The sequence below is a fragment of the Clinocottus analis genome, unplaced genomic scaffold (assembly GCF_023055335.1).
Source record: "Clinocottus analis isolate CAN_PGR_092001 unplaced genomic scaffold, fCliAna1.0.p SCAF_20, whole genome shotgun sequence".
Classification (NCBI taxonomy): domain Eukaryota; kingdom Metazoa; phylum Chordata; class Actinopteri; order Perciformes; family Cottidae; genus Clinocottus; species Clinocottus analis.
In genome coordinates, this window is record NW_027175932.1 from 8,752,751 (window position 1) to 9,041,108 (window position 288,358).

At 44.0% G+C, this 288,358-nt stretch overlaps 6 protein-coding genes across 13 annotated transcripts; 4 read left to right on the forward strand and 2 right to left on the reverse strand.

The window, feature by feature from the left end:
- Nucleotides 1-37,679: 37,679 nt before the first annotated feature.
- Nucleotides 37,680-59,833, reverse strand: mdfic (MyoD family inhibitor domain containing). The gene is made up of 5 exons (XM_068586600.1): nucleotides 59,651-59,833; nucleotides 59,186-59,393; nucleotides 57,191-57,301; nucleotides 45,241-45,612; nucleotides 37,680-40,240 (listed from the first exon to the last, which is right to left on the reverse strand). Exons 2-5 carry the CDS (start codon nucleotides 59,277-59,279, stop codon nucleotides 39,990-39,992), a joined length of 828 nt encoding a protein of 275 aa, XP_068442701.1. The 5' UTR covers nucleotides 59,280-59,393; nucleotides 59,651-59,833; the 3' UTR covers nucleotides 37,680-39,989.
- Nucleotides 59,834-80,580: 20,747 nt separating this feature from the next.
- Nucleotides 80,581-183,646, reverse strand: foxp2 (forkhead box P2). Of its 4 annotated transcripts, XM_068586350.1 has the most exons (19): nucleotides 183,361-183,646; nucleotides 174,262-174,328; nucleotides 173,531-173,596; nucleotides 141,439-141,625; nucleotides 123,553-123,642; nucleotides 114,050-114,187; nucleotides 112,207-112,296; nucleotides 109,879-110,059; nucleotides 108,313-108,658; nucleotides 106,274-106,378; nucleotides 100,026-100,113; nucleotides 98,190-98,273; nucleotides 94,395-94,605; nucleotides 93,253-93,356; nucleotides 92,976-93,077; nucleotides 90,325-90,446; nucleotides 89,977-90,046; nucleotides 88,795-89,102; nucleotides 80,581-84,391 (listed from the first exon to the last, which is right to left on the reverse strand). In XM_068586350.1, exons 4-19 carry the CDS (start codon nucleotides 141,613-141,615, stop codon nucleotides 84,247-84,249), a joined length of 2,361 nt encoding a protein of 786 aa, XP_068442451.1. In that variant the 5' UTR covers nucleotides 141,616-141,625; nucleotides 173,531-173,596; nucleotides 174,262-174,328; nucleotides 183,361-183,646; the 3' UTR covers nucleotides 80,581-84,246. The 4 variants fall into 4 exon arrangements, with proteins under 4 accessions (XP_068442451.1, XP_068442454.1, XP_068442453.1 ...); XM_068586353.1 differs by lacking the exon at nucleotides 141,439-141,625; XM_068586352.1 differs by lacking the exons at nucleotides 173,531-173,596; nucleotides 174,262-174,328; nucleotides 183,361-183,646 and adding an exon at nucleotides 150,768-150,891.
- Nucleotides 183,647-187,763: 4,117 nt separating this feature from the next.
- Nucleotides 187,764-194,642, forward strand: LOC137791859 (protein phosphatase 1 regulatory subunit 3A-like). 2 transcript variants are annotated; one of them, XM_068587051.1, is made up of 4 exons: nucleotides 187,764-188,618; nucleotides 189,473-189,531; nucleotides 189,984-190,063; nucleotides 190,675-194,642. In XM_068587051.1, the coding sequence occupies exons 1-4, from the start codon at nucleotides 187,834-187,836 to the stop codon at nucleotides 193,924-193,926; spliced, it is 4,176 nt and encodes a 1,391-aa protein (XP_068443152.1). In that variant the 5' UTR covers nucleotides 187,764-187,833; the 3' UTR covers nucleotides 193,927-194,642. The 2 variants fall into 2 exon arrangements, with proteins under 2 accessions (XP_068443152.1, XP_068443153.1); XM_068587052.1 differs by having other exon boundaries at nucleotides 189,984-190,218; nucleotides 190,675-190,720.
- Nucleotides 194,643-221,975: 27,333 nt separating this feature from the next.
- Nucleotides 221,976-223,204, forward strand: LOC137791719 (small integral membrane protein 30). Its single transcript, XM_068586853.1, has one exon. It carries the CDS (start codon nucleotides 222,029-222,031, stop codon nucleotides 222,215-222,217), a length of 189 nt encoding a protein of 62 aa, XP_068442954.1. The 5' UTR covers nucleotides 221,976-222,028; the 3' UTR covers nucleotides 222,218-223,204.
- Nucleotides 223,205-224,540: 1,336 nt separating this feature from the next.
- On the forward strand, nucleotides 224,541-229,909 carry gpr85 (G protein-coupled receptor 85). 4 transcript variants are annotated; one of them, XM_068587073.1, is made up of 2 exons: nucleotides 224,541-224,695; nucleotides 226,005-229,909. In XM_068587073.1, exon 2 carries the CDS (start codon nucleotides 226,187-226,189, stop codon nucleotides 227,318-227,320), a length of 1,134 nt encoding a protein of 377 aa, XP_068443174.1. In that variant the 5' UTR covers nucleotides 224,541-224,695; nucleotides 226,005-226,186; the 3' UTR covers nucleotides 227,321-229,909. The 4 variants fall into 4 exon arrangements, with proteins under 4 accessions (XP_068443174.1, XP_068443172.1, XP_068443175.1 ...); XM_068587071.1 differs by having other exon boundaries at nucleotides 226,036-229,909; XM_068587074.1 differs by lacking the exon at nucleotides 224,541-224,695 and adding an exon at nucleotides 224,709-225,003.
- Nucleotides 229,910-269,187: 39,278 nt separating this feature from the next.
- On the forward strand, nucleotides 269,188-280,369 carry tmem168a (transmembrane protein 168a). The gene is made up of 6 exons (XM_068585984.1): nucleotides 269,188-269,243; nucleotides 269,795-270,738; nucleotides 270,939-271,214; nucleotides 272,947-273,089; nucleotides 276,203-276,480; nucleotides 278,565-280,369. The coding sequence occupies exons 2-6, from the start codon at nucleotides 269,905-269,907 to the stop codon at nucleotides 279,113-279,115; spliced, it is 2,082 nt and encodes a 693-aa protein (XP_068442085.1). The 5' UTR covers nucleotides 269,188-269,243; nucleotides 269,795-269,904; the 3' UTR covers nucleotides 279,116-280,369.
- Nucleotides 280,370-288,358: the final 7,989 nt, after the last annotated feature.

The window sequence follows — 288,358 nt, forward strand, 5'->3', positions numbered from 1 at the left end:
TATGTCACCGTCGGTTAGAGTACGCGAGACGGGTGCACGCTTACTGCTGATGTTTACAGATGCTTCAGGGCATTCAGGGTTGCGAGAAAACAACCTTGGGAGCACAGACATTACCAGCAAAAAGCGCTTCTAACGTGAATCACATGTTTGCGGATCCTGCTCTCAGAAGTTAAACAATCAGTTTGGTAGCATTGGAAAAAGTTTTTCCAGTTGGACAGCGCGTGTAGAACATTGCTTTCCTCTTCCGTCTTTCTCTCTTTCCAACTTCTAGATGTCATCTCTGCTGTCTTACAAACTATATACAACTTTCAACCCTCACTATCTTTCACCCCTTTTCTGGCATTTTTACGCAGCGCTAAAACAAAAATAAACAAAAGGTTCCTTTTTTTTTTTTTGGACCGACCCATGTGACAAACTGTTAAACCCGGTAATGTAGACGGGCCGGGACATTCTCTCCACCTGCCTTGCTGCTGTTTGTGAATAAAAACCTCAAACTATTGTGAGAGGGCTGGAGCTGGAGAGGCAGCGCTGCAGCCCCGGAGCCAGAATCCTGTCTCCATGCATTGAGTCTGAACGAGTAGGTGGTCTCTGCAGTACCTGTATCTGCCAGGCCTGCCTTGCTGAGAGCCGGGGCATTAATCTGCCCTGACTGATGATGAGCATTAGCATACAGCACGTAGCCGGTGAAAAGTGTGTGCAAGTGGCGCGCGCGTGTGTGTGTGTGTGTGTGCGTGAGGGAAAGGTAAAAGCCAGTGTGTTTAAGTGCAATTTTTTAAACACGGGTGTGAACGTCGGCGCGGGCAAGCTGTGTCTGCGTGTGCATGCGTGTGCATGAGTACAACTTCTACCCCCCTTCATGACTCACTCCGACCACTTCCCCTCCACTTCCTGTCATTAAGACACACTCAGCCTTTCCTTCCTCCCTTCAAAAATATTCTCAGCAGTTTTTTGTCAATCCAGTAATAATTCAATTTAGCAGGACTGGCCGGGTTGGGACTGCCATTAGTTTGGAGGAGGTGATTTAAGATTGATGACTTGTGTCCCCCGGGAGTCGATTCCCCATCTTTGGATGAGGGGGGTGTGGGGTGGGGGGTTGAGGGATTGCGGGGAGAGGGGGAAGAGCCCGCCGGTGGCCGGGGCTCTTCGGCTGCACCGGGCGTGGGAGTCGTCGAGCGAATTAAGGTTCCGATTTGATTTCCTCCAAATTTGAGTTGACTAATGTGACAAGTGGCAGCTGTGAGCGCCTCACCGCCGCGGCCGCGGCTGTCTCCTCCGGGCTCCTCACTGTGACACTGTGTCGATGCAGGCAGCGGAGGGGAAGAGCTGCACCGCTGTTCATGCAGGTACACACACGCACACACACACGCGCACGCGCACACACACACACACACACACACACAAGCGAAGCCGGTTCACATGGCCACATCTCAGGATGGAGACAGACAAAGACATGCAAAGGTGCCACGAAAATACACGCACAAAGACACACACACACACACACACACACACACACACACACACACAAAGCAAGTGCGTACACATTTACACCCGCCGCCACTCCGCCCCTGTGACACAGTGTTGTGCGGAGCTGCTCACCCATCAAACTCAAGTCAGTGACACAAATTACAGCCGAGGACTGGATGAGGGGAGCGTTGCTTGGCCCTGACACAGACACACACACACACACACAAATGCACCCACACAGCTGCAGCGCTGACGTACACATACACACAGACACACACACACACACACACACACACACACACACACACAGCTACAGCAGTGACAAGGAACAGGTCAACATGATGACACTGGTGAATAATTCAAGAGAAAACAGAGTGAAAGAGAGAGCGTGGTGAACAGAAAGAATTGAGAGAGATGGTTGATATATACAGTAAATAAAAAAAGAGTGGAGGAAAGGCATCAGTCTGAATGCATACTGTACATACTGTATTCCTTTATAAATCATACACCTTGTCAGGTACCTGTATACCATCACGACAATGTTTTATTCAGAGGGTTACGACAGAAGGTAAAGACCTATTAATCCATGACTGTAGTTATTTCCCCCCCTGCATTAGGGCAGCCTTTGTATTACAAATGTGCCTTCTTCAACAGGCAAACCGCATTTTCTTCCCCTGCAACAAACTAACGGGCAGCTGACGGGTTTGTTTTGAACAGCTCCTCGTTTCGCCACTCTGAAAGTCACCAGAGGTCTGCCTCCGACAGTGTGACAGGTTATCGACGGCTCAGTGGAACAGTAAGCAAACAGTGTCTTTTTTTCTTCTTCTTCTTCTTCTTCTTTTTTAAAAGAAACAAAAAAAAAAAAAGAAAAGTGCAGCCCTTGACGAGTCAACGTTGGAATTGGTTTCACGCATGAATGCAGCCTTTAAGACAAAAGCACCTCAGGAGATAATTACAGTGTCAAGCATACCCTGCCAAGTGCCAGACGATTGCCCAATATTTAGCTTTAATTAAATCAAAGCAGAAAGTAATTTCTCCCGAGTGAACTCCGCACAGAGTGGAATCCCAGAAACACACAACATGGCTGACTAATGCATTTCCTTTGTCCCTGTCACATTGCCCATCACTTGTTATGGCCCCAAAGCCTCTTTGTCCTGGAGGTAAAGTAACTCACTGCTTCCTCACACACACACACACACACACACACACACACACAAAAAGGGGAACAAAAAGAGGGGGGAAAAGACTTCCTGCCGCGGCAAACCGCAGCCTTCTCGCCTGGTGTGTTTACATGTGTAACAGCCGCAAATTAGCCGTAAACAATTGGAAAATTGTGTCCGCGAGCGCTTCAGCGTGAGTCTGAGGGGAGCGCTGTCGAGAGGCCTCGCGCTGGGATGTGTCTGTCGCTGGTTTCTCAACCAAAGTAATTTGCTTTGTTCAAAGTCTCAAAGCTCTGAACACCTGCTTTGTAAAGTGTGCTTTAACATATCGGACTAATTTTCCTCTTAACTTTCATAACATTCGCTGCTTTGTCATATCTGGAGCCAGCACAATGTGCCTGCATGCTGAGGTCGGAACAATTAAGGCTTAATAGCTGCAACGCTTTACATTAGACACTTTTTTCATCAACATTTGAATAGGAATATAAACACGGAGGTATCACGTGTTAGGTGAAGGAATTAATACTGCACTGAGATTTATGTCTATCTGAATGATCAACGTTCGTGATACAGTTAAGTTTAGACTATTAAGTACCTCTGACTTTGGTTTTAAGCGTATGTTGCACAAGCAGGCGGCTCAGAGCGTGGGATCTTTTTTCATTAATGCTCGCGGGTGTCTGCGTTCCTCTCCCCTCGACCCGCCGCTGTCTGTTTGGGCTACAGTACGCAGCCCGCGGAAGGCAAAAGGTCAACGCAAAATTAATATGGGCATCAATATTCTGGATGCACGCTCTCAGCGCTCTGTGTGTGTGTGTGTCAAAGTTTTGAGTGAGGTCTGCACAAAGTTTAATAAGGCCTCTCTGTGTGTGATCCGTGCTCAGCACCTTGGCAAAGTTCAGCGCACGAGCACGAGTTAACGCAGACGCGCGCCCAGCAGCGGGTGTCTGCGTTAGCATACAAACAGTGGCGCGCATCTGCACGTACACACACACACACACACACACACATTGTGAAATATGCTGAATATTATTAATGTCTTTGAAGCTACTGATCAGCACAGAGAGTCGCGGTACAGAGGGGGCTGTGGGGTCTAATTGATTGTAAAACAGTTTAAAAAGTGCCTGAAGTGCAAAAAGACTGAAAGGTTGTGTCGAGTACTAAGGGATGTAATTACTGTTATGATGTGAGGAGGGATTTGGCTCTACAAATGTCTTTAAACTGTCGAACACTGTATGTAAACACTGCGGCACCGCTGCTGAAAATATACCGAAAGCAAAGAGAGTGAAATGGAGTAAAAGTGCGGCTGCAGAAGACAATCATTTCTGTGGTTGCATGAACAGGATATCAGATGTTACACAACAACGAGGTAGATAACCGCGGGATTTAATTCACAACCCACTAAATACAGAGTGAATTCTAAAGAAACATTTTAAGAAGGAAATAAAGAGAGTAAATGTGCTTTTCCCATGGCTGAAAGGAAAAGCACTCGTAACACAGGAGGCTCGACTCTTCCCCATCTGTTGGTCTCCACTTGGTGTTATTTATGCGGCTCCTTAGGAATGCACAACCGCACGTGCGCCTAATTAATCCAGCCGACAATTAGATATTGTTTCAATTGCAGCTGAGCACAATTAGCACGTGGCGGTCTGCATATGCCAGCGACGGCGTAGATTAAGGCAGAGATGCAGGCTCTTGTTGAAATCTCTTACCTAAGGCCACTTGTGCAGAACTCCTCCTAATGATGCTCGAAATGTTGTTGATGGGGAAATAATCCATTTCCCTTTTGTTGAACGGTGCCTTTGGAGTTTGGAAACCCGGTGAACGCAATAATGAACCACTTCATTAGCATTCTGTGATTACCTGCTGCACTTGTCTGTGACATACAAAATACAACTGTGTCGGGAGGAGATTGCAAGCAAATGGCGTCCAGATTGAAGATCAGAGGTGTCGGCATGGCGAAACTTCACTTTTTCACCTCAAAGTTACACATGCAGCTTTTGTTCCAAGTGTGATCTCAAACAAAAGCGATACAGTGAGGAAGTCTGATCCAGTATCCTTCTCACTGACTCATGATGTTCTATGGGCGAAAAAAAAAAAAAAAAATCCCATTATTTTCTCCTCACTAAGAGGTTTCTACTGCTGTCCTGTGACATATGTTGGAGGCCCCATTTGTGAGGCCTCAAGAAGAAATACAGAAAAAAGTGAAACACGAGAAGAGAGAAGCTAAGCAGCGAAGCCTCACACCCTGATCAGGCTTGGCTGGACTGTGTTTTTTTTTTTTTTTTTTTGCCACAGCAGTTGCCTGGGTGACGCTTCACAGACCGCACTGACCTTCCACAATTTCCAACCGTCAATCTAAATAGGAGCCCCTTATCTCATCTTCTCTCCCACTCACACCCCCTTCTTTGTAGATGTGCACATCTTTTTATTCTAAATCCAGTCATTATTGTTCCTCTCCACTGGCCAGCAGGAAAAGCCCTGCTGAAGTTGGAGAGTTAATTGAGCGTGTCTCTCTCACTGCTGGCTCGGAGGGCTGGAGCGACTGGCTCCACTGTCTGGCTGCTTGGCTTGCTGGCGAGCCTCTTTCTGCTCGATGTATTTGCCTAGATTGCCAATGCAGGGCCTGGCTGAGGATGTCTTGTCTACCGGACTTCACTTGAGCATTCATGTCTCGGCCGCGGCAGCATCCGCTCATTACGGAGAGAGAAGTGTCAGGACCGGAGAAACCAGACGGCTAAGACTCCTCTAATGTAATCTGGACATAGAACTTTTTCCTCCTTAATGATATGATAGCCTGACTTTATTTGAACTGGTGCCTTGTCAGGCCTAACAGCTTGGAGTTACAGGACTACGGAGCTCCCCGCGTTGCAGGATGGAGGAAGGAGTTTAGCCCAAACCGCTTCGCTATGCAAGTCTTTTGTGCTTTTAGGATATAAGATTAATCTGAGCACACGCCATTTTAGAACTGGTACAACGTTTCCTCGGCCACGATTAAACACGCACTGATATATATCAGAAAAAATATGAAGCCCAATCTGAAATGTTTTTTCCCGCTCCTTTGGGGAACTAAAGGTGAAGTCAGTTATCTGCCATTATTTGGTTTAAAACATTCCCAGCAGTATCCAACATCTCTGCCTATTTGATTCACTTTGAGCATGTCTCGCTCCTGGATGCATTCATCCTCCCTAAACTCCTGAGTTGGAGTGGTTCGCCTCAGGCAGAGGAAGCAATAATGTGAACCCTGGAGAGCTATTCAGAGTGAAGAGGAGAGTGGAGAGGAGCCTCCTCCACTGTTCTCCTCCAGCGGGCCGTTTGGGAGGCTAAACGGCGCCGATATCCCTTATTAAACCATCTGGCTGATGCTAATTAGATTATCAGAGATAAAGAGAAGGAGTTTTCTTTGTACATTTTAATGAGATAATGTGTCAGGCAATTGCGAGGAGAAGCGTTATTTTCCGAGTGCAAAGACTTTTTAGGTGAAAGTGTAGAAGAATGAACAGATGCGGGGGAATGATTAATAGTACTTATCTGGAAACATCTTGCCTACATAAGAGGGAAAAAAAAAACTCTTTTAGTAGCTTCCTAGCGACATAAGCATTCAAAAAAGTGCCTCCCTGGGTTTCAAAGACAATTTGGGCAATGACAAACTTTATCCTCAAATACCCTCCTCGCTGGCCGTGACCGAATACAATGCGACCATGTAAAAAGGTGGCACATCCCAGATTTCAAGACAGAATACTAACATTGCACTTGTTTATAGCGTGCGCATCACAATATAAATGTGCTTATGCGTTTTGGCACGGAGGATTACGGATTATCTTTTGAATTAGAGCCGTCCAGGCACACAGAGGGATGCGCTCCCAGGCTAAATATAGCCTTGGAAGCTCTTGGCCCTAATGAGAGTGAGGAGGGGCGACTATTGATTAGGCTTGTCACCAGAGAAGAACATAAAAGTACACATTCAATAAAGGACTTCATATCCCGTTCGGCTAGTGTAAAGGTTAAGTGCGGGAGAATATCGCCAGGATCAATAATTGTCTGCAACTTCACGTATGGTCCACTATTACTGAACCCTCCCCCTCCACCCCGCCGCCGCCGTTCAGCCTTCACAACGCTAACTGAAGTCACATATGAAATGCCAGAGGAGGATTATGGGACTTTGCAGCTGCTGTTTGACGGACTTATTTAAAACGAACACAGTTAGTGCGCGCTGCAGTCGGAGGAACCGCAATGAAGATAATGTCGTCGCGAGCCATCAACACATTGTAACAGCCGCAATTGAAGCTTATTAAGATTTAATAGCCTGCGTACATAACTGCTGCGTATCCTCTTACAATAAATAACAAACTCAATTTCCCTATGGTAATGGGAAGAGAGAGGCTCCTTAAGGAAGACAAATGAAGGGTTTGCAGCACCGGGTAACAACATTAGCTGGCTAATTAAACAACAATGGAGGATGCCGCTGACTCTCGCCATAATTATGGAATGTGGTTTAATGAAAAAGGTTAACTGCGCAGAAGGAATAGAACCTCGGAGTCTCGCCATGGCAGCAGAGGAGGGCTCCCAACAAACACAATTCCTCCTATTTGTCTCCCCCTTATCAAGTGATATGCATTTCTGCAACTGCATTGTCTCGACCTAATGGCAGATCTATCCACTTCACAGATGAATGCACAGTGAAATGGAGAGAGCAGCAGTATTATGTGGCCCGCAGTATTGCTGGGTGACTGCAGCACTCACAGAGACAGCTAACTGACAGCCCGAAAGAAGAGAGAAATGCACATATAGAACATATTTGATGTGTTGCTCGGCAATCAAGATCAGTGTTCAGAGAGTATGTGATGTGTTTTGCAGAAGATGCTGTGTGTTCTTTGTTTTTAATGCTTTTCTCGGATTGAAAAAAAGAAAAGAAAGAAAAGGCTGGCTGGGAAAGCGGAAAAGCAAAAAGCTTGAATTACAGCTTATTAGTCGTCTCAACCGATCTCACCTGAACAGAATGTTTTTCAGTATGATTTCAAATGTCATTTCACGCAGATGTGATCCGACTCTGTTTGCGATAATAGGATGTGAAGGGCATGGTTTGTTCTAAGCAGAGGCCTCTCCTGCTTCCTCTCAAAATGCAATTAATTGCGGCTCCATGCTGTGAGGTGTTCATGGCTATTCCATGTGGACCCATTTTTATGCAGACACTTAAATATTCTATTAATTGATAATGTAAATACCCTTTGGGTTGAGAAGATCTCTGATGGAGCCGTGCTGGAGACTTCTGCATGTGGTGGTTTATACAGAAACCCTGTTAGACCCCTGAAAAAAAAAAAAAAAAAAAAAAACCCACCTGCTTTGCTCCTCTTTCCTGGACCCCATGACCTCCTGAAATGTGGCCGTGAGCTTATTTTAGATCATACAAAGACTGTTTTCAACATCGCGCGCCATGTGCCCATTAGACACGCTTGTGAATGTGTTTTCATTGCGATGGAGGTTGCACCTCCAACTGTTGGGTTATGCGCTCACCATGAACCCTTTCCCCAATAAAAAAAGCTGGGAATGCTGGGAACGAGACACAGGTGGGTGAGGAGAGAGAGAGAGAGAGAGAGAGAGAGGGAGTAAGAGAAGTGATGAAGAGAGGTCAGCTTCGTTTAGCGTGGCGGACCATATGCCGACACTGTCTGCTAGCTTGTCGCGCGTGTTTGTCCTCTGATGAAAAATTCCAAAAAAAGAAACTAATGATTGTATTGTTCTAAACGAAAGGGCTGTCACAATACCGTATGTCTACATAAAGCTGAGGAAACCATGTTTGGATTTTCTGATGTGTTTATCACCACGCTAATGAATGCATTAATTACACATTAATTGATCATTTTCACCCGCTGAAAGCATTTATGAGGTTGGCTGCCACTGTTTGCGCTCCATTAAAAGATAATTAATCAGAGCAAAGATTGCATTCATTTTAAGTAACTACGTCGATGAAGAAACCGTGTAAAAAAAAAAAAAAACAGTAAAAATCAAAAACAGACAGACTGAAATGTTTTGAAGGCACATGTGGAAACAATTAGGATTTGGTTGAAGATGATCTCTTTATACAATTTAATGGTTTCTGAGCAACGTCTGACCTTCAAGATCAAACGAGGGGCATTGATTCCATCAACAACGGTCTTCCATGCACTCCCATGCTGCCAATCTGACTTCCTATTGTGTAGCACCGCTGAACCTGTTGATTCTAAGTCAAAAATGTTCCAAACGTGACTTTAAAATCCGACGAAACACAGCCATTTGAACACATTTCGTCGAAATATATACTCATATATAATAAATAATAATAAGCGTTTGCTTTTCAGCGTGTGACACAACAAAAAGCCACAGATTCAATTGAAGTCTCAGATGGAAACAGGTAAGTAAGTTGCTTCTTGTGCGTTTTCCACAGCCTCTAAAAGCACTCGCTAAACACCGCCCGCTGCATGCGTCTCCTGCTGAGGCAGCCGGTTATTTATTCACAGCAAGCTGCTGCCGAGGAAGACTTGAAAAACAACTGTAATGATCAATTATACAATTCTGTGATTGTACATATTGTATAAGTGTTAATTATTCACTAAACAAAGTGACATAAAAGTCCATTAGTGTTGCTCTCCGCAAAAACAAGAAATTACTCCGAGCACAAGCCCGATCTTAGGAATTATGTTTTATTGGTGTGGGGTTTAAAAAATGCATGATACAAAATATTTATCTTTATTTTTTCAAAGGCCTGGGATGCAAATCTCTGATGATGAGCTCTAAATGGATGGTGTCTTTTCAAAAATGTATGCGCCGCACAAAGCCCGCTCCCAGCATGCAGCGTGAGAGGCTTTTTTCATGAATTTGTTATGAAATGCGGGTTGACAAATACGAAAAACATGAATATTGAAAGCATTTACAACATTTTACTTTATGAGTTGACACATTTAATATGCTGATTAAAAGCCTACAGTTCTAAATGACTGTGCGTGACCGCGTGTTTGTGTGCGTATGTGTGTGTGTGTGTGTGTATTAGGCACTTAAAACGCATTCTGCCGAGAGAAGCACACTTAGAAAACATCCTCGTACCTCAAGGCTTCATAAACACACTTGCATTACACAGATAAGATGCTGCCGTGCATATTGTACAAGTTCAAAATATGCACTCATTGCATTCATCAAAACCTGCATGTCTTATTAGAATGGAAGTGCATTAAGCTTTAATGCGGATGCCTGAGAAGCCCAAACACGGCCGTGCAAACACGCACACATCGGCAGCGTGGACACAAAAGGCGGTCGGAGATTACCATTTAAATGCTTCAGTATAAGCACACACTTGTGATTCTTGAAAATTACAACAAAGCATCAAGACAGATGTTTGAAAGAACACATTGATAAGCACATTTGCAACGATGTTCTTTTTGTGTTTGTGGTGGGAGGAGACACAGTGCAAGCGGCAGTTTGACTTTTTTGACAGAAAAATCCAGAACAAAAGATGCAAACGGATCCAGTGAGCTGCAGATGACATTTCAGGGGAGGAAAAAAAAAAGAAGAAAAAATGTATAACAGAATTATGTTCTAATAGAGCACTTCTACAGTAATTTTGAATTCTCACTCCCCCTCATTCTTTCTTGCGGGTAACACACACCTCACTGCAGGGAATTCCACTTCTTACTCTTTTTAATATTCAGTGTTTGACAAAAAAAAGAAAAGAAAAAAAAAAAAAGCCCACCGCTTTGCTCAGAAAGAAAACTGGTAGATTGTCAGAGAAGAAAAACGATAAATAGCACTACAACTAGTGTGATTGAACCTTGTTGTGTGAAGATCAGAGTCCCAAAATCACACCTGACAATTCAAACACCAAAACTTATACACACACGCACACACTTCATGTGTCCCCTGTCTCGCTCTCCCGGGTGCTGCTTTATTAATGAGTTCGACACATAAAAAGCATCCGGAGGACGGGAAGTGTCACTCATCAAAAAAGGCAGTTTTTGAACCGTCTTGGCGCATGTTAAAGAATTATTCTCTTTCATAAGGACAAGAGACAATCAGTGATTGCCAGGGTGTTTTCAGATGACCAGACTGAGAATCCTCATCCTCAGACATGGCATGAATATTGTATGTAAAGTGTGCAAAGTTGGCTTTGCCTGGTGGGAGAGAGGGAGGACTGAAGGCTGTAGACATTTGGTGCTGTTCATTATGACTGTTTGCGATGGGAAAGAGTGTGTGGTTTGTTCGTGTGTGTGTGTATGTGTGTGTGTGTGTGTGTGAGGGGGAGACAACGAGAGGGTGATTAATTTCATTGATTTAATGCAATGTTTTGGGTAAATACAGATAGGCGTAAACCACAAATGAGTTGAACAAATCAATCAAAATGGATTTTCTTTTCTTTTTTTTGTGAATAAACTTTCAGTCTGGCTCAATAAAAGCTGCTCAAGACTGACCTGCCAAGGCCAGTAATAACAAACCACGATATGACAGGTGAGTGAAAGCCTCGGCACACACAATATACACCACAAAATCAACCTGCAATCATTTGGCTCTTCACACACCTAAAGATACACACACACACACACACACACACACAGAGACACACTATAAATAACACTCAACAAATGCGGACCAGCTCATGCGAAGAAGCACATATGTGCATCACAATCCCACACAGAAGTACCACGGTACGAATGCCAAGCAATGACACACACTCCAGCGCGCGCGCACACACACACACACGCACACACACACACACACACACACACACACACACACACTCAGAGCTCTATCTCTGTGTGATCTTGCCTGTGCCTTCCTGGACTGGAACAAATAATGGGGGGGAAGTCGACTGTGGGATTTTGAAGCTCACCCTGTCAGTGACACAGTGTCAGCCCTGCATCTCCCTCTACCAAACACACACCTTTGCTCCCCCCCCCTCTCCCCTTACTAAAACAGCATAGGGAACAAGGCCTTTGAATAATAAATACTCCCAAGTTTCCACACAACTCCGGCCAGAGATGCCCGGCCGCAAACAATGTTGATGTGTAGAGGAGGAGAGCCATGGAAGGAGCCCGGATGAATACGAGATACATGTTCAGACGCAACACAGGACTGAACCGGGGCTTCTAGGAAAAGCCAGGTGGGCCTGCAGAGTAAGAGAGCTAGTGGCCTGAAACTTCAATATCCCTGTGTACACACAGACAACTGACATCCCTGCAGAAGGTGCAACACAAGCAAAAAAAAGTTGAGAATATGAGAGATTTGAAGAGGAAATTGTAGGAAGTGGGTACCCCTAATGAGAGAGAAACAAATGCAAGAAGAGTGAACAAGCTGTGTGTTGGTGGAGTGTGTATGGAGGAGAACTTTGCCAGCTGATGCAAATGTTTTTCCCATACTTTTTCTCTGCAAAAAAAAACGGAGCTCTTGACAGAAAGTGTCCTGCCAAATGTCCCAAAGGCCATGAGGCGTACAGTATTAACAGCTCACCGGCGGACCGACAGGGGGCCGATAAGGAAACCGTGAGCGGCGCGAGGTGGCCCCATACTTCACTTTCCTTCAGGGGTGGAACAGCGGAGGGTGAGGCTCGGCCTGATGAACAGGGGCCATTGTAGTAGTTGATGTGTCCATCGTCAGCCGATATTTAATCCTCCGGTTCCGCAGCGTGGCCCCGAACATGACAGAAAATCATTAGCCAGTGTGGGCCCGTTAACTGTCACATGAGTGATTGAATAGGCAGTGAGCCATGGAGTTTTGTATGGCAGTTAAACGTCTGTCCTGAAGACTCTTGGTGGCGGTCCATTGAGGTCAATGATGAGGCAGATTTGGCGGAGAGCCACTCCTACTCTCTGAGGGATGGAGTTCCTTAATGTCTGGCGTCTGACGAGGGAGCAACCGGGGGTCAAGCTGCGTAGCCTACATCTGAAAGTACCTCCAGAAATGAAGTACCTTCACTAAAAAAAAAAAAAACTTTCCTCAAGCGTTTACATTACCTTTCTGCCACTACAATTTAGTGGCAGGTATTGTATTTTTACAGGCGGTATATTTATTTGATAACTTTAGCTGCTAGGTACTTTGCAGATTTATTTTTTATGATTCAAAAATATAAATCAACAAATATATAATGTATTATTAGAGGTTTCGACTTTATTGATTCCCGCAGGGACATTTACAATCTCGCAGCAGTATATATCGTCAAATAAAAATCAGCTCACTTTCTACCAGCGACATTAAAGTGATGTACACAATAATACACCAATAATGCCAATCCAATAATGTATTAACTATCAGGATTACTTTTGGTACTTTAGGTATATTCTGATGTTACAGCAGGACTTTTAACAGAGTATTTCAACACTGTGTTATTAGTTTTACTTCCTTTACTTAAGTTTTCATGTTGAAATGATATTCTTTGACATGAAACACATCCAAATGGGCAACAATCATGTCTCAATGGACAGTCATTTTGTCATCTAGCATCTAACCTCTCGCCACACGCATCCTCCGCACCTCCTTGCATCTCTTTTCTTCAGCTGAGCCTTGACATCCAGATCTTGCGTAGCTGCTCTCTGTAACCTATACATCAGCTCGGCTGTGTTATCCACCAGGGCCAAATCTCCATACCATTCCCATGTGTCCTCTGTCTGTGTCTCAGAGACTGGGAGAGGAGAGGGAGGGAGGGGGGAAGGGAGGAGGAGAAGGGTCCTTCTGGGGCAACACTGTCCGGTTTAAGAGGACGGATCACAGACGCCATTAATGCGAGATAATTCTGCCTCTCCTTTTCGACACGCTACACGTTCATTAAAGCCACTGCGGTTAAATGTTTCTCTCCATTTCCTCTCTTTTTTTTTATATTAAAGGCACACATGAAAGAGGGAGAAAAAAAAGAGGTAGCAAATTGTCAAATTATAAATTAAGCTGCTGCTTCAATTATTTGCTTGGTTTGATAATAACGTGGTTAATTTTTGAACGAGGTTAATTACAAGAGGGTTAATGATATTCTAATAAAAAAACCCAGAACTCATCACATTTCTCCCGACTAAATTACACTGACATATATGAACCAAATATTTTCTTCAATTAATTCATAATTGTTAATAAATATTTTACAATTCAAGGGGCCACGCGGGCTGAGGCCATGTTTTGGAATGACATATTTGAACAGATTCTCGACACATTCTGTAACAATAATTGCCATAGCTGACTTCTCACCGGAGGTAATCTGAGTCTTGCTGTCTTTGGTAGGTGGCCAATTTATTTCATGAAGTGGGGCAGATATTGCACTTGCTGCACATGGTGTTATTGAGTGTGTGTGTGTGTGTGTGTGTGTGTGTGTATGTGTGTGAGAGAGAGAGAGAGGAAGAAAGAGAGAGCGAGGGAGGGACAAACAGGGGGCAGGTAGGTGTGATCGCTCATTCACACTAGAGCTGCTTGACGTTGAGCCCTACGGGGCATGATTACTAGGCCCTGGGTGATCCTTCAGCTCTCCGCCTGACACTTGCTGCCTGTCCCCTTTCCCTCGCTCTCCTCGCATCCCTCTCTCCTCATCCATCTCTCTGTATCTGCTTTCTTCAACTCTTATCTGCCGCTCTCTTAAGTTTCCTTTCTTTTTTTTTTTTTTATGTTCTCACGGTGTTTTATTTACTCCCGTAGCCTCGCGTCTGTCTCGATAATGCGTTTCTGCCAGTCTGATAAATAAAGCTGTTTGTCTTTTTACAGTGCCCAGGACACTTACAGTTAATGTCTCTTCATCCACCTCTGCTATTTATCAGACTTCAGACACGCGTTTACTGTGTACGCAAGTCCCCGGCGGCACATTTCAACAAGGCTATTACATTTCATGCGCTGAGGAATAAGTGGTATCTACGCGGCAGACTTTAGGGGTAAACCCTTTTTTTTTAACAGTAGCATTTTTATATTCACATTTAAGTTATTCAGTAGAGGCTTTCAGTGGGAATAAACAGCTTTTTTGGCTATCCAGCTTGATTGTTGACGGTGTCATTTTTTTCATGAGACAGTTTTTACAGATTCCTCTATGATTTTGCACCTACGTTTGGGTGCTTTCCCCAACTATCTGAAGCTTTTATCATCATTTTCTTCTTCTCCACCACAAGCTGCCATCAGTTCAGTAACAAGGAGTGATCCGGTCACAACACTCTTATGAATAGGAGGTATAGGGATTCACCGATACAACTAAATCACAGATGTTTGATGTGGAGAAAATGCCAATATTACGGTGACAAACATTTTGCAGAAAGGAGTGCTGGAAATTACACCTTTTGTCCTCCTGCCACTGTCTAGTGGACTATAAATCTAGCAACCACTAAATAGATTGGAATAGTTTTTGTTTTTTTGTGGGGGAAGACAATCTTTAAGCCACTTGCAGACATCACCACCATTTGGCTGGAGGCTGGTGCTAATTTCCAACCCTGATGGAAAGATGCAAACCATTGCATCTTTTCAGCTTGAACTCACGTACCCATTGTGATAGTGAAAGAATGAGAAAGCAAAGAAGACAAACAACAAATTAAAATGTTTCAGTTTCAAAAAAAGTGCTGCAGACTAAAACATTTAGCTGCTGTGGATCCCAATGCCCAAACCCACTGAAACATGTGTTTTAGGTTTCATTCACAAAAGCCATTTGGGTGAAGTAGTAAAAGGTAGAAACTAAGAATAAAGACTTCTTTTGACGTCGTACACAGGTCTCTTTTTGACAAAAAGTTCGAAGTAGAGTGAGCGGATGAAACTGCTTGCATTTAATCTCCCCTTGTTAGAAGGACACAAGGGACTTGCAGTGACTTCTTGAGGGGGCTAACATATTACCATGATGGGCTAGCAGCATCCTTTCATGCTCTATCCTGCAGAGTTCATATAGACATGCTTGGCTTAAAACCACCTTGTTAACAAAAAAGAGAGTGAACAAAAAAGATTGCACTCTGTAAAAATCCTGACACTTCTGCAACGTGCGTACTTGAATTTTTCAAACACTTGTCTTTTCTTTACCATAATAGATGTCAGTTTCCTGTGATGTAGCTCAAGTAGGGAGAGCGGCACGTAGGGTCTCACTCTTTCTGCATTTGAAGCTATCACTCAATAGCGGATCTGTGTTGTTCGACATCAAACGAGGGAGACATTCGCAGCATCACCTGCAGAGCGCTCCAAAGGGATGAAGCAAAATATCTTCAAATCACTTGTCCAAGACATTTCCCCCTATTAAGGCTGCCTCCACACAGGCTTTAAGGCGGAGACAGGCCCTTTAGATAAGCTAACCAAACCCGAGTGTTACAGCTGAGAGATCAGACACACAGTCTGTGTTCTGTTACAGAGCTCCCTTGCAGTGGCATGCCATTAAAAAAAACACAAAAAGGTTCAATGGTTAACACTGTTAAATGAGTAGAATCACCTATTTTAGATTGAAGGAAACGGCAAAATGCGAGAAATACAATGTCCACAAATTATCACACGGTTTGTCAGTTTGACTGTAGATGTTACGATTGCAGTTTGTGACGTTTATTTCTCATAACTCCAATAAAATGATTAAACAAAACAACAAAGAGACGTGAACGGACAAGCGAGCCAATCGTTTTGTTTTTGTTGTCATACTTGAATGTGCTGAAATTATGAGGTTTCTGGTCACAAAGGCCTGATTTTTGGTAAAGAATCTCCTGTCATTAGAAGGAAAATGTCCAAACATTTCACCTCTTCACTTCATGTGTGTGCACCTCTCTTATGTGTATGAATGTATGACTCCCAACAGTGAATATGTGGTACCAGCCCTACACAGTGTTGGATGCGTTTTGGTGTGTGTGTGTGTGTGTGTGTGTGTGTGTGTGTGTGTGTGTGTGTGTGTGTGTGTGTGTGTGTGTGTTGTAATCTCAGCAGCAGATCATGTTTTCCAGGCCTCAGATGAGGCAAAGCAGCTTTGGCAGCAGGCCGTTTCATCTCAGGCACTGGGGCCCAAAACAAAGAGAAAATGATTGATTGGATGATGAATTATTTAGAGGTGGAGGGCTGAGGAACGAACCAGCCATGCTGGAGAGAGAGAGAGGGAGCGAGGGATAGAGAGAGTAAGGAAACAAGTAAGAGAGTGTGAGTTCAGCTTCCCTTTATCGCTCTCTCTCCTTGTAGAAGATGGGAATCCAAGTAAAAACTTGCCCCTAATTGTACTAATGCGTGTCACCGCAAATTTGCCAAAATAAAATATTGATGTGGACGCAGTGACAGGGCTGCACCGCGCCGAGCGCTGATTGGAGAGGAGAGGTGTTTGCTCAGGGATCTATAGGACGTTTGAACCTACATGTAACACTACACCGAAGACAGAGGGGGAAAAGCCCTCCTCAGCACCAGACATCCATCCTCTCGCTGCACTCGCGCTGCATCTCCACATATTTAGGGGAGAAAACCACGATCGCTGAATGTTTACCTGCAAATGGGACCTGGAGATGAGCAAATATGTTTTGAATGGCGTACATTAAAACAACAAACTTCCCTTAAATGTCAGCGACTGGGCTGTGTGAGTGAACACAGCTATACAGACCCGCATGTGATGCCCAGTTGGACCACAGGGGGCACTGATGTGATATGTGAGAAAGAAACAGACGCGAGTGAAGGGAGAGTGCGAGAGACAGGGTGAGAGACAGAGGAAGGGAGAGAGGGAGGGAGAGGAAGAGAGATGCAATGAGGCAAGGCTACAGGGATGAACGCAAAGCGTCTCTCTCCCTCCATTTTTTCAATATCCCCTCCTCATGAAATTTCATTTGGATTGTAAATGTTCAGTAATTTACCATCATAAATGTGTAATGGGCCCCTGAATCCAATGACATTGTGCTGGCTAATCAACTCATTTGAAAATGAATATAGATCTATTAAAGGGAACTCAGCATTTCCCATTTGTTAAGACTGGCATGCTGTCAAACATGGGAACACTTCCTAAAAGGAGGTTTTGGGGAAACGAGAACTCTTTAGGGAAAAGGAAAAATATTCCACTCATCAGATGTTTTGATCTTGAATAGAGATGATGAATGAGATTAAGTGCTCGTGCTAAATTCAGATTTGTTTTGTCATTAGATATCTGCCATGCAATCGACTTAAAGTGAGAAGGGGCTCATTTAAAATCTCATACAAAAAAAAAATAAAAGCGGGGACAGGAAGTTAATGACACTTCATTTTCAGCTGGGAGAATATAACAAAATTAAATTCTTGAATTTTAAACAGTTTCTTGGTCCCACGGCAGACAGCCACAGAATCCTCCAGAAAACATACAATAACACACACACACACACACACACACACACACACACACACACACACACACAGACACCAGGATTACCGCTTCTTATCTATGAGAGACGGGGCCCGAGGCGCTACCTACAAACACTTAATCAAAAACCAAGTTCAACTCGTGGCAGCCGGTGACTCTTAGAAATAGAGAGAGATGGAAAGAGTGTGGAATGCAAATTGCAAATGTTGGGAGTCTGTCAACGTGTGTGTGCATGTGTGTGTACAGTATGCGCCACACTCAAAGCGAGCAAATCAGCCCTCTGGTTAAAAAATGTAAAAAAAAAATGTAAAAAAAAAAGTTACTGTGTGTGTGTGAATGAATTTCACCGTGCTTTGACCAGTCAGCCGGCCACTTTGAGGATCTGCTTACAGGCCTTCCATCGGGCCACGAGCCGCCTCACGACGGGAACGACGGGCGTACTATTTAAGCCAGGTCAAAACTCTGTCTCTCTTACAACTTTTCAGTTAGTGACAAATACTTCTAGCGCTTCATGATGTCATTTTCAGGCTGACCGAGATGTTCTCAAAAGGTACACGGGTCACAAAGCTACGGAGCACCTCTTTAAGCTGAAGGCCATATTTCAGCGGGGGAATTACTTGATTTTTTATCCCCTGCTGTTAAACTAACCTCCAGCATTTGAACGGAAGCTGCTACAGACATCCTTGACCTTGATAAATGCAAACCTTAGATCATTACTTTCGTTTAAGTGTACAAATGTACATGTTAATAATTAACCGTCATTAAGAATCTTGACTGATTGCTTCTTTCATTTAAACAATTAAAAGACATATACATATATGTATATAAAAAGCTGAGAAAACTCACAGAAGCTGCTTGTCACTTAAAGGAGAGCAGCTGGTCCACCTTGAAGTCCAACCTGAGCCTGCTTGTTGCTAACCTCCGGGCTAACCCTTTTGCTTTTAATCAGCAGGCAGCAACATCACACAGAAGCTTGGCTTGGGTCTTGAGAGGTTGGGGCACTTATTCATCATGTGCAAACGGTTAATGATCGATTAACAAGGGTCGGACATCTGTCTGACAAAAACGCCTCCCATGAACCAACATAAAAACTTCTAAATTCATACTACAATCTGGGCCTTTTGCCCACAAAGTTTTGAAGCCAATCTCTCTCACAACTGCAGTTTATCGGAGTGGCACTGTTCTCCACTTCCTTTTCCTACACCCTAGTTCCCTCTTACCTTCCTCCCTCTCCTCTCTGCCCGTTCCCCGCTCTCGGCCCTGATGCAGCAATCAAGGAAAAGAAGTCATTTATCAGGTCTGATGGCGGTAGGGGGTGCATTGTGTGCTGGTGGGGTGCTTGGTTAGCCTGGATGCGTAGCTTTAGGCTACTGCCCTCTTGTAAGGTCATTGTAATTAAGACTTGGCTCACAGCGGTTTGACTGTGCCTTTGAGGTTCAAATGTCTTTCCCTCTTCATCCTCAAAAGTCCTTTCCAGCACCATTTGCTTATGAGATCATACGAAAAAAAAAAAAAAAAGTCTTATCCCACACCAAATATTAGGCTCGGTCTGTGAATATTGATTTATCTGTGGACTCAGATGGACTGGAATGAGTTAGATTCCCCTAACTTCCCCGGTGATTACTTTGTGGAAATAGAATATTAGAGTTTCAGTGATTGCTGCAGATGGAAAGCGCAGGGCTCGGACGGACACTTAAGATTGCTAATCTCAGATCCTAGACTTGCTCCAACTTCAATTACAGGATTCTGGAGTGAGAAAAAAAAAAAGAGAGATGACCTATAGATACATTTACAGTACATCTGTGCCATCTCTCCGCCGCTCCTCCATTTCTTTTATCGCTGCCTCTTAAATCCTCATCCTTTTACTTCTGAGAAGTAAAGAATAGATGCCGTAAACATGGCCTTGACCACTCTCGTCATAAACTACAGCAAGTCTGATGCATTAAGAGCAGTCAACTCAATCTAGCATCTCCTTAATGGCAAACTGGTCCAGATGTGGCTCAGTTTGCCAGTCCCCACATCCAGCGATCTTTAATGTGCGTCATTGCGCTGAGTGGCCCCAGGTGTTGTGGACAGTTTTACATCCAGACCCCGCCGTCCTCCCTTCTGCACACTCTCTGCTCTTCCCCCCCCCCCGCCCCACCGCCGTTTTCCTCACGTTGTTTGGATGAGCAAACTGTTTCCCCCTTGAAGCTGGGAAAGACCTTGTCCACCGCCAATCTCAGTGCGGAACTTTTTTTACTGAGTGAACCGCTGACTTGCACTGTGGGCTGATAATACTGAAGTAGTACCAACGTGCTTGTTGTGCTGGACACAGGATGCATGAAGCTGGGTGTTCTTGCCGATGCAGTTCTCGTACAATTGTGATGACATGTTTTATTTTTTAAGCGTGCAAGTGACCAACAATAGCCAGAAATCCTCTTTTCAGGGTGGAAAGACAATCCGGTCCAAATAAAAAGATGGATGTGCAATACATATAGGGGGTCAGCTGAATGAATGTGCACTGTTTCTCCTCTTTTAGAGATTTAAAGTTTCGAGAAATAATAGACGAGACGTCACTAACAGCTGTTCAGGGGGTGGCAACGACCTGTGGGAAACACTTCTGAAGCCAAATCTCAGGATGTGAAATAGTTTGACCCAAAAGAATAGAACCATAAGAGACCTACAGAACCAATTAAGAACCACAGTAGAGGATTAATATAGTTTCTTGAAGAAAAATCACATGTTTGGAAAAACCCACATTATTACATAATTCTAGAGACCAAGCAAAGGGGCCAGTGGCTGTTGAGGCTGCACGAGAGGGTATGGGATACTTTTATTCTACTTTCCAGAACACATGCACATCAATGCAGACACACACACACTTATACATAGATGGGAATTCAGACCATGTATATAGTTCTTTGATGACCACAGTCATCACAGCGACCAGGAAGTTACTGTTCCCACAGGGACAAAGACTCCCACAAGATGCTGAGGTCCAGTTTAAATACTCGAGGGAACCGGGCATCCGCTCTTCCTTTGTCACTAATAAAAGAAATTGCGAGGAAAGTCATCAATGCTGCAAAGGGTTGCATATACCATCAAACAGCTTACGTGGCAAACAACCAAAATGAATTATAGCATGTCGAATACAGTTTTTGCAAGCGTGTGTGCCACCCTTGTGACATGGTGAACGCAGGCCCCCGACAATATACAAGGCTCTGATTCCACTTACATAACACAGAGGGATTATAACTTCTTTTTTTTTCTTCGCCTCAAAATGCTCCTCACACATCTGACAGTGGGCTGAGCTGCATTTCAACTAGCGGTGTACTGTGGCGTATCTTTGAACAACCAAACAACTCAAGTGAAGTGCCTGCAGTTCTTTAAGCACTTTATCCTCAGAGCTTCATTGGGCAACAGACAGGCAAAAAAAAATAAAAAATAAAACAAGACAAAAAATGCAAATGAGCTCCTCAACACTTCTACATGCCATTCAAAAGCACCACACACAAAAAAAAGAGGAGAGTACATTTAAAATGTTTTAGAATGCCAGACTCATAACTGCACTTTACAACAATGCGGAGAGAGGAAAAAAACAAAAAGATGGGGCGAGAGAGAGAGAGAGAGAGAGAGAGAGAGAGAGAGAGAGAGAGAGAGAGAGTTAGAGAGACGTGTTCTTTTCTGAGGCTCCCTGGCGTCGCGTTGGGGATTCCATGTGTCTCATCATCTTGTTTAGAGTGCATTAGCAGCCAGTGACACAGCCTCCCTCCCTCCTCATCGCTCCAGTTTTCTTGTTGTCGGGCAGAGTGTCCTGAGGCAATAACAGCAACCATCAGCACGCCTCATCCTCCTCCTCCTCCTCCTCCTCCTCCCACACCACCTCTTCATGGAGATATATACGCCAGGGCCTAATTTTCCATCAGCAAAGCATGAAATCAGGAGAGAATGCCGCACAACAAGCCCTCTTAAAAGGAACACTTTGCCGGTTCGCGCGCCCTCACGGGCGCGCGCACGCCGCCGCGCGTGCCGAGACGTGTCCTAACTTGAATAAATCATGAAATCCAGCGGATGCTAAGCTAAAGCGACAGTCGGAAGGCTTGTTGATGAGAGCGCGGATGTCACTTTGGGGAGACGCTTTTACGACTGTCGTGAAATTAACAGCCGGTTGTTACTTTCTTTTGTTTTCCTTTGACACAAAGACGATGCACAGTACTGGGATGCTTTTAGTCGGTCGCCGTACCCAATTGCAGCAGAGGCAGAAAAATCGAATAAAAATCACGTCTCATAAGGAAATGACCACACTACAGAAAAGTTGCAATGTCGGATTAGGCCTAAATGATTCAAGGATTCTTTTAATCATATGCTTCAAAAAGTGCATTTCCATACAGTCAAATGAAAAACACAGGCTGCTCTCCAGACAACATGCGCACCTAGAATACAAAGTATGAAGTCATGCTATCAAACACTGTGACATACATTGAGCAGAGAGCAGCTCCACCCGGGGTTGCGCTTGCTTTTTCAATGCTACTTGTGTGACTCAACCTGACAACACTCACGTGTCCAAACGTTACCGTCACGTGAACTTCAGCTCCAGAACTTTCCTGCACAATAATAAAACTATGAACAATAGAGTGTGAGGGAACCGCTTCATACTTGTGTGTTCACATCTGCACACATACATAAGAACTTGTATGTGTGTGCTTGTTTTGTCTCCTTGGAACAGTGGACCTGGTCTTCCTCAATCCCGTGAGAAAAGTTCAGAACAACTGACTCTCAAGTCCAGCATCACTGTTTCCTATCTAGTGCGCTTTATGAATTTCTCCCATTGCAGACATAAGTATCCAACATGTAACATTCACGCTGCCTATAGAGTGCCCGACTGTATGGGATGTTTATTACAGGGAATAACGACTGAGTGAGAAAGCAATTTCACACACACACACACACACACACACACAGCTTGAGTCTCAATAAGACTGATGTTTCTTTCCATCATTTCGGTAGATGCCTGCATGTCAACAGCAAGCGTGTGATATATGAAGAGTCCTTTAAACTGAAGTGTGATCAGGAATACCAACCAGGTGACATCAGGATACTGAGATCAGGTCTTGATTCCCTTCTGTCACAGTTAAGTTAACCGACTGCTAAATATAGAACGATACGGTATGTTTTTTTTTCCGAAACATATATGTCGTCTCAATGTTGTCTCTGTATGTTTGCTACAGATGACTTTGACTTTTAACGCAAGCTTTTGTGACCGGATGCATTCGGTCGCAGGTGTGACCGCGGCCGGACGCGCAAATTATCCGTCTGCGCTGCACAAGGAAAGCAGGGTAATGACTGGAGAGCAGAATAAAAGGGAGTCCTTTGAGGGAGTTCTTGTGACTCGAGAGGGCCAGCACTGCGTTTTCAGAGCAGAGACGCCGAGCCTGTGTTATCGGGGCTCAACTGAAAAGTAGTGCGTCTCAGTTTTCCAATGCGCTGAAAACAAGGCGGTTAGTTATTAGGACAGTAACACTGACAAACACTACAGAGACTCTTTCTCGACTCCACACACAAACACAGAGAGAAGAAAAAGATTCTCGCAGTGCTGACTGACAAAGATGCACTGCAATATAGATGACGGGAACAAAGCCTCCCATAACAAACTCCACTCATATCCAGACGATTTCCTATTCAATAATGAATCGCCATCAGCATCAGGCGTCAATACCGCCTCTGTGCGTTGTGTGTGTGCGAGTGAGAGGGGGGGCAGAGCGGGGGAGGGGGGGGGACATCTATCTCAACGAGAACAAAACTTCTATATTTAATCTGCGCTGAGAACAAGCAGGCATGCAAAGTCAAAAACAAAACGGGGATGGCAAGCTGAGGCTTTATGTGGCATGCAAATCACATCCGGACCAACCAGCTGCTGTGAGCTTATCCCCCACATCTTTCTGATTGACAGGATTTTTAAAATGTGTAGATTATAAATATTTATAATTGACTTAATATTGACTGTATTCTCTCTGTTTGGTTGAACTTGTATGGGGGAAAATAGAAGAAAAAAAAAAGAAGAAATAAAATAAGCCACGGAGAAAAAAAAAAGCTTTAATTTCTCAACAAAAAAAAAGGCGCAATAGCACAATCCAGTTCATCTGTAGCTCCGTCTTCACATAAATTACCCTCCCTGTGCGCCCCACAGTGTGTGCGTGTGTGTGTATATGTGTGTGTGTGTGTGTGTGTGTGTGTGTGTGTGCGTGGGTGAATGTTCAGTAGCCTGTTTTCCTCGCTGAGGATAATGAGCGTTACTTTGAATTTGCTGTAGTTGTCAGGTCTCCTTGAGAGCTCCACTGTTCTCAGAGAGGTCAGCGCGGTCACGGTAAAGTCAAGCTCGCCTTATAAAAGGCGACAGTTGAAAACGCGGGCCGGATCTCCAAGAATTACACCAATAAAAGCACCACGAGCGAGCCTAATCATGGCTGGGACAGGAGCCCAGGCTGGAGAAAGGGCAAATATTTAGAGTGGCGTGCAGCGGATGCAGAGCTCGCCTGTTGCCGTGTTGCCTTTACCACTGTTGTACCCGCTGACCTCTCAGCATCCAGTGTGAGCGCCCTCCTGTCCTCTGTGTCGCACCTTATACTCCAGCTAACAGCACTTTTTCACAGGTAACAAAAAAAGGTTTCACAAAAACATCTCCATATTACTTTGGTTCGACATTTCCAGGGCTTCGGCTTGTTTGTTGCTCACGACTCCTTTTGCTACTCTACTTATTTAACGAATCAGAAGGTCCCGTTTCTCTGAAGGCGACTTCGAAACAACTGAATATCAAGACTGCCAAGGTGTCATCGCACAGTCCAGTTCCAGAAGAAAGGCTGCAGTTGGGTGGAGGACAAGTGGAGGTGCAGTGTAGAACGGGGATGGGCCCCAACCTCTAAGAAATTGAAATAGCTTTTGGCCTTTGATTGAATTGCGCTATGTGAACTCACTACACTGTATAGGCCCTCTCTGTGTCTGACTTTCTAACCCTCTTTCAGCTCCACATCAAAAAGGCCATCTGCAGTAAAAAAGGCCAGCCAACACACCATGCGCTCCGAGTTTCCTCGGCCCAGCATCCAGACACGGCACTGCCCACCGTCTCATCAATTTTCCTCTTTGATTTAATCACCGAGTGAAACTGAAGTGGCATTACAAAGTTTTGTCTCGCAACGGAGGAAGTTCCGCAACTGGAAACAACCAGAAAATCAAAAAAAAAAACACACACACACAAAAAACGCCTCAGTTAAGGTCAAATATAATGAAAATAAAATAAAAATGCGCTGGCAAACAAACACACAAGGATTTATTTTACAGTCTCAATAATGCAAACTGCTTTCTATCCCACAGAGCATTAGGATTTAAAGTGAGCATGAAACACAAACCCTTCAAGCAGATTAAATTTCAAATCAAGCAGGCCATGTAAATGATGTGGTGACAGGGGGCCCAGTGCAATTAGCATGCCAGGCTAGTGTTAAAGCAATTAGGCAAAACAGACGGCTAGAGCACCAGGGCTAAGCATGGGAAGGGAGGAAGGACGAACATTTCCATATTGTTCTTCAGGACATGAGTGTGTGTGTGTGAGTGTGTGTGAGTGCAAAGGATGTCTGTATATGTACAGTTTGTTTGAGGTTGTTCAGCACTCAACTTGTTTGTGGATTCCTCCGAGGGATTCAGAGGTTAATTTGAACGAGACTTTGTTTACTGACAGCCATTTTGGAGAGGAACGGGGGAAAGGGGGTGGCGGCGGAGGAAAAAACTAAATAACAAATGCTGCGTTCGTTGTAACGAAAAATAAATAAAATAAAAGGGAGACAGAAAACAGCCAAGTCTCATGTCGCTGAGGGGAATCACAAAAACATTTACTGGTAAACAAGCCCAGAGCGGAAACTCTGGGAACCACTTTAGGGAAAAAGCAGACACATTTGGGCAAATCTCTTAGGTGGAGCTATCAAAAGCGGTGTCGGCGTGGCAGAAAGGATCACCTGGAGACGAGGAATGACATTCGTTTGAGCGTAAATTACTCAAACAAGCATGCCGGGGAATGGCATTTACTGCTTGATGTTTCCCAGAGGGCCCGGCGGTGGATGCCTCTAATTCAAACAAGGAGTTATGATATACAAACACGAGTGAAAACAAACACGGCACACATTGCACGGTAAGTTGTGTGTGTGATGCGACGCGGGCCTTTTGGGATGCAAAGTAGGACAGCGACTCATCTCTGGTTTTCGGCGACGTGGGAAGAGCGGCAGCAATAATGAGGAGTCAGGCGTGAAAAAAAATGGAATTGTGTTTTTTACCCGTATGTTTTGTTTCAGTGCACAGTGTCTTTCTCTGCTGAGTTCTGGAGATACAGTCCAGTGCGCTACGGGGAAGTTGCACAAGTGTGTGTTCCTGCACAAGCCACAGGAACTAAGACGGTTTTATATTTAGGTTATTATTCTTAGGAGGTATATAAGTACAATCAAACGCCATCCCAAACAACAGCTCTGTGTTAAATCCTCATCTTCGGTGTATTCACAGTAAGAGATACAGGATTTAGAGTAAGCGTTATCAACTCATCTGAAACATGAATCAGATGGAAATTTAATTCAATAGTACAATCTTGTACATTACAACACTCGATTCTATCCCATGCTATTTAAGCAAGATCATTCTCCGGGCTTGCAAGAGTGTGAGACATGCAAGCGGCATTAAACATCCCGATGACACTAATCTGGATCGTGTTCACAATCATAAGTTTTCTGGACACACACTGGAACAAGGGAAGGGCAAATGATGTGGCTATAAAGGAAGTGAGTCACGCTGTCGTTATAATATTTGCTGACTCTCAGAGTTTTGCTCTGTGTCTGGTGGCAGTCGCAATGTTTTTGAAGAGTGTGTGTGTGTGTGTGTGTGTGTGTGTGTGTGTGTGTGTGTGTGTGTGTGTGTGTGTGTGTGTGTGTGTGTGTGTTTTCCTGTCACATTTTCCTGCATGCCATTAAAGTGTGACCTGGGAGAACAGCCAATAGAGAATAGCACAAGCCAGGACATGTACTGTAACCTGTGTCTGTACGCCAGAGGTTGCTTAGATACACTTCAATACAGTGAACGGAGGTAAAACCTAATGACAGAGCTAAATGTGTATTAAATGGTAAATGATTAAACGTCAACAGCATATTGCTTCAGAAGCAAACCAACAGACAAACAAATGTGTACAATAAAAAAAAACCACAATAAAGAGTTCCTGTCAATCTGAGCAGGTCTTATACTGCAAAATGTAATCTTTTTTTTTTCCTCCTTTTTTAATGCCACCATGTAACGCATTAAATGGGTGTAATCACAGCAGCGGGATCACACAAAATTGTAATATCCTACTCTTGCTATCACATAGTCGAACACTGCTAACTCAATTAACTGAAATTTTAATGAAATGGAGTTTCCAGAGACTGTACTAATTAGTTCCTGTTCAAGTCACCGTCGTGAATGTATGCTGTGTAGTACAACCAATCAGACTATGTAGCGCCATATGGTCGACACGGCCTTTGGGCTTTTCTGAGATTACTTCATGGAGAGAGTCCAAGCCGAGCAGGTGAGGCAGTGTTTCGGTTGCGGCGTGGCAGCGGGCGTCATAGACAGCAAGGGAGACAGCGAGTACATGTTTCTAGGAGTTGGAGAATGTGTGTGTGTGTGGAAGGGATTCTTAAGAACACACTACATGAGAGAGTATGATCAACAAATAAGGTCAAACCCAAATAGACAGAGAGAGGCGTAAAAACAGACAGCTAAACCGGAGCAACACAATGACGGCTGGCTTGGAGCCAAGTGAAACAAATGACCTGATGGAGCCGACTGCAGTGACGCACAGCCCAAATTGCAACCGCAAAAAAAAAAAAAAACAATGGACAAATTGTTCCCAGGCTGGCTCATTTTCCCTGCACAACAGGAAAGATGACAGTGGTGAAAGATGTGTTTTTTTCACACAACACAAAGCATAATAACCCAACCAGGTTAATAAAATAGGACACCCGGGAGACTGTGCTGTTTCTCAGGTAACTTGCAGAAGACGAACATGTAAATATGTTCAGACAGCCATGAAGACAATATGTGTTTGTGTGTTGAACATTCATGATGGCCCACAATGTGTAAAAGACATTTTGTGGAGAACTGTCGAGCAATGTGTCAGCCCGACTGGATGTACTTGCGCCAATACTCGCCTCTACCGAGACATCCAGCTGGACTGTGAGGCCGAGCACCACATGTGGACACAAGCGTTATACCTTGGGGATGGAAAATGCATAGTTGAGTGTAGAAGTGTAGTAAACCGATGATCAACTGAGAGTTTGACGGGATTATGTCGTGGCTTCCATGACTGTTTTATGACACGAGCGCCCCACTTTACAGAGGAGTGTCTGCAGTTGGAGGCACGGTATGGTCCCACGGTGGAGACCCAGCAGAGGACTTCAATCTCCTTCTCTCCCAGCCTGGAACGCCGTCACAACACGCTTTGATTATACAATTCTAACGAGGAAGGTATCGTGTTATACTCTGCAAACAAGCAAAAACACAGAAACATATACACTCCAAAGGGAGACTGGCAAGGCTGGCACGATTCTGTGGGACAAAGTTTGGTGGAATTACACAAGAATCCATCTCAGGTACAGTGAAAGAGGGGAAGAGAGTGGATGTTTGCTTTCACCTGTCACATTGAGCCATTTCCTAATTTCCAGACTATCATGAACAAGGTTGGAGCTTAGAAACAAAGGGCCTACTAACAAAGCTTCCCATGGAGAATTGACTGCGGCCTTGGCTGCTATTTACATACAGATGCACTGGCAACAATTTGCATAATGTTTTTTTTGTAGCTGGGTGCTCAGGGGAGCAGCATTGTAACATATTGGTGCCTAATGAACTCTGAAAAAAATTGATTTTCCACAGAGTAAATTAAGAAATGCATTATAGCTGTTAAAGCAATCTTGTGGGAAATCGGAGCCTTCCTCTGCTAAACTACGCTTGATAAGTAATAAATTACATGTTACACTTATTGGCTTTAATTCATGCTAATTTTGCCCAATTAATGTATCACTGTAGTTCTGAGGGCAGCCACTGGAGATTTAATTATTTATTGGATGTTGGTGTGTGTATGTGCCTGTGTTGTATGGTTGGCATATGATGCGTGCATGAATATGGTAAAGGACTGTTTGTGGATATCGAGTTGTACTACAGGCAATTGTATTAGCATTTGGAGGTTTAATTGTTAATGTTTGTATGTTTGTGAGTGTCTACCAGGAACACAGTTAAATCCTGTGTCTTCCGGGACTTTCTGACAGAGGCCTGATTGTCTGTGACTGCAGACTCTGGAGGCCCTGCCTGCCTGCCTTCCTCCCCTTCCTTCCTCACCCTCCCCTCTCCCGCTAGCTAGCAGGGTGACTCATTGTTTACTGGCCTTTCACTGCGCTGTCCTATCACCCTGCCCCGACGCAGCTTTTCCATTTGATCACAGGCCCCGAATGTGGTGACATGACACCAGGCCTGGCCTTGCGTTTCCTCCTGGGCCGACTGTTTCGGTCCCCCACGATAATGTGACTGCAGCCATTCACCGCTGATTTTTCACGTTTTACTTTTAGCGTTCGGCCGAGCGACTGCTCATGCGCGTGCATGTTAGCAGGTAGGGAGTTCAGTATGTTGCTCAGACACACTTTGATATTTCTGTTTCCAGGAATGTAACCTGTGACGATTCACATCCACACCAGCCGCTAAGCTAACCTCAGGGAACGCAATCAAGTAGCGCAACGGAAATGAGATTTTTACGGATGAAACTAGAGGAAAAACTTACATTTGGGGAAGTAAGAAGGGAAAACTGTGACATTTTGGCCCTATCTGAATATCAACTGCAAACGATTCAAGTACAAACACACGTGCACATATACACACACACACACACACACACACACACACCTAATTGGAAAAGTGAATGGAATCTGATGTTGCTGCTGAATGTTCCTTCGCGAGCATTTGGCAAAGCTGCTGGAAAAATGTACTGTTGAATTAGCCTTTTGTTTCAGCCGGCTGTAGTAGAGAATAGGCCTCTGTTTCCCTCCTCATAACCAGCCGCGAAAGACATTTCCCCCCCTAATAGTAATGCATATAACTCCTCACATGAACGAAGTTCAACCGGCAAACTTCACACAACTACGTGCAATCAGAAACTATATGCAAATTCCACTTCTACTGAGGCGATCTGAACGCATACCTGTGCAAAACACACACGCAAACAAGACTGACACGATGGCCCAGTTAGCTATCAGCCTGCTGTCAAACCTAATAGGAATTAGAAGGAGTTAACGCTACTTTGTTTCTCTCCCCTTCAAGTACTCTCTCTACCCCTGCACTCACTTCTGAGGCATCCACTAAGTATCCACGCTCATCTCGCCAATATTAAAAAGCTTAGCTGGCAATGGTTTTTCAAGTAAATTAGAGAAAACAAAATCTCTCAGATTAGTCAATTAAGTGGCACATTAGCCAGAGACTTAATTAAAAGATAGCAGGGCATACAGTCTTTAAGGATATTGAGAGGCGACGGGAGTGTTTAAACAGCAGATTGAACAAATGGCACTTATTAAAAACTTGACTGTGAGTCACTTGACACCTCACATATCCCCTGCACCTTGAGCTACATAAACAGAGTGTCAGCTCCCTGGGTTCCTGCTATGCAAATCTTTGGGATGAGGCAAAGAGAGGAAGTGCACTCGTCATACAGCATCCCCGCCTGGAACGTCAAGATGCCCTCCTACAATCAGCGGCTTAGCATCCACCGCAACCGGAGCGGAAACATAGCGTTTACTATCTTGCACTCTTCTTTCCCGACTACACCACTTTGGAAGAGTGGTTCTGAATGTTTTTGGAGGGTAAAATAGAAGGTAAACGTGCCAAAGGAGACACTGAAGTCAGGGTTAAGATGCATCTTGTAACACAGAAAGTGTGTTAGTAGGTTTGGCACCAAAGTTAAATGTAGTCTCATGAACACAACCCTCTTCTGAGATAATGTGTGTGTGCGTGTGTGTGTGTGTGTGTGTGTGATTGTGTGTGTGCATGCTTAGTGTCGCGCTCTCTTTGAAAGGCATCCTTAATTAAACCTTTTGTTCTCCCAAAATGACAAAAAAAAAAAAAAAAAAAGCAAGCCAGGCGAGCAAAAGGCAGTTATTGTGTCAAGAGTGCTGAGAGTGAAGAGCGAGGTACACTAAAACATCACAGTTCACTGCTCGTGTTGCCATCTCAGCGTCACTTTCTATCCGGAACAATGCGACAGCTGACAGCTCGCACCCAAGAATTATCACGCTAAACTGAATTATTTCTGCCACGTGTTAATTTATTAACAACCTGTGCATGCTCTAATGTAGCCCGCATTTGCATATACATTTTTAACCTGCGAGCTCAATCGTCCTGAATATTCTTTCGGGGGATGAGAATATTTCAAACCGCCTTTTGTTGCACCGCATTTGAATTTGGAGGATTGGGGCGGAAGAAAAAGGGAAGAAAGACACATAAATCTCACACATGTCCGTAGGGCACATATTCTTTAAGGGCAGATATCTGCATTTCATCACCTTGCAACATATGAGATGTGACATCTCCAATCTGACGCATCCTCCTCCTCACTTGTTCTGCTCCTTTCTGGTTCTCTCCCCATCTCAAAGAGGCACCTATGACTGCTTTCAGACGGCTTCAAATATACCGCGAGTGGGCTTGTTTAGATGGCTCCCCAGGACTTTTCTGTTTAAGAAGAGCAAACATACAGTATTAATAAGTGCCAATGAACTATTCATATCTGTCTTCAATACACTCAATGAAATATGTAACGGTGCACACTCCATCAGGATACATCAGGATGTGTAAACCAAAGCTGGTTTAAGTGTTTGTGTTTTCAAAGATACATTATGCAAAGATGTTATACAGCGATGTTCTAATTATGTTTTCTAACAACATCAATTATCATCTGGCAGACAGTGAAGTTTGAGAAAACAAGTAATCACACTGACACCTTCCACCTTCAGCATCAGCCTCGCTCGCATCAGATGCACCACTAAACTAAAGAAAATGACGTTTACCGCCCAGCTAACCCAGCTAACCCACTCCCACTCCCACTGCCATCCACCTTCACAGTAACAGATGCCTCCCGTATCTTCAAAGTATACAATCGTTAAAGAAAAAAAAAAATCGTTAATGCATAGTATACCTCGATCAATTGTGGGAATGTTTACAACTGCACAGCAGCTGTATTGTTCTACTTTTTCTCCCGTTTGAATGTATCTGTTAAGATGCACCATGAAACTTAAAGGCTCAGTGAACCCTGACAATTTCTGCAGGTCCCCCTTTTTTAATAGAAATTCTATTTGTAGTGATCTTAACTTTTTCATTTTTAAGCTATTAAACGGTGACTTGTCCATATGTATACATGTTCTGGTGACTGAAGATTATCTGGAACGACTTTACACTCAATAAGTAATCCCTATAAAATCAGTTTGAAGTAAGACATGAGGACACTGGCGCCAGAAAGAGATGTTCTTGCTAATTTTTTAATATATTTTTTTAATTAAAAATGATCAGTTATACGCACACAGCAAACTAAATGCCAGTCACCTTCACTGTGTTGGGATGGAAATTCTACGGATAAGGAGAGATTTCTCAAAACTTGGGCAAATAAAACCACACCTATACGCATGGTAAGAAGGCACTTGAGGGAAGTGAAACAATATTTCTATATTCAACAATAGTAATGTTAATGAACCGACCTTTTAAAACTTCATCAGAAAACACAAACTAACCCGATACATCACGTGCGCGTACACCGACAATGCACCCCTGTACATGTTAATCTACACTTTATGAGGTGCTCTTCCGGATGAGGTTGCGAGCAGGTGTTGCCGATGCACGCCTGTAAACTTTGCCCGCGCGGCGAATTCCCTGCGGCGTGTGTACAAAACACCCTGCCGGTGCAGAGTTTAATCTGCACATCGTCACAAACAAACTGGCACCGCGGCAATTTGTTGCCGGGCGGCGTGTAAACAAAGACGCAACAGGAGACGTGTTTATTTGCAGCAGATGAATCAATTAAAGACGCCTGACAGGCAAATAAACACCTCGCGGCAAAGCATCTGCTTCTCACTGCTCTATTGTTGTCTGGTGAGGAGAGTCGCTGTGTAACGGAGACGATATAGCAGGAAAACAATTTAAGTGATCTGACAAACAATTAAGGCTGTGTTTATTTACTTGTCAAAGGAAAAGGAGAAACAACAGCTTTGACTTTGCCTGCGCAGAATATGGAGAAACACTTGTGTGAACATGTTTGTTTCATCTTGTGGTATTGCCTGTTGTTGCAAAGCATATCAGAGCCAGCATTCGTGTGTGTTTACATGTGTGTGTGTGTGTGTGTGTGAGAGAGGCTTTGCCTGTCAGTCATGTTAACTCAATGTGAAGAGGCTGCTCCAAGCGGAAAGTTGAGTCCTATATATTTGCCACAATGGCTGGTGTTATTAAGACCTTGATCCGTGTTTTCTTTCTGCATGGAGGGAGGTAAGCTACTAGATGCTCTCTCCCTCCCTCAGTGTGTATCTGCGTGTGTGTGTGTGTGTGTGTGTGCGTGTCTCTGGGCTTGGTTGAATCGGGTTAGGAGGACACACACACACACACACACACAAACAGGCATTTGGGCTCTGTAAACATCCCTTCCTCAACCCCTCGTGAAGGAGGTTTTCCGTTTGTGCTCATGTTTATGCTCAATTAAAGCGTTTCTGCTGGAAGCTGTGAAAAAGAAATAGGGTCTCAAAAACAAAAAGGCCACTCAAAAGAACATAAACCGCCAAATAATATGAAAATGGGACAGAGACAACCCTCTCTGTCAGTGAGTTTGCATCATGAACGGTTTCACTGCAACAGAAAACTACTGATTGAAACCCAAATTGCAAAAGACGTCTTTATTTCGAACGCACGCACTTGGTTTGTTTTGTTTTTTTCCTTCTTTTTTTGTTGCCGTAAAGACAAATCAAGCATTTGCTCATGAACATATCCTCCTCTGTGCATGTAAACGCTCAGATAAACTATAAACGAACAAGCAGGCCTCCCAAACAACCTGCCAATCATCCACGGGATCCAGATGACTGCAGGCTAGCGGAGACCGGGTTCATTTAAGTGATGTTAAGAACAAACAATCAAAAGTGCTGCTTGGGAGACCGCAACACGTCCACATCAGCAAATGACATGTAACAATGGTGACATCTAATTTATAGCTCAAGGAGCGTGTACAAGCAAACAAACAGGCATCCCTGGTCCGCACGTCCCTCTCAATTTGCTTCTCCCACGGTCTATTGCCTTTCAGTCGCAGGGGCGGGAGGAAAATAGAAAAGTTGAAAGTGTGCAACTTTGAGTTGATGTCTTAGTTACAGGTCCAAGACCCCGGCTTCTGTTATTTTCTCTGAAAACCCCGTGCAGGCATCCGTGAGGCAAAAAAAAAAATCCCCTTTCACCGAGCACAAACAAAACATATTCCACTTTCACGTACAACATGCCAGGAGATCTGAACAGGAAGGATGTGAGGAAGGAGGGGCTGTTTTCAGCCCTGCCGAGGGAAGAAAGGAAACGATTTGAAGACATCTCAGCGTCTCTTCTCTCCTTTGATTCCTGTCTGATTCCCGCGTTCTCTCAGGCAGATGTTGTCGGCGCCGTCTGCACGGGGCACGTTGCGTTGCGTGGCAGAAACTTTGAACCTCACCGTTTGCCCCATCCGTGTTTTTTTTTTTTTTTTTGTTTCGTTTTTTTCCAAGCTCCAGTCCCGTGATCTCGCTAACTGCCACGTTATCTCTGCACCGCCGTGGCGACGCCTCCAGGTAACAAGGAGATTAGAAGCAGTCAGAGGCCCGTGTACCACAGCAAAGCTTTAGCAAAAGGGGGTCTTTAAATATTTAAGGTGTGAGTGCGATCACACATTGTCACTCTAAGAAGAGAGGGGAACAAAGAATACAAATGTTTCGCTTGGAAATCATTTATTGCCGCGACTCTGTTCTGACACTGATGCAATTTCTGAATGTTGCATTTCGGTTTTCTTTTTAAATGAAAAGAATACAGCAGCACTTCCAATTGGCTGATAATAACCCCCCCCCCCAAAAAATAGTTCTCACTCACTGCTAATGCAATGTTCATGCACTTTTCCTGTCGGCAACCACATCAACAACGTGTGCAGGAGAAATAACAAGTAAACAAATAGCACGTGGTGCAAGAAGGCCGACTTCTTCGGCCTCTTGTCAAAGTCAATTAGAGTCCTCAGGTAATGACCCTATTTGCATTGTTAACCGGGCCCTTGTGCGAGAGGGCTAATGGGGCCACTACCTGAGGAGATTAATTGAAAGTGACATTGCTTGAACTCTCCTCTTTTTTCTTCGTCTTGCACAGCCCTCTGAAAGATCGTCTCATCTTATTTTAATGTGGTGCCACAAGTCTAAACAGCGAGGTCAAGTCTTTTCAAACTTTGACACAAGCTGGAGCTGGAGAGAGGGAGAGAAAAAAAGGCGCGGTGGAGCGTTGGGGTAGCTGCACATGTCCGTGTTGGGAGTGCTCAAACGGAGAAGGAAAAGAGGGATGTGTGTGTTTAGGTTTTACAAATATAAATGCAAAATAATGCTTTGCGAAAGATTTAACGACTTAATTATTTACTTTACTATATGCAACGATCACAAACAGGAGGGTGTGCACAATCCCTGATGACATGTTCCATAATGCAACAATACACCTCATTTTCTCCAAAAATTGCCACTGAAAGTTATTGTGTCTGTCTAATTATATTTAATAACTCGCAACACAATATTGTTCATATATCCAAATCACATTAGGTAATGATGGATATTATAGATCCTATGGATTGATAAAGGACTGGAGAGTGAGGGGGGGGGGGGGGTTACATCATCTGCCGTTTGACAAAAACAAGCATTGATGTTCCATCTGGAAAAAAAAAAAACAACACAGATGGTGAATAAAGAGTGTCACACATTGACGCAACCCCCTCTTGTCCTGTCTAATTAGTCACATTATGTTATTATAATATGGTTATCATATTCCTCCAATATAAAAATGAAGGAAACAAAACGCCATTAGTTCACCCATCTGCTTTTTGTCTTTATATAAAGCAACAGCAAAAGCAGTAATTTGTTCCCATGGCCGAGGGCTGCAGACTTTCATTTTCTGAGTAGAAAGAGTTGCATCCCACCCGATCGAGCAGGGAGGGGATGGATGGATGGATGGATGGATGGATGGATGGATGAATACGCGGCTAGTCAGGAGGAGGAGGTGGCCGCCGTCGCCGCTCGGCTCTGATTTATTTAATATTGCAAGAGAAATGACCTTGAGATCAGAGAAGTGCTGAAATTCTCCCCAGACGGCAAACAGAAACAATGGAGCCGTCCTAATTGTGGCATTACAATCCAGCACACAGTGAGCGATCAGAGGGGGATTGATTAGAGGAGTGGAAAGGTGGACAACTTTGTGAAAAGGTCATTGCACACTCTACCTGGAGTTTGTACCATTTCCAACCCTCCGCCTCCTCTGTGAACACGGAGGAAAAGTGAAAGAAAAAAGTACGACTCCTGCGTGATTACAGACTTTCTGGACAGTGATATTTTCCCCCAACGCATTAGTGAAATAAGATGGTAATTTCCTGGGGCCAGGGTGTATCCAGGCAGAAAATGACAAAAGGAAATAAAGATAGAACGGAAAGGAGGAGAGAGGGGAGGAGGGTGGGGGGGGCTCATCCTCCGTGCTCTCCCAGCAGGGGGGCTGACGTGGAGGTTAATTGAGGGGTTAACAGGGGGTGGTGTCGGCTGAAGGTCAGACTGCTGTTCCAGCCAGCAGGAGGTCCCTGCTCCCTGATGAACTCATTGAGTGTTGTCGGCCATGTTTCCATGTTAGCGGCAAAACGCTGCTGCCAGGCGAGCAGCACCCTTTCTACCAGAGGAAGGAGCAGTGCAGAGGTTACAGATGTGGCCATCATGAAAACGCACTCTTCCTGCTGCAGCGCTTACAAGAGAAATAGGAAAATACAACCCAGTGTTCAGGGTCTGCAACCAGTTGCTGCAATAGTAATAGAGGTTGAGCGACGGTGAACAGGTACGGAGATGTTTTTACAAACAAATCAATAATGTGGAGGGAAATGGTAGCAGCTGCTGTATGGAAGTGGTTAAATATCATTCAGTTTCAGCAAAAAAATAATGTTACTTCAGCCTCTTGAAGATTTGTTTAACTAATCGACTAACAGGTTGGTCTATTATCCGCCAGAAAATGGTGAAAAATGCAGATTATAATTTCCCACAGCCTATGTTGGATGTATTTACATGTCTTCTTTGAAACCCCAGAGATATTCATTACATCCTCATAGATACCAAAGAAAAGAAAGACATGAGAAGGTGGAACCAGAACCTTTTGGCATTTTTGCTTAAAAAAATGACTGAAAGGATTCTTTAACAAAATAGTGGTCTAATTGCTGAATTCGTGTAATTACTAGAATATTTCCAGATGTTACCGTAAACTCCCTGCTGTGGACTGCATGCCCGACACAAGTGTTGAACCGTAGAAATTAAAAGCACAGCACGGATGCATGCCAGCGTCAGTATAGGTGAGAACAAAGACAACAGCGGCTTTTGTCTGCATTCCATCAACTGGAACATAATGAGGAAGAAAATGAATGGACTAAAAGAATGTGTGCAAAACAAACATCATAGATCTTTGGAAACGTTTTATTCTTTAAAACCTTTTCTCTTTGAGATTGAAGATAATGTACAAAACTGAGAAAATGAGCCGTGAGCTCTAAATGGACAAATTCAGAGGAAGGATGAGAAGGACCAAGTGTCCGGCACAGAAACACACAACATAGTATCGTATAGGAAGACAACTACTGTAGCTACAGAGCAATGTATCCATTTTTCTCTTTTTTTTTAGATGAATTCTTCACATTATCTATAATGTTTTTTGACACTCTTGGCGTGAGTTAATCATAAACATGGAAATGAGGTTTTACTTTCTGCTCAGAATCTGCTGCTGAGGTGCCGATCCAACCTCCTTATACACAATACCAGTGCGCCATTAAGACGATCTGTACATGACAGCACATTATCTTTGTTGGCGTTAGGAAGGGACGTTTTTTTTGTAACCAGTTAGCAAGCGGTGCTAATGAAGGCCAGCATTAAGTATCATCACTGAAACAACATCAAAGCGGATCTCCGAAACAAGAAAATGACTCCGCTGGTGATTCACTACAAACTCATCTTGAGATGCACAGAATTAAGGAACAGAGGGGTGGAAAAAAAGGAGAAGAAAACTGCCTTTACCCTGCATTAGTTTACCATTTCAACATGACAGTTCATGATTCCTTTTTTGTATTGTGAGTCACTAGGCTTGATACCCGAAAGCCGCTTATGTGGCATAAGGGTCACCGTTTTTAATTCCATATCAAACCCCTCGTGAACGGAGTGAAGTTCAACATATTTACACAGTATGTATGTAAAATGGCATCACAGGAAAGACTTGCACCATATGCAGCCGACAAAGCCTAATTGTTGTTGGCTAACATTGAAGTAGAAACACGTTGTGTATCTTTATATTGCAGTGAGATGTCATTTCTTTTGAGTATCTGCGCTGTATTTCCAGTAATCCCAAAGCTTCAAATACTGCCAAATCAGGAGTAACGCGAGATTCATTGTTAAAACATGTTTTCTTTCCACCATGATTTAGCAAAATCAGCAATTTTGTGCTTTTTTTTCCTGTAACAAAAGGAAACTTTAATTAAGAGGAATGTTTGAAATAGAAAAGTACAAACAACCTCAATAAGGCACATTCATTCATTTTGGTTTTTCCAAAGTAGCATTTGTGATGTCCTGATTCACCTTTGATATTTCACCAGTTTCAACGGTTCTACAGTGCTACAGTAGATTACTGTATTTGAGAGTCTGTGTTGCAAAACTACAGTATGCAACTAAGAATGTATGAAGTGTCACATAAACCTGGTACAGTGTTGCACAGTACAAAGACTGTAGCCTCAGATTTTAAGCATAAAAAAAAACATGTATTGAAAATAAAATCAGAGTAAACAAATCATTTAGTTTTTCATCAAAATGACTAAAAAGATAAGATACAATTAGACAGCATTCCTGATGTAACACACACATATGTAAGACGGTCTGTGATAATACGTCTTCGGCAAAGGAGAGAATACTTGAAAGTTACTGCATGAAGCAGTCTCAATGTAATACTGATGCCTCTATATGACCTACATAAGTAAACAAGACCATCAGTGAAAAGATTGTCTATTTCTATATAGTTATTCTTAATGCGTGTTATCGGGTTTTCCGCGTGAAGTCGGAATAAGTCACGCAGGTCCACCAGAAAGTCTTCAGCTCAGACTCCAGCGGGGCCTCTGGCAGCGACCGACCTGCCGCTTCAAAAGCACAATGAGCAGGATTTCCTTCAGCGTCTCGAAATAATCCCTCTGAATCGTGACTTAGGCCCAACTAGACGTGTGCGGTAGAGTCTGTATCTGCAGAGACTCTGCCCTCTGCCTTATTTCGCTGGTTTAGGGCCGTCAAACTGATATAATAACGGAGTGACCAGGTGCCAGATCGCAAGCATCCAAGAAGAAGGTAAGGCAAGGTAAGAAAAGGGCGGAATGGCCCTGACTAGCGAGGCAAAATGAGAGTGAATCTGGCACCGTGACCCTCGAAGGACAGGACAACCCACAAATCCTACTCATTGGGCCATTAGAAGAAACAACTTACACACTGAAGATGTAACCGGCATGTTCATATATCTGGAGATACTCCCAGCTCCTGCTGAGCTGGTTTTTGATGGAGAAGCCCAGTGTCAAAATACATCTTTCAAAGCAAGCGTTACTCAGCCACACCTTCTACTGCATACACTCTCAACAGTCATCATCACACATAAAAAAAAGAACATTCACAAACACATATGTCGACCATTACACACACACACACAAACACACACACACATGTTCCCTCTCTTTGTTGCTGAATCCAAAGTGACACCAGCAGCAGTTTCCCTGCATTCTTCCATCCTGGATCCAGTCATCCCCCGCAGAGGCGCAGGCCTCCCTATGTGGGGAAGCAGATGCCGCAGCACTCCATACAGATTTCCAGGCAATCGGAGGACTCGCAGCAGGCGTCCATGAGGCCACAGTCCATGTCACAGGGGCTGTTGCAGTCGTCGCCCAGGTCGTCGGAGCAGCAGCAGCAGCAGCAGGCCTCCGGCGAGCAGGCGCCGCACGAGGCCTGGGTCGCCACCATGTTGCAAAGCGCCAGGAACTCGCAGAACAGGCAGGCCAAGATGCAGTGGACGCAGCAGTCTGGGTCAACGGCAAACCAGCCAGTGACAAGTAAAAAAAAATAAAATAAAATTCATTAATACAAAAAAAGAGACAGGAAACACACAAAGATATCAAATATAAAGATGCATCAGGAGCGAATGAAAATGTAAACACTCAGTACGCAGTGCAGAGCAGAGGAGCTGCACGCTCGGCAGGCCGACAGGTGGAACGGAGCAGGTATGCGGTAAAAGGGTGAGGGCTAACTAGGCGGCAGGGGGGCTGAAGGAAATAAGAGAAATTCAAAAGAAACGAATTGCTTTCCTGCGGTTTTGATTAACGGACTGTTAAATAATTGTGGCATTATCATGCAAACTGCTCGGTTGATCACACAAAGATGATTAGCGAAGTCCAAGAGTCCCTCCCGGTAAATAGGTGTATTAATGCTGGCAATGCTCACACCTCTGATTAACATTTAACCTCCTCGCAGACCGCCTTTAAATAGCTGGTGGCGAGCTCCGGCTTGTTGTTGCACAGCAATAAAGGGTTCCCCTTTAAATTACCAATATACCCATTAAGCATCACAAATCTGTTTCTGAATGGTTGCATTAGTTTCATTAAAAGGCTTCTGTCTTGAATAGCAAATGAAAAAGAACAAATTAAATGTTTTTGCTTCCACTGACAGTGTGTTATTAATGTAATGCAGGAAGTTCAGGATGCAAGGCAGAAGAGTTTACTTCCACAAATCTTAAACTGCTGTCAGAAAAATATTGCGCAATTTAATTAAATTAATTTACCAATTCTCATTTTTAAAAGGAAGGAACTCAATCTATACGTATCAGTCACTATGAAAGCTGATGCTACTTTTTTTCAAGATCAATTTGGTTCAATTTGGAATAAAACTCTTGAAGTGAAATGTAAGACATATTAAAGCATAAGAAAGGTGAGATTATTTAGAGAACAAGGATTGTTAATGCAAAGCCCACAGATTACATCACATTTCATGTTGCCATGCTCCACACCAGAACTTCTGCAGTTGGATGTAAGTCAGTAAATCATCCGGTAAGTGTGCCTGGCATATACTCCTTGCAGCTGTCTCCTTTTTGAACCAAAGCCAGTGCAGCGCCACGGCTTTGGAGTGTTAAAAAGACATGATGTGGATGGATGCAGAAAAATAGCATTACAAACAGGGCACATTTGCATAACTTTCATCAGCCCATCTAGAGCTGTCAGAAGGGGCTGTTACTGATTGGGTTAGAGGGAGAGCGAAAGGAGGAGAGTGTGGAGGATGGCATGGGAAGGCAAGCTGAGGACCGCTGGATGCTCATGTTTGATTAATCAAAGTAGAGGGGAATTATTATTTTATTTTTTTCACTATTTTTGCGGCGCTCAGGGCTGCAGCGCTGACCAGAAGCACTAGCTAGCTGCCTGTGATACAAACAAGATAGAGAAGGGGAACATGAAACGAGCAAGTGCGTGTGCGTACGTGAGAGTGTGTGTGAGTGTGTGTGTGTGAGTGTGTGTGTGTGTGTGTGTGTGTATGTGTGATGGTGCCTGAAGTTTGAATGCATCTTATTATCCTTATCTGAGGCCATAACACTGGCAGTGATGGAAGATGCATGAGAATAAATTCACTTCTGAACATCTGGTGAGGACATGCAAGTGAATCGCTTTCGGGCAGATCGTGGATTTGTTTCACGGCGGCGTAACAAAACTGATCCGTACTGGCATCCGCTGGAGTGTACTGCCATCTGAGTGTTACAGAATGCCACGGAGAACAATAAACGCTGCCCGGGCCAAAGCCCCATGAACAAAACCTCAAAGTTCAGCCTAACAAACTTTGAAGGACCCAGAGGGTATAGCCATGCCAGCCTTGAGACTGTAACAGCCTGTGAATACGGCATAAACACAGTACATAGGCATTAAGCAGTGGCCGGCCATCTCAGCTATTCACTTGGATGTATAATTCAACACCAGCGATTAGTCTAGATCTTAGAGAGGCGAGTAAGGAGGAGGGGAAAGAAGAGGGAGGGAGAGGGGGTCGTATACTGTACACAAGAGAGCTGGACGCAAGGCACATCTCCACGAAAACAGAGAAAGAAAGACAGACAGACAGGCAGACAGAGACACTGGGTGAAACCAACCAACAGACAGACGGAGCAGCACGCGCTGACACCGCTCCTGTTTAATGTCAGCGAGCGGCGATGAAGCCCAGAGTTTGCAGGGGCCAAAAACAGCGTCCGGCGCCTCTGAGGGAAATAGTTCGAGACATCTGGAAAGCTCACATAAAAAAAATAAAAAAAAGGGAGCGGCATGACACAAAACAAGCTGGAAGGGCCTCAGAGCGGCAAGCTGTGCAAAACATTCAAACCTACAAAGAGGGAGAGAGAGAGGAAGAGATGGACAGACGGACAAAGATGAAGAGAGAGCGAGATTGATCAGACAAAGCCTCGGTGGCCATGGAAATGCACAGAGGGCGCACACGGGTAAAGAGGGCAGAGGATGTGGGCTGGATAGAGAAGGTCCACAACATACACTTTAAAGCAAGCCTGTTTATAATGCATGACTGAGGGGAAAAGTCGAAGCTGGAGGACTAGTGCTTACACAACAGACACACTCACATACACTCACGCACACACATCAAGGGCACTACGCTAGCGGCCTTAGCCCTAAATCTCTAAATGAGGCTAAAGCAGCTTGGAGTCCTTAACTGATTACACACAATTAAAAAAAAACACAAACTGGATGACAAGAGTTGAGGCAACCCACCCTGCCGAACAAAAGCAGTGTGTTAAATGACTCCTTAGAAGCCGTGGTGTTATCACACGATTGGCTACGGTGCCAACGGCATGTGCCAAGAAACACAGGGAGCAGCAGAATCCCCAGAGCTAGCTCTTGCTAGCTTACGCCTTTTATTTCCTGTGTTCAGGGGGCTGTTTAGGAGGCTAATTTCACAGGCAAACAGATTATGTTAATCCGTGTAAACATTCAAACACCACAGCTTGGCTGTTTTCCGGAGGGAAATAAATAGTCGAGAGAGAACATATTGATTCCGAGAGCTCTTGTCTGCAAATAAGCGACACAAAAGCCATAATGAGACAGGCTAGTTGAGCTGCTGTTGTTTTTTTTGTTTTGTTTTGTCGGGCCCCTTTCTCTTCTGTTCAATTGATATGTTAAAAACATGAATGGCATGTCTGGAATATCTCTGGTGGATGCATCCACCTTTACTTGGCTGTTGTGGATGCGTGCCTTCTTGTTTGGTTTGCCCGAAAGTCGAACTGTTGCATATTTTAAGCCATGCATCATCAAATAAAGATCTGACTGCCCACTTGTTCGCCTTCATTTAAACCCGTATCTCAACCTGACCATTGTGGATCCTTTAATAACGCATAACATCACATTATTTTCCATCTTCACCTTGGAGTAGAAAAACAGCAAAGGCCTTGAGTTGTATGAATAGCGAGGAATTGCAACCTCTACTTTGAAGAAACATGCTTAGAGCCTGATATTGTTCATGCTACAGAATAGAGAGGGAACACACGCATGCTCACAAACACATGCACAGCAGCAGAGTACAATAGGTGGAGGAGGGATGCAACGTTAATGAGGTCCAGGGTGGTGCTGACGGGGATGTAGGGAGAGCCAGAAAGGGCCCAGAGAGGTGTGAGGGGCCGTGAGGGGCCTGGAGAAGGCTGGTCACGACTTTTAATAGGCACCCCGCGCTCTCAGGCCTCGTTAGACGGTCACACCTATCTCCCCAATGGGAAAGGACCAGCCGGCCGCCTTCATTACCAGACTCACCTCGGCCTTGCACCTGACAAAGTGACGGCTTCCCTGCACAGCAAACGGACCCTCTGACTTGTTGTTAAAGAAAATAAAAGCAACAGGAGCGGGGTAAGATGTCATTTGCTTGACGGGAGTGATAAATATGATAGGTCATGCACTCACATCATTAAAAGGTGAGAGAAGGTACGGATTTATTATCAATATCTTATAGGGGATTATTGCAGCAGAGCCCCTTCAACAGAGAAATCACTTTGATGGTGTTGGTTTGATGGCATATAATTTCACTGTGCGACATTAGATAGCGATGACTTCATCAGGTTTTTGGCCTGACATGATATTCGTATGTTCCTTTATTATACAAAAGACACAGTCCGATAATGTTCATTTTCAAACGACAAGAATAGCTCGTCGCATTTGTGTCTTTTCCTTTTTTTAATAAATTATTGACAACTTAAATCGAACAATTTTTTTTAAGGATGTGTAATAATAGCTCGTGTGTTCCTGTACTTAGAGAATAAGTACACCACATTTCATGATAAATCATCAACAGTTTCAGGTGTTTTAATGAAATGTATCAGGTGCTATTTGTTCAGATAAACTGGATCTACCTTTTTTTACACTAAATAAATTAAGAGGCTGACCGATAGTGATTTTTGAAAGGCTGATATAAAAACAACAGCTTTGAGCAGGAAAAGATGAAATCCAACTGAAGATCAGAACTAAAGGAGTTAAGAAATAAATCTGGAACTGAGCATCAAACTATAAAAAATCTAGACGAGAACATTTAAATTTTTTGAAAGTCTGCGTTTACGACGTATTATACTTCTGTCTGCTTCTTTTGTATTGGCTGTTTTTAATACATCATTTATTTTCACTCAATCAGTAGTTAAGAGAACATCCCCAAGCTTTTTTGATGGATTTCATTGTTGCAATATGTTGTATTTATTAACAATGGCCGATGCGCTGTTCTGTGGTTTATGACGGACCAGGATTACATCTGTTTCGCATCCCATTACAATGTTAAATGCCACTCTTATAAACCATTAATGTTGGTGCATTTATGACTGGAGCCCTCGATTCTTGAGACATGCCTGCGGCCGATGAAATGGATTTTTAACCAACAGAAGATGGGATGCAGAAATTGGAGCAAGCAAGCAAACAAGGGTTTGAAAAGATAGCATTAATGTGTCCGTGTGTGTGTGTGCTTGTGCTCCCTCCTCCTCTGCGTGGCTGTTACCCCGTGTGTGGACACTCACCCTCTGGTAAAGGAGGTTTCTGCGAGCCCGTGGAACTGCCTTTACTGCGCCTGCTGCTGTCACTGTTCACCGACAAGCTGGACCTCAATTTCCTCTGCACCCTCTTCGACACAGGCGTGGACGGCTGCTTTCTGGGCTGCTCCGTCGTCGACCTCGTGCCAGGGCCGGACTCATCCGCGGCGGCGCCCGTACTGCTGCTGTTGGCGCCGCAGGAGCACGTACGCGTGGCCCTGGCCCCGCCGATGCCAGGGTGGATGCCATTGCCGTTGCTCAGCGCGGGCGCGCCAGCGCTGTTGTGGCGAAAGCCATTTTGGTCCTTGCCAGCGTCTCCCTCGGCTGGCTCCGAGGGCACCGTCTGTGACTGGGGTTGAGCTGGAGACGTGGAGAAAACAAAATGTCATTTTTACTCATGTTTAGAGAAGAGCTGGTTGTCTAGTTGCAGCGTTCAAGGCCAGTAAAATGATTCAATTTCTTCGGCGTATTTCAGTTTTATTCCATTTCCCAGCTGACTACTGAACTACTGCACGCTGAGGGTCCTAATGCAAGACAATCTAATGAAATGGAATAAAGAAAGAAAACAGAGGGCTGCTTGTTTATTCATGCTTTTTTATGCAAATGTGGAGGACAAAACACTAAAACACACAAGCATCAAAAGGATCTAGCGGTTTAGTTTAATAACTTGCGAAATGTTTGTAATGTCTATTTTATGGAAAACGAAGAGTTGTGGATTCCTCTCACCCGTATGTATGGCAGGAGGAGCGTGATAACCCCGTTACTTTATTTTACCTGAAGAGAACTTTGTCTGCACTCTCGGCACCTGTGATGTTCAGTTCTTACAAACCGAACCCGGTAACGGAGACGCGCCGAAATAATTCTCAGCAAATCTTGCCGACGTTCCCAAACACGATCATATCGATCACATGGCAAACAATTCAACCCCGAGTGACGGAAACGAGCGGAGAGATATAGGAACCTCATATGTGACAGGTTCACAAAAGCCACCGCTGTAGGCAGTGAGACATTTGTGGGAGCGGTACCCAGGTGAGTTACGACAAGTGTGCGGGGAAGGGAGATTAATGCAGTAAAAAAGAGAACGAGAGCCTGTGATACTGTGCATATACAAAAAAGCTGCTGTCTGCAACAGTAATGATCTCCTTTCCTCTGAAAGCTCAGAGATGGCCTTTCTAAGAGTGTGTGTGACAGCAACAGAAAGTCAGGAGACAGCGACCTGTCTGATAAGAAAGCAGGCGAAGGATGTGAGTGAGCAAAGGAGGTGGCATTTTACTGAGAGGAACACCTGCACATTCAGCTCTACTGGGAGTTACTCCGACATTACCTTCCCTCCACATCAGAGCCGCCGTGCAAGTGCACGCGCCGCCAGTGCATGGTTAACTTGAGATTTAGTGAATTATTCATCTCTTTTAAAGTCTGTCTGTGTGAACCATACGTATTCAGTTTTGTTCCTATTCTATACTTTCTGTATATACGTCGAGTATATGCTGTCTTCACCCCCAGATTCCGCTGAATCTTGTTTAAGTGTTTTGCAGCTGTCCAAAAAGAAACACATTTTCCAAAGGCGGAGGCAAACTGACAGAGAAGTTAATACGTTGCTGGTAATTTTTTCCCATCTCTATTTTCTTTCTGTCAGCTCACCAACAAGTGCAATTACGGTTAACAAGAAGGGGAGAGAGAGAGAGAGAGAGTGTGGGAATCGGGCCTCGCGCTTTTTAACAACACATCACCCTGGGAGAGGCCGGACGCGGATGTGGATGTAAAACAAAGCAATTAAATACACACACTGGGTTTTGCCTTCTCCTCATTCAGGCTTCTCCATGCTGCCTCGGTAAACAAATATAGACTTTAGGGATCAGGATTCCATGCAATTTGAATTAGACAACTGGGTACCGCACGATAGAATTCATTATGCAGTGGTTTAAGACCAGGTTGATGGATTTTCTTCTCCAAAAGACAAAAGCCTTCGTAGTCTGCCCATGACAATGTGGAGAGAGACTAAAGCTTGCTAACAAGGAGACCTGGAGCAGGCTACATCTGTTGTTGTTCTGCAGTTTTACCTCTGACAGCTTGCCCCGTTTTTCACCCCTATCTAATACAGGCACCTTGTTTTTCCACCAGTCGTGTGCTGTAATGCTTGGCAAACCGTTATTATAAAGGAAGCCAGGAGCACACACACACATATCAACACAGAGGGCCTTACTTGGGTTGGACAAAGATGTTTTCTTTCAAATGGATCCTCTGTTGTCACATTATTATAGTAATCAGATTTTATAATAATCTCATTGCGCAACTGCCACTTCAAGGTGCACAGACCAGTGGGACAACATTTGTTTTTCCTGAGTCGGCTCGCTCTCTGTTATAATAAGCAAAGTTAGCTCTTCAGCATGCTGTGAGTCTGTGACACATTTCAAGTTCAGCTAAACTTCTGTTAATTCCACTGAAACAAGGTTGGTACTGTTGGCAATTTATGTTTCAAAAATTGTCAGAATCCAGAAATGGAAATCTTCTAAACATACGGCTGGTGGTTTCTCACAGGATTTAATCCCCAAAATGTAGCCACATATTTGAATGTGCAAACACAGAAATGCACTCGCTGACATTAATGGAACTGAAGGGGGAATCCGTCTCTTGAGCTGACGATTAACAAAGAGCCCACACACAAACATACAGAAGCACACATCACAGCGATAATAATTCACCTGTTTCTTGAGCGTCACGTCAACACAACGCAGCAAAACTCCTGCAGTTCCTTCACAAGCCGTTCAGCCATAGTGTCTTGCATAATAACAGAGTAGTTTTTCCCATCTAGGCTCGACTCAAACACACATAAACAGACGTTCATGCACAAAAAGGCCAAAGTAGACTGGGAGGCATAATTACCTTTCCTTTTGAGGAAGCCAAGCTTTCAATTTACCAAAGTATAAATAGTTATTAAGAAACCACCACCCTAAAAACCAGAATACATAAGCGGCGACTCAGGTTACTGACACACTGCAAAGTCCTAAAAAGTGGTTCAAGTCGGCAGAGAAGTGAGCCTCAGTGGCACGTTCCTGGATAGCCTTCACACAGCCATGTCTTTCTTTTGCTTCTTTTATCCTGATGAGCACTGTGACTGAGATGAATGGACACAGTGAAGTAATATTCATAATCATTGATCATGATAATGACGATACTGTCAAAGATGGCAATGACAGACTTGTACAGTCACCAGGAGACAAATGAAGACTTAATGAGAGAAGGTGGAAGTACAGTAAGTTCTGTCGGGAATGTGCTATGCTGGTAAGTTCAAATACTTTCTAAAAAAAGTGTGTCGCATATGTTTACTGGCACTTATACTGTAAAACTACATACAATATAGATGCAGGAAAAGGTATCAAGTACAGGAAGTGCATTGAACATAATGTCATAATATAATGCAGTAATTAAGGAATTAATTCCGCATCCGAGGATTGCAAATATGAGCACATGCCTGTTAATAAATCTCACAGGAGCAACACAGAAACGGCGCTTCTGCATTGTCCTGAGTGCAGAACACAGAACACAAATGGCATCAAAATTTGATACGAACAACTCCCGGCAACTTTTAAAAAAAAAAATCATACAAAGTTGTGCATTTGCCACCAGCTTGTAGAGATAGGTAGGTGTCCTGAGATAACCGACAGCACACAACCTGACAGGTTGCATTAAAACACCATGTTTTTGGAGGAAGAAGTGGACACACACACGCGCGCACACACACACACACACACACACACACACACACACAGACGCTTCAAATTGGACTTGTAACCGCCCTATTTCGAGCACATCAACAACTGTTGAGAGTGTACATTTGTAGTTGAATAAAACATGGTATTCCCCTACACACACTGTCACACACATCACAAGGGAAACTAGGGGGTGAGTGGTTCTTGACTGTCTAAGCAGCATCCCAATTTGGTCCCAGCTACTAGTAGCTGACAGCCTCAAATATCTGGGGAGCATTTTTAAAAGGCCAGTGTTTGATGGATTCATGAAGAACACACAAATATAATTGCCATTTGTCACTGAGTCTTCAGTGGCTGCGCCACACAGGGACCGAGCATCGGCGTGCCTGGAGATTGCTGGAGCCGCGCCAGAGCTGTGCGCTCTGTATGTAAAACTGAGTATATAAACACCTCCGTTTTTGTCACAGAAAATAGGTCCTACAGGAGAGAGCTGGAAATTGTACCCAATAGACAAGAAAGAAGAAGAAGAGGAGAATATACTGTGAGCTTATATATATATATATATATATATATATATATATATATATATATATATATATATATATATATATATATATATATATATATATATATATATATATATCAGACCTACTAGATCCCCCCTCCACACACACACATGCAAAGGCAGACCTAGGTAGAAATATGCATGCATGCATGCATGTCAACTGAAACAGAGCTGTATAAACAAGAACTCTAAAATAGTCACGAACATGAGGATATAACGCAGAGGTCAAACAGGGCGCTGTGGAGATTCTCATTTACACACTCGCCATGCCGAGAGTCGCAGGTAAGGCAGGGAGCGGATTGAGCAACCGCACAAGCTCTGCGTCTCTGAAGCTTAGTCCTTTTTAATATTGATGCCCCAGAGACAGAGAGAAAACGGGAGAAGGGAGACAAAAGGTGTTTGCCCAGGCTTATTAGAATGCCCATCATAGAGAGCATACAGTTATTCAAATGTCACATCATGTCAACCAAATAAACACCACAATCCAGATCTTGTATTCATCTCCTAATAACCGTTATTACACAATGCTACGAGTTTGTGAGTTAACACTGACTAGAATTGGAGAGTGGAAGAACGGTCTTTATTTTTAGTTATGGATCCCCAAACAGCAACGTGCAGAATACAACAGTGACAGTTAGCTCTGAAATGCTAATTCCACGAACACGGCCAGTGTTTTGTTTATCTTTGTGTGCCTTGTATTAGAAAAACATGTATATTTTCTGCTCGGCTGGCCATGTACCTGCATGATTGAAATGCTAATTTGTAAATGTGCAATGACCTAGCCAGACTCTTCTTACCAGCACCACCAGCAGCACCTCCTCCTCTCTCCGCCAAAACAGCCTGAGGTATCATCTCTCCTCCTAACAAACAGCAGTGTGTGGAACAGCCCCTGCTTTTCAATCCAAAGGGATATATTTTCTCATTAGAAATTATACATCTTCCCTGTCCATATTTATAGACGCAAAACCAGGGGAATTATACTGTAGAGAGAGTGAGAGGGACAGAGAGAGAGAGGAAAATAGTACAATGAATGTTATTACAAAGGGCTCTGATTGAAATTTTCCTTGGGCGTATCAAAGCCCCGTTTACCGTTTGACCTTAAACTCCGGGACAAGGACTTTCTTTATTGTCTGGAAGGACGCTTTGGAAGGAACAGACAAGCAACTGCAGGACCATCATTCAAGTGTCCCAGCACAACAAAACCCACGAGCGCTGATTAGCATCCATATAATGCAGATGTTAGCAGTGGGAAATGAGAGCAAATTGGTGATGTCAACTGGCAACCAGGAACTGCCGTTTGATTAGAAAAAGACGTGGGTGTCGAAACTGTGCGGTCTCGTCTTGAGCTGTTTACACAGGAGGTGGATGGCGACCCGTCACGGGGCTAACACAAATGTCACTCGTTCCAACAGATATGAAGGAGAATGTGACTCTGGACATCACACGGCAATCCTGGCCCTGTCAGTTCATACGCACGCGCGCAATGTTTTGTATTTATCCAAGATAAAATGGCGATGATGGCGGCAGCACGGGTGATGATGACCGCCGAGGATAGCTAAATTACCTGCTCTGATATTGGATCCTCATCAGCAGAAGTGACAGGTTCTGCGTGTGTGTGTGCGTGTGTGTGTGTGTGTGTGAATGTGTGTGTGTGTGTGTGTGTGGGTGGGTTATGGCAACCCGCAACAGAACTCTATTAGCTGTCTTCACCTGTCAGGGCTGTTCACATTGTATAGCGTCTCATTTTTCGCAGGAAACATCACTTTTCTTTTTTGTCTGCGTCTCCATCCCATTCCGGGGCAATCAGTCAATATTGCTCAGCTCGTTTTCAGCGGTGACACACTTATTTTCCCGCCCTGTTTTAATTCTCTGTGACAGTCATTCAAATTTCACTCCTCCAACCTGCTGAAGGGGAAGTGACACGCGGAGACAGAGCTTAATATTATTTTCAGACCCCCCCCCCCATCCATCCGCCCTCCACCACCACCGCCGCCTCCTCCACCCACCATTGAGAGAAGCAGGGCGTCGGGGGATTTACTCATTTCAAATTTTGCTGCTGATTGAGTGGAAAAAAATAACCCCCTCGGACCTTGTTCTTCTTAATTACATTTTACAGTAGCAAATGCAACTTGAAAGACAAGAGCTTGATTTGAGGACATGAACCTCTCAGCGTACCGCTCGCACGCGGCGGGCCAAGGTGTGTGTGAGCGCTGCGAAGGGGAACTGGCGATGGGGGAGAAGGGGGTCATCAATTATCCTTTGATTTCAAAACGGAACATTTTTCCCAGATTAATATGTCTGACTGCTATCTAAATCATTGAAAGTCCCGATGAGATGCCATTTTCTCTTACATGAATCACGTTGAGGGGAAGTCATTCGCACTCGGCCCACCCCGACGCCCCCCCATGCTCCGACCACTGAAGTCTCCCGTCTCTCCACTGTTGTGTGGAATTTGGCATGGCGCTAATTTGAGTGCTACTAATGTAGCGGAAAGCAAGGAGCGTTCAAAGCCTTACAACCTGGCTGCTGTGAGAGACTCTAAATGGTGCCTTATTCTCTTCCTCTCCTCATTTCTGAGATGAATTTATACGAGCCTGTTTCTGCATTAAGCTTTGTCAAACGTCTTTTATTCTCCCTCATCTGTTTCTCACCATCTGAGAGGGGGAAAAAGAATGTAGTATAAAGTCAGCCCAATGCGCGAGTGCCGAATCTTTAAAAAGCTGCACATCTTGCACGGATTTAGGCTTTACACGGCTAGCTCCCACAATTTCTAGAAAGATCAATTATGACGTGACTCAGAGCGGGCCTGAGGGAGCTGCCAGGCTCCGTACTGAAAAAAACATGCTCCACCCTCTCCTCGCTGACGACTCCAAACAAAAAAAAAAAAAGCGGTGCAACAGAGCAGGAGCGAATGGGAGGCGAAGAGGAGGGAGGGAAGAAGGGGAATGGGGGTATTTCGGTTTGAGTTACATCGATGACTCAAATATTCCAACAGCTTCAAAATCTCCCCGCTGAAAGTAGAAGTTCCACAGGAAGCTCACTTGTTTGAAATTCCACGGAAGGCGCGCAGACGTGCACATGCGCATTTGTGCACACGCGCGCACACACACAAACGCGAGCATGCTAAACGGCAGACACGGAGTCAACCACACACACCAAATAAATACAGTGTGCATGTGCGGCAGATCCCCTAACACAGCCACGGCTGCAGTGGCTGGCAGTAGCTCTACCACTCCCTAAAAGCCAAAATACAACTGGGGTCGGCCTCTGGGTCAGAGAGGGGATAGACAGTCTATCAAAATGCCCCCACACCTAGTTCCTTTATTTGCTCAGTATCAATCTCAGCATTAACCCTCTGCTAATGGGACAGCTGTGGGTCAGCGCCTCGCATCTTCGGGATGCCAATCAAGGCCTTAAGCTGAGAGATCAGCCTTCGGGACAGAGGTGCTCGTCTGCCTTTGAGTGGCTTTTTAAACACGGAGACGCCCGTATCGATTTTAGCTCTAGCCTGAAAGAGGGGAGGGGGGGTGTATTGCGCTAGCCAGGGCCTGTGTCGGCTGCCTGTGTGTCTGGACGGGAGCCATCCCCTGGTCCCCGGTCACCCTCCACTGATCAGGGGGCCTGACAGAATGACCTAGCAGAGAGGCACTGAACCTGCAAACACGAAGGGGGCAAGGTGCTGGAAGCTCGAGGGGGCCGGGGCTGGCGGGGGCAACATCAGCAGAGATCTCAGTAATAGAAAAGGGTTTTAACCTTAATGTTGGAGACCAAACCCTGTTAGAGGCCAAGTAATCCCCCCTGCACTGCTCTCATTTGAACCGGCTGATTTTATTCTCTCTCTCTCTCTCTCTCGTTCTGGTTAGAGAGGCGGTAAACATGAGCACATCTGTCTGTCAGCCTCTACCTCTAGTTTGTTTGTATCGTGTACAATTTGATGCAGTATTAGAGATTCAAATGATCAGCAATAGACAAAGTAGTTGAAAGTTGCATCAACCCCACCAACTACAACATTAGTGACAGTACACACCAAAATAAAAACACTTAGTGTCTCTTTAACATGATGAATCCATGCAAATACATATGTATGCACCTTCATAGAGATAAAATATGTTCTTTCATCATATACTGTGGTATTGCTACTGTCATGCAAGTAAAAGACCTGAACATTTCTTCGGCATATGTATGCTGCAAAAGAAGCAGTTGGACACAAAGGTCAATTGGTGTTAAATTGGCTTTGAAAGATTACTATTAATATTCATATTCTCTGTTATAAAGAGGAAAAGAAATACACTCTTCCTCCACAATCAAAATCTATTTATGATACCTTGTATCTAACATGAGTGCATAAAAGACGGCAGTCCATGAATCGAGGTAGTAGGCATATCTATCATCATTTGGCTCAAGTATTTAGAAAATCTTTGGAAAAAAATAAAAAATTAACAGCGAATAGGCTCAGGCACTTCGGGTAAAATATGCTAATTAACACACTTGAAATTTCCCATATGAAATCTATCTGCAGCAAGACAATGAGAAAATAATTACAACAGAGGTAGAATTACAATGGCCATTTTAATCAACCCCTACACTAGCGTTTCACCCTATTTATACAGATTTTGATTCCATGACCCACTGGTAAGTAATCACTTGAAAATTACGGTTCCGTTGTAATAGGTCTACGCTTTAGACACATTATTTCTGCAGAGACAGGGCTCTGAGGATTACAATAAATATATGAATCTTGCATAACAACAATCAGCATGCACTTCCTATGGCTCCAATTCTGGGAAAAGAAAAACTGGCAGGAGGTTAAAAAGTCTTTAAGTACTTAAGGAACTTTGGAATATACATGAGGCAAACGGTGACAGTCTGAGAATGTTGATTCAACACTTCGGCAAAAAAAATATTTCAGCACTGATGATGAAATTAATGATGAAGAGGCACTTGCCCTTTGTTTTATCTGCATCTAACTCTGCCAACTGTCTGGTATCATAACACTTTATAGGTTTGTATATAAATCTTAATTGTAGCACTGTCAAATAATTTTTTCTTGCGAGATAGGTGCAAGTACGAGACTCTCCCGCGTTAAACAATCCCTTTTCACTGCATTTATAAGGGGTCACAAATTCACTTCCAAAAGGTCAATTCTGCGCACAGGTAATAACCTTGAAGGTGTGCCACTAAAGAGTCCAATCAGGGATTCACACAAAGGCCAGACTAATGTCTTTCTTTAAAAAAAGAAAAAACAGAGTCATGTTATTTGACCTTCCTTTCTCACTACATAATTTTCCAGCGATAAAAAAAAACAGACCTGTTCTTTGGAAGCTGGTGAGGTCATCTTTATCAAACACGGAAGTATTAAAAAAAAAAAAAAAAAAAGTAAAAACTATTTGACAATCCGGTGAATAATGTGACGATTAAACTCTTAAAACTGGCGCTGGGTGGTAGCAATTTATTCTGAGGCATGGGCTGGAGAGCCGAAGCCCTGTTTGCAGGAGATATCAGCTGCTTGAAAACCCAGAACCGTCTCTTGAGGAATGTCCGTCTCTCCCACAAGATTCTCCCTCCTCCCCCAGGATGGTGCAGCCACAGAGGAACCGTTTACTGACAGCGGCCCAACAGGAAGGGCAAAATTGTAGTTTTTTTTCGTCGTCTCACAAGCAGCAGTGGTGGGCTCGCGAGCCGGGCAACCCCCACGCTTCTCTGTAACCATGTGAATTTATGATACTCCCTTCATAATGATGATTTCAGCTTTTTAGGTCACACTTGATGATTAATTGGGCGGCGAGGTTCAGTTACTCACTCTTGACTACACTCCCCTGGAAATGCACGCTGTGCTTGACGAAAAACTGTTTTCAAACAATAAGTACCCGCTGCCATGTGTATGTTCCCGCTTTAAGGGCGAAAAGACAACTTGTCAAAACAATGTTATCGTGACTGAAATAGGATACATGCTGTTATCACAACATTACAATAGGCTTCCTCTTGTTGTGAAAAGTCGCCGTCCACATACTGTACACAAGCTTTCAATCGGCATGCCGGAGGGAGGGCAGGATGTAGGAAAGCAGATGATTTCTTATTGATTTCCTGTTTCTGTGGAGAATAGGGCTCTCAATTACCCAGCCGGCAAGCAATGGGATTGGTCCCCTCAACAAACAAAACCACAGGGAGACTGTGACACTAATAGGTTAACTTGAGCCCCCCCCCCTCCCTCCTCCCTCACACGCCCTAAAATAATTTTCCAGCTTTGATTTAACCACAGATAGACACAGGGACATAAAACTCTCCGAAGATTATTATTTATTATCGTAGCGCAGATTTGGGTTTTTGCCTGTATTTGACATTGACTGCAAATGTTCTTGTAACTCTCTCAAAGAGAGAAGTAGCATATCTTCCTCCCTCTAAAATGATCTTACTAAACAAGGTGTGTGTGTATGAGTAAGAGAGCATGTGAGGGTGTGTACGTGTGTGTGAGGAGGGGTTGGAGGGGGGGGGGGGGTCGATGGAGGCGACATCAATTACGACGCAAAACTGTTGTCACAGGGGCTTATCTGCTGAGATGAAAGAAAAGCATGCCTCCCTGCAGAAGTGCAATACTCGACACACACCTGCCAAGCTCGAAAGACCTCTTGACAGAAACTCTTTTTCTTTTCCTTTTGCAACTGAATCTCTTTTCCTTTCTGATTCAGTAAACAAGCCACCGGCAAGTCATTAAGCTTGATACCAAAAAGAAAAAAGGCAGGGAAAGGCGCCCTGGAAAAGTTAACAACCTAGAAACAAAAGAACTGTTGTGGCAGATGCAAACAGAATCATGATTATAGCTTGGCACTTACATGGATGGAAGCAATCAGCTGCTATTAGCCTTTGCTGACACATCTCACTCTTCTTAAGAACAATAAAACACACAATCAAAGCTTTTAGCCGGTTGCATTTTGCGACCTGCGATCCATAGCTCAGTATGAAATCATTTCACTAAATGAGAGTGCATCGAGACTTAATTAGAGCTGCTCGAAACTCAAGCAGTTCAAAGGCAAATAATTGTTTTGCAAACCCCCCTCCCCTCTTCGTCCCCCCAGTGTCAGGATATTTGCATGTTGCATTTGCAACATGATTAGTTCAGAGTTACAATACAGGCTTCCAAAGGGAGAGAGGGGCGCCGATACAGGCTTCCGAAGTTTCCGAAGTTTGTGGCTAAGACGCAATCAGTGCGTAAAAACAGTCAATGCCAGAACCACAAACAGGATTTCCCCACTTCCAAAACACCGAGCTGCGGTTGGAGGGTGCAGCAAAAGTGGAGAAACGAGCCAAGGCCTGGTCATTATGGCAGAATGAGCGAGGGCACATGCTACCGCTCGCTTGCCAAGAGACCTTGGTGCTATCTGGATATTTTAATTGGAAACACCGAAGCTAATATTTTGGTTGGCCAAACTGACCCGGCCTTGTGCGTGTGCACTGTGCAACTGTCAAAACAACCACCTCACATTACAACTATTTAAATGTTACATAAAACAATGCCACTGCATTTCGCTCAACCATTTGAGTATGCAAAAGCAAAGCTAGTCATATTCACTTTCCAAATAAAGGCTCATTGTTGTTTATCATTAAAAAGCGATACTGAGATATCATCTGGTCCGCTCACAGCTTTTCTCACGTCGTTAAAACTTACTTTTCACGGGCTCGCAGTAATTCGGCATCTCCTCCGTCACGTGACTTTGTCTTTCGGCGGCTGGTTTCCTGGGAGACGGTGTCCTTCCTGATGATTCGCTGTCGCAAGCATCTAGGGTCACAAAAGTGCTGAATGTTGAAACATGGCGGCAGGAAGGAAAACCTGTCGCACACAGAGTTAAGCAGCAAAATATATATATGAAACGAACAGAGGGTTAGGGTTATCCTTTTACAGGCCCAACTTTTACCACGAGGTCGGCCACAGTGGACAAAGTATCACAGACAGCTGGCCGAGCCAGAGGTGCAGAGGCCACCCGGCCTCTTTTTGCCAGAAAAAACACAGGCCGCTGGCGAATGGTTGCACAACATGGTGGGGCGGTTCAGGTGGAGGCCCTGCCAGAGCTCTGGATCTCATTTTCTCTCCTTCTGTTCCCGCGTGAGCTCTACCTGCCAAGCTTCGTTTTACTGCCATAAAGGCTGCATTCATCTGAATTGGAACAAGTATGTGGGCAAAGAGTCTCGGCCAGATAGCTGTGCAAAAAAAAAAACAAGACGGTTTCACTCATCTCCCCAAGCCGTGTCCTCTGGCTTCTTGACTCCAAGACTCACTGACGCTTCGCTCATCGCACACTGCTGCTTTGTTCAGTAAATAAACCTTCCACAATGACTTTATTCACTGGTTTAATGCCAGATGCCTGCTCATAGCCCTGTTTTCTTTTCTTCATTGCTTTGCAAGTTTTTCAGTAACATACCGTCTCTTGAGCCACTTTTTGGCCGGGATTCTAAAGAAGAGGAAAAAAATGAAACGGTGAGAAATGATTCAGCGAAAGCTAGCGATCTCGCTTAGCAAAGCGTGATGCGTTTGTTCCGATGCGACAACGCTCTGTGTTTGTAAGCACTGATGGATGGGGGAGTGGAACGGATGGGCTCAGGCCAGCAGCCCCAGATAGATATGGCACATATCTCAGCTTTGGCGCTGATGTATGATCGCGGCAGTTGCGCTAGCAGTACCGTGTGATGCATCGCGGTATTTAGTGATCACAGTTAGAAATAAATTGCTCTATTCTCAGTACATCCACAGTCCCCGGAGAGGGGAAATCCAGTCTTAACTGCAAGCGCCTTTGAAGGTCCAGCGAAAATCCATTCGCAATCCAGCAGCGCCAGTGATTGCTTACTTTGTCCTACTTTGCTATTTTTTGACAGTGCCATAATGATGCTTGGTATAAATAGGATGGTTAACGGTTCATTGCTTGTTTGAAGAAAAATGAAAAGGCGGTGTGGGGGTAAGCTTATTTTACATGTGATAATCTTAGGGGCAACTAGAAAGTTAATTAAAAACTATAATTGGCTGTGGTTGCTGTTAATAGTCACCAGGGCGTTTCTTTAGACTTTATTGAGGGGGAAAAAAGCAAAAACATTATCAAGGCTTAACACTGAGCACAGATACTGATGTATACTAAAAATCACATGATTATAATTTGCCAAGACAAGGCTGATATTGTCCCGAGCAGAGCGGCGGATGCTGATACGCTGCAGTAATCTGGTAATGCGGTCGGTGACTAATTCTCTATTATGTGTGTTTTTTCTCTTGTTTCCTCCCAAGTTCAAACTGCACCAGCAACGTGACTTCTTGGCAGAATATGTCACTGATATTCATAGCTCAGCTGCTCGGAAAGAACAACAACCAGTAAACACTCATCGCTTCTCATACTCAGGAGTATCTGATGCGTGAGGATCTTACGACCGGCCCAATGAGAGCACAACTATATGTTGTGATGTGTGAACCGGTGTAAAGACATATTTATACTTGTTTTCTTCTTTTCACTCACTCTCCTACCACTTAATGAAATATTAGTTCAGTTACATCTTGCTGTAGGACCTCTGGGAACCTCTCGCTGGCCCCCTCTGGGAGCCCCGAACCCCACTTTTGGCCACTTGAGTTTAAAGTGTTTTCCCCATGCTGGTGATTCCTGGCCTGCATGCTGGGTGCTCTTACCTTGTGAGGCTGACAGTAGGGGGCTTGTCTCGCGCAGAGGGCCCTTCCCTGGCCCTGCCGGCCCATCCGGAGGAAGGACGGTCTCCTTGGACATGAGACAGTCGTCTTTTTTGGGACACACACACACACACACGCACTCACACACACACACAGACAGAAGAAGAAGAAGTTCCTCCTTCAGCCCTCAGCGTCCCACCATCAGCGCAGGCTTGAAGACACAAAGTAACCGTGTCATTACTCAACTTGAGACAGTCGTCTGCTTATTCACACGCCGACAAAGTGACGTCGAGCTGCAGTAAAAACTTCGTGGAAATTTCCCTTCTCTCGCTTTTTTTTCTTTTTTTTTAAACACAAACCTAGCGAAGAGCTCCATGTGCAAAAACCCACGCAGTCCCCTTGTCTCTAACGCCGGCTAAGTGCTGTTTATAGCTAAAGCAGGATGTATTGTTTATAAAGCGTACTTACCTTTCAAACATGACAACTCCCTTTGCTTCAAGTCTGACTTATTCCCATCCTTCCTTCCTCCGACTCTTTCCCCGAAGCGTTGGAGGGGGGTTAGAAAAAAAGACGGAACCGGGTGAAAGAGTAACTTTGCGTTGAGAAACTTTTCCGGTAACTTTGGTCTGTGTGTCTCCCTCCTCCTCCTCCCCCCCCTCTCACGGTTCCGACGTCGTCCGGTCGCTGGTGACGTATGACGGAGATATCAACAATAGTCCTCTCGACGCGCGCGACGTTCAGCGGCGGTATTTCGTTTTCTGAGGAGAGTTGCGTCCTCAAAACTTTTTCATCATATCCGGATTCCTGCAGCTCAGCCAGTGAAGTGGAGCCACTCTTCTCTCTCTTCGCTTCCCTTGGCGGCGGCCGAGCGGACAGAGCCCTCCCTGAACATGTCCCGCAAAATGAAGTTCAAAATAAAAAATGAAATAGAGTGGAGCTTTTTTTTTTTAATAAAAGAAAAAACGCTGCCCAGTTTTGCTCAGGAAATCATTCTAGTTTCTATTATTTGCTCGTGGTATTGTTTTCGCGTTGACTTGTCACGTGATTTTCAAATCTAATGGGAAGGTTTGATACTTTTCTGTCTATTCGTCTAATAAATTAGATAACTGACAAAGTTTTCTTTTTCTTAGTCAGTAGTGTAAAAGGCTTTTGAACACTTTTTTATATAGACTGAAATAAGATAAACTAACAGAAGTATAGAAATACATCTAGAGAGTAAAATAAACAGTGAGAGGAACTAAAATAATTGTGCAAAATGAAACAATAGTGCATTAGGAGACAACCAATACAGTGCAAAGTTACAGCAGTGTGGTATTATAAAGCAAGTCAATGACATCAAACAAACCTATTGATAGTAATCAAAGGGCCATTCTGTAAAATGTGCCTTTCATCGTTTTATCAGCATCATGCTTTATGACAGTTCCTAACTTTATTACAGTCTTATAAACAACAACATGTTCTACGAGCTTGATATAGATAATGTCACACTCGTTCAGGTCTAAACTGTAAATCAAGATTAAATACAATGGGTTTTTGTATGCACAATATCTGTGATTGTGTTGACAGAACTTGGATGTATTTATTGGAGTTTTGAAACAGTTTAATCAGGAGGTCATATGCATGTAAGTAATCCTCTCTGGGGTTTAGTTGACCTGCGCTTCATTGAAACTTCCAGTGTCTGAAGTGTTGCTGGTTGGACCCTGGCCAACCCTATCTCTATGAAGAATAAGAACAAACCTGGAAGTCAGCTGGAAAGTTAGCCAACATGACTCAAAAGTTTAAGCAACTATAAATATAGGCCAGGCCGGAATTATAATACAAACAACCTTTTTTGTGCCAACATCATCTTTCACTTCTCTCACTTTCAATTCATATAATTCACTTTAGATAAATTGCGACGGAGCCTCATGCTGTGTCCTCTGTGTAGTCAGTAGGGTATTGTTAGTGCGCTGTCTCGCTGATTGCCATCATAGCCATTGAACCCTATTGGTAACAGTATAAGTGAGATTTAAGCCTTGGTAACATGAGAGTGTGGAGGTGATTGATGTGAAATATGCCCTCCCTCATTGACTGGCTGAACTCCATTTTCTGCTCCTAATGCAGAAATCACTCCGGGTCCCCAGCATAATGATTTACGATGAATCTGTGTCAATGTTGAACTCGGCAAACCCCACGTAATCCATCTTGCAGATATACCTACCTACCCCGCCCCACCTTGCCTGCTCTCAGCTGCCCGTCCCCTGCTTTCGCGATGGGAAGGTAAGGAATGCGGCGTTCTCTCTCTCTCCGTCTGTAAGTGTTGAATCCATTACAGGGCTGATGTGTAATCACAGAAGACCTCTGTGCCCCCTCAGACTGTAATTACCTGGATACAGATACTCCCTCACTCCATCCCCTAGAGCTGCTCCAAGCCAAGAACTCTCTTAACCAGCATGCAGTGCTTTCAGCGTGCCTATCTGGGTGGCCATGTGGAGATATATTTAAGAGATGGGACATATACGGGGCAAAAAATCAGGGATAAGATTGCATTTAAGTAATGGGATTTTGACCTCGCAGTGTGTAATGGCCATAGTTCACCTCGGAGATTGGAACGTGCACAGAGCAAATCGAAGACTGCACCTTGAAAAAAGTGAAGTTCCTCCAGATATGGAAATCTTTTGAGGGACTGACTGTACGCGCAGCGTGACTGCACCGTGAAATCAACCCCCGGTGTCTGTCTTTGTCTCTCTTACATCGTGACATCGCTGTTGCTGCTGACAAACATTATCTTGTGTGTGATCATGTGCATAGTGTCACCCCATCTCCTCCCCCACCCCGCAACCCACCCCGCATCAAAATAAGTCAAAGTGGAGCCGGCTGTGTAGACACACTAGGCTGTCACACTGTGTCAAGCGTCGGTGTCAGCGTTGCATCTGTTGCAGTCACATCTCAGAAGACACAAGGAAACGTCTCTCTGTTGACTTCATCTGTTTGTTTGGCAGCCTGCCTGATTGCTGGAGTGTGTAGTGGCGAAGAGAAAGCGCCGGCTCAGTCGGTGCACACGCCGCCAACAAGCCTAATCCTCCTTTCACCAGGAAAAAGAGGGAAAACGGGCCCCAAACAAACACACATCTCTGTTTGTGGCTTTCCATTGCACACACACACATTCCAAAAGCACTCATATTGCAGTAAACGTTAAAAGTCTTTGCGACGAGCCTTGAATGCATTTTATGTTTACATTCTCACAATGTAAAACTTTTCCTTTGACCAATAATAGTATGAGTTCAGAAATTCTCAGCAGTTTAAATGTAGTTTCCTCATACTCCTTCGTCATTAGCTGTGAGCTCCCCTATCATCGTGAGCTTCTCACAGACCGCATGTTGGTTTTTTTGTAACTGAGTAAAACTTAAGCAGAAACTTAAGCGAAAAGGAAAAATGTCTGTCGGACAGAATATCTTGAATTAATCTTAACAAGCTTATGCTTTATTCCTCGGCTGCAGTTCTAATGGAGATGCAAATCTTGGCCCACGTTGGCCCTCGCGTCTACTTTAATGGCCAAGCGAAAGAGTTGAGGTGTCGCTTTGAACAGCATGGACCGGCACCTGTACCTGATCAAACCTTCAAAGATTTTACACAAGTCCACGCAGAATGAGTGGAACTTAATAAGTAAGGCTTTTTGAAGCTGACCGTGGCACTAGCTGAACCCTGACGCCCTCACATGATTAATAGCATTATGGTAAGTCCTTTTTTTCTCTCTCTAAGTAAAGGATTGTTTGAGGCTGTCTGATCAAAACACTCCACCTTTTATTGGTCCAACTGTCAAAGGAAGCAGACTTTGTGTTTGACAGTTTGAAGCATTCCATCTGGATGGGGAATATACATGAATAGGGCATGAATTGATGGGCTCATTAAAGAAAAATCTCTCTATGATCAGAATAAAGCCTGTTATTGCAATTGATTAGTGTTTCAATGCAAACAAACAACTATTCCTCAAGGAGCGAGCACTCTGGTAGTTGAATAATGACTGACTTTCTGCTTTCTGCTGCACATCTGGGCGACAAGTTTGGAGTGAGAAAGGCGCACATAATCAGTTGCAAATGTTCACACAAGCGCACCAGACTTCATAAATATGTATCCCTCGGAAAAGGAAAGAGGATAGCAGGTGATTGACGATTAATACTGATGTTAAAAACAGGCCACTGGGCGGGTTATCACAATAACTCGGCCTGGAAGATACAAAATCCACATGTGTGTCTCAAAGCTTGAGAGAGGATTTCAAAATGGCTCCCGCTGGCCTTTGGAAGAATATGAGATCAAAGTTGACGTCCATCTGTGATTAATTTAACTTTATTGACAATCAGCCGAAGTCGCCAAGACAGAAACTGTTTGACCCGTCGGTTAGGCTCATTGCTCTGCCACATGTTGAGATTTTGATCACATGTAAAAACCAGACTCAATCTGGTTTAAGACTTAGGTCTAAATGCTGGAGACCACTTGATATGAGAAACATGCTGTACAGTAAACACTCCCACGCTGACGCACTGCATGCCAGATCCATACCCGCCTCTTATTAGCCACCTCTTCATCTCTCCGGCATCATAACACACGGAACATACACATCTCTCATGATGACATTTCACACTACGGGAGTGTGCGATGACATGCTACTTTACATCACATGCATGCCACTCAGGCTTACAGAGGAGTTGACTTATCGGGCTGTATTGTGACAATTGACGCGACGTTACAAGTTCGTGACAGATGACTTGTAGCTGCTTATGCGATCTGAACCTTCAGGCGCACACTTGGTGAGAAACGCTCGCGATCGCTGCAGCTGTGAATTAGGAGTGGCGACTTAACGCTTGAGCGAAACCGTCTTGGTTTTCAAATGCTATTTCATATGAACCCGAATCCCACGAACCCAATGAATTTCTGCAAGATGTTGCGTTTCCAACCCTCCCCCCGCCCCCCCCGAAAGTTGTGCGTCTTCTTCGTCCTCTGCTGCCTTTGTTGTCCGACGTGGAATGATAATCAGAAATGTCAGACTGTTTGGATTTCTATGATCCTTCGCAGATTTGCGATTAGCATAAACCATAAGCCAAGCAAAAGCGACACTGGCTAAAATCACAGTGGGATCCGTATTTGTTAAGGCGTGACGCCTCATAGCCTGTGTGTCCTGCTTTGAGCCTTCTCACATGGTGCCAGCGTGTACCCCTGAGGCCTGTTAGCGAAACCCCGTGGATTGAGGCAGATCAAATTTTACTCACAGAAACACGGAGCCACCCGCATGCACATGAGCAGAAATGATACACAAACAAAGCACAAATAGGCTCCCATATTCATGTAATAATTCTCCCTCTGTCACACATATAAATATATATGCACACACACATTTCCCTGCACGCTCCTGCACACTCCACAAACATACCTATTTCTTGATTAATCGGACGCCCTGCCTAAGCTCCCTAGATTTGGCTTTGACATAGGTTATAATTAAATAAGGCGAATTCAGGAAGTGTCTGAAATCTCTCATTTCTTGAAGAGAAATGTGAGTTTTAATTTACCTCATGCCGAGAGGAGCTGTGGTCACCTGCAGAGAGCCAATTCACTGTGCATCGCTTGGCGCATGATGTCTGGCTTGGACAGAATGCGTCGTTAAAATAAACCCCCAATGCCAATTTATGGAACAGCGGTCAAATATTTATCCAGTTGATGAGCTGGGCTATGTGTTCCTCCCTGGCAATAATTAAAGACAAACCCAAGCTAAAGGTGAGCGGCAGCCATGACATCACTTCACAACGGCACTCAGATGGCCTACTTTGAATTGTGGACAATACAAAAGGGCTGTAATGTGTAATTTTCCTCTTGTGGAAGCGGGGGTGGCAGGGTCTGGATGTATGATGCAGCTTTTGCTTGTTTTTTTCCTGTTAGCATGAGTTTATGAACGCTGGGTAAACATCTTAAATGTCAGAGTGGCTCCTTATCCAAACTCATTTAACCTCCTCAACAGCTGCTGCGAGAATAAGTCTGGAAATAAATGAGCTCGCCTTGTTGATCTGAACCTTTCAACTCCCCCAAAAGCACAACACCCCCCCTCCTGCACGGCATTACGCAGTGGAATACCGGGCTAATTCTCTCATCGGGAAAACTGAGTATATTCCCCGGCTTCCTCTGCACACAGAATAGACTTCAAAAATGTGAGAATGAGCCACGATGCCCTCTAATTCCCCAAATGGTTGCCTGCTATCTCCACGGTGGAAGCTATTGAGATGCAGGCATGAATGGGCATGAATGGGGCGCCGGGCCGTGTGCCGTGGGAAGGGCCTGTTGTGAGAGCTGGGGCGTCTCAGACAGGGATCACAGCCCGAGGTGCTGCGTGTGTCCAATGAACAGCACTCAGCACCCTGGGATAACAATGTGAGCAGAGCTGTTCTGAAAATCAATAAACCGCTGGAGCTCTCCGTGGTCTCCTTCATAGAGAAATAACAGCATGCCAGAGTCTATCTGTGTCTTTCTTTCTCTCTCTCTCTCTCTCTCTTTCTCCTCAGTTGTTGTTTTTCTATAAACATGCTGACATAGAAAATAAGACACATAAAGTCACGAAAGGGTAAAAAAAGAAAAGTGTGTGCCGGTGATACTGTGCTCCACATTCCATAAATAGTAACTTTTCTGCATTTAATCTTTATGCGCTGAGCATATTTTCTATACATCTTTTGGTTAAATATGCCCTTATAAATGTCACATCTAATCCATGGACTCCCAGCATTAACGAGACGTGCATGGAAACAAGTCAGCACAGGAGAAAAGGGGGATTTTGTAAATCTCCCATCAAAGTTGTCTAATTATGTTAATCAAGAATTCTCCAAATGTCAGCATCGCTGGAGAGGATGAGATTTGGAGGGAGAGTTTTGTAAATGATGAACTAACAAAGTCAGCTGGACTGCAGAGTAATGACATTAATTAATTAAAGTTGGACATACAAAAGAGGCAGGCTTAAATCACGGGCTCACTTCAAGAGTGAACACATGAATTAATATCAAGAATCAATTTGTTGCAAGAAAAATGTTTTCTTATGCTGAATCAGCACAGATTTGGCTCAGCGTTTATGGAAATTAGGAGTTTTTCCCTGAATGAGAAATCTGACATCTGCAGAGAGTGACATCTTCAAAATGAATAGAAGCGTGTGTGAAAACATTTTTCCACACCTCTGAAAAAAAAATTAATTAAGCAAAACTCCTCAAATATTATGTCTGAGCATGAAACACATTTGTCGTAAAAGGTAAATCTGCAAGACACACACTCATCTGAAAAACATCTGACCTCAACACGAAGAAGAATAGAGCTTTAATGCATTAACTTTAGAGGAAGAGTTTGACATTCAAACATTCCATTTTGGTTATTTCTAGGTCACATTGCAACATTTAAAGAACTCCTTATGGTCCGGGAACGTTCTGGTAGCGCTACGGGCCGACGTCCTCCACATTGGTGTGGACAAATGTCCTAGGAGCATATAGCATTTCTAGCCGGGCATTGAGCTAACGCACTAGCATTTCCTTTAACCTCGTCTCCCAACTGCCTTGGCTCGCTCACACAAACAGCGTTTTACAACTTTTTGGCCCTAATTTGGAAATGTAAGTGTTCTTAAAGAGATCATGTGACATATCCTGAAGTTATATTTCTACGGTTTGGACACAACAACAACTGCCTTCAAAGTCCGGTGCTGCTGCTGGTCGTTGGAGTTTGTAACCTTAGAACCAGCAGAGCTGTTTCACTCCGTTTCTAGTGTTCACGCTAAACTAAGCGAGCGTGACAACCAAGCTAGCTTTGCTTAGCTGTCGGGTGTAGCTTCATATTTAATGCACAGAGATCTTTTCATGTAACTTTTGACAAGAATGCTAGAAGGCATATTCCCCAAAAAGTCAAAAATATATCTTTAACACCTACCTTAGTGTCTTGTGCTGTGTTAATACATGCTAAAATGTCAAGTTTGCGTGTAACAAATAGCTAGCTTTACTCTAGATGAACAAAGATATAATGTCAAGAAGTTTCTAAGATATAGAAACATAGGACAAAGAATTATCAATTGAGTTATTATTAATTAAATTATTTTTCCAAGACAGAATATGGACTGTGCACAGTGAAACATGTTTTCAGACTTCAGTAAAGCACCGGGGTTGTGTTGGGAAAAGCGACATTAAAAACAATCAAGCTGTTTATTGTGTTTGCAGTAATTAGATCTTTAACAGCGGGGGGCTTTTCCCTTCTGATTCTCTAATTTGATACTGTATCGTCTCATCGCCGTGCCGCAGGTTAGCCACATAGGGAGGAAACATTAATCTAATCTAACACTTCATTCAAAACTCCAGGGGGTCTCTGCTAAGTGTTGCAATCTCTGACTATTAAATTAATGTTGTTGTTTGTTTCATGATGGAATAAATAGGATATGCTTGATGAATTAGTTCTATTACTGAGCAGAACATTCAACTGACACACTGCAGTGATTGTAGCGTTATTAGCATACCTGTGTGCAATACTGGATAACTAACAAACTGGCATTTGAATGTAGTGTTCTCACTTCATAATGTTAGTATTTATATCAATTAGATGACGTGAATCATACTGAGCCTTGGAGCTTTTCTGTAATACATGATCATTTCAAAGGACACATAAATAATTTGTTAGATCTGTTACCGGGACACCCTTGCAATTATTGATTACTGACTGCATGTAATGCAGTTGATTAAAGCTCTCATTACATGCATTTTAAATTTAACTAGATGAGAGCGTCAGATGAAATTGAAATGAAAAATGTGAATATTCACATTTCCAAAGGGCCAAACTGAAAACGTATTGTCATTCCTCGCAGTCAGTGATGTGTCAACTATTCTCCAGGACGCACACAAATTGTGGTGTTATTCCCGCAACACCACAGAACTCTCTTGAACGGGCTTGAGACAGAACAAAACATTACACCCCATTTGCATGTCATTAGGAAAATGGAAAGCCACCTCCCCCTGTGGGTTTAACCCCTTATAAATATATTTAAATATATAAATATCATGAATACATTAATTGAAATTGCCCTCACAACACAACCACTAAAAGCATGCGACAGTCCCACCGTGGAGCTGCTTTGTCTCTCATGGGAGAGGTCACGCATGCAGATGGCTCCATACACACACCTGGAGACACGCACACACACGCACACAAACAAAAATCATGACAACTTCGACACACATGTCATCCAACTTCTCCCTGACCTTCTCATAAAAAAAACACACACGCAGCGAGCCTCACACTCCACCCCTTATAAAACAATGACACACACACACACACACATTCTTCCTCGCCAGGATCGCCACCCACACACCTCTCCGTAACTAAATTCCCAGCTCTTGGTCTGACTTTACACCACAGACTCTCTCTCTCTCTCTCTCTCTCTCTCTCTCTCTCTCTCTCTCTCTCTCTCTCTCTCTCTCTCTCTCTCTCTCTCTGTCTTTTGCTACTTTCCCCCTTTTCTCTCTGTTTTCATGGATCAGCGGAGAGAGCAATTACATCAGCGTCGGTCTGGCGGCGTGGAGATGAAGAGCTGTGTGGCTGTGGGCAAACACCTGGCCACGGTTAGAGGAGCAGAGCAGGAGGAGGAGATGCAGTGTAGACAGATGTGCTGCAGCTTCTTTGGGCTGTGGGGAGGCCTGGAAGCACAGTGTGTGTTGGGGGGGTTGAATTCTGATGGAGAGCACTGGAGCACAAACGTGAGAACCCACAAGATTTGTGTGTGTGTGTGTGTGTGTGTATGTGTGTGTGTGTGTGTGTGTGTGTGTGTGTGTGCCTATTTGTAAATCCTGTGTGAGTGTGGTTGAGTCGAATCAGTGAAGCCCTAAAACAACCCCCCATCACAAGCAGTTAACATTACAATCCTTCACAGCAGTCAAAACTCCGGCACCACCAAAGTTTCAGGCTATCTATTCACTGTGTGTCTGTCTTCCTACTTATTGACACAGCCACAGACATTTGCATTACAAAAGGAAACTGTTTGAAAATATGCACAAAACATGTCATCTCTGATAGAGCTTCAAAAATGCTTCAAACATGCCCCCGAAACAGTGCAGAACTGCACTGAAACTCAAACGTAAAGGAGGACAATAGAATGTTAAACCCTTGCTGCGCTGCCGTTTCCTCTTATCTGTTGCTGGGGGATATTTAACTTTAGCATAAAGAAAGAAAAAAGTAGGGAAAAGTGCGCAAATGACATAAAAGAAAGAAAAAAACTGGACTGGAAGAAATTGAGTGATAGAGGGAGGGAGAGAGAGAGGGAGTTGGGTTGAGGATCACAGAGCTGCTCTTTGACCTCAGTCTAACCTCCACGAGACCTGAGACAGACATGTGGTTGCCATCTGGCCTGGCTTACCATTCTATTATGCCAGCTAATTTATTCTTAAATGTTACTTGGATCATGCTGATGCGGCTGATTTCGCTTTAGTTTTGTTTGATGCACACGCTGTTTTAAGTCTTAAAGTTTAATACGTTAATAAAACTTTAGAACTTTTTTCAATCAAAGCTATAACCACATTTCAGTTCATATCTGTCATGTATAACTAACGCCTTCTTGTTATTATATTCACTTTTGTATGATTGAAATCTAATATACGTTTTGCAATGGACTATAAGTATATTTACTAAACACTTCCATCTTAGGAAAATTGAAAGACTGCATTTTAGGACAACACTGGACTTTTTTCCAGTTACTTTGCCAACATCTATTTGACATGCACACAAGCCATAAGGTCAGAATATAATGAAATTATTGAAGTTTATCTAAAAAAAAAAAAAGAAAAGGTTTTAAGTTGCCAACGGAAGAATCAGATTTGTACTTTTTTAGCAAACAATTTTGGCAAAAACATCAGGCCTCACATTTCCTTCCACTGTGCAGCCTCCCCGTGTTTATACACATGTTACAATGTGACACTGAGTGGACATGAATCATAACAATGGAGAGGATGTTAGTTGTTTGTTTTATGTTTGAGATGGAGCTTAGTTTGGAGCTTGTGCAGACCCAACGTAGAAAGCTGCACTCATTAAAATGACAGCTTATTATTCAGAGAGACAAACGAGTAAAACACTTGGCAAGACATGCAACAAAGGATAAAAACCCAGGACATCGCAGTAATGTGGCTTGTGGCCTTAACGCTCTGTTATTCATGTCTTATTGGGTATGACGCAACACATTATACACACCTGGACTTGGATTTTCTCCCATTTGTCTCTCCGTAGGTCTTCAGTTTGGGACTCTCTCTCCAACATCTCTCTTTAGGGATGTTGGACTAGGTTCAAGTCTGGCTTAGCTCGTCAAGGACATTCACAGAGTTGCTCCTGTGTTGTCTAGGCGGTGTGTTTGGGTCATTGTCCTAATGGAAGATGAACCTCTGGCTCAGTCTGAGGTCCTCAACGCTCTTGCCAGGGTTTTCATTAAGGATATGTCTGTACTTTGCTCCATCCAGCTTCCCCACTCCACCCTCGCTAGTCCCTGCTGCTTTGAAGGCCAAACATGGGGCCAAACAGTTCAATCGTATGACCGCACAAGAGACGCTTGTTTCTCACAGTCTGAGAGTCCTTCAGATGTTTTTTTGTTTTTTGCTAACTCCATGCAGGCTTTCATGAGCCTTTCACTGAGGAGAGGTTTCCGTCCTCTTGAATGAAGAATTAACGAGGCCTCTGTGCGCTCGGGAACATTCAGCACAACATAATTTGTTGTAACCTTGACCCAGATCTGTACCTCAACACAAGTCCCTCCTCTCTAAGCTTGATCACATGATCAAGCGCAATTTCTGCAGCAAAGTGTTTTTTTTTTTTTTTTTGCTTTTTAATAAATGTGCAAAAATGTATTGGATCCCCGTTTTGCTTTGTCATTATCGGGAAGTGAAAACCTTTACTTACACATTTCAAATGTAAACTTAAGTTAAAGATAACCAGCGCTCCTTTTCTTTGACAGAGCTCGGCACACTGGCAGCTAATGTAATTCTATCCGAGCTGATATTTGTTCTCCGCAGCTCGAATCCAACTCAGAGGCACTTGTTGCAGAGGAGTGCAAAGCCACACCCCGTCCTAGCCAATTAACAGTCAAATCAACCCAAACAGATTTCCAATTGATAAATCTTTAATGATACCAGGGATTTTACACAAATGCACACTTGACAGTGCTAATTTAAAGCAAATATGAAGCTTGATTAAAAATCCCCCAGGCATGGTGGGTGGAAGATAAATGTTTGAATAATTTATCCGAATTAATTGACACGACTGTGATGTTGTAAACAGAAATGTTTTGATGTTCATAATGCATTTTGACATGAGGAGAATTTGGGGACGGTTCCAGGGAAGAGTTGGAGAAAGTGGGGAGAGATTCACGGCGGGGAGAAACTCCAGGAAGAGAGAGAGAGAGAGGAGGGAGTGGAGGCAGGGAAAGGATGTTGAGGGGGACGAAGGCTGCTCTCAAATTCACATTACTCCGGATCAAGCCGCCTGTACAACCACAACTCTGTATTTTATCATCACGAAAAAAAAAAGAAAAAATATATATATATATATGCGTAGGAAAAGTGCCGAGCTATGATAGACAGCGAAAGTGATCAGCAAACACAATGATACACAAGCCTGGGAGCCTGCCCGAGGCTACAGCGCTGTGGGTTGACCCCAAGAATGTGACACTAAACAAGGATGTAAATACTGTGAGAGCCGAGAGAGGAGAGAGGAAGAGATAGAGGGAATGAAGGGGGAGGAGGAGGAGGAGGAGGAGAAGATGGATGGATTCTCAGCCTGAGTGAGCACATATATATATATGTCGCAGCATTGCAAACAAAAACACAAGCAAGCGTCAGTGTAGACAGAAACAGAGAGGGGTCGGGAAGAAAGCGCCAGAAAGATGGAAATCAGGGCAACCTTGACATATTCCAACGGGCCCATGTTCCACTTGGGACCTCGCAGGGGTTACACGGCCGCCAGGTGCAGGGCCACCACTTGTCTGATAAGACACCGATCTGCATGTGCCTGTCTGCTCACCTGTCCGCCCCGGCCCCTGGTAAACATGCCGGTTATCTGCAAACAAACAGAGTTTACTAGTGACTATGTATGAACGCATCACATTTTTTGATGGAACTGCCGCGCCGGGCTTCCGGATGCATCTCCAGCATGATACAATGTACACCCGAATACATGAATAGGCAACAAGGAGGCCCTTCGCCGTTTGTAAGGGGGGGTAGTGTTGACTGCATTTTTAAAGATGTTATTTTGATTTGACACGACTGTTGGCTCAGTGGAGTTCAGAGCGGGAGGGGAGGTGGGGGCGGCGAAGGGGGGGGGGATACAAGACAGCCAGAGGAGGAAGACAGGAAATCATGTAAGGCGGCCTGCGTCTGGGGAAGGGCCGGGGTAAACAGCAGTGGGCGAAGCGAGAGGGGACGGAGACAAAAGACAATCAGCTGGTGAGGGAAGGAATCAGCATATTGACTGTCATGGGGACAGACAGTATAGAAAGAGAGAGGGGGGGGGGGACAGAAATACAGAAGCAGCAGATAAACAGATCCAAAGATGACAGGCGTGCAGTGAATCCGACACACAAAAACATGAAAGCGCTAACACACAAAGACACCCAGATGCAACGATACATTGTAGACAGCAAAATAAAGTCACCCAGACCGCCTGCAGGTAATGTAAGTAATTGGCACCATTTGTTTTTTTTCTTCTTCCCCTCTCTCGCACCTTCAATCCGTTCCAACAATGACAATAAGAGGCAAAGTGAGAACCACGGCGCGCTGCGCACACAATGCACAAAAGGTGGCTAGGAGCGAAGCTGACATTACAACACATGCGTTTATGTTGCCTGACAATGTATCGCTTGCACATCAAAGGAAGCCTCACCTTTTGCAAAGCAAGCGAGGGCGAAGTAAGTGGAGGCCCTCGCTTTATTAACTCCCAATCAATAAACATGCAGTCGCTGGCGAGGTAATCAGGAAACACTGGCAAATGGCCTGACAATGTATCAAAGCCGACGCTCCGAGGCAACGGCACAAACTCTAACAAGCATTTTATTACCGGTAGCTGTTACTGACATTAGTCAAAAACCAAGAGAGATAAAATGGAATAAGGAATGCAGCGTGGCTGGCTGAGAGGCCCCCTCGGCTGAGAGTGTGCACCTCGCACGTTTGATAGCCGCACGCCTCCTCTTTGATATGATAACAAATAGAAATTGTTTAAAAACATCAAATGGGCAGCCGGCGAGGAGCAGACTCGCTGTGACGGATGCCTGATCGAGAGGGCAATGAAGCCGCCTGGTCCGCAGACGTGGGAGGATTACGTTTGACGGAAAAGTTGTCCGAAGTCCCACCCTGGAGGGACTATTCAGACGTAAAAGTTGCAAAACACTTGTGGAAAGTAAAAGTACTGCATTTAATTGTCTACTTCAGTGTAAGTAAAGGTACATGTGTGTTATCAGCAAGAGTGTACTTGTGTAAAATACATTCATTTGCTATCTTGACACTGTACCGCTCTCGTGCTCGTACGCTAAACACAAGGCTACCGCAAGTTGCCGGTTAGCTTAGCTTAGAATGCAGGCAGAAAGCGGAAATCAGTTCAAAGGTGACAAAAGACACCTATAATAACCTTCTGAAGCGCAATAATTCATAGATTACATCCAGCTGAGTGAACAAAAAACAACATATTGTGATGTGATGGAAATTTAGCAGTTTGTGCTAAGCTGGGCAAGCCCAAATGTAGCATGAGTAGCGCGCAAACATGAGCGTAGTCTCACTCTTCTTTCAGCATTGAAGCTAATAGTTATTTCACTACAATGTCAAACTCCTCCTCTTACTTCACTTTTATCTGTTTGATACAAAAAAAACCTATAGAAATATAAAGGAAAACACATTAAAACGTTATCAGTACTTCATTAAAGTCCTCAGCTCCTTCCTACCGCATTAGTCTGTGTGCCCTTACAGTTTGGGTGTTCAGGTGCCGGCTTCTCACCCAAAGGATCGCGTCCAGGTGAGAAACCCGAACGGGAGCTCGCTCCTACCTGCAGCTAATTTGTTTGTTTCCTTGTGGGGCCTAGCTGATATTAAAAGCAGATCCTCAGTGAGGGAAGGAGGCATGGAGGGAGCTGGGGGAAGAGGGCGGAAAGGGGAGGAGGGGACGTGTGAGGGAGGTATGAGTTTACAAGCCGCAGGTATGGTGAATGGGTGAGTGAGAAGATGCAGAAAAGAAGGCGGTGGAGGAGAGAGGGGGGGGAAAAAAAAGAAAAAAAAAAGAAGAAATTCTCATCCAAATAACTTTCACCCTGTGGGCACTAAAATGCAAATCACAGATCAAAGAGGTTCGGAATGGAAACTAGCGAGATTGGGAGAGAATATCATCAAGCTGGGGTTATATATGTATGTTCAGGATGTGAGAGAGACATGCTGGACTCAGGTAATGGAGCTGACCTGTACTTGAACACTGCCCCCCCACTGCCACTATCATTTCCCCGCCTGCCTCCTCCCAGGATTATAGCATGTACAGTACACTGGGAAAGTAATTTACTTTCTCCTTACAGTACTTCTCTTCCCTTTCTGTTGCTCTCTGTTTATACAGCCTTTTCATCAGCCGGTGAATGTGCAGTTTACACAGACACAAGCCCCCTCTTCTCTCTCTCTCTCTTTCTCTCTCTCTCTTTCTCTCTCAAAGCAGTGGTGAATTCCCCGTTTACATGTTGACACTGAATGGATGTTCGGCGACTGCAGCGGCCTGTTTGCATGTCGCAGCCGCTTAAGCGAGAGACGCTCCTTTTCCCCTCGCCTCAGCACACGGCGAGCTCTCCAAAAACAGATCCACGTCAGGGAGGGAAAGCGACGCGTTCGCCCGCGGAACAGAAATGAGAACAACGAGCGGCCGTGGAACGCACGAGAACTTCACCGGCTCGAAGTATTTGAAGTATTTTGAGTGTTCCATTTAGTTAGATGTGTTAAACCTCAACCTGCAGGTCTAAATACAGTGTAGTTCACTTCTGCAAGCGCAATACACAGAGCACGTGCAGTGTGTGTGTGTGTGTGTGTGTGTGTGTGTGTGTGTGTGTGTGTGTGTGTGTGTGTGTGTGTGTGTGTGTGTGTGTGTTGAGCTATACATAGACACGGAGGATGTGGTTCTGAAACAGGAGCCTCCACATTAATTCCTAATTGATGTCTGTCTTCCTCGTTAATGTCTAATTAATTATTCACGTCTGTCTCGTCCACCTGAAGCTGTCTCAACTCTTCTCGTGTGCCGACGTGAAATGTGACAATGTTGTCTCGTGGCACGCACTTTTGTTGTCGGGTTATGACTCAAACCGGCGAAAAACAAAGCGTTTCATGTCACACGTTTGGAGACGCGTCCATGCCGCTGTTGTCTTTTCGGCGTTAATTTAAGTGCTGTGTTTTACTACAGTCTTGAGGGACTTTATTTGAGTGTTAGTATTTTTACAGCAGATTTGAGAGGGAAATATGACTTTCTGTACAACAACTTTCACAACTTTCATGAAGCAGGACAGGAAGGAAGTTAAATGCACTGACACGGTGAAATTAAACATAATCCAAGACCATGGCCTAACACAAAAAAAGGATCTTTTTTCTTGCCCACCCCATCAGTCATCAGTCACGACCTCTGATCTTTATCTTGTGACCCTCCAGAGGTATCCTGACCTTTACGTTGGGAACCAGTGAAAATAATGATTGCATCTGAATACTTCATTGTTTTCTCCCCACTACTGAAAGAAAACATACAAAAAGTATCTTCCCTGCCTTAATTATGTATTTTCTTTAAATTAAGACCTTGAGAATCCATCTATATGCTGAATACCAATAAGCTGCCACATTGCGTTGCACTTTATTCTGTCAATGTAAAAAAAAAAAAAAAAAATCATCCACATGAAAATGAATCTTTTGTTATCCTCCACAAAGTAAAGGTTAATTTCCCAAAGCTTCAGTATCTCTCTTTTTCTGAGACAGAGCAGGTATTCAGTTGGTGCCATCTGCATCAGCACCAATCCCTGCACTGGATTAGCGGTTCGCAGCACTTTGACTCTCACCGTCACAGGATTTTAAAACACAGCTGTTTTTTGTATTTTATTTTAGAGTTGGTCAGCACAACCTGTGCAGGGCCGCACTCGTCCGTCTGCATCTATAGCCGTCCTCAAAGAAGCTCTCTCTTCTGCACTATGGCGTCTTTTTTTTCTCGTGGCATTTGCTTTTGAATGTAAATCTTTAATCCTCCCTTCTTCTCTTTCCTCTCCCCACCTTTTCTTTGTATTTGTCCATCCATCCTTTCTCCCCGTGAACCTCCTCATCCCCTTGCTGTTGCCAGCCGTTCACTTTTTTTTGCGCCCGGTGTTTCCTGCTTTGTAATCTGATTACTTCTGACGGAATTAGTATGCATATTTAATGCAGTTTTTTCGCCCCCCCCTTCTTCTTCTTCTTTTCTCCTCTCCGTCTTTTATTCTTTTTAAATCTTGATGAGTGATGCAGGGAGGAATGGAGGTGGGGTGGGGTTGCTCTTCTTGCATGTCTGGCGGATATGCCAGGGCCATGCTAATAAATGACAGCTGATTTATGCGTCTGTATTCTTTTATTTATAAAAAAATAGCAAGCGGGCTGATTTCTGATATTAATAATACAAGTGGATCCACTTTGATTAGGCTTCTGTGGAGAGCTGTGCATATTCAGCATTACAATTAAAGCCTCTGATGTGAAATAGGAATGACACGCTAATGAAGCGAGCTAGCGAGCCTGAACCGCGACTGTCCAACAGCATTACGGCCCATCTCGGATGAAGAGTAATTATACGAGGAACACTGAAATGTCATTAAAAATCCTCAGTAAGTGATTTAACCCACCATTCCTCACTAATGCTAGATATTTCTTTTTTTTCTCTTTACCAACCCCTAACCCCCACATGATCAACTCCCAAGGTTTCTTTAAAAAAATGAATATATATGTATATATATATATATATATATATATATTTTCTTTTTCACGAGACCAAACTTCTCCTCCAGAAGTTCCCCACAAACAAAAAAAAGGCGCCAGATTGCTGAAACGCAAACATATTTGAGAGCTTCTGAGACAAAGACATACCATGGCATTGTCCTAATTTAATTGCAGTACTCGGTGGTGCCGGTGGTGCTGGGTAATTGAAATCATTCCATTATAAATTCCATTATGAATTGGTGATTAAGGCCAGAGGTGATTACCATGGATTAAAGATGATAGTTGGGATTTTTTCTTCTTGGCATAACCTCTCCAGCCACCTGCACACTATCCACCTCAAACAGCTTGACTTATCACCACTTCCACGTGAGGGAAGAAAGTATGAGAGAGACAGATACGACGTGTGCAAAAGACGCGACACGCCGGCGATAAAGAGTGTGTTGTCTCTAAGAGGATTTAGTTAATCTGATTCTACCCCTTCATCCTTGTTTGATGCGCTTAGTTTCACGGGAAGGAGCCCGGAAGGCTTGTTGTTGTTGTTGTGAAAGCACAACGGAAAACAAATAATGAGCTGTATCATGTCACCATATCATATTCATTAGTCTCATTGTTAAGTCTCTCTGTGCTTGTGTGGGTGAGTGTGTGTGTGTGAGAGACAGGGGGAGAGAGAACCTGATAGGTGTGTGTGTGTGTGTGTGTGTGTGTGTGTGTGTGTGTGTGTGTGTGTGTGTGTGTGTATGGGTAGATAATGCCACAGGCAAGAATTCATGAATATCAGCAGTTTCTCACCATTTTGTTGGGTTAATCCCTTGTTTCAGTTGGAGAAATAGGCGCTTCTCTTGCATACATTATACCGGTGCCTGCACATCACATCCCCACAAAGTGAAAAGTACCTTTTTTTTTCCCCCCGTCAGGTCCGTCTGATGTAACGGTGAGTGAAGTTTTTTGTATCGGGGTCACACTTTTTTTTTTGTGTCGAGCTCAGCAGCTCCTTTTCCACAGTGTGGAAAATCAGAAATGTAGCGACGGGGAGGCAGGTGGATGAAGATGTACATGCGAACCATAGTGACCAGTGGGAAACACAACACTCGTGGGATTATTTGAAAGAAGGTTTCTACATGAACCTGACCGGCCCAAACCAGAAAATGGACCAAAAGCTGCTGCTGACGGGACAAAACACGTGACTCCTCTGAAGGCATCTAACATGGAGCGCAACGCCTTGTGGCACCCAACTCGGCACCCGGGTGGGGCGGGGAGCGGGCGCAAGAAGAGTCCCCTCGCCCACCACCGAAACCGAGCATCATGCCTCCGAGCTATGCAATTATTTTTGCACTGCTTCCAATATCAACTTGAGAGCAATGCAAATTATTTAAGACGCGCTTTTCAGGGCTCGCAATTATAATAATGATGATCTCAATTAGCGTTGCCATTGCCTCGGACTATTTAGCAGGCAATTTTGCAGCCCGGGGGCGAGGGTCTTTCTCGGGAGCCGACACGCATCGTCGGGTCAGAAGTGGTGGAGAGAGGAAGAAAGAGACAGGAGGGAGAGAGAGAGAGTTGGCACTCTTAATCAATAAACTGCAAGACTAGAGATATTTACCACCCAATCCCACAAGGGGACGGTTCATAAATTGACCTAATTGGTCAGTGTTGGAGATGAAATGAATGATGCTCGGGTCTAATTCAGAAGGGCAGGATGTAAGCCACTTGGCCTCGTACCGTTGTACCAAATAGTCCTTCCATGTCAGGAAGTTAAAGGAGTTTGCCCTTAAACATGCTCTTTATCCAGAGTTACACGAGCAGATTGGTACCACGTTCAACACACAATGCTATCATCTACACAAAGTAGGCTTATTTTCCAATGTGTTGAACTATTGTGTTGAAAGTGTACAAAACACTCGCTCTTTCATGAAAATTAACTCCCATTTCAGAGCATTCTCTGTGTCCCGGCCTCTCGTGTAGTGCACTGCTGTGCCACTGTATATTAAAGGGACTTCTTTCCCCCCCCTGCCATTCATGTGGAAAAGGCTTGCACCACCAGCTACCCTTTCTTTTATTCATCGTACTGTAAATAACTCCACTTTATGAAAAGCAGCCAGTGTGACTCACGGATACCTCTCTAACCACAAGCCATTATTATTTCATGGCCTTTGAAAGAAGGGTCTATAGCAGGCGCGCTCACACTTTAATGTCGGAGCTCCCTCTGATGTTGTGTAGTACACAGCGGCCCTTGTTGCACTCCGTATGCGATCCCTCACTTGAATTCACAAACACTTCCAAGTGCATAAATAGCGTGGAAGACGGGGGCCTCGCGAGCTAGCTAATGCTCTGGAACGCCATTGCTGAGGAGATAACAGGAGCCTGCCATGGCTGACGCTTGAAACTGTCATGGGGAGGTGGTCGGGGAAGGGGAGGAATGTGTCTGTGTGCCTTTTATGAAAAATGCTTGTTGTTCTGACCTCTCATGGGACATCATATGGTAAGGAAAAAAAGAACATGCATCAGCGTTACGATTAAATGACCAGCGGACATGATTCAAAGGGTCCCACGATGTCCCGGAGCACCCTTTTGGAACGTGTAGAAGGCTCTCGGCATACAGACGAGCTAATGGGCAACCTATTGGTCATGGTAGATTCAGTTTGAATCTCAATGAGGGTGTCAGTGTGTGGCTGCGCCATGACCGACAAGGTGCGGTGGGCCTGCTGGAGTTGATTTAGCCACGCGGCCTGTCATCGCGTTTTATCGGTCAACATCCATCAATCCAAAAGGCTAAAAAGGCGTGTTTTTTTTTTCTTTTCTTCTTCTCCGTTTTCTTTTGAAGTGTCGAGGGGAAAGTGCTGTCTTGAAGACGGGGGGGGGGGGGAAAATGTCTGATGAAATTTCACGTCTTTGTTTTTTTTTTTCCCCCCATGATGCAGCACCTTGATGCTAATAATTCTCTACATGAGCATGACAACAGACTTAACAATATGGTTTGTGCCAAAAGCACTTTTTTTGCAGCGCGTATAGCCCAGAAATGATGTCGAGCCGCTCTGCCAAAAGTCTTTCAAAAACAGGTACACGGCAGCAGCGCCGTGCATTCTGGGACATGCTTGTGGTACATGGAGGCAGTGGGCTTGAATCATACAAAGGCTAAACCCATTACCGGTCCATAGGGGTGGGCAAGGCGGTGCCTTGTCCCGCTCTTCTAAACAAGACTCGAGGTGCTGGAAGCCCGAACAAAGCCTTGTAACATATACATTAAACTTTAATTATTTTTTTTCTCCCCCAACCCCTTCCTTCACATCTCCAAAGTAGCAGCTCCTGAAACGTTAAAAGTGTGCTAGATTTTCATGGCTGTGCCTTTGTAGAATAAAAGATATATGTGTAACAGCGGAGGGGGTGAACTAGTCTCTGATGCCGAGGTAGACAGTTGCTTTTCAAATTCCAAGTTTTGGTCCTTTATTTTATTCAGCAGTGAAATGCCATGAATACAGAAAATAATAACGTCTGTTACAATTCTCAACCATGACCTTCTAATGTCAGAGAACCTTTAACGTATGGACACAGTACACAGTAATGAAAAGTATCAAAAAAAGTAGTTGAATCTCGTTCAAAAGGAAATGAAACCAAAACAAAAAAGTTTTCACCAATTACATAAACATATGTTTGCTACAGTCCCAATTTACTGTATACATAGGGGGATCATATTCCCAATTATTAGAGAAGGATAGCAGTAGAAAGGATACATGACTCAACTGCCAGACATAATGCTTCATAAAGTATGCACAGAGGTACAAGCAATAAATACACACATTAGGTTAAGCCTTACAGCTACGCAAAGCAGATGCAGAAAAAGCAGGTTTGCTATTCTTAGCGAGCAATGAGAGAGAAACAGTAAAAATTCAGGTAAGTCAGAAAAGAAACACTGAGATTTTTTTTTCTCTTAGAAAAAAGTCTGGTAAATTTATGGGTCCACCAACATTTTTTTTTACATAAGTATGCACAGTTATCAAAATACAGACAAAATCAACCCAGAAAATCCAGACAATCCTAAAATCTAGTGGAGGAGCAGATCGCAGTTCTGGAGGTCTTTCTGGTATTATGTGCAAGCAACTATTTTAGACATTTTTTTTTAACTTAATTTATACAAAACCCATGCAAATCTACAGGTAATATGCATTCTGTGGCTGACAGGTTTCATCCCTCCCAAAACAGTATATCTGAGGTAACGCACTCCTATGCATTGTACGTACATTTAGGCCATCGTCCCGATGATTTTTATTATTATTCTTTTTATTGATTCTTGTTTCCAGTCCACCAAATGATTTTTTTAGACATGCATTTTTAAAACACAATATTCCCTTACAGGTAATCTATACATTATCATTCTACAAATGTTTGAGGACAACCTATTACAATGCAAATCTTCCGTATCTTGACGCAGGGAATGTAAACGTTGGTTTGAGCCACGTCCTGTGAGACGAGCGTTGGAGAGCGTACCGGCTCTTGTGGCGTTCTAATAACTCGTGCAATCTGTCATAATTGTTCTGAATTTGTTGTGCAGAGGTAGAAGCTTTTAGAAAGCCTTTTTGGGTAAGTGGGAGAACCCTTTTTTTTTTTTTCTCTTCTCTTCTTTTTGTTTGAAAGACGCGGCGTCCTTTTTATTTGGTGTGATAAGATTATTAAGAACGTCGTCTTCAAGTCGTTTCGCTGACTCCAGCTAAGTATTGAAGGGATAATCTTTGTTCCTGGGCCCAGTACCCTCTTGACGTGGAACTGGCATGTGTGTGTGTGTGTGTGTGTGTGTCTGTGTGTGTGTATTTACATGCTGCGTGTTTGTACAGTACTGCACGTGTCTGCGTGTTAAGCTCTCACAGCACAGTGTTTCCATTTTGGTCGTTACAGCACAATACGAAGCCACTCGTCGGTTCTTTGACAGCGTGCGTGTTCTGCAGCTGGAGCGCCGTTAACCGAAACAAGAAGGTTGGGAGACCAAAAGCTCGGGGTCTTTGTATGTGTGTGTGTGTGTGTGTGTGTGTGTTCGCCTGCATGTATGCTCGTCTCTGACAAGGTGTGTGTGTATGTGTGTGTGTGGTTGTTTTAGCATTTTGTTATCCCATACAAGAGGAGGCAGAATTTTGTGTAACTTTGGTTTACTGAAAACAGAAATGACCATTAAAGCAACAACACTTTTCTAGATGACATTCGCTGCGAGGGAAACGAGGAGACGTAGTCTTCAAGTTAACTACTTCTCCTTTTGTCTCTTTGAATACCGAGTGTGTTATAAAAAGCTGGTTACCTAAACAGAGTCCATCAGCGCGTACACCTGTTGTATCTCTATGTAGTTTCGAAGCTATGAACCGCACACTACCACATACTTGATGACGTTAAAGCAAATATCACCTAGAAAAGGTTAACTTTCACCTAAGATATCCTCTTCTGCAATGGCTATTATTACTTGCTTTTACATGGTAACCGAGCCATTTCATATCAACTTGAAATTATGACTTATTTGGCTTCACTAGATATTTCTCATGTTTGGTTAGCGATGTTTTCAGTTTCGGTTTCGACGCGGCTCGGAAACAAAACCGCCACGGAAATAAGACGTGACATTATTTTGACAGTCCCACTTAGAACAATACATATTCACCAGGTCAGAAAATAAAAAGAATGTAAAAAAAAAAAGAGGTTAAAAACAATGACGTGTGATGTGTAATGCATAAAAAGGAAAGAAAAAAGAAAACAAAGAGAAAAAGAAACTAAACTTCACAACAACACAATGTTTCTGCACTTCCATTGAATACACAAATGTTTTGTTTTGGTCAGGATCCACTTTTACAGTTAGCTGCTCTCTACCAGTCAAATCACAAAAAAATGCCTGCAGTTCAAATATCACATCACCTTTTTTTCACCTACAGGACGTCTGGCAGAAAATCTCCAAAGTGGACGTTCAATGATTTATCAAATTACACATCAAAATCAGCATTTACTTCCCTCCCCCCTCTCTTTCTCGTGATCATCTTTGTATAGGGCTAAATGAAACAATCCCAGAGGTTATTCGAAGGTAGTTTGCGGAACAAAAGCTTCTCTTTGTACTAGTTTAAAGTCACAGAAGACGGACCAAGAGGAGTTTGGTGGCTTCTGTCTATAAGCTATTGGCCATTGCTAGTGTTGGCTTTGGTTTCTAGCTGTTGCCTGTGACTGTTTGCAGGTAGACAAAGCTTTAGAACGAGGAGGTAAGGAGAACAGCAAGAAGAAAATTATGCGGAAATGCATTTGTTTTGTAAATGGTGCTTTATACAAACTATTTTCCCCCAACTTCATTTCCAGTTTTTTTTTTCTTTAACTTTTAATCACAAACAGATAATAGACTGGAAGCCGACTTTTTTTTTTTTTTTCTTCTTTTTTTTCTACTTTTTTTTTTTCTGGACAGCTGCAACAACAGTCTTGGTACCGCGTTTCCATTACTGGTGTGATTCAGGGAATGGCATTTACAGTTGTTGGTGTCGAAAATCAGATTTAGAAATTAACGATGGGAAAAAAAAACGAAGCTCAAAATAATATACTGGTTTTCGTTATAGTAGCAACATACAGGCAGTGACACACATTTCTGAGACTACTCCTGTGCAAATGATAACAGAGCAACAACTTGAATTGAACCAGCAATTGTCTCTAGACATGAACAACTACTGGGGGGTTGGATTATTCACAAACATAAAACGTCTTCCTTTTTGGCAGTATATGAGGCCGCTAGCTTTCAACGGAACATGATTTGCTCATTTGTTTCATGTTTTTCCCCCATCCATGAGTCCATCATCCTTGTACTGTGTGTGGCCACGCCTTGTCTAATGAAATAGGTCTCAAAGAGTTAATTCTTCTAATCAGACATCTCATGCCTGTCATGTGTGGGGATCCCAAAGGGCTGCAACAAAGAGTTCCTTTGGACCGGTCTCCATCCGGATGCATGCTCAATAAATAGTCCCAGTGGTGAGAGAGACAAAGAGAGAGTCAGCTGTGGTTGTTTGGACTGTGGAGTGGTTTCTAGTCTTGCAGGTTTGTGTGAGAGAAACAGTGCGGCTGGGTGAAGGGACATGTTGACCAAAAACTCTGTCCTAGTCACTCCAGGTCCTCTGATAAGTTCCCTTCCTCCAGCTCCCGGTCATCGTCCAGCTCCGGACTGTGATTGGCTGTCGTCACCAGCGACATCGGACAGTCGTCGTCATCCATGTTGAGTGGCTCCTCCTTCACGTGAACGGGATGCCTGCGACACAATCACATGGGCGAGAACCCGTTAAGACGTTTTATGACGCCAAAGGCCCATTTTGACTCGCCTGCAAACATTTACAGTTGTTGGCAGTTAGGAGAGAGAAAGACAATGAAGAAAACCAAATTATAACCCTTCTTTTCCAGGTCATAGGCGCCTTTTCTGCACGTGGAATACACAATGTGGGTTTCGGCTCACAGATAAATATGTTGTCTTATCAGAAAACAGGCAGATAACAGCCATGACATGCATTATCTAGTGAAAGTAACAGCCGTGTTGTTTGCGAGACGCTAATTCGACATGATGCCTCACGTCTACTGTAAGTAAGCGCATGAAAATTGCATGAAAAAACATGGCCCCTGTAAGGCCGATAAGCTGTGATGTTCCAGACATGTTTGGCATTTAAAAGTTTACTGATGACACCAGGTTGAAATACATGAAAAAGGAAAAAGGGGTGGTGGGGGGGGGGGGGGGGGGGGAGAAAAAAATAACAGGCCACATGATAAATAATGGAGAATTTCTCATCCCTGAGCCCCCTGGAGCAAAGGCAGAGGAGAGGCTTTTTTATCTAGTTAATAGAAAGCGCAGCCACTCGTTAATATGCAGGGGCTGTGCATGTCGCTCCTCAAGAGGAAAAACCGGCAGCTACGTTCTGCCATTAATCAACTTCAGCCCCGGCAGTTGGCTCGGACACCATGATACATGTTTTTAACTCTAAATGGATGAATATCTTTAGCCACTGTCAATAAGCGGCGGGCAGGAGAGCAGCGGCGGCGCCGGGAGCAGGACGCCACCCCCCCCCCCCCCCACAGAACAACAGAGGAGTGGGCGGAAAGAAGCGTTGGGCGAGGAAAAAGAATAATAATGCTGTCACACACAAACAAGGCATAACATGATCTGGGGCCCTCGTCGGGGAGAGGGGTTTGTGCCGCGATGATAAATCTGACAAAACCTAATTATTTCTGACGCATCGGATGCATCAGAAAATCCCCCCAGACTATGAAAGAGGAGAGTGGAGGGAGAGACTTATCAAGTGGTGGTGCGTTAGGACGCGTCTCATAGCCGCTCTCCTGGGCTGCCTTCATCAGCGGAGAGGAGCGGGGGGGAGGGCGGGGGCCTTGAATTTGAAGAGAATTTTTAAAAGGTGCAGATGACTTTAATATTCAAGCCAAATACTGTAAATTAATATTCTGATGTGACGGGATGAAAAGAAGAGGCTGATCTTAGCAGGATGCAAGCGGAGCGATGGATATTTCTGTGAAACACTCCGAATCACTGAAGGAAAAGACAATATTTTATGAGCGAGTCGATTAATGTTGTTGTAAAATACAGTACAATTAGACCGTACTTATTTATATTCTTTTATGTCAGTCTTTTTGTTTAAATGCACGGAACAGATGTGATATTTTGTTCCATGCATTTTGCATGAATATTGTTACTCGGTTATTAAACAAAGATGAAAAACATCCTTTTAAATACTACTTTTTATAATAGTAATATGAGTTTGGGACTTTTGGGCATAAATCTTTGGACACATTTGGGAGAAAAACACATTACTCCATAAAGAAAATAAGAGCTATCATTTATGTAATGAAGAAATCGTTCAGGATAAAGATAAATAAAAGATACATGCCGACATGTAACTTCAGGTCCTTCTATTCAGCATTCATAAGCATAACATCTTATAAACCCTTCATTAACCATGTTTTAATAAACTGTTTATGATACAATATGATGAGACTGTACCGACTAGGAGGACATTTTTAAAAACAGTGATTTTACATGGATTTATGTCCTTTTATGCAGCTCTTTTGTTCCCTGTTTTTGTTTGTTTATTTTAATTATTTGTTTGTTTTCTAGTCCATTTGCTCTTTTTGGTTATTCGTTTGGCTTTGTTGTATTAATTGCCTTTATGGAATGATTTTCTTGCCTTTTTAAAAGGTGCTATATACATACAGTTATTATGATTATTATTATTATTATTATGAAGTGATTATTACATGCACAGTATTTGTTGATTTTTTAATTTATTTTTACCGCTTTGTCATTTATTACACGTATACACCAGCCTCAAATTAAAAGGTGGCCACAGGAGGAGTTAAAGTGTCAACAACAACACTAATCCGCTTCCTACCACATCAGAGTTCACTACGCACCATGTATTAATGTTCATATAGCGCGTACCAAAGGTCTCCCTTGTCATTTGAATATGCAGCTCATAAGCTGTTTGTGGGGCTTTGAAGAAAAATATGCAGGACCATATTCACAGGCCTGAGCTTTCTGACACTTTATTAAAATATGTGGATGAGCCATTTAGTACATAATGGCGAGCTGCCATTATTGAGTCACTCAGGAGTAAACGCCGGACTTTGCGCTGTAATAAATACGTGGCGCTCTGCGTTTGTGTGTGCGTGCTTTGGAGATGCCTGCTCTCACATCAATTGGAGATTAGCACCAGCAATCATGCAGAGGTATGTCAGGGATGCAAATAAGGTCATTAGTCCTTGGGCCTAATGGTCGGTTGGGGGTTCAGGAGAGCTGCTGTGTGGGAGAGGGGCGGGCCGAAGATATTCATAACATCTCACTGCGATTCATTAACTAACACCAAACAATTTCATGTGACAGCACAAGGCACCGCCGATAAAACAGAGCGATATTAACTAGATTTGATTTGCTTTTCATCCGACTGCAGCAGGAAAGTTGGTTTCTAGGAATAAATGTTCCACTGCGGTCATTTTCCCTTCGTGTGGACTTGCTAATGTGCTCACGCTGATTCTTACAGTTGCAGAGTCTCTCCTGGTATACAGTACCACTTCTCCCGGGTCAGCATGAGTGTGCTGCACACGCGTACACACAAGCGCAATCAAACGCGCGCGCACACACACACACACACACACACACCCAAGCGTGGCCTGGGGCGGTCTGGTTTGCGGTTAAGCAGATAGCATTAACCTTCAGACGCTGAGGGGAGGGAGAGGTTGGTCTAATTGTTGGATTGACTTGGTTGTGCCGAGGAGTCCTCTCCCGAGAAAGGGCTTCAAGGTGATGTGCTATTTAGTTTAGTGCTACAAGCCACTCCATTATTTAAACAACATCCCGGAAAAAGCCAGTCATGAAAAACATATTTCTTCCATTTTGAGGTTGTCGCGGCTGTGTAAAGGCAGGCGGTGATGGAGGGATGGATGAATGCGTCCTCATCCTCCATAGCCACTCATGTCAGTGTCAAGGCAGCGTGGCCAGAGAGAAGAGAGCGCGCGCGAGGAAGAGAAAGTCAACGCTGTCCGGTTACTAAAAGTTAAATGACCTGAGGGAGTGGGAACACTGGGATTCTGTCGAGAGCGGGGCAGATTTGCTCCACTTAACACCCCATTTCAGAGAGGGGTAAACACGTCCAAATAGATTAACGTATAGACGTCTGGTAGGGCGAAGCAAACACTTTTTCCTGTTCTTGCAGATACACTCGGAGAGCCCGAGTGCTCCTTTTATCCATTACTGAAGCGGTTAGCTAATGTCGCCCGACGTCGCAACATGAGCTTTGATGGCCAGTGGATGAGAATCATTAATGTGCGTTTTCTGTTTGTCTCGCATGTGCGTCGTGAGCGTGTGCGTGTGCGTTCCCCCCCCCCTCTCGCATGCTGCTTCCACCACCGGCTCAGGTTGTTTCAGACATTCCTGAAACTCACATGAGATTATTATTTTTTTGTCTTCTTCTTTTTTAAACACTCTCGTTCTCTCTCTCAGCTCCATTAAAACAGAGACGGGAGAAGGAGAGATTTTTTAAAGTAATTACACTTACTCAATATTAATAGGAAAAGTCTTGCATAAAATATTGCAGCTAAAACCCTATAATGCAGATGGTGGTGTAATTAAAGATGAATGTGTAATAGAGCCTATTTATAGAATTAGAACCAACTGTTATCTGAAACGTCAGGCTCACATCAGGTATTGGCACAATGCCATTCAAATAAAACCAAAGCAGAGGCAGTGAGAGTCTGATACAATACATATTGGAAATTGAACCTTGCCCTCGGGTCATGGCTTACTGAAGAACATACTGGTACTGTGGGTTAAATATCAAGCAATTAAACTAACAAAGGGCATAAGGACAGAGCGTCTAGGAGAGGAGGTGGGTGGTTGAACATGTGCTTGAATTCTCAAATAGGTACTCGTAAAAAAAAAAAAAAAAGAAAAAGTAGGATGTGCGAGTCTGTGTGTGACACAATTATCTCAGGAAGGGATTCTGGGTCAAAGGATAATGAGTTCACTTTGTCGGTTTACATTCTTACTTTCACTCGACGACTGTGTTTTTTTTTGAATATCATAACCAAATGAACAGCAGAAATAAAAACAGGAGATGATGAGCCCAAATGATGACCGAATCACCGTATGCATTCACTCACATGTGTACTGGTGGGGAGTATCCGGGGCTGCCGTGTCCGTTGGTGTCCAGGTGGTCGAGTGAGCCGTTATAACCGTCGTGGACAGAGTGCATGAGGGTGGGGGGGCTGCCGCCCAGCAGTCCGTGCGGACTCCCGCCCATCATTCCGGGTGGACTCCCGCCCAGCAGTCCGGGTGGACTCCCGCCCAGCAGGATGGACGGGTCGCCGCCCAGGAGGCCGTGGCAGCTGCCGCCCATCGGGCCCGTGGAGCCGCTGTTCATGAGGCCGGGGGTCCCCAGCAAGGGCAGGGAGGTCTCAGCCAGAGCAGCCTGCAGCCATGTCAAAAGGGATGAAAGAGTTCAAAAGTGTAAAGGCAAGTCGGCAGGTGAGGCGTGCGGCATGGATATCGATACAAGAGGAAAAATGTGGCAGGTGGGAGAATGGTAAGATTTACTCTAGTAATTATTAAAACACTTGTCTCATCCCAACGGTTTTTACTCTGTTGCTGGCTATTTCCCCGCCCTGTGACACCTTGCTGACAACTACCTCCCCTCCAGCTGCCATTTATATGCCCTTGTGTTTGGCGATTAAAAAAAAAAAGTCCCCCAAAACTTTACCTCAAAATAATAAAAACTCCTGACACTTTCGCCTGCTGCGCATTAAAGTTATACACAGTGATTTCATTTTTTAAAGTTTTTGCCATGAGCACCTCGCCGGCGTACACTATGAAGCCAAATCATTTATGACAGCTTAGATAAATATTAATGCACATGCCCTTGCATTTGCACATGCCACTATCAATCTAGGAGGGCTGCCACAGGAAAGAGAAGGGGGGAAAAAGGACAAAAAAAGGAAGAGGGGGGGGAGTTGCTTCCTGATTCGACCACAGGGTGGCCTTCTGAGTCTGACGGTGCACAGGAAGGAGAGGGAGAAGGACCGAGGAAGACAGAGAGAGAGAAAGAGAGAGAGAGAGAGAGAGAGCACGATGAAAGAGAAGAGATACAGAAACAGAGAGAGAAAGAAGCAGAAACCCAGAGTATACGGACAAAAAGAACTGTGTACTAACGTGGAGCCCTATTGTTCACGCCAACCATGCTCATTCAGTCACACGTTTGGTCAATCAGTCAGGCAGTAGTCTTGCCTGTCAGTCAAACCAACAGGCAGCTGGTGAGCCAGAGCTTCTCTGAGGCGTTTGGTTCATACCTGTAAGCTGGCGTTTAGTGCAGATCCATAGCCAAGACTGGAGGGCAGGTTCTTGACAAGTGATGGGCTTCTGGATACATAAAAAAAAACAGAAAAAGAAATGAGTTAAACCAGTAATTGTTATTCATTTAAAACAGAAAATATAGAAAATATCAGTAACTGGAGAACAAATTGCATAGCAAGAAGGCTAAAAAAGTCTGTGTAATTAAAAAGTAGGAAATAACTGGATGGAAAAGGAGACGGAGAGAGAGTGTGTTTCAAAGGAGAGGACTGGATTTGGGCCCTCTGATCCTCTCCATGTCATTGACCTTCAGATCTCGATCTAAGGAGAGGTGACAGGATTCGTACCCTGTGATCTTCTGCGACCTGCGTTTCTGGTACTCCATCTCATCTACCGTCCACACCGCCCCCTTCACGTTCTCCACGCGCACAAAGCACTTGTGCAGACTGAGGTTGTGGCGAACAGCGTTCTGCAGAGAGACATGACACGCAGGTCAGGGGGATGAGGTAAAACGAATCACATTCATTCATTAACCATCAAGAAGAAAAGAAAAAAAAAAACGACGGCTTGGAAATTGATTTTTTTTCCTTGCATTTTGAAGAAATTCTTAACATTCACGCACCATTGATTTAATTAGTAAAAATTGAGTGAGAGCGAATGCTCTTACAAGTCCTGCACACAGTACATATCAATCAGAGTAAGTAGGCTAAAAGGAGGTAATCAGCATAGCGAATGGCTTATGGTGGTGACAGAAGTGGTAATGCCGGCCTTGATAATGGTGATGTCAGTAACCCTTTCTGCTCCAGAAAAGCATTTCTCTTAATGGACACATCGCTTTAAAGATGACAGTATTGCACGAAAAAAGACAGTCATCTGGAGGCCCTGGTGTCAGTGTGTCAGTGTGTGTGTTTGAAAGAGAAAGTGTGTGTGTGTGTGCGTGCGTGTGCCAGAAAGAATAAGGAGGATTAAGGTGAACTGTATCTGACATCTATATGTCCAAATAGTCTCCATGTGGTGTCACATAGGGTGTTGAATACATGCTTAAATGACACATTATGTCTCAAATGTATGATGAAAAGCCGTGTTTATATTAATATGGCATATATCTTTCATACAATAAACCTGTAAGGTGTTTTCATTAATTACAAAAAAAATGATAGGGAAACCTATTGAAAAAAAGCCCTCTTATATTAATATGACCATACGACCATAATTAAAACATGCATCAGACTCTACAAATAATAACCTTGGCTTTAATATCCCTGCCTCTCATATTTATCATCTCCCTTAGCTTGGTATGTACTGCTCTTTCTCCAAGAAAAAAGGGACTCGAAAAAAAAGAAGAAGAGAAAAAAAAAACTCATAAGCAGATCTCGCATCTGACCTGAAAATCCCAGGATTTGATTGATCTTAATGCCCATGGCTCTGAATATGATAATTTTAATATTAATGAGCAAATGAGCAGTTTTATTATGCATGCTATATAGTTAGAACTAATAAGCTTCTGGGTGAGAGAAAAAGAGAGAGAGGGGAAGGGGAGGGGGGCTTCTTTTGAGCTGTTGAGACCAAGCTGAGATATTAAACTACCTTTCATTTCTTTCTTTCTTTTCTTCTTCTCTCTTTCACAAAAAAAAAGAATACAAATTTTGCCCGTTAATCAGATGACAAGCCCAGCGCTGATCATCCCACTAATGCTTACAAAGGGAATTGTGGAGATGTGGATGTAAATAGATCACCTTGGTTATTGTGCGAGCCAGGAGACTGCATATTTCCTAATGTCATTGTGATAGCATTGATATTTTATCACAGGAATAGAGCTTTTTTTCTCTTTCTTTCAATAAAGCAAGGAAGAAAAAAAAAAACACATTTGAAATGGTTTGTGCAGCAAACAACTGCCACAAAACCTCTGAGAACATATCTTGTCATAACATTACCGCGCGGCAAAACACGGCGCGTACTGTACCTAACAAACTGGAAAAGGGCACCGATCTTTTTGCATGCCCTCCTGAATTGGTGATCACACGCCCATGTGCTCATTTGCATCCCAAATCCAAATTAATTCACTTTGCTAAATCTAGTGCTGCGCCACGTCTTGCATACTGATGAGCGGGGCTTGTCGCGTTTTCCCTCCAGTCCTCTGTTCAGCCACAAAGGCTAAAGGCGGCTAACGAATGACGCGCAGGGGCCACGGGACACACACACACACACACACACACACACACAAAAAACACTGACGCTCAGCGAGGCTTTCTTTATCAGCAGGCAGACACACTTCTGGTTAAAACATGTGCTGCAGGAGAGACATTTTTTACCATCTTTGTGGATGCAGACAGGACAATAAAGTTGTCGGGACAGATATACAAATGGGCCCTTTGTGTGGGTAAATAAAGAGAGCTACCTCCATGACAGGCCGATCCTCACTTTCCTCCCTGCTTTAGTTCCACATGAACCCACATTAAACCCACTCTCAGGCACAGTTTATGTGTTTGTGTACGCGACAGCCCCTGTGAGCCAAATCTTTGGCCGACCCCTTTCGCATAGCTGAGAGCTGGTTAACAGGCAACCAGCCATCTTTCTTCCTAATTAACCAATGGTATGCGAGAGAAGGTGGTTTCGGGACTCGGGAGGTGGGGTGTCTCTCTTAACAAAAGGTGCTGATGATGGAGTGGCTGCTGTATAATTAGTGCATCACAGCCCTCTCCTCTCCACGCCAAGCCTCCGCTATTAATTGCACCCAAATTAGGAAAACGATAGCTAAGGCAGAATAATTCCTTCAGCTGTCATCTCCAAACAGAAACGGGCGGAGTGAAGGAAAAAATAAATAAGGGGCTCTATTCAAGAGAGGGGTTAGGACGAAGGGGAGAGGAGTATTAATTGCTCGGTGCTGGGTAAATATATGCTTTCTTATGGTTTGGTTTTTGACTTCAGCGAGAGGAAGACGAGCGGAAGGGCATAGCGAGGTGGAGGTGGGGGGGGGCTGAGGGTTCATCGGGGTTACCTTCCAAGTTGCAGCATTGCGTCTGAAGTAGGCAAACGTGCGTGTGAACCAGCTGTAGATTTCATTAAGCGTTAACTGCATGTCGGCAGAGTCCATGATAGCCTGAAATGAGATGACATCAAATAATGGTTTACTAACGAGACCACGTAACTGACGCACGCGCACACACGCACGCACGCACACACACGCACACACCAACGGATTGAGAAAGCTGCCATGATTCATGCAGCAATTAATTTTAATCTAATCAGGCAAAGTTAATTTATTTCCCACTCACCTGTCTTATGAGGGTTGCATAAGTAAATGGCGGTCTGACATCTGCGTTCTTATAAAACTCGTAGTTTGGGGCAATCTCTGGAAAAATAAATACTGTGTCACCACCTGAAATAATTGGTAAATTTTAGTCCTTTAGGTATTACATTTACTCAAGGTTACATCAAATTAAAAGGGGGGAGACAGAAAGGGGAGGAGGGGGAGAAAAGGAGGGGATATTAGGGTGTGGGGGTGTTAGTGGGGGCACATCAAATCAGCATTTTCTATGTCTCACAAAATGCATTTTTAATTAATCTCTCTCGTGAGAGATCTTAAACACTCATACATCCATAAAATGAGATCCGTGTAGTTAGTTAGGGTGAAGTTGAATAATTTATACGTCTTCACACTAAACACAGAGAGAGTAAATATAAACATCAAAGACGGACCGTTTAAAATGCTAAGCTTAATACACGGAATGTCTTAATGTAATAAATATTGTATTTTTCCACCATTATTTGAACTTAATTAACATTCATGTAATATTTATGCAGAGAGGAAGTTCTTGTCTATTTACATATAGAGTGATTAAACACAGGCTTGCTTTTAGAAACCCAGACGTCTCACATTGCTAAGACCAACAAGCCTATGTGGCGGTGTGTGTTTATGTCAGTGTACGTGTGTGTGTGTGTGCACATGCATGTCTATGTGTGTGTGTAAGAAGAAAAAAGCACTGCAATGCAATTATGGGTTGAGTACTATTAATAGTGCAGTGTTCAGGGTTGAGGTAATTTGCAATTTCTATGTCATTATATTTTAATAGAAACTCTGTTTAAAGAGAAAAAAATAAGTGTTCAAGTCAACAAATTCTGAATGGAAATTTTAATCAAACGTGTCAAATGAGTGACACAATTCAGAAACCGAATGAGGATGTGAGCTAAATTGACATCCAATAGCTTAATGTCCTAATGCATCAGCCTGTGTGTGTGTGTTAAGCTCAATTCACATGATAATCAAGGTATTTAAGAGATGAATCTCACAACACGAAAGCTTTATATTGCTTTTTTTTTCGACGGATGTCACTAAACACATTGAAAAGATTTGCTTGACAGTGAATTTTCTGCGGCTGAGTCGGTGTCCCGTGCAGTGCTATGTAGTTGGTCCTACCTGACGAAAGAGGCATGGAGTATTTATCCGAGTGGCGTCTGCGCATGGCTCCCATACTGGGGACGTTTGCTCCTCCCAGTATTGATGGCACCTGGGGCATGGCGGCCATGGGTGTGATGGGTGCTGTGGGCGTGGTGGGTGTCTGAGGTAAGTTGGGGGGCGACGCTGAGGGCAGGTTCTTGGACATGGTGACGCTGGACACCAGGTTGAGCTGGGGTTAGAGGAAGACAGATGCAAGCGGCAGAGAGAGAGAGAGAGAGAGGGGAGGGGGGAGACAGAGAGGGAGGGAGGCATTATTTTGTGGTTTCTCTGACAGAGCGAGTGTCTGCTCTCCTCCTCTCTAACACAGCTGTGTTTCCACTAACAAGACTCGTGGAGAGGAGCCAGCCCATCTCCACTAATTACAACCACCAAATTGTATCATAAGAATTCTAATTAGAGCATGCTGTTCAAGATTATCCAACGATCAGCCTCCGTGTTATCCCAGCCCCATCTCTCTTTATCTCTCTATTTATCACTCCCTCCCTCCTTCTCTATCTCCCCCACCACAATCACCCATACTGCTTTTTCACACTGGAGCAATGAGCTGGTAAAAAAAAAAACGTGTTCGCCGTTGGTGCGAACTGGGCCACGAGGGTTATCCGAGCGCGGTCCAGAACTCATGACGTTGTGTTCCACTTCGGTGTGAAGGGGAAACGTTGCTAAGTTGCTGTTGTGGCCCCGTTGTCGTTTTGGGCCAGCAACTCTGAGCAAGTGGAGCCGGTTAAGTGGATTGTGTTGCGAAAGAGCGTAATAAACCTGCTAGATTAACCCGTTATATTGCAAGACGTACGCCGATAAATCTGATAAAACCTCATCAACAACACAACTGGAAGTCATGATTACAGTTATAGTCGATGTATCTCCCTAATCCAGTGAGACTTCCTGTCCATGAGGAAGTATAACAATTAGTGGAAGTTCATGTTCTTTCTCGAGGTAGATTAAAGACACTCAAGTAAAAAAAAATATACTGTACGGACTCGCAGTCACTCTGTCTTTGTCTCCTCCACTCCTTAACATCAGGGCTCAGAGAGAGCTCGTCACCTCTGGCACGAATGCCAACCGCGCTCTCGCTAATCGTCCGGCTTTTCCACCACTTTTTTTTTGCGCTTGCGTCCCAAATCTCATGTGAGAGGCTCTAACCGACTGGATAATTCCTAACTGACCTTTTAGTCTCTGCGCTAATTTAGCTGGAATGGTAATGACATCGTTACATATTCAAACCAAATTGCCTTAATTGTGAGTCTACAAGTGGAATGCATTTCGATGCGAGAGTCTGAATTTGAAGCGACTTGAAAGAAGGAAGGGAACTGGGGGGGGGGGGGGGCGGAGACGCGGAGAGATGGAGGAGCGAGGCTGAGGAGAAGGTATTGGCGGCCATTTAGTGGCATGTGTTGATAAATACGATAAAATGTCAAGTTTGAGAGACTTCTGTGGACGTAGGGGTTTTCAGATGATAATTATATGCCCACTTAGCTCTAATGAGCTGCTGCACAATGGGCTGGGACAAAGGCTGGCTGCATATACACAGGCCTAAGCTGAGTACAGTTGAAAAAGTATATATATATATATATATATGAAAGTTTTTGCAAAAGTTTGACTTAAGTTTACGTCTACAATTCCTTTATTTCCTCCTTTGTCCTGATTCTCATTGATCTGCCTCGTTTGGTTCTCTTTTCTTTTGAGAAGCACTTTGTAACATTGGTCAGCGTGCCGTATACATTAAGCTTACTCATATTATTTGCTTTCAGAAAACTACTAATGATTGTGTGTTTTGTTCTGACAGACATTTGACCACTAACATGAATTAATTAACTTTATGTCATGTGCAAATAGCCATTAACTTCATAGTGGTTAAAGTCATGGCAGTGTGTGTGTGTGTGTGTGTGTGACATGATTGCTCATTCCTGGCATCCTGCTACATGCGCCCATACAGTAGGAGATGAACACTCACATACCGCATAGCAGGAAACAACCTCAAAATATGTAAACTAAATTCAAAAGAAATGCCTCCATGCATGTGTACAGGCATATACATATACATATATTATGTTAAAACATAATTTCCTGTCTTTCTTGCCGCCTCTCACCGCCTACGAGACTCGGCAACGAGCGTGACGTGTTTGCGGGCGCGCTCTCCCATTACGTTTCGCTAAATAGAATTGTATACGGTCAAACGGATGGTGGAGTGAGCACTGTGTCGCCTCTCGCTCATCTGAATACACACTCAAGGTTGAGAGAGAGAGAGAGAGAGAGAGAGAGAGAGAGAGAGAGAGAGAGAGAGAGAGAGAGATTATTATTCAGAACTTGCAGCCGTGCTAACTTTGATTTTCATCCATCCATGGCATGGCCAAAAGGTAGCATTTAATGAAGTGTGATTCAGAGAATAAATGGGGTCATATTGGAGACAGGACGCTGGCGTCTGGCAGTCGTCTGGCAGGCGTTGGTCGTTCAAGAGCTTCATAGTGAACAAACAGGACTTATAACGCAGACTGCTCATAAGTATCAAATGTCTCGGCTGATTCTATCCCGCACCTGCGATTGCAAATCCATGCTGTCATTTGAAGTCCGACAACCATCTCTCTTTTGTTATGTCTGTTCACGTTTGCCACACACACACACACACACACACACGTGCGTGTTGTTTGCCGCACCAAATCTTCATCTTAAAAAAAGCGGGGGAGCCTTAAAACTGAAGACTTAACTGTTCGTTTAAGAATTCTGTCTGAATTGCCCCCACCATCAAATGCAATTAGCCGCTCTTTCATGTGTGCTTTATGTAATGCAATACTTCATTAGCATCATTCATTCATATTCAGGCTTGGATTATAGGCTGCAAATTCTTTATTGGACGAGATGGAACCAAGCTGCTGGAGTTTTGAAGATTAAAAAAAAAAGCTACAGAGGGAGAGCGAGAGAGAAAGATTGAATAATAAAAAGGGAGTTTGATTCCTGATGGAATTATGGGATAATTATGCTATCTTGTGATTATCTACATTCTATGATGAGAGGTGATGAGGAAAATTATTCTATTGAAAGTAGGCACTTACTAAGCAGCAGAAACACGCTAACAATGTTTTGCTCGAAAGTATTTCCAAACGTCTAAAACTGGGAAGAAATAATGTTTGCTAAAATGTATCATATTAATATGAAATTCAAATACTGGTTGGGAGAAATGTATTCATAATCATTCAATTCAAAAGTAAAAGGCGAGAGACAGAAAATGCAGAATGACATCTCTTTACTTCTTCCAGGACCCCTTTCTCAATTTTGGATATGTTTTCTTCTTCTCTGCAACCAATTTCAGCCGCACTGCTCCTATTTATGTCAACATCACTCCATCTTCTCCACTCCGCTGTAATTTACAGGTGTTTGTTGTTCAAATGACACGTCTTCTCCTCTCTCATTCCGTTTTGGAGTGCCGACCGCGGCCACCGAGCCAAACAGTCATCAGCCGCCAACAAGTTGTTTTGGCTATTATATCAATCACAAAGAAATGACCCTGTATTTTAGCCAAGGACTCCACCGCTCTGCCATCTAATACACTTGCAAACTCTATTGTCCTTTCACGGAGCACAATAGCTGGTGTGAAGCCGATATAACTCTGTATTACAAATAACGTTCCCCCCCCCGCCCTCCTTTCATCGGCTGTCACTCACTCACACTACTGCCGTGTGGTTAAACTGTTCATTTTCTGTGTGGGGGCCTCATTCCCAGACGAGCCTGTTTACGGTGGCCAGAGCAATATGCACTCACTGGTTTGGGAGATGACTTGGGTTCCGAGGGCCGCATGTGCAAGTGGGCCATCATCGCCTGAAGACGCTCACGTTCTTTAGAAAGCTGTTAAGAGAGAAGAAGAAGAGAGTACATTTGAGTAGATTAAAGGAGAGGAGAGGAATGGAAAAAAGGATGAGAATGAATAATATGAAGCATAACATTGGGGGTGGTACGGGGAGAAGACCGACAGACAGAAAGAAAGAAGATGTTTCACATGGACCAAGCGAGAAAGAGCCAGTTCTGCTGGCGATGGAGGGAGAACAAGAGGTTGGGGGTGAGGAGAGGGTGCAGACAGATCAGGCCAAACAAATAACATTTCATCTTTTTGTCAATAGCTAAATTTAGGTCAGCGAGACTCTGACAGTAACAAGCTAGTTGGGCCATAAATTAGGTGGTCCTGAGCGTCCGCTCAAAGTCCCGTGGACACTGTTAGGGGATGGAGCGCAGCCAGCCGCTGCCGAGAGGTGAAGGGGTCGTCCAAACAGGGTACCAGGCGGCCCCGCCTCCCCGGTCCAGTTAGTGGCCCCGGCCATTGCCTATCATCAATCTAATTCACAGGGAGTGACAGGGACTGGACCATGTGAAAGTCCCCCCCCCCTCTCTACTCCTCCATCCACCCTTAACACACAAACACACACGTACACACACGTAGGCGTGTGCACACAGAGAGGTGCACACGCAGACAGAGCTGGGTCTCATTACTATTGACGGCTCTCGTGGAAAAAAAAGAGGAAGAGAAGGATGGTGGGAGTAAGGAATGAAAGAAAAAGGGGGGAAAGAGGAGAGACAGGACAGACAACACAAGTGCACTGTAATTGGTCACACTGTAAAGCACAAGCTTCAATAGATTTGTGTTTCACTGAAAAAACACGGAAAATGAAATAAAATAACAAAGTTTCTACGTCTTTTTTTTAACAGGGCAACAGAATGTATTTACTTTTAAGACCAGCTGCTTAACAATTAAATACAAACTGTTTATCACACCCTAAAATATATACATGCTTGAGGAAGTGCTTGACTTCACTCTGGTAGAGAGCAGAAGAGGGAGAGCGCATTGCAAATGGATCTCTCTGCGACGCAAAGCCTTTTCCCATTAAATGCTTCATATTATGTAGCAGAGTATTGATTCCATTTGAATTATAATAACTTTATATCTGACCCAAAATACGCTGGGGTGCAAAGCATGACAGCCTGGTTTCTGGCAGACTGGATACTTCCAGCTGGCACTTTGTTTGAGCCGAGTTCAAAACATACGTATCTATTTGTTTCTAAAGGAAGAGGAGCGCTTGTCGGCAGTGCTGAGTAATAATGTCGCTCAATCAGCGCTCTCATTATCTAGCCAGCATGACTTCTTAATAAGGTCACGCTCCACCTACTGAAAATAGTTCCCTCCTTTTGAGCTTTCTTCAGGTGCAAAGTGCAGTTAATTAACACAGCAGACCGGGAGAGATGCGCTCGCTATTAATTGGAAAGAAAAAGAGAGAAAAAAAGAAAGCAGAGAAAATAAAGCACACGCTTAATTCAATTAAAACCGCCATAATGGCTTTGGTTGTAAGGCCTGAGGATTCCTTTGTTTAGTGGCTTTGTTGAATTCAGTAGGTCCTGCTCGTCTGGAAGTATTAAGCAGACCACAGTACGGCCTTCCTCTCACTCACGTAACTTTCAAACATTTTGTTTTGACTGGATGTTAAGTGACTTAAATGAGAAATGAGTTCACGATAGTAGAACAAGACAATGGCGGGAAGAAAAAAAAAACGTAACAATACATATGGCTTTGTTCCGACTCTGCACTTTATTACTTGACAGAAAACTTACTTGTATTTCCAGCTGCTGTACGACTTGCATTTGGACTCTACACTGGGCTGTGCTCCGATCATCGAGGGCATGTTCACTGTTTAAATGCCTGCAGGGAGAGGGAGAGGGAGAGAGAGAGAGAAGGAGGGAGAAATACATTTAAAATCTATCAAATATGTCAAAGCTAGCAGAAGACAGCGAGCTCCATTCATAGTCACCATAATCAAAATGGTGGAGGACGATAATTACGGTATCAACTTCACCACGGGTTTTTGTTTTAATGATAATATTTCTATACTGGGACAATCATCTATAGGATACGGTTAGGAAGCATTGTTCCACTCTGAAATGAGGTAATTAGAAGTAACATGACGGCGTGTGGCGCCATGTTTAACATGACAATGGGCCTGTGCCAGTTTAGATGGCTAACTTCAGCACCACCCGGAGCGCTGCTTTCTGCAGAGAATAAAAGATGCTTGCCCAGCAGAACGACTTTGTCTCCTTCGTTTACCGAAAACAATACACACAATTTAACACCGGCAACATTTGACACACAAAAGCAGCTCTTCCACTGAAGGTGCATTATCCAGCAGCAGACATATTAAATGTATCTGGTGTGTTCGCCTCATTAAAAGGAAAAAGGCTGCCAGACAGCCATAACAGTCAATGAGGGTTCTTTTTTTTTGTGTGTGGTCTTGATTGGATTTCGTCTGTAGGAAACAAAAGAGCCTCACCATTAAGATAGACCTTTATTCCTGGTAAAGCACACATATGCACACACATACACACACACACAAATATGGGGCGAAAGGGGTTTCTAAAGTGTTGTGATGCTGGGTAATGAGCCTCTATCTAAATGATCATTGGTGACAAACTCACAAAGCAAGCTTTGAGGAGGCATGCTTATGAAATGCCAGAGCTGCCACTTTATCTCCAGTAATTATAGGTTAGCTTGCAGACCCTTCAATGATCATTTACAGCGCTGCCTCCAGTGCATTAGAGGGAGTACAAAATCTCTCTCTCTCCCTGGGTTTATCTAAGAACACACACACACACACACACACAGACACAAAATTGCACAAACACACACATTGATACAGACACACACTCCCACCACATACTCCTCCGTTCTCTTCCACACCCCTCACTTCTTGTTTATCTGCAATGTGCAAAACAAGAACTCATTGAGCCGGATTCTCTTGGCCTGCCAATCAAACGCTGAATAGAACATTTGTAATCACAATAGCTCTGTACCTTCAATTACGCCGCACACATTTAAAAAACCATTCCGTCTCATCCCTGCTTATACTTTTGTCACCATTTCAGGTCTAATGCTCCGATTTATTTTTTTTTTTCATTATAAATCAAGAATGAGGTAGCATTAAGAGAAGGAGGGGTGGGGAGAGGGATGGATGAGGGATAGCAGCAGAGAGGGGAGGGACGAACTGGTGGATTTCTCCAGCCCTGTGCCTAATTGCTGTTTCAGAATGCGCATGCAAAAAGGGGGCATTACATTAATCATTTAATCACGTCCCTCGCAGGATGAGGGAACTAATGTTGCAAATACCCTTTTCATTTCACTGCCCATAATGCTATCTTATGCACTTGATGTATGGCGTGTGTCATGAATTACAGCTGCTTCAAAAGCACAGAGCGGGCTGCTCGCTGTCCCTGAAGATACCTCATTACAAAAAAAAAGAAAAAGGAGGGGGGGAAAAAAATCTTTATTAAGTTTGCCTCTCATCGACAAGCTGCTTGTTTTTCTCACATTTCGTCAATGTGTGTGTGTGTGTGTGTATATGTATGTGTATGTGTGTGTGTGTGTGTGTGTGTGTGTGTGTGTGTGTGTGTGTGTGTGTGCGTGTGATTGTGATAAGGCCTCTCGACAGTGCTCCAGACAGTTATTTACTTCCCCACTCACGCCTTCCACCGCTGGCCAGTTAGCAAGGTGATTACAGCCAGATTACTACATGCGTTTATGAAATATTCAAATGGCAGTGTGTCCTACTGTGCATTAATAATGTCGCACAAAGACAAGAAAAGAAGATGAGAGGTGGGAGGGGGGGGGCGCTCAGAAAACGGGCTAACAGAAAACAATAATGAAGGAATGCCTTATTTACTGAAATGTGGGCATAAAAGTACCTTGTGTTATGCTCATCTCTTATATTATCTCCCTCCATCTCTTCTCTCGCATTCTATTTTTACACTGCAAAATATGATTACACTGTATTCTGATCTTTGCTGCCTTTCTGTAATTATAAACAAATCTAAATAATTTATAGGTGAAAAAAAAACAACACAATTTGTATGTGCAAATAGAAATAGAAAAGTCAAAGTGACTTGTAACCAACAGGAGCATCCAGGTGTGATGTGTTAAACCTAGAGGTCAGGCCTGGCTGGCTCCTGTTTATGTTTACTGTTCATGCCTCAGTTTAGAGGGACATCGATTTCCTCCCTTGAAGAGGGAATTACTCGTCTGATGAAGAGACCATGTGTGAACAGGGAAGAAAGGATGGGGATGAAGACAGAGGGATGTAGCAAAGGTAGAGAACTCAGAGCAAATAAAGAGACAAAGGGAGTGATAAATAGAGAGTGGGGGGGAGGAGGGAGAGGTGAGACACAGACGTTGATAACGATTTTCTTTTTTTTTTTATTGGATGCTGCAGTTTCTCTCCTCGCTTAAGAGAAGGGAACAACACATCTCAAAGGTTTTTCTCCGCAGCTGTGTATATGAATATGTATAGCCCATCAACGTCCACTAAGGGCCCAACGATAAATCTACTCAAGCCAGCATATATGGAGGATACACTTTTGCTAATTGTCTGTGTGTATCATCAGGGGCTACGGAGGCCCAGTAGAGAACAGGAAGTTAGGCCCCCAAACTGTCTACTGTACATGTGACGCACAAGTACACACACCAATACCACATTGAAACTATTGCAAACACACTCATCTGCAACTACACACACACTGCACACCTACTGGCATGCATAAACAAGAGCGCACACACACGCACTCCCCGTGGTGGTGGTGCATAAGTAATGCCCTCCGTTTTAAAGGTCTTGTCACAGTGCAGCAGACATGTGGAGGGGTAGAGGGGAGCTCAGCTATCCAGGGGCCAGGGGCCTGCCTCCACAGCGTGTGTGTGTGTGTGTGTGTGTGTGTGTGTGTGTGTGTGTGTGCGTGTGTGTGTGTGTGTGTACTTTACATAGAGACGGAGACACTTGGCTACAGCCTTGTGGGTTTAATTAGCAGTGGGTTACAGACACCGTAGTTCACGTTAGCGGCTGAGCTTACCATTTTAACATGGAGCCTGCATTCCTGCCAGTAATAAGGAGCGCAGGCGGGTGACAGAGAGTAGAAGAGCTAAGCGTGTGTGTGTGTGTGTGGGAGCAATTATCTGTTTATGTCGAGATAAGATTATGTTTTATTGAGGTGGGAGGATATTGATATCCGGGGTGAAAGGCCAAAAGAGACGTCTATATGATGGAGACAAAAAACAACAATCTGGATGTGATAATCAGATCTTTAGTTTTTTTTTAGGCTTAGAGAAGCATGAAAATAGGAGTGATTTAAATCAATAAGTGTAGTCGTTGTAACATAAGGTGCAGTAAGTAAGTAGAGGTTTTGTACAGGCATGGCTGCATATACAGATATTCAAATGGTGCATATGAAGTGGTGTAATGTTCAAGCATTAATTGCATTCTCTATTTTCTGTGTCTGCCATGGAGGCACACAAATAGCTCCAGCACATGCACTAATAGTATTAATGTTTCACCCTCTCCTTTTCTTTTGTTAGTAACGCAAATACACAGACACACACTCACACACACACACCCCAACACCCACCACTCAAGACACATTCCCAAGCAATATTATTTCATTTTGAACTTCAGAGAGCTAATTCAGGGTGCCAGCCACCTCGAGGCTACCTTTTCCAGGTGAGAACACTTAAAAGCACACTGAAGAGCTATTAAATGCTGATCTTGACAAGTTTCCTCATGCAACAAAACAACGGATGACTAAACGTGTCACCGCCGCTGAGCTGAGCTCCTACAGCGAGCTACGAGACGCCAGCTTGACTTGGGTACCCCCCCCCCCTCTCCCACCTTCCCTTCCCGCACACATAACCCGCTACCAACATCTAAACTGTCATCTAAATCTGACACCCGCTTTATGTAACCCCGTTTAAACTGTGCCTGTGTGTGTGTGTGTGTGTGTGTGCATGTGCATATTGTGTGTGTGTGGGTGTGTGTGTAGCCGACTGGCATCTCCGGAAACATAAAAGGACTCCCTCTGACACCGACAATCACTGCTCCAAGGCACGCCACCGAGCAGCCATCTTTGTTCTGATGACGAGTCTGCCTTCTTTGTTGGTGCCTGTTTTCATGTGCTGGCTGGGTTACAGTACAGAGCCAGCCTCTGACTTGCAGGGATATGTGTGTGTGTGTGTGTGTGTGTGTGTGTGTGTGTGTGTGCATCTGTATGGGGCGGGGGGAAGCTGAACCAAGACACTGTTCTGTTTTGTAGCAGCCGATGTTCTGGCAAGCGTTCTTACAAAACCGTCTGCCAACCTGTGCTCTCGCTTTAAAGTTTGAAATATACCTGTTTTCTCTCCGTCTGCATCTCCTGCTTGTTCAGTTTGTCTTTACAAGCGTGCATCCTTTTGCACTGGCTTACCAGCTTACCGGATTCACAGGCACATTGCTTTATACAGTGTGTCTCTGCCCCTCGCCTGAATATCCAAGCTAAGCTACCTAGACACAGGATCCTTAGCGCACACAGACTTAGGTTCTGGTGCAGAGCGACAGCCTGATGTCTTCTTTAAGTAAGTGTACTGAGGTGACAGGACAAGAAATCAGAAAACCTGCTAATCTGATACAGGCTTGCCTCCTCACACACACATTTGTTCCCAAGCTGCAGGGCAAACTCTTCTACCTGGACTTGTGGACGTGTGGTCCAGGTTAGACGATGCCGTGCACACAGCAAACTGGCTTTTCATAAGCATGGCTTCTAAAATTATACTAGCCATGTTCGCTGAAGGAAGCGGATTTAGGCATTGGCATGTGACACATTTTCCAAAGGGGATAAGCAAACACACTTGTCAGGCAATAGTTGGGAGATATATATATATATATATTCACCTAAATCCTTCGCTGTCAATGTTTGTTCCTTTGAGTGTACTGTATGTGTTGATAGAGTGTACAAATGCAGCTTAATGTCATGTCGGGCTGCGTCTTTCAAACACTAGTAAACAGGAGCTTGTTTTATGACAGTAGCATCAGTTCACAGATACACCTTTTAGCTTCAATTCAGAAACTGCTGTAGAATTAGTGGAAGCCTGACCTAAATCCTGCAGCGGCTCCCCCTTGGGTGGACTAGTTTATTGTATTAGTACATTTTTTTTTTAGCTTTCTGCAACTTATTACACTCACTACTGTAGAGAAATGCATAATTTGGAAAATACGCCCGAACAATGTCCCGATTTCAATAGTTTATGCGAATTCACATGGACGTTTACAGCCCGTGAAAAACACTCGCCAGATCGTTATTTCACAGTTAATTACAAATCTAATTAGAATATTCAAATTAAAGCTTTCCCTTTCTTTTTCTTCTCTGTGTGGGAGCAGGGAGCCAGGGAGAGAGCGATAGAGAGACAGAGAGAGAGAGAGAGAGAGAGAGAGGCAGAGGGGCTCTCAGTGAGTGGCAATGTGATAACCTGTAATCGGCAGTGCTGCAAACACCTTCTTCCTTTGATGTCCCCTCACTAACATCCTGGCAACAAAGCCGGCCAATTACAAATGAGCTAATTAACTAAATTGTTGATGGAGCATGAAGAGTTAATTCGCTCTGGCGCCTGCACCATGACAACAGTGAATGGGGGCCTTTGTTGTGGAGGTAAGTGTGCGGCCGTGCGAGTTGCCATTAGCTTTCGACGCTTTTTCTCAAACCTATCAGGCCCTTCCACGCCAGGAAGGAGATTTGTTATGGATCAGAGTTGGTGTGCATCCTGCACTGCCCGGGCTGAACCCTGTCAAGCGGCTGTCTGCGAAGGTCAAAATGCACTCCTTTGAAAGGCAGCGACGCTTTCTTTGTCAGGGCCCCTCTGTAGCCACAGAAAAGGAGGCGCTGCGGTGCGGGGGATAACTTCTGTGTGTTATGCTTCACAATAACATAGATACTAGTTTCATGTACACACAACCACACAGAAAAACCCCACGCAGAGAAGAAGGAGAGACATCATCTCCTGTAGAACATCTAAAACTTACTTCAGAAACTGTCCGAAGTCCTCGCAGATGTTCTCACAGCCGGGCCATTTGCACACACCGTGACCGTACAAGGGGTGGGTCCCTCCACTTTCTTCATGTAGTGAACTGGAGCAACAGAAAAAGAGAGAGAGAGAAACAAGAAATAAGCAGTCGAGACAGCAAGATAGAGAAGAGGAGGGAGGTAGGTCAGGAGAGGGTAGCATCAAGTTCATGACATAATCTGCTCAGACTCCAGGACTTTTGTACATGTCAGGTGATAAACCAACAAGAACGGGGTCAGACGGGTCAGTGACGTTGCATTAGTCCACAACCAAGACAGAGAAACATGCAACTATATTGACGGAGGCCGATTCAAACGGGAAACCTTTGAACACTCGGATGTGATGGATACCCATAGCTACTAGTTCATCTCCAATCAATCAAAATGGTCACGATATGCTAATCTATCAACTTCAAGTCAGCAAAGACTAATGTGTGAGCCGACGGAAATCTAGAAGGATCTGCAGCCTCGGCTCCACCACAGCCACCATCCCATCTTGTAAAGCCATTATGGGGAGGAGGGCTGGACGCTTTCAAGTAAACATTAAAAATCCAGACAGCCATATAATTTTCATCAGGAGATTAATACTCTGTGTAACTTATGTTCTTTGAGGACAGTGGGGGCAGGGGTGCACTGGCGTTTTTCAAATGGCACCCAAATAAGTTACGACCCTGCCTAGACAGCACATCCTATTAAAGATGACAGTTTAACCTTTAGGTTCGGCACTGGCGTGTGCGTCTGTCTGTGTGAAAGCGGGAGCCAGAGTGTGTTGCGCTGCACGCAGACCGTGCACGTTCGTCTGCTTGTCGACGAATCCTGCGCATGTACGCGTGTGGTCGACCGCTATGTGCATGCATGCCTGTGTGTGGCCCAAGAATATGTGTGTGTGTGTGTGTGTGTTAGTGCTAGCAGAGCTCACACTACGTTTTACAGAGGGGCTTTCCCCACATCGATCCGCTGCATGTTAGTAAGCAGTGCTCCTGACAATACTCCTGACAATACTTCTTGTTTCGATCATTATGAGACACCACATAGCCCTCGGGACACAGGCAGATAAAACGTCTTTTTTTCCTCTCTCCTCCCTTCATCCCTCTCTTCTCCTTTCCTCCCCACCACTGTCTTTCCCTCTGTCGTCCTACTAAAGGTATCTTTTTCAAGCCTCCTTTTAGTGGTGCTGGAGAGATAGCATCTACTTTAAACCAATTACACAGCACTTCCACCTCCAGTGTGAGTCTCTACCAAGCATCCACACAGGAACACACGCACACCGCTACCCTAAGTCCTTATTATAATATCGCCCAAGAAAAGCCTTTGAATAATGCATGGCCAGATAGGCAGATATGTGAACAGTCAGTGTTTTGGTGCTGGGTGCATTTATAAAAGACGCCATCACAAGGATAAACATCCTGGAAACGCCACTCAACCCATCACGTATTCTGTTTACATGACAAGCAAGCAAAGAAGGGTAATTTTCAAAAGAGAGAGAGAGAAAAAAAGAGAGAAAACACTAAATACTTAATGTACAAGGAGGTTACCTTGTCTTGCCTGCCAGAGAGGCTTGTTGTTCGTGTGTGTGTGTGTGTGTGTGCCTGCCTGCCTGGCTTTCTCTCCCTGCTTTTGATATGTGTGTGCAAGCTAAGTGCGTTCAATGTGGCACACGTGTTCCCCTGGGAGAACAAGGCTCTTACCTTTTTTTTTTATATTACCAAGACACTAATAAACTATTAAACAAACAAACAAAACATCATGTTTTCCCTGTTGCAACAACGCTGTTATTTTAAACGAAGACAAATACTCTGGATGGGAGCGCGGCGTTCTGATGTGTTCCTACACCGCATCATGTAACGGGAAAACAAAACAAGCGCGTGTGACGGGTAGCAAACAAGCTGCTGCAAACTTTTCATCTTCTCTGCCTCTTTCCTTGGTGCTGCATCAAAAAGGTGAGGGGGGAGAAGGAGGAGAGGGAAGAGGGGGGGGGGTGACATTTCAATTGCTTTACCTCTCTCGCTCCCTTTCTCGTTCTCGTTCCCGCTCTCTTCTGTGGTTGAGGGCGGGGGACTGTCCGTTGGCGATGGAATGGTGAGAGATGGGCGGCGACGCTTTGGCGGGATTGGAGGAGGAGGTAGTTGAGGAAGAGTTGTTGGTGGAGAGGTCTAAACCGCCACCGCCGCTGCCGCCACCGCCTCCGCCGCCCCCACCACCACCACCGCCGCCGCCACCGCCGCCACCACCGCCGGTGCCACTGCCACTGTTGCTGTGTTTGATGCCGTTGTCCTCCATGGCGTGACCACCGCCACCTCCGGTCACGTCCTTCCACAACTGCTGGAGCTCCGCGGGGCTCAGACCTGCTAATCGAGAGGGAGAGAAGAAAAGGAGAGGAGGAAGACACAATTAAATAAAATGTATGCAGTTTATTGTATCAATACAGCGGCTCAACTCAAGAGACACAAGCTGAAGCCTGAACTCTGCAAACTTCCATCCAATAGTTATAGAAGTTGCACAAAGCGGCATGACTCACGGCCTTGCCCTCAGCGAGACTATCATCTGAGACTGCTTCACTGCGGACCTGAATTTGAACTCATACAGCACTGTTCCATAAAACCAGATGTGTTCTTCTTCTCTGGGCCGTAAGTCATGATTTAAACCTGTTGACAGATCACTCACGTAGTCTTCAGCGGCAAAGATGTGGATGAACTACAAAACATTGATTACACTGAGTGTGTGTGTGTGTGTGTGTGTGTATGTTCCATCTGAGATAAACCGGCTTTGTCCACCGCTTGTTTTCAGCTTGGGAACTAATTAGGCAATATTCACTTACTTTGATTTCCTGCTAACACCTCCCTGCCTGGTGTTTTCCAACAGCGCCATTTTGGCGGTAAACAACAAACATAGGTGTTTACTTGGCTCAGCAGAAGAAAATGGAGCCTGCTCCCCCCCCCCCCCACCCTCCCTCTCTCCCTCTGTCCTTTTATTCTTTCTCCTCTCGCTGGCTCTCACTGAAGGCAGTAAACAACAACACCAACAACAACAACCGGGGAAAAGAAGGAGGGGGTTGGGGAGCGGGGGAATAGAAACGGAGATGGAAAAACAACAAACACAAACATAGGCAGAGCAGAGCTGAGAGAGAAACAGAAGTAGACAAAGAAAGCCACAATCAGACAAGAAGAGAGAGATAGGAAGAATGGAAGACTAAACAAAACGATCATGTGGAGAGTTAGGGACAAAGTGGATGCTAGAAGAGCATACCAATGAGGGGCAAGCAGACATACAGACATACTTAGAGATAGCGCAGGGGCAACTCAGGTGCATACCAATGAGAAAAACTAAAACAGGCATGATGGAAAGACAGAAGAAGACAGAACGGGACAGGCGTGGAGATGTGACAGGGGGAAGGCAGGAAACAGAAACTTACACCTGCGGGCTAAACACAGGAAGCATGTGACCACCACTGTTGCAAGTCACATGCTCCAGACTATAACACGACTGCTTTCTCTCCTCCCACTACACCCCCCACCTCCCTCTCCCACCCCACCCCTTCCGGTCCTCCTCTTCCTCTTCCTCTTACCTTGCTGGGGCAGGGTTTGTCCGGGCAGGGCGGCCTGGCCGGGCGCGGGCCCGGGCAGCGAGAGCAGGCCCTGCCGCTGCATGTTGAGCAGGTGCTGCTGCTGCTGGAGCTGCTGCATCTGCAGGAGCTGCTGCTGGAAGACGAGCTGCTGGGCGGCCAGCTGCTGCTGCTGCTGCTGTTGCTATAGAGAGGAGGAGGAGGAGGAGGAGGAGGAGGAGGAAGAGGAGGAGTAGGAGAGGAGCAAGAGAGGAGCGAAGGGAAGAGGAGGGAGGGAAACAAAATTACAGACAAATTAACAACTGGGGAGTGGAAGAGGAGAGAGAAGACGGAGCGGCATTTTGCGCTGTGTGGAGAGCCTGCACTCACTCGCCTCGCCGTGACCTTAGCTACACCTCCCTGCCTCTACTTCGGTCTGCCCGCATGCTCTACCTCTCTGCCTGGGCTCACTTAGTCTTCCCTCCAGTTTTTTGTTTTTTGGGGGCTGTACCACAGTGTTGTTGCATTCTCCTCTCTTTGTGTGGCCATGTCTGTGAGCACACACACATGCACGCGCACACACACACACACACACACACACACACACACACACACACACACACACACACACACACACACACACACACACACACACACACACACACACACACACACACAAACAGACACAAAGCTGTGCTGATATACCAGCTCTCAAGCCCATCAGTGTATGTGGCTTGTGATTGTGTATGATACTAAGCCTCTGGTATAATCCCCCATCCCACAACCCCCTCCAACACCCCTGATAGTTAATTGTCTCGCCTTCACTGATGGTCTGTTACAGCTTATGTGGCCAGAGGGAGCTGGCAGAATGAGAGATTTACAGCATCACATGCGTGTGAATGCACAGGCACAAGTGCAAACACACACATATGCACACACATGCCCAACGCCCGTCCCCCGCACCCCCCCCTACACACACCTCCCCCTGCCTCCCCATGTTCCGCTCTCCTCGCTGCCTCACAGAGTTGTTTATCGCTGGGCCAGACAGCCCATTGCGTAAGCCCTGTGCAAAACAAAAACAACAACAAAATGAAAAACATCAAACTCAGTGACCGCGGCAAAACAAGTCGGAGAGGGAGTGGATTTTAGGGGGAAACAAAAAGCTCGGAATATGAAAACTCAGGTAGTAATTGGCTATAAGTGCACACTATTAGATTTGATGGACTGTGTCTTTCTAGCTCAGAGGTCATATTTCGGCTATGTTTCTGATGTTTGTCAGTATTTGTTCTCCTCTCCACATATGCATGTGCATACAGCATGGTATGCTCAGGTGTTTCTGTATGTTCCTATCACGGTGGATGTTCAAAAGCATTTGAAAGGGGGGTGGGGGGGGTAAAACTTGTGATGCGCTCACTGGAAAACAGGCTGCATAATGGAGTGATGGAGGAAGGCAGTTTGTCCACCCCACCCACCCCCGCCCTGCCTCAAGAGAAATAAGGGAGCAATTTCTATTCCATATTTGATGGCGGGGCCCCTGAAAAACTCTATTCACGAATCCAAACAGAAACAAAGCCGCCGGGAGGTCGGTTGCAGCTTCCTGTCGGGGCAGCATAATGAGGAGACACGGAGAGGTGCTACACACACAGAGAGAAAGGCAGAGTGTGTGTTGTGTGATACCCTTTTTTTTCCGATCAATTTAACTGCTTCCACATGCACAGTGTTGCCTAGATGTGGCCCTGGACGGCCTCTCAAGGTTCAGCACCGCGTGACGCTCAAACGCGACGGCACAAATGTTGCTGAGGCCGTCTTGCTCGTCTCTTGCTCGTCTCTTGCTCGTCTCTTCCTCTCCGATAGCCGGAGAGAACGAGACGGAGCCGTGTCCGTCGACCGGGCTGCCTGTCAACGTGATTTATGGGCGCCGTGCGCTGTAACTTTAGCGGCAATGCGTGTGTTTGTACGTTCGCAGGAACACTTCATTAAGGAGTTGGACCGAGGACCCTTTAAGTCAGCAAGCGAGTGAGCGAGCGTGTGTGTGTGTGTGTGTGTGTGTGTTTGCGTGTGTGTGAACGTCACTTGAAACAGTTCATTAGTGGTGCGTGAGTGCTTGTGGTTCTTCTACTCACTAATAACAAATTAACAAAGTTGATTTTGTTCAAATAAAAGCCAAGAAACTCGTCATCTGGAGTGAAGAGGCGAAAGGAAAAGTCTGCTTTTGGTTGACGAAATGGGAACACCTTGACAGACTTCAATATAAACAAGTGTTTATTATCACATTTCCCCCTCAAAACATATTTAGGGGGTTTTGTAGAAAAAAATCCTAGGTGTCAATAAGTGTGCATGTTGGACACCTACCTCTTTAGCCTGCTTGCCAGGGTGCTGCTGCTGGAGGAGCTGCAGATGAAGCTGCTCCTGTTGTTTCTTATAAAACTCCTGCAGGTGTTGCTGTAGACACACACACACACACACACACACACACACACACACACACACACACACACACACACACACACACACACACACACACAGTTAGAGAAAGAGTTAAGTGTAAGATAATGGGTAAATCCATATATCAAGTACACATCTCTAAACCGCCTTAAGTGCAGTGTAACCCTAAACTATGCTACTTTATTCACAGGCCATGGAGCAGGGTTGCTCTCAGATTTATTTGTTTTAATTACATTTTTCTAAGAGATATACCAGCCTTTATGCCAATGTGGGCATGTATTACTATTTCTAATTGATTTTCTTTCAAAAAAACCCAACAACAACCTTTAAGTAGATCCCTAATAATTAAGAAGACATTTACTCCTAAGCCTGCACTCCAGCTGGACTTCACATGTTGGTTATGCATTTACTGTTTCACATTATAAATAACATCTTCTACTGCTTTTGGCATTTGTATCCTTGCCGTCTTTCACAGTCCTCTCAATATGGACTTTTAATAGTCCCCCAGTTGTGTAGAGGGCAACAATTCATCATCCTAACTACGCATTTGGCTGCCAGAGTGCGCTGGCTTCCTTTGGACTGGCTGAAATAAACAGAACGAACCCTCTGAGGAACAGGTTTTCTCCATTGAACTGATTCCTTTAGCACACGTACTGTGACAGCTATTTACGCAGTGATTTCAGTTTTATTTCATATGATCCTCAAGATGGCTTTTTGGCCTGAAAGAGGAGTCCATGAAAGTCCAATGGACTACATGGTCCTAATCCCTGCCAGCTGCCATATAAATATCCATATGATTTTACAGACAGTAATGTTAAACCCTTGGAGCTTGTTTTGTAACTCTGGCTGTAGTCACTTAATCAACATAAATCAATAATATAACTTCACTCTATACTAACTGAGGACAGGTTGTGACCCTGTGATTTAGGATTATGGATCCTAACTGCTGTGTTACGACTGACCATGTACGAAATATGCAAACTGGAAATGTTAAGTACCTCGGGTTGCTGTGGAAAAGAGGCAGTGCTGAGGCACGCTCCGCTGTACTGAAAACTAAATCCAGAGTCTGGGTGCTCTTAATGAAGAGGAATAATCAGAATGACTGACACTCTTAATTAAACAATTCTCCTTCCCTTAATCAAATCAATAAATGACAAATGCATTTCAACTCTGACACCAGACTGTGCCAAGTGTGTGCTTTCTCGAGCTGATTCCAAATATTACATCATCCGTCATCTATCATTCAGCTCCTGGTGCTCAACCCAACTGTGCCCTACTCTCCCAGTCCCTGATGGATGCTTGTCAGGGAATTGAACCGGCGACTCACGAGAGACAGTTAATTAGAGGTGACGTGAACAAGTACGTCAGTTCCAGATTCCTCTTGGTAAGCGTGTCAAGGACGCGCGGCTGTGAGCGACCCGGTGTCTGCGATACACCGGAGTGACTCAGGGGTGTGCAGGGCTATAGTGCGCTCATGGGCGTGGTTGCACACACAACACAACAACAACAACAACAACAACAACAAAACACCCAATGACGGTGTTTTAAGGATTAAATGAAGTACGGTGTAATTGTAGGTCTAGATTGTGGATATGCATGCGTCTCTCCGTGTCAGTGGAAGTGAATGTCTGAGTGCCCCTTCAGAAGGACACGTGTGTTGATGTGACGGGTTGCACGGCTTGCATCCAGGTGGTGCCAAAACGTGTGCGTGCATGCATGCATGCACGCATGTAAAGGTGAGTGTCTGTACCTGCTGCAGCATTACAGCCTGCTGCTGTTGGAGCAGAGCCTGGAGCTGCTGGGGGGAGAGCACCTGCTGCTGGAGGATCTGCTGCATCTGTTGCGGCGTGATCACCTGGGGACTCATCATGGCCACTGACACTGGTACCTGGACAGGGAGGATGAGAGAGAGAGAGAGAGAGAGAGAGAGAGAGAGAGAGAACGTCAGGCAGATGTGAAGGGGTGACGACCAGGAGACGCATGGGATGTGAAGTGGAGAGGAGGGTAAACAATGAAAGGATAGGCGTCAAATGGATGGAGGGGAGTGTAAAAAAACGAGGATGAGGAAGTGGGGAAAAATAGAGCATTAGAGAGGTGCGTCAGGCCTACTGGCATGGCTCTACTGGGAGTGTAGTAATTGGTGACTTAGAGGTAGGGAGAGCAGGCCTCCCATGGCCGTGACGCTTGGCAGCCTAGAGGAGATGCTGAAGGACAGATGGGTGCTGTGCCTTTGTGTTGCACATATTATTTTGCTCTGCCTCCACCCCGCAGGGAAAAGTAGAGGATTTAAATAGACGTAGACCTTAATTAGCAGGACCCTTGAACTCCCCCACTTTAGCGTGCCTATCAGCGCTGCGATGGTGAAACAGCATGAATGCACAACTAGAAAGTTGATTAAAACTACACTGATGAAGTGGACACATCAGCGGCATGATGAGGTGGGTCGGGGCTTCACCCTTAGTATTAATTTATGTTGGAGGGGATGGATATATGTAAAAAATAAAAAAAAGGATAAAAAAAAGAAGACACGGACACTTCTGTTTATGTCGAGGGCAGTTTCTTTACTGGGTGCCTTCTGCGGTGAGGTTTTTTTTGTTTTATATTCTCACAAAAGCAGCCAAAAGCTGTCTAGCTCCCTGCCGACATGCCATTTTGAAAAATGTATGTCACTTTTAGGGAGCTAATCATTAAAATATGAGCCGTCAAACTGCAGTAAGAGAACTTCACCAAAACAAAACAAAGATACATATCCTGTGTTTCTGCCAAATTCTTCTAAGACGGCAGCGCAAGCAACTTCAGAGGCAGCAGATCAATAGACAAAGGATGCGTTTCTCTCCGCACTTTGATTGTGTGCAGCGTGCACACATTCTAACAGGGGAGTGTGGGCTAACAGCCACATTATGGAGTTTCAGCTCCTTGTGGCTGCTTAAAAATTCAACAACTTTTTGGTCGGGAAAAGAAAATACTGCGTTAAATGTTGTTGACTTTTTTGGTGTCGCTTTGGAAAATAAAAATCAGCACAATTGAGTGACGCTTTTCCAGTTGATTGTCCTTATATACGCACACTTCACTAGCCTGATTGAAGTGGCTCGCATCACCTTCTCCATATGACCTTTGAAATGTAATTTAATCATCTTATAGCACAGTCCTATACTATTAGTACTGCATTAACACAACCGTTTTCTTTTTCTTTTTTTACAGCCCGTGGCAGTATCCGGTCAACGAAGAGTCCTGAACCACAAGCTTTACAACACAATTAAAATATCAACATGGAGCAGCACCTTCGCTGACGTTAATTGCGACAGTGTTTGGCGTGGAGCTGCCATGACAGTAGCCAGCCTATATGGTGTGTCAAGGGGCCAATAAGACATCCCCGTCCTCATCGCCGGCTAATCAAGCTGCCTTGATTACTTTCCATGCATGTCTCTCCTCCCTCCCTCTCTCTGTCAGGCCTTGACACGTCCTTGTTTAGCTCGCCTCTCCTCAATGCCTATCCGCCCCCCCTGCCCCTCCCCAGGTTTTCCCCCCTCTTTGATTAGCCGAGACATTTGCATGGTCACTACACATTTTTCATTTTAGAAGTCATTATGCATTAGTGGCTCCTGATCGCCCGCCTTGACTAATCCTGATGAACTGAAAATCACAGCTGAAGGTCAACTTCCAGCCGGCCCCGCTGCACATTCATATTCATATTCAAACAAATCCTGCCTCCATTGTTCATTAGGGTCTTAGAGAGAAGGGACTCCATCTAAGGTGGGAGAGGTGGTGGAGGAGGACGAGGAGGAGGAGGCGGAGGAGGAGGAGGATGTTGTGGTACATCTCTTTTCTTCTCTGGACTCCTCTATGCAAGAGTGCCACAAGAAAACGCATTCCCAATAAGCGAAGTGCTGAACAAAAGCCGTCAAAAAGTTGCAAATTAAACAGTCCGTGTGTAATTATGCAAATGCTGTGCTTACACCTTCAATGTTATTAACCCTTAAAGGTACATTTGCTAGGTAAGTAATTACCCCCGCAGTCACTCCTGGTTTTGTGTTGGATGCCGTGACAATGGGACGAGTGCAGCTGAGAAACAACATGAGTGATGCACTCATTAAGACTATTAATTGGATGCGAGCACAAAGATGTTTTGGTTCACAAAAGAGATGCAGGCTTAGACATGTAGGATTTAACACCAACGTATGCACACGCATATATAAAGTGGAATTAAGTCTAAATTCTACATCACGCGGTTTCATCATTGTGCAAGTTGTGAAATACACACATTTATAGTCAGATACCTGTTAATGAATGATGTCAGATTTCCACACCAAAGAGTAAAACCAAACAATGAAAAAAAATAAAAATAACAGGAAACAACCTGGTTATGATTTTTGGGAAGTTCCTTTTTCCACTTTCATGAGCTTTTCAGAGACATTATGGCTGATAATCATCTTCATTTCACCAGTGCTCCAAACAAAAAGAGGGGAAGGACAAGGGAGAAAAGGCAGGAGGAGGAGAGAGAGGGGAGAAAAGGCACTGGCCCACGTCCATTGTGAAGTGCAGCACAATGCTAATTCCAGCGTTTAACTGCATACTTTTCTGCTTGACGTATCGGAGGCTCCAAGATGAAAGCAGATAAGTAATTGCTCTCCTGGTTCTTATTCTTCACTGACAACCCATAAATTTAATTTTACACACACGTTCATTTACATTTTCGAGTATATGACATGATAATTGCAGGAATATAACACCTCCATTTTGCAGGATGCCGCACGAGGTCTTGATTGACGTGAGCGGTGAATTGAAAGGAACAGGCGGCTGAATTGCCTCTCCTAGAAATGATTTTGCCACGGAGGGATAAAATTAATGAGCATTTACCAGACGATGGCAGTGGCGTAAACATCCGCGCGCCGTGAGAAGACTCCCTTATAGAAGAGGAAGCATGATACTGTGCCTCTGTTGCATTGTAATCCAAAAAGGGTATATTTCCAACTCCAGCACAAAAAAAAGGGAATATATTGATGGGATTTATTAAATGGTTTAAATTAGCTGCAGGTGATGTGGCCACTGGGGAACTTAATAACAGAGAAGGTGCTTCTCCTGTTTTTAATAGAGAACAATTAGACGGAAAGGGTACTCTTTGCCAAATGAAGTCATTTGAATGTAACCCCTTCTTTGTAGAGAAAAACATATTTTTAACTGTGTTTACCGTTCTAGCCCTCATTTGCTTATGTGCCTTGAACTTAAAGAGAACGATGAGCGCTATTGACATAAACTTTGAAGCCGTGTGGTTTGCCCTCAAAGTTGGGGAGCAAAACAAAGGACCTTTAAATTGGCTCCTGATGTGAAAACACTGGTGGGGCCCTCACCAGAACAAGCAGATCATTACACCACTCTTGTCACACCCGCAGGCTGTAACCAGCCTGTCCAATGCCTCGCGAAAGGTCAAGCTCTTCCACGGAGAGCTCAGGTATCTCTTCCAGGCAAAGCTGGCACCCGAGTCTCTCGTTATGTTTGATCTAACCGGGCATTCGGCCATTAAATGGAAAACACCACACCGAGCTAACACAGCTTTCTGCCTCTTCTTGCTATCTGGACTCGTGGACAAATACACATGCAGAAATTACACCCACTCTGCCGTGTGGCACTTTATCTTCACAGCAATGAGTTTTTATGAGTCAAATTACCTAAAGCAGGAGATAAGTGGTGTTCCAGAGTTCAAACTTAAACAATTAAAGTCCAGCAGAGAGGAATTCCTTTTATTTGATTTCCTTCTGTACGAATCACTTAGCAGTAATAAGCAGGAGGGTGGGGTGGGGGGGGAGACTAGTGATTAGATGTCGGCCATAAACATCGCAGGGGCAGCGAGCGCGGGGCGGTTATCAACGACAGAGGTTGCTCCTGTGTAGCACTGGACGCGGGACTAAGCTGCTCTACAGACACTGCTGAAGATAACTGCAATGAGAAATGGAAGGGTCCTAGTCGGTAATTACTGTGGATCCTTGGCAGGGAGAATCACGGCTAATTAAACCACTAGCTTCCTTTCACACACACACACAGGAAGAGCGAGAAAGAAATCCAGAGAAAAAAGGGAGTAACCCTCCCCCCCTCTCCTCCCCCACCCTATATTTCATCTCAATCTCCCAAGCATCCCAGGGGGCTCAAACTCAGACCCCCCTCATAGCTTGTGGACTCATGACCTCTCAACTCCCTTTCAGCTGACACTGCTCATTTAAGAGCCAATTACTGACAAATATGGCCACCCGATTATTGATAGCCGGGACTCTCCATTCGAGGACCACCAAAGCTAGAGGGCAGCTCGCCTGGCGGGCGCCTCGCAGTGAAGTTCAAGTGTGCGGTCTGCAAGAAGTACACGTGTGTTTGCCGTGTAAAAAAAAAAAAAAAATCACATCGGAGCCACACACTCAAGCACATGTCGTGTCTTCAGCTTAGGGAGATCGATACTCTAGATTGTCAGGACTGAAGCTAAGTAGATTACGGAATGTTTTCCCAAAATCAATTTCCATAGCGGTTTGGCAGCAGTGCATGGGAAGTGCAATTTATCATAACATAAATACCCATCATGCAAAAGCCTCTAATAAAAAAGCCTGAGGAGATTGGGACAGGCTTAGCGCAATTTCCATATTGATTTATCTCTACATGCAGATAGTCATTGATTAAGCCCCGGAATGTAGTGTACAACATCGGAGCTGTGTGACATCCCTTGTGCACATTGTTTGTGTCATTATCAGTACAAATTGTTCCCCCTTTATCATTAAACTGGCACAATTCACTCCCGACTGATTCCTCCCTGCAGGTGCACATCTTTCAAGAGGAAATGGGAGCGACAGATAGAGGGGGAGAGAATTATAAAAGAAAGTGCAGGAGTGTGCTGGAATAGAAAGAAAGTGTGAGAGAGAGAGAGAGAGAGAGAGAGAGAGAGAGAGAGAGAGAGAGAGAGAGAGAGAGAGAGAGAGAGAGAGAGAGAGAGAGAGAAGAGGAGGGGGGACACTTCCTTCTGATGTTGCAGGTAATATGGCCTCCACTGGATCAGCCTCTTCATCAGTGACACACAGTAAATTACAAGTGCTTCAAGCAGCTCAGTGAATTATAGTTCATCACTTGGAAAGGCTTTCCCCCTCACCACCGGGGCCCAGGCGTATCAGATCTGCCGGTTAGGATCCAATTAACACCCTGGCCGGAATCATCTGATTGCATGTGTAAGGCCTGGTATAACTCGTTTATTGCACCCATGTATCTTCTGTCACAAGGTAAATTTGTTGCTGCTACATCAAAGGTCTGAGATACTTTTTTTTTTTTTTTATCCTTCCCTCCCTCTCACTTTCTCTTCATCCCCCAAACTCAGCTACCTCGCCTTGGGGTTGCATTTCAACTTCTTTTGCATCACAATGATGAACCTGCTCTGTCCTCGCAATTTAGCAATCTTGTCCTGTAGGTGTTGTAAATGCAAAGGGGGGTGGGGGTGGAGGGGGGAGATGGGAAAAGAGAGAAAAAAATATATCTTGTTTTGTGGTTACAAAAGCAGTAACCAAGGGTGTTTGAGTTAAAATGTGCTGACGTTTTTTTCTCTCTTTCTCTCAGAGTCAACAGAAGTTTTCCTCATGAATAACATAATATCCCCCCCCCCCATCTCTCTTTTTTACCTTCCGCAGTGATAATTTCTCTCTTTTTTTTCCAGATCCAACCAGAGGGGATGCAGTGGAAAGATATATTCATAAATGTAAATGTGAACTACAATCCTTTAGCCACGCACGTCGGAGTCAGCTAACCTATACTCGAGTCTGGCGTCGCAGCCCTTTTCCCCCTGCATCTGTGTGTGTTCCGGATGAAAGCCAATAAGCAGATGAGTTCTGCTATCGAGGTGATATTCGCTCAGTGGCAAGAACGCGTGGACCTGACCTTTAAAAGTGTGACACTTCCTCGGATGGCCCAGTGCCCACAGCCAATCTGACTGGCCCGGGCAGGAAGCTGCCGAATTACAGAATACAGGGCTAAGCCAACATCTCTCCCGAAGCACACACAAACCGTAAAAACCTTAAGTATAACACATTTAAACATTCATAGTTAGAGCAGAGCACAGATGGGGCTGAGGTTATTAGTCTTGTAAAAAGGTATTCACAGCGTGATAGTGTGAAAGGGGGACAAGCAGCGGTCGCAGGTTTTGAATTGGATGTTAACGACGGGGAAGAGGGGGTCATGGGGTACCTTCACACTGTCAGGGAGGTGGGGGCGGGTCATTCTGGCTGTTTTATATGTGCCCCCTGACATATAGAGGTGGTGGGTGTGCCACAATGGGAGCCTCGGGATGCCATGTTAAGAGCAGATGTGGTGGGACAGTCGGTTGAGTTTTTGCCCGCCTGCAGTTTATTTAGTTGGATATTCGTATTAATCTTGAGCAATTCCTAAAAAACATGGCGCTAAGCCGCTTTAAACCCGGTCCCGTCCTGAGCCGCGAACAAACAAGTGTTGCACCGAGTCACTTCTGGCGATGGAGCAACTTTAAGTTGCATTGTGCCGGTGTTTGAGTGCGGGCTATGCGTCGATGCATTATGTGCGCCAGCGAAACAACTGTCAGACTCATAGGCCACTGTAATCCTCTCCGCCTCTCCTTGTCCGCGTTTCTTTATTTGTATTCCAAATGTCAGTGTATAAATGCCTTTCAGAGAGGGGATATTGCCACAGAGAGGAGCGGAGACGAGAGGGTGTTGTGTGCCTTGGGAGAGCCGTGTAAGCAGCATGGCGGAGGCAGGGGGATTTACAGGGAGAAATAGGTGTTTATTGAGTGCTCCCATGGGCTTACTGTGTAATAATAGACCTGTCACATTACGCAAATGTGGAGAAGCAGCTTGTGTGTGTGTTTGTATGTGTGTTTGTGAGACTGTTTTTTACACATGTGTGTGTGCGCGCGTGTGTGTGTGTGTGTGTATGTGTGCATGCGAATGCCAGAGCTGCCTGCCTCCGCATCATCAACTCCTGAGAAGCAGCGATGAGCGAGCAGATAGAATTAGTCAGGCGAGAGCCTTTAGCCGCTAATACGCGTAATTAAAACTGCAAGCTGAGGCACTTAGATGCTTGTGTACTAAATAATTTACATGCCATGATCTATGGATCATTTCCCGCTCTTAAATACCAAAGATGGGCGAACAAGAGTAAAAAAAGACTGGCAGAGGATTTATCAGTATCTCTACCATAAGCAGGATGTCATGGTAATATTAATCCCTTTCCCACTTTCTACTTTGCTAATCATACAAGGGGATCAATGCGCCTGATTCCTCTGGTGGAAAACATGCAGCTTGATTGCTATTCACTCTTATCAAGCCGTGACGCTAATAAAATATTGCACTACAGCACCCATTGTGGCTTCATAATCCAGGTAAATAATGCAGCTGTATTGTGTAAATTCCCTCAAGACAACTGGAGGGAAGAAATAGAACAATAAGAATAGCAAAACAAGGCTTTTTAATCAAGTTTGAGTTTCTCTGCTATTTGCACAATGGAGTATTAAGGCTAAAATGTCATTTGAAATGAGCGGATTCAAGGGCACGTGGCAGCATCTTCCCACTGTAGAAAGGATCTTGGCCCAGAATGCACTGAGCCCTGTTTGCTAGTGTGTAGCATTGCAGGGAGTTGGCAGTGTCTCTCCATTGGCGCTCTTGCATGGAGACTTTTTGGGACAAAGAGGTGAGGATGTTAATAAAGGCTGGATCAACAGATGGATTAGTTGGGAGCTGAGGACAGGCCGATCGGCAAAGGCCCTCTGATTCATATTGATTCATATCGCCAACGCGAGGCAAGGATGGAGTAAGCAAATGTAAATATTCAATATTTACCATCTGCTGGTGTTATTAGAGACAGGGGCTTGGACATGGGCTGACGGTTATCATGTACCCCCACTGCACTCAACCAATATTGTTCCTCCTGCCATGTATGTATTGTACTTGGTGACTATGCAGGCATTTGTAGATCAGGATCCCATTTGTTTGAATCAATTCGCTCTGGCATACAGAAGCTCAAATAGAAGAAGTGCAATGGACCCCAACAATAAGCTACAGAGAGATCCCCCCCCCTCCCCTCCCTCCCTCACAGCTAAATGGATAAGAAATATACAGACAAATAAATAAACACCCTTTAAAAAAAAACACGTTTATATTTCCGTTGCCATTATGTGTGAATATACCAGTAATATTAACACTCTTGATGGGGTTGAGTTGAATTATTTAAATGCGAAAGCACGACCGAGTCTTTGCCAACCTTATCTCTTCGCCACTACGTAATTAGGTACACAGGGGTGTGACTCCAATTGAAGGTGTCGCCATTGTTAGACTCTCTGAGAATATCAACGGGTGAGGTTAACGCCAATTTCCCTGACATTAATGAAATGCACAGAGCCCCTAATGAGTTAAACCATTGCTCCTTGATAGTACTTATTAGCTGAGTGGAGGGCACAAACTCCCACACTTCAATTTGAAAACGGCTAAAAATAAATGAAATATTAAAAATATATATATACTAATAATAAAAACATAGGAGCAGATGTCAAGGGGCCTTACACAATGTGGGTCGGGGAAAGCAACTAACTTTCTTGTTGACTTTGAAGCGAGCAGAATGAAAGGACTCGCTAGTGTGAGGAAATATTAACACCGGGAAGAAAGAGGATGTGTTATTGTGTAGATATGTGTGACTGTGGTGTCGGTGTGCAACTGTGCAACTTGTGTGTGTGTGTGTGTGAGCGTGCATATGTGTACACGTGTGACCTTTTCCAAATCACTGACAACAGAAATAGACAGCTCTATGAATCAATAAGGCAAATTAGTTGTGAAGAGTGAAGATGACAGGCAGTTAAAATTAGCTGTCTGTGGAACAGACTAGTCAGGCGGACATGTCTTTCAAATAATAACTAACCACTGGATGCTGAGGACCTGTTGTAGAAAAGCATACAGACCAAATCAGTCATACTACCGCTGAACCTTTGGATGTATACTTTGCGTATTAATTATTGTCCAGTTTGATGGAGGCCTCACTGACAAATGAAATGTATACTTGAAGCTTTGCTCTCTGTGTTGTGTTTTTCTTGTATCTATGCGGCGCTTAGCTTCCTGGGGACCGGCATGTCCAGCTTTGGGATTCAAATGGCAGGTCCGAGGATTGCGTCGGCAAATCAAACACACTTGTGGAACAGAGGAAATCTTCTTTTTCGGAGGAGGAGCATGTATTATGGATGGACTTAAGAGATTAGACGGGGAGCTGCTTTACCTGCAGTGGACGCTGCTTGTCGTGGCTCTTTGGAGATTTCAGGCCACTGCCTGGTTGCTGCAAGAGTAATTGCCTCGCTACTTGTAGGGCCTGGGAAGAAAAGAACACAAGACAAAAGACGGTGTGAAAAAAGGGAGGAAGAAAGATGGGGAGGAGGGGATGAGGGGGGGGAGAGACTAAATAAACTATTACATTTCCTGAGGCGGACAGCGGAGATAATTCACATTTTCAGAGACAAAACAGTCATTCCTGAGTGAAAACCCTGTCATAAATCACCCGGTATTTCCCACAACACATTCCGGCGTGCTTAACACAACGCTGGAGATACGTTTTAGTAACAATTCACAGAGCTGTGATCATGAAGAAGGTGGAGGAGGGGTGGGGGGGGGGGTTGAACAAAACAAAAAAAGAAAAAGACAGAGCGTCAGTAGAATTGACCTGTCTAGTGTGTGCTCAACTGAAATACCCACTTCTCTCGGCAAATTACCACGACATTTGCATATTCATAATATCAATTTGAAGTAGAGGCAGCGCCATGTGAAGTGTCCCTGGGAGCTGTAATTAAAGTTGACAAAATCAACATCAGATTTAGAGTGAATTAACCAGCAGCCCAGGTTTCACACCACGGATGCTCATGAGCAAGGGATGGCTGGTAGATGAGTAGAAACATGGAGCGGGTACATAGAGAAGGAGACCTTTTGCTGTCTGATGGTTGATTAGTTCTCAGCTGTTTACATTTGGAAGAAGAAAAAAAAGAGGAAAATTTAGAAAATTCACATTTGTAAATTGTAAAATTTGTCATCAACGCCGCTTGATGTGTTTGCCAGACATGATGCTACGGATCAGAGAGGCTGGGATGTGGCGTAATTTATTTCTCTGGGGTTCGATGGGATTTAAGGTCCCTCCCCGCCCGCTTGTGTGTGCCGAAACGCGCGCGAGCAGCGAGCTCCGGCTTCACAGGTACGGCGGCAGCTGGGCTAGCAGCTTCACTCCGATTCTTCAAGAGCAGATGGATGAAAGAGTCTGGCAGAAAAGAACATTGTGCACAGCTGCTACTACCGCTGCCGCTCCACACAGCCGTACACCTTGTATTCTTCAGGCCCACGAGCATCAAGTGGGAGAGGAAAAACACATATGCACACAACACAACAACTTCACAGGTGTTTCCTCTCTTTTTTTTTTTTTTTTTTCGGAGGAGGAGGAAAAAAGAAGGGGACGACTGAGGGAAATGCGAGACATAAGAAAAAATAAATAAAAATTTAAAAAAAAACTCAGATGGAGAGTGACACTTCCTCAGGAATCAGGGGGTGCTCATTTTATTTCCTGGCGCTTGCCAGTATCCATGACAACAGCTGCCTTGACAGGGCGTTGCATATGGCGCAGCTCTGCCAGCTGGTGGGAACAATGTTTGAACTAGTACATTGAGATCCTGAGCAAACAAGACGAGAAGACGGAGGGGGAGAGAGGGAGAGCGTAGAAAAAATAAGAAGGAGGGGAAAAAAAAAAAAAAGTTGCCATGTCTTTACCCCTTGGGGAACGCAGCCACCTCCTGATCAATTATGAAAAGACAGAGCTGTGGGGGTGGAGGGGGGGTGGAGTGGGGGTGGTGCTTGACGTGGTGGTGCAGAGGGAGGGGGTCTGTCTGTCTGGGTGCTCAGGAGGAGCCAGGCTTTCTGAACTAAAGTAAACAAACACATTACACTGGAACTGGGTCCTAACTGCATTGATCTGTCTCCTTGGTAAGAGGAGCCTAGTCGCCACCGGTTTGTGTGTATGTGTGTGTGTGTGTAATGTGACATCTGTAAGCTGAGCCATGGCTTTTCTTCAGAACACACACACACACACACACACACACACACACACACACACACACACACACACACAGGGTTGCCTGTGGTGGCGCACATTAAAAGCACCCATACGCATCGACACCTGCAGCAGACGGGCGACGCTTCGTTGCGTGTGGACTTTTTTTTCTCCTCCCAAAATGGACGGGGAATCAAACACTGCTCGACTCTTCCGCGGCTTCCTGTCACTGACGGCGAAAAGACAAAACAAATTCCTTGAAAGCAGCCAATCGCTCAGCTAATTAAAAAACACGGGGCCTAATTAATCTCCCCATGATTGGTGAATCAAAGCAATTATAAGGTGTATTGAGTCCCGTTGGAGAGTAAGGCTCCACTATGAGCGCAGGCCAAGGTAGCCGTCAGGAGGAAATGTTTGTCCATGTGTGAATCAATAACTACTCGCTATGTTATATCCAAAGTCAAGAGAGCCGTGCGATATATTACACACGGTCAGGGGTACAAAGAAAGAGATGTTTTTTAACTGCACTTCCAATATCCATGCAGGGTAAATATCGAGGGAGGTGCGGATATGAGAGGTGACACACAGGGGTGAAGCAGAGAGATCAACTACATGCGGCTTATTAGAAAAGAAGGTCTGCTCAGACTGCATAAAGCGTACTCCTCCAAACATAACACAGACCTTATCAACACCGGCCTAACTTTTCCAGAGTGGCTCGTCATGCCTGAGACTACCTGTCACTTCCTCGGTGGAAGTGGGGGTTAGCCATTTTTATTAAGAGAGTCTGTGACGGTGTGGAAGGTAAGGGAGAGGGAGAGGGAGAGAGAGAGAGAGAGAGAGAGAGAGAGAGAGAGAGAGAGAGAAAATAAATAAATAAAAAGTCCTGTCCGCTCACTTACACTGGCTCTGAGTATTCAGCCATTACAGTAAAAAGCACCAATTTGTGCCACCCACTTTCCACTCCACAGAGATGGCAAGCTGGAGCTCATCTCGAAGCACACACACACACATACACACACACACACACACACACACACACACACAAAAAAGCACAACATGCCAAGGAAAGTCATCAAAAGTTTGCTGAAGAGCTGCCGGAGCGGACACAAAAACACAGCCGAGTGCAGGCGCACCGCCTATTTAACCTGCGTTGCTATGCAAGAAAAAATGACATCGCCGGTCTATTAATGCACACATTGTATAAACAGCACAATGTGACACATTCTTCAGAATGAGAGAGAAAGCCAGACGGAGAGAAAGAGAGCCAGGCCCCGCTATATAAATAACAAGGCACTCAGAGGCATATTTGATGTTGATATCCATCACTGAGGTTGGAAAAGAGGAAGAAAAAAAAGAAAAAATAAGAGGGAAAATAACACACAGAGCGACCAAGACCACGGGGACACGGGGATCCTTATGAAAATAAGATTCAGCCCAAATGGATCTGGTGTAATTGGTTTCAGATAGTGAGGTCAGGAGAAAGGCGATACAGGCAACTATTATGCGAAGCGGACTGAGAAACAAGAATGTTTACACAGGCATTCCTCTGCTACATTAATAGGCATGCAGAGATCACTGGAGAGGGAGAAAGGGAGAGAGTGAGAAGAGACTGACAGAGAGGAGAAGAGAGAAGAAAAAAAAAACACACACACACACATATCAGCCATCCATTCATCCCTCCTTCCCACTATCCCCCAGTCTCCCCGACAGCCCCGGTGTTTAGACTTTGTACAGAGCAGGGTAATAAGGAACACCTCTCACAATGCACCTTTGTGAGGAGCATGCAAAGATCTTAAACAAGCATGAAATACATTAGCAGGTCCTGCAATACTGAGCCAAACCATTACAAATCTCCCGATTGCTTATTTGCACACATGGCGGAGTGGGGGTGCGTGCGAGAAATAAGCCATCCATCCAAGGATGTCACTCTTTCAAATCCACCTGGAGCATGCACGCGATGCGGCCATGACATTGGAATTGGATATATGTGAGGGGCTGTGACATTGTGTTTGGACAGTCCAGATCGCTTCCTGGCGTAGGTCACATTGGGAGCCGTTGTGATGAGGGGGATAGAGCCCATATTGCGCTGATTACACTGCGGTGAAATGAAGCTGCCCTCAACAGGTGCGTCTTCACAACATGTTCCAGAAAGTAGCTGGAAACACGGCGTTGCAATTGTTGATCACCAGGAAATGGGTCGCATCGGGGCAACGCGGTCTTACAGTGGTGTGCAGAGCAGATGTTTAGTTTGGTGTGTGTTTGTTGTGGTAAAGGGCTGCTGTTCAACACCAGGCTGTAGGCCAGAACAACTCCAGTCATGCTGACAGCTTTGACAACTCCCGCACACACACACACAACACACACACACGCATCAGCAGGCTTATCTATCTTCGCTTCCAGGAAACACAGACGGCGAAAGAGGGGGGGAAGGAAAAAGTGTGACACTTTATTCAAGCTGGAGGGAGTCGTATGCCACGGAAAACAAGGCACAAACAGTTTAAGCTGAACAAACAAACATGGCTGATTGGACTGAGGCTGCTGGCCCGCTGGCGGGGGAGATACGCGCTGACACTCCACACCAAAATATTTACACCCTATCTTCTTATATAAGTGGATTCAGGGCAGATGGATGGATGGATACGGATTTGGAGGGGCTGGTTGGAGAGGATAGACAAATGAGAGCAGAAGAGAAGGGGAGAAGGAGAAGTCGCCCCATGCAATGTCTGAATACAAAAGTGGGGCCCAGAGTTTATGAAAACAAGTTTTAAACTCACTGGATTATAATTTCTTTGGGATAAAAATCAGGTCTACGCTTGATGTGCATCAGGCTCTACTGTTGCGAGTGAGCTCCTTCACCTGAAGAAACTCGGCCACAGGAAAAGATCTCGGAGAGACTCCTGTCCTTTTATAAAAAGGTCAGAACTGGCGATGACGCACCGGTGCCTCAACAATGACTCCAGACTCCTCCATCTCCTCCACAAACCCACACAGAGCACAATACACACCTGGGTTCAGTCACCTTTGCTTGGGTTAGTACTTGGAAATGAAATAATAATTTAAAAAAATGACTGAGATACGATTTGAACGCAAAAGGAAATGCTGAACGCTGACGCTAATATGGAAGTACCAACAAATAGAATATGTTGGCTTAAAAAGGGTCCATTACAGAGTGTACTGACTTGATTGACAAGTATATGACAGTATCAAAATCAGCCGCGCATCAGCCTCACCTAGGCCCCCTCGCTATTACTCAACTGTGGATTATCCGGCTCCAATAACTGCTCGCAAAGCAGCAAGCGAGCCCCCAGAATGCAATTTCCCAACAGAAACCTACGGGGTGATTTCTCAGACGGTGCTCTCGTGAGAAAATAGAACGAAAAGAGAGAAACCAGAGAGAGAGAGAGAATGAAGGGAGAAAAGGGGGAATTTGGAAAGTATGTAGGAGTAATGAGCATTTTAATGTATGACTCAATAAATCAACAGTCTGCAGTGAGCGAGGGAGGGAGAGGTCCGTGGAGAATCTGCTCGGGCCTCAGGACGGAGGTAAAAGCTATCCAGCAGAACAATGGGCTCCTGTGTCCCACGCTGCTACCTCTATCTCACCACGTTCAGCTACTTCAGCTTCCACCGGCTCGACCTATAACGCAGTTCATCCCAAAATGAGAATCTGTCTTGTGTTCATTTACTGTTGTGGGCTCTCTTTTTTTTTGTGTGTTCTAAAGTGGATAATCGGTGTTTGGGAAGAAAACCTTCCATATTGATTGCTTGCTCTCTTCAACTCCTTCCCACCTCTTCACTGCACTTTCAATTCAACTCCACTTCTCTCGCTCTCTCTCCACCTTCCTCCTCCCCCTCATAGCTCATATCACATTATTCATTTCTTCCTCTCATCCTTCTGTCTCTCTTACCCCTCTCTCCCACGTCGCTCACCCCTTGTTTATTGATTCTCTAGATTAAGAATTCCTTGGGTGGAGGATTGTAACACACAAGCATCAAATTATTTTGGGGTGTGCTTATTTGCCTTTCCCTTGCATCTATTTGGCCTGTGTCTGTAGACAATTATGCCTACCCAGCCTCAGACTCAGGTGCTAATAATGAAGGACAAATAGAATCATATGTGTAAACTTCCCCCACTGATGAAAATTTATATTAACTTTCTGCCACAGTAAACAGAGCTGCATAGCTACACCCTCCCGGGAGGATTGACGAGATGAATTTGCTCGCTCCTTCCCCAGGAAGAAAGCTGGCGTCGGAGAGAGGCGAGTGGTGGCGGCGGTGGGAGGGGCTTGGGGATGTCGAGCTCCATTGTGTAACCTCAACATCACGCTTTCCCCCCCCCCCCTCCCCCATACGTAAACAAAACACCGGTCTGTTTTGCCTATCACAGATAAAGTGTGTGTTTATGTCTGTGAGAGGGAGTTGAATATATGTGCATACGTGCCCATATGTACGCGTCTGCTGAGAGGTTGGGAGGCCGCGCCAGCAATAACAACGAGCGAGGCCTGCTGTCGCTCACCGACATCCCGCCTCCTGCTGGTATCACCATGGACATGTGCAAACACAATATTCTATCTGTTGAAGCAAAGGAGCGTAATTGTTCTCAGCTACTTGAGAAAAAAAAAAACACATCATTTTGACAATTTTTTATCAGGTTAGAAAGACCTGACAATACTTATTTCTAAAATAATCTGACATGTGTCGTGACTTAACATACAGAATGCTAGCTTATCGGCCTATTAGTCATACAGATGTCACAACTGGTTCTGTTCTTCAGCCATTCTTCTGTCTATTGTCTCAGCCCATCTCCTCCATGCCTCATTACTTCAATTCATGTTACCCCACTGCGCCCCCATTACCCCGTCTCTGCTGCTGGCTCCAGCAAAGCCTCGACTTTGACCTGTGCCGTATCGCTACCTGTAGAAAAGGTGACAGCGAGTTCATTCAGCAACGCTCTTTATATCTGCTGCTGCCTTTTAGAGCCCCACGACTGAGAGCTACCAACAAAATATTATCAAAAAGAGACAGAGGGGAAGAAAAATAGAGACGGAGAAGAGATCGGCGAAGGTATTTGTGTGGGAGGAAGAAGGGCGGTGTGTTTGTTTGAGGTGGGCAGTGTGTGTGTATGTGTGTGTGTGTGTGTGTGTGTGGTCAAGTGTTCCCTTTGCAACAGCAAAGCTGGTGTGAGGTACGAGTGTTCGACTGTGCAGCCCCCTCCTCTCTCTCTCTCTCTCTCCAACCCTGCAGTCACACAAAAAACACAAATACACACATTTCCTCTCCATAACACACTCTTTCTCTCCCCTGAAGCGCTTGATTTCCCCTTCAGGTGATTATGATCCCTCTCCTTTTCACAGTTCCAGGCGAGTGGAGGTCACACAGCGGGATGAATACCTGATATCAAATGTTGCATTCAAGCCAGCCGTAGTTCATTTGGAAAAAAGGGGGCCGAGCCAAGCGGAAAAAAACTTGGAATTGCGGGATGAGAAGAAGATCTCAATTGCTTAGCCCTATAGCTGCTTATAAATACATAGCACACTGATTAGCTTAACACTGACACATTGTCAGTGTAAGTGAACATTGTGATATCGTGAAGTAACATGCTGCAGCACACTGGGAGTACGACACTGTATAAAAATAAAAAAAAAACAGCTGTATGTCGGCACAAACTAGGGCTTTCTCACCATTCTTGCCAGCGGATGAGACACAGAATGAAGTTGTTTTTCATAGAGCTCGTGTCTGTCTTTGTTGACAAGGCCTTATTAAGAGGCTCCCACTCCAAAAACATGGCCAGAGGCGACGAGCAATCTGACAGTGGCACCAGACAACAAGCCGTGGAGGAGCTTGTTTTGTGCACAACGCCGATACCAATAGATGCGGCAGGAGAGATGAATGTGCTGACACAAATGTGTGCATAGCGGTAAATAAAAGGTTGCTGCGTCCTGGGTAGGTAAACTGCATTTAAGTGTGTTTACCCTTCATTAAACCTCTGATGAATCACATATACACTCAAAGCCTACAGGGGAACACAAAACAATGATTAAGGAAAACAGGAAAGCTACCGAGCGTCACCGTCATCTATATTTATAACAATGAAATTGACTAAAAAAAGGGGCTGATGTCATTTAAAATCCACACAAACTGTGCATGTGTGTGTGTGTGTGTGTGTGTGTGTGTGTGTGTGTGTCCATCAGATCGTGTCTTGGGGGCTCTGCTGTTGCAGGTCAATAGTATGAGTGTCTGTCTGGCTCGTCTTGCCGAGCTCAGGTTAAGTGCTGAGTCTAATTGTTACTCTGTTGTTCTGGGGTCGATGAGAGAGCACCCTGACCTTAGCTGTAAAATGACCTCACCTCACCCACTGCACAGCGACAGCTTGATCTGTCCTGCAGCTGTGGTGACACTCACTTAACCAAACGTACTCTGTAAATAGGACATTCTCCAATATGTTCATTCATTCAGACAATTATTTTAAGCTTATAGATGGCCATTAACAGTCACACAACTGTTTATGGCTTTACATAATGGCCATTACACAGTTTAAACAACTTTATGTGGCCACTTTGTCTTGCCATCAGCCCTAAGTCACCTCAATGAGCATTGCTCTCCATTGCGGGTGGCATATCTTTCAATGAATGTCGCACTTCCCCCCCGAAAGATCATCTCAATAAATAGCCACGCCATCTGCCTGTGGAGGGGCCGACGGATGGACCACGTCCACCCCCCCCCCCCCCCCCTCCCCTCTCCTCTCTGTGGCTTTGCTTATGTAACACCTATCCTTTCCTGTGCTGCGCCTCCTCCCTTTCTTCCCTCCACCCTGCATGGTACCTTGGTGGTTGTCTTGTGAATATTCCAATTACAGCGATGTGTGTTTGACCTTTAAGTGAGCTGTAGGAGATATAGTTATCTGCCTTCCACTCTGACACCCAGCGTCTATCAATCAGTGTTCCACCCCACCACCACCACCACCACCACCAGAACAGGCTGCAAGACGCTGGTGAAATGTGTGTCTGTGTATGTGTGTGTGTGTGTGTGTGTGTTTGTATGTGCGAAAAGTGAGAAAGAGAAGACGAGAGGGGAGCTATCTCAAGCACAGATTGTGACTGGGGTAAGGTCGGCGGAGAGGCTTGGAGAGTCTCAGTGATAAAAAACGTGAAAATACATATGTTTTTTGAGTGAATACATAAATGTATACCACGTACACACAAACAGAGACAAAGAGAGAGAGAGAGAGAGAGAGAGAGAGAGAGAGAGAGAGAGAAGGGGAGAGAGAGATGTTAAACATTTTTTTCTTTAATCTGCCACCAGCCTGACTGAGCTTTCCTTCCATAAACAAAGGCTTTTCCAACAGCATCCTATATCACGCTTCCTAGAACAAGCAGGCGCGAGCAGAGTCATACTTCTTTAGTTTCATTCTTGCTCCCCGCCCTTTTCCAAAGGGCTAATCTACATCTTTCATTGAATCAAGAATGGAAATTCACAAGGAATGCTTCTTTTTCAATTTCATGCTGAAGTAGCTCAAGTTAGTGGATGTAATTTCTCCTAACAAGAAAATGTATCACTCTGTCGCACACTTAGTTCGTCTATGTGAGGAAAAAGGGCCTCTTTTCTGCATTTTTTTTTTCCTTGGGCTTTGATAAATGTGCCAAAAGCGTGATCACTCCCTTCACAGCACTCCGTACAAGGACAGAACAATTACTGCGGTTATTAAGAAAATAAAACCTCTGGTTAAAATTTGTATGAAAGATAAATGACATATCATTTAGGACTGCAGTCAAGGCATTACACAATTAAGTTTGGGCTACGCCAAGAGGAGGGTGGGGGTTTGTTTTACACACATTGCAGGGACCTCAACTTCTGAATTGGAGAATTATGTCATGGTGCAGACGCAGGCTAGTTGGCACTCCACTAACACAAAGAATATGTTAAAAGTGAAAAGAAAAACATGACATTTCAGTGAATTTGAGAGGGATTCACTTCAAACTTGTGCAAACAAAGAAGTTTTTCCTCTCTGACAAAAAGCCAAATGATGACCAAAACCTCCCGACAAGCCATTTGAAGTTTTGTGCAAATTATGATTATCAGGTTCACACCGAATTGGATGATGAAGTCCAAACAGGTGGAAAGGAATTCATGAAAAAATAGTATCGCTGAAACAATACCGCGCATGGCCAAGCCACCGGGCTAATGTATATTTATCATGTAAACTTCTGATAAATGCACACGCAGAAACAATCAAATCTCTGGGTTTCAATTGGAAGATTTTGTACCATGGGCTCAAGCGTGAAACCAATATCAGCTTAGTGTCTAGTCAAGCTTGAAGCGCCGCGCCTAGCCCACAAAGCATGTTCTGCATATGCTCATGGGCGCCGCTTTTATCGGGGTGGAACAAGCAGCTTTCCAGTGCTATCACTGATCAGTTGGTGCCAGTTAAGTCCCACAGTGTGGGTAAATAAGCAGTGGTTAGGTCTTGATGAGGAATGGCAGGCAGTTTGAGCGGGACCGTAGGCTGGAGAGCGGCGGACCCGTCTATCTCCTGGAGCGACTTCCATCATTACCCTCCGGCGAGAGAGTACATCTTATGCTCTGTGTCTGCCCCAAACAAACGTTCAGTGTACCCTCCCAAAAGGGCTTGATTGTACGTGGATTTTGTTTTTCCATAAATCACCTCTCCAGGTTTAATACACGCCAAACTGCTGGCTCTATTATATTAACAAAAAATATATACCGTGAATAATATGTCTGACATTGTAACAAAAGTTGAAAATGATGCAGATGACAGCAAAGTGAGGGCCTGACCTTGGCTCACACACAATGAGACCCAGCAGCTTCAGCTCGAAAGCCTGCAGTGAAGAGAGCCAAAGCCAGCGCTAAGTGACATGTCAGTCAGTTCGTCTGTTTGGAGCCTTCAATTCCCCACGGCCGGAGCTTATTTACTGCATTTGTATGAAAAGCTGTGAAGAGGAGAGGGCTGAGGGCCTGGCTGGCTCTCTTACATATGTATACAGTGTTTGGAGGCAATGCGTAAAAAAAAAAAAAAAAAAAAAGCATCTCCCCTTGCAGCCGGGTAAGCGTCACAACTACAAACAACTTGGGAGGAGGATCGAGCCATTTATATATTCAAAAATGGGTCAGGGATGAAGGTAATCGGAGCAACAGAGAGTGTTAACAAGCGGAGAGAAAAAAAAAAAACAGGATGAAACCTGGAATCTGTTAGTCGAGATTCCAGGCGCATTAGAGAAAGAGAGCACAGGTGACATTAAAAGATGCTACTACTTTCCGCTAGTCATCTTCTTAACCAGATTTGAAGTCATTTTAATATTAGTGAGAGAAGGGGAGGGGGTGTACACACAACAAACCATCGGGCATGCGTTTCAGAGTCTGATTTGTTACTATTCATGGCTAAAGCGGAGGGGAACTGTAATACTAGACATGCTTGTTAAATTCACAACACTCCAAAGCTGCCTTCTAGCAAATCCTGTCTTTTGGTTGTCAGCTTAAGACACCCCGGCATATGCATATGTAGGATTTTTAAGCTCTGTTAAATGGATAGCGGTGTCGTGGCCTATCAAATGACTATAAGCCACTTGCCTTTTTTGGAGGGTGGGGGTGAGGGAACCATTTACAGAAAAAAGCAGACAGCAATGCGTTACCTTGCATGCATCTGCAAGCAGCCCCCTCCGCACATGTTTTCTCTATCCCCCCCCTGTTAACTCCACATTAGAGGAAAACAGAGCCATTTACACGTGTATTTCCAGGCTGTGGGTGACAGTAACACTCCACCCCGCCATATTAACGACGCGCACTCTGTTTAAGCCAACAACAGGGGAGTGGCAACAAACAATGACAGAATGCCTGTTTTCGATTGCGAAGGCCAAGAAAGATGATGCGCCATTCACCGCCGAGGCAGCTGGCAAATACATTATTGTAGAGGGTATTGAGCTGGAGCAATCGCTCAGTCCACTCCGGGTATATGTGCAGGTGTGTGTGTGTGTGTTTGTACGAGTGTGTATGCATGCCTCCATATGTGTTTGTCTGAGTGGACTTATAGATCCAGTGCCATTTATTTCCCAGAGCTGGAGCGGGGCAGTTAGGGAGGCGTAAAAGGAAATGAGTTGTGAAGTGGCCATTGATCCTGGCCGGCACGAGGTTGGCTTGAGACTGCAGGACTATTGGCAACAGTGTGTGCTTCTGAATGGTTGCCTCTTATTTATACTGAGATGGTTAACCCTGACCGAGTTCATTTATCACAGGGCTAATGCGCTACACAGGAAAAAAGGAAAACCTCAGGCCAGATTGAATGATGTCAATTGTCTTCGATTGAATGTATTTGCTATTGAAATGTATACAAATGTTTATCTACTACACTATACATTGTATGCCATTGTGCGGGAAAAAAAGCAAACTTGCCACAGCACAAACACTGCACAAAAGGCATGCACACACACACACAGCACCTATGTTGTTTGGGTGTGTGTGTGTGTGTGTGTATTTTCTAAAAAAGGTGCCGACCTTCAGCTTGTAGACCACACGGCCTATTCCACAGCTCCCGACTGTTTGAGCATAAAATAGCCATAAGTATTTATGTCCGGCACATTTCCCTCCGTCTATCTCCCTCATCCTCTCTTCTCTCTTCCTCTATTGCCCGCTCTCTCTCGGTCCCTTTCTCCTCGTCTCTCTTTCAAGCCCTGTAGCTTGACATTTCGCCATGCTCTCGGGGGACTCCGGTGCGAAATGGAGTTACTGGGAGAGCGCCACTGTAAATTCCAGGAGGCCACATGTAACGTGTCTTAAACATAGATGGACAGCCCGGGTTTCGAGGAGCTGAAGAATGAGACGGAGGAGAAAAAAAAGGGAGTAAAGGGGAGACAGAGAGAGAGGTGAGGTGGAGGAAGGAGTGGCGTCTATACAGATAATAGAATAATACTGTGTTTTGTCTGGGGAAGGGTTGGCAAACAGTAGCTATGCTGTCATTCACACCCTATATCTTTAGTGTCATCGCAGAGGGGGGAACTCCAGGCCTATATATCACAGGCCTGTATGTACTACTCTGTAGGGACTGTCTGCCGATACACAGGCTGGAAATAAAAAGAAGGATGGCCTTCATTGTAAATAAGTCAGACACAAGGATTGCCAGGGACGAAGCTGTCTTTTCACTGAAAGGGGGGAAATAATTTTACAAAGACATACAGTACATGCTGCTTCCTAATGCTCCTCTAGCCTTTACAGAAAGCCCTTATCTTCACACAGATGATGACGGTTAACAAAAGGCCCCTTTATGAAATCGTTCATATTTCAGCGGAGGTCTGTCTCCTGTCCGGAGAGGTGATTGATGCATCAGGCCGAGGCCAGTGTCTTATTTACGCAGTTGAGTGGGGCAATCTCCGGCCTGAAAGATAAACCTAATGAGCTTCTTTGTGTAAGGGTGCAAATGAGAGACACCATCCTCCCTCCCTCCTTCCCCTCTCCATCCAAAAGGGACAGTCTGGGTGATTAGGCCTTTAAATTATGCTCAAGGGCAAAGCCCAGATTTGCATCTTAGGTGTGTGTGTGTGTGTGTGTGTGTGTGTGTGTGTGTGTGTGTTTGAGTGTGTGTCAAATATGTTATGGAGCGAGGAAGACAGAGAGGCAGGTAAAGGGCAGGGAGAGAGAGATGCTTGAGGTTAGCTTGTGAGAGGTGATAGGTGAACATTGGTGTCAGTATCTTCAGCCTTTAACAACACTGAACAACAAAGTCAGACTGTTAAAAGAGGGAGGTGACACAGACACACACACACACACACACACACACACACACACAAATAGACAGACAGACCGTCATTTTGTCCTTTGTCTGTGGGGTAACTTTCTCCCTAATGGCTTTCATTTTGGGGAGAATTTAATTTGCCCCTAAACCCTAAATATTACCCATCACTTGCTGTCATATTTCTCATCCCCTCCATTTCCTCCAGCTAAACAACTAGGAAGGCAGGTTAATTGCTGTCACTCTCAAGTTGGACCAGTGCCTAGCTCTCGTGTAGCGACAGGGAAGTAAGATGGCACCTCTGCGCACTTATTGTAATTTATGTCAAAATGCTGCAGTCATTTAAATGGGGGTGGATAGTTTACATTTTGCTGCATCATGTGCTTCCGGAAAACGCCGCAATGCATCCCTAACCAGTTTACCAACATGTCGGCCTGTGCAACAATCCCTTTGTAAAGTACATGTTTGTGCAAAAGCAAAGAAGTTGCAAAGAAATCAAACGTACGATTTGGGATCAAAAGATTGTAATTCTGCAAGGCGTTTTCTCATCATGTCTTTGTTTAATGAGTCTGGATGAGGAGCAGCTTGTTTGACAGACGGTGGTCCCCACAGCTATCTAAGGGGTCTTTGGTTAAAACCAAACCCCTGACCGGGCCACGACTGATAAGCCGGAGCCTCCATCTTGCTCTGAATATCAATACACTGACTCTGTACAGTAGTGAGCCCATTTAGAGGGGGCAGTGGTCCCGACGTTCGGCTCATCAATCCCACTGATAACCCCGGCAGGATTAAGTCTACAGACCACTGTAATCAACTAACAGCCTCATTATGGGACATTATGGTATAGATCCAAAGATCAATGCATTGCTCCCGTGTACATACATAGCAGCATATGATATTAAAACATAAAACTACTAGATACCACGGCCAGTGATAAATTGACGGGTAATGTGAGCTCAGCACAATTTTCTTCTTCTTTTTTTTTTTTTGCGCTTGGTTTTTTTTTTTCTTTCATAGTGATCATTTTAGCATAGTAATTAGGGCTGAGCAACATTCATCATTTGCTCTGATACATATCTGCAGCTGGCAAATTGCAATCAGATACAGTTGGTATCTAATCTGTGATCTCAAATCAAATTAGGTCTATTTAGACAACCTTGGGAATGGGGTGATGAAACCCTGGCAGAAATTAGGGGCTGGAAATTCAATTGTGACACAACGGTTATCATTCAGATACATGGATAACGGAGTGTGTGGCTTCCACGTGGCGCACGGTGACCTGTCGAAACCATATTTCAGATCTGCAATGAAATCAAATAAATTTGCTTTATTTGATTGGAGGAAGAAAAAAAAGTAAAGTATCAATATTTGAATATGGAAAGATTGCTCCTGTGACTTAAGTCGTGATCTGTGTCCCATGGCCGAATCGGAGGCGACGAGACCTTAAGATGCTGCTTTTCTAATTATAGCTGCAGGTGGTATTTTGGAGCTGCTAGGTAATGGCAGAACCCACAGGGACGGTGGAGAATTCATCAGTGCTTATTATTAATCATCCCCCCAGCAGCGTGATGAGAGACTGGAGCTTTTATACCCACTGGACCACTCAATGTCATTCCAAATACGGATGGAAAATTACACCCAACAGCTTCCCTTCAAAATGGACTCAGAGAGGACATGGACTGGAATTTTTTAGCTGCAAACAGGTGAGAAAAAAAAAGAAAGGAGAAAAAAAAAAAGTGCAAGGATGGATGGACGCATGAATATATGACGACAGAAAAAGCATGCTTCATACACACACTTGTTCACACCTGCCAGCATCCCCATCGTCAGATGAGCACACTAACAACTGCAAAATAGCACAGCTCTGTGCGGACAAATGCATAAAATAACTCCATATTTTGTCGGACTGCGCTCGCCCTCTCTCTCTCTCTCTCTCTCTCTCCAAAGAGATGCAGTGTGAGCACGCCACAGGAAGTGTGTGTGAAGTTAACAGCACAGGGCCCCTGTTTTAAAAAGCCTCCAGAGACCTGTTAGCTGGACTGCTCATTTCAATGTGTCTGTCTCTAGGTTGGGCTGGCCCCTTTACAAGGCTCACACTGTCATACAACTGCCCCCCAACCCCACCCAGCTCTTAGCCGTATACGTCCATCTCAGACTTAACTAGACACTTTATGCTGACGTCGCTTTTCTCTCTGGATTTTTATTTCTTTTTTTTTTTTTTAACGGCACAGCTTTGTTGAGTTAACATTTACATACACACATTCACTCACACTTTTCTCTGCTTAAGTCAATACCACCAATCGTAGTCGTGTTAGCTCATATTAGAGCTCTAAACGCGTCGATGCAGGCAATTTCTTTATTAAAAAAAAATAGTTGCACTTTTTTGTGTCACAGCATTTAAATTGCAAGAAAATTGTTGAATATAATCTTGAAATAATGCAAACAATTATTTTTAGAGAACAATTTAATTCGACTTTCCAGTGCAATGTGACGCTTTCAAGTGCAGTCCTCTGGTACAACAGTTGAACACCGTCTTGTTATCCTGCTCTCCATCTCTTCCTATCCCACCCTCTCTATCTGCAGAGCGTATCAACTCAGATAGAAAGCAGTCCTCTGCCCAACACCTTCAAATGTAAAAGAGTGATGACAGGGAGAGGGAGAGATTGACCCCAATCAGGTGAGTGTGTACAGGAAGAATGAGTGGAGATAAATGGGGGTACCAAGGCCACAGTACCGTGATGCCGGCTGCAGCCACCAGCAGGACCGCTGGGGTTGCGCTGTGGATGGAGGATGGGTGTTGAGTTGGAATGGGGGCGAGAGGGCGGGGGGGGGGAGGAGGAGGTTGGAAGAGGTGGCGAGTCGGGGGTTGCCTGCGGGACATGCTTCGTTTTGCTACACCAAATACCTCCTCCTCTGCACACATGCAGATGCGGAAACACGCCGTTGTCTGTTATATTGCCCCGACCACACTGACCACAGGCGTTCAGCTGCCTCCAAATTTACACACACGCACACACACACACACACACGAACGAATACATGCTCGCATGAAAATCCCCATCAAACGAAAAGGACAAGCGCGCATCATTACAGACCCGCGGCGTTGTCCCCCATCCACCCCAAAGCATGGCCCTCTGACCTCGTCTCCCACTGCTCTTTTGGGCGAACTGTCAAAGCCATCATTCACCGTGAAAAGACACGTGAGACACTTGACTCCTCTACTCTGCTGGCGACTGACTTTCACAAGTCCTGCCCCCCCCCACCCCTTCCTCTCCTCCACCACCACCACGACCAACTCTAACACCCCCCTGCAGTTCATTCACCCTCAACTCGCTCCGATGGAGAAGAATAGAGCCGGGGAAATAAAACACGGATATAAAACAAAAAGAGATTGAAAACGGAGCGTCGCGTATTTGACGTTCGGTATCTGTGCCTCCGACACAAGAAAGTGAAATAGCATGAATATCCAACAGAAGAGAATAATACGAGCGAGTCAGTCAGAGAATTAATAATCTCAGTGAGGTTTAAAAACAAATCAAAATGACTTTCTAGTTACGGGAACTGCATGCAAATAGGTCTTTTTAAAAAGTGTCCCGGTCAAAGGTTTCTCTGCCGCTAGTGGGTCTGTGGTTAGAGCGTGTCTCTGTGTGTGTGTGTGTGTGTGTGTGTGTGTGTGTGTGTGTGTGTGTGTGTGTGTGCGCCTCCAACTAGTGCCGAGTTAGGAGGCCCTCTGGTGGATACAGCACTGCCATGACACACACACACGCACAGACACACTACCCAAACGGGTCCGTACGACGCTCCAATGCACACATTCTTTCCCTTTCTCTGTCTATCTCCTTCTTTTTCTCAGCGACACACACGTGTGTGCGCACACACACACACGCGCACACACACACTTTAACTCTAACATGGCCTCATGTTGCTGCAACATGCTGTCGATAAAAAAGACTGGAAATGCCAATTCAAAAATATACAAGTAAAAACAGTCACAAAACATTGTCACCCCTCCACAGGCAAAAGCTTCAGGCAGAACATGCTGACAGCACAACAAACCAGCGGGAAAATTTACCAACAACACAAACAGACGATTAAGTAAACAATGTTGTTTTTTCTTCCCCCCCTTGTACTAAAAAAACACACGAAAAAACACAACAAATATATGTAATTGTGCCTTGTGTCTATGTAGAAAACCCCAGCGCTGCCTGAGCAGCGAGCAGAGCAGAGCAGAGTGGGAGAGCGAGGGGCAAACAGAGTGAGAGAGAGAGAGAGAGAGCGAGAGAGAGAGAGAGAGAGAGAGGGAGAGAGCGGCAGAGACGAGACGGGGGAGAAACACAACTTACCTGCTGTTGTTGCAGATGCAGCAGCTCGACTGTGCTTACTTCGCTGCTCGTGTCACCAGCGCTTGATCTCCCATCTCTACTGCCAGCCTCTAATTGGCTGCTGCTTAGGGTGCTCATTCCATTTTGACTCATTGAACTGTTGCTTATTGTCTCTGTGGCCGACTCCTGCATCATCATGATTTAAAACCTAGAAGTGATTAAGAGGCACCGGTTAGGGCTCTTCTAGTTACAATTCCCCCCTTTTTCCCTCCTTTTTTTTTTTTTTTTACGCTTCCATTATCAAGCCCTCAGTCCCCCACTGCAAATTAAAGCATTTAAAGAAGAGGGAGGGGGGAAAAGAGAAGAAGAGAGAGAGAGAGAGAGAGGGGGGGGGGGGGGGGGGGGTTGCAGGAGGAGCAATTATGCATTCATTGTGTAAATGAAGCAATACAAAGAGATGCACGTCCTGGTGCTATTTAAAATGGGAGGGGTAATGTGGCAAATGTTCTTTATCCATTTAATTTGGGTATACATCTAAGCATCTGGATTTTACCCCCCCCCCCCCCCCCCCCCAAAAAAAAGTTGGATTATTTTTGTCATCATTATTTATAATAAAAATGCATTTGTATGAAATGAAGATAGACATATGCCTGCGCCATGATGCGATTTACAAATGTATGCTTAATTCTTAATATCTCCCTCACACTGTAAGACAGCCAGGCTGCACAGACAGACAAACAGAAGCACGGGCACTCCTAAAATATTTGACGTCTCGGGGCTGTCCGATTTTTAGTGTGTCGCGTCTGAATGAGTTGCCTAATGACGCAAAGCTAATCATGCAAAATTAAAATTTGGTGGCGGGGAGGAGGAGGAGGAGGAGGAGGAGGAGGAGGCACCGAATCACATGGTGCAGGGCTGGTGATGAACACTATAATGGGTTTGTCATCTGTGCTGTGGCTAAATAAAATCACAGGTTTCAATAGAGGCATGATGCTCCTGTGTCAGTCATTGGGATGATTCCTTTATCCAGTCTTCTTTAATCAAACCATATATATTCATTTATTTAGTGATAGATATTTAAAAAAAAAAAATCATTTCTCAACAGGACACAATTAAGCCGAGCTGCAATCAAAGTTTATAGCGGCAGATCTAAAATACAACTATTTTTTTAATAAATATAAGTTATGGAATTAATTCTTTCGCCATCTAATAGATATGTAAAACGGGTGTAAGAGAGAGGAAAAACAGGGGGAAGAAAAGGAAAAAAATCTATCACGAATATCACTAATGATTGTGCTAAAAACAGCATAAATTATGCATATTACCTCCTCTCTCTCCAGTAATAAATGTTTTATCATTTTCTCCTGCATTTAATGTTCTGTACCTTCACTGGGGCAGAGAGGAGCCCCAACATCAGTCGACAATAAATAAATGACACTCAGACCCGACAAAAGGAAACTCCCACAATCATGGAATCCTCCTCTGTTTGGAAAATAATTACTTATTATATTTTATATTGATATTTGAGACAATTCATATGTTAAAGAAGATACAAAAAAAAAACCTGGAAGAACTTTCACTACCTTGTGGAGGAAGTTTTGTGCAACCCTATGCCAGCTAATCCACATCCACGCAACAAAAGAGGGGCGAATGGTGATTATGGTTGTGTGTGTGTGTGTGTGTGTGTGTGTGTGTGTGTGTGTGTGTGTGTGTGTGTGTGTGTGTTTGTGCATGCATGTGAGCATTTCTGCCCAGCCCACAAGGGTACCATGTGTATTCTTTGGCCAGTAAATACCATTTTTTAATAGAAGTGTGTACATGTCCTTCCCTGTGTCTACAAGTGTGTGTGTGTGTGTGTGTGTGTGTGTGTGTGTGTGTTTGACGAGGGGCAGATACAGGACAGGCCTTAAAGGATGTCCACAGCCAGGATAAACAGGATCCAGGCAGGGAGAACAAACAGGACTGAGCTGTTACACAGAGCAGGGCGACAGCTGCCCGGGACACAAGTAAATAGGGAAGAGGCCAGGACAAGGCGTGCTTGTGAACAAACAGGCCCCTGTTAAACACCGCAGCGCTCACTACTGATGGAGGGAGAGAAAAAAGACAGAGGGACAGAGAGAGAGAGAGGCTGGGGGGTGACGGAGAGAGACAGATGAAAAGAATGAGAGTGAAAGAGAGAGAAAAGGAGAGTGGGTGGGAGGGAGGAAGGTGGTGGTGGTGGAGGTGGTGGTGGTGGTGGGGGGGGGGGGGGGGGGAGACTGGCACAATGTGACAACCAATCCGGTGATGAATCTCAGCATAAGAAACTCAAGGCTGCAGCCGAGATCAGCCGGCTAATAAGTATTCAAATTAGGCATAAATTTTACATGCCCAATGTTTAAAATATTCAGAGAAAGACTGTCTGATTGCCTTTACTACAATTTTATGAACATTCTAATGGAGCCTGGATATCTCTTTTTTTTCCCGCTTTCTTTCTCGGAACAGCGATGGATGCGCAGAAAACTTGCAGATGTACGAGACAAGGAAATGCGGATTTTTAATAACCTCTGAATGCGATGCAAACCGCGACGAAAATCCAGGGAAAATTGCGAATTGAATGTGCTTTTAATGCACTTGATTATTAAAATATGAATATGATGAAAAGAAAAAATGGATAAAAAAAAATTAGACCTCACAGCTTGAGGACTAAAAAAAAAAAAAAGAAGAAAGAAAAAAAAAAAACCCGGAGACATAATTTGAATTTAATACACAAACAATAACAGCCCAAACACGCGGCTTAATCTCGGTGCCATAATCTTCTCGCCCTCCTCCAAAATAAAATGGTGGCAATATGTCTAACAGCAACATAATGATAATGCAGATATATGCAAAGTATATTCGCAGAGATCAGATGGTGCTTTAACCTTAATGACAGCGGTGAGATAAATTAATTAGCCATCTAAAGGCGGCATTCAAATCTGCCAATTAGAATGTCAATTAGAAACACAGCCAGGCTGCAATGATGAGCGGGCGAGCGAGCTGCGGATCCGACTGTGGGGGTGATGGACCTGTCACAGATAGACAGACACACACACACACACACACACACACACACACACACACACAATACTCAAGAGAGACAGATAGTGACAATACTCGGCACCTGAGGGTGTGACTGTATGCATGTGTGTATCTATATATATGTGTGTGTGTGTGTGTGTGTGTGCCTATACTACAGGTCCACGATGCCCTGTGCCCTCTCCCTGAGGGATACCAGCTCTGACCCCGAATCAGCCCGTCCTAAACCAACTGGGTCGGAAGAAGCCACGCCCCCCGCTCCCTCCCCCCGGCTACAATATCGACTGGGGGGCCCTCTCTCACCGTTCTGCGGGGCGGCTACGATGCTGCACGAGCGAGGCTGCCGGCTTGCCCGCACGTGCGTTTGACATCCCATAAATTGCCGGTGTCCTGCGTTTCAACACACCCACTATTTGATGCCATTTCCTCAAGCCATAATCTTCCAATGAGGGAGAACCTACACACCACTTATTATCGAGAGAGGGGAAAAGAGAGGAAGCCTGTCATTGCCCTGGTAATACGCCGGTGATTCTGTAGATGTATGGCAACGGGCGGGAAGATGATAGTGATACTGAGTGTTTAGGTTGTGGGCTGGTGGAGAGATAGTGCGAGACGGAGATAACTCGTCTGCGCTCGCTAAATTTACTGTCGTCAAAGATCGCTCGTGGCTCCAACTTTTCTATTAAAAGGTGGAGGCACAATAGAAAGAAAGGCATTTTCCAGATGAAGGAAAGATAGACGCAGACAGGCACTCCATTTGCAAAGCTCCAGACCAACTCCAGCTTTTTGTCTCATTCCTTGTGCAACCACGGCCTCGCTTGCTATTCCTCTTCAGCTCGAGCAAATATTTACTCTCCAAATCTTGCACTTCACAAATCTGTCTCCTCCATCAGGTACGGAATCTGAGAAACTGTCCTGACGACGCATTTGGCCCAAAGATCTTCCGAGAAGTGACACAGCAAAGGTGTAAGGAGAATTCAGCCTTTCGTTGCCTCAAACACTTACTCTCTTTCTCTCTCTCCTTCACACACACACACACACACACACACACACACACACACACACACACACACACACACACACACACACCAACACACACACACCTATCATTAAAGGGAAAAGAAGCAGCCCTCCATCTTTGTTTGCGAGCTCTAAAAGCCCTTAATGTAGCCTCATTACCTGCCCTGTCTCCCGCTCTATCATGTGCAGTAAACACACACTATGACACTGGCCATCCATCTCCTGGGAATACACAGCTGTCTGCTGTGCTCCAACACTGTCTGGGGAACACTGGGGAATTTTACACACACACACACACACACACAAACCAAGACAGACTCACACACACGTTACATTGTTAACACACAGCAGACTTTGACACTGCTTTTCTTTAAGAGTCTCTGGACTATCCATTCTCAGCGTGAAGATGTTCTCCACTCTGTCTCGATCTAGAACGCCGATCCATTCCCTCATTTGATATGCATGAGTTGCAAAAAAAAAAAAAAAAGAAGATATATTGCAAAGAAAGGGGGAAGAGAGTGACCTGTGAATCTGTGATCCCAGACGTCCGTTCATTATCAGCTTGCATTTCAGGTGGCTGGCTGGAATTCTTGTGGTTAGTGTGAGATCAAAATAAAAAATATATAAAATAATAGAAATTACATTTCACAGGCTGCTGACTCCTCACAGCTCTCTGATCAAGTCGAGATATGGTTACCATTTTAAATAATCACAGATTTTGTGCTTGAGTGAAATTAATTCATCATTGCCATAAGTTACTATGCATACAAAATAAAGAACTGGGCAAGGGCAAGGGCTCACATATCCAATACTTCAGATTGCTTAATAAATCAAAATGCCACATATGTGCTGACAAAAAAAAAGAAAAAAAAAAAGGTGCTTAAAAGCACTGCATTTCAAAAATGATGAATGTAATCCGAGACCAAATAATGGAGAGCAAAGAAGTTTAAAATAACTTAATCAAAAACTGCTTGACATGGCACACACGTTTGCCTTGAAAGAACCGTTGATTATGATCATATGTTTGTTTGTACTGTGTGTGTACTGTAATTTTTCTGGTTGCAAGTTGTCACAGCAAAGGGAGACCACATGCAGTTTATTACAGCCTTCAGCTTCCAGCAGGGAGTTTAGAGTCGGAGGTGGAAAAAAAAAAACAAAAAAAAACGACCACTTGGAGAGCTACGTTCGACAAAACCCAGTCCCGCGGATTAAGTAAGGCAAGCCAGGCTGCCGTGCCTTAGAATTAAAAGCTTCCTTTTTGGCACTAAAAGGCCGCCATAAAAGAGCATTAATGACTACTTCTTATAAACCTGTGTATGGTAATGGTTTCTGCTCTCAGATAGAGGAATTTCAAAAGTGTTTCAACGGTGAATGAAGATTGCTTCGGAGAAGAAAAAAAAAAAAAACGGGGGCTGAAGAAATCATATTTACAAAATCAGGAGTGGGGCCAAATGAAAAGAGATGAATATGAATAATGGACTTTTCGGGATTAACATTATTCAAAGCAACAGAATCAAATGTGGTTATCTCCTGTCCAATGAGCCCTACATTGAGAAAACCGCAGTCATATTTCAATTCTTCATTTGAGCTGACAATAAATCGTAGTTCTGTGATAGGAGACATTCAGTCAAGAATGTTCAGAACTTAATTCTCTTCTATTTACAATAAGGAGATGAGACAGAATAAGATAAAAGACAGACCATTTGCCACAGTGTGTGAGTGCTCCTGAATGGAGTGGGAGTGTGTGTCAGAGTCAGTGTTTGTGGAGTACAGAAAAGGAACAAAAAAATGACAAAGAGAACCAGAGGAAAGGGTGTAAAGTGCATGTTCAATTGTACAGTCTGCACAATGTCTTCTTAGAATCAAATGCAAGAGGCACTCATGAATAGTGTGCATGATATGATGTTAATACAAATACATTTTTATGTGAATACAACCAGCTTTGGAATATAACAAAACAGTTGTTGTACACGGGCTCTCCAACTATTCATAAAAAATAAAAAAATTGTAAAAGCGAAAAATGTTAAATTTAAATCAACAAGGAACCACTGTGTAATAAAAAGGTGAAACGTATTTTAAGATGAACTATAACAATTTACAGTTTATTTCCTTTGCTCGACAAAGAAACACATCCACACGCCTTCAACATATTACTGCGGCGCAGCACGCCCCTCGCAGGAGAGGAAAAGAGGAGGAGAGAAAGTGGGTTTTCTCCCCTGCTTTTAGACTCGTCCCATATCAGCTGCACGATACACATCCGGCGCCTCGTGCTGCTGAAGCAGGAGGCAGCCCCACCGCTGTGGCTCAGCGAGACAGTGACGCAAGCCGATCAGTCGGCTCTCATTTGCATATTTGCCAATTCCATTAATTAACTCGGCCCACCTAATCAGGGCTAATTGACCTATAAAGAGGGGAGGCCTCATTGTCTCGTCCAATCATCTTTACCAAGAGCAGAGGAGGCGCGCCCGCTGAATGCTGGGTACTTCCAAGCGAAACTGTATTTATAGACCTCGTGGCGTGGAAGTGTTGCACTCAGAAAAAGACGGGGTTTTTTTTTTTTTTTTATTCCCCACCTGAACGAAAGCGATATCGGGACCGAGCCGCGTCGCCGTGGAGCGCGAGAGTTGGAGAACGACACGAGAGAGGGGGGTGGGGGGGAGGATATGGACAAATTCTTGACAGTGGTCTCGTGCGTCGTCGAGAGGGAAGAGGAGAGGAATCGGAGGAGCTAATCACAGTTGGATGGCCCGAGTCTCCGGTCCTCTCCACAGCGCGGCACATCCAGCAGACAGGCGCAGGGAGCGAGCGGCGGCCGGCCGGCGCGGCTACAGAGACATAGCTCATTGTGACGTTTCCAGTTATTTCTGCTTGATTAGGGCCATTATGTCTCCAACTCTGATTTATGTTGTCATTCCCCCTCAGCAGTCCTGCATCGATAGATCTTAATGAATTGGTAAATAAGGGTGAAGATTGCAGTTGACAACACCGCAACATTCCTCATTCATACCAGACAAGATTTATGTAAGCAATTAGGCGCATAACAGGGGGGGGGGACTGGTCAGGGGAGGAAAAATGATCAGTCCACAGGAAAATTACCAAAGTCAAACCCAGGAAAAAATAGATAATAGGCAGCCTTTAACAGTGGCTTAGTCACACTTTCCCCCATTGCCCGGCTGGGGACTTCAGAACTGCTCCGGAGAAGGGATCGCTCTTGCTGCTCTTAGCATTGAAATATAGATTTTACAAAAATATGCAGAGACTGGTTGACTGTGGACCGTCTGACAGCTTGACTGCACCTCTCCATTTAAAAAAAAACAAAAAAAAAACACACCCGACTATTCAAATCCACATCTGAATAATGTCCAAACCAAATATGATGATGGAATCAACAGATTAAAAATTAAGCCCTTGCCAACAAAGCACCACTTTGATATGGAAATATTAAATTCAAGAAGCCCCTGTCCACACACACACACACACACACACACACACACACACCACAATCCAGAACAGGACCAATGAAAATGTGAAGTAAGAGGCGTGCGTGTGTGTGTGTGTGTGTGTGTGTGTGTGTGTGTGTGTGTGTGTGTGTGTGTAGTAGGTGTGTGTCACGGGGATACACAAATCAATTGTTCAATTACTGTTTGATACATCAACTCAGAAGAAAAAAAGGAATTTGCATTTTTTAATAGTCTTATATTCCCATTATTTAATTTCTCTACACTGCAGTTCTTGGAGTCTGTTAGTGGACAAATAAAGGCCTCTTTGTCATTAAAAAATATTCAGATAAAAGTGCTGATCATCAATAGCCAGCGACAGGCCAGGAAGACCCATAGGGCAGGAGGGAACAGAGCTGGAAAATTAAAGCAGAGTGATACGGGAGCCGGCTCCTTTCAGCCTCTCTCCCTTCAAGCACATGCAAATGAGACTGTGCTGCTTAACTGCATCATTTATGTGGATAATAGCGGCATCATCATTACGGGAACTCAAATTAAATTACATCACAATTAGCATAACAAAGTGATTGGTTAAACTTTCAAAACAAATAACGCGGCTCTGCTAATGAACAGTGTTAATTGGCCAGTGTGCATTCTAAATAAAACATGTAAGTAAACATGTGTTTTAGTTAAACAATTTTTAAATTCATTTCCTTCCCCTTTCCATTTCTTTTTTTCTTCCTTTTATGAATAAAATGAGACCGACGTGGAAAGAGGGACTCAAAACTGAATACTGCCAGGGGGATTTGTAAGCTGAAATATAAAATGTGTAGCATTTAATTTTATTGCGCTAAAGAACCTATTATATGCCAGACTCTGGAGAACAATGTAAATTATCTGCCTTCAAAATGGAGTTTGGCCAATTCTCCATGTGAACTAATCACATAGCTCATTATGCATTAGGGTATTAAATTATGAAGAGGAGTCCCTTTCGCATTCCTGCACAAAGCCCTATGAAATGTTAATAATATGCCCACAATAGCCCAATACCATGCCTTGCTCACCCTCATCAATATTTAAGTAAACAAATTATCCCACTCGCCTTTGATAAAGATAATTAGTGCTTCACCGATTATCAGTCTTGTGACCTCTCAAACTAAACATCTGCTCTGAAGATCTTTTTTCCCACCAAGAGAGGGGAGGAAAACAAATAAGTCAAACTTCAAGTCAAAGCTTTGCCCTCGCAAAACCCATATCTGCAACTGATTCATGTTGTAATGTTATAAGCGTTTGAATAGGTTGTTCAGTGGTCGTGCCCTTTCATCCCGTTCCGTTGTAACAGTAAATCTCGGTCCTCTTGATTTTAATGATCAATGATTAGCTTAGCAAGCAAGTGGCGACATCTTAAAAAAAAAACTAAAAAAAACACCACAACTAATACGAGAGCAGAAATTACCACAGTATAAGTGAGTTCACAGGCACACGCACACACGCTCGGATCGGACACGCGCACACACTCACGCGCACGCGCGCGCACACACACACACACACACACACACACACACTGAGCCATTCATCAGCACTAATTAAGCAGCAGATTAACAGAGCCCGCAGACCAAGGCTGCACGGTTACACAGTGAGACGACCAGCGGGGAAGGCTGAAGACTCAGCCCGGCAATAAAACACAACCATTAAACACAGCCAAGAGCCTGGAGTCGACTACGGGTGACACAGAATTGATGGATGGATGATGGATGGCTGGATAGATGGATGGATGGATGGATGGATAGATGGACAGTCTGCCTGATGTTTCTTTTTTTCTTTTTTTTTTTTTACCTGAAGGTGAGGAGTGCCAGAGAGCTTGACCAGAGAACAGAGCGCTTGCCTCTGCCAATGCCGAGGGTGTCTAGAAGCAACGGCCGCAAGTCTACTGGTGTCACCCCGTGGAGAGGCAACACTATCTGTGTCATCACTTCAGCCGTGTTTATGGGGGATGGCATCATAAACAAGCCAGCCCCCCCCCCCCCCCCCTCCTCCGCCAGCCGCCACCCAGCCCCCGCCCCAGTTCCCCCCGCTCACTCGCTCCGCTCTCCCTCTCGCCACCTCGCCACCACCGTGCCATTCATGCATACTTAAATCACCCTCGCCCCATTAAAAAAAAAGAAAGCCCAGACGCCTCTCCTGACAATTATTCTATCATTTCCAGTTGTCACCGGGGCAATTACCGACCGGGGCCCCCTGTGCGGGTCGGACATGCAGGCCCGGTAGGAGAGGGCTCGAGTTGGGGGAGAGCAGGAAAAGAGTGGGACAGCGGAGGGAGAGGGTGTGTGTGTGTGTGTGTGAGTGTGAATGGAAAGGAGGGGAGGCAAGGGGGGGGGGGGGGGGGGGGGCGGTGTACAAAATGGAAATTTATGACAGAGACACGGTGGCTTCTTTCTCTGTCTTCACTGGAAATAATTAAACCATCATTTCTTATGCCTGCCGCTGATGAAATATATCACAATTACTGGAAAACACACTACATATCATTTCCACATTTTATTGGAAATAAGAGGCATGGCAATTAAGAGTTGGACTTCTATTTTGCCGTCTCTTAAATTTAGGCTACAGGCCTTAACATTATTACATTCATTTGAATGAGTTACTTTTTGCAAGTAAATATAACGTTTAAAAAATAAAAAAAATAAAAAGATTTTGTGCATTTGGGTGCAAATGTGGAAGAGGAACTGGGTGAGTGTAGGTCGCCTGTGCGTGTGTGTATGTGTGTGTGTGTGTGTGTGTGGGTGGGTCCTGTGTGTGAATGAGAGAGAGAGAGTGTGTGTGTGTGCGTGAGGGGGATCTTCACACGGGGAGCGCTGCGACTCCTCGCAGGATGCTCGCCGGCTCTCCCCTCTCACCTCGGCTGCATGCCTCCCCGGCAGCTCGCGCCGCTCACGCTCTAATCGCACATCTGCTTCTCTGAACACTCTCTCTCCCTCTCCCTCTCTCTCTCTCCCTCTCTCTCTCTCTTTCTCTCTCTCTCTCTCTCCTGTGCACACACACACACACACACACACACCCTCTATCTCTCTCCTACTCACAACCTGCCCGACTGGCTCCCTCCTCTGCTCTGTGTACGCGGCGTCGCTGAGACGACGGTTGAAGCGGAGGCAGGCGAAGGGGCTGGAGGACGCCGCGACACCAGAGGTGGTGCGTTCGCCGCAAAAAAGGTATGTGCGTCTGGCTTTAGTCGAGCACAGTTCAGTGCTTTCCTTTTCAGCTCCGATTGTGTGCCTGTCAAAGTGTGCGTGCGTGTGGATGCAAAGAGCCTGAATGGGATTAGCGAGGGGCTGAGCGGCAGTCGGTAGCCTCCACACTGTGCTCCGGCGCACACAGGGCTCTTAAAAACAATTAGCCGTACCACATCCAAACGCGTTACCAAGTAACACGCGACCACAAAGCACCGCTACCAGACCACAAAGTACACATCCAAAACATAAATAGACCGCAAAAGAGAGAGTGACAAGAGTCACAGACGGAGTGACCTACCTTTCAAACAGTGAGTGAGAAATCCACTCTCTCCGGTACGAAGCATTTGAAGAAGTATTCTCAGAAGCCTGGGAGCATAAGTGTGTATCAAAAATGCAGAGAGGGGGAAATGCCACTAGTAGAAATCAGAGCATCAAAAGTGGGGGGGGGAAAAGGGAGGAGGTGGGGGGTGGGAAGAGAAAAAGTAAAAGGGGAAACTAGCTGACGCTTACTGTCACAGACGTCGGTAGAGAAGTATTTACAGCGGTATTTACAGTCGTGCGAGGGGAGCGCACCTCTGCCTGGTCACGTCTGAGAGACAGTTGCCGTTTCAGCGCTGCCTAATTAAAACAAGTCAGGCAGCCCCTCCGGATTGTTTTGACGCCCGAGGAGGACCAATAGTACACAAAAACCAGTGGCTTGATCGGTGGGGTAGGGGGGCTGGAGCAGGTAGCGGAGGGGAGGGGGCGGAGGGTGGCGAGAGTTGGCAAAGAAATGGTGAGGGGGGTGGGACTGTGTGTGTGTGTGTGTGTGTGTGTGTGTGTGTATAAGGAGGTTGGGGGGGGGGGTTCAGAAGAGCCGTTTTGTAGAGGAATCTGAGAGGGGAGGGAGACCACAAAGGTTCAGAACTAGGGGGGACCTCCACATGCCGAATGCGCCCTCACTTTTCTTTTTTTTTAATACAAAATAAAAAAGGACCAGGTTTTTTTTCGAGAGGCTTTTGCCAATATGCTACCACCCGTGTCCTAGTTTTTTAAGCATGAAACAATACACCTGGCCGAACTAAAAATACACAGTGAAGAGTGTTTTAATATTATATCCATTTGAGGTTGTTTTTTGTTTTTTTTAAAAGTGAATCACACCAGCTGACAAACATTTCACAGCTTTTCCCCTCCGCCACAGTTACAAAAAGCTCGGTTCACCACTTGATAAAAGGCAAACGTGTATGTACAGATGTCTTACATGAGGATTCAGTTATTTGAACAATCCTCTCCTGATGAATTGGTTCAGTATCTCAAACTGGGACCACAGAAACCGCCGGGTCCCCACTGCCTGCTCAAGAAGCCGACGAAAAGCTGAAGCGAGCTGCATTTAAGCTGGGCTGCGCTCACGAGTGCTGAATGGGATGTATCAACGTGTTTCCCCCTTCTGTAAACAATGCACAACAGGCAATGAGCTGGAACATTTAGGGCTAATGGTGTTTGCCAATTCTTTTGTCTTTTTGTCTATTCCCTGCTCTCTCTTTCTTTTTCCTTTCCCCCTCTCTCTCTCTCTCTCTCTCTCTCTCTCTTGCATGCCACAGATGTTTTTCTTAGTCGCTCCAAAAGACAGGAATCTACTGGCAAGAAGAAAGGCTCGGTCTTCCCCAGGAGAGAGGAGTACAAAGCCCCCAGTCTGCACACAGCAGATGCAGAAAGAAAGTCCATCTGCCACCAGCTCGCTCTGCCACATGGGCCTGAGAGATTTAATACAAGACGGGACTTTTTTTTTTTTATTGTTTTCTTTTTACATCTGCCTACATAAGTGTGTTCCATATACATAGAATCAAATACAGACACACATTTAAATCTGGCAGAGATGCAACACTAAAATAAAAATGCATGGTTGCACACTAACAGACAGACACACACACACACACGCAACAAATGCATTCAAGGCAGCCACAGCAAGAGGTTATTGAAAGTGCCAGAACTTTTATGCTTTAAAAAGAGAGGCCCCCGTGGCAACTATGACAGATTTATTTAGGAAAAGACGCAGCCCCTAACATGGGGTAAAGACCACTTGAACTCGCAGCTCTGAGCGCTGCCCTGGCACGATTTAAAAGGCTCCGAGTAGCACATTATCTCCCATGCTCCGCTGGAGCATATTTCAGTCGTATGATATCATTATTTAGAGACCAACACAGGCCAAAAGATGTAGCATTTTCATTAGTGAGCTCTGAAGCAGGGAGGGTAAACACTAAACAATCTGGGCAGAGTGGGAGAGACAGTGGGAGTTGAAGCAAGCGAGAGAAAGAGAGAGAGGGGGGGGGTGACGAGAGCAAAAGCAAGCAAGAGGGGAAAAAAAACACAGCGACAGAGAGAGGCAGAGGGGGCTAACATTAAACAACTGCTGTTAATTGCTCTAAGCATCCACATTATGTCAGTAATTTCTCCCATTTCTCTTTCGACGTTAAGGGCTCCGGGCTAGAAAGCTCCTTCAGCCCCTTTAATAAACTAGAGTGCCTCACTGGAAAAGACAAACAAGAGGCCCCTGGCCTTAGAAACGTTCGCTTCACTAGGGGAACGCGATGCCTATTTCTACACATCTGTGACAATTGCGTTGCCCCCTCCCCTTCAGGTATTTATTCCCTATGTCTCTTCTTCTAGTGCTTCCCGCTGCCAAGGTCAACGGAGACGAACGGGCCCACCAGCGTCCTGATGTGGTGGCAGCAGAACAGTGAAAGGGAGAATGAGAGAGAGAGAGAGAGAGAGAGAGAAAGGGGGGAGGGGATAGGGGGGGAGATACATGTGTAGTGGGTACGGTGGGGAGGAGGGGTGAGGGTGGCAGCAGCTGGTTACCAACCCTGGCAGCAGCAGCAGCAGCAGTGGGGGAGCAGTGGATCTGTGATGCAGCGCAACGCCGCAACGATGGCGGCGGATGTTGCTTTCCGTCTCCCGGGCACCGCTATCATTTTCACAGTTTACACACACGCGCACACACACACACACACACACACACACACACACACACACCACCACCACTAACTATTCATTTTCAATTAAAGCCACAGTGAAGTGCGCCGCCTCCGGGGGGGCACAAGACAAAGTCAAGCGCCCGTCACAGCGGCTTCCCTCGCCATTTCTGCCGCCGACACTTCCACCACCAAGTGCATGCGCGGCCGTGAGGTCTGTCAGTCAGAGGCGGCACCGGCCCGCAGCCATGTGAATCACTCCTTTAACAACCATTAGCCTAAAACGTGCACGCTGATGACAGAAACGAATGGAATTTAGAAGCGAAGAACGTTTAGTGCAGCGTTAAATAAAAAGGATGCGTGACCTTTGAAATACACACAAGTGGAATGAGGACAGAAGACAAAAGGGAATGGCGCAGGGAGACAAAGACTTTGTGACTTTCATCCAACTGCGGGGGTTGTATTTATTGAAGCCAAATTGCCAAGAGCATTACGACGTTAACTTTGGGAGGTTATCCTTTCGACTTCCCGCCTCCCGAGTCCAATCTCACATTTAAGAGCCAGTCAGACAAAATAAAGTGATTTTTACCGTCTGTTAAAATGTGCTCAACTGCCCCTAACAACTCCCACACAATGATAACCAGTGTTTCCAAAGAGCAAAAACATATGAAACATCAGCACCATTCATTAGATGTCACACAAATGTTTCACAAGCACAATTCATGAGCCACTTAGTCCGGCCCACAAATAAATAAATAAGAAGCCAAATGAGGCTTAATGAGGAGGTAGGGCTCTTTTTAGTCCAGGGCACAGTTGATCACACGATATATGTTGCTTATGGCCAGAGAGCAGAGACCATTACGGACCAGTGATTATATAAGTGGTTGGAAGGCAGCACCATTTTAATATACTGTACTTAAGCACCAGGGTATCCATGGCAACGTGCCTTTGCACCGTGCATCCAGAAAATCCCTAATGAAATGCCTATTAAGTGGCTGATAATGACAGTGTCCAAATATATTTGCATATGCGTCTCACTGCAACAAACTGAGAGCGACGGTGGACGAAGGTAAAGAGGGGCCTGATTACTGCAATCACAATAATAAATGATTGTGTTGTGTTTGTTGTTTGAGAAATACCGAACCCTCGGAGGAAATATACAATTTCTAAATCAGCGAGCGAGGCGCGATGATTTGGTCTCCAAAATAACTAGTATTTATATATGTAGTGCTTTTTTACTAAACGTATGCAAGGGAAACAGAAGTGGTGTGAATTGCCTTCCAATGGGAGTCTCCACATGTGACTTCCATTTGCGACTTTGGCTGAGCGCCCAACAGGACATCCCTGAGAGAGTGTTTGCTCGACTCAATATCAACAGCCCGAGTAAGAAGCCGGGAGCGGTAAGGAGAGGAGGGGGGGGGGCCGCGACTCTCCGGCCTCGGGTTCCTATTGAAAATATACCACGCTGTACATTCACTGGGCCCAGAAATATCAACACGCGCCGCGAGGAGCCACGCATAGCACTCAGTGGCGTTCTTGCTGGTGCCTCTCCAAGGCTTAATGGTACCTGCGCCTCCCCTCCAGCTGCTTCTGCGAGCCGCCGCTGCCGCACACAGACAGCAGGCGGCCGGGAATTAAAGTATACATTACAGCAGAGAAATAAAAAGAGATCGAAATGACAGAAGGCAGAGAGTTCAAGCTGACCGGGCCTCTTGAAGCGGAGGAGCTGGTTGACGAGCGATAGACACTCCAGGTTAAATTGGCCCTCCTGCGCCTCCTCTTATTTTCTCACCACCACAGCTGCCTCCAATGCCCAACCCCGCTTCCACGTCGGAGAAGAAAGGAAGAAGACGAAAAAAATAGAAGCTTTTCTTCAAAAGCACATTTGAATTAAACGAGTTGCTGAAATCAAAGGCTCGGCTGAGCCGGGTAAATTTAAACAAGCAAGTGCGGCTCACAGCAGTTTACCTGTTATACGGCAGATTGGAATTAGATGAAAGAGCAGAGCATGGAAAGACAACTTCCCTTTTTTCACAGTAGTAGATATTATCATATAGTGAAGGCGGTTGCAGTTTAAATTAGATTCCTTCTTAGAGAAAAGTAAACGCTACCGAGTTGTTGTTTTTTAATGTTCCCGGCCACTGAGATGTCGTCGAGATGAAGGAACAGCACAAGGAAAAAGAAAAAGTAAGATACAATAGTCGTTTCAGAGCCTCGGATGGATATGAAACCCATTTATGACAGTGATCTGTAGTGTCTGAGGATCCCACAGCTCCAGCTCTGCCAAAGAGATTATCATTCCCAGAACCGTGACTACACAGTTGAATGGCAGCAAGACAAGCTCCACTGGCAGTCAAAGGAGCACAACACCTGTGTATGCTAAGAAACGACCGCTATCTAAGGCCCGAGGAAGTAGCAATGAAAAATACTTCCATGCGGGATGACAGGAAAATTAAACACACACCATGAATTGGATAATGGAGAAGGTTTGGGAATCATCTCCAGAAGCTATTGAGGCATGCAGCGTTCTGCTGGAGAGTGGACTTCAGAGTCCTCTGATTACCTCGGCCTTCTGACTTGCTGCTGACACAGTGGCTAGCCATTCATGACTAAAACACCATTCAACTAGACACCAATAACGCCTCAAAACCCCGATGAAATTAATTCAGGAAAACGGCATTCCAGCGAAGAATAATAAACTCATTATAGGGAAATTTCAAACTCCTCTATTCTCCGCACCGTGGCTAATTCAAACCTAATTTTTACTAGCCACTAATTTGAAGGGGCGAAAGGCGGGGGATAGGAATTACATCTGGAGGTAATTCATCGAGGGGGAACTGAGCCCAAAGGAGGCTACGATACCCCGCCACCCCTCCACCCCCCCAAAAAAAAAGAGAAAGAAAAGAAAACAGAGAGACATACAAGACATAGAGGAACTATTTAGGGTTTAGTGGGACTTCCGGAGCGCTGAAAAGATACTTTTCACACAATTTCTTTTTGTCATTGTGCTGTCACCAGTAAAAGGGCTGGAGAGGATATACAGTAGATGCTGCAGGCACCGACTAGACACAGATAAGTAGGAGAGAGAGAGAGACAGAGAGATTTTCAGGAAATGCACCTTCTGATACAGTTTGAGCTCGTCCCAGACAGCTGGTCCGGGGTTTGGTAAACAGCTAAAGATGTGGAGTTTAAAGACGGGTGAGGTCGGGGGTTAATTTTGACTCTACAGTCGGCTGTTGTGCCCGCTCTAAACTCTCAAAGTTTATGAGGACGTCTCGCTCTCAAGTGACCAGCTACATCTGGGCTGCCTAAGTGGGCTGCCTAATAAATGGCACACTTTTCCAATGATCTGCACTTTCAAAGCACTAAGTAAAGGGTATCCAGCTGTATCAGTCGCACTGTATGGATGCAAACTGTACAGTTATCTGCGGGGGTGAAGCGTTTGTGTGGGGGAGAGGGACTGGAAAAAAGGACATATTTGAAAGATGATTTTTCTTGATAACACTGAAGGAAGTCCCGCTGATCAAATTGGAGGGAATTAAATAAAAAGTTTTTGGCTCCCAACAATCAGGCACAGTGGAAAAAAAAAAAAATCCCTGCAGGAGGACATTAACATGCGATAGAGAAGCTCGCCTCGGTCCCTTCCACATCCGAACCCCCTGCTCTCCACTTCCATCCACTGCCACCCCACCAACACTAAATGTGTTTTCCAAATGAAAATAAACGGAGTCCGACTGGTTTGAGGCAGTCATACTCTGGAATATGAGATCAAATAAAGGCTTCTGTGGGAGCTGAAAGGAGAAATGAAATGGCTTCTGAGGGGAGATGTACCGAGTAATAAAATTACTCCTTTATATCTTCCTAAACAGCGCGTGTTCCCCTGGAGTGGGTGAGGGCTTCACTTTGGTCAAAGACAAGTATGCAAGTGGCAATTTTTCCTTCAGGGAAGATTCCCTGATACACTTCTTGAGACTTGGGCGCACCGCAATTTTCTTGAAAACGAGAAACTATTTCGGCAACAAGTTAAGCGGAACTTTGGAAGTTTCACTTTGATGATGTGCTGGTACACGCTGTCATTGAAAGGTATGTTCCATTAAATTGGAACAGCAAGATGATTCATAAGCCTGCTGCTTTTCAATGAGTTCAAACTAGGCTGAAATGTTCGGATGAACGGTCGTATTTTCGACTAAAACATATAGTTGACTCGGAGCCGACCATGATGTCACTACTTGAAATTGGTTAGCTATTCCGGTTATACAAGCGCCATTCCATTTGGCATTGGGGGAAATGTATAACAAAAGTATGAATCTAACTACTTAAAACCATGCAATTGATTTGTATTTTTAAAAAGCTGGTCACAATAATATTCAGATGGGCTTTTTTTGCTCCGGCAGACGGGCTATATTAGAGGAAATTTGCAATTGGAGAGAATACATTATAATTCATTATACAGCAGCTATTAAATCTTCAGTAGAAATGCTTTAGTACAAGGATCGAGCCACTTATCATACCTACTCACTACCTTTAAAAGCTGTCCGTGTTCAGTACTCTGAGTGGCAAAAAAGCAATCGCTGATGACTTTGAAAATAGGACGAGATGAACAATTTATCAAAACAGAAAAAGACTGGCAGGGATTTCAGAGAATTAAGAGTTGTAACTGTTTGTTCAAAATCACGGGAGCAATGGACGACTGCAATTTACGGGTTAAAAGAAAAAGGAATTCAGCGACACCATTTTAAAAGTTCTCAGCCGGTTGGGTTTGGTGCATACTGTCCAAGAAGTCCAAATAGGAAAAGTGTTTTGTTCACAAAATTGAGTCGCCGGTTATGTCGCGCGCATCGCGACCTGAAATCCAGAAACCGGTGCTCCTCTCCAACGCTATGTTTGATTGTGTTTTCCTCATGAGGTTAATTGAGGAAGAAAGCGATGCAACAAATTAAGTAAATGACCCTCAGATGCACGCGAGGATCCCTGGTTTAGTTTGTTTCACGCGGTCTTGGCATGTAATTAAGTAGTTTACACCGCGCTGATGATGTTTGTGCTGTGACTACCAGTTAATTTCTGTCGCGAGCAAAAAGATAGAACTTTTCCCCCCGTGGTGACAACCTGCGAGGCTGTTGTTTACAAAACACATACAAGTGGAGAGCAGACTCATTAGCGATCTCGTAATGCGGGGCCCGCGAAAATAGTGCGCGGAGCGTGCGTCCGCGGCTTGAAAACACTTGTCAAGCTATCATCACGGATGACTTTTAATTTACAATAAAGGCACCCAATTATGCTTCGAGGCAACGTTTTTCCACGAGTTTGCGAACTCGGGCGGGTGGGGGAGGGGGGGAGAAACATCATTAACTTTCTCTCCGCGTTGCCTTTTTGGCCCCGTCGTCGCCCCGTTGCCGTCTATTCAGGAAGACGAATGGCAAAGGGGATGTTTCTGACAGCTTAAAAGTACCCATCAGCTGCCTGCGAGACATCTCCCCGCACATCCAGCCCCAAAAGCTCCCCAAACAAACAGCAGGCTCCACTTCAAATACATAGCAGGACTATTAGGTAATCTTCTCCTTTGTTCACTCTCCCTGAGCCCCGGTGACTAACCTCAATCTCTGCCTGTTCCACCTCCCGCCTCCTAGCTGACAACAGCACACTTGATGCTGCCGGGGCCACGGAGGTGCAGTGATGAACGGACATGATCTGGACGTACGCACAACACGCTTGTAGTCAAATGAGTTGTGTTTGTTGTGTGGTGATGACCGTACCAGTTTGGTTGTAAAGTGAGAGGGAGCGAGGGGCGAAGGGGCGGCAGCACAAGGGCTCTTTGTTTTTGGGACGGGACAAATCCGAGGTTTCCTTTTGGATATTCAATATCCTGCAAGGTACAAAACAGAGTTACAGTAGTCTAGTGTCTGGGCTTTTTTTTTTTTTTTTGGGAGGGGAGGGGTGCCGGGGCTTGCTACGTGTGTCTGTGAATTGTTGCATGCTTCTTAGTCAATTGCTGTGTGGCTTGCGTGAGTCGCTTCCAACAAAGCCTGGGAAATCAATCAATCTGCGACGAAATACCTCTTATGCCAGATGTGGCACTTAAATCTTTTTTTTTTTCTTCTTTTTAAAAGACTTAAAAAGACTTGCTTGTATTAGGGACTCTGAGGGTCCAAACAGTATGAAACCATGTTGAAATTAAATATTTATTCCAAATGAATCAAGCTGTCAAAATGCTACCTACTCCCCCTTTGAATGTCTGCGTGTTATTTTAGGTGGCTTCTCTTTAGGCGCAGCATGTCAACGTCTCACTCTGAAATATATCTCCACTATTTACCTCACGAGTTGCCTGGGAGAATGAAAGACTAACGTTTCATTAGCAGGTGACTTTTTGTTGTTACTTTTACAAGTCTTCGGTAGTTCCGCTCCTTGACACATATACGCACACGTATATACACACACACACACCGACTATAATTATAAATGCAATGCTTTCTATAGAGAGCTGAACTTTTCACACCTTTCAAAGCCACAAAATTGGATGGTTTTGTGGTTGTGCAGCTGCCGCTCAGCGCTAATGCAAGGCGGTGTCATATGAAAAATATTCCTCTCCCCAAACCACAGGGCTGGTCATTAATGAAACACAGGCCGCACAGTGAGGTCATACAGAGTCTAGATTTCAGCAGCCACACTTAAAAACCGCTCAGAGAGAATAGAGAAACATGAACACAAATCAGATTCCAGCTCCAAGGACGGGGAAAATAAATAAATAGAGAAAGGCACTGGCCCCTCTCACATTTTCCCCCAGCGCTCTGCAAACAACCGTCAAGTGCAGCTCAGAAACAGCTCACAATGAGAGCAGACTAAACAATCTGGTCCCGGCCAAGGAAAATGCTAAGCAACTCTGCACACAGGATGTCTCACCCTAATTGCCAACTATCAAATCTCACAATGGAATCTATCCATTTGGCAAAATCTTCACAGCAAACTTGGCAATATGCTTTTGCTTTTTAAAAATGTGTCAACTCGTCTGATGAGAAGACAGGTCGAGAAAAAAAAAAAAAAAAAAAAAGATGGAGGAGCACAGTTGTCAGGAATTTCATTTCTATCTTGGATATGCTAAGGGTTTATTGAGCTTACAGGGAAACTAATATCATGTGTGCTGAGAAGAGGACGGGGGGAAAAAAAAAAACTATGATCAGCGAAAGGTGCTCGGGGTCTTGTAAACGAGTGATTAAAATCCTCAGCATTAAGATAAACACACTAAATAGGTCCCCAAAGACGTGCACACTCAGGAAGGAAAGGGAGCAAGGGCAGGACGGAGTCAGAGGGAGCGACTGACAGACTGGAGGTGGGCATGGGAGCGGAACTGGAGCCTTGGGACTGGTATAAGACACAGGGTTACCAGGAGGGACCGGGCGTTTAACAGGAAACTAATGGACAGGCTCCACCATCCACCATGTGGCATTGTATTTTTCCAAGCCAGTCAAAGCCATGCGAGCAGAGACCCCATGACTTCAAACGGCCAAAATAGCAGCACATTCATGAAACAGAACAGAACTACTGGGAATTAAAGAAGGCAGGGGAAGAAGAGAAGAAAAAAAGAAAAGAAAATGCACACACACAAAAAAAAAGGTAGCAGGCCTCGACGGCAGATGGTAAAATTAACATTTCAACAGTTCCTTCCTTTCATGTAGGTCTCGGCAGAACTTTTTTCTTTTTCTGGAAAAAAAGAAAAAGTAGTAAGAGGGGCTTGGGTTTTGGTGAGATACAGTGGTGTGGAGGGCATCTGGAAAAAGGGGAAGAGGAATATTGGCTTATTGCTCCTGATGGTCCACCTCAATGAAAAATTAAATAGGTCTGTTTTGCAGGTTTCCCCTCTCTAGAGTGCCCTAAGCTGTGTTATGGAAACATCATCTTGGTAATTTATACGCCACAGAACACCTGGTGATGAAAGAAAATAAACTATTCCTCTCTTTCTTTCTCCATTTAAAACCCAACACTTTGACGTTGTGGTCTTTCCCTTTGATGTTTATTTTCCCACCTTTTTTTTTTCATGTTTTAATGTTCTTTTTGCAAGAAGTTGGCCTTTGCAGTCGTGGTGAGTCCTTCACAAAATGCTTGTCAGATTTAATTTTGAAGTCTTGATGTATGCTGTAGAGATGTTATCGTGGAGAGCCTGGAAGAGCCTCTAATAAAGACCCAAACAATGGACAGCCTCTCTCATTTCCAACCCTGTCCAATGGAGCGTCTCAGTAGTACCCATTAATTTGGACACAGTTCTGGCTAAATTACATGTGTTCCACCTCTGTGACATTTTAAATGCAATTAAAAGCTGGTTATGGAAGTGTGCGCGGACTTCCCTGTGATGAAGGGAAATCACTGACGTGATTAACATGCAAACGAGCTCATGCTGGCAGACTAGATTGGGGTTTGAAAACCTCAATTACTTTTGTGTGATTATCTATTTACCAGTACACAGATTTCCATTCCTCATCTCCAGCCGAGTTCCCCATGCACGAGCCTCAATTACACGTGGCACACCTTTATTTATGATGCGCGCGACGCTGAAATACAAGCTCTGGTTATTTTTCACTGTGATGTATTGCGTCTTTAAAAAGGCTGCTCATGAGGCCGGGCCACCAGACCAACACTTCCTAACGCTGAACCATTTGCTTTGTGAGCTCTTAATATGATCTTGACCCCCACCGCCCTGCGCACCACCAAACCATCCATCCAACCTCTATTTAAACTCGGTTTAATCCCCCTCCCTCCCCGTTAGACAGCAGGGAGAGTAATGGACAAAGGGCAACCATTTTTCCCTTTCAACTGAATGTTATGCTTTAATACTTTGCATTTATTTCTGAACTATAATACAAAAAAGTACTTCATAATGTATGCATTACTTGTGTGTGTGCCTGTGTGTGCGTGCGCAGGTGTGTGTGTGTGTATGTGTGTGTGTGAGGGGGAAACTAATTGCAGGTGAAGATCCTACTATATCAGTTGAAAGGTGTATGATTGAAATGAACTGCAGAAACACTTCAGGCTTTATAATTTGTATCATCTTGTTGATGTAATTATTAAAGCATCGCCTGGCAGCACAGGAGGAATGCAATTTAATTAATTTAAACTGCTGAATAGTGACAGTTCAAATTTACATTAAAATATACATTACATTTTCCGAGCAGACGAGAGATAAAATACAGAATAAAAAACACAAAACTTTTTTTTTTTTCGAAGAAAAAGAAACATTGAGCAAAAGAAGGAAAATATTGAAAAAAAAAAACCACCCCAAAATTAATGAACAACTGTGCAGTAACTGTGCCAATATGTACTTGATTTTTTTTCCCGACCATTTTATCTGAAGCATAATGATTTTTTAAAAACAGTCGAGTGCATGATCTTATTGTTTGTCAGTGTTCCAGCGTGTTTCTCGGTGCCCACGGGACAGGAAGAGAAAGGAAGACACACATCTGTGGCACAGCCAGGCTTTTCACGTTGTGCCCAGCATACATAAAACATGCCCTGTTGCTTCAGTGGGAGCAAAAAGGAAAACAGTGCCATCAAGTGAAATTTCTGAGGATTCCTCAAACACTTGAGCAGATCTATCACCTTATCAATCTGAAGAAGCGTCTCCTCCTGTAAACTTCCGAGTCGTATTTATGCATCTATCAGAAGAGGTATGCTGTCAAAAAGATGTGTCATCAATCCAACAGCCATTAAACACACCTTTTGGAAAGTGTAACTCAAATTTAAAAAAAAATATTCTTCAACACTTTACTCTGGATGGGAATATATTAGACACTAGAGCACCGCCCACTCAAGTAGGGAGACGATAAGACAAGCAAAGAATATGATGCTTTGCTGACTTCATGTTCGAGGTACCTCAGGAACAAAGGGAATCATTATTACTATTTGAACTCAGTTGCCAGGACTTGGCTTCAACACTGGTGTAAGGTTGCTAGAGTAGGTGGAGGGGGGGGGGGGGGGGGGCAGTGGACACAGCATATTGAGAGTGAAACTGGTGGCGACGGCTAGCATCAGGAGTGAGAGAGAATAAAAGAGACAGAGAGGGGTAGAGCTTAGATAATAGCAGATAATGGACAATTAACTCCGGCTAGTAGTGCCGGCTGCAGTGAATAGCAGCTTGTGGTGCGGCAAGTCCCCGATCACCACTCAGCCATATTCACATTGGGAATACAGGCGATATCAAGCTGCAGGCTACTGGGCCTCAGAGGTGTACACGCTGCATTAGCAATCTCCACAATGCCTTCAAACAATGCTTGATACCAACAAAGTGTCCCGAAAGTGCAAACGCAAGCACTCCGCCGATGGGAAGTCTGCGGTGCCATAACCTTGTCTATTGTTTCATGTCCTTTCACCATCAAAATAAACCCACGGAGCCGCAAATCCATTAAAAAAAAAGAAGAAGAAATAGTGACATAGTGACATTCCTGGGTTCAGACGTAGACATTAGCATAATTAAACCTATAAAAAAAAAAGCTAATTGCATAAATACATGAGTTAATGTCACCGTGGTGCGTCACACAAACAATGCACATGTTCATATCTGGGGCCTCAGAAGTGTTTTAACTGCCCCCCCCCCTTCCCCTTCCCCAAGTCCCCACACCCCCCTTCAAGCTCCATCTAAATCTATTGATCTGTGAAACACAGGGACCCAAGGGAGGCAATTCACTTAATATCATACATCTAATGATGAGATGAATAACGATTATACCATTTGGTAATTAAACGTCTTACAAACCATTTAACTGTCTGTGCGTCAGAAGGGGTCGCTGGAGGTCGCAGGGATTGTTTTTCATTCCTCGCTTTGGCACGAAAGCAGCAGACACGTGCAGGAGGCAAGGTGGCGGCAGAAAACAGAGCATGACACAATGGTGAAAACACACTAATGATTGTTAGCAGCTACGGTGCTAATCCCTATTGCTGTCAAGACTTTGAAAGGGAACACAATTTGGAAGGGACCAAAAGGAAATGGAGGCAAATAAAGCCAAACAAACACCTCAGCTTCCCTGGATTCTTCTCCCCCCCCCCCCCCCCCCCCCTTTTTCATACATTTAGAAATCTCATTAGCTCACTTGTGCGTCCTTTTACCATCAGAGAGATAAGGGAGTGAGAAAAATAAGCCCATATATATTGGTGAACTGTAAACACACAAGGGCAACGTGAAAGAAGAGGGGGTTTATGTACAGACACCTTCGCTCTTTGCAAGAATGTGTCTGATCCGCATGCTCTGAAAGCCAATTCACTGTCAACATCCACCACCCTAATCCCTGCTTACAGGCAATAATTACCCAGCATTGCCATGTCAGTGTGTTTGCTGTATGGACTCCAAAGGCCTGTTCGGGGCTCATGTTTTAACTGTAATGCCACGTAAACAGCAAAGACAAGAAATGGAGGCGGAAAAGTATTGAAAGGATCGAGCGCGCACACAAACGGCCGATCACTTTGTGGAACCGGCCTCACCCTTCCATCCTGTCCTCAGAGGGCTGACAATACCTTTCTTTTGAATCTGGTTCTTGCACATTCACACAGCATTAACTAACAGAGGGATGTGTGTCATGCTCCTGGCTCCTTATTGAATCATAGCTGGTAAACATTGTCATTCCAAAGAGAGACAGGATTAAAGCCCGCTTCGCCCATTGAGGGGAACAGTTGGCGAAAAGAGAACCGGAACAATGGCCAAATGGAGGACGGTATCACAAGGGGTCCAATGTCTGCCGTGATGAATATGTGGGAGATTATAACCCATTCCATCATTTCCATAATGTAAAACTCTCTTTCTTCTGCACCCCGCCGACTATTCACTAAATAAATGAGAAAACTATCACCCGCGCAGAAAATATTTGACAAAAGGGCAGAAGGGAGGCAGAGCGAGTTCTGAATGAGCCCACGTGCCTTTGACAATGCAGACGCTGTCCGGACACATTCGGAAGCAGCGGAGTGAGTAAGACCTGGTAGAGTATTTATCACCGGGCACAATGCAAATGTATTACCATGTCACCTATACCACTTTACGGCACAAAATGGAACCACGGCAAATACAAGGGAGTTTCATATAATACCAGGTGCAACTATGAATGCCGTGTTCCTTCGATGTGTGGCTTCAGTGGCTCGCCGGCGCTCCCACCTGAGGGATCATTCAGCGGACCCTGGTTTGAAGCCCCGGGGCCACAAAGAGTCCGCCCCTCGCAATTTGACCAATATGCGAAGTGGCCCGGCTAATGAGTCTTTCCAACACAAAAAAATCATTTGAATTGGACAGACCCGACAACGGGTCGAAAGAACTTCTGAAAAGAAAAATTACAGAGTTCAGAGGAAAGGGAACGCGAATGAAAGAAGTTGAATCGATTGAGACTACCTTTGGCTGTAGGTGAGTTAATAACTTTTCTTTTCAGACTTTTTGAACATCTCAGCTCATCTGGTTAAGTATGGCTTCAAGGAAATTCCCCAAGCAAGAACTAAATGACCTTATTATTATATTATACTATATACTGACTTTACGCTGAGGACTGACAAGATAAGCAACCCCTTGACTGAAGGCCCGTGCATCCAACTGTTTTTTTTTTTTTTTTTCTAGAGAGCTCCTCAAAAAACATTAAACTTCCTCAGCCATAGAAAATATCTCCCGACCCTTTACTCCACTCACACCTCAACATCACTGACACCTTTTCAGCCAGTCCCATGATGTGTGTGTGCGCCTGTTTATGTGAGAGAGAAAGCCTGTGTGTGTGTGTGTGTGTGTGTGTGTGTGTGTGTGCGTCTCATCTGCCCGATCACTGCAGTCTATTCCAAAGATTTCTCCCATGGTAACCTAGTTTATTTACTTTATCTACAATATAATGCTTCAGTGAACATTAGCAACTTTGAGACATGAGTTTCAATCAGCCGTCTAGCGGCGCCGCGCGCACGCTCATGCGTGTGCTCAGCCAGGTGCGGAGGAGAGATGAACACCGCCGCCGAAGAGACGCCGCGGCTTTAAACGAAGGACTGACAAAGAGGTCCCAAAATAATACAAAATAAAAACGGACAGGAGGGACAGCAGAAAAAAAAAAAAAAAAAAAGAGAAGCGGGGGAAGAAAAAATAAATAAAACGGGACAGTACAGCGGGGAGAAGAGCTGGGGCGCAGAGCTTGCGGTGGATTTAAAGAAATAAAAAGTAGTCACTTGAAATAAAAAGTGATATTGTGCGGCGAGACAGTGAGAGAGAGTGAGGAAGACGGACAAAGGGAATGAAAGAAATAGACAACACAAAGTGGAAGAGAGAGAGAAGAAGAAAAAAAAGAAAGAAAAAGGAACAGAGACACGGTGCTCTCCCTGGGTAGTGTGGAGCAGGTCTTGTCCAATAAACACAGGTGAGCAGCTCGACAGGCCAGGACCACCGAGCTGACTGACAGCTGAGAGCGCTCACTGACCGCCAGCTTTATGTTACATGACATGAGGAGTGCAAGTCAACTGACAGAGAGAAACCGCCTGCATCTCTCAGAGTGTGGGAGGGAGACGGGCCGGCGAACACACACACACACACACACACACACACACACACACACAGACACACACACACACATACACGCGTACGCACTTGTGCACACATTGCTGTTTAAAGCGGCATCCACGCACTGTGGCCACAATGTTGCAAACACGAAAAAAGCCCACTCTCGCGCACCCTCAGACAAGAGGGAAGCCGCGCCATTTCCCTTCACACAGGTGAGCAGGAGAAGGAAACACCCTGGTGCTTCAGTTACTTAGCGGGAGAAAGTGAGGAGTGTGTGGGGTGGGATGGGGATGGGGATGGGGAGGGTAGCATGTACGCTGTGTGCCGACTGAATCTTTTCCACATGACGGGCCTCGGGCTGTTTTTGTCAACTGCACTCTTGAGCAGCAAGGAGTCAGGTAGTGTGACCACATGATTGCCCATGAGGCATTGTGGTGAGCGAGAGGGAGACATGGCGGGAGGCGGGGGGGGAGAGGGAGTGAATGGGAGAGAAAGCGAGGGAGACGGGGAGAAGGATCGGGGGCCGGGGACAGGACCGATGCAGCACGCATGATGAGGTGTAATCACAAACCCCATTCAGAGTGCAGTGGAGTTTGTCAACATACACACATTCACATTCCACTGTCTGTCAGCTCCCTGACCCAAATCGAGCATGCTGTGTGAGTGGTGTGTGTGTGGGTTTTTTTTTTTGTTTTTTTTTTACACCCACACACACGGATGCTTTCTGCCCACTTCGTCTCCAACCAGGTAGTAGTCTGAGCTTGTGGTTTGTGGCGAGGAAGTCAGATTCCAAGCTCTTGTAGGATTTCGCCGCCGCCTATATCGCTTTTCAGCCCGCGATCAAGTGATCATTGTGAACAAAGGACTTGGCTCGTTGCCTCGGGAGTAAAAGCTTTTTCATTGGCTGTGACCGCGTGGTTTGATTGTTCACTTTTTATTAAAACAAACAAAACAAAGAGAGCGAGAGTGAGAGTGAGAGAGAGAGAGAGAGCGAGAGAGAGAGAGAAAGCTATACAGTGGAGGAGGGCGCTATCTGATGAAGGGATCTTAAAATGTGTCATTTTCATAATAAATATTATCAATGAAAAAGTGCAGTGGACACACACACAATACATTCGGAGTGAAACCATTTGAAGGCTGTCGTCTCCACCATTTAAATAAGCGCGGAACAAAACCTCATTATATACACATAACGAGCAACAGAACAAACAATCTCATTTACATTTATACAAACCTTCTTTGTATCCAATTACTTAAACAAAGTGGGATTTCTCCACAGGAAGCCAAAATCTCATTGCAACATTTTTTTGGGGGGGGCGTGGGGTTGATTTAGTACAAAAACACAGAGGTGTTTTTTTTCCTAGAAGCCAATTTCTGTGCATAACGCAGAGCATGTGGCAATATTAACATTGTGTTACTAAGAATCCAGCATTGACTTCTAGATAGTCCCTCACACTGAGCCCTAGGATGCCGTCTCCGAGATTAATAGAACTCATCAGCCGGGTTAAAATAGTGTAGATTTAGTTGATGTCATAATGACAGTATCACTATAAAACACTGGACTGTGAAGGGCTAACATAAACTAAGGGCTATTTGTGCAGGCTAAAAAATGAGGCTGCGTGACAGCTTGGCGATAACACACGAGTTCAATCTGTCAAGACAATCAGCATTTAGACCTTGGGAGAAGAATGTGCGACTGTGTGCGACCGATTCATTGGACACGATCACCTGCGAGTGAAGCCACTCATAATTCTTCCCACCTGAAATAAGGAGTTCAAACTAATGTCAGGCTGCTCTGATGTCATGACTGCCTCGGGTTGGGTTTCACAATAATCTCAGTCTCTTGGAGAGATGCCATCGACTCCGGCTTCCGCACCCAAGCTTTCTCCAATTAAAATCGCGGGGAAAGAATAACACGCGAAACACTAGATCCCCGCTCGTTTATCGAAATAAAAAAAGGTGCCGCATGCTGCATTTGAAATCAGTCAATTCTAAAGTAACAGTAATGTTTGATATGAGGTGTGTATATACACACACGCACACACACAACAATTGAGGAGCCTTATGAGGCCGACTACAGGTCAAATGTATCTTTTTCCTTTAATGTAATTTCCTAAATTACAAATTCTCCTGTAAAAAAAACAAAAAACATGAGGATTTGGCATTTCAAATAAACAACCGGCTAAAGGATAGACTGAGGGACAGAAGGAAAGAAAGAGAGAGAGACAGTATAGGCAGCCACCAGATCAATAGATTCATCGAGCCTCTTTATCTTCTCCTTAAGAAATGATGGCAATACTCACTGTGAGCCTCCTCACCTCCCACTTTCTAACTCCATTTTCATGGCAACTGTGCACTCTGGTCAAACACTCTCCGTGCAATCTCTTCTCCTCCCTCCTCAGCGTCTACCCTGCATCTCCACATCCTTTCTTGCTTTTTTTTTTTTTTTGTTCTCTTTCTATTCTGTCCCCGAGTCATTTCTCTTTCACAGACATGTGCAAGATAATTACCTGACACAAGAAAAGGGTATAGTATGGAGAAAGAGAGGGAATCTGTTCATATGGAGCCGGAGGTCTGGACTGAATTCTGCCTTGTTATGGTTATATGTTCAATGTGTGATGGGTTTCATATGGGGGCCCTCTCGCCAGCAAAGAACCCAAGAACGGTGCTGGAAAATATACGTCACAGGTGTGAAAAATACTTCCTCGGCGGAAATAATGTAAGCGCGATTCCAGAGTCTATTTAAAAACAGTACAGCTCCAAATCCCAGAGATCAGCGAAGGGCAGGATGTCATTGCTCGATCGCCTTTCGCTCCAATTTGCTCACAGCACCATCAGACCCCAAACCAAACCTCATTAAATCGAAATATAGAAACTTAGGGGAACTTCCAAAACTTCCAGCCTCCCTCCCTCTCGCCGAAGTGTGAAGACAAAACAGTTGACCATAGGGAGAAGGGCGCATAAAGAACGGCAGCAGATCCTTGGGACTGAGAGCAAAAGGAAGGAAGAGCGGGAGAGAGGGGAAAGCAAACCTTTGATGAGTAAGACTTTTTTTGTTAAGCGAGGGGGCTTAGCTTTAAAATATTCTGGGTGGCAGTGAATGGGGGATTGACCAATGGCCCTGATCTCAGCCACACACTGGGGCACTGGGGTTAATGGTGGATAAAGATTAGGGGGGGGGGGGGGGAAAGGGGTTCCTTTGCCTGATCTTCATCCACCCCCACACTCCAGCCCGTTTTCACCTTCTCCACCAATCCTAAATCAGCTAGACAATGGAGGCTGCCAATGGGGAATGATCCAAGTCCCTTTGATTTCTGCCTCTACCCCCTCGACCGCTCCGAGTGCCCTGGGTAAAGATCCGTGGAGGTTCCCCCTGTTTGCCCACTCACAGCGACGGCAGTTAGCAGGCTCAGAGAAACCATTTGAGGATTGGAAGTGGAATGACAAGAGGTCTCTGATCTATGACAAGAAATCAATTTCAAACTGGAAATGTGAGCAGAGGGCTGTTCAGTCCGACTTGCTGCTTCTTTAAGGCGGCCAAAGATATATTTAATTGCTGTAGATTTTTATATATGTCTACATTGGAAGTACTGCTTGCAGTGTTGGGGCAATTACACTTTTTTTTTTTGCAATGATTAGAAGGACTTTTTTTTAGGCCAGCAGATATGCAGTAAGAGTTCATCTTTGAAGATTTAACTGAATACTAGGCAAATTAAGAACTAATATTTAAATCTCTTTTAGGTGGAAAAGGAAATCTGGACTCTGCTTCGCTCTGGAAAGATAGGACTCTTGGGGAGGTAGACTTGGCTCTGCAGCCGAGCCACCCGGCATCCTCACGCCTGCCCGTGCACTTTAAATCACATCTGGACCCTGAAAGACGTTCTTCACCATGGTGCATCGACTTCCGCCTTTAGGTGAGGAGTAGAATATCTAAATAAACTTATGGCCTCAAAGCGAACAGGCAACTATTTCCAGCTTGAAATCAAAGATTACGCATTCCTGAAGTCACTTTACATTTCACTGTTCTTTGCAATTATCAAGCAGGCGAATTAAAACAATTAATTTAGTCATGACTGACTGTTGAGTGACAGCAAATGGAACATACCTGAAGCAATTCATTGTATTAAACACACACACACACACACACACACACACACACGCACACACACACACAATTAAAAGTGTTATCGTGTCTCTTCTCACCGTCACTACATGGAGATGTGTGTCTGCGTGTGTGTCTGTGTGTGTGTGTGTGTGTGTGTGTGTGTGTGTGTGTGTGTGTGTGTGTGTGTGTGTGTGCGTGCACACACACTCGTGCGTCATGGATACATGAGTGTTCATGAGAGATCTAAATCAATAGAGTGGCCACATGGTGGAGATATAATTGGCGATTCCCATTACGTGAACTTAAGATTCCTCGCCCTCATTTGTGGACTGACCCGGTGACAAACACCTCCTTGTATCATTAGCTCGGGAGAGGGAGCCATCTTTGATCATGTCCTAGTTTGGCAGAACTGCAGAGACGCAGGATCAATCAAAGAGTCGGATTTCCTCGATCTTAACTGTTCAACAGATCATATTTGATAACACCAACCTATTTTCACTCATACATGTTTATTATTATTCGATGTTGAGCTAAAACCCCACTATCCTTGAGAAGTTACCGGAAATAGACGCATACTTTTTTTTAAATGAGGGCATTTAAGTAAACGGCTCGGAGTGAAGTTAGGTCCATGTACGAACAGGTACATCTTTCTCACATCTGGCTCTGCCGTTTTGTCATTTCAGCACCCAGGATTGTGTTACTCTGAAGCCAAACCTCAGCAACAGTTATGACTGATGAGGCTCTTTACGGTGGACACATTTATCTGGGGGGGGGGAAAACACAACACCAGGCATGCAAAGACAAGGAAAACGGCTTTCACTTACCACTTTGGACTTTAGGGTGTGTGACGTCTGCTTTTTTCTACGGGCACAGAGTGTGCATATTTCATCCTAAAAGAAATAAACAAATAGATATTTGGAGTGAAGACGTGAGGCTACTGCGGCATCTCTGCCTTCTAGTTTGTGTAGAGCCAGTAGAGAGTAACACACACCAGAACCCTGGTCGCTTTATTCTGCTCTGTTCGGCTACAAATCTCAATCAAGACATCAACAAAGTAAATCCAAGCTTGCCCACATTTGCCGGCCATAATGCATATCATAACTTCTAAGCTAGAGTAGATTGAAAATCCTTGGGGTGTGAAAACCAAACAGGCACAACTGAAAGGTTGCCCAGTGGAGGGGGAATTCTATCAAGGTGGACAAGATGAAGATTTGTAACATTTGAGGTGGGAATGGGCCCTCCCCCCCTCGTCGACCTCTACTAGCCAATGCAATCACTATTGGCTAACAGTACTGTAAAACCACAGCCAAAGACACAGTTGGGGTCCTGATGAAAAGAAGACAAAAAAAGCTAAATGAGTTCATCATTTTATTCAAACAGAAGAAAGACGTGCCCTAAAAAAGTGTTACACTCTGGAAAGAAGAATGATCTTGAGCGTTTCGCAGTAGTCAACTGTTCATTTTAACACTGATCCTTGAGAAGCTTGTCTAATCTTCCTCAAGGTTAAGGACTCTTCGACAGACGGACATGAAGGGGCCCGTGTTCAAGTACTCACCCTGAGGGAGAGAACTTGCTGTTGTGGTCCGTCACAGGAGCAGAAGAAGTCCAGCGATGTCAGCTATCTGAGAGAAGACGAAACAGAAAGTATACCATTAGTCCAAAGCCATTCATGAGAGACTTTTTTTTTGTTGTATATATTTCCCCGGTTCGTTCAGTGCTGCTGTGGACATGTGTGGGCTCGATTGTGTCTTGCATAACTATTGTCTGTGTGGCTTGAAGGAGAAAGCAATAAACTTTGGAACAACAAAGTGCACCTGGATTTTGCAGTTAAGCATGAGGGCTTATGTGTGTGAGTGCGAGTGTGTGTGTGTGTGTGTGTGCATGCACAAACAAGCAGGATACACAACAGTTAAAACTATGGACCCCCCCCTCCCCACCCTTCTCACCACCACACGCTCCTGACTCAAGTTAAAAGGTGGAGTGCCTCGAAGGCACAAGCTCTCAACGCCAAGTAAATCACACTATTAAACTGACACGATTGATTTTTCATGTTCTGTCGCTCCATTCAGCTGTCTGCATCCAGGCACACATGCTATGGCATAGGTATAATTTAGAGACCATTAGTGTTGATCATTTTATTTGTGTGTCAATCCACGCATGTACAGCGGTAGTGTACATTACCACGACTGCAGCTACAGATTACGTCGGACAGTTTTACTGCACATACTGTACACGGAGCAGTTTAGAGCATTTGGGCAAAACATAATTAATAATTCCCCTCGTTGAAGACCGTTGTGGGGGCAGAATTCTGCTGCTGGGGACGTGCGGCGCACAAAGCGGCCTGAACGTTCCCCTCCTGAGACTTTTTTTTTTTTTTTTTTCTCTCCTTCCCTTTATTCTCCCAGAATTCCAATGACCCCTACAGGCACCCGGCGACTGCTGAATTCTCAGGAATGTGCTCTCTGAACTGTACAAAAAGCCCTCAGCTCAACGAGCACAGCTGAAAACAAAACATGCCAACTGCTATAATTTTTCAATGTTTTGAGTTTGTGGAAAAACGTTGCACGGATTGCTGTGCAGCGTTTACTCAGAATGGGGTGAGAGGGTTTGAGGCAAGGGGGTGGGCCGACGTCGGGGGAAACGGACATGAAAAGGTTTCGGATCATAGACAATCATATGATTTATTAGTATTTTGGGTCCACATATCCACATAGCGAACAACTGAAACATATAGTCACATAAAGTAATAAGATGACCAAAAGTCTATTAGATGACTACAGCTGTCGACCTCACCGCAAAGTAAAGAAAACAGTTTGAAATGTGATTTAGATAGATATCTCTATTTCAAGTTAATGCCACTTTACTTAAAATGATTTGCTGCTGAGTAGACTTCAATATCACAACACCTCTGGGCTGTGCAGATGTCATATTTTATTCACTGGAAAAGCATTAGGAATGCTATTAGTCTGTATGACCTCCAATTCGTGGGGATTTACAAATACCACACATATCTTCATGCCAAATACAAAACCACTGGTAAATTCTATCAACTTATAAATATGGCAAATGCATTCAAGTATTCATGAAGGACTAATAATGCTATAGGCTGATATTTACATAAAGCGTTCGCACACTAAGTCAAGATAAACTATTTAAGACCCGGACCACAAATACTTCCACAGTGCAGAAAAAGGAGGGTCCTGCGATGAAAGAGGACATTATGCTAACAAGTCAGATTACTGTACACAATAACTTTATCTTAAAAGTAAATACCATCCTTGGTGTTGGAAAAGGAAGGGGGGGGGGGGCATTATGGAAAGTCACTGGCAATATTTCTGTGGGGACCAAATGCTCCTTATCAGTGTTAGTCGAGCAATTCAGGCCCGCCCGAAGAAAGATGAGTCTTCAAACTCATTCTATTCATGGTCAGACGTGTAATTACCCTCAGCTCACAGTCTAGACGTAACCGCTTTCACAGTATTTAAGACCCCCCTATGCAACGCGCGGACGCCAGCTCCTACCACCAAGCCCTGCACGTTAAATCTGTGGCCAGATAAATTAGTGAAGAATGCAATAAAATAGACACAATGAGAGGAACTTTATCCTCCCCGCTGCTAAATGAGATTTCTTTGAAATGCAGATCAGTGGCTCTAGATTAGTGAATTTTAGCTGCTGTCAACATCATAACAAAATACAAATGCGATTGTTCGCTGGTGCCTTATCTCCTTGCTTCCATCTGTTGGCTGGTTATTTACTCCCCCCTGATTTACTATGCAGATCTAAATAAGTCGCATCAAAAGGAGGGCTTACTGCACAATGCCTTCTTAAGCTTCTACATCAAGGTATTTGAAAAACCGGTAGTCACATGAAAAGGCTGCCCATCAAAGGCACATCTCTAATGAACTCTCCCATATCAGAGGGGGCTTGTGGGGCCTGGCTTTAATGCCGTCTGCGTGGTGAGAGAGGAGCAGAACTACAAATCAGACCCACCGAGCCAAAGGAGAGAAGGGAGGAGGAAGATAGAGAGGCGGAGAAAAGAAAGGAGCGACAGGAGAGGGAGGAGGAGGAAGGCCTCGGTTATCAGATGAGATTAACTCAGCACCGGGACGAGTCCTATGGGCTTTCCATCCATCCATCTGACTCTTTGGTCTCGGCCGAGGAAGGGACTCATAAAGAGACTACAATAGCACTTGATTTGAACAAGTAACGGATTACTGGACGCGGCCACAGGTCAGTTTTACAGGACAACTGGAAAAGGAAACGACCCAAAATTCAACATGTCATTTCAACTTTAAGCAACCTTCAACGTTCATTACTTATGCAGCGTCCGTATGGATTTTTTATACAACTGGACTGCAGGCTTAATCAAAGAATATCAATAAATATCTGTTAAAAAAAAATAATTTTAAAATGGCAAAAGCAATCCAGTTCTTTAGCGGGAGATCCTGTCACGAACATGAAACAGCAGCATACTCTGCTGCCCCCGCCTTCTCATGCTCTCCAGGTCTGCAAACAGCTTTGGTAATCTCAAACAGAGCTTTTGCATTACGCTCCTGCAATAACCTTTAATTTCATGGTGTATTTGTTGCATTCAGAGCACAGGCTGGATTACAACCGACAATCTTCAGACTTATACAGCGAAAATAAACTGCATGGAGAGATCATGATCTGCACCCACCCACCCAGCGCCACCACCCTGCTTTGTAGCCGTGTGCGTGGATGAAGGGGGAAGAGACCCCCACCAACAAGCATGCAGTTTACCAGTGAACAATTAGCCCCGGAGCAAGAGCAGGCCCGGCACTGGCACATGTGGTTAAGAGGCGAGCGCTGCGGGAGAGTGCCAGATGATGAAGGGATGAGGAGGAGGAGGAGAAGGACGAGGAGGGGTGGTTGGGTGGGGGTGGGGGAGACGACACACTGGAAGAGGGGAGAGGAGTGGGGGCGTGTTGCGTGTGCCAGACACGCGTGTGCCAGTTTTTGGCTACTGGGCATGTCCTCCGTCATTCACTTTGCCGCTACTCTTTGCAGAAAAGACAAAGACAGTTAATGGGCCGCCGCCGCCGCCGCCTCAGTTCCAAGACTACTGAATTGGAATTTGTGAGGAACGCATCCGGATTGAGCTGTAATGTGAAGGCATCCAATGGCTAAATCGCTCGAGCCCCGACTTCTCGTCCCTCCCCTCGTCCCGCCTCAAGCGTCTCTCTGCTGCGTAGCATGCCAACTGGGCCCGGTGCCAGTCGCATTTGCCACCACAAGGGACCCTTGTCTTTTCGCCTTGCCTAATGAAATGACAAAACAACAGATTTGCATATGTAGAAACAGGTGTTGTAACAGGTTTGACTCCTCTTGACCCGAGCCATGTTAAAAGAGAGAAATGCAAAGAAGGGAAAAAAAAAAAAAAGCATGCATGAAAAAACTAAAAAAAAAAGTTTATGACCAACAGCTGCCTGGAGGTATTTAGGCTCTAATGGGCACTCGAGTCTACACCATCTGCCCTGTTGCTTGCCAGAAGTGACAATCTAAATTAAAAACCACTCATCAAATATCATAAAAAATAAACCATTGTTTTGCTGCCTCCATATGTTGGAGCTATTTTATTTCGTTCTCGGAGTAGCAATGGAGGCTGAGCTTTGAGGCCTATAGCTGTGATCCGGGGAAAATCCAGAGAGCCGCACAGTAGCCTGTAATTACCCTCCCACCGATCCGCTGTCTTCAGACCGGAGCCCTGCGTCATCCTACACATTATCCAAGTCCATCCTCTCCACATTACAGAGGAGAAAACCCAACAGAGCCAATGTGGTGAAGACGAGGTAATTGTTTCGTGCAGGATTCAAGGGTTGCCATCCAAGAGCGCAAGCTGGGTGTTCAGATGGTGAGAGGAGATAAAATCACAACTCTATACTTGCTCGTAACCAGATAACTGCTATTACGTTCTATGCAAATCCATATTCGCCAAGCCCAGAATCCCTCGTCGTGTTGCTGTGAAACAACCCCAGCAAACAGTGATGCATCGCTGAAAATGTCAAACGTCTCTCCTCCCCATTTTGACCAAATTATGTCCTGGCCCAAAGGGCTCGACTGGAAGCATTTCTTTTGTCCTTTGCTGGAGAGACACGGCTACTGTACAACACCCCTTCGCCCGCCAAACCCACTCAACACCGCCGCCACCACCCAACCCCCCACTTCCAGTTTTTTTTTTCTTTTTTATTCCTCTTGTTTTTATTTAGATGAGTGAGAGAGAAAGGAACAAACCTGAGACAGTCGTGACCCTGCGCGAGTGTTGTAACTTGGTCTAGAGCTACGCCGGCAGAAGGCAGCACCATATGCCCTCAGCCCCGAGCTGGATGCTCTTTCTGCAGCCTAATGTGCCTGTCAAAAACTGTTACTGTCACACACACACAACCCTCCCTCCCCTCCACAATGTTTTTTCCCCCCTCTCACAACATGTTTGAAATAAACATTTTTTTTTTTTTTTTTTGCCTTCATCTTCTTCTCTGCCTCTCTCTTTGTAAAGAGGAAAGGTCCTCTGAGATTTGGGGCAGAGTTCAGTATTGATGCATCTGTATCCCGGTCAGCTATTATAGCCATGCACACATTCAAAACTCATCTTTTTTTCGTTGCTTTTTGCTTGTCAGACATTAATCCAGTTGGGATTGACCCATAGACGGGCTCCTTTTTTTTGTTGCTTCGTCTTCCAGAATCTATCACACCACTAATACTCAAACTCTGTTATGACTAAAAGATGCCAGATAAGTCTCGATGAAGGCCTTTTCCAAACAATGGTTGACTTAGCCTCCACTTTGAGCCCGCGGCGCTGTCTCACATGAGGTCTGACTGTTTACGAGTGACAGGCTGATGGCTGAATGCGGGCGGAGCAACAGCGACCTTGCCTTTTACCATGAGTGACCCCTCTATCTTTAATTCGGGGGCAAGACACCAAAACCAACACATTTTTTCACACCAGGACACTGTTCATCTGACCGTGACTTGAATAAAAAGCCGCCATGCCTTCACACCACACTGACCAGCGAATAAACATGCGATTGTTAACTCAATAGAGGAAGAAAAAGACATTTTAAAAAAACAGGCAAGCTCTGTGGCTGCTGTTGGCGTACTGCGATTTAAATGAGTAAACAGTTTATTGGATATAGAGACTGACAAGTCAGTCAGCGTTACAGGCCAGGCTTACGCAGGCTTGGAGTGTCAACTCAACAGGAGACCGTTAAACTACAAGGTCACCGTCGAGACGGCGGTGCCAAGAGGTGAACTCTAAACCTTATGAAAAGGCATAAATTATCTCCCACAGCTTTGAAGGGATATTGTGTAAGCAGAGCAAAAGTTTGTTTTATAACTTAACATGCATGTCGCTTTCCATTTCAGAATCTGACACACACGCCAGCCAAAAGCTACACTTCTTGTTGCTTTACAATCCTCCGAGGGAGGCGCGATGACGCAAGATCTAATATTTGCAAAAACAATCTTTGCAAGATGTTTTGACACTTGATTGTTTTGCTCTAAGAAAATACGTAACCGCAAAGCCTTTTTTTTTTTTTTTTTTTTTCTTTTTTCCCCAAACTTGGCCGGGCAAACGTGAAAGCCATAAAAAAAATGAACTCAAACAAATTATACATGTGATCATGATCTGAGATGAAAGAAATGGCCAGTGTGAAGGAAATAAGTCACAGGCTGACTCTTTCTTTGGATCCTTCTCTGCTCACCCCTGTGTGGGCAGCCTGCAATCTCCTTTTCTAATCCTCACCCCCCTGACCCCACCCTGCACGGCTTTCTGCAGCCAAAGAGTCACAACGTCTCTCCCTCACAACGCCACCGAGTCGGGCTTAAGAAGTGACCCAGAGAGCGTAACTAAAAAAGTCTGAGCTGTCTCAAGACTCTTAGTAACCGTGGCACACAAAACATCATTACCGTGATGTGGATAATTACAGTGCAAAAGGGTGGCCTCTTAAGCATGTAATACACTCTTTTATCTTAAGAAGTCAATCTCTCCGAAGCCGACAGCTCGCAGTATATGATCCTCATAAACAAATACTTTTGCCGCGGCACAAAAGTGCCATTAAAGGCCAAAACTGTCAACACAAATTCCATTCTTACGGGGGAGGGGGGCGGGGGAAACCAAAGCAGGAGAGAGAGAGAGAGAGAGAAGGGGGGGAGGGGGGGGGGGAGAAAGAAAAAAGGACTTGATCACTTCTGGTTGCTTTAACTTGCATGGAGGTTGTCATGGAAACATTTCTATGAAGTTAACTGGGATAAAAACCTGAACATTTGCCATTTAATTGCCTTGAAGCTTAGTAACAGGGCCAAGTTAGCTGCCTCTGAAAACTCACCGTGAAGCTCGCGCGGATGGACTCAGTGAGATGTTTAGAAAAGTGAAGCTGGTGCACCACTCCCTTGATTTTCTTACCCTTTTTCCCCAAAAATGCAGCAACACCTCAAGGGCTGAGCGAGCAGTCTGTTTCATTACAGAGGTGTTGGGGGATGGGTGATGGTGCAATTCAAAAAGCTAATCCAAAAGTGAGCAAGTGTTTCATTGCCTAAGAAGTACTCTGACTCGAAACAGAATGGATGGGATCTGTGCAGAAAATATCTTTTTCTGGGCTCCGAATATGATTCCTGCGTCGCCATTTTGCATGTAGTCTGTGTTGTCAGCTGGAGCAGTCCTTGCATTCACAGTGCACGCTTTCATAGGACTCTCAGAAATTTAAAAAAAAAAAAAAAATTAATTGCAAAGCATTTTCTGCTTCCGCTCAGGTGGAAGCAACAATTTCCATATCTAAAAGATAAAAAAAAAAACATGCATCAACCGGTGTTCATTGAGCTGAAAGCTGAATCTTAATATTGATAAATGATTGAAACGTATGACAGGGTATACACATTAATCCTGTGGAGGACATTCATTTTCCTATTACCATAATGTAGAGCACGACTGCCCGATGATAAATGCAGCAATCAAAAGACGGACGCAGAGTGGGGCGAGTCGGGGTAATAAGTGCACTGCTCCCAACAACGGTCAGTGTTGGAGGGAGACTAATGGCAAGTCTCTCTCCAGCTCTCCCACTGCCTTGGGGGAAAAAAAAAATGCATCCTGTTTTCTACACAATGCCAGTGACCTTACTTAGTGCACACACCACCTTCGACAGCAAGTACACAAGAGAGAACGGACTGTTTTAAACATGCTTTAAGAAATGATTAGAGGGGGCTCTTCAACAAAGGGTCTGATTGTGCACTGGCTATGACATATTTCACGAGGGGCATTTATTGCCACCCGGCCCTTTGAAGAGTGAGAGCTGCTGAGTGAGGGGGGAACTGGCCCACACCTGCATAACTGAGGAGGGAACACCTGTGCACCCTGCGGCTGGAGCGAGGAGGGTCGATCCAGCTAATCCAGAGGTGAAAGCTGATCAGAGGACAGGCCCGGAGAGTTCAGCAGCCCTCACTGCCTTGTTAGCCTTTCTTTACCAAAAAAAAGAAAAAAAAGAAAAGAAGTTACATCTATTGATTTTTGGGCCACAATGTCTGCAAGGGAACAGTGGCAAGACACAGAGTGAAATAGAGAGACTCAGCAGACGCTCTTTATGAGCTTTTACTGCTTTGATTAATTACATTAGAATTTTAGATCAATCATCATGAATTCTGATATATTCTACCAGCATCCCTGTTTGTTTCTGGACAAAAATGGAATATTAAAAATGGAGCAAGCAAGGACGGTAAGGTGTTGACTGCTGATAACCACAGATATTGATCATGCCGATAAAGCATTGATAATTACAATTACAACAAACTACAGTGTATACTTTATGCATTTCACTTTTTGTGTATGGGACTGAAGAGAAAAACAGATTTTAAAACTATACGCCACAGTATCACAGATGAAAATACCATGGCATACAACACTAAAGGAATTTCAAAACTGGAGTAATAATTGACTATTTAGTAAATCAGAAAAGATGACACAAAGATGCAGTGTATGATATAGAAATAGCAATAGGTGTATTACACATAATTAATTCACTGTTCACTTTTTTAGCAATTAACTGCGAATTAGCAATAACCAGTAAATGACAGCAAAAACCAACTAGATATTAAAATGGATTTCAGTGGCAGTAATGCAGATATAATGTGACGTGTTCAAGGTGGGTAGATAAAATTTTAAAATAAAAACAGTTATCAATAGCCAAATGTGACAGAATTCACCATTTCTGAACAGATTTTTTTTTTTAGATATCCATCACTTGGTGGTAAATACAAATACAATTTGCCAGCCGCATTTACAACTTGAATTAAAAAAGGTTTAGACAAAATGCAGACAGGAAACGATATCTCGGCGTTTTCTTAAGTGACCGTGCTGCGTTCAGGGAGCCAAAGCCTGGACGGTGCTGCCTGGAGGTCCAGCATGCAAAGGGCGAACTACAATAAGCCTGGCTGAAATATGTTAACAGCCGCTCGGTAAATTAAAAAAACTAATCACAGGAAGTCCACGCGCAACGTGGAAATAATGTCGTCGCGAGCCAAGTTGCAAAGCGCGAGGACAACACAAACTTGTGACCGACGGTCCACTTCCTAATTCAACAACAAAAAAAAAACAAAAAAAAGTCAAACAGTGCGGAGAGAAAACATGCTCTTGGGCAGAAAAACTTACCACAAAAGAAATGGCAGGTAGCCTTTTATTTTCCTCGCGGAGAAAGAAAAAAAAAAAGTCAAAGGGGACACGCCAGGTGAGAAGCCGCCGTTCTCTATGTTTGCAGAGATCTTCGCACGTGACCGTCCAAGTTCACCATAACACGGAGAATATGAACAACAAGCTGCAGAGTAAATAAAAAGCTCGAATATTCCTCCGCTGGGCAACCGCTGTCGGAGACACACACACTCTCTCCTGCTGTCTCCCGTCAACGCCGCTGTTATTACTAATGCAACAGAGGGAAAAGCAGTACACCGAGTCCTGTTTGAATGACGTGCAATGCGAGGAAGACGCGGCTTGTTTTTTTTTCGTTACGATTCAAACACACATCAAGCAGTATCCTCGGCAAGCAAGTATATTTGGGACTAGAAACCCCCCCAGGGGAGGCACTTGCTTGCGCGCGGAGGTGTGTGTTGTTATTTTTGGGGCGTGCTGCGACCCCGTGTGACGTCAGGGCCACCTGCTATGTAAACAAAAAGTAATATTAGAAAGAAGAAGAAGAAAAAAAAAGAAAAAAAAAGTTTGTTTCACGATTTGCGAACGTCTCGCGGCGCTGGCGTTTCCTCCAGGAGCGGTGGCTCGGCGTCGTGTGCGCGGAAGCTTTTCCGCGGTAGTCGTGCGTTGTTTGTCGGGCAGCGGACCGGTAACCTTCCCCTCAGTAACGGGACCTTTCTACCGAGCTAAAGTGCGCCCGGTGCGACAATGTGAGAATGTCGACAACAATCCAATTGTGGGAACAACATGACAACAAGAAAAAAGCCCCATTAATAAATATCCCCGTAATGTTGCATGTAATATTTCAACTATCGTCTACTTTTTCTGTCTTTCTCCAGAGCGACATCAAACGTTAGAGACTATTATTTCCCACGCTAATCTTTCTGATATTCTTATAATAAGTTGTGTGTTGTATACACACACTCTCATAATACTTCCAATACGTAAAATAAATAAGTAGGCTCGTCATTGTTGGGGGACTGAATCCAAATGAATGTCATCGATACAGAATGAAGATAACATGTTTTTGATTGTGTAAAGCAGGAAACAAACAGACTAGATCTTCAGCATCCTCCTAAGTCAGTAATTCAACCTCCACATCAAGTATACGGCATTGTTAGGGTCACACTTTCTTAAAATAAGACTTTATTTTTAAAATACATTTTACATCCACCGTATTGATCCGTTTGCAGTGAAAAATAAATGTATTGATGATCGTGTATGCATACGCAGCAAAATGATGGGTGATCAATAATTGTTACATTTTACGAATTATAATGATCAGTATACGGAATTGCGTATTTTAGAGTAAACATGGAAACATGAGTTTTTACTGCCTTTAATTCATTCTAAATGTCGTCCGTAAGAAATCACAGCTCAATCAATACTTTATTACAAAAAGATGTAGACACACTTTTTTCACTGAAGATTTTTGTTTCCCTTATCCACTCCGTCATACCTTCACAAGTTAATTTCGCCTATTTATTCATTTAACAGTAGATCATACATTTAGCAGTAGTTAAAAGGCACTGCTCTCTTCTGTCTCGTCTTTCTTTTCTTCTTCTTTCAAATCGCTGAGACGTTCACGGTCAAGAAATGAATGACCAGATTATTATCAACTGGAAAAAAAAAAGAAAGGGTGGATGACACGTTTTAAAAACTGTAAGAAATGCGACAAGGGTATTTCTGTCTAATGCTCTCGACTGTCAACAATTTAAATTATATTTCATGTTGTTTATATCGACTTGTGTCCTGACTGAATGTGATAAAAGTGATTTGTGCTTTTTTTTTCTTCATGAAAGAAACACGGTTTGCATCCGCTGAGATTGTTTGATTGACTAAAAGCATAAAATACTTGACTCGTCCTAATGAGTGATTATTATTCATATTAATATAACCGCGTCATTCCTTCCCAGTAGGCCTATTTCTAATACTACTTTAATTAATGGGAATATGCTGCACTGTTACAATACAGTATGTCTAAAATGTCCCAAGACTGGCCGAGCTTTAAAGAAAAATGATCAGAGAATATTTTAATTGATGTGTTAAAAACAAGTATTGTTCGAGTTGTAAAAAATGGTAATGAAGTATCGTAATGCCTGACATGCGACAAGCTGGTCTATTGGATTTGTGTGTTTTTGTTTGCGTATCTGCTAATTAAAAAGCCATCAAATAAAAAGTAGGAGGAAACAGCACGTTGGAAGTGATGAGGGTGGAAAGAGGAAGCGAGCAGAGGAAGTGTGGTGGTATCCTGCCACCTTCTGGTCACTTTTAAAATCGGTCTGCCCGAGGTAACGTGAGACAATGGACTGTAAATAACTGTAAAGTTTTCTTATTTCCTCTTTCTCTTTAATTTGAATATTAGTTTTTTTTTTCTCCAACACTATCTGCACAGCTGGAAGTCATTATCACAAACTGGAGACGCAAATTAATTGGGCTGATGTGTAATCTAATTTAATATATTATGTTTAAATCTGATCACATAGTGCCATCTACTGATATACATTAGACATAGACGTTGTCTTTTGCTAATAAATTCAAAGGGTTGACAAAATAATTGGAGCAAACACAGTTGTTTTCATACTTTTCAAAAGGTGTTGATTTAGCTTTTGATTATTTTTTGGAAGTTGTTGCCTCACACTTTGTCAGCTTACTTTTTAATTGTGAATCCTTAAAATGAAATTAAAAAATATATATATGATGGGAAGCAGCTGAGTACTTGAAATTACCACAGTGTTACACACTCTATCCATAAAGGTGTGGGTGCTATCTTAAATCATTGTACCTATAATGTAATTTAACTACAGCATTTTTAACACTTATTCATATATATACATCTGCCTTGAAAAGTTGAAAATGAGAATGTCTGATACTATTTAAATACAAAAACTGCAATTAAAAGTAAGAAGAGAACCTTTGGCTTAAAAACATAGAACAAAGGGGTCCTTTGAGGACAAAAAGCTGCTCACCTGCCTGTGAAGGATTGTGTAACCAGCACAAAAGTATATTTACAAGATATTCTGGATTTGGGGGGGTATAGTTACACTGCACATCCAGGATTAGTTGAACTTCCTATCCGAAACGGTGGCACACACGCACGCACACACAGAAAGAGACACACACACACACTCAGCTTGCTACAAAGAACAGAATAATCCTCAGTCTTCTCTTCTAGGATTCAGTGAACCTAAGACTGAAGGTTGTCTGTAATCACACTGAGAGTTTCTGTAGATACTCAATCCAGATGCCTTTCAAGCACAGCATCAGCGCTAATAATGATTTAAGACATTATCGATCTCAACAGGGACTCTTCTGTGTTTTGCTGTCTGCACATGGAGGTCAGAAAGGTCAGAATGGAGGTGACATTGTCCTGTGGATGCTTCAGTCCTTCTTCAACTCTGCTCCTTCAACTGCGGGTCAACTCACTGCAGCGTCCTGCTCTGCAACATTACGCAGCAGTATTTTGAGCTAAATGCTAATATCAGCACGCTAACATGCTCACAGTGACGACGGTGACATTCTGATGGCCGAAGTTTAGCATGTTAGCGTGCCGACTTTTGGTCATGAAACAAAACTCTGAACAAATTAACATTGTGACCTGATGATGGCGCTAGATGAAAAGTTAAGGGACCACCAAAGTCACGACAATCATTCAGACATTAACGTCTGAGTGAGATGTTTAAGTCTGGAGAACCAACTTCCTTTTTCTGAAATGTTCAGCAAATAAAACCAAATGTAATATTGTTCACACTAATGAATATTGCTTGCAGGTGTTGGTTCTGTTTCCAAGTCTGTAAATCCTGAGCTAAACCCCATCTCCATCTGGCATGAAGCTGTCCAGCTGTGTATTTACTTGCACGGATTAAATCTCATGGCGATAAAATTATATGGTTACATGACTCAGTTATCACCTGCCACCATGACCAGAAGACATTGTATCAAACCATTACACTCCAAATAAAATTCCCACGTCAGCCGTATCATTATTGTGTTTTTTATGATGCCACAACAAAGTTTACAAAAACAGATTGTTATCTTTGGATTTTATATATTTTTTTAATTTGAAGGAGCAAAAATATAGACACACTGACAATATATTTAAACTATGGACCTGTTTAGATACACATTGTACTTTAAAGTGCTATATAAAAGCTGCAATTCCCTTTATTTATTTTGTAACTAGCAAACATATTGTGCGAGGATAACTGAGAGGATAACTGGCCTGCCCTGGTCTAGTTATATGTGTCCTATTAATAGCCATGGCTCAGACTCACAATGTTCAGCTGTAACCAAACTCCATCTGTCAAGTCACGTCCTCTCCCTGCTCCCCCATCTACAGTATCAGTGCAGCCAGGCTCGGGGCACTCTGGTCTGCGCCACCCTCCGAGCCAGACAGACGGCAGGACGGGCAGACAGCTGCCTCTCAGACCACCGCACATTATGGAGGGCCTGCACATCCCACCCTCGGAAGAGGAAGGGGAGACTTTGGAGGAGGAAAGGGAAGAGAACGGGGAGCAGGAAGAAGGGGGAGGAATGAAGGCCTCGTCGTCTCCCGTGGGCTCCACCACAGACGAGGAAACAGATGAGGACTCCGAACCGGAGCCCCCGCAGGTCATTCGGAGGAAGGTGTCATTCGCAGACGCCTTCGGCCTCAACCTGGTGTCAGTCAAGGAGTTTGACAATCCAGAAGTGGCAGAGTCAAACGTCAGCCAGCCCCCTATTAATGAGGCAATCCTTCCCTTGGAGGAGTTCTACATGTCCTGTCTGTTTACGGTTCCCTCATCCCTGGAGGAGCTCGACCAGAGGCTACAAAAGCAGATGGTCGAGCTGGAAAACATCGAGCTCCTCCCGGGGACCACGACGCTCCGCGGCATCGTCAGGGTGGTCAACCTCTGCTACAGCAAGTCCGTTTATGCCCGGGTGACCCTGGATCACTGGACAAACTACTTTGAGCTGTCGGCAGAGTATCTGCCTGGATCCAGTGATTGGAAAACCGACAGGTTTACTTTCAAGTACACGCTGGTGCCTCCTTTTGAGAGAGGGGGGACCAGAGTGGAGATATGTCTGCGTTATGAAACTTCAGCGGGCACTTTTTGGGCAAATAACAAGGACATGAACTATGTGCTGTTCTGTCACCAGAGAGGGCATGTAAAGGAGCTTTGGCCTCAAGCGCAGGAGGAGAGTATCGGTTACAAGAGCAAGAGGAGCTGTCTCAAAGCTAACAGGTGAGAGAAGCTGATTCTCAATCCTTTTTTTTTTAAACATGCCTCTGCTGAAGGAAGTCACCTCCCACTTGTGACAACAAATACCATGACATAATCAATATTTAAATGAAATGGGGGTCATTTAGGTCCATCAGTGCTAACTTTACATAGAAGTAAAGCTATTACACGTCATTTTGGAGACAAGAAAACTCTCATTTGCCATGATAGGAAATGTGACACAGTGTGTGTGGTTAAACTGTGCTGCTCGCTCATTAGGAGGACGTTGGAAGGGCAATTGTGTGTTTATAGTAAGCTGTTATGTAACTTTTCAGTAATGGATGTTTGGGTCGCAGAACACATATTGCCCATTTAAGGTCAGGTGTCTGTCCAGGTTTCCATTACGTCTCACATGGCTGAGAAAGCCGGATATGCTTACTTTGCCCTCACAAAATGCTCCGTTTCTGCTTCAGGGCATGCAACATACATTTCCTATTAAGTAGCTGTGCTTGCTTTGGTCTGACTTGCTGCAGCTTAAATAATAATAATACAGTCGACAAACACATTACACACAATTCATATTTACATTGAAACAGTTTCAAAGGTTGCTGGCACATGCACATGCTCTCTGCATGGAAATAAGGATCACAGCTAGTTGTTGTACATCTCTTTCTGTGCATCATAATCTTAGCAGGTGCAGGGTGAAATGCACAGACTGTTTATTTTATAATGTTGTTGAACTTTAGGATGTTAATAGCGTGTATCCTTTGAAAGGCTGCAATGGTTTGACCTTCCCACACATCACTATTCACAGACGCAAGAAGCCAAACATGAGAAACGCTTATGTAATGCTATTCCTACTTCCTTTTGAACCATAGGAGGGGAAGTGCAGAGGAAAAGACCCGAGAGACCAGTAACCCACCAACAGCTGCTGCAGGTGTGTTTTCTTAAAAGGAACAATAGTCACTTATAGAAACGCTAAATATTTTTCTGGACTCGATGTAACATAATGGCAAAAAAATACTGCAACCTGCCCTTGCGAGAGGGCACCGGGAAACAACGGGGTTGCAGCGTCATCATGGGAAACAGTAACTTCCTGCCAGCGGCAATATGAAGGGAGTATTACATTTAAATATTTGCAATATAAATAAACATGTTGTCACTTTCTAAATCTTTTTTACACACACTTCTACCATCTTCTAGTTAGTATAGTTTAGATTTAGTTTAGATTTCATGACCAGGTTTCCAAATTTTTTCCAGCAAGTTTTTTACTTAAAATGGTCGTAGTTCCTCTTAAATGTTTCTATGTGTGTGCATGCATGCATGTACATTGATTAAGTGTGTGTATGAGTATTCAAGCACATTTCGACCCTTGTCTTTTCTTTGCAGATGCAGAGGCAGCGGTGGCTGACAGAAAGAACAGCACAGATGTGCAATCCTTACTTTACCAGGAAGAACACAAACCTTTGGTGAGGTTCATTTATCATCTTCTGGAGGAACAGACTCTTCATGATGTTTGTGTAAAAAATGAAACGCCGACATCCAACCGGAGTAAACACTGTTTGCAACAACACTACTCACAATCCACTGCCAGTCAGCATGTCTCCAGCTGCAGATATACTCTGTAAATATAAAGTGAGAAGGTGTGTGTGTGTGTGTGTTGTTTCTCCACAGATATGATAGCTGAGGCAAAGATGCATCTCATACTGCACGCTGCTCATTGGGCACCAAAAGAATGTGAAAAAAGTCGGCTAATCCGACACTTGAGAGTGTGTCTAAAATGTGCAAAGTATACATAATAAATGGGACATGCTCGTAAAGGTGCAGTAAAGGTGATGATGTAAACAAAATGAGGCGTGTGTGCTGTGGTTGCAGCAGCGTTGCACTACCTTGCATCATCACAGAAATGTTACATATGAAAGAAAACAGAATGGGCCATTGCATCCAGTTTTGTCATCAAGGCAGTATGGGGACTTAAAGTAGCCGATGACCTTAAAGACCGACAAAACTGGTAGCCTCTAGTTATAGTTCAACTAGCTCAAGCGTTAACACTTGGCTTGACCTTTGACCTTTTCGACAGGTGGAAAGCATAAAAAGCAGACACAGAGCAGCGCGTATGGCACGTGTGCAGGACTACCTCTCCCAAAGGAGGAAAGAAGTGCCCAAGGCTTATTCCCACGACTCAGCCAATGGCCAGAAGGTTTCTCAGCCTTTGTCAACTCTCTGGGGCGACTCCGCCGGCTTCCTTCATAAACGCCCAAAGAAACAAACTGTCCGCGAGAGTCCTCAGGTGCTCACCTACCACCAGATCCCTCTGCTTACGCTGGACTGGAACACTGACAAAGCCCACCAGTGGGGGGCCGCTGACATGGACGACATCTGGACCGAAAAAGCTAAAATGACCTTGTCAAAAGCCTCACAGGAAAATATAGAAGACACACCTTCTGTCAATGACGTGTGGCGGGCCTTTAGTAACAGTACAGATGATACCGCTGATAAAAAACCCTCCGTGTGCGATGTTTGGCAGGCATTCCTTAATGGGCCGAGCACCGACCATTCTGGGGTCCCAGAGTCAGAATGGCTGCAGACAGCAGCGCTAGTGTCTCCCTCCAACGATAAAGAGCCCGATGCCCAATATGTAGCGAGCAGTCAAGAGCATGAATTTCAGGTGGGCCCAGACGCGCCCACCACCTCACATCCGCACACCTCCGCTTTATGTCAGCTGCTGTCAGATACTTGCCAAATATCAGTGGCTAACGCTGCCGTGAACACCGAAGACCACCAGCCGGCAGAGGCATGTGTCGGCAGCCCAAGAGATGACAGCGCGGCGACACAAGATGCCTCCCAAAGGTCACAGAACAACGCCGTAACAGACACTCTGCGGGAATTTCGCCTCAAGGGGGCAACGCCTGTGTCCGAGGGCGATGCTGACAGTTCAACTGAGTGTCACAAGCGTGCCATTGGGGGGGAAGGAAGAGAGGGAGAAGCAGAAAGGATGGAAAGAGATGAGCCCTCAGCAGCACACACAGCTGACTTAGTAACAAGCTCAGGGGAGTCAGAGACAACAGACATGACAGCAATGCCCGAGTCTCAGAATGCCACCGCCGTTGATAGGATCTCACAGGGATCAAGGCCGGATGAGGGTCTTTCTTCCAGCAGAGGAGGGGAGGTTATAGGTACGGCACACAATGTGATGGATGACACGCTGGCATTTAGGGGGACAATCAGAACGGGGACAAAGGATGGGGTGAGGTTTGTCTTCTCCGCATCCAGACAAGGAACGGAGGAAGGGATCAGGAGTAAGTGTACGGAAAATAAAGGTGCTACAGATGGGGAGATATTTAGGCCACGGGAAACAGAGGAGTGTAAAATCTCCCAGAGGTATGCAGATGAAAAGCAACATGAGAAATTCAGGCTGAACCAAAACAGTGGGAATCCGTTACAGGAGAATGAGGAGGAAAAAAATGAATCGGGACTCGCACAGACAAATGCAGATGAATCCAATTCAAGTCAAACGTCTTCCAGGCAAAGCCAAATTATGGCAAGTGAATTCAAATTGGAGGAATCTGAGAGGGAAGACGTTGCATCAAATAACAAAGACTTGGAAGTATCCAAGGAGGTGGAACCTTGCTTTTGTACAGCAATCAATGAAACAAAGACACTAATTGGTGCAGAAGAGGTCATTATTCAGTTATTGAATGAGGAACATTATGACAAAGCTTTACAATGTAATTCATCACGGCAGAGGGGAAACACAGCAATAATTTCAGATAATAAACAGTCAAGGTCAATCAAAGGAGGTGGAGAGGAGCGCGTTGAGAAATCAGAGGACTCAACACAGACGCAAAAACAGAAAAATGTGCTGGAATCTGAAACAGATGAACAAGTATTCGTCTCAAATCAGGCTGAGGAAGGAAAAGGTTTGAGTTGTGATGGAATAATTGAAAAGCAACAGGGAGCAAACCCAGCACCGCAGGCAAGACAAACAGTGGAATCAAGGGAAATGAAAAAGATCTATCAAGGTGACCATGATACATTCAAACCTTTTCGAACAGATAAATGCACTCAAAACCCCCTGGAGGTGGTAGAAATGAGATGGACTCATTCACTAGATAGTGTGGAGGGTCAGAAAGAGGATGTGGGCCGTGAAATAAGCCCAGAAGAAGTTGAGGCGAAGAAGAACGTTGCTGAGAAAGACACTTCAACAGCGCTTCAACACCAACCTGAGACATTAGAAAGAACAGAGGAAGATATGAGTCAGAGAGGCAAAGATGAGAGGGTGAGTATTGGAAAGCTGAAAATAGAAGTAGTGGGGGAGTCGATGGGAAATACGGAGAACGCTCAGGGGGAGACGGGGAATGCGCCGGCTGAATTGAAAGAACAAGAGTTGTCAGCAGAAGTTGAGAGCTCTCCACGTGTTGAATATAACAAATTGTCAGAGGGAACAAAAGAGCCTATTACAGCAAGAAATGCTGTCACACTTGAAGTGATAGAGTCTGGATTGGAGGAGATGTTCATAGAAAGATTTGGAGACAATTTGGTCAGGGGGATTTGGGAAGAGGTGTTCGGTCGTAAAGAACAGGCCTCTAATAGAGACAGAGATATTGTTGATGGAATAGGGGGCGAGCGGGCAAATACACCTGATATTACACAAGATTGCCGTCATTTATTGGAGGAAGACTTCAATGAGGCATTTGATTCAGGTGTTTTTTCCCCGACAGATCTGCCAACAGATCCGAATGTACGTCTCTGTCGAGGCCGAGAGCAAATCTCTGCCACTACGAACAATGATTACTTCCCAAAAGAGACAAGTCAGTCACTCACCCCGGCAGAACAAACTCACTTTCTCTCAGAATCGCAGACAGATTTGAATTCAAGAGCTCATCTCAGTCGAGATTTCGCCCCCATTTTAGCTGTTCAGAGTCGGCCGTCATTGACTGAATCAGCCCAAAGCTCTCCGAAGGATCAGAAAAACTACACTCACATCAAGGAAAGATCAGTCACCTGTCAGGACGCAGGCAGACCAACAGAAGACTGGGTTGTCACCCACAGGGAGAGTTTGAATCCATCAGCTCACACATCTCACACAGATCCGAGTTCCTCATCTGACAAATCAAAAGAGTCCGATAGCGTTGTCTGGCGGAGTGTGTTGTACATCCTCAGTCAAATCACCAGACTTCTGATCTGCATCCTCTTGGTTGCTGGATTCTTCTTTATCGTGTTCCTGTATGACTTCCCAGCATTCTTTGCGCTCTACATATTTTCATTGTGCTGGTGGTTTTATAAGTGGAAGAGGCATCGAGTGATGACAAACAAGGCGATGGTGGGATAGATATGGTTACAAAAAGCTACAGAAAATCACAAAATGAAATGCAACCCACAGCACTAACATGTGTTTGGTTGTATGTTTTTATATTTGGTTGTTTCTAACTCGAGAGTGCAGTAGTTGCCATCCATTTTTTACTTCCTACTTGTGACCCATTGTCACTTGTTGCAAGTCCATCACCAGTTCAACTACAGTGTGTTTTTTTAATTCGATTTAATTGGTTTAATGGTTAGAGGAAAGTATGCCAAAAACATTTTTTTTGTAGTAGAAATGTATTTTTCTATTACGTGAAGCCCGGCCCTTTCAATGTGTATTGCGACCCGTTGTGGTGGTCTCAACACCCAGATTAGGAATCATTGAATTAGTGAATGAGAGGTTTGATCTGTGTTCATAAAATCTGTAAGCAATTGTATCTTTTTCAAATCTTTAAGTTGATTTGATGAACTTCACATTCAAATTAAAATAACGACGCAATTCACATTAAAATCCACCTGTTGTCGAAGGTGTTAGTTAATGCTGATTTTGTGTAAACAGTAATGTGTATGATGTGTGTATGTTTGCAGTGTTGTATGGGCACAATATCACTTTACGAAGCACCAAATGGAACAAAGTTAGTCTGTTTGATTCTTATAGACGGAGGATGTCTCCAGCAGTGGGGCATTGGAGAGTTGAAATGTTTGTCTTTCCTTGCTTTTCTTCAATAAAAGAAAAACAACTTTAAACTTTGTCTTGGCTCTTTTACCGTTTACATTTTTTTTGGATAAATATGTCGATTGTGTACCTTTTTAACTACATCTTGGAACTCCCTCAGAATAAATGACATCAGCAGAAAGACTTAAGAAACCATGTGTACAATTGTTTCATGGTTCTTAACAATACATAACCAGTTCCTCATCAAAATGTTTATTGATGAATGCAAATGAAAAAAACAATTTCAGTAGCAAAAGACATTTCGTGACAGACGTTCCTCCATCTTCAAGCATGTGGAGTGTGTGGAAAAAAGGTCTGTGTGTGTCCATGTGTGTCCACGGGTGTTTTGATATTGGTCCGGTCCGGCAAGCATCTGATGGATGGCAATATGCCAAATGGTAGCCGAGTCCAGCTCTAAACAAGCATACCAAACATTCTTGAGCTAATTTCAGCCATATGGATTTGACAATATTATGCTCTTCCCAACTAATAACGACAACATAAATTGTCTCAACTCTCGATCTCGTACTATATTTACACAGATGCTTCAGTGCATGACGAGGCTGTTGCGTCACTCTACATATTCTCCTCTTATCTACCGCCAGCTGATAAGTCTCCCCGTGTGACACCGTGTGCGATAAAGTGGCAGCCGGAGTGACACTGCGGCTCAGTCGAAGTCACTTGATCCCGTCTGGGGTATGTTGACCTTTTGTAAGATGGCTCCAATCCCATGCTGGCACCTTTAGCAAACTGGCCAGAAGCCAACGTTGGCACCGGGGGGGGGAAGGCTCGGCTACTCTTCACAGGGCACTGCGTTGAGGATGCAGTGCAAACCTGGCACAGCTACTGTAGTGCCAGCGCAGACAAAAAGTAGCAGTGACAGGAAGAAAGTGAGGAACAAGGATGGAATCTTGATGAGCTGCGGTTACCCTGAGGCCACTTGTGTATTATTTACGAAACCACAGGACAACATGTATGGGCAGAATCAGGTCCAGGGATGAGGTTGCACATTACTTGATTACTTGATTTTTTATCTTTGTTTACTCGTGAGCAATGCTGCTGTAATCCTGTAATAAAGGATTATCTTATTTTATCGTATTACTTCCAAAAAGACAACAGTTAGGAGACTTTAATTTCCACAAAACATGAAATCACGATTAACTGCTATCTGTACTGTATCTGCCTTTTCACCCATTGAGCGATACAAAATAATAATAAAAAATATGAACATGAAAAAGGTCAGAGTTACATCTTTATTTGCCTATTCTGACGCTTTATTCAGTTAAAGTTGTTAATTCTCTTGAAGAAAACCATCTCACCTCAAGGACTGATTTTCAGATTCTTTTTTTTAATTTTTTTAAATAGATGCTAAAACGCAATATTTTCTTAATCAACACTTTCTTGTGATAGCTGCTACTCTGGTTCAGATGAGGTCATTAAGGACGCGGAGGCAGGCACGTCCATCAACTCTCTGGATCACTACGTGCACCTTGTGATACAACCCCTGACTAAACTGAGAGCCTATCATCATACATCGATGCTCTCCTCATGCTCACATTACAGTGTGTATACAGGATTGTGTTGGTATGTGTCTCGGTATACGTGCGTATGCAGGCACACTATAATAAGGGTTGAGATATCATGTGAGAGATATTCTCAGGAGAGCATTCCTGTATTTGTTTAACACAAGCTTCCTGTGGTCCGATATCAGTTATCAAGGCCTGAAGGGATTAAAAGCACTTTACTGTTCCTCCCTACAGTTGTCTTGTGACAAATTGGGAAATTTAATTCCATAACAAAGAGAAAATGAGGACGTAAGAAAGAAGTGTGTTGGGTTTAATAAAGCTCAACAACCTCTTTTTTTTTTTTAAAGGAATATCACTACTCCTAAGGCTAAAAGGTCATGTCATGACAATCGCAAACTTTGGATATATTGTATATATACACTAAAGGCTGACAGTTTATTTTATTATTTATGACATTTTGTATGAAAACCTTGCTGCAATGCTGCATTTATTCCAGCAGATGACAATGCAGCTCCACTTTTCAGAAACATACACCTCCCAAACCCAAATCATAGCTGATGCTTTTGGTCGCCGGTGAAATAATACAGGAATCGCATAATCACCTCAAGCAAGCATTTCACACCATCTGCATAATCCTCAAGTGAAGATGCATTTTTCTTCTTCTTCTTCTTATTTGCACAATGAGTAGTCCGAACAAGAAAGCGACAAACACATGACAATCTCTTTTATTTTTGCTTTATCCCCGTGGCGAATTCACTGTGCAGTGAAGTGCACTGGCGGGGACAAGAGGGTGCATGAGGACATGATATGCAAGTGGATGAGAGCGCAAAGCGAGGCAGGGCCGCGTTGTGCGGCCTGAGGGGATTCAGAAGCCCTTCTGCTGACAGACTGGAGACCAGGCAGACTGCACCGTCCACACTCTCCCCGAGCCCAGACTCGGGAGACACGTTTTATTTAACCCATCTCCACATTCCGCAGCCTCTCCGCCTCCATCAACCTTCAACCCTGCCGGCTCCATCTCCCCTTCTCCCCGCCCCGCCCCGCTCTTTACCCCCATGCCTCCTCCTCTCACTACCCTCAGCGACTCGACATTCCCAGATGTCCGCTGGCTCTCGCATCACTGAGACAGCCAGGCTTTCTGCCGCTGTCACTTGGCATTTGAAAGCTGTGCGTGCGTGGGACACCGTCACCTCCCATTCCACACTAATTGCACTACACTGACTGAATAAAACACTGGAGTGGTACCATGAGGCTAAAGGTTTTTTTTTTTTTTTCTCAACTTAATTGAACTTTTACGTGAGTGTTTTAACATAACAAGCAATACAGCTGTGTTTCAGTTCATTACCCAAACTATTTTTTTTTTTAGAAATGTGTTAACTGTTATAATTTGCATTTTTAAATAAAAGCAGTTTGTCTCTTTTATCAAAAATATGACCGTACAGCAGCCTTGTTTTGCATTTTAAACGGATATATTCCAATTTTTGAGAACACATTCCACAATATATCTTGTGCTTTAATGGCGGTGCTTTGTTTCATGGCGCTTGCTTTGCTGCATTACCATGAGATGACGGTGCCGTTTGTCATCTTCGGTGCTGGCGGCTGGGTTTGCTTCATCACAACGAGGAGGTGTGAGGAAAGAATGAGGAGGAAGATGAGCAGGAAAGAATGAGGAGGAAGATGAGCAGGAGAGGAGGAGGAGGAGGAGGAGGAGGAGGAGGAGGAGGAGGGGGGGCAGATATTTTACTCATGAGGAGCATGAGCTTATGTCAGATTTAGTCACGGTTTCGCACCAAACAGGGAATAGTAAGAATACAGTGATAATAGGAGAGAATTTGAAGAGCGTAAAGGTAAATCTTTTGGTGCCGAGCACCCAATCATTCGAAGAGAAAGCAATAAATATAGTGAAACTTTATTTAGCCAAAATACTCGCCTCATTTTACCAGATAATGTTACAAGTACTGGATGAAGAGGGGCTTGTAAGGATGGACTTTTATTCTTTTATTTGCAGTGCAGAGTGAATCAGAATGAGCTGTTTTTCCTCTAATGTCCTGCAACTCGGCCAACTAATACAAGGAGACATGCCATTCCTGAGAAAATGTTCCCTTCGGCGGTATTCTCTGAACCTTGTAGAAAACCACGGTGCCAGGCAGCCCTTTGTTCTCTGCAAGAAAGCAAGCATTGCAGCCATGAACCGTTGTTGGTTGATATTTTCAAGGCCAGAAACCCTCATAGACAGCCACATTTACAATTGTAATTTACTTACTCGTGCGTATTTAGGATGGCAATAAAGGAAGTCTGTATAAACCCTTTCCTGTGGTTTACAATAGAGACCTTTTATTTAGGATCCTCTCAATTAGTTAAATATGAATGACCCCGAGAAGACATCTCTGAAGTCTTACTGTTTCCTTGGATGTTATCTTCTATGTCTTCTATTTTTTCCTAGCTTGCGGGCTTAATATGAGCCCCAGCAGCGCCTGAAAATTGGGACTGAATTTTTTTATTTTAGGGGTAACCACGTGACTGAGAAAAGCATCTTGACGTGTGTCACCAAGCACAGACGCGTACACGGATGTATCTGTTCATTGTTCTATATAAATTATCCTTCAGATAATTAACAAAGTGGTCCGGTACCAAAGGACCCACGGGCCGGTACCGCTCCGAGGCCCGGTGGTTGGGGACCGCTACTTTAATTCATACGTTGTATAAATGTGTGTTGCTAAAAGTAATTCAGTGGCCCAGCCCTTTCGTTGGAAATGAGTGGAAAACTCCCCTTGGACTGTAGGACCCCTGAGAGTGACTCGCCGAACCCCTGGGGTTCGATCAAACCCAGGTTAACAACCACTGATCTAGCTCATCATATCTCAGTCCAAACTGTTTGCTTAAAAATACAGAAAGGAGTGGGAATCCATCCCTCAATTTAAAGGCTGCCTGAAGCCGTTTATAGGATATAATACGTATAATATTGGTCATGGTGCCTGAGTACAGGCTACAATTTGTCACTTTTTGGGAAAGCAGGGGTTCTCTGCTAATTTTGTTGTTTTCTATTATTATTATTAGCTCAGTATTGTTTTTCTTTTTGCTACGGTTAGGCCAGTCGACCTTATTTCCTAGTGTTGGGGTTTTAGTTATTGTTTTGGCCTCAGTGACCCGACGCCTTTCCTTCCGTTTTAGTTGGTTTACCTGTGTGGATCAGTAAATTGTCAATAAATGCGACATATTGCTCCTTAAATATTTCACCCGCCTTATTATTTCTCCTACTTATGTTTATTTTATAAATATGAGAATGGTAAATGGTATATGGAGCTCAAGGCTACAAAGTGGGCGCACTGACAGAAGACAGAGCACAAACCCTAATGCACAAAGAAAGGAGGCTGATGAGACACAGGTGGAACTAATCAGGGCAATCACACAGGCGGGAAACACACAATGGTTTTTCAAAGAAAAGATGAGATAAAAAAATAACATAACTTCAGAGCAGCTGATTATGAGACTTGTTTAATAACCGGTTTAATTCTGCAAAACCTGCAGACTGGTTCTCTCAGTTCACCAGTAAATGTCAAGTATCTCTATCTGCATACACTAATCATATACTGCTAAACTGTTTTATAGAGCATGCGTGGTTTCCCTCTCCCAGTAGCGAGGCCAATCAGGGTGAGAGCGCTGTATGAATGACACAAGTTTAATACGAAAATTGGCATCATTGAACAGAAAAAGATGTTCACTATTACAAGTCATTTCATCAGATATGGAGTCTTAAAAATGTTCCTTTAAAAATGAATCTGCTGGTCTTCAGTGACTTTGGGTTTAGCTAGCTCAACTAACTTGACAACCGGTTGTTAAAGCCTCAACAGACAAAGCTGAAACATTATAAACTACTTTATGTTTTCCACTTGCATCTTTTACAGCTGCAGAGAGCAAAGTATTGCAAAACCTGTTTCAATAGCGATTCATTCCCAATAGTAAGGCCAGTTTTCACTAGCATTTTGACTGACGACTTAACGCTAATGCAGTGTCTGGTGAACTGGGGTGGAAGCTTTATCAAAAACTTGAGGACAGATATATCTCTTTAAAGGTTGACTGCACTCTGTTATAGCTTATGAAATATTGAGCATTTGAAATATCTTACCCTTAAACTAACCCAACTGCAAAAACTACCCTGAAAGTAACTTAGTTCACTACCGCCGCAGTGCTAAGAGAGTCAGTGTTATAAGCGTTCGTCCGTCTTCCTCGTTGGGCTTGGTATTGCCGTCCCACATTTGGGAGCTTGAACGTGAGAACAGAATATTAAGACGAGCACGACTGCCGTCTGAGGTTCAATAATATGTAGATTGAGAAAATGCTATTTAGGCGCGCTTTCAGATAAGTCAAGGACAAAAAGACATCTAGAAACTGACATGCAGGTGAAGGAAGCAAAGGGTAAAGAAGGGCTTTAGCGATGACCAGGCAGGCCCCGAGTGTTTGACAGTCAGAAGACGAGCAGTCGGCCTCTCTGAAAGCCCTCAGTAAATCTGTCTGCATGCCATTTAGAGCGTTGGCCTGACCTAAATGTCAGAGCAACATTCGACAGAACCATATAACTCACATTTACTCTCTCTCTCTCTCTCTCTCTCCCCTCTCTGGATCCTGGATGTTGGTCTTACAAAAGGGTTATATCACTCAGACACCGCTCACGGTGTTTGTTCATTTCGAAGGCCCTCCGGATCCTTTAAGACAAGTGAAATGGGAACGGCATGGGTAATGGAGCCTCTTAAGGGCATTTTAATGCTATTTACATTGCGGAGCCCACAACATATGGCAACCTTCATTTTGCTTCTCTGTTCACTGTAAACAAAAAGAAAATCTGACGCTGAAAAAGCCACAATGCATTTGTCACTTTTTTTTTTTTTAACAACATATTTGTTGCATAATGCCCTTGTCCTCTGTATGACCAGTCAAAGAGACATAAAGGAACATTATCCGCTGATTTCATTGCCTGCTCTTCACAGCAGAGTGAGATTCTGAGGCTAAGAATTTTGGACAGAAGGGACAGATTTCAGGGTGATTCATTCAGTGAGTCTGGAGCCAAGGTAAACTGTGTCATGTGTTGTGCCTGCGTACACCGCATGTGTGCGTGCGTGTGTTTTTGTGCACCCTTGTGTGTAATTGTGTGGGAAGCCTCACTTCACATGTGCGTCTGCACCCATAGCGATGCCTTAGCACGTGTGGGCGTGTGGGGGTATGGGTGTGTGAATTGCTGCAGAATGTGTAGAGTATGTGTGCTTCTGCTAGTGTGCTGCATTATATGTCTGCGTGTGGGCAGTTAGGATTACACAAAGAGTGCACCATATTGAGAACCAACATATTGCTGGCAGCCGGGCTCACACGAATGGGTTTCATCACGGAGCCTTCCTTCTCCCTTATCCACTCTGTCTGTCTCTCTGTTTGTGAGGGAAAGGTCACACAATGAGTATGATCTGTCTTTTCTCTTTTGATTTGGCTTCCGTCTTTTTTTTTCTTCCTCATTTCAACTTGTGTTATTTTGCCCTCTCCCGCTGCTGTTGCTAGATAATTTTACCCCTGCATCTCACCCCGCGGCTATCGTCACAGGCTATTTTTCGTGGGATTGAATCACATCACGGTACTGACGGAAACAAATCAAAAATACATTTTATCTAGCGCAGAAATTGCACTCTGTCTCCTGTGTGTGGCATTATAGAAAATTGGAAATTCTGACTACTAAATTAAGCAACAAGTGTATTGCCCTTTTAGGTGTTTCAGGAAGAATCTTAAATCTCAGCGGTGCAATTTCACGTAATGTCAAATTTCCTTTTTTTGAATGGGAATGTTTTGTCCACTCCCATTTGCTTTTGTAACACTCATGATACCTTTGATGCTCTTGCTGCCAGCCGCTGCCTCTCATCTTCTGCCTGTCTGTGTCCCGACATCACCTCCCCCTGCCTCCCTCTCTCCTCAGCTACACTACTTCTCTTTTCTCCCACTGATATGCCCAGCAGTAATCCTCTTGACTTGCCACAGAAGACTATTATAGCTACTGTAAACACACACACACACACACACACACACACACACACACACACACACACACACGCACGCACGCACACACACACACACACACACACACACAGATACATGCGATGTGAGGTTAACAACGTACATTGGATGAGAGTAAGACACAGATGGAACACACTACCAGGGTTGGAGGAGAAGGATTAAAGGAGCAGAGGAGAGAAATTAAAGACATAATTTATGAGGAGCTACAAGCCATGTGGAAACATGAGGTAAAGAGCGGTGGAGGGAAAGAAAGATGGAATGGAATATACACAATCAGAGGATAAATATGGGAGATGTGGAATGTTGAACAGATGGATGGATCCTAAAGGATGTGAAGAAAGGAGGCAAAGACAGATAGAGGTATGAGATGTGCACATTGCCGCTGTGTATGAGCTGACCCTGAATCCAATCGATTTTTACAGCTCCGCTACCGTAGATCACCACGAACTGTGCCTGTGTGTGTGTGTGTGTGTGTGTGTGTGTGTGTGTATGTGTGTGTGTGTCTTATGAGAATGTGTTTGATGCACGTCAAGGTGTGCGGCTTAAATCACCTGGCCAAAGTACCCGGTGTTAAAGTCCTTAGTGCAAGTTGCCGTCTAATAACCTTGTGTTAGTGCTGCATGCACACAGAATCCATCTTGGTGTACTTTAAAAAAAAAAATCCATACACACACACACACACACACACACACACACACACACAATACTTGTCACAATCAGTCGACTACATTCCACATATTTTCATTGTGGATCAGTGGTTTAAAGTTTAAAAGACAGATCAGCTGATTCCGTTTGGGTCTACTCATCAGATGTCTGTCAGAAGCAGTCATTCTAACGCTGCCCCACATAGCACATCACACACACACACACACCCACACACACACACGCGCCTTGTAGAAGGCCCTGTCTGAGCCCGAGGTCTCCAGGGTCTTATTAATGCTCTCGCTCCAGGACTCCCAATAGGAGATCACACACACTCTGCTGTGGCTTATGCATTCACACACTGCCACATACTGGGAGTACAACATGAGACCTGCTAACCATGCCTCCAGAGTTAATAAGGCGCTGGGAGAAGATATTTGCTATATAGGAATATGTTACCTCATCAGTGGGTGTGCGTATAAGAGAATGAGAGAGAGATTGCAGCAGACTTTCACAGCGCAGAAAAATAATATAGTGTCCTATAACAGACCGATAGATAATAAAGTTACTGTTTTTCCTCTAAATTATGGTACAAAAAGCAATTTCTCTGCTGCTACTTGTACCAGAGTTCATCACGGTTCACTGGATGCTGTGGAAGAGAGTGTTTCAGGTTTGTGGAAATGATTAAGCCTGCTATTGTTCACAAACACTCAAGATACAAACCGTTCTTTTGCAATACTTCCATCCACAGCAAGAACGCCAAACTCTCCTATAACCTCATCATCTCGCTCATTTTCAAAGCTCATCGGAGAATAATTTATCTCATAAAAATGACATATATATATATATATATATATATATATATATATATATATATATAAATATTTTATTTTTGTCTTGCCGAGAAAGAATCCCTGTCAAGTTTTCTTTGTGTCTTATTAATGAAAGGGGTTCAACACAACAAGCCATGCGTCTGGATGTTATGAATTAGTTTTCAATATCTTTCCTCGAGAGCAAAATAATTTGCTTGTTGAGCGTTTTCGACTGTGTCGGATCGTTGTGGCAGGTTAGACTATCCTTCAGAAGTCACAGATATACACACGTTGAACACAGAGAGATAACAACGTTCTTGTGAACGCGATATCTCAAGACCACCTCAACTTCATACGGTGAACAAAGTAATCACCTCAACTTTACATTGTTTAACATGGCAATTGCTAAGCATGTTAGCATACTTGCCGCACGGCGCCACTGTCATGGATCGTTAAGGTATATTTGATGAGATATTAAACACACTCTTCATTAAACACACAGTAAAATAGCTGCGATGCAGCTTTTTCTCTTCTTGTCGTGGAAACACTGGGGATTTTACATGGCAAAGTGTGGATGACTTATTTTGTTTCATTTCATGAAATATTCATTTTCCCAATCATGATTTGGCATATCTGTAACTGCGATGATCACATTTAAAGGCAGGATGATAGTTCCACGACAGTAACCCACAGTTACTTCTTCCAAGAACAATCTTTGACCCGTGTGAAGACTTTGTTGTGAGCGGGGTCGTGGAGTCTGACAATGAAGGAGAAGGATGAACACAGGATGCATTTCTATCATTATTTTCATTTTTTAAGTGCAGAATCATGATTTCTGTAAGAGCCTTTTTATTTATTCTTTTTTTTAAAGGTGTCACTCCGTGCAGTGTTAGACTGTATTGGAGCTTTTGGTTTAACAGACCTTCATTAGTGCCTACCAAAGATATCACTGGAAGTACATCAAGTCTCTCTTCACTAAGCTGAAATTATGTCTCTGGGAAGCGGCTATTATCCTTCTCCTCGTGGTGCATGAACTCACATTCACATGTTCAGACTCCGTGACCTCCTCGCTCAAAAATGTACAGTAGTTATCTTCCCCTCTCTCTCTCTCTCTCTCTCTCTCTCTCTCTCTCTCTCTCTCTCTCTCTCTCGTCGCTCCCTCTGCTAACAAGGAGAGAGTAAGGGGAGACAGGCTGGTTATGGTTCACCAGCTACCAGGCTTGTGAAATGTTAGAGGATGGTGTGTGTGGTACGCTGTAAATGTGTGTGTGTGTGTGTGTGTGTGTGTGTGTGTGTGTGTGTGTGTGTGAGAGAGAGAGAGAGACTGTACAGTGAAATAGAGTTGGAATGGACGTGGTGTGTGTTTGTAAGCGAGCTGGAGAGAAAGAGAGCAGGTTGCTGCCGAAGTCCAGTTTCCCTCATTGCTTTTTACACCAATTGATTTTAGTTTGAGTGACAGGCGAGAGGAAACAGCACCTCAGCCTGCTGCTGTCAGCTTATGTGAATAACTGCCTCTCTCTCTCTCTGTCTCTCTCTCTCTCTCTCTCTATCCCTGACATCCCTTCCTTTCTTTCCCTGCCCTTCCACACACATTGGTTCTTCCCCACCAACACACAAGCAATAAAAACACACAGACACACGCCCGACTCTCCGATCTCCGCGACCTTTCGTGAACCGCTCATGCTTTCCTCGCAGGGCAGCCGGCGAGGTGAGAGGACTCTCTAATAAGAAGACGGACAGCCTCTCCGAGCATCTGCGGCGTATTCATTTCAAAGCTGCTCCAGAATGCAGAAAAACTCCGAAAATGAATGGAAAGCAGCGGAGCCCACCTGTCAACGCTCCATCAGAGGAGCAACATATCCTAATGGTATCGGCGGGCGTCTGTATACCTTGTTGCCGAGCAGAGCGCGAGGGGGCGGGGAGTGAACGCCGCTTACAGTGGGACTGCTGTGTTGCCATGGCGACTGCCTTTGCATTGAATCGATAGAAAAGAGACACACTTCCTTTGCTTTTTCTTTCTTCCAGGCCTACTTTCTTTCTTTCTTCCTGCAGGCTCTGTGTTCTGTGCACACACATTTTTGGCACACAAAAAAACCCAACATACATTTAATCACACACCACACAAGTTCAGACATAGACACACATCTTCGTGGGCAATGTATAGAGAGGTCCGATCCGTTTCTCCTCCTCCATCACCATCTCGCCTTATTGGCCATGTGTGTCTACACATACATGGAATAGCTTTCATTGTACATATATACCTAATATATACAATAAACAAGATACATACAAAAAAGACATTACAGACAACAAAAATCAAAAGACGTTCAAGACAAGAGAGTCGTCAGAGTAGTGCAGATGGAGGTGTCCGATCAATTGTGCATCAGAATGACGGCCAGAGGAAAGAAGCTGTGGGATGCAAGGGAAGACGCTTCAAAACATGGATCGCAAAACGCAGAGAATATAGATGCTGAATGGCGATGAAGGAATGTCAAGGCGGCGACGACGACCTTTGACATCTCCTCAGGTCGCCTTTGAGGATCGGCAGGCCGAGTCTCGCGTCAGAATCCCCAAAGAGCCGAGGCTCCCTTTCATTGGCTTTACTACAAACGCCTCTTTTTTTTCCCCCCTACATCCCAAAGTCTTGTATTATGTGTCGTTCCAATTATCCTTTGATCATATGTGCCTCTGACGGCGAAGGATTAGCGGGTTCATATTGTAGGAATAGACCAGAATGATCGTTCTGCAGCAGATGCTTGATCTGCGTGAGCATACATTTCGGAGCGCTTCATGATCAACACAACCACTGATGCTCGGATAAATGAAGCCTTTGCCATGGAAACAGATCAGTTTTTAGAGTCTCACGCGCGGTACCTATATGCCTATTTCCATGACAACGCTCTTCGGGAATGTACCTACAGAATGTCAGCTAAGTGACCGTTTTATTCCGCTGAGTTCTGTTAATTTCTCCAAGACCTCCGGGGGTGGGGGACGGGGTGGGGGGTGACTCGGGTTGCAGCTGCTACGTATTGTTGCGTCGCCAAAAGCAAATGGGAGGCTGAAGCCGTGGGCTCTCCGGTCTTGAAACCCTGACGGCAGTCGTGTTTATTCACACGAGCACTTACACACGTACACAGGCGGTATTTGTTGACTACACAGCTTAGGCCAACTAGACGCACGCACACGCGTCAAATATCCACCGGTACTCCTATCGCAAAAAGGGGTTGGGAGGGGCAAAGGGGGGGTGGTGGGGGGGGTCAATCCAGTGCAAGCTCGCCATGGCAGTATCTGTGACACTGGAGATGTGGGAGAGTAATCACGACGGCTGACAGGCTGAGCGCGCGGCGTGTAAACACGGCGGGAACGAGATGCGACCACGGCGGTATAGTGGCACGAACAGAACACTCATTAACCTCCACAAACACAGCTGCAGAGGGGGCATGCGAGAGAGTTAAAGAGCTGAATGTATTCATACGGCTTCTGTTCTCAAGTCTGTCTCCCTCTCCGGTTCGCTCTCTCTTTCTCCCATGCCCTCATTTTGAAAATGTGTGTGTGAGGAGAGGGAGAAGAGAGGAGGGTAGGGGTGGGGGGATTCCATTTGAACGAACTAGCCTCTGCTTCGCTCGTGGGAGACAGCTTGACTCAGAAAGCGAAAAAAAAAAAGGGAGAGAGAGAGAGAGAGAGAGCGCGAGAGAGAGGTGTCTTCCATGCACCAGACGATGCAATCCTGAGCAGGAACATGGCGAGCGTTCCGCCAATGGCAGCTCACGCTCGGGCCGACGCATGGAGGGTTTCCACGGCTACCCCCAACCTTCCTCCCCGTTTCCCTCCCTCCCTCTCTCTCTCCCTCTCTCTCCCTCTTCAATCCTCCTCTCCTCTGCCTTGAAATAAATGTCAAACGGCTAATAAACACAGCAGCGCATGCGGCCGTACCAAATGACCGCCGTAGTTGGTCGTGTTCAGTACGGCAGATTACACACTCCCCGTGATTGATGTCAGGTTTGTCGGCTGTTCATTTTTGGATTTTGTCGTGCTCACAATGTGCGATGCCCTCATACCTTCAACTCCCATCATATTGTGTTGTACATATAACATTGGATTTTGTATTCTTGTACAATATGGTGTTACAAAATGACACATACACAAAAATAACAATCAAGGCCTATTACAGACCTTGAAATTGTACTCTTAATGCAAGAATCATGAAACAAATTGATGGATGTGTTATTTAATTTAAAACAAAATAGGCTGTTAATTTAGACACTGGAGTAAATACGACTAAAAAAGGTCCTTCAGATGTCATTTTTCTCAGTTGCGCTGTGTCATGTACACTGGTCCAATGCACTGTTGGACAGTCGCCACCCCCGCACCCTCCAGCTGCATCCACTCTATACGCCAAGCACCCTGAATGCCCAATGTGTTTATATAAAACTACATGTAGGCTACAGGCTTCTGTCCATTGTGCAATATGTCCAGAGCGGTTCTCCTGCAGGCCCTTTCACGTTGTTCCTACCATGAGCCTAATAATAAATAAGATTCTTCAAACATGTGATGGCCTGAGGCGACCCTCTCTGCAGATGAACGTGTGTTAATTCTTACAGAAACTGTTAATTCATCACTCTCTCTTATTGCACGGGGATGAAATATGCAAGCTGTGAGACGCAAGCTGTGTGCCTGCATGACATATGCCGTTAGAATAAGTATTACAGTGTATTTGTATGCATGTAGGCAAACATCTGGGTTTTTGTTTTATTTAGTTGTTGTTGTAGCGAATTAAATGCAACATTTCTTTTTTTTTCTTCCCGCATTTGGATGTGTGATGTGAAAGCAGGCAGGCGGTCTGCTGAGCTGCTGTGAGAAGTGGCACACTCGGATCATTAATCAGACTCGACGGCACAGCGGGTGGAAGGCGAGCCACGGGAGAGCCCTAATGCATGCAAATGTATACTCATTTTCGGGGCAGGTTGAGCCAAGGACGGAACCTATCCAGCAACAGAGAGATTGAGAGCGAGATGGGGAGAAGAACACATCTCATCTCACACTGAGGGCCGCTTCATTCTGCTGTGGTCCAATACAGGAAAAAAAAACTAAAAAAAGGAAAAATAATGAAAAAAGCTAGGAATAAAATCCTTCATTGCTTTAAAGGCTTACAGTAGATATGATATTTGATGTTGCGATGTGAAATCACGGTGACATTTGACTGGTCGTATCTCATATAAGCAGCTGTATTATCTCCTTTGCTGCATGATATTAGGGTTGTCACAAAAAAAGAAGAAAAAAAAAGCCTCTCGGCTCTGCCAACCGAGGGCACAACTTAGCATTCCACTCTTTATTATTCTGCTGAGCACTTGAGCCTCATTATGGCTGGGATTGAATCTTGGCGGAGATAACCTTACATGACTCTTTTGAGATGAACCCTGCACACAGGAGCGGAGGAATGTGAATGGAGTGAAGATATCGATGCCGGTGGCATCATCTCAACACATCCCTCCGCACAGTTTTTCTCCTTGCCTGGGTTTAGTCGCCATTCGGTGTATTTTGCCGTCATGTTGTGGAGATTGTAAAACAACTTTGTGATCCAGTATAGAAGAAAACACTTGTCCACCACAACTGACTGATTACCCAGCACACCTTAGTTACTGTTGTTTATGTGCTTGTCAGCTTGCCATTATTCACAATAAAAAGAGTGCAATGTCTAGCATTCAACATTCACTGCAATCATTGAATCCATGGCTTCACAAATGGCAGGACAATCCATTGCTAGACTATGATCATACATCTATGTTGGGGTCAGAGGTCAAGCAAACAGTCAGTTGGCAGAGTTCATGTACGGGAGTGAACATACGTCTTTGTCACAGCAATAGCAACTCGGATTAGATGTTCTGGACAACTGGAAAATGAAATCTGGAACATGAGCAGGGACCTCTATCTGGGTCATAACCTCCTACTGCGTTGTGCTATGTTCAGAAATGCTATTGCGTTATGGAATAATGAATATCCATTTCACAATGATGTACAGAATATGAGTTGTGTTCCTGCTTGGCTTCCGTACTTGTTTTTATTATCACATACTACATATCCCAGTGAAGTGTCCCAGGAAAACCATCTGTCTGCTGAACGAGTAACTCATGAATCAAGGTTTCACTCGTTCTTTTCCCTGGATAGACAGAAGGATGGAGGGAGGGAGGGAGGGATGAAAGGATGGAGTGAACGAGCAATTGTTCTGCTCTTGCAAACAGGCCATTCAGGGATATTCCCCGGGGACAGGAGCTTTTTCAAGGTTGCGTCCTACTCCGCTAGCTACCTCTGTGTGTGTGTGTGTGTGTGTGTGTGTGTGTGTGTGTGTGTGCGCGCACGCCTGAGTGCATGTAGTCCTCTGGGTCTCAATAACGTTCAGTCAGGCTGATATCTCTCCCCACAGTGGAAAAAAAAATCAAAAGTGCAAACCGTGGATGCGTGTTTCTGGGTGAGAGTGTGTGTGTGCTTCTGGGTGAGAGTGTGTGTGTGCTTCTGGGTGAGAGTGTGTGTGTGCTTCTGGGTGAGAGTGTGTGTGTGCCAGAGGTTCCCACACGTCTCCCAGGTCAGATGGAGGGTCAACAGCTGTTGGCTAAGAATGTTCTTTATGTTCATTTTGCCTGGCACGAGAGCGAAGCCCGAAACATGTGAGAAGAATGAATCGCATGACAGTAACATTGTTCTGTGTCAAATGGATGACTCTTGGAAGGGAAAGTACACTGAGAATGCATTCCTGCTTTGTGACTGTACATAACACAGACACTTGGCATCACAAGGTTGCAGGCTTTCAGGCTGTATAATGACTTGTGCGATAAGGCTGTGTTTTGTCTGCAAAATTCACCCAAGCTTGACAACATTTAATAAGGTTTACTTTCAGTTGGAATCGTAGCATTTCAATGTCGAACCTTGCATGTAGCTCTTTGGTATATATATATTTTCTCTCGTTGCAGACAATTTATAAAATGTGTTTGAATGCAGCTGCGCAGCCATAAAACCACGCAGTAAGGTGACACTACAGCAGACTAATTTTAGATGAAGTTAATGCAGTAGACTTCTCCAATGCAGTAGACTTCTCCAATCTGTTTCCTCCTGTATTGCATTGTCAAAATGTGTTATTCCACTCCCCGCTGGTTTTTCATTGTTTGTTATTTGAGCAAGAAGTATATGGAAATTGGCCTGAAGGATTTCAAAAGGTTGGCAAATTGCATCTCCAATCAATGCCAGGACTCTGCACAAAATCTATGTAAGCCTTGCGTGAAAAATCATGCTTTTATAGATCGGAGCAAAAGTGCTTACAAACAAACCAGACAAAGCAAAAGGAAGAGTCATTATTTCTTTGCGTTGAAAATAGTTCTTCCAGGCAGAGATGGCGACGCCATAGAAATGAAGGCGCGGTGATGGCAGGGATAAATTAATTAACGGAAGACAGTGAGGGGAAAATATAGTGTGGCTTCATTGTGCTGTTGTTTGTTTTTTTTTGACTCCAAAGACATCTCCCCTGCTGTTTTGATGAGGTTTTCGGGATTATGTTATTAAATCCCTGACATCACTCACCCTCTCTGTGTTCCTGGCACCATCTTAGGCAACCTTACGTAGCCTCAGCAGACACACAAGCTTGCATACATCTCCAAACAAGAGCGCTGGCAAGCACATGAGCGTTCAACAAAATGCAGACACAGACATCTGGAGCGACCCGGGCCTGTCCACTGTGAGGCAGAGGATAAAGGAAGGGTTATGTAATGCTTCGCCCCTGGATGAGAGGTTTGCTCTAGACTGGAGCGGTGACCCTGAAGCAGTGGCTCTTTTTCAAAGAAAGGCACTAACGTTTGGTGAGGAACTCTAAATACTACCGTTGACAATACGTTGCTATACACTTCAAATATATGAAGCTTAATATAAAGCGTTGCAGAGCTTCTCTGTGTTTTGCTTGGACAAACACTTCCTAACATTACAACATTTTTGACCAATAACTTGTGCCACATATCGTGATGATAATTGGGGCTTTCTAAATCTTTTTCCACCCGTGTTTTTCTTTGTTATTTTCATCTAAAAAGGACATACAGCACTTTAAGCATGGTGATAGTTGGACACATAAGCTGGTAGTCACTACACACTTAAACATGGCAGTTTGGATTAGCTGGTGTTTGATCTTGTTTGGAAGCCATCAATGTCCCCTCCTTATGGTTTGAAATGAGATGCACCTGCTGTATCAAGCTGTACATGTACGCAGCTTCTGAAGTGTTTCCTTCCAACCTGTAAGCTGCATCTTTCTCCGGGAAAATTAGAAGCTATTGTTTATTTTTCCCCTGTCTGTTTTCGAAGGCTCGCTCTCCCTAAAGAGCGTATTAGCTATAAGGGCATTGGCAGCTCTTTATAATAACACAGTAATTTGTGCAATAAATATGTATTGAATTTCAAGGAGAATTCTGAAATGTGCCATTTACTCACTTTTGCCTCATTTCCTCTGCATAATTCTGCTCAACTCGACTCAGTTTTGGTACCAGGTGTTTTCGCAATTTCTTTGCCAGCTGCAGATAATAAGTGGCCCTGTCAATGTAGGCGGTTATTAGTGTTGTAGCGCTGCCGCATGAAACTGCAATGACCCCATCTTCAATGCAGCCCATCGCATGTCAACCCATCCCATACAAAGAGAGGAACATCTGCACATCTCCAGTTGTGTGGTTTTGCGTGGTTGAGTGAATAAAAAAAGATGACCTCTTGCTGACAGTAGCTTTGAGTTGGTCGCAATAGTGAGACGGTCTCTGACCCGTTGTGGTCTGCGGTGTTTTGAACTCCACCTCAGCTAGCTTGAATCCAAGATGGTAACAACAAAAGTAGCGGAAATACTATCTGCTTTTTTTTTCAAACGTAAAAACTAAAAAGAAGGGTTCCTAAGGAGTCAAGCCAAGGTCAACTAGAGTCGAGTCGAGCAGTGCCGGACCATGCAGTGGAATTAATGCATTCTTCGGAGACAAATAATGCTACAGCTTTAGCACTCCTTTGCAAAACTATATCTACACACAAACCATGCACAAGGTCTAAACCTCTAACTCTTCAATGCTTGTGCAACACCAGAGGCATTAAAAACACTTCCTAATGAAATATAATCCCAAATTCCCATTATTAATTAAGGTTATTTTGAAAAATAGGTTTTCTGAATTTCCCCCACAAAGGACAAGCCGCACTGAGCCTCTTTACAAAATGCTATTTGTTTCTTTATAATGTTGTTTACTATAAGCTGGAGAGTGTCTGAAGGCTACTGCTTAGAGAGCTGTGACTAATGCATGGATAGCTGAGTCACAACAATAGAATAGAATGACCAAGAAATATACTCCATTAATACATTCATTCCTTGACCTGTTCTGTCTTATATGTCCACCACCTCCAGTCCTAATTAAAACAAATTTAAAATAGAAATAAAAGTAGTAGAAGCTTTCTAAAGAGACTAAATACTGTTCTGACTTGCAGTATGAATGAGGTGATTCACACCTGTGTACACTTTTAAAGGACAAAATGGAGCACAGCGGCCTGGCACACAGACCCTGAGATATATCTATGTATGTGTGTATCCCGGTGTGTTTGCTGGAAGGGAAGAATGGACTTGGTTCCTTTCCCATCACGCTAGCTGGCACACCTTTCCGAGTCCCATTAATTGGCTGGGATAGGGTCAAATCATGCCCGCTCTCTGACATTATGTTGTGTCGGCGAGCACGACTGGGTGCTGGCGAGAGGCGATGAAGGATCTGGACATGCTTGGACATTTCCTGGATGAATGCATGTTGCCACAAAATGGAGGGCGGTGCATCAGCCGAACACATTATATTCAGAGCAGCAAATGCAGCCATGTTATTCATGACGGGTACAGCAAGGTGAGAAGTGCGTTGCAAAAGGATATGCTCGAGCAAATGCGAATCAATATTTAACAACTAGACTGTTTTGGTAGTCTAAACATATGAACAGACGGCCCTGTTTTTGACACCAGAGACATGGAATCCAAACTAACTTTTCTATGTCTCCTTATTACATTTTGTGAAAACCATCTGAAGCACTGCTCTGCACAACATCTCAATATAGCACCATTGCTGCACTGGCACAGAATTGTATGATTTAGTTTTCCCTCAGGTGGATTGACTCTGCAGAGAGCGTGCCCACTCACTTGGTGTGGCATGTGTGCACTTCCAAGAAGCTAACTATGTAAATTAGGCCTGTGAAGTGGTGGAAGAGTGAGACAAATGCTGGAATGCCGTTAACCCTAGCTAATGATCACACATGATATCAACATTGTCTGGCCAAAGACGAAAGCTGCAGCATTGCCAATTGACATGTTCAACCAGGGGACTGTTTCCAAAGTGTTGGCTTTGTGACAATTCTGGGAAGTGTTGTGTGAACTCAAAACGTGAACGGTTACCTGGTCTAACGTTTTAGGAAATACTTATTCCTGGAAATATATGTGTGGACGTCTGTCCGGTCCTTCACTGTACGGGCTATTCCAGAAAAAATAAGCTTCCAAAAAGCCAAACTATTCCTTTAAAAGCAATATCAGCAGCAGATTACAGGTCAGCTAATGTAAGTGTAAACAGTGTGTAGGTGTGGATGTACACATACTGAGTGGCTTATTGGAGGAAAGAATGGCGAATTGCTGGCAGGTGATGATCAGTTGCTGAAGAACGGTGGGAAGAGCTGAGGAAAAGTACTTGCCGGGTAGGAAACATCCAGCTCTGGAATGACAGGAAGAGACAAAATGAGCAGCAATGATGCAAAAACAAGCCGAGACGATGCAGTTGCTCTGACAAGCATCTTACCGGAGCAACGTGGGACGAAAATACGTTTTGTCATTGTGTATGTATTTTATTTCCACAGCAAATATTTAAGTCACACATATATAAATGTGAAATTGGTAATTAAAGTCAAACTTCATGGTGGTGGCTTTAGTTGAGCGCTGACCCCGATGTTTGACACGACCACAAGTGACGACGCAGGCAGTATGGAAATGGTGTCATCTTCCCTTTTTGTGTTTAGTCAGGCTTCAGCTGGAGAGAAAGCTGCATGCTAATACACATATGCAACCCCTCTCAGTGCTCCCATTCAGGGTGTGCAGTGTTATGTGTTGGCGCCGTGTTGTAGCATGTGTGTGGACTAATAAATGGGCCGGCTGAGGACAGTTACATTGTCTCCTTGTTGCCTTTGTCGGCCAAATAGTTCTGTTAAAAGGCTAAGTGGCAGGGTCATTTGTTACACACAGTTTTATAGACTGCTGTAAGAACACTTAAACTTCATTCAGTCCACGACATGGCCAGTTTTCTTCACAATGTTCTCTGACGACTTGGGAAGATTGCGGCTCTTAAGTAAATCCTGGCACACGGTTGTTCTATCAGACTAGAAAGCTGCGTTTTATAAACCCTGGTAGTCTCAAAGAGAAGACTTTTTTTTCTCTGGTAAACAATCCACCATATGATCAAAGATGTTGCGCACGCTATTCTAAGTATTCTTTGTCTGCTCTATGCAGCGCATATGTGAGTGTATCTCTAAAGTGTCTGTCCTTCAGGGATCAACACACTGCGCAGTTTCTTCACCACACCATTATCGGCCATGCATCACTATAAGCGGTAAATGAAAAGTTGCCCAGGGTGACTTGCAGTGGAGGCAAGCAGGTAAGATGCAGTGTTTTTCCTGAAGGACGTAGATTTATCGTCCACTGCAGGACGCGGACCTGCGAGCGTTCTCTGGTCGTGGCAGCATGTCTGTAACCACGAGGCCCTCCTGTTGGTCGCAAGATATCAGCTGTGGTCAGAATGGCGCCCTCAGTTGATCCTCTGTAGAGCATTACTTGACCTGGCTGTTGGGAGAAAGGACAGACGTAAGCTTAAAATATCTCCGAGGCTTGACACAGCACTGCTCCAGCTGCACTCTGTAATTACCAGCAGTGCAATCAGCAGACTCGTTAATTTCCCCTGACTGACAGCCGCTGACGGCTCAATTGCAGAAAAAGCACTGGTACAACTTCATAAGTAAATGGAACGGACGTCCTGAAGCGTTCTTCGGCCGGGGAGGCTGCGCTCAGAGAAGTGCAGATATTTTTTTTTTACGAACACAAAGACACAAATTTATAATATTGGTGTGCTTTTTCTGGCAGCCATTGGGATGCGTGTTCCCAAGAGACAAGCCTAATTGAAACGACGAAGCAAAAATAAGACAAGCTAAATGGTTAGTATGATTTTTTTCCTTCTGCCTCTTCAGAATATCACATGCACAGCAATGCACGCGGCATGCAAAGCCCTCATATTATTGTGTAGCATGTTCCCACATGGAATTGTTTCTGGTTCTGCAGAAGTATTGATTTAAGTGTAAACCAATGTGAAGTGGTCCAGAATAAACAGTCCACCGGCAAAGTAATTGGGGCGAGTGAGCCAGCAGAATTGGCCCAGATAAATAGGTCACTTAATAGGTTGTTTACGGCGGCGATTTGACATGATGCATGAGGGAACAGGCAGCGACGGGGTCGAGCACAAGCTGGAAGAGAATACATGAAAACGCTCAATTGGATTATCACAATTTCTAAATGCATAAAGGCACATCATTTTGGAAGAACCTGGGCTCACCTTTAGAAATGTTTTAGAATGATAATGAATGCTCCAGCAAACGGAGGTTATGTCTCTCTTTCATCATGTCGTAATAATTCCCTTGCACTGCTGAGCTATTGAAGTTATTCCATTCTATTCTCCTCCTTTGCGTTAACCTGATGTCACAGGGCTGTTTCGAGGCCTTTCACTGCAGCTATTTTGTATCCTTACCAGTACATGAATGAGATCCAAAATGAAAAGAATGCACCCTATGGCAGCAAATGAATAAAAATGTGCGAGCAGTTGGGAGAGAAGACATTCATGATGGAGTTTTTAATGAAATCGTTTTTCGAACGTGTTTTTCTCATGCTACTTCTAAATGCCTAATGCATCAGATAGCTGCAGGATTCTCCCATCGTATGTCAAGCATTCACTTTTTGGCTGAGGAACAAGCCACTCTTACGTGTCGAATATGAATCTCTACAGCCATAAAGTCAATTAGCTTAGCATAAATCCTGAAGCGGGGAAACAGCTGGCTTGAGGTCCCAGAGTCAAGCAAAAAAAGACAGTGTTGCATGCTGCCATCTTTAGAACAAGTGAAGAGAAGTACACACAGCCACAGCCAAAAGATACCATGTAAGGTAAGACAAGGACAAACAACAAAAACCAAGAGGACAAAATAACACAGAGGAACACACAACGACTGTCGGTTCAGCAAGAAGCTGCGCAAAATATAAACCACATGCAGACACTCAGTAGGAACGATTTTAAAAACAGCGTCAAGGATCATATCAATAAATTACACCATGAAATGATTCTATATCACTTTGTCATTTAACCCGTGACTTGCTGTTTGTGTGTGTATGTGTGTGTCTGTTTGGACGGACATTTCCATGGCAGTGAACACTGCAGATGACGGACCAACCACAGAACCACATCATTGCGTTAATAATTGCGAGCTACAGAGGTGACATTTACACCATGACAGGAAATGTGATGAGCTATCAATCTCCCATGCATATACATGTGCACACACTCACACATGCTATGAGTAACCGTGATGTACTCTGCCGGCCCTATTTTACGCAGGCGACACATTGGTGTGCAGCTGAGGAAATCTTGATCACCTTGAGTAAATCAGCACTGCACTGTTTTCCATTTTGTCAAAGGCGTCCATCTATTTTGTTTCAGAGAGGCTCGACAGTAAATCATATGCTAATGAAATGAAACCATTTGAACAGCTCTCCAAAAACACTATAAATCCATTAAAGTAAAATATATTCATCGGAGATTCATCACCTGATACATGAAACATGGAAAGGACCCAGCCTGAGAGTTATCATTTTGAAAACTATGAGGTTTCCTCCCAAATATTCCTTTCCATATTAAAAGTTGTGTGATAAATCACTTTGATGGGGGAGTAGTAATAGTTTTAGGATGTTTTCTTTTTGAAATAAATTTCTCATATCTCTCTGTCAAGCTTGAGGCAAACTCCTGTCCTACGCTACACACTGCTAGGACTCACGCTGCTTCAACTCATTTCAAAAAGAAACTACTATGACAACCATTAGGTATCTCTCTTGAAGCTCATATTTAATATATAATGTGAGGATAATTTCAGCTTCATTTGATTGCATTATATTAGTGCGCCACACTAAATGAACCAAATGTTGAAATGCACTTTCCAGAAAGTGTTTTAGCGTAGTCGTTTAATTTTAATGAGAAGAGTAAATACGGCAGACTGTACTAATTCATATTTTCATTACAACAAAGAAGCATGAAAGAAGTCGGTCATAGTGATGAACCCAGTGAATTATAGTGTGTTTTACTATATTTCAGCTGGTTGTTTTGGTTTTACAGCCTACAACTTTCGAGCAGAGTAGCTGGTTCGCCCATTGAAGCCCATTGGATACTAACATATAAAAAACATTGGCCACAACTTTTCAAAAGAGTGCCAATATATTTCTGCAATGAATTCCCTGATTGAAGGAGATCAAAAGCATGCTTCAATGAATATTAGTACATTTCAGTCCATGAACTTGCGGAGACCGGAACTTTCTTGAGGTAGGAAATAAATCACAGCAAAGACCTTCAAGTGAACCTGGGTATTGTTCAGCTTGGATTGTACTTCCCCGTGTTTTTGTGGGACAACATTTGTTTTAATTGGTCATGTATATGTATGATCGAGAGCGCTGCAAACACTGGGCTGCAGGATCAACCCGTGCACTGTAAATGTAAAGTTACGTACACGAAGAGTGGTTTTGTTTGCCACTCGCAGGCTCAAATTATTGGTATTAGTGTCTGACAACATTACGGAGGAGGACACCACATAGGAGGGGAGAAGTCTCATTCTGAAGTCTTGTGGGAGGTGACTTGGAACAAATGCGGGCGAGAGGCGGATATAGGAGCACCAGGAAGAGTGTGTTGTGTCGGATTACAGGAAGCATCGCTTCGTGTTATCTGAAAGATTCTCAATGTCATGGCCCGATGCCCACAGAGGAAGAGCGATGTCAAGAGCGCAACCTGTTGCTGCCTCACATTCAGATTTCAGAGCGAGACTTCTCCTTGAGAGAAACAAGAACACAATCAGGACCAGACCAGGACAAGCAAAAAAGTATGAATCTCTGGAGGGTTATTTTCCATAATGTTGTCTGATGCTCGCAATACAAATCTGAGCCTGTCAGTGGGAGAAAACCAAAAGAAGTAACTTTAGTAAACATCATGTTACATTGACGCTGCACTTTTGCCCTCACAGCTCGTTTTGCTGCTGGCAGTTGCAGTGCTCTCGCTCAAAACTGGGCCAATTTTAAAAAGTGTTGTGCCCATTAGTCATGAGTCCAGGTTGAAAACCAAAAGCTCCCTTTTAATTATAATTTTTTTTGTAACATAGCCAGATTTGTATCTTTCCATAGACTTGCCCCTTAGCTGCACTCAACCAAAAAATAAAGATTAATAGAAAAGAAACTCTCAAATATCAGTGGAACGCTCACAGAAGTTATAACTGCATCATGATAACATTACATTGATAAAATATATGACTATATCACCGGGACAAATGATCTCAAGCAAATTTCCAGTCTCGTGCAAAAACAAAAGCAAAAACCCGGGGATGAATCGATTACCCTTTAAAGCATTATACAACTGTCAGCGTAACACTCCGATGCGTGATTGTCAAGCATCCACCCTCAGACGCCTTCTGAGCTTCCAATATGAATAGATAATTGTACTGCGTCATTCATCTTTTTGCAGGTCTTGTGATGTGTTTCAGCTCATCCCACGTCCCCAACGGTATGTGAGTCAGTGTGGTCCAACACTGTTACGCAGAGCCGAGCTGCCCTTTCTTTCTTTTTTCTGGTGTTGATTCAAGCCCTCCTAAGTATTTTAACATTTCCAACACTGCCACAAAAGACACAGGAAAATCCATTTGTCATGTCCCTCGCAGTACAATTCATTATAGATGGGGCACTGAAGCACTACAAAAGCAGCAATTCCTTTAAAGGGTCAGCTTTTCAGTTTTTTTTCTTCTGAGAAACCAATTTCAGAACATAATTAATCTTCAGGGAGAGATGTTTTGTGCTGTTTGGTAAAGGTGGAACTCTGTCTTCACTGTTGCAGAAAGTAATTGAGGATGGATGATGCTTACAAAACCAGGAACTGTGAGAACCGGCTGTTTCAGTTCATTTTTACCTCACACACATTTAAGGACAGATAAGCTGAGTGTCCTTAGCAGAAGAACTCAGTAGAGCAAATTTAACTACAACAACAGGGAGCTAGGGATTCAAACTGGAGTCTTGTATAGATTTAATATGAGAATGTTTGAAAACGCTTTTTATTCAACAGAAGTTCAAAATGTATGAGAGGTAAATGTAAATACATATGAGACGTTACAGAACGGACTGTGATGGTTCTTTTTTTAGTGAGACAAACTACCACTAACCTCGACGCATATACGATATTTTATATAACCCATACTGAATTAAAAGACCATGTTGAGATTTATATTTCTATGGTGTGCCTCCCTTGCCAGGTATGCCTAACTTCCTGGCAGCTAGTAGCACTTCAACGCCACTGAGGGGGAAGAAATGTCTCTTAAAGTCAAAAGGGAAGGGATAAATAAAAAGTGGAGCCACTGGAAATGCACACGCACAAAAACTTTAAATTCAGGTTACAGGGCTACCCGCTGCTGTGAGCTGGCAGTTTGGTCTTTTGCCAATATAGAGCTGCATTATTATTGTAGTCTCTATTTCCATATACAAAAAGTGAGGAGGATTAGGATTAACTATATCTCAGTGCTGCACATACATACGAGTCCTTTTCAGTAAGTGTACAAATTTGGGGTTGGAGCCTTCAGGTGTTGAGCAGCACATTACGATGCAGAACACATAAGTAGGGAAGATTAATGTCACTGTCCTGGCCTGTTTGACAAACACTCTCATCTCTGGATATTCTCTCATCCTCCCACTGATCAATTACCAACACTGCTGAGATCCGGGATAAGTGCTGCTGCTGCTGCTGCTGTGTGCATCTATAGTGCAGGGTGTGAATCTGGAGGACACCTCTGATGGCTTAGCACATTAAAAACATCTCTTAAGTTGGGTTTTATGTTGTTATTAAGAGCTGAAGTGGCCTTAGTTTAGGGACTGAATATAACTTTCAGGAATAAACAGACATATTTGCATCTGCTTTAAGATTTAGTCTTCTAAATAAGAAGCTTGTAACGGCCTCGTCCGCAGCCAAATGCAACCATACAGATCAGGCGAATAACTTGTAAAAACGTATGTGTGTGTGTGTGTGTGTGTGTGTGTGTGTGTGTGTGTGTGTGTGTAACACGTTGCCAAACAGACAGCAGGATCAAGAGAGAGAGAGAGAGAGAGAGAGAGAATGATGAGAAAGCGTGAGGAGTGAGCAGAGGGAATGTGCGCCGATTCATCTCCTCGCCAGGAGCAGGCAGGTACAGAGGTATGGCAGCTCTACAAGGTCAATATTTTACTCTGGCTTGTGCTCACTAATTAAATTACAGGCAAACTGCCTCAGGAGGGCACACACAGAGATACAGACCCCCCCAGCTATGCAAGCCAAACAAATTGTAGCACGGGCTGAGACGTTGGCGTGTTTAGTCAATGCAACCAGAACTATTCGGAGCAATTTCAGCATGTTTCAGGAGATCAGGAGGCGTACCGAGGCGCGGCACAGCAGCCTGGTTTGAAACGAAGATAAGAGTTTGTTTCGTGTGGAAAACCTCTTTCTGTCCAAATTGAAATAGTAAACCAGGAAGGTTCACAAATCTTGAGGCGGCTTAATGTGGCAAATACTTGTGGCCGTGTTTGTGATCTGATCAGACTTTGACCAGCCAGCGTCTGAGATGACAATAATAGCCGATACGTGTCAACACGTGTTTGTCTTCAGAGGGAATATCACGCGTCAGAAAAGAGCTGTTGATGAGCATGACTGATGTAAAATAGCCTCCTATGCTTATAGTGGGGCCTGGAGGGGGGGAGGGGGGGGATGAAGCACTGACAGCCTGCTGCAGTCTAATCTAGTCTATTAGGGGGGTAATTTTCACAAATAATGTCAGAGTTATGCAACTATTTCTGTATTGCATTCTGTATTCTGTATTGCAAACGCTTGCCGACGTGCAAAGTGAATATCCTTTAAGAGAGCCCAGAGAAAGCGCCGGTTAGAATAAAAGCAGCTCTCCCATTGGCTGAGCGCACCAGGAAGTCCAGCCGCCGTCGCTGTCACGTGCCGCTGACGCAGGGACTTCCCGAAAGTCAACACATTAAGCAACCGCGGAAAAAAAAAGAAGCTCAACATGGCTCCCAAAGTTGAACTCCCAAACGCTGCAGCGACCGTGTGCCTGGTGTTCCTGTCTCTGGTCCAGCCGGCGGAGGCTTACGACGCGGGCGACGCGTTGGCGCTGCTCATGGGCACCGTGGTGGCCGTGGTGGGGGTCTGCGTCTTCCTCGGCTGGTACTCGCGGAGGCGGAACGACCAGCTGTGAGAGGGACTGTCCTGCCTGCGCTGTCCTGTTTGTCCCCGCCAACCGCATTATTATCCATCTAGTACGGACCTTCTGGCACTATTTGTGTCGAAGCGACTGATAGCAAACGTGCCTTTAGAGGAATGAATGCGCCAAGCACCACGGGAACCACGTGGGCTGTGTTGCAGGAGGAGGAAGGAGACAACCAGGAAGTCCCCCAACAACAGGCGCTGTTATTTGTTGCACTGCCGAGGCTGAAGACCAAACACTGTTGCATTATATATGAAAAGACTGCTGCTGTTACTGTGTGTTGTCTCAAAGACGCTTTCCTTGGATAATACTGTATAATCACTGTGATTTCCTAATGTGTTCGTGTCTGCAATGTGCAGCCCATTGCTGTTTTTTAAAGCACAATATTACAAGTGTGGTTACATGGAAAGAGTATCGGCTGTTAAAACATGTGGCAGTAGCTCTGAGAATAATAAATTGATTCATCTGTTGCTTTTCGCAGCTTCTGGTTTAGATGATGTATGAATGGTTTGCTGTATAATCTCATCTCCATACTCTTATTTAGAAAGTGTGGAGAGCTTTCATAACCTGAATAATCTTCCCTAATAGACTCTAGGTTTTTATTACAGACTACAATACAAATGTTAAAACAAATGTAAGCATTAAGGCTGAGGGCAGTGACACAAGATCCTCTTAAAATAGCTAAATCATGAAAAAAAACTGCATTACAAGTTGAAGGCCTGCATTAAAAATGAGACTGTAAAAGTACAGAAGTATTATGCGCAAAATATAAAGTATCAAACATAAATTACCTGTGTGACCGATTGTTCATTTTGGTCCCGATAGCCACAGGGGTCAGGCCCCTCTTAAGGGCTGCACGATTAGTCTGAGGAGTTTTGAGATGATAAGGAACTGGAAAGAAGAGAAAAACAACTTTCAAAAAATCTTTTTGTGTGAAAAATGATTGGACCAAATATCAGATATTTATTGAAATAAATCCAAGTGTGAAGTTAAAAGTTGAACTGTCTCTTTGGGAGAACTGATAACGACACAGACATCTGAAATGTGTCAGATTTCTGGGGTCACAAGCAAAAACGATGGGATCCATTTGTTTAATCTTCAAAGTAATCATGGGGTGAATCTTGCTAGTAAAAAATGTAATATTGAACTTCTTTAACAGTATTTCCATTGCAGCTAATATGTTTTTAGATAAAACTAATTTGTATGATAAACAGAAATAATTCTTCAACTTTGTTACTTGAACTTGGAATGATCCATAAAATTGTTGAGAAGGTTTACAAGGTGAATGGCTAAACTTTAATTACCTCTGGATGGCAGTAAAATGGTTTATCTTTCAGTGAAATAAATGATTCATGCAAATAGCTACATTGGACACAGTAGAGACTGTATCTAATGTGACTTTTTGCATTCATTATCAATGAGTATAGTCTGTGATATTTGCTAAACATGTGATTGAAAATGAGCCGGTTCTCAGCAGCATTCCTTTGTAATCATGAACAAAAGGAAATCTGCCCATTGTCCCCCGTGTTGATCTTATCACACATACATGTATGGCATACATAAAAAAATCATCTTTGGGAGCAGGTATATGGCAACGTTTCAGTGTGTGCGCACTTGTGTACACGTGGCTGATTGAATCATTGTTCACTTGTCACGCTGCTCGTGACATCCCTTCTCTCCATACATGGCTGAGAAATCAAATCCTATGAATTTATCATGCTGCCCTGGCAGAATGAACAACGGTGCCCAAAGTGCTTGTCAATTATGCATATACAGTACAGGGGGAAGTCATTCTACCTTGAGGTGAACTAGGCTTCCTGGTTTAACCCTTCGCTTTCTACATAATGGGAACATTTCTGTAGAGTGAAACATGTATGAGCACAATGAAAGGCAGACAGAGAGCTATACAAGCAGAATAATACTGACAGCAAGCAAAAGGTCCAACATGGGAATAAAGCCCTGTAATGAAAAAGTTATAACAAGATAATGAGCCACATTTAGCTTTTGTATATATTCACTTCAATCTGAAACAGTGTGGGAGGGAGGGAATAATTATGATGTATTTTTTTTAAAATATATATCTGGACTCTATTGTTGAGCTGCCAGTAAAATGGTAATCCCTTACACTACACGGGGAATACTGAGTTGCCCACTGCTGTAACGCGTTACCGAGAGAGAGAGAGAGAGAGAGAGAGAGAGAGAGAGAGAGAGAGAGAGAGAGAGAGAGAGAGAGAGAGAGAGAGAGATGGGGGGGAGCTGCTGCTGCAACAAGAGACAAGACGCGTCTTGGATCACAAATAGGGATGCAGGGCGCATGCGCACTGGGCTCCGTTTACTGTAGGATATTCACCGTGGAGGAAAAAAGAAAAGGGGGCAGGCAACAAAAACAGGCTTTTTAAAAACAGCAAAAACCCGACTCGTGCAATGTAAATAAGCTCCGGGATGGACACGGAATAGGATTATCAACAGGTAGGATTCTGATTGATCTTGTGATCGTCTGTCTATCTTTCTCTCTTTCTGTCTCTCTCGCTCTCTTTTTTTTTTTTTTTTTTTTTGGCCTTGCCTTGTGTGGTGGCTGCGATTCTAGGCAATTCATAGCGGGGACTTGGGATTTATTCTAGTCTAATGGACGTACGGATCCGCTACACTGTTATGCTTCATCCGGCCGATCGGGACGCGAGGACGATGGTTTTTACCTGCTGTCTTTTTTCGCCGAAATCTGTCGGATTCAGACGCGCGTAGAACACGACTGACAGTCGGAGGACGCATTTAGACGCGTAAGTAGACACAAACGCCACTAATAATGGGATCAGATGTTACCACATGCTTGTGTGCCGTCAAAACATAGATATCGAGTAGAAAGAGCCCTGAATATTATTACCAGCAGCTTTGTTATTATCACTTCCAACCACCCTGACGGGCAAGCACACCCGCGCACTAACGAGCCACATATATGTCGAAATGCGTCTTTGCTGTCAGTACACAGTATATTCTCGCTATTATTCATAATTACTAATACAACAGATTATCTGGAAAATCGACAGGCTTAACAAAAAAAAAACACGCCTTCATGGGAACACTGCTTGTTAACGTGAGAGCAGTAATCCGGTTAACCTTTAATCAGGCAAAAACACGAACGCTTTATTATGTATGGACCGTCGATTTGCCACAATGCACGAAGGCAGGGAGGGTTTATTCGAGGCATCCGCCGCTTTAGAGAGCCGTCCTCTGTGCTGCAGGGTGTAGGGTGTGATCAAGAAGAGCTTATTTGCAGACTGCATTTCTCTTAATGTTCACTGGGCGCTGAAAATGTCTCCCCCCCTCCACTCCATAAAATAATAATCAAAAAATCGAATTAAACCCAGTATTTTGTTGTTGTCTAAACCGTTTATTTCCGACTGGTAGAAATGCGTCGTTTCTTATTGAAGGCTAGGCTGTGCTTTCTGTCATCTTTTGTTCAGTAAATCCTAAAGCCACTAGAAAGAATTGTAGCAATGCAATAGATTAATGCTTCCATCTTATCAAGCTCAATCACTGCTCGTCTGTCTGTCTGTCTGTCTGTCTGTCTGTCTGTCTGTCTGTCTGGATCTATACAAAGTATTCAAGTTGAGCCAGAGCTCTGCACTGTGCCACTCTAAATGTTAAAATGTTAAATAAATAAATAATGGCAGACAGAGGGAAAGTATTGCTTATCTCATTCTAGATTGTGAATATGCAGTTGAAAACAATGCAGCTGCTGTGTGGGACTGAATGCTGATGGGTGGATAATATTTTTCAGGGGTTTTTTTTCAATTTTTTTTTTTTTTTAGGTGTGATGAGACAAAGGAACAAAGGATGCCTTAGAGGAGAGGTTGCCTATATGCCTGGAAACCTCTTCAAAGCCCACCACCAAATGGATCTAACGCCTCCCCCTGCCACCTCTAGATCATGATACTTGGCTGAAGCTATTCCGCTATCTTTATGATCCCTCCTCCATCTATGGCGAACTATAGCCATGCAGGGGACCACACCATCTTGCAGAATGTCTCTCCTCTCGCCACGTTCCTCAAACTGACCTCTCTGGGTTTCATCATTGGAGTCGGTGTGGTTGGAAACCTCCTGATCTCCATCCTGCTGGTCAAAGACAAGAGTCTGCACCGAGCGCCCTACTATTTCCTGCTGGACCTGTGCGCCTCTGACATCCTGCGCTCTGCCATCTGCTTCCCCTTTGTCTTCACCTCGGTCAAGAATGGGTCGGCCTGGACCTACGGCACGCTGACCTGCAAGGTGATCGCCTTCCTGGGTGTGCTCTCCTGTTTCCACACGGCGTTTATGCTCTTCTGCGTCAGCGTCACGCGCTACCTGGCCATCGCACACCACCGTTTCTACACCAAGAGGCTGACCTTCTGGACCTGTCTTGCTGTCATCTGCATGGTGTGGACCTTGTCAGTGGCCATGGCGTTCCCGCCGGTGCTCGATGTAGGGACGTACTCTTTTATCCGGGAGGAGGACCAGTGCACGTTCCAGCACCGCTCCTTCCGGGCGAATGATTCGCTGGGCTTCATGCTCCTGCTGGCGCTCATCCTCCTGGCCACGCAGCTGGTTTACCTCAAGCTCATCTTCTTCGTGCACGACCGTCGGAAGATGAAGCCTGTCCAGTTTGTGCCTGCTGTCAGCCAGAACTGGACCTTCCACGGGCCGGGCGCGAGCGGGCAGGCGGCGGCCAACTGGCTGGCGGGATTCGGCCGAGGCCCCACCCCGCCTACCTTGCTGGGCATCCGGCAGAACAGCAACGCAGCGGGCCGCAGGCGTCTGCTGGTGTTGGATGAGTTCAAAACAGAGAAGAGGATTAGTAGGATGTTCTACATCATGACGTTTTTCTTCCTGGCGCTGTGGGGGCCCTATCTGGTGGCCTGCTACTGGCGGGTGTTTGCAAGGGGCCCCGTGGTCCCGGGGGGCTACCTGACGGCCGCCGTGTGGATGAGCTTTGCCCAGGCGGGGGTCAACCCTTTCATCTGCATCTTCTCCAACAGGGAGCTTCGGCGCTGCTTCAGCACCACACTCCTCTACTGCAGAAAATCCAGGTTACCAAGGGAACCCTACTGCGTTATATGAAGGTTCTGCCGTGGGTTTTTTTTGTTCCTCATCTGTGTCTCTATTTCCCTGATTGATCTTGATCTGGGCTCGTTCCCATTGTACAGCGCACTCTCTCTTCTATCGCTCTTCTCTTCATCCTCCAGTTGTCCTGCTGTTCCTCCTTCTCCTAACCCTTGTTTTCAGAGGTAGAAGGTGGACTGTCAATCACGAGGCTCTGCCGGGATGATTGAATATGAAACGTATCAAACATGGAGGCTGAAGGGAATGGGAATACGCAGGAGGTCTGGATCCCCTCCTGTGTTTATGTTCTAGTAAACAGACATGTTGGAAGGCCATGCCAATGCAGAGAAGCAAAAAGTTGAAAAAAAAGAAGAAAAAAATGAATAATGGGCAAAACAATAAAAACAAAACCTTTTGCTTTGGATATTTTGAATATGCGTTATTCTGTGAGGTGTGAAATACATAAACATGAAAAGAAAAAAGATCAAAAAACAAAGAAACGATACCTCTCAAGGAATCACTGGAAATGTTTTACATTTTACGAGTTGCACTAAAAAGAAGATGTAAAGATGCTTTTTTTTTTTTTGGTCAACAGTTGCCAGTTGCATTGCAAGGACAACCTTTTTTTCTTTCTTTTTTTTTTCAAACTAAACAATGAATGCTTTAATTTGCAACAGACTACACAATCGCTGTAAGTAAAGCAAAACGTGGTGACTGTTGGAATACACCATCACACGAGGATAAAATGGTTTTAATGTAAGTGATATCTTTTTTTCATTTACTGGGCGGGGCTTAACGATGGGGATTTACAATGTGTGGTTTTGAAGTTGCAATTTAAAACTAGAAATAATTTCTTGTAGTTTTACGATCCATATGTCCCGAGTGTCTGGCATTGTTATTTTCTTATCACCTTTTTACAAAAAAAAAAAAAAAAAGGAAATAAAGATGAAATGGTGTTTGGATTTCAAAAAAAAAAAGTTGCTTTCAAGAACAAACTTGTGCTTAAAAAAGACATTGAAGAAGTAGTTAAATGTGTCATCATATCCATGTACCTAAACACTACCATATTGTTACAGTATTGCTGATGCCACTCCGGGTGTTCTTGCCTTAATGGTTATGATATTGTCATGTTTCTTGGTTGTTGGGTTATTTATTTATTTATTTTTAATTCATTCACTCCTAAACAGTCGCTTTTCAGATGCAAGGGGAGGTTCTTATTCTTCTTTTTCACATCGATGTGAAGTGCATGTCCATTTTTTTAAAAAGCTGGTCCACTCCCATGAGCATCACAGGCCATACACTGAGCAGCCCATTTTTATTCTGCAATGGTTTGCTACACCCCACCGAGTGCTCAGAGCACAGGGAGTGTGTGTGTGTGTGTGTGTGTGTGTGTGTGTGTGTGTGTGTGTGTGTGTGTGTGTGTGTGCGCGCACGTGCGTGTGTGTGTCAGTGGGTGCATGTGTGTGCGTTTCAGAGCGCGTGTGCTGCGTGGATCAGACAACAGTCACTTCAAGACCAGAGCCTTAGTATGAAATCTTGCACAATTTGTAAAAAATGTAAAAAACAAACAAACAAACAAACAAACAAAAAACGACAAAAAAAACAAAACCAACAAAGACATTTAAGGCACACCGTCTTGTTTCTACTTTCCCTACATTTGCTCTCTACTGATTGTTTTCAATGACTTACTTTTTTTCTCTTGTGGCCATTTTAATATTTATTATGTATTCTTTTTTGTATAATATAGATAGATTGTGTGTAAGTATGTGAGTCTTTCAGTTTGAAGTCCCGAATGTGAGTACAGTTTCAGTTAGGATTGCATTTGCTGAAAGTTAACTGTGTAATCTGTTGCTTTTTGAAAATAAAAAGTTTCCATTTTACAACATTTGTTTTCATCCCTCTCATTGGGTGGAGATCACACGCAGCTACGCTAACGAGTCGCTGCTGCCACCATCTTGTTTTGATGTGGCGCTTGGTCAAGAGACGACTTTGCCAACGCCCTCGCCCCCAGATCCCTTTTGTCCCCTCAAGGTGTCATTCCAAAACACAGAATCATTGCATTGTGATTGTTCCATATTTTGAAGCCAGCGCTGTCATAACGGTCATATTCTGTGTCTAAGCGACCACTGCTGGTTGGTATTTCTCTAGAAGGATGTGTCATTCATGTTCACATGATCGGTCTCCGGACGAGAAGGTTTCTTTGTCAGGAACGCAATCTTTTCTGTCTTGCCAAACCTTGTCGTTAAATGGGAAGTGTGTTTGACATTTAATGGGAAGAATCTCCATGGATATATATCCCTGGGCACATTCAACCTTGCAGTTGTTCGTTCTGTGTTAAAGGGGAATACCACTGAATTTCAGATGTAATATATCCGAGACCCATATGGAAGAACGGCAAAGCACTTAATGAATGAATATCTTTGCACTGAGCCCCGTAGCCACAAATGACAGTGGTTTGTCCCGTTCCTGTATCTTTAAGGTCACATTGACATGCAGCTGAAAATGTGGAAAAGAGAACTATGGAAATATAAACAAATGAAGCCAAATTCCTTCAAATGTTACCTTGAATGCCTCAGTAATAAACAAATGTTACCAAATGATTGTGTTTTAGTTAAACCCATAAATCATACCTTCCAGACAAGGATTCATTTTCTGATTTACGGACTGTATCAACCTTTTTTTGTGTTAAAATAAACAGTGAAATGTCAAAAACATATAGTAATTGGAGTTGAATAACATTTGAGTTTCAAACCAAGGCTTAAAATAACCAAGGCATTTCTACTGTTAAATTGAGTGGTATTTCTCTGGAAAAGAAAGTGAATACAGTATGATGACAATGTCTGAAAGCTCATATGTGCATCTGCAAGAATAGAGTGTGAACTAAATGATTCAAGATTTAACGCCAACGTTGTACTACTCTGACATCATTGTTGCTTTTTTTGCTTTTTAACCAAAATGTGTTCCACCGTCCTATTCTATATTTAACAAAATGGCAGAAATAAGTAACGACGTGAGTCCAGGTGTCTGAAAACATAAAATATGATGCTGGAATGGCTTCTGGTAAACACTAACAGGTATTTACAAGCAGGTTCCACTGATGAGATATATATATATATATATATATATATATATATATATATATATATATATATATATATATATATATATTCTGGATTTCATTACCATGTTAGCAATTAATGTTTTATTTTAGACTTTGGTCATTCCCCTGTAGACACACTGAGGTCCAGTAAGATGTTGTGAGAGCATGTATTGAAATGTAAAGGAACGTTTAGCTATCAGGAGACGCTCTACTCTGGTTTCACATTGTCTTTTTATTTTGTTATCTGTCATGAAACCTGTACAATGCCTCTTGAAATTGACGAATGAGATGATGATGATGAAACAAAAAAAATGATATTTTGTGGGATTTTATCTTTTAAGTGGGGCTGAAGCTGTGCTTCCTGCGACTAGAGCAGGAATTAATATCTCACTTATGTCTACTTTAGCCTCATTCAGTGTATGCAAGTCACAAAGTGTGTCACTTTTGAGCACTGGCCCATTTCCTCGCATGTTCTTTTGAGTGTCCCAGTAATTCTGTTTCTCTCCACGTCTGAGCGAAGAAGACAGGCCGAGGTGGTCGGCTTGAAAGCGCTTCGCTCTGCCAGACAAGCTCTCACGTTGAACTCTTTTTTACCTCCGAGGTAACACGTCTCCTGAGAAACATGGAGAAACATATTGTTCATAATCAAAGCAATTAGGAGGCTGTAGTGTGCTGTACCATCTGACTGAGATGGTTTCTTTGCACTTGTGTTCAGATCGTGGAAGAAAGTGAAAAAGGATCTTTTTTTTTGTGTGAGGCAATTATAATGCTTTGCTGGAGATACTTTTCATTTAACGATCAGAGGACTTCACTATTGGATTTTGGATGACAATGAAAAACACAGGCATCCCTAATTCCATGTCGCTCTCCTTATATCTCAATGGATTTGCGCACACAGTTTCAGCTTTTTAATGGACTGCCAATGGGCTCTGAAAAAAAGCATCTCACCCTAGCCCTCATTTGCTGCCTATAATTTGAGTAAATACCATCTGTTGACTGAGAAACATTGGCTTTTTTTTTCAAAAAGGGGGGAAAAAAAGCTCATCCAATGTAAGTCTTTCTGCATTCTTAAGCATTTTCTATCTGTGTAATGCACGCCAAACCTTAATTAAAGTGCGGTAAAGGTCTGTGCCGAGAAGCACTCAAAATATGAAAAGCTGCCTTGAATGGAATGGAGTGGACGACTCAATCTTCTGTCAAGCTACTCAGGATAAAGGAAGAATTGCTTTCTGTGTGCTCTGCATATTTGTTTGATTGTGTGACCGCTTGAGAACGGAGCTGGTAATGTAATGGTTCAATATGCTTTGCATAATTTCTCCAGGGCGTTCGTTTTGTTTCGTGAGATGACATTTACTTACAATGTGTGCTTCGTGGAGTTTTCCGTGGGATGTTTGATCAAATGATGTATTCTGCTCTTTGTGTATGCGTGTTGTCGGTGCAGAAGTGTGGTTCAGTGACCCCCGTGGCAGTGTGCGTGGCTGCAGGTTTATATGCGTTCGTGTTTGTGCTCAGTCACAGGTCAATCCACCATCAGTGTGTCAGAGCCGGCCCTCTTTTCTTTCCAGCAGGCTACATGGTTAACAGTCATCAAACTGCAGAGCTGCAGTCGTTCTCTCTCTAATGGCGCTGCAGCTTTATGGTTAATGTGCCTGAGCAAATTGGTAATGACCAAATGAATGATAATGCGATGATCACAAAGGTGCAACCGCCTGTCTACATGTGTAGGTGTTACTAACATTTCACTAATTTTGTGTTTTTTTTTTCATTTTTATTGTGCTTCTGCCGCTGTGAGAGTTTAATTCTGCGTCGCTCTCTTGTCCATTCATAATACATTGTTAAATAAATGCCTGTCATTATACAAAGCAATTAGATACAATATCCAGAGGCCACGTCTGTCACTAAAACATCTGGGACAGTAAGCAAATCCTTTTAAAAAACAAGCTGGTTCTCTCAACAAAAAGGATTTTTAGGCGGGACAAATACATGTGCAGAATTTGAAACACAATTTGGCGACACGTTCTGAATGTGTGTGTGTAGTTCCACTCCTGCAATATAGTCTGAAAATACCGGCTGCAGCCACGTTAACGAAGAATATGATGTTGTTAGGTAAATATGCATGAGGAGAAAAAAAACTCCAATAAGACACAACATAATGATGATTTCTGTTCCCTGGAGGGGAGTGGGGGCCTTTGCAAAAAATGTTGCTGCATTTATTGTCTGACAGGCTATTACAGGCAGTGCAGGCCCCTGAATACCAATGATCAACGGGATGCCTGATACATATTTGCAAGTGGATAAAGATTCCTCCTCCTAATATCCCAGTCTTTATGTCTTAATCCCCCCCCCCCCCCCTTACACTTCCCCCTCCATACACACACATACACACACACACAGACACCCTCCCAACTCCAGCAGCCCATCATGCAAATGCCTTATATAAAGAATATCCCTGCTTTAAATATTAACTGATTAAATTGCGGATGGAGCTTCAAAGGTTCCGTCCTGCATATTTAAACTGTATTTCTCTGAGATTCAGTGTTTGGATCATTTCTCTGGAAATTAGCTTGGAGCAAATTTTTAGACTTTCTTTCTTTGGCGTCACACCTGTATGCACTAGATGGTATCTCTGGGCTGTGCTGAGGTTTATTCACATGGTCTGTACATTAAATGTTGCAGCTGCTTTTATTTTGGAGGGTACTACCTCAGTAGAGCCGGTAGATTAAGGGAGATGATAGGTGTTAGACTTCTCAAAGAAATGAACGCAGAACGGAAGTTGTCAGGCTTGATTGAGAATTGTAGCAGAATGAACCAAAAGGCAGCTTTCGGAATAGTTTCATGTCTCACTTACACTGAGCATGGAGCTACAGCTAGCAGCCGGCTCACTTAGCTTAGCACAAAGACAAGGCAATAGAGGGGACCAGCTAGCCTGGCTCTGCCCAAAGACAACATAATCTACCGATAAGCCTCGCTAATGTTCGCTAATTAACATTTAATATATAATTAATTTTATCTTTAACTTTTTTTAAAGTTGAGTGTTGTTTGATGGTGGGCTATGTGGTGACTGTGGTGGACTATTTCTTCTAGATGTCTACACCCGGATTTGTTAGCAATTAGTTTCAATCAAGAAATAGTGTTTATCAATTAGCTTTAGGGGCTTACTAGCTACAGCTTTAGGCATGATAGTTGAATTAATCCCTCATCTAACTCTCTGCAAGAAATAAGTTTGCGTATTCTTAAAATATGCTAACCTTAACGCTCATTCAAGCTAAACATAACACTTGGTGAGGATACCCTGCTTCTTATACGAGTACTACACTGTTTCTGCTCTGTTGTTCCACCCTACAAAGGAGGCTGTTGTGATAATGCAGCGTGGCTTACAAGTGGTTTACATGGTTGTGGTTTTTCCCGCAAGAGTGGTTATCATAGCCGCAAAATGGTGGGGATAAACGTCGACAATGTTTCAATATCTACATACATTGTGTACATTGTGTTGTGCAGATCGAGCCAGACTGAGCTGTTTATAGGATTGGAAAGGTTGCTGCATAATGTCACCGACCCGTGAATGGATATGTTGAGCAGTGAAACTTGCAGCCGCCGTGTCTATAGAGTACAGGTCAGCATGTAAGCTCACATAGGGTCGTTTTTTTTTTGCTGTAAATCCTCTCGGTTTCGCTGGGAGCCGAGAGTATAGAATGATGAATGATGGAGCCATGGATAGATCACGTTTGCTGGGTTAGTACTTAAGCACATGAACACCAGTTTAAATGTGGGAAGAGAGAGTACTGGTAGGATGTAATCCTCCAAACAAGGATTACCCGTGTCTTTCAAGCCAGATTAAAGGGTCCCAAGATACCCTGTCCGGCTGTTCGAGTCCTGATGGGGAATCAATGCCCTGGATGACAAATTGTCAGCGTCGTCATATTGGACATCCTGTCTTCTTATCTTATTATAATGACTATGATTGTTTTTTTGGGGGGGTGGGAGGGGCTTTGTTCTCGCGTTCTTTAATACTCCAGATTTGGGGAAGCTGACCAATTGCAAGCCAAGTCCTCTCTCGCTGTCTGTGTATCTCTGCGAGTTTTTGTTGAGATAATCATCTTACCCACCAGAGGCTTCTCTCACACAGACACAGACACAGACACACACACACACACACACACACACACACACACACAGAAAGTCTGAAATGAGGAGCTCTGGATGACGTACCTACAGAAGTCAGCAGAAAGGAGAAGAAATATTTGGGTCACAGGAAAATGTAATAGTGTTGCGATGATTTCAGTCGCATCCTACTGAGAAATGCCTCTCCACCAATGAGCAGGCTAGTCGTTTTATTCCAGTCAAATTAGACCGAGCTTGTAGGATAAAACTGACAAAACTAGCAGGCACCGCAAACATTTCCCTAACAGAGTAAAATATTCAGAAGCTGCTATCTGGCTTACAGGGGCTTTCAGAGTATTATGATTCACAGCAAGGAGGCTGAGACGACCATATTTCCATTGCACTGTATTTGCGTAGGGCAATCTGTCGGGATGAAAAGCCAAACATGTACATTATGGTGCCTATTTACAACATGCAACCAGCTGCTTACATCTGCTCACAGTGGGGCACGATTTGTCTGCCAGGAGCCAAGAAAATAAATATTCAGGAGACTTTGTACGTGCATTCAGAGATGCTTGGATCCAATGTTGTCCCGAGGATGATATCACTGTTTATTTATATATTTATCTAATTTCTGCATCATGGCAATTGGGGAAAGTGTTTACGTGTGTTTGTACAGACGATTTGTTCCCACTAACTCGACATGTTTTGTGATGAATCCAAGGGCTTTAAAAAGTGGGGACGGGGGAGGAGGGAGGAGGGAGTTAATCCACTCGTTGTCTTGTGCACCAGCCTGTTCAGCACACTCTCTATCTCCCTCCTTTCTTTATTTTTGGAAACATCTCATTCTCGTGAGTCAGGCTCGGTCTAGCGCGCTCTCGCCTCCTCCTCCTCTCTGCCCGTGTCTCTGCCGTTTATGATATTAGAACAGAAGGGAGCCGAGCAGGAGGAAGCAGAACTCTTCATTTCTCTTCTTTTTTTTTTTTTGCAGACAGAGAGGGAGAAGGGGGAATTAATGCGTTGCGAATTCTTAATTCACCGTATTTACATAGATGACAGGTGGTTGATGGATATGTGTGTGATCACGGGTGTAATAACAGGCTGAAAAAGGGGCCTTGAGAAGGTGACAGGCAGCAATTTCCTTCCTGAGACTGCAAATTGTAAACTCGCTGCATTTATGCTCCATTTGTGGAAGAAAATCAATGTGATGATGCAACCACATTTTTGGCATCCATCTTAATTTGCGGAGCGGTATTGATGGCCGCGTTGATTGATGATACCTGACTTGAGTGATAGTTGTGTCGCCTGCACTCCTGTTGCACATACACACGTGTATACTTCTTCTTCTTTCACTGCAGTGGCGCCACATTGACTTGTTCATTATTTTGCGAGGCGGTGGCATTGCTTTGAAGAGTTTTCTTGCAAAGAAAGCAGATCACTTTCAGGAAAGTATACTGAATTAAGGTTCCCTTGGAAACACCAAATTACACAAGAAACACTTCATCCTACTGGCTGAGTTTGGGCTCTGAATGCTTGATTAATGGCTTGTTGAGATGGACATATCTGCTTGTTTTGTGCTTCATATCATTTGCAGAAGAGAATATTTTTGTGCGTGTGGGAACGAGATGAGTCATTTTTCTTTTGTGCTAATTATAGAGATAACCTGCTGTAACAAATCAAACATTAGCTGCACTGCACAAAATAAATAAATAATAATAAGGTCTGTTGTTGTGTTGGATAAGGATTCAATTTGGCTATAGGCAAGAGCTGAGTGTTAAACCATTATTTGAGTGTGTTCATTATTTGCTGTTGCTTTGTTGTTGTATTTGTTTGCCTGTGTGGGTAACATTTTGATCAAGAGAATGAGCTTAGGTGAGCATCCCAGGGGACTTTATTTGAACTTTTTGTGGATGCATGTCTGCAGGCATCGTCTCCAACTCTCTTAGAATCTGTGTTACATCCTTTAGGATGGGAAAATAAGTTGAAGTTGTTCAGAAGTTTTTTCATTTTTCCATCGTGATCACAAACCTCTAAGGGGATGTTTTGGAACAAAGTGGCCCAGCAGCTTCCCGAAAAAAAAAAAAAAAACATTTCTTTCTACTGTAAACATGTTCACAGTGAAAAAGTAATATTCTACCTTCTGTGTCCAGGGGATTACATTTTTCCTAATGAAAGAAATATATTTGCTGCTTAGACATAGCTTTCTTCTCAGAGACTGCATACACTGATGGTATATGCACAGTTTACCAGCGTACCATACACATAGTACATGCTATATGAGTCAATTATTGGTGACCTGGTTTTATTATGTATTTACCATGACATGTCCCGATGTATCTCAGATGGCATACCTGCTTTGAACGCGCCCTGATGTATGTTGCATGTTTGTATGGTGTTCGAAGAGCGGGGAAATATTCTTAAAAACAGAGAGAGAGAAAAAAGCCCCCGAGCAAAGCAGCACAGAGCCATCATCATTAGTCACCAACAACAGCACATGGCCCCTCAAAGCGCAGTGCTGTGAAAGTTTCCTTCTGAATCACTGCAGCCATTCCTCCAGCCACTCGGCCCCAGATCCCTGTGGGCGAAATGCTTTCAGAAACTGCACATAGTGCAACGGAAAAACCTGCAACTCAAAGTGAAGCACAGCACTATTGCATCTGCTCTGGTGGTTTACGTAACGCGTGTGTGAACAGGAAGTCAGGGACCAAGGGTTGTGATGATATTGAGCCGCTTTTAATTGAATTGCACTGCTTGTATTAGCTATACCTGCTGTACACACCTGCACCTGTTTTTGTTTTTATGTGACGTACAGATTATTCTATGTTTTTCATGAATCATGTCGTTCTATAAATTGATTATATTGTCAATTTGGCTCATTAGAACCTTAAATTTGGTCCCTACACCCGTCTGTGTGGACGTCTTAAAAGCCACACAATGAAGGCAGATGTGAGCTGTCATCTGTTTTGACCTGTGCTGTCCTGGGATGAACATCCATTTATCCACATGATTGCTAAGATTTAGGAACAATGAACTGTGAGTCACCTCCTCTGCGGTTTGTTTTTATACTCAATCTATCATCCACTTGACTTTAAAATTGCATTCTGCTTCCCTGCTGAGCGTTTCCCCATCCACGTCCCTCCGAGAAACACAAGAAAGGGGTCCTTTTAATCTCTTCATATCAGAAGATAACCCTCACATTGATGTTTTTATTTAACAAATGAAGCAGAGCTGTGAACCGTACGCATGCTGGTAGACCAACACACAAAAGGACCTCCTCCTCGCCTCTTCCTCGTTGCTGCTTGAGTCTAAGATTAGTTCTTAGAAGATGTTACTTTACAGTTTTGCCCCGAGCTCAAGAGAGAAGCGGCTGAAAACAGCAAATGTTCAATTCTAGCTAACTCCTCTCCTGCCAGGCAGCCTCCCTCCACAGTCTTGTGTGTGACATTTATGAACTTACTGTGATGTTTTACAAATAAATACTAAAAGGGTTTTCTTGCCGGGATTTTCTTCCCTACTCAACAGAACTCACCACTCACGTCTTCCCACATGAGTTAGCATAGCAGCGACTTAACAGAATGGGAATGTATTTTTAAACAATAAGATTGCTGCTCTGTAATTACGCATTATATAACCTTGTTACAGAGCCATGTATGCATGGCCGGGTCCGGCATAAACAAAAGCCCCTTATTGTGCTGTTTATACAGTACTTTAAACAGCATGTTGGAATAGACTGCAGCCTTCTCACCCCGAATGATGAACTACAAATGAGACGGGTGAATGTACTTGACCATGAAGCCATCTCTTGTCATACAGTAAAAACACGACAGTAAATGCTCGTGTCTGAAAGATCGGGTCCGATTAGGTTGACGTCATGACTTCTCTCAGTCCTGTTGCTGCCCAGCCAAAGTGTCCCATTTTATGTTTGCCATTTGATAATTGGTTTTATTAGCTTTTTCGTATTAATAGTGTATCTGCTAATTGCTGTTATAAAACATTGTCAACATTATTTCATTAAAAAGCACCATTTAGTATTTATGAAACGATAGACTAAATATGCATAATCATTTTGCCATCACAGACTTTCATCTAGGTTTCACATTAACTTGTATGTCTTTATGTCATAGACAAGTTTAAATCAAAGTTGACATCTACGGCAACCCAAAGTGTTCAGAATCAAACAAACAACTGAAACACAACGAATCAAATACTTATGAAGATAAAAAGATATTGCATATTAAAATATAATGATATTTGTACAAAATTTGAACATACAACAAATTGCATTACTCTGTTTAACGTAATTTCTTTAATGGCTCATTAATTTTTCATACATGCCGCTGGCTTTTAAACCTGCACGACCTGACAGCAGCAACTTTCTGGTTATAAACATTGTCCTTTTGACAGTGAAAATATACTAAATTTCATCTCATCCAGAACATTGCAAGCTTATTAGGGTCATAATGTCAGGAGGGTTTGCGTCAGGACAGTGAAAAACTGTCAATACTTACTCTGAAATGGTGCATTCAAAACGTCCATACCGCATACATTTTGCATTATGGATTTTACAGGATTTATTGTCTGTTTATTGGCTCTTCTCTTGCCATTGCAGTCTCCGTGGGTGCAAAGCAGTGTGGCGACCTCACTGCATCTACCGGGTCAACAGCTTTCTTTGGTTAAATGAGATCTAAAATATTGTTCCCTCACTCCAATTATTTCAGCAAACACTGGGTCTTGTCGGCACCAGCAGCAAGCAAAAAGCCAACATTCATTTTGGTTAGTGGACAGCAGAAGATTGATCTCTGTGTGGAGGGATAAAAGAACATAGTGGCGCTTTCTTGTTGCAGTATTTTTCTTACATCACATTCCATCTACACCTAAAGTCTTGTAACATATCGTCTTGTGTTCTGCTCTGTGGCAGAGCCTTTTGAGAGCAAGATGTTTACCCAATAAGCGGCAAGAAATTTGAACATGGCTTTTGTTCGCTGTAGCAATAGCTCATGTTGCTAAACCATTCCATTCAATCAAACACCATTTAGTGTTATCTATTCTTTGTCATGTGTTTCTTGTCTGTTGTGCACTGTGGACTGTGTCCATTGTTGTCTGTGTGAGTTGATTTGGTGGCAAATGAATTTCCCCACTGGGGCTTAATACAGTTTTCTAATCGAATCTAATCAGAGACACACAACATTGTGTTGCAAAGTTTCAACCAAAAGAGCTTTTTGGCACAAATTATCTTTAATAGTAGCTCTACCGTGCCTCTAATTTTTCCATATTTTGCCATAGTGTGTACTGTTTGTACCGCTGTTAGCACCGTTGGCTACGCGGTTCAGCTTCCGGTTGAGAGCTGGTGAGAGACAATGCAAAGGCTCCCAATCACATATCTTGCACCTTTAAGACTTTACACTTATAGTTGTAGTTATAACACTTCTGGATTCCAGCTATGTATTTATGCATAATGAAGTGAAGGTGGCAGACAATGAAACTTGCATGAATAAGATTAGTTGGGAAGCATTACACAAAATACATTGGGGATTGTAGTGTTAATACAATCAGTTCCATCAGCAGTTTGCTCTGCAGCTGAGGGCCGTGACGTGTCACTGATGTGAATACCTACTCATCCACAGCTCTGATCTCATTGTTCCCTGACACGCAGGTGACTGAATAAAGCTGTTATGATAATAATAATGTAGGAGCGCCCCGCAGATAACGCTTCAGTAGTTGCAGTGAAAACATGTTGCATCTGAGATCAATTTAGCAAAGGATCAAAAACATCTGATTCTTATGCATTACATTTCACAAAGACGTAATATGGCCAATATTACGTCTTTGTGTATATATATATATATATATATATATATATATATATATATATATATATATATATATATATATATATATATATATATATATATATATATGAAGTTAACAAGCTGTTGTTTAAAACCCTTAACAACTGATATTCACAGAAGCAAACACACCAAGATGTATTTTTCCACAAGGGATCAGTTTTTAAGCTAACAGCACCAGACAGGGGCAACGCTGGTGTTGGCTCTTGTTGTTGCTTAGCAACACTTGAAAAATAGTTTCAAGCGTGCCGTCTTTTTTTTTCTGAAATCTGAAATATCGTTATCCTCAAAGCACCGCGCACTGTTGGAAATACACAACATGTTCTTTTTGTGGCAAACATGAGATAAAGAGGTCAGCGTGGTGAAGACAGAATCCTCATTGAAGTGTAGCCTAAGTGCTCCAGTGGTGTCGCACGGTGACTAACAAGAGACGACCGCAGCTCAATTGGAAAGCTTCCAGTTATAAATATGCATTAGCATGGCCTAGGGCATTGCTGAAATTAAGCATTTCTTTTGTATATCAGCCTAAACTAAAGGAAAATGAACACATACTGGTACAAAAAAAACAAGTTCGAAAAAATAAGGAAATTGAAAAACCCTGATCTAAATCGGATCAACAAGAGTAGCCGTGAGCTGCGCTTTCCTGAAAGCAGTTAAAGTCCTCACTGGTAAAAGAGGCGCCAACAGTGACAGGTTTTTCACATTAAAATTGGATTTCCATGCCAATGTTGTCACCGAACTCAAACCTTTCGGGTGAAGTTTTCCGACAGATGAACGCTTGTTTCAGACAGCAGGTCTGAAAACCTGCAGCTGCATAGTAATGGTTCATTACAATGGTGCTTTTGGGGAATAACTACTTTTCATTTTGCTTTCATCATCAGATAAATTTCAACTGGACCCATCTGGCTCAGTTGCATTTGAAAGCTCGGCCCCAGTATTGTGTCTCTCCAATGAAAGAGCAAGAAAGTGTGTAGACCTTTCCCCAGCCAGTCTCGTAAACTAAACGTAAAGAACCTTGAGATTTACAAAGCTTTGTGCTTTATTGTAGAATATTGTAGACTGATAGCAAATATAATGAGCCCCAGGCTGAATGGTGGTGAATTCTTCCCTGGATGGTTTACACATGCTACTTCTCAGGAAACACTCAAGTGGTTCAATGAGGCGTCAGTACTGTCAGTTCAGTGCCTGCTTTCTGATTGTAAGTCATCTGTCCTTATTCGAACCCACTGAGCAAACACTGAAAATAAAGCCTGTGCATAATTGAGTCAGTTTCACTGAAAAAAGCTATCAATTCAGTGGGAAATCCTCTGAGGTAGGCTACTGTGAATGTGGTCACAGAGCATGGACAAAGGGAGATGCAACGTTGGCTCACAAAGTGATAACTTTTTTTTTATCATGTTGTGTCGGGCTCGGTACCGCTCAAAGGATCGATATAGAAACGTCTCCAATCAAATGATAGTCACGTTCAATCTTTGTGTGATTATCGCGGCAGCTGCGACCAACACGGTCTGTGGCGGTTGTCAGTTCAGTGTGCCAAGATGCCTCCGAGACGCTCAAAGGCATCGCTGTACCACAAGCCTGAAGCGTCTCATTAAAATAGAATCGGTGGTAGTGGCAATTTTAGCAACGGCTTGCTTTCATTTACACGATGGGTATTAAATTAAGCTTAAAAAAAAGCAATCAAAGTTACTGCAGGTTATACACACTTACTATGGACAAGGATACATATATATATATATATATGTATCTTTTTTATTATTATCCAGAGTTCAGTATGATATAAAAATCTCAAAGACAACAAAAGAACAATGAGACCGGCAGTGAGGGTATTCTATTTCTTTGCGGCTGGACTTTTCATTAGAGCAGACGATGTACCTAAACAGGCAGTGGTTGATAATGCGCATTGGCACATTGGCACAGAATGGCTTTTAAAATGAAACTGTCAGGCTGAGGTAGTGTGTCGATCAGTGGGAAAGAGCTTGAGTATTTCTGACTAGTCTCATCTGGTTTCTCTCCCTCTCCATCTTCTCTGCCACCCTACCCCCCTACCTCCTCCTCAGACAGGCATATTCTCATCTGCAGTCTCACTGCATTGTGTTGTGCAAGCTATAAGCTGAGGCTGCTTTACTCTTTTTGACTTGGCCTCTCTTTCTCTTTTCTTGCTCTTTTGCTCCAATGTCAAGCTAGTGGGCATGTACGTCATTAGCATAAAGCAATTGATAGCAACACATTCTCATTTCAAACTCTTCAAATACGCCCCGGCAGTGGTCCCACACCTCAAACTATGAAGCTCCAGGTTTCCACCTCGCATCACTTTTGGACCTGTCAGTGATGGCGTGTCAGTTTCTGCTCGTTACATGGACACAGATATATTTATTTGAGTTTATTAAAAACCCCAGCGGTAGTAGTTGAGGAAAACACAACATTTTCACCGCTAGTTAAATCCCATTCAAAACCAAGACATTTACTTTTTTTTTTACCATAGTTTTGTTACGTCAAGTGTATGTACTTGACAAATGCTAGTTATGTAACACGCATGATTATTTTATGCTGCAAAAAAAGTATTTTCAACCAAAACCACAATCATTTCCTGTTCCTGCCATAGTAGGAAAGAAAATAGTGCGTTCCCTCTCGGAAAGCAGTTTAGCCAATTCTGACACTGTGTTAGTATCCCTGCAGGGTCCAAGAAAGCTTCCGCTGGATCACAGCTGTGTGATCTCGATCCGATCCATCGAGCGCAAAGAGGAAGCCGTTTGATTGTGGAGCGCTCTCCAACCATTCCCACCGTGACCACAGACATGCAGGTTACAGTGTCCCTGTCCGCCTTATCTCCCGGTGCACCGGCTCGACTTCAGACCCACGAGCTCCGGCCCGGCTCCTGCTACAGATAAAGCCCAAAATAGACCACTCTCGCTGACAGCAAGGCAGCGCGAGATAAGACTCTTGTGTCCACAGCTTTGAGCTGCAAATGGGGAGGGCAAGGGAAGAATGGTGGGCAAGAAGGAGACAGGAAACTAAATATTTTTCGGCTGAATGCATGGTGTTGATGTGGTGAAGATGCTAGTACTCAATCTTTGACCAACCTTTGACCGTCTTTTTCAACCATATATATATATATATATATATATATATATATATATATATATATATATATATATATATATATATATATTCCTTACAGTCGAGGCCATTGATTGTTCTTATTGACTCATGTAGTTAAAGCCCCTGCCAATTTGCTGGTCATTACCCTGCAGCGTGTGCAGGACTGCTGTGTCTGCGTGTGCTCGTGCTCGTGCTCATGCTCGTATGTGTGCATGTCTTTTAATGTTCATGCCTGCTCGCCTATAGCTTATTATTTAACCTCTGTCAGATGGCAAACTGCAGAAGTGCATCTAAAAAGGTTTTCCCCTGTTGGCATGCAGAAGACAATCAATAGCTGTGTGTCTTAGTAAATTAGATCATGTAGACAAGAGGCAGTCGTCAGCAGAGCCATCCCAAAGTAACCCCTTGCCTGGTTAGTTCATTCTCCATTAGACAACGGCCTGGAGTAATTGAATTGGCCTGTACAATCTCAGGGCTTGGCCTTTGCTTTTTTGCCTTTGGCAGCATATAGTCAGGTCTGATAACTTTATACGCCAGCCAAGGTTCAATGTGTAAGTATGTTTATGTGTTAGAGATAGTGTAGTGGTTAGGATCCTTACTATTGGAACCACATGAACCAACGTATATTGTCAGTGTATTGCCTGTAGACTGTCTCCTCATTGTATTCAAACACAAAAATACAATGAAGAGGGGCCTGAATATGAAGCTGTAAGGGAAAAGATACCGTTTCACAACCACAATCAACGCCCGGAAACCCCTTTATGCATGCATGTATCACTTCTGCGTTAAATTATGTGACACATAAATAACAGACTTCAAGCCCTCTCAGCTGCCAAACTCAATAAAGCTTCTCTGTCTGTCTTCCCCTGCTATCTGAGGGTAAATAAGTCATTGTGGCAATGATGAGATGCAAGCTAATAATCCGCTCCAAGCCAATCAATGACAAAGCCAAGCGTCAGTATAGCGAGAGCGCTGTAGACAGGGGATGAAAAAGACAGAGAGGGAGAACGAAGCACTCCCTCATATAGAATAGTTGCACATCACAAATCTTTTTACAGGATTGCTGATGAACAGTTTAAAGGCCTCTTGGTTCACATGGTTATACACTAATGTTAAGCATTCAAAGCATACAGCCTAATTAGGACAACCCCCCCCCACCAGCCTCATTATGCCATAACTTCTGTATCTGTTGCTGGCAGACCAAAAAAGCTATTTATCTTCATATTTATCCATTACTGTGGTTACCCCACATGGAGTACTTACGTTTACATAATCACAGAACTATAAGACGAGCACAGGCTTGAAACCGCCAGTTCTGAAAGCTCATATTGTCCGACAATGAAACACTATAACCTGCATGCATGGTCCTTGCATGTATTTGTTCTGCTGTTCTGCAGCTTGCGACACAGCTACACCTTGTCTCAGTGTAAACACAAACTCATTTGCAGTTTTACAATGAGCAATTGTATTAGCGCTTCGGGCAAGGAATTATAAGTCTTTGAAGACAATTTCTCATAATTTTCCTCCTCGCAGATTTGTTAAATTGCCAATCTTTCAGTGTTTATTTGTTCCTCACTAACTACATTAAACCTTGGACTCATAAGTTGCACTGAGGTTGGTTTGAGGCTTGCAGATGTAAAACAGTACAAATGTTTTGTGAGGAGGAAGCGTGAAGAAGTATTTGGGCCATTAGTGAACTATTGTTAGTGGGCTTTTAACTTTACATTTCCATCCATATTCTTTCTTTATACTTGCATGTAGCTACAGTGTTAATCTAATCTACTTACTCATCCTTGTCCCCTAAAACACAAATAGCAGGACCAAAGCACTCAAAGTATTTCCCTGCATTTCTAATGGTAATCCTAGAGTTGTTTAAACCTAAACACACGGATCAGGTGGCCTGTTTCTTACTGTTATAATCACAAAGTGGAAATTTCCATCAACATAATTGCTCCATTGCACAGCTCTAAAACGAGAACAACAAAAAACTGCTGTCTCAACGAGCAAACCGGGGGAAAGTATAAGCTGAGTATCTTTCTTCAGCAACTGCAAGAGTCTCTCTGCGACAAAAACATCCAGTGGTGTATGTGGCCATAATCCCATGTGACATGGGCAGTCAAGGGGAAGGGATTGGAGGGCTTGGAGAAAAAGACAGAGGATGGCAATTCTGAGTGAGAGGGTTAGAGACAGACAGAAAAAGAAAGAGAGACTTCCGTCATCCTCGCCATGCAGAAAGACACTTGTGCCAGATTCAGGCTAACGCTCCCATTTATATCTCCCTTTAAAAGGTCCATGCAAGAAGATGAGGAGGGGAACTCCATCCACATTCCTCCTCAGGATTCACTTAATTTATCCTCTTCATTTGATCCACTTTGTTCGGTGGCAAGCCACTACCTGAACTTGCAGAGGCAGTTAGCCAAACACAGATTAAAGCAAAGCACCGCAAGGGAACACAGCTAATACGAGAGCTTCTCCTTGTCAGAGCGCCGGCGTGGATGTTTGGTTTATCACGTCTGGGATCAGGGGTTCAGACAGCGGGGTGATGGGGCCATGGTAGTTTATGGTCAGGTTCCAATATGCCCATATAGTCCAGCTGCCATACAGTACAAGCAACATGTTCAATGTATTAAAGTCATCATTCATAATTAACCCCACATCCTATTTTTTCAATATATCAAACATGTTTTGACAGACGAGAACATCATGATCACATTCTGGACCACACACAGAATGACAAAAAGGATTTTACTTTTTTATTGTTGCAATATTATCTGTGTCTACTAATCCATCGTTTTCTCCTCCTCACAATTGATCTTACTGCCCTCCATCTGTTGGGGTCTCTTGCTCTCACGCTTTATTCACCAGCTGGTCTTTTGTTTATCCCTCCATCTCTCCCTGTCCCTCTCTCCCTCCATTTCTCTTTGATGATGGCGGACCTCAGCGCAGGAATCTGCAGCCATCCATTCCAAGCAGCAGGTAATGGATTGGAGTGAGACCTGATCTGGCTATGGATGAGCCAGCCCGTAGGTGTCTGAGTGGGCGTTCAAATGGATTTGGGGGAAGCTCGCCTCGAATAACACACTTTGTCACCGAGGGCTTTGTCTTCACAGATCTTTCATGTTCATTGTCAGTGCCGCCCCTCCCTCCCCACCTCAACACACCCCTCCCTTCAAAGACAAAAACTCTTTATAACAAGACAGTGGTGTGCCAAAATCTTGCCGTCTGGCTTGTTAAGGGACGTTTTGATCCTGTCGGGATGCTTCTCCTTAGCGCTCCCTAATCCCAGTGTTGCACAAGCACACCGTTGTACTTCTGGCTTTGATCTCGGTTTATTAACAAACAAACAGATGAGGAGGATTGCAGCACTTACACCAATGTCATGCTATGGCAATAATGATGAAAATCATAAATTGTCCAAACAAGAATGTTCTCAGTGGTGATTCTGGCAGCTCATATATATTGTGCTCCGAGCGGTTGTGCACTGCTGCTGGGAGCAGAGTAAATGACTCCAAAAACCACAGGGATGTCGCAATCTCCACAGAGTCCTTTCAGATACCTGGAACCGGATATAAACTAACATCTGGTAATGAATTATGGATTGAGATGAAATGCATGTGCCTAGCCTGTCTCTCTTCCAGGAATGTCATTTACAGTCTCATGGAAATCGGCTTCCCATCAAGGCTTGTGGAACTTGCCACATGACATGTGTGATATTGTACCTTGTGATATACTGTTATGGATTATTCTAAGGCAATACAAACATAAACTGAGATGATATGTTCTGGATGTTTTTGAATCACATCTTGACATTCAGAAAACTTGATTATGGCCTAAAGGATCCTTTTCTTCCATTATAATTGCATAGGTGTGTTTCTTACGTGACAGTAGGCCAGGAAATGAAAATATATTTATCTGTTGGAATAACCTTTGTTGCCAAAAAGATATGGCCTAGTGCCAGGTGGCAAATTTAGTTTGTGGGTACTAGTGTAGGTTTTTGTGCATGTTTACATATTTGCATACGAGTGTGAATGCTGGCAGTGATACCAGGTTGTGTAAGTATGTAAGTGTGCATGTGTGCGTGTGGTGTGTGGTGTGTTTTTTTTATGATTTGTGGGGACATCTGTTTACATGGCCACATTGGGGGACTCGCCTTCCTTATGGGAACAAAATGCACGTCCCCGTGATATTTTAAGGTACAGACTTGGCTTCAGGTAAGGATTGATGTTTAGATTCAGGATTAGGATTACATGGGGTTTCGGGTGGTAGCGGTTGTGATTAGAAATGAATGCAAGTAAATATACTGTGTGTGTGTGTGTGTGTGTGTGTGTGTGTGTGTGTGTGTGTGATGATGGAAGTGCAGTGACTCTGCCTGTGGGCATCAGCCACCCCATTGTGGGGGTTGAACACGGGGCCAGACACCTGTTTTTCCCCAAAAAATGAATTATGAAATGAATCCAAGCACGTGTTATTGTCAACGCAACTGACTACAGAGGCTGAGGCCAAAAACCTGACGAGACACTGAATGAGGCTGGCATTGCGGGGCGTGCTAAACAAGAAGATGTCCAAAGTGAGAAAGCATGAAGGTTACGAGTCCTTGTTTACTTTAATAGACTCTCTTATAAGAATTCTAATAGACTTGCATTGCGTGCTTTGCTTTGTGGCTGATGCAACTCAATTAAAATTGCTGGATGGCCATTTAAATCTTATGAAATATTCATTGTTTATGGCAGCTATGTTTGGATAACTCAGGGAGTAAACATTAAATTGAAGCTGGAGCTGTTGTTTTATATTGTTGAGTCATATATGCTTTGTAACACGTTTTAACCTTTCCACAACAACCACCTTCAACATGAATACACACACACACACACACACACACACACACACACACACACACACACACACACACACACACACACACACACACAATCAATTAATCAGCATCAGTGGGTTTTTCCGACTAATTTGCTTCTGGTGGGAAAAAAACAAAAACAAAACAGCAACTACTCATCTTTTCTTGTTTCATGCAAATACATTTATTTGGCATTATCTATTTATACATGCACCCTTCTATTTATGTTCCTGTTCTAATCTGATATATGAAATTCCTGCCTCACTAATTGGTACAGATGCCTCACCTTGTCAGGCTGCAACTCCCAAAGCTATGTCAAATTGCTCCGGAAATAAACAGGAAGGAGAGTCCTGTAAGAGACAGCACATTTGGCATTTACTGCAGTGCGTGTGCAGCTGTCGACTGCACCCATGCACTGAGCAACGCCGGGAGATGTCACACGCTACCCCATCCGATGTGTAGGTCTTCAAGTTGCCTCCCTGATAAGCGCGTGTATAGCAAACAGGGAAGCCATGAGTCTCATATTAAGTTGTTCCATCTTTCTTCGGATGTGTAAAATGCTCTGCAACTATGGTGAGATAACCCCACTTATGTATAATTCATGATACAGGCATTCATACAGTATGTTGTATGCATTAAAGTTGATGGAGAGATTTGCTTTTACCATCACTGACAAACTACATGTGTTTTTTTAACATCATATTTACAGGTTTTACTTCAACAGCAGTAAACAATCCCTATCCCCACCTTTAACATAAAAATAGTCAGGTAGGAATTAGAGAAAACAAACATTAATAACAATAATAATAAGCTTGATGAAGTGGTTTTCATGTTTATCTGATTGACAGGCTGATCGCTTTCCAGGAATTGCATGAAAGTTTCCCACATTTTCATGAAGTTATTTGATTTCAAACTTAAGTTAGTTCACTTAGTTAATTAACCAATAATGTAGGCTGGCACAAATGCAGATAACTATATACATATAGAGAGAGAAAAATACTTGGTGTGTCTGTATGAGACACACCAGGCTTTCAAAGATATTAAAAAATGAAGAGGAACAAGACATTTATGACAAATATTACATTTTTTTTTTTTTGCAGAAAGGCTTTCCAATCTCACAAAGAGCATCACATCACGAATGGATCCCTGAGGATGTCAGCATGGAGTGATTTCCCTTTGCATCCATCCTGCTATAGAAAGGGTTACATGGTGAGGATGTTAAGCTGCATCACCGGGAGATTTAAGTGAATGACGATGTCATCTGATTAGTACAATACAACTCTTTCAGTTACTTGATCCAGTGTGTGGGAACAGTATAAGATATCAAACCCTTTCCGGGATGAACGACACATGATGATCCAGTGAGTTAACGTGTTAGCGGTCATGAACTACCAACACTTGAAATTGGAATACATCGGTGGGTTCTGGCTTTATAACGCACTACATTTGTCTACATCCTTTGTCACTTCATGACCGCCGTGTCTGATAGTGCCTGAGGTATGTCCCTCATGTTCGAGAAAATTGTATTTTCTGGAGACACGTTTTCCCATCCAGGATGTCAGGCTTGAAGGCAGGTTAGCGCTGTTCCTCTGAATATCACCGTTCACACCTGGAGGTCACAGGTTCTGCACCGTCAACTCCGAGCACATCAAACGGAGACACGGCTGCTCAGAATACCATTAGTATTTCATCATTAAGTCTATTATACACGCAGGCATGTCAATTTGCATAGCTTGTCATGGCCAGCCGGAGGGTGGCGGGGCGTCTGTCTGTCTCCCTGTGTATTTGTCTAAAGACAGGAAGTGGTTGACATACTCAGGAGGTGTGAATTTTCTACCCCGTGATTAATTTAGCCCTTCCTGTGGCGGCAGCCTGCCATGAACATTTCCCGGGCTCAATTTAACTCTGATCAACACGTTCACAGTGAATGCCATCTGCTGATTCGATTCTGACAAATTACCCCCGTGTTGTGCTTGATAACACCTCGAAAACCAGCCGGTTTTATTTCCTTTGTTGTTGTTTTGTCGTGTGTGTTGGACGGGGTAGTGAGCTAACTTGCTTCCGAGCTGACGGTAAAGTGGAAAAGAGACAGGCAGCGAGGCTAAATAAGTTTGTTGTTCCGAGTCTCCTTCTCCTGCAAGGATTTGTATTTCTTTTGTGTTTTTTGATGCTGCAGAACCTCCACTGCCTTCGTAGCTCCTCACCCAAAGGGACGTTGTGCGAGTGATGCCGAGTTTCAGCCAGGCAAAGCCTCCGGTGTACTTTTATTAGCGCCTCTGCCTGTGTCGAGCAAAACCCAGCCTCCGAGCTTTCAAGCCACCGAGTTCAGGCGTCCTCCCTTCTCATGTTGTGTTCTTTGAAGAACAGCTCAGATGAAACATACAAACATGCGTGGGCAAGACTCTGAGGATGTGATCCTATATTACATGTAATGTGCACACACACACACACACACACACACACACACACAGATGCACCTGGCCTGGGTAAATTGGCAGTGGTTTGCTTTTCCAGGGGCAGTTGAAATGAAAATATATTGTGTATTTGTCTAATCACCAACTGAGAAAGCAGCCACTGCCATCGCTGCTGCTGGCTTTCAACAAATACCTGCAGGGAGTTAAAATGCAATATTTTTTAGCTGTAATGATAAAACATTATAGACTGAGCGTGTGGCTGTGGTTGTGTTAATTTTGGCACCGTACACACACTTAAACACACTGGTCCGGTCATGCATGGCTGGCTTTGCGCCTCTCATTCAAGGACTAAAATCTATGTTTAATTTTCATTCTCCTGCCGCATTGGCTGCCCTGTAAATTATTAATGTCCAGCAGCGGCGGCGGCGGCGGCGGCGGCACTTCATTTTCCAAGCTCTGAATTTGTGTCGAGGAAGAAAAAAAAGAAACAAACTGAGATGAGATAAGAAAGGAGAGGGAGTGGGGTGGTGGTGGTGGTGGTGGAGGTGAAGGGGGGCGGAGGGGGAAGGTGATGTAAAGGGAGAGTGGGGTGAAATTGGATGAGATTTGAGATTGGGCGAAGGGGGAGTCATCTGTGCCGTTTGTCATACGGAGGTGGGGTGGGTGGGGGGTGGGGGGGGTGAAGTCCTGCTCATTTCAGCATAATACAGAGATAGTGGGGCAGAGTGACACGGGGAGGAAGAGGAGAAATGTGTGGCGCTGGAGGAAAACCCAAGAGGTAATCAAACAGGGGAGCTGCTCCTGACCTCCGTGTTATTAACGCCACACTCTGCTTCAGGTGGCATCTTGCAGGTCAGGGCGCATTGTGCAGCGACAGAACATCACCCACATTGACCCCCCCCCCCACCCGCCCTCCGCATCCTCCACTCTCCGGCCTCCACCACCTCTCTGAAGGTTTGCGCACGAAGGGAAATGTTATATTTAGCTGAGACCAGTATTTTGTTTGTTCACTAGAAGCAACACGGCCCTTGGAAAGCGACCAGAAGACTGCAGCACGGCCCCCTCCGTGCCTCTCGCTTCCACTTTGTCCCCCTTCTCTCCTCATTTATGTCTCCTTCTCTCCATCCCTTTCTTTTTCCTCTCTTATCCTCCCTTTTTTTTTTTCCTGTCGTGAGCGCAGCACACAGTACGGCATAAACAAGTCCATCGCCACAGCGAGTAACCGGCATAACAGCCTGCTCCTGCAGCACACGGGAGGAGGGGGTGAGATTTATTGTGACACTGTTTGGAGATGTTGACGAAAAAAAGAAAAAAGAAAAAAAATGAAGGATTGTCTTCTCTCATTTCCTGAAGCACTCAGAGACGAAGAAGCGGCAGAAACAAAACAGGGTTGCTGTTGTTTTAGTTCGACAATCAATAACCTACATGACGTGTCTATTGAAAAACTTCAACACAAAAGGCAATCAAAACGCGTTTTGATGTTCTTGTTTTCCCCCCGTTTTTCGAAATGTTTTTTCTGATTCATCACCTTGGCAACAAAGTGTCCGTGATGGGAGAGTGGGAGTCGTAATTTGGAGCGCTTGGTGTAAATGCTCGACATTATAAAAGATGTAAATGTGTTACTGACCTATATTTTCAGCCCGCATATGGAAAGCCATCCTATGAACCAGATCCCTCCTGTATCAGCACATCCATCTGCTGTAAGTCCTTCTCCCCGGAGCCCCGTGGGAGGTAACGCCACACATTGACAGGTGGAGCCCGACTCCAACTTGATTCATGAATAAATTGTCACAAAGTGATTCTTTGTGCCCACCCACGTCTCCCCCAGGTACCGTATCAAGTGTACCTGTTTGTGTGGGTCTGTGTGAGTGTTTGTATTTGTGTGGGGTTTGCCTGACACATACATCATCAACATAATTATATTCAGAACGATGGTTTTGAACAATGCCGGTCCCAATTACTCCAACCGAGATCGAGGTAGAAATCTGCAACGTCTCACCAACCGCCAGGTAAAGAAACATCAAAGTAGGTCGCAAGTAACTCCAAATGTTCAACTTCATAACCTCAAAGATTCTTGAAAATACCTCGAGGCAACGGTTTGTTTGTTTCTAAACATATTGCTCTTTTCTTCCAGCAGAGTTCCCCCAAACCAGCAGATTAAACATGAAGAGTAAAAACATGAAATGACACAATAGGGGATTAATTTTGACTGCAACCGTCATCTGAAAGAAGTTTCATGAACGAGTTGAAGTACAAAACAAGACAAGATCCACACAGAAACCATTGTTAAAATGTGATAATGAATCTTTGTTTCATCACCATGAGTAGCAATTCCTGTATCTTGCCGTATGCTGTCCTGTCACACATTTCAGTTGCTTTGCTCGGCTTTAAGGCTTTGAGACAGAATGTATACCTTCATGTTGGGGAATAATTTAGAGTTAGGAATCCATAACAACCCGTAACTAAATACAAGATCTGAAAATGTCAATTCATATTTTTCAGTTGTTCCAGCCGTTTGACATGTTTACACTCAACAGCAGAACGTAGCTGGTCGGTATATTCTTGTGAAATAGAGTATAATCCATAAAAATAAAGTAGATCTCAACATATGTTTTATACTCAAACCACATTGAACGTGATGTTTAAGCCCTTTCCAACAGGATCCTTCACATTTCAGGAATATCAAACGGTGAGCCTTCATCGATTCATTTTCCAAAATGAGCCGATAGCTTCTTGAGCTGGAGCCTCGTCGGCATTCGCCGCAGCTCATCAGCAGACAACACAGTATCCTCAGGCTCATCAGAACAATCTGCGACCGCTGTTCTATAATGACATCCAAGCACAACGGGGAATACATGTTTCGCAAGGCCCACTGTTTGAAGACGCAACCCCGATGCTAACCGAATCACTCAATACATAAAAAGGCACCTGCGCATGCACATGCACCGACACACATCACACTCCTGAGCAAAACAGTCGCTGGTCGCGAATCAGTAAAATCACATCGGAGGCACTACCCTCCGTGGAAGAGTTGTAGAGTCAATGATGCTTCTGCTCGGAAAAACAAATCAATCGGCTGCCGAGAAAAAAGGAAGAAGTGAGGACGTGTATCTGTAGCCAAAATGAGGGGTGAGATTTTGATTTCACTTCCAATCTCTGGCAGGTTCTGTGTGTGTGTGTGTGTGTGTGTGTGTGTGTGTGTTTTAACAGCCACATAACACAGTGTCAGTCCCACATGTTGCTCACACAGAATTGTTGGAAAGGAAGCCAGCTAAAAAAGATTTGTCACCATTTCCATCCTGTTCCCTACTATCAGTATTCCTGATACGGAACATTTTCTGAATAGTTGATAATTGAGTTTGGTGGACTCATAGCCTCCAGTGCACTCTCAATAGATGCTGTCCAAACCCATTATTCAGATTTTCTGGAAATGAACCATCTATATACTACATTGCCGAGGGATGAAGAAGAAAAAAAATGGATTCAAAGCTTTTAAGGAAATGCCTCCCTCCCTCTCCTTCCTCTTCTCGTCCTCTTTTGGTTTCTTCTCAGAGAAAAGGCCTCGCCGTGCGAGCTGCAAGCTTTGTAGTTTGGTGGTGGTATTATGCCACAGAGCCAACAGAATTTCATAGTGTCACTTTAACCCAAATGTTTTTTGTTCTGCTGAACTCGGGCTGAGTTATTTCCTCTGCCTCAACCCCGGGGCTGCGGCCGGCACGGAAGCAAATAGAAAGTCTAAAACTAGATGTGACTGAGATGGCATATCCCTGCAGGCATGGAAGAAGATGAATTTCCACACAGCACGAAAACTTTCTTTTTCCTTTTTTTCTTTTTGTTTTTACCTTGAGACCATTGTGGAATCAATGATGGCCCCTGATTCTCTTTCCTTGTCTACTGACAGCTAAACCGGTAAATGCTGTTCTCTGCGTTTTCAATTCACTCAAGCCTTTGAAAGAATAGTGCAACATTTTGAGAAATATGTCGGTTTTTGCAGAGTGTAAGATGAACTAATCGATAGCACTTTCAAGTCTGTGTTTTAGATGTACGACGAGTGCCAGCAAGATAGCCTAGCTTAGCATAAAGGCTGTAAATGGGGTCGAGCGCTCGTTAAAAAAAAACAAACAGGTGAATTTTCCAAACTGTTGAAGCCTTTGATATAGTACAGCTTATTCAACCACAAGCCTTTGAAAACAATACGCAGTGCGATGGTGGATAATGTAATACATATTTTCATTAAGAATACATACGCATTATCATATTCCGTATGTTTTCTTTTGCCCTGCAAACATTCGGAGAGAGCAGATTTGCTGCATCTCTTATATCCAGGTTCTTCTCAGCTGGCTCTGAAATCTACAACCCAAACATGCTTATTGCAGCCTACAGACAGGCAAGATTGTAACATATGCTTTTGTCTCAACCCACGTCCACCAGTCTCTCCCCCCTCCCCCCTCTTTGAATTCACTTCTATTATCACGGATGCTTGCAGAACAAACAATCCACCAATTAGCGCTGTCAGCCTGCGCCCTCGGTGAACCTTTTGCTCGAAAATATATCAGCTTTAACGAGGTGACAAGAAAAGGGCTGCCATACTGGAGCCGCATTTACTGCAAAATGCCCCAGTTCAGGACATCAACGTGATCGCTGGTAGCCTGGGAGAGATTCCAGTGATACGGCCCACATCGTTCCTGAAGCTAAACGGGAGCTTCGCAGCCAATGACGGGAGGATCTCAGGCTGTCGGAGCTAAGCGGTCTGGCTCCCGCATTCTGTTTGTTAGTTTGCCCGCTACGGCCCGGTCGAGCGACATCACTGCGGAGCGTTGGCCCCGAGAGCAACTTAATGCAGCCTTCTGCAGTCTGAAGCAGGCAGTAGATCCTCAGGAACATTAGCCTCCCCTTCTCTCTGCCTCTCCCAGTCCACCGCACACACACACACACACACAGCTTTCAGACTAATAAAGATTTAATGTAAGCTATCCACAAATTGAGTTGTGTAAAGACGGGTTGCGTAAGAATGGGGTTCAGCCAACTTGTCCTGCATGTACAGAAGGAAACAGTAATGCTGAGTGTCAAATGAGGCCTGTATCTTCCTCTGCTAATGTAATTCATTGGCTTTTGCTGATTTCCATACATGTTTAATGTATGTGCACCGTCGTTGTTAACAAAGTCTTTGAATTCCGCCGAATGAACAAGTCAAGACTTCCTGTCCTCCCACTGAATGAAGATGTATCATCGCATATGGAAATTAAAACCAGGTTCAAATCCCTATCCGGCTGCTTCCGTCTAACACACTTATCATGCGTGCCACATTGCCGTCGTCCCACAATTTGCTGAGGAAAAGCGTGTATAAAGTGTACAAAATGAACAGCTGAAATGCTTCAAAACAGTAAATTAAAACTCCCATCATTTGATTTCATCCATCAATTTCGAAAAAGCAAATGTCACAGATGTTTCATTTTGGTACTACACTGTAAAAAAATCTAACCATGCTTGTTTTTTGTGTGTTTTTTTTTTACAATAGCCTACACTCTACAATGTTGATTGATGACTCCTGAGCCTCAACCGGCATTGCTGACTTGCATTGTTGCCTTACACACAGTAGTAGCTTGTCTATGACTACCAGCTGGTGTATTTGCATTGGGACAGTTGGTCTATTTATCACAATTTGAATGTGCACAACAGGAAAGAGGAGATTAAGCATAATAAATGGATGGACGTTAACTAAGACACTGCAAATGCATCGTGGAAAACCATGCAAGCGCCACATAAACATGTTGAAGGTACAGTGCAGCAGCAGGGTCGCTGCATGACTGGCCGGTTCCAAGGGATGGCATGGATTCGTCGCCGTATTTCGTTCAACTCCCACAGTGTCAGCCCACCCACGAGCAAGTAAACAATCTTCTGGCTCTTCGAGGTAATTATAATAGCATGACAATATGGTGTGAATCTGTGCAGCAGTTACATCAGTGAGACCAGATGACCGTTAGCAGTCAGTCAGTTCTGATGCCGACGAGATCAGAACAACGTCTCAACACAAACAGTGCCGTGTGCATTCATGTCCTTGTCTTTCAGCTCCAGAGCACTTTAGTCTGTAAAGCAGCTTTGAAACTGGAAAAAAAAAGGTCGTGAAATATGCTAAATTGGTGATAGTAAAATGTCTTTTCCTCTCAGCCTCCTCTTCATCTTCGTCTCATCGTTATCGACATCAGAGCTGGGCTTTACTGCTTCCTGCTTCCCTGCTGTCACTAAATCTTCTCTTCAGAGCTTCGTCACCTCCCATCATGCTTCATTTCCCTTTTGATAGCCCCTACTACACACACTCCTCGGCATCGCAGTCATCCATCTCTGCCGATGTCGGGATTATTTCCTGTTTCACCCACCAGATATTCCCCAGAAAATACCTTCACGGGTGTAGTCAGAGTCAGCACTTAAAACATACACATTTAGAGAAACAAATTCACAAGGTCCGAGCAACAAATGCCAGATTTGACATTTTTCTAAAAGAGGACAGTTTTAATGCACACTAGCAGGAAATCCAGCTCCCTCCATGTGTGTGTGTGTGTGTGTGTTTTTCCTGAACACTGCATAAAATCATGACTTATCAGAAGCCCCACATTCCAAATTATGAGAGAGTCGCCAGCGCTCCGGCCCCTTGCTCCACTGCATCTAAATCACCTAATTTCAATATCCCACCACAAGAAAGAGCACAGCTTGACAGCCTCGGACAGTTCTTTATTGGTAACTGGGGCACTGCGGGGGGAGAAAAAGTGTATTTCTTCCAGCCATCTGTGGGTGAGTCATGACCAGAGTACATTACAGATTGATATGTCATTATCAAACACTGGCCTTCTGGCTATGAAGAAGACGAGAGCGAGGAACGGACGGGTGCCAGGAATGGAGAGTAAAAACTGGGATGAAGGATGATGGAAGGGGCGATGGCAGTGGGGAAGATGAAACAGCACAGAGGAGCAAACGATGGGCCTTGCTGGAGAAGTCAAAAGTTGTGGAAGCGAGACCCAAAATGCAAACGATGCAATGGGCAAGGTGTCGTTTGATCTGTGTCAACATGTATGACTTGACGTGCTTTGCTCAATAGCGCATCTTAAATGCTTTCCGAGAAGATGTGCTTGGGCAACTCATTCGTTGAAAAGTAAGGTCGCCTCACTCAATATAAATTGAACTACTAATTGAAAAATCAAATACATCACTTTACAGAGTCAAGATAATAAGTGAAAGCAACATGACTTATCACACTGATTACTTGTGTTAGCTCCATCAAAGGACACTTTAAAACAACATGCCTTTTTCACAGCGGGGACTTTTTCTTGTCTTAGTGGGAAAACCACAGGTGTTTCTAACAGCATTAACGATGGCTCCCGATGGAGTTCCTAAATCTGAAGATTCATATTGTTGTCAGAGTATAAATGTTTTAGGATCAAATTGCTATCCTCCAAGAAAAGGTTTCACATGATCACACTATATATACTGTAAATATATCATAGTCTCCCCGAGTACCGGCGCTGTGTGGATTCCAGACCCTTCAGTCCCACAAACTAACTAACCCATCGATCCAATGGCCGACCAGCAACTCTGCTGCTTTGAAGACAACAATTTAACGGCTTCACTTCCCCTCTGGAAACGGCTGTCTGATGGCAAGGTAAACCTTGATTAGCTTGCTTTGGTCGCTACGTCGCTGCTTTTCCCCGAGCGGCTGTGAAGGAGTTTCCATTTGAAACCCACAGAACAGGGTGCTGATGGACTCGCTTTGAAAGAACGAGACGGCAGTTAGGTGGAATTGAGTCATCGATAATTTCATTATTTACACCCGTGCGTTTTCCTATCGAAATGCATCAAAATGTTTGTTTTTGTCATGCATTGCCTTTATTAATGCAGCTGGTGAATTACAGGAAAGTGCGGAGACGGAGGGAAGGATACAAAGCAAAGCGCCGTGGCTCTGAGAACAAAGCAGAGGCGATCCTGGATAAAGACCGGGAGCAAATTCATTCATCGAATCAGGAAACTGATTTCTGTACTTTTACAGTTTTAGATGCCCATTTGAGTCGGTGCCCACGTTGATGTTTGAAACCAACAACTGGAGGCCGCTGCAGGGCTCTTTGCCATTTGTGTCCAATTGAAAAGGTTTCGTCCGTAAATTCAAAAATGAAAACTATCCTTTTTCATACAACCGCTCCACAAACTTGTGAATCTCGCTGGTGCTGGTTCATTATACGGAATGGAAGCTCCTCGTAAAAAAAATAAAAAATAAAAAAAAACAGAAAGCCGGTGTGAATAAACACTGTGCTGTTTTTACGACTGAGAACTCTGCAGCAGATGAAGCAAGCCAGTGATGGCTCTGCCGGGAAATGGAGATACGGAGAGAAAGAGGGAAACAAAACAGTGCTGAATAATGACTAGGCTTGATTTTACTGTTTTCCCCCTCCAACCTCTCTGGAAAAGACTTTTCACTGTGGGCTATTAATGTCACCTCTCTCTCTCTCTCTCTCTCTCTCTCTCTCTCTCTCTCTCTCTCTCTCTCTCTCTCTCTCTCTCTCTCTCCTCTCCTCTCCTCTTCCCTCTCTCTTCTCTCTCTCTCAAAGCCCTCCCCCCAAGGAATTTTCATGCAGACACATATTTGGTTTGTGCCTTTTCCTGAATGCTCCGACTCAGCAATATAGTAGAATGTAATATTCAAAGTACCTTCAGTATGTGAGGTAATACACCAAGCATTCTTTTTTAACTGCAGTTTCTTATTTGCTCACTGGAGTTGGACTTGTAATAAATCCTCATATAGCTCCAGGCCTTGTCATATATTTTTCTTTCATTTCTTTGCTTTTCATTTCTTCCAGACGCCCCCATCTCTCTCATTCTCTCATTCTCTGGCAAAATCCCTGTTCTCTTTCAAGTGCTCTGCTAATCTAGTCTAAGAGAAGTGATCTCTCGGTTGACACACACACACAAAAAAATAATCTTTTCTCTCCATCCTCTCCCTCACTCTCCTCCTCCTCCTTTTTGTATTCCCTCCATCTCTTGTTATTAGGCTAAGAGCTCACGATGACTAAACCACATGCTTAATCACACGAGATCACAACAGCTGTTTCAGGAAAGGTTTTTCCGTGATAGAAGGTTGCCCTGGCGACAGCTCGACAAGAGTCTCTCTCTTTCTTTCTCTCTTTCTCTCCCTCTCTCCCTCTCTCCGTCTCTCTCTCTCTCTCGATTGGCATCCCTTTTCTAATGCCACTCGTAGCTTGGAAAAGAGAATGACTCAGGACAATTTGTCAAAATGGCTCTGACAGCACATCTGAGCATTTTTCTGATGGGCTGGTGACTCAGAGAAAAGGAGGTTGCACAACGGTCACATGTGAGCCTTTAAATTATGCATATCATACCAGCACGAAAGCATACCATTGAAGAGTATTACGTAAAGCTAAAATGATAACAACAGTGGCACTGATGGCTTTTGTTTCTTTGCAATAATTCTGTCCCGAAAAGGAGTGGACTAAAGTTTGTTATCTGCAAACGATTGCTAAGTTCTGTATCAGACAGCAGCTATAAATAGTGATATGGCTTTAAAATGTGGGTCCTCTTTTGAAATATTTACACTCAGTAGCTTGTTGCTAAGACTAATAACCTTATTTAGCGTTGCCTCTGAATCTGCACGATGGAAGGACAGCCTGAGAGCCGTAAGCATTTTTATCTTGATGTTTATAATGACTTTACCCAAAAAGTGGAAAGTCATGCACTATACAGTGCGCATGTGTTGGAATACTTAGACTCAGCAAAGGGGACTGAAGTCCTTTGATATAAGTCAACTAACATTAATCTTGTTTTGAAAAGTAACTGCATGCTGGCATCTCAGCTGCAAGGTTCAAGCAAAGCACACATTTGGAAATCAGAGCTATTTAAAATCTAATTTTCTGTTGTACTTTAAGATCAGACCCATGCTGATGGAACATATTATTATCATCCAATGTAGTTTTTGAGCAGGTAGCTGTTATTTACTGTGTTTCCCAAATGCTTGCCAGTTATTTCTAGATATTACATTCTTGTCAGTGTGTTATACCCGAGTGTGCAAATGAGGTGAATATTTGGTTGTCAGGCCCTCCAGTCAGGAGGGCTGGCATGAAATACATAAACATTTAGTTATTCTACCCAGGAAATATAGAATATCAAGCCCGGCAGAGACATTTTGTGTTCGTAGGATCAGCTATTACCATAATGCTGAAAGGTTTAACATCACGTTTTAAATACATATTCAATACAAAATAGCTTTTCCTGTATATTCAGACAATTTTTAAAACATAAATACATTCATTTATTCCATAAATTGAGAGAACATTCCATCCAAAGAGTGCAAATGCACACCATAGTTATGTCATCGTGAGGTTACATCTTCACAGTACTGGGGCCAATGGCTTACTGCGCTCACCCACACAGGTGTTTTCACTTATGTTGCTTAATTAGGCCTCTTCTCAGGACAGCGTGGACGTGTCCAGACTGCGTTTCTTCAACATCTCCATTCCTCTCTTTGGAGATTTTCGCATCTGGGAGTGCAACTCAAATTTCTTCATTTGTATTAAATGTTTAGACATTAGAAATTGCAAATTCAAAGCACAGGTCAACCCAAATCCAATCTCCATAGTAGCCTGTCTTTCAGGGCGACTGGAAGCCGCTGCGTGAGCATGCAGGGGTTCAAACAGCAGAAAGCCAGATTGTTTCCACAGACATGATGAACAAAAATACCAGAAAATTAAGACTTTACTGCCATTTCAAATAAAAAATATAACAAACTTCTTCTTTTTTTTATGCATGCAATCAGGTTATGCAACTTCCAAGCCATAATTTATCAAATAGGCTGTGAAAATGATGTAAGGACACATTTGTACAAGTATTGCTGCGCCATGGCTTTTTGCTCAAATTTATGTGACAGCAGAACACTTGACTTGGCAGAGTGTAACATGGGTCATGTGTTTGATTCATTGACAGCTGAATGACTACACTGTGATGATATTAATAAGGTTTTGCATTTGTGCAACAATAGACCTTTCTCAAAGCAGACGCTTTGACTTGCCCCGGGGTTACTAATAACACTAACGACGTCTCTGTTCTCATCCGCTCGTGCGGGATGAACTGCGCCTCGCCTGGAAAGTGGATGAGAGTGAACGGCAGCAGAAGCAGTTCTTTTTAAAAGCCTGTGAAACACATTGCTACTCGTTTTGATGTGTTGTGTAAATATGCTTTATTATTATCAATCGATTAAACCTAAGATTAAAAGCCAACAATCTAGTTTTAAGTATTACTATGACACAGAAAATTATATTTTTTACAAAACGCAGTGTTTGTTGTCAAATCGAAGAGCCAATCAGCTCTCTGATCTTGCTACAGCCCGGCATTTCTCATCATGCCCTGAGTGATTTATTTACCGCAGGTATATCTACGGTGAGAACAGCCTGCATGATCCCATCACACCAGCTTTGCAACTACATTACACATCAATAGTGTGGATGCTCTATCGAACACACACACCTCCGCACAGACGGAGCAGCTGCTCCACACAACACCAGAGTAAAAGAGGGGTCTGTCTTTCGCCACATCCTTGTCCTCATCATCATCTTGTTGACCTCCACTCCATGTCAACTTCAGTGGGCGCCATGTTGACTTTCGTACGAGAGCGTGGTGCCGCATGTGACGACTTAGTGTTTGTTCTGTCCTGGTCAGCTCAGGATTGTGATCAGTTCACACTGGAATCATTTTATAGTGGCCACATGTAAAAAGTAATGTGAACAAGGGGTATCAGCAATATATCTGAACTGAGCAGTAAAGGCCTGCTTACACTCGTGCACCTTTCCTCACACTTCAAATAGGTGCTTACTGTACACACAGCCACAGGACATTTCCTCAATAATAATCTATTGCGGTTAATTCATTTCAGAAGTCATTTTCAGGCCAATCAGGCGTCTCTTTCTCTTCATGTCTGTGTTGTTATCACTGCTCTAATGATGCATGAAAGTGCTCAACTCGCTCACCTTGACATTGTGTAAGCGTATGTGTATGTGTGCCATATTAAAGATGGAGCGAGAGGGAGAGATGCGAGTGAGAAAGAGAGTGACACAGAAAATGGCCCGAGTGACACAATGACGGAGAGAAAGCACGATAGAGAGAGACAGAGAGCTGATGATGAGCACTGTAAGTATCTTCTGTGAAGCTACACTCCGAGAAGTGAATCATCAGTGAGTGCACAGAAGGTGTCCTCAACCTAATGCTGCCACTAGTTGTGGATGACACATCTCCAGCAGCATTTTCACAACATTTGCACACACATTTGTGTCTATGCCTCTCGCAATAAACAATTTTCCTTTGGTCATTTGTTTTACAGATTATGTGTTCCAGTCGTTTGGTTCCTGCCAGACAAATACACTTACCGTTCCCCAACATTCCCTGAAAATGTCTCCAACCCTCTTCACACCAAGACGAGTGTTGACACTTAGTCAATTCTCCGTCTCGATTCTCTGAATATGAGTCACTTGTTTCTCAGTTATCACACTTCGGATGATCAGGCGAACAGCATTTCCTGTGAAGGTTTGCGTAACAATGGTGTCGGGACAACTGCGGGGGGAAACCGGTATTGACCTTATGCGACTATATTTTTCTTTTCGTCGCCTCATAAAAGACAACATGCAATATTTGTGTGACACTGTCACACTGAATCTGCTCACCTGGTTGCCGTCACCGTGCAGGATCGCGTGCCAAGCTAGCAGCTCCGTGAGGTTGTGCTCGCCGCTGCTTTTACGCTTAATGCTAACGTCAGCATGCTACTATGCTCGCAGTGGCAACGCGAACATAGTAGCATGTAAGATGTTTCTTATTTTAGCTTGGCTTTTTAGCATGCTCACGTTTGCTAGTTATCACTAAATGCAAAGTAAAAAATAAACCGCAGTATCGTTAAAATTGCCTTAAATATCAAATGTCAAGCTAATGTCAATCCAAAAAATATCAACATGCTAAATTTACAGTTCTTTTGGACAATTTGTTTGCTTGACCAGTTGTAATGCTGCGTCTCACCTTTCAGTGTATAACATTTCAGCACTGTGATGAAACCTCTCTAATTCCTAGCCCTCAGCCTCCTTCCTTCCTCCTCTCTGTTATCAAGGTTGGGAGTCAGTGGGTTTTTGGCTTGCGGACTGGCCAACAGATGCTGATTTGTTAAACCTGAGAAAGCACAGTGAGACTCCAATTCACTTGCATATTTTCCTCTCCAAGCCCACTTTGTGCTGGTGTGGGTGTACTGCAGAACAGAGTGGAGGGAAACCATGTGACCAAATCTTTGTCTCAGATCCATCTGCCGAGGGGAGGCGAGGGCAACTGGACTGTATTCACACTTGACAAACCGCTGACTAATCCAGGCCAATTACAACACAGGCACATTAACGCTGGCCGATACAGATAGAAGTCAAATCCCTCATTTGTGAAACCGTGTGTGTTTAATGAACAATGCCATTATCATCAGCGCCGTTGATCACAGACTGAAAACCCATTCGGCAGAGGTGCACAGGCGACTTTAAGGGAGTGTACTACATTTCTCACAATGGCACAAACAGATTCATTATTTGAATGGTAATTTTCCCCCCGTCGGCACAATTAATGAATCAGACTTTTCATCGTCACAGCTCAGTGGGACTGAACAGGTCGGGTTATTAAAAAGTCATTGGCTTCACTCTGCGATCTCAGGCAAAGGACTAAATTAGATTGGTAATGTATGATTGCCCTCAACTGGTCATTATATTCCGTGTTCATGTTCATGGAGAAACAGAACGCCTCTTTTCAGGTGAAAGCTAATGTCAAGCTCAGAGCTTCAATCGAGAGAGATTCTTCTTTCACTAACAAACCTTCCCTCTCGTTTGAAAAACCGCCTATCAAAGAAACATTTGCACATGCAAAATGTTATTTCATCCAAACAATTTCCTCATCTACCGCAACGGTCACAAGGAGAACGTCTTCTCTGCGTGTCCCATCTTTGGCGCTGGCGTCACCTCAGAAGCAGCGTAAAGGCCGTTTGAATTGATCCGTGCGAAATTCACAACGTCTTGGCAGTTGAGGCATTGTCCTCGTCCCGCAAAGACGGTTTGCCTTTTGAGCAGGAAGTGGCTATAAATGGTGGATTTCACTTCCTTTCAGCATTAATCACCAGAGGGGGATTTATTTTTACACTCTCTCTGTGCAATACTAAGTGTGCCTCCCATCTTCCCGGGAGTCCCAGACCCTTATGAATATTGCTGTTAGGTAAAAATGAGGGAAGGAAGGAAAATGACTAATATTTTCAGATGTTGTCTTCTTCCTCAGCCTTTGTATCTTTGTGCTAATTCTCTCCCCATCACCCACATAAGGTCTTTGACACCGCTATCCAATAAAACTTTGTCTTTAAATCTGCTTCCAAGGGAAAGAAGAAGAAGCAAAAGTCAACAAGTCTCCGGCCTTTATCTGTTTACATCCCTCAATTCCTCTCCCTCATCAACCCCGCTACCCATTCCTTTCCCTCCAACTCAAGTCACAGGCCTTTTTTCCCGAAATTCATTTCAGCCTTGATGGATATACTAAGCACCGGCGGCTTTTGATTTAGGCTTCTGATGCTGTCTGCCTCTCCTAACATCCACTTTGGGTGCAGCGCTCCATCACATTGATTTCTCTGAAGATGAAACTGTGATTGAACAGACCTCTCCTGGCGGCCGAGAGCCCCCGCGTGTGACTTGCACTGTTACAGCATATGAAGGAGGACGCGGATGCACAGTATTACCTGCCTGGCAAACGACGCAAGGCAAAGGAATCGCTGCACCTTATGACCTACATTCAGAGATGACTCTTTTATGTAAGATTTGAACCAAACTCGTCACCGTCAAGATGGAGGACACAGAAACTTAGTGTGTAATTATATGGCTACAGCTCAGACATTTGCTCGGTGATGCTGACAAAGTCTGCTCGATAAATTCCCAAGTGACCGAAATAAAGTTTTTCTATTTTGTCCTCGACTCTTTGAAGGTTTTTCAAATCAGACATCATGTTTTTGCAAGGGACTCTTTGTACTTGGGCAAGGATTGTGCAGCATACAATTTACCTCAAATACCAACGGTCAGTGCCACCGCAGAACGCAATGTGTCCTCTAATGAAACAAAATGTAAGGAGTCAGGGTGTGTATGTGTAGTGAGTTTCACGTGACCTTCATGCCAGAGCTCGGAACTCACATCCTATTCCAGACTAAACATTGATGTTGTTTTTAACTGTGATCTTCCCTTAAACTTAACATCAAAAGTAGCTTCCGTACCCAAGTAGGAGGAGCGAACAACTATTGAATACTAATTTAACATTAGAATACAAATGTAAATGAATTTAGGGTAAGTACAATAGTGTGTACATGTGTGTTAAAAATGTTTTTGTGTGTGCGTGTGTGTGTCTGGCATTAGAATAAAGGTAGCATGTGCATAATTCAGTAGAACCTGTCTTCCTTTGTCTCCTAAATCTCTCTTTCTTCTATCCTCATGCAACCCTCCCCATTTAAAATGGTACTCTCTCTTTCTTCCTTCTCTGTATATGTGTTTATGTATTTATGAAGATCTTTCAGCGCTTTAACCTTCACAAGACCATCAGGGGGATACGCATCTGGTTTGCTTTTGATGTTTCACAAAAATCAATGAAATTGGTGGGGTCAAAAACAAACACTGGACTTTCAACCGAGAGACTAAAACCAAATACTTTGCTTGTTTGTTTTTGTTTTTGTCATTTCAAGCCAGATCAAGAAGTTTTTAACTAAACCTAACGAAGTAGATTTGTTGCTTACATAATAAAGTAGTTTCAATTTCAAACGGTTTCAAACTGCGACAGTAATCTAGAAGGAAATATGTTTCCCTAAAAACTAATTGTGAGTGCAGTTTAGTTGTACGGGAATGCAATTTTGTAGGAGACAGGGTTGCTTCCTCTTAGTAATAGCTCATTATAGCGGCCCTGCACACACACCACAGTTGTGGGAAATTTACTGAACACTGGATTCCTCGATTCTGCATGAATGCAACGTGAAAGCCCTAATTAAATAAATGTAGTGACTTCTTCATCGTATTTCTTATCTTGTTCTGTATCCATGAAATAAATGGATGATGGAAGGAATTAACAGAGGGTCTAATGACCTCTTGATGTTCTAGCTGCCTTATCTTCATAAGTAAAACCGTTTCTTCTTGTGAGATGTTATCCACCTGCTCTTTATCTATACACGCATAAACACACACACACACTGTAGGCCACTTCTTTTGTAGTTTAAGTTGCAACTAGTAGACCATGTGTACGACACTAGTGTATCTTTACAAGACTGAATGATTGTTTATGCAATCTTGGAGCCGAAAGGGTTACATGGCCAGGTTACCAACAGACACTGTAGTACTCTGTAAAAGTAGTTGTAAAATTGATTGGATTGCAAGATCAATCAATCAGCTCCACTCGTGTTCTCTTTAAAAGCATTACAGACGTCTGTAGCTGTGTAGCTGGACCACCAATGCCTTTCAGAGGAAACTGTCCAGCAGGTGCGCAATTTTAAAAACACAAATATTATGTATGGCACCAGATTTAACCATTTTCTACTTACAGTAATGAACTGAGAGCAGCTCCTTCAGTCGGGCCTTGTCGTAGCAGCCATTTTTGACATAGATAATTAAGGTCCCATTCCATTTAGTGTGTCACAGTCAATCCAGTGAGCCAGGCCCCGGGCCGACCGACATGGAACAGGGCCATAATTAATGTCATAAATCACAACTCTGTGGGGAAATATTTCCTGCTGGTCAAAAAATATCAACTCGTTGTGAGCATAATCCAGTGAAAATCCTCACTTCATAATGGATTTAAGTTCATGTTTCTGGTTCATTAAAATCATCAACGCTGAGGACAGATATTTAATCTATATTTTCATGATAGTCAACATTTCAGTAGCAATGGCTCAAGACATATCCATAAACATTGTTCAAAAGAGGGCTGTGTGAACAAGCAAGCTGAGGGGGCTAAAGCAATGTCAACATCTGATCAAAGCAACACACACACACACACACACACACACACACACACACACACACACACACACACACACACACTAGGAAGAACACAGGCATAAAAAATGCAAACAGATGAATGCATTGGGTTGCTTTAGTGTACCCTCAGGATACTGAGTAAGCCTGCTTCTTGATGGTCCCCTGATCATTACAAATTATCACACTGCATCAGTAGGAAATCCTAAATAAACCTTTTAACAGGCTTCTCCTAAGTAATGCAATAGATGGGCTTCTTATCCGAGAGGCCAACGGGTTTATCTTGGTCTACAAAGCACATTATACAGATTTTGTGGCGTGAGTGGCGGCATTGGAGCAAGTAAAAGGTTTTTCATTGGTATGAATCGTCAGAAATACAGTCACAAACAGGAATTTTACTATTGTGGATATTATGCTTCTCATAAAACAGTGATTTGTTTTCATAAAAATGTGTTTTCAATCTTCGAACACGTTATACACTGGGGGTTTTATACAGTGCATTACTGAAATGTTGATTCATGAATAATGTATTTCCTGAGTTGCATCATGAGATTTAATCAAATATTATTATAATTCAAGCTAGTAACAACGTTTGAAGAAAAAATAATCTCGGTCTGATGAGCTTTTTGCAATCTGTCCACAGCTTGAGGTTCTCTAGCATACACATCAATCTGTTATTGTCACAGACATTCTGACATGGCCTAGCAGAAAAAGCAGGTGTGTTAATTAGATTGATTATTGCTGCTTTACATTAAGGCACTAGCTCTAGTGCTGGTATTATGAATGATGGCTTACTGAGACACTTCATCTGAGCCCTCATTATTATTATTTGTTGCACCTGTTCATTTCCTGCAATGTAAGTAACAATAGCTCTAATCTTGTTTGAATATAAAGGCTAGAAATGCTTTGACATGCTAATATAATACAAAGATTATTTTATATATCCCATCATTAACCTTTTTCCAAAGTTTTAACACATGCAAATCAACCATGCAAAGTTATTACAGTATGATTTCCGAGACTGATTTTCAAATAGCTGCTGTTCATTATCACATTCTCCATGAACACTAAAACAAACTTAGATACAGCATAGTGAACTATTTCAACAAGCTTTTCTGCCAATTTATCAGATTCTGACTTATGTTTGTCCACATAGTCTCTTCATCCCATACAGCAGCTACTTTCTTCACACTTGACAAAACAAAGCAGGATGTAAACAAAATAGCCTCATCAAAAGATACACAAAGTTTCTTGAAGTGCATTATTGTTGGAAAAAGGTAGCGATTTTTCAGTTTCTACTGCTTAATGTGAAATGAAGTTGTCGGTGATTGGTGGTGTACGTCAGCTGTACTTTAATAAACGTATATTGAAAGCCCCAGCCTGAAAAGCGAAGCTCGATTGTTTTGATACTTGCGAGATGCCGTACTTCAGAATCCGGAAGCGTTGCTGCTGTCATCTAACTAAACAAACAACATGTAAGTAACATTTTGCCCATAAAGACTTTACGTGTTCATTTTTTTTACAGCACTTACTGTGCCGTTTATGTAAATGTCGCTACTTTTGTATTTTTTACAGTCAAAGAGACGGCATTAAAACGCATTAAAACGAGTTAGCTAAACAGGTAACGAGAAGTCAGCAGGGAAGCTATGCAAGTTAGCAAACTTCCCGACTGCAGTGCCACATCGTCACAAACTGACAGCAGGGCCTCAGACATTGCTTCATTTGCTCGATACGATGCTAAGCACGTTCATGAGTTTATCTCCACTATTTTGCTGTGTCATTGTGTTAACGTTCACCATATTATTATAATGTAGTCTATCAAATCATAGAGCTTATTTTATTTCTTCCTATCAAGCCATTGCAGAAGGTCAAGAATATGTAAACTGCCTACAGAACGACAATTAATCTAACATTAGCGTTAACTATGAGTGTTTAATGTAATGTACTAATTCGTCTAGGAGGTGTGACATTTAAAGTTAAAGCTACTTTGTAACTTTAGTAACTCTGCTTTTTGGATTGTCCACAGGGGCTGATTTTGGATGATGTCATTAAGAGGCGTAGTCCTCCATATGCAAGTCTAGAGAAGGTGACTGGAAGAACTTTACTGTATTTGGTTAAGCTTTTTTTAAATCAGCCATGGCTCGGGAGGAAGAGGAAGAGGTGCTGACCGTCACTGAACCCAAGGAGGTGGACATGTTTACATCTGTGCGCTGCCTGGGTTACCTGTCCAGCATCAACCTCCTTGTGGCGGTTTGCGTAGGCATGTACGTGCGCTGGGAGGTGACAGGCGAAGCAATGATCCTGGTCATCTTCATCCTCGGCCTCTTTGTCCTGGGGATTGCCAGCATCCTCCATTACTATTTTTCTATGAAGAAAGCGAGTCTCAGCTTGTTCCATCTGTGGTTTGGCTTCTTGCTCGGCCTCCTCTGCTTCCTCAACAGCTCCAGCTTGAAATCAAATGTCAAAGAACTGGTCGCCAACTATCTCCTGTTGGCCAGCATAATCATGAAAACAATGTGGGCTTTAACTGAGCGAATATGCAGCTCCATCCGCTACAAACCCACCTTGCTCACATCAACTGAGCTACTGGAGCTCCTGGGATTTGGCATTGCCAGCACGACCATGCTTCTTCACAAGTCGGCGGCCATTATAGGTTTGGTAGCGGCCCTGGGGGTTCTCATTGTGGACTTGAGGATGAAATCCCTCCTGGCTTTGCCTAACCTGGTCAGTTTTGCCTTGGTCACCTCTCTGGTGTTTTTCCAGGCCTTAGGCATCACAGCCAACCCTTATGCTTTAGGCTGCTACCTAGGCAGGTTGCTGTGTGAGCCTGTGTTGGATGTGTACTTCAGCGGGCTCGGGCCTACCGAGCGCTGGATACCAGTGCTATCCATGGGGAGGGTGTGGAGGAGGCTGTCCCTGCTGCCGCTGAGTCTGACTGAGCTGGCCTTCTTTGTCCTGGCTGCCTTAAAGGTACACTCTGCACTTTTGCACAAATTGACAAGTCCATTATGTGAGTGTTTAGAACTATCGTTTGACTTTCAATCTCAATAACTTTGTACAATTTGTAACCCTTAATGCCACAGTATTTATGAATAATGATACAGTGTTCTGTATGACTCCGTTTGAAATGTGGAGTCTGTGTTTTGTCTCTTTTCTCTTGCCTTACATAGCTTGGCGACTTGGAGCTCTGGTATCTGGTGATTCCAGGCTTCTGTCTGTTTGGCGTTTTCTGGTTCATCTGCCACGTAATTCTGCTGATGACAATATGGGGCTTCCACACTAAGTTGAGTGACTGTCAGAAAGCTTGGCATACTCAGCGATCCAGAAGCCGGAGTCTCAACCAAGTCATGGCCTCCAGGGGCATCCGACACTTCTGCCTCATTTCAGAGCGGCTGGTGTTCTTTAGTATGCTGTCAACGGTCATACTGGGAGCCGTTTCCTGGCAGGTAGGAGACACAAGAGAATACTACTACTTTAACTCATATCAGAAATGTTATTACCATAAGAAACTATTACAGGAAAGTTTGCGAAGCTTCAATAGATAATTTAGTACAATAAGGTATTTCATTCTAGTCATGTTTTGTAGTCACATCTCTTGGGTGCATTTAGCAAGTCAGAATCTTTTATAGAAAGTCTTTCATAGAAAACCTCATAGATCATGGTGAGGGTCACGTTGTCTTCCTCTTACAGCTATAGCACTTTAAGTTTCATGCAAAGGGCTCTATAAACATATAATTTACCCCATGTTATAAACTATGAGGAGAGATGCCAGTGGCACTCTGTAGTTAGTAGTTGCTCCCCAAGCAGAGGCACTTCTGCTCTCATGCAGAACCAATTTAATTAGCACTTTAATATCCCTATCTACTTGAATAAAGAGCAGCAATAACTTATTTAGCCTTATTAGACGTTTACCTTGTCAGAGCCTCATGGGCCCAAGTCCTAATTTGAAATCTGCACATTGTTGATGTCAGTTGCAAATTTGCCTGAGTAAGTGGGCTGTCTGCACTCATATACCAGTTTGTGTTTAGCTCCTATGTGTTGTTTTTGATTGTTTTACAGCTTTTTATTTACCTTTTGCTGTTGGAATACAGTAATAATATATATAGCCAACCACTTAAATCCATGTAACGCTTATTCACACGCACAATAACAACATCGTTGGTACAATCTAATGCAGTCTCAGCATTAACTACAGACCTTGAAGCTAGCAAATGATGTGTGTGTGTGTGTGCGTGTGTTTATAATGCATTGATATTGTATGTATTATATGTGCCTTTCAAAAGTCTCTGTGGAAATGCATCTAAAAGTGTAGATTGACTGACTGGAAAATTGAACACTGCCTTTCTGCAATTGTATCAAAATGACTTTCCTAATTATCAGTCAGCTTGGTAGTGCATTGCTGTTTATTGCAGAGCTCCTCGTGAGCATCCCCCTACTCCCATAGCTTGAGGTCGACTTCTGCAAACCAATTCTCAATCTGTGAGAACTGAACCACTGCTCCATTTACCTTTTTTTATTTTAAATTCCTCCCTTTCTACTATATTGTGCTTTCTCTGCTTTTAATACTATGTTCAGTTGTTGCCGAATAGTATTTAACATTTAAGCCGTAAACAACTTCATAAAAGTTCAATGAATGAGTGTAACCCATTTTTCACTCTAGGCTGTAGATTATGCAAACTCGAGTGTGGTTCCACTTAGCCATGCACGTATTGATTTGCATTTTTGGATTCATTGCCATGCTATGAAATCAGAGTAGCTTTTTGAGGATGCCGTATTGCATTGCATCGCATACCAACACAGTAACTCCAGAAAGTGATTGGCCTGAGTATTTGAGTGTATGTGCAAGAATTGTGCAATTTTGTATGAGGCAAGTTGACTTTTAAGCTTCAAAAGCTAAAGAGTAAAAACTACACGACTGAATGTGCAGGCTTGTACACAACATTAAATATTGTGTTTTGGCTGTACCTTTTGTGATGTATGTTTAGGCTGCTGTCATATACGCATCTTGCCTTCATTTATTTAGGTCCTGTCATGTTTTGTCCTGCTGTAATAACACTGTCAGTCCCGTAATGTATAACTGTCGTGCAAAGTGTCACTGCCAATTAGCTGGGCCTGTTTGCTTTGGTACGAGCGGTAAGTGATGAATGAAAGTGACTCTGATTCCTTTGCTTCTTGCAGCCCTCCAACGGCCTCTTTCTCTGCGCTCTGCTTGTGGTGCTGCCTTTGGAGTCGCTCACCCACGGCTTGTTTCACGAGCTCGGCAGCTGCCTGGGGGGAACCTGTGTTGGCTACGCCTTGGTCATACCTACTGCTTACTGCAGGTACTGAAGAGAGAAGTAACACAGAAAAACAAGATGCAGGCAGACTTATGCAGACAAACTTGCATAGATGTCCGGGTGCCTGAATAGCTTTATTCATTATTCCATGAGATGTTTTTTTTTTGTGTGTACAACAATTTAGCATAATAGGTAATGTCGTTTAAAATGTCTTGTTTTGTCACAGTAAAACCCAGATATTACATTTATAATGATAACAAAACTGGTCTGTTGGGGCTTAATAATCACTATCTTGAGTTTGAGTCTTTGTTAAATGCCATCCAATATCTCTATTTTTTACAGTAGAAGCAGAAATCCATACGTTTTTTTTCTCTTTAACTTGTAAAATCCCAAGAAGTATATTATTACATAAGGAAAAGGAAAGAAAAAAACGCCAACAAATTGCATCAATGATTAATCGATTTATCAAAATGTTCTGCCCATAAACTACTTTATCTATTTATTTTTTCATCCCTACTGTCAATTGACTAAATGAGTCAATGTTTCAGATGACCTGACTCATGCAACACAGACTACACAGCAACCAAACGCACCTCATTTACAGATAAACATTTGCCCCATGTTGAAGCCGATTCTTGGCATCAGAGGCGCGGGTAAATACGATCGCTCATTCAACTCCCTCCTCGGTTAACACAAAACCAACTGGATAAATAGGCCAATAACTATGCATAAACATGCCGCTAATGTTTGGGCCCTTAAGGGATCAACCCAGTGCGCCCTCCGCAGAATACCAAGTTGTTCAGCTGGAGCAGTTAGCCATTAGCTGCTGCTGCCTCTCCCAGCGCCCTTTTAGTTGGCCAAGTGCTTTTTTCTTCTTTTTTTTTTATTCAATCGCCTGCATAGTTTTGATGATGCCGACACATCTCCTCCTCCTAAGCAGCGAGAGCTATGAGCCATAAGTTATACATGAGTGTTTCCATCCAGCCATTGGAGGTTTTTTTTGGCAAGTGTGCATATATCTATATGACCACTCTGTGAATATTGAACCTTTTTAGCTGATGGTTAGCGCTCGCATTTAGAAGGGGACGCCAGCCGTAATGTTTAACTCCCCAGGTGGTTTTTGGATGCAGGCCCATGTCCTGTTGGGGCGATAGACGCTCTGTATGCAGGGTCCATTGGAGGACTGTGAGCATGATGGGAATGAGCTGAGCTGGGGATGGGCTGTTTGATGGCTGCAGATCATGTTTTCACAACGACAAGAGACCCACAGGGAGATTAGAGAGATGAGGGTGAGACTGGGAGGTGTGCTGTCTAAAACAGGAAGGGTGAGATGACGGGGTTGCGGGGGGGGGGGGGGGGGACTGAGGTTGTAAACAGTGAGAAGGGATGGTGGTAAAATACGAAAAGGGACAGACGGAGCAAAGAAAGGGGAGGAATTGCGAGAAAGGGGAAGGAGGGTTGGTGCTCTGAGAGAGCTGTGGAGAAAAGGACATGATGAAAGAGAGAGTGTGTAACTGAGGAAGATGTGGTTTGAATTCTCAAACTACAAGCCTTCGCTCCCCTGGGCGCCATGAGATGTGAGAAGATTAGATGGGTTTAGGTGAACGGTGAGCTTGGAATGCAAAGGTTGCAGCGTGACCATGTCAGTGTTTCCCCTCTCGTATTATTAGAGGGGCGGCACGCATATCGAGAGGCTCTGCAAATATCCTTCCAAAAGCCTGAAAAATGCACTGCGGTGACAAAGCCTACACACTTTGTGGTTGTCATTAAAATAAATGAATACCTTGTTTCCACCATGTCAGTGTTTATCAAACTGGGGCAGGCTTTATTACAGGTGTGGCACAAGAGGAAATGCCGATTTTAAATGTTTACCGTATGCCGTTCATAGGTTAATCGGCTACTCAGCAATTCTTGACATTTTGCCAAAGACAGATCTTTACGAGATCTCCGTGAGGTTGTTTTTTTCTGCTGTTGCGTCTCTCGTCAGCAGACAGATCTAAGCTCCACATTGAGCATGACTTCAAATCAACAACCTTGTTTTAAAAATATTTGTAGAGGAAAGCAGCTCCTGCAGCCACTAATACTGATACAACCTGATGGTACCACTATGTAATACTGTGAGGTACCACTATGTATTACCGTGGGGTACCACTATGTAATACCGTGGGGTTACCACTATGTAGTACCGTGAGGTACCACTATGTAATACTGTGAGATACCACTATGTAGTACTGTGAGGTACCACTATGTAATACTGTGAGGTACCATTATGTAATACTGTGGTGTACCACTATGTAGTATGTCCGTCCCTACCCCTCCCTGAAGCTGTAAACCTAGACAAAACACCGCATATGTAGTATATATTTCTTAATTTTTTAGCAGACACAGAACATGGAAAGTTAGGAAAGAGGCCTCTGCATTTACATAAAGACAAACTTCCACCTGCGTTTCTCAAGGTGAGGTTGAAGGTGATAACGGGCAGAGAGCATAATGTGATGGCAGAGTTATGCAGATGTCTGGAAGAGTGACGAATGGCTTTGCCATCCGCTCGGCCATGAATAACATCAAGTCTATTGACGGGAGGGAAATGTATGGCTGCCATGAGTAGATGCTAGTCTTGACTTTGCGCGTGCGTGCGCGACCTCTCGGTTATCATCCACTTGTTATTATCAGTCGCGCACACACTTTTATACAAATCACTTTTCCACTCAACTATTTTTAACCTCTGTTCCCATTCTGGTTTCTTGTCACCCTGCTCATTTCCCCTGCATATCCCTTCATCTTTTTTTTATTTTTTTTTGTTGCCATTTTCTTACGTCCTTTTTATTCTTGACTTCCTTTACTTCCCTGAGGCTAATGTCATTTCCTTCAGCAGTGATCCACCACACCTACCTCTTCCATCTCCTCTCATCCTTCTGATTTGTCTTCTCTCTACCCGCTGACGCCGACTGCTACTCCTCCGCTCTCTGTCTCGTCTTCTCAGTGTGTCAAACTATCAACTTCTCACTCATTCACAGCTCTGTTTGCTTGCGCCCCATCTGTCTGCTTTTGACAAGCCACCTAACTTGAGTCTCTCTCTTTCTCGAAGATTTTTTTTGAAAAAAAAGATCAAAATCAGAGTATTTTCTCACATGCTCTTATCTCTCTCTTCCATCCAGCGCCGATGGCCAGCCCACTCTCCTCCCACCTGAGCAGGTACAACAGCTGAACATGCGCTCTACGGGTATGCTGAACAACGTGCAGCGCCTCTTCTCCCACCACATGATCCAGACGTTTGGTTGCGACTACCACACCAGCGGCGTTACTCTGGAGGCCTTGCAGTCCAAGCTACGCAGCTTCTTGGAGCTTCGCACGGAAGACGGGCCCCGTCACGACACCTATCTGATTTTCTACAGTGGGCATACATACAAAGGCACCGGTGCTTGGGCTCTGACTGGTAAGAGCACCACTTTGTTGTTACTTTTACTTTGGCTTCTTGGGAAATGATCAGTCGTCACAGTGAAGTCTCTTATTCGCCCACTCAATTTCTGTGGATGTACACTTGAAACTTAGACATGGGATTTTCATGCCTATTTCAGCAGAATGTTATTTCATTTGTCTACAATACTACCATTCGGGTCAGGGCATTTTTAATTATGTAGCATATTTCATGTACTGATTATAGCGACTATAAGGAACAAGATATGAGCACTTACCTTCCAAAATACATTGAACAAACCATTCTACTCTTCAAACGACATTTCTATCACCGGTAGAGTTGACCTATTATTCCAGAGACTGATTCTAGAAAGGAAATTAAGGTTTGGTTAAAATATATAATTGCATTTCGAGTCAGGTGCAACAGCCGAACATCACATGTTGAGATTGAGTATCTGTGAAAAAAGTAATTGGCAAGTGAGCCGAGAAGTCAAAAGCAAGCTATAAGTATAATAACAACAGGGTCACGTTGAAATTGTTCGTTGGCTAGGTCTTGTGTCTTGTTTTTGTCTGACCATTTGATTTGATTGCTGTTGAGATGCAATGGGAGTTTCAGAAAATGTAACGCGATGATGACCTAGCTTTTAATTCACTCAGGAAGATGAGCACAGTGACGTTGACTTTTACATAAAGCAAGAATCATTTATTTTGGCATTTGCTGTTTCATTTTTTTCTTTTCAAAGCGCCCCTGCAGGATGCTAAGAGCATCAGTCGCTCAGATCATTTGATGTTTTTGTCAACATGATAAAGATTCAATCTTCACAATGAAAAGTGTGTTGGATATCTCTTATCTCTTTAAAGTTGGCTTAGCGTAATCACAAATTAACAGCCAGTAATTGCTGAAGACTTCATGACAACAATAACACAAAAGAAGCCGTCGTGTCAGAAGGCATCAGGTCGATCTGGTATTCTCTCTGCTGCCTCAATTTTCATTCCAGTCCGATTTCCATTCATTTCTTCTTCTCTGTTAATCAGAGTGCAATATGCAGGGATCGGATGAGTAAGCCAAAAGAGTTGAGAATCGCTGTGAAAGACAGCAGTTTGGTTCTGTGACGGGTTCAGCCGCTCTGCTGTGACACTCCCTCAACAGAAATGAGAATCGCAGCATGTTAACAGCGCGTCAGCTCAAGCGCCTCTGTTCAGAGATTACTTGGCGCATTCTCTCTGCGTGTCGCTGCAAACAAGGGTGGGAAAAAAAAAAAAGTCCCCATTCAAAAGATAATCACTTCCCTCTGTCACCATCCTGAATGGACCTTTTTCAGTCGGTGTTCAGTGGATAATTGTACACGTTCTGGAAGAAGTGGGCTTGTTTTGGCAGAAATCCGAATTGCGAAAAGTTGCAGATTTCAAGTCCTATTAACACCACAATTATAAAAAGTTTATGTGACAGTGTTGTTCAGTCTAAAATTACGCAGGGATTCATGGAAGAACTAGTTTGGCTTTACTCTGTTTATCACGGTGGATCTGCACCTGCAAATTGCTTTAGTAATGCAATAGAAGTGTCTCTAAATCGGCTTGTTTTTTAGAGATGTGGAAGCAGAGCAATTTCATACCCAGATATAAATCAGTCCTGTGTGGAGTTGCTCTGTGGCCAACACTAGGAGTCGTTTTTCTCCTTGGCTCCTATTTACCTAAATTGCACTTTACTACAGTCAATGATGGTATTGAGGTAATAATTCGGTACGTCTGCTGCCGAGGTACCACACAGCTCTCCTGTTCCTACTCTGCCATCTGGAAAATAGGCATCCTCGTACAATTCGTGGGGTTGTGATGACAGCAGTCAGACAGGCCGTCCCTCAAGTGGAAGTTGACAGGTCTGAGCGCTGCAAATCCACAGTACAGTGTCCATCAACGTCCTTGAACACAACACTGGTTCAATAACCATCACTGGTAATCTCTATAAGTGACTTTGGTGACTGTAGTTTTCGCTCAGTAAAATGCAAATTATATGTACTTCAAGAAAACCTTTTTAATGTTCAAATGACACTAACATGATCGATGTTTTATTATTCTTTGCTCCTCCTCTTTCCTCCTCTCCTGCAGGAGGTGAGAGCCTCCCCCTGGCCCAGCTGCTGGACTTGTGGAAGGAGAGGAACGCGGGCCACTTCTCCCGTCTCATCCTCGTCCTGGATACTGAAAACTCTCTCCCGTGGGTGAAGGAGATCCGCAGGATGGACGGCATCTATGTCGCCGTGCAGGGGGCGGAGCTGTCCGCCATCAGGGTGGACCCAGAGGCGGGAGACACCCCCCTCCTCGGGGACTTCACGTCGGAATGGGTGGAGTTCAACTGCAACCCGGACTGCGACACCCAGTGGTCGGAGAAGGGACGGACCGTGACGGCCGCGTATGGCGTGTCCAAGCGCTGGAGCGACTACACGCTTCACCTGCCCACTGGAAGTGACGTGGCCAAGCATTGGAAGACCCACTTTCCCAGGGCTACGTATCCCATGGTGCACCTCTCCAACTGGTGCTGTGGCCTCAACCTGTTCTGGTTGTGCAGCGTGTTCCTGCGCTGCTTCCGGAGGTGTAAGCTGGCGTGGTTCCCACCAGCTGTACTGGACACTGGGCAGGGCATTAAACTGGTGCACTCTTAGATAACGACAGATATTGACGTGTACAGTTTGACGCTGGTTGCTTTTTTTGTTTTAGCAGCTGGGTACGAGGTGTTTATAGGACAAATTATACTCGTGAACCTACAATACAGAAACATGCACATGAGTTTTACTTCATGAGTACATGTGGTCTTTTGTCAGAAAGGTTATTCAACTTCCAAATACATTTTTGCATTAAGTTTAATTGCTATGATCCAGAGACATTGTGCTGGTAACATAATATCAAAACATAGACTCAACAGTATATTGTGTAACCCAAAATAAGGGAATGAAAATCGACAAAAAGCATTCTTTTTTTGTTATGGTTCGAGAAATTGCATTTATGGTGAATTTAACAATATTTAGTATGTGGCTGTGGTTTCTTAATATATGATGAAGGTAAACGACCAAATTGTGTGTATTTGTATAAATATATTATATTTTGGGGCTGTGATATATCTTTTTGGATACTATTTTGCCATTACTGCATTATTTTTTTTTTTGTGGAAAAGTTTCTGGTTATCTCTTTTGTTACAAAGTGTAATGATTTTCATCGGTGTCTCAAAGTGCCTCGAAGATGGATTTGGGGTGATCTTTATTACGGTTGCCTTATTTTTTTTTTTACATATAAATGTGTGTATAGTTCATATACTGCTTATATCTGAGGATTTGAAAGTAATTGACTTAAACTGTGTGAGAGGGGAGGAACTCAACAGGACAGACGAACAATGACCTTGGTGACCTTCTGGTTACGCGACGGTATCACCAAGCAGCCAACCTGAGACTCTTTCCCTCATCACTTTCAAACCTTCCAGATATGCATTTCTTCCTGAACTGAACAAAGACCTGGACTGAAGGCTGTATAATATCTCTAGATGTTGTCGCTGCACTGTGCCTCATGCTGGTCATTTACACAAATTAATTCAAGTTGAAGTCATTCGCGCTGCATAAATACAGCACATTCAAGTCTTCGAGCTGTCGTCCTTGCCACGCTTCTTAAAAGGGGCTTGTCGTGAATTCAAGACGCTCCCAATGCTTTTTTTATTGGTGCACTGACCTTAAGAACTCCTGTTGACGATCCTTTAGTTTCTACTTTATTTGCAGTCTTCCTCCTACACAACCATAAACCCCGGAGTGGATTGCTGCCTTAATGGTGTCAAGTGTCGCTTTCCACACGTTAAATCCCCTTGTGCCTCTACTTGAGTTATGCCTGACGATGTCAAAATGAAACTTGGATAATAAAGTGATTCAACTTTGCTGCCTGATTTAGTTGTATGAGAAATGTAGGGGGCGGAGTACGATGCATTTGGGTTTGATTACATGGAAGGGGAAAAATCAATAAATGAGAAAAGGAAGGAGAAAGTGAGACATGGCTGGTAGACAATCAGCGAGGCTCATTTAACACGGCTGGATTTACAGACGCTGAACAAATACAGACTCTGCTCTGTGGAAACGCGCAGCATCGCCTGGCAAATGTTAGGATTGTGAGCTGAAGGAAAAATGAAACAATACGTGACACGGTATCTCTGAGGGATTTGCTCGCTGAGCTTTCACCTCGGTTGGTCCCGGTGTCCGGCCGGACATGTGTCCGGGGCGCTGCTGGGTATTTTACCTGTTTTCCTGAAGCAGGGCTGTGGCCTGGCTTGGCTCATGCCTGAAGGGCGCCATCAGGCACGGAGCAAGGTTTGGTTGGAGACTTCAGAAAGATGAAAGCGGACATCGGAAGCAAAGCTTCATACCGACTTTCATCTATAAAACGTCCACGGGGGAGAGCACAAGAAAAGAATGTCATGAACCACAGCGACCTTTCACCGCGCTTTACTCGCTGCGCTTAGAGGCTGTAAATATCAAACCATTAGGCAGAGGAGGAGCCACGAGATGAGTATCCACAGTGGCAATTAGTGGAAATGAGACGGGTATAAATGCTGTCTTGTGTGGGCGTTCTTCTCATTGCTGCGTAACCTGCAAGCCGTGGTTATAGCTAAAGTCAGAGATTCATGTATATAGCGGGGAAATTAGATTACGGGCCGGATTCATCTCCTAAACTGGATTAGGTAATAAAAGAGTCAGCCGCCTCTGAGGCCCATGAGGTTGTGCTGAGTCAGAGCACACACTTTTACTCAGACTCATACATGGATACTACCACACACACACACACACACACACACACGCGCTACTGCTCTTCTCTTTTACCGTTTCAGCTGATGTAGTGGATACTCGCATGTCTGTGGGTAATTACAGCCTGTCATGGGATATTATTTGCGGAAATAACTGCTTTTATAGCCCAAGTTGCATCTTGGCATTGGGACCGGAGCAGCCAATACATTTGCTTTAACCACATGGTCTATTCATTGTAATAAAGGCTGTCTACAGAGAAGACTTTAGATATTTAGCTTTATGTGGTTTTATAGCTTATCAGTTTAATGTGTCGCCATTTTTCAACCTAAGCATCCTTCATCACTTCTACAACTCAGTGACTTACAGCAGGCTTCCTCTTAAAGCTAAATGTACTAGAACCAGATAAGTACATGAATGCTGAATCTCTTCCTATCCCGGAACAGAAGGAGCAATGGGATGAGAGATTACAGATTCAGCAACATCACTGTTCCAACTTGTGTGTCCTGCTTGCTGTGGCTCGCAGTAGGTCGACATTGAAATGTCAAAGCCATTAACTCAAATTACAAAGACTGAGGATGCGTTTAGTGGCCGTTTAACCACGCAACGCTGCCGAGTTTGCAGACAGTCGCTTGGAAGAGGATGCCAAAATCTGTCAGCTCTCAGGCTTCCTCTTCGACATCGCACTTTCTCTGAAACCCATATTGTAATTTCATATCCGATATTTAGCATCAGACACTACATTGTTTGGCAGGAACCCTGCATGTAATTAACGTAAAGGATGTCACAACATCAGATTTTCACAACACGATCATGTTGGAAAGGAATTCACGAACACAATACTATCTATAGAATAAATTATCTCTCTTTTTCTCTCATTGCACTCAAATAATAAGCATAAAGAGATGGAGAGTCTGTAACCATAATATTTCAAATTATTTAAGAGCCTCACATATATTGACATATCATTTATTATCAATTTTGGTATATTACGACACCCCTAATTAACTTCCTGCCAGTGTTTTGGATAGGAAAATGTTAGGGATACTTCAATAAATTGTTTGGAATTGTGGGAATTACGCTTATTTGTGTGCCTATTGGTGAGCTGTCGAGCTGCTGTTTGGCAGATGGTGTTACCTTTGGACAGAGACAGGCTTGTTTCCAATTTGTGCAAAGCTAACCAGCTGCTTGTTATTATATTTGCAATACAGATATGACAGTCTATATGGTAAATAACTCAAACTAACTAGCTTCTGGCAACAAAAAAAGAAATGAATAAGCATTTCCCGAAACATGTCAAACTAGTTCTGCAACGTGTGGAGCATGAGAGCATGGTCAGGCTTTTCCAGCAGGGATTAAGAACTACTTTAACTCGGGGCAGAAGTTTTAATACCCTCAACATTCACTGTCAAGATAAACTGAAATGTATAGATTTTTAAATCCAAGCCAGAGATATGGAAAGATTATGCATGGTACAAGGATAGAAGTGACTCTGGGCAAGGGTTTATGAGCTGATGCAGAGGCTGGGCGGCGGACCCTGTAGCCTCAGGAGATTACACATATGCCTTGTAAAGTAAATGTTAACACGACACCAGCATAAAGGAATTGAGTGTGTTTTGTTCAGTGTTGTGTGGACATGTGCACATGTTATTAGCATTTTGGCCCCATGAACACATGAAACCCCCTCCGTTCAAAACAAATTGCACACAGATAACATTGGACTCCATGGGTTTGATGGCCCATGACATCTGATCACACAACATGAGGTGTGAATTGGGCCCTCTCCAGGTGTGTCATCAGTATGGATTGCTAATTTTGAACTCATACTTAATCAAACTGAACTGCTCTGGATATTGGCTCGTGTAAGCAGCCAAATGCACTTAGTATAAGCCAGATGATGCCGATACGCTTGATTTAATTAAAAGTGTAAATTGGAGGCTAACAAGACTGTCAGCACTGTGCGATCGGAGGTTCGGTAATTAGCTTTGTTGTCACAGTCTGGTTGAGATGGGACAGGGCGAGGCTGAGCTAGTGATACAGATGAGTTCCCTATTCTGATCTCACAAATGATCCCAGAGACACATTCGTAGTCCGACACAGAGCAGACGTCTCCTGCTCACAGGGGATATCTTTTTCATGTCAGCTGGCTGGGAGTTGGATTTGGTTTGGTGGAGATTTTCCAGGACTGTTAACAGGTCAAATACTTCAAGAACAGTTCCAACAAAGCCTTTTTTTTGCGTTGAATTCAAGGAATGATCGGGAAATACACTTATCTCATCTGTGTTTATACACACATCTCATGTCTGTACAGTAAATATGAAGCTGGAGTCTGTAGCTGTGCAGCTTAGCTTAGCATAAAGACTTGAAAGAGATGAACCAGACTTGTTACCTGTTGAGCTTTAACAGGTTCTCATGGGCAGAGTGTTCTCTCGTAGTGTCAGGCTAGCTGCTTCCCCCTGTTTTCAGCCTGTATGCTAAGCTCGGCCAACGCATTGCAGGGTCCAGCTAAAGTCATGATGTTTACACTCCGCCCTGCAGGAGAAGTTACATCAATGCTGCACCAAACCTGTCCGTTACGATGGATACAAGTGTATCGCGGCAGACTGGCCTGGATCGGTCTGTGCAGTGTTGGAATGACCTTACGAAACCCTTCAATGAGCAGAATTTGAAAGCTAGCCGAGCTCTCTGCGCTGTCTCTCTATAGACTCCCATACTGCCTTGAAATTCTCTCTCCAGCTAATGCACTGCTGATGCATGACTCACCTAAGCCTGCTCCTCCGATCTTCAGTCTGTCTGACTGCCGGTAAGTGGGTTATAGAGCCGCACTGGGGGTCTCTCCTCAACCATGACATAACAACGCACTCAGGCACTGACTGGAGACATACCTGTTTACTGCCTGTAACAAGCAGTCAGCTGGCTTTAAGTGTAGTTCGGGCATCGAGAAAAGGTTGGGTTGAAGGGGGATTAAGGGATGGCTGCTTCACGAGATGATAGATTTACAAGAGGTCTTTTGCTCTCCTGCATGTTTATCAGGGGTTGTGTTTACTTCTTCTTGTGTGCGTGCGTGCGTGTGTGTGTGTTTGCTGCCTTTTGCACATTAACTTCATATCCATTCAGTGCAAAAGACATTCTGAATTTATACCATGACCTTTCCCCAGAGACGGAGAACATTTTAAAGGAGATTCGAGTGGACTCTGTACTTTGAATAATAAGAGAATCCTTTTGTGAAAAGAGACAAAGCCAAATCAGTATCCACATTATGCACAACTTTGGCCATGGCTTCATTAGTGTCCCCAGTCTGCTGGTTATGTGTGTGTGTGGGAGCATGCAAAGACTTTTTTTTTCTGCGTGTGCGCGTGTGTGTGTCTGTGTGTGTGTGTGTGTGTGTGTCGTGTCAACAGAGCCACAGGAGGTCCAGCAGTAGCTCGTTTGATTGCAGCATCACAGCTGGCTCCCGATGTCAGCCAGCCAGGCTCTGAGTACAGCGACGAAAGAGAGAGAGGCAACATTCTAAGAAAATAAAATGAAAAGCAAAGATAACTTGATAAAGGGGAGGGGGGGAGGGGGAGGGTACTGTATAATGTTTATTTAGCTTGTACTGTAATGACAAAAAGGGGAGATAATTGCGAGGAAATCAAAGATAAGAGAAAGAGTCGGATACAGAAAAGAGGACGGATGGATAAAGATAGATTGAGGGGGGATGGAGGCCGCCAGGTGTGTCCATGACTGTGAATCAGAGTGAAGCACGGGGGAGGAAGAAGTACACCTGCCTTTCAATGATCAAACACACTTACACACACTCTTTCACTTGAGGACTCTCAGATGTATATCCCCGCACAACCGTCACAACGTTGGACACATATTATATGCTGCAAGTGAACTGCTAGTGTCCACACAGATGGTGTTGCCGGGGTTTTACTGTGGGATTCAAAGGCAGACTGAGGCCCTCGCTCCGATTAACCGCTGCCGTCTGAGCCTCGTGCTGTTGGGCAATTGGGCAACCACATGGAATAGCCTAATTCAGATGACTGGATGTCCCTGTTCAGAGGAAACAGAGAGGCATGGAGGCACTGTGGAGACCATGAGATGTTGCGTCCATATAGGTGTTGGCACAAACAAGAGAAAAAAAGAATTGCTGAAAGGGGAAAAAGAAAAATACTCTGATATAAAAGGCAAGAAAACAGAACATCCCGGGCTCATCTGTTTTGGCTGGAGTGCGACAATTCACAGAGAAAGAAACGGAGACGGAGGGGGAAAGTGAAAGAGGCAGAGCGACAAGAGAGGAGCACAAAGTGAGGAAGAGAGGAATCAAGACGAAGAGACAGATGAGAGAGCGAGGAAGCAAAAGAGACCCAGGGAGATGTACACTGTGTTTTCTGGCTGTCGGGTGACGTGTTCGGGGGGGGGAAGGAGAACCTGTTGCTACATTTTGAGTCCAGCTGTTCCATTTGGATGGAAAGGCCTTTCTCGCTCACTCATTTGTACGCTTACAGTGTCCGGGCAAGCCAACTACACAGGCAAACTTGAGCGCGTGCCATATTCTGAATGTTTCCTTGAGCGAGAAAAGGATGAGTTGATTATATCTTTATCTTCAGGATCTTTGGTAATACGTAATGTGATCTAAATTTGCGTGACATACAATATGAAATCAAACAGGCAATTGTACCCTTGGGTGTCAGGGTGACCCAGTTGCCTGACACAAAGAGTCACATGACTATAATACATGGTGTCAATGTGACTTTTTTTGTCAAACAGTGACAGTTTAATTGTGTGTGATTCTAAAAGCCGGAAGAAACTCAACTCAGGCAGTTTGACAGCGAGCTTCTCCTGACTCAACGACATATCCAAAAAAACAAACTGACAATTTTACACATCAACATCTGTTTACTGATCTTAGTGGATGATATTGCAGATGTGAAAAAAGAAGCAGCACAAAGTCTAAATGAATTGCCTCAAGGACAAGGTCACTTATGGCAATTTGTGTTTTAAAATGAAATGAATCTGAGTGTGGAGTGAGAAAGAAGTGAGCGTACCAGACAGCTGTAGCGCGTCGCTTACCTCCGCTTGAAGCAGCTCAAGACTACTAGGATACCACACCCCAATCTCTAATTGAACTGTTAGTGATTGGTTGCATTGTGGGTAGTTTGGCCGCAAGATTTTGACAAAGAAGATTAATGCATGGAATAGCTCATGGTGAGTCCAAAATGTGTTTTTTTTCCAACAGATATCATATAACTCTCTGCCAAAAAAAAGCTAATTAGCACTTATTTCCAAACTGGTGCCATGTGGAAGATATGGACCGAATCTTGTCCCTGTATAAGAATTTAAAAAGCATCTGTGTTCATAAACAACAGCCTGTTTTCAATCAAAACCAAGAGGCATGTATATAGACGTCGCATTGAGAAAAGAAAGTGAACCAAAGTAGCATTATCTTCCCCACCGAGTGAAGCGCCACACCGCTCCGCCCGTCTCAGCACCTGAAGGCCTCGTTGCGTTTGTTGTACAAAATGTGCTCTCCGAATTAAGTTTGTCCGAATACTCAAATTGTTTCTCGTTCAAAACACTGAGGGTGATTAAAAACTCTCTGAAGCGTCCCTCGTGGCGGCGCTTTAACGAGGCCTTCAAGGACACCGCCGTGTCCAAACTGTTCCGCGAACAGTTTATTTTTTTTTATCTTCATCTTGATTGGTCGTTTTCACGGCCGTCTTCCTTGACCGTTAATCTGCTGCCAGCCTTCCCCTCCTCGCGGCCCCATAACTGCAGCTTCGCCTCCGGTTGCTAAGCTGCTGTTTCAGGTTGAGCTGTTTTAACACCTGGCCGTTGATCATATTCGGTTTAATAACCCCTGTGTGGAACAGAGGATCATTAGAAATCATGACCTGATGCATATTCAATAAAACTGACTGAAACAGCAATAGGAAATGGCTAACCTATGATGCGTATTCATCTGTGCACCGAGAATATATGCAAGAATGACCTTCAGGTGTCATCTCTCTCATTTGCAGGCCAAAGAAAACAAATCCGCATGAGGTTATCAGTGAAGGAAGCCGTGTGCCCGCTGAGTACTCTTTCATATACTTTTGTCCACCGCTGCATAATAGAGATGGGTAAAGAAGCTGTAAATAATTCAAGTGTGTGCGAGAGCTGTATGCAGTACACTTTGACATGTGTAATGCCATGTATTACCCCAGGAAGTCATTTCTCATGCATCTTTTCTGCTTCTTTAGGCAGCCCTGGAATGCCACATGCTCCACGGCAACGCGAGGCGGCGAGCGGCGTCCCTAATTAAACATGACAGAGCCAGATAGACCACCAGTTGAGCTAATCAGATCATTTCTTGGCTCCGTGCGGCGCAGAATGGAAAACAAAGAGTTACAGGTCACGAGGGAAACAAATGCCTCTGAGCTGTTGTTTCCTGAATGTACAGTAGCCTGTATTTCTTTTTAATGTGAAGGGCGAGCGGATTGCCTGAAAGAAAAATGACAATATAGTCTACCGCACATGACACTAATCCAGAGTTTATGTTTCTAATATTCCTGCAACTTTTCCTTACGCCCCTCAGCTTATTGTTACTAAATGCACGCCCCGTCGCGTGCATTCACAAGCTGAGGTACGGCAGGGGTCTCTTTTATTCTTCCTTCTTACAATCGGGAGAAGACGATTGAAAGTCGCGCCCTCACCGGCAGAGGGAAGCGGCCGCTGAGGCCGCTGCATGTTTCCTTTATTTACTCATCAATGATGTTTACCAGCAGCTAAGAGATTGAAGTTGCGACATCAGGGACTGACATGTATTACCAGGGGGTCCTTTGTATTCCTGGCTGTCCACTGCAAGAGAAAACAAACCAAAAAAAAAAAAAAGCATTGTATTGATTGTCTCAGGGCAGGGAAGAGGATCTGAAACCATGGACAGGTGGTGAAAAGACACGGCTGTGGTCGCCATCTCTGAGGAATGCATCCGCCTCGTTAAACTGAGCCTCAACAATGTGGGAAATTACTCAAATGAACGTTTTCTTCCTCTTTCGTCCTGGTTTCTTGTCCTCCGTGAGCCTGACTGTGTCTCTTCCAGCTGTGCATACCATGTGTATACCGTGGACGGTGGGTGTGCGTGTGTGAAGCCGTGTGTATGTGTGG

Bases quoted from the DNA above. Each gene is read 5' to 3' on its own strand.
- mdfic (XM_068586600.1), bottom strand. From the start codon at position 59,279: ATGTCCAAGGAGACCGTCCTTCCTCCGGATGGGCCGGCAGGGCCAGGG. The intron at 57,302-59,185 runs GTAAGAGCACCC...TTGTGACCCTAG, and splicing joins CCTACTGTCAGCCTCACAAG to ATGCTTGCGACAGCGAATCA. The intron at 40,241-45,240 runs GTGAGTGTCCAC...CCGTTGACCCAG, and splicing joins GAAACCTCCTTTACCAGAGG to ACTGCTGCGTCCACTGCATC.
- foxp2 (XM_068586350.1), bottom strand. From the start codon at position 141,615: ATGATGATGCAGGAGTCGGCCACAGAGACAATAAGCAACAGTTCAATG. The intron at 112,297-114,049 runs GTACAGACACTC...GTGTGTCTACAG, and splicing joins AGGCTGTAATGCTGCAGCAG to CAACACCTGCAGGAGTTTTA. The intron at 84,392-88,794 runs GTGAGTGAATGC...ATTGTGTCGCAG, and splicing joins TACTCCCCACCAGTACACAT to GCATCCCGTTCACGTGAAGG.
- LOC137791859 (XM_068587051.1), top strand. From the start codon at position 187,834: ATGGAGGGCCTGCACATCCCACCCTCGGAAGAGGAAGGGGAGACTTTG. The intron at 188,619-189,472 runs GTGAGAGAAGCT...TTTGAACCATAG, and splicing joins AGCTGTCTCAAAGCTAACAG to GAGGGGAAGTGCAGAGGAAA. The intron at 190,064-190,674 runs GTGAGGTTCATT...CCTTTTCGACAG, and splicing joins AGGAAGAACACAAACCTTTG to GTGGAAAGCATAAAAAGCAG.
- LOC137791719 (XM_068586853.1), top strand. From the start codon at position 222,029: ATGGCTCCCAAAGTTGAACTCCCAAACGCTGCAGCGACCGTGTGCCTG.
- gpr85 (XM_068587073.1), top strand. From the start codon at position 226,187: ATGATCCCTCCTCCATCTATGGCGAACTATAGCCATGCAGGGGACCAC.
- tmem168a (XM_068585984.1), top strand. From the start codon at position 269,905: ATGGCTCGGGAGGAAGAGGAAGAGGTGCTGACCGTCACTGAACCCAAG. The intron at 270,739-270,938 runs GTACACTCTGCA...TGCCTTACATAG, and splicing joins TTGTCCTGGCTGCCTTAAAG to CTTGGCGACTTGGAGCTCTG. The intron at 273,090-276,202 runs GTACTGAAGAGA...TCTTCCATCCAG, and splicing joins ATACCTACTGCTTACTGCAG to CGCCGATGGCCAGCCCACTC.